At 35.6% G+C, this 264,691-nt stretch overlaps 15 protein-coding genes across 18 annotated transcripts; 9 read left to right on the top strand and 6 right to left on the bottom strand.

Moving 5' to 3' along the window:
- Positions 1–3,292: 3,292 nt before the first annotated feature.
- LOC128995943 (ATP-dependent DNA helicase Q4-like) lies at positions 3,293–18,412 on the top strand. Its single transcript, XM_054421009.1, has 14 exons — positions 3,293–4,938; positions 5,989–6,131; positions 6,265–6,388; positions 7,683–7,912; positions 9,121–9,381; positions 10,375–10,550; positions 11,288–11,411; positions 12,082–12,199; positions 12,838–13,013; positions 13,456–13,764; positions 14,483–14,642; positions 15,804–15,990; positions 16,900–17,026; positions 18,048–18,412. The coding sequence occupies exons 1-14, from the start codon at positions 3,396–3,398 to the stop codon at positions 18,276–18,278; spliced, it is 3,909 nt and encodes a 1,302-aa protein (XP_054276984.1). The 5' UTR covers positions 3,293–3,395; the 3' UTR covers positions 18,279–18,412.
- Positions 18,413–19,504: 1,092 nt separating this feature from the next.
- LOC128994776 (uncharacterized) lies at positions 19,505–29,641 on the bottom strand. The gene is made up of 4 exons (XM_054419541.1): positions 29,568–29,641; positions 21,737–21,894; positions 20,645–20,800; positions 19,505–19,930 (listed from the first exon to the last, which is right to left on the bottom strand). The coding sequence occupies exons 2-4, from the start codon at positions 21,887–21,889 to the stop codon at positions 19,724–19,726; spliced, it is 516 nt and encodes a 171-aa protein (XP_054275516.1). The 5' UTR covers positions 21,890–21,894; positions 29,568–29,641; the 3' UTR covers positions 19,505–19,723.
- Positions 29,642–33,771: 4,130 nt separating this feature from the next.
- LOC128995543 (alpha-1A adrenergic receptor-like) lies at positions 33,772–43,639 on the top strand. Its single transcript, XM_054420561.1, has 6 exons — positions 33,772–33,788; positions 37,388–37,569; positions 38,801–38,950; positions 39,614–39,801; positions 40,896–41,006; positions 42,978–43,639. Exons 1-6 carry the CDS (start codon positions 33,772–33,774, stop codon positions 43,464–43,466), a joined length of 1,137 nt encoding a protein of 378 aa, XP_054276536.1. The 3' UTR covers positions 43,467–43,639.
- Positions 43,640–51,628: 7,989 nt separating this feature from the next.
- On the bottom strand, positions 51,629–61,822 carry LOC128994914 (mediator of RNA polymerase II transcription subunit 6-like). Its single transcript, XM_054419743.1, has 6 exons — positions 61,542–61,822; positions 56,350–56,435; positions 54,748–54,913; positions 54,060–54,234; positions 53,184–53,433; positions 51,629–52,235 (listed from the first exon to the last, which is right to left on the bottom strand). The coding sequence occupies exons 2-6, from the start codon at positions 56,393–56,395 to the stop codon at positions 52,144–52,146; spliced, it is 729 nt and encodes a 242-aa protein (XP_054275718.1). The 5' UTR covers positions 56,396–56,435; positions 61,542–61,822; the 3' UTR covers positions 51,629–52,143.
- A 1,732-nt stretch (positions 61,823–63,554) lies between these two features.
- LOC128994616 (60S ribosomal protein L28-like) lies at positions 63,555–74,705 on the top strand. Its single transcript, XM_054419287.1, has 5 exons — positions 63,555–63,591; positions 67,154–67,249; positions 72,129–72,263; positions 73,554–73,667; positions 74,574–74,705. The coding sequence occupies exons 2-5, from the start codon at positions 67,163–67,165 to the stop codon at positions 74,658–74,660; spliced, it is 423 nt and encodes a 140-aa protein (XP_054275262.1). The 5' UTR covers positions 63,555–63,591; positions 67,154–67,162; the 3' UTR covers positions 74,661–74,705.
- A 4,841-nt stretch (positions 74,706–79,546) lies between these two features.
- LOC128993947 (intraflagellar transport protein 122 homolog) lies at positions 79,547–157,596 on the bottom strand. Its single transcript, XM_054418090.1, has 27 exons — positions 157,433–157,596; positions 156,090–156,168; positions 153,116–153,225; positions 152,205–152,325; positions 151,048–151,270; positions 150,563–150,615; positions 146,553–146,628; positions 145,621–145,815; positions 141,433–141,521; positions 105,484–105,592; positions 104,571–104,714; positions 103,966–104,103; positions 102,720–102,907; positions 102,255–102,357; positions 101,277–101,395; positions 100,976–101,129; positions 99,026–99,187; positions 97,979–98,145; positions 97,042–97,316; positions 96,125–96,269; positions 93,799–93,892; positions 93,252–93,352; positions 92,766–92,874; positions 92,139–92,316; positions 91,384–91,571; positions 87,362–87,526; positions 79,547–79,775 (listed from the first exon to the last, which is right to left on the bottom strand). The coding sequence occupies exons 2-27, from the start codon at positions 156,146–156,148 to the stop codon at positions 79,674–79,676; spliced, it is 3,567 nt and encodes a 1,188-aa protein (XP_054274065.1). The 5' UTR covers positions 156,149–156,168; positions 157,433–157,596; the 3' UTR covers positions 79,547–79,673.
- LOC128993945 (uncharacterized) lies at positions 109,975–121,835 on the top strand. The gene is made up of 3 exons (XM_054418087.1): positions 109,975–111,724; positions 120,531–120,799; positions 121,371–121,835. Exons 2-3 carry the CDS (start codon positions 120,536–120,538, stop codon positions 121,719–121,721), a joined length of 615 nt encoding a protein of 204 aa, XP_054274062.1. The 5' UTR covers positions 109,975–111,724; positions 120,531–120,535; the 3' UTR covers positions 121,722–121,835.
- Positions 123,365–126,644, top strand: LOC128993946 (uncharacterized). Its single transcript, XM_054418089.1, has 3 exons — positions 123,365–123,615; positions 125,077–125,339; positions 126,158–126,644. Exons 2-3 carry the CDS (start codon positions 125,082–125,084, stop codon positions 126,506–126,508), a joined length of 609 nt encoding a protein of 202 aa, XP_054274064.1. The 5' UTR covers positions 123,365–123,615; positions 125,077–125,081; the 3' UTR covers positions 126,509–126,644.
- Positions 157,597–160,782: 3,186 nt separating the features above from the next.
- On the top strand, positions 160,783–171,102 carry LOC128994939 (b(0,+)-type amino acid transporter 1-like). Its single transcript, XM_054419783.1, has 12 exons — positions 160,783–160,971; positions 161,057–161,158; positions 161,731–162,018; positions 162,792–162,917; positions 163,651–163,750; positions 165,630–165,674; positions 166,189–166,312; positions 166,817–166,923; positions 167,177–167,273; positions 167,659–167,811; positions 169,046–169,214; positions 169,721–171,102. Exons 1-12 carry the CDS (start codon positions 160,869–160,871, stop codon positions 169,786–169,788), a joined length of 1,482 nt encoding a protein of 493 aa, XP_054275758.1. The 5' UTR covers positions 160,783–160,868; the 3' UTR covers positions 169,789–171,102.
- Positions 171,103–173,071: 1,969 nt separating this feature from the next.
- LOC128995542 (protein yellow-like) lies at positions 173,072–182,567 on the bottom strand. The gene is made up of 7 exons (XM_054420560.1): positions 182,496–182,567; positions 180,399–180,526; positions 179,581–179,585; positions 176,821–177,024; positions 176,067–176,249; positions 175,096–175,486; positions 173,072–173,525 (listed from the first exon to the last, which is right to left on the bottom strand). Exons 1-7 carry the CDS (start codon positions 182,565–182,567, stop codon positions 173,072–173,074), a joined length of 1,437 nt encoding a protein of 478 aa, XP_054276535.1.
- A 21-nt stretch (positions 182,568–182,588) lies between these two features.
- Positions 182,589–193,876, top strand: LOC128995038 (b(0,+)-type amino acid transporter 1-like). Its single transcript, XM_054419911.1, has 9 exons — positions 182,589–182,671; positions 183,425–183,550; positions 184,736–184,835; positions 185,050–185,094; positions 185,189–185,312; positions 188,310–188,416; positions 189,481–189,577; positions 190,410–190,562; positions 193,755–193,876. Exons 1-9 carry the CDS (start codon positions 182,623–182,625, stop codon positions 193,791–193,793), a joined length of 840 nt encoding a protein of 279 aa, XP_054275886.1. The 5' UTR covers positions 182,589–182,622; the 3' UTR covers positions 193,794–193,876.
- Positions 193,877–195,971: 2,095 nt separating this feature from the next.
- On the top strand, positions 195,972–206,655 carry LOC128995541 (b(0,+)-type amino acid transporter 1-like). Its single transcript, XM_054420559.1, has 11 exons — positions 195,972–196,146; positions 197,267–197,368; positions 197,957–198,238; positions 200,554–200,653; positions 200,892–200,936; positions 201,068–201,191; positions 202,134–202,240; positions 202,939–203,035; positions 204,555–204,707; positions 205,209–205,377; positions 206,529–206,655. Exons 1-11 carry the CDS (start codon positions 195,972–195,974, stop codon positions 206,585–206,587), a joined length of 1,413 nt encoding a protein of 470 aa, XP_054276534.1. The 3' UTR covers positions 206,588–206,655.
- Positions 206,656–213,590: 6,935 nt separating this feature from the next.
- On the bottom strand, positions 213,591–217,832 carry LOC128994646 (vacuolar protein sorting-associated protein 26C-like). Its single transcript, XM_054419331.1, has 7 exons — positions 217,721–217,832; positions 217,082–217,225; positions 216,109–216,339; positions 215,197–215,355; positions 214,560–214,656; positions 214,116–214,241; positions 213,591–213,860 (listed from the first exon to the last, which is right to left on the bottom strand). The coding sequence occupies exons 1-7, from the start codon at positions 217,775–217,777 to the stop codon at positions 213,778–213,780; spliced, it is 897 nt and encodes a 298-aa protein (XP_054275306.1). The 5' UTR covers positions 217,778–217,832; the 3' UTR covers positions 213,591–213,777.
- A 2,993-nt stretch (positions 217,833–220,825) lies between these two features.
- On the top strand, positions 220,826–246,849 carry LOC128995035 (zinc finger protein OZF-like). 4 transcript variants are annotated; one of them, XM_054419907.1, is made up of 11 exons: positions 220,826–220,991; positions 222,620–222,765; positions 223,501–223,584; positions 224,117–224,494; positions 226,693–227,008; positions 229,451–229,599; positions 230,484–230,648; positions 231,337–231,404; positions 231,691–231,790; positions 232,182–232,310; positions 246,776–246,849. In XM_054419907.1, the coding sequence occupies exons 1-10, from the start codon at positions 220,829–220,831 to the stop codon at positions 232,302–232,304; spliced, it is 1,692 nt and encodes a 563-aa protein (XP_054275882.1). In that variant the 5' UTR covers positions 220,826–220,828; the 3' UTR covers positions 232,305–232,310; positions 246,776–246,849. The 4 variants fall into 4 exon arrangements, with proteins under 4 accessions (XP_054275882.1, XP_054275883.1, XP_054275881.1 ...); XM_054419908.1 differs by lacking the exon at positions 246,776–246,849 and having other exon boundaries at positions 226,693–227,002; positions 232,182–232,971; XM_054419906.1 differs by lacking the exon at positions 246,776–246,849 and having other exon boundaries at positions 232,182–232,971.
- On the bottom strand, positions 241,749–253,040 carry LOC128995540 (zinc finger protein 572-like). The gene is made up of 11 exons (XM_054420558.1): positions 253,036–253,040; positions 249,255–249,955; positions 248,831–248,938; positions 247,997–248,093; positions 246,783–247,000; positions 245,798–245,959; positions 244,705–244,818; positions 244,192–244,261; positions 243,084–243,119; positions 242,466–242,567; positions 241,749–241,870 (listed from the first exon to the last, which is right to left on the bottom strand). Exons 2-11 carry the CDS (start codon positions 249,924–249,926, stop codon positions 241,749–241,751), a joined length of 1,701 nt encoding a protein of 566 aa, XP_054276533.1. The 5' UTR covers positions 249,927–249,955; positions 253,036–253,040.
- Between the last annotated feature and the right edge of the window lie 11,651 nt (positions 253,041–264,691).

Below are 264,691 nucleotides of genomic sequence, written 5' to 3'. Positions count from 1 at the left end.
CTGCTTAGTGCTTATATGAAAATTTACATAGGCTACCTTTATCCCTACTAACTTTTATTTTTAATGTTTCTTTAACTTGGTTAGGTATACCTATGGTTACCGTACATTTCTAACACATCTCTTTTTCTAAATTCATAATGTTGATAATCAGGCCTAGAAAGGCTAAGGGCAATTAACTTGGTAATTATAACAAGCTTTTAAGATTTTAAAAATTAAGATTTTAAATATAGGCCTAGCATAACAGGCTTATTTTATTGGAAATCGGGGCGCAAAACAAATTCAAAGGCCAAGTTACTGTCCATCTCCTAAAAAATTACCCCTCTCTTTTACGTAACTTAATTACAGCAATGATACAGTTGAGCAATATTTTACCCTGACGTTGTCGTCTAAGTCAATGTTGATACAAATTTGTAGGCCTATCTAGGCTAATATGCCTAAGTTAACACGTTCGCTGCTGACGAATCCGATCGGAGTCATGCTGTTCTGGCACAGAGTGCGTAAGTTACGACTCCAGTCAGAGTAACGGTGCAGTGTTATATAAGTTGGTCTATTGTGACCTCCATGCATTTAATCGGGGATCAACTAAACTAAGTTTATATCAGCATGTTGTGGGCTACTGGTACTTTAATTTGGTGTAGGTTGGGTTTAGGTTGGTAGTACAATTTCCTGTAAAATCCCGTCTGGCAACGCTTTTTGTCCCGTTTTCAGGGATTTTCTCTCTTCGAGCCACATTACATAGACACTGGCTTCGGATCCAGGCAGTGCTGCTATCTGTGAGTTTTTCAGCGAACTACGTCCACTCTCAGGGTAACACAGCACCATCCACCACCGCTGTTTTGCTGTTGTCAAGACTGGAAAATATTTTAATGCTACTGCGTTCGCTGATTCACTGGTGCGCCGAGGCTGCGTCGCATTTCCGACCGTACTACCGAAGGGATTCTCGCTTCCAGGAGTCATTATGGATTATATGATGTGATTTTCACTTCAAAACGTTGTGTAGTGAGCTGTACGTTTAAATTATAAGGTGTGCCCCAGGGCTCCATCTTAGGCCCTACACTTTTTCTCCTGTTTATTAACGACCTTCCCATGGGTGTTAAATCGGCTAGGACCATTCTTTATGCCAACAATACATCTCTTTCCTTGTCCAGCCCTGATGTAGAGACTCTTGAGCAATTGACCTTCTCTGAAGCCAACAAGCTAGTTCAGTGGTTTGAGAATAATCTGCTTTCGATAAACTCTCAAAAGACTCAACTTCTCAATTTTCATATCTCTGATCGATCTTCTAAGTATTTTAGTTTTCACTTGGATGAAGTTCCAGTACACCCAATAGAGAAGACACGGTTTCTTGGGCTGATCTTAGATGAGAAGATTAATTTCCATGACCACATTCAATACGTCATCATTAGGGTAAGTTCAGGGATATTTGCCATCCGCACCCTTGCAAAGCTATCTAAGCCCGATGTCCTTCTTTCTGCTTATTACGGTCTCATCTTCCCTCATCTCGTGTACGCCTCGCCCATCTGGGGGTGTGAGAACAAAAGAACTCTGTTTTTATTCCGCCTTCAAAAGAGGGCAATCAGAGCCATCTTTTCAATGAATAGATGTCAGACTTGTAAAACAGTTTTTCTATCATCCGAAATATTAACGTTCCCATGTCTCTACATCTACAAGACATTATTATCCTTTCTGCACCAAAACACTGGCAAGTTTAACACTCCAACAGACCATCATTATAGTTTGAGATCCACAAATACCCTCCCAGTTCCTGGACACCACACTTCCTTCTTTCAAAACCATCTCCGATATAATGCAATAAAAATGTTCAACCATCTTCCCTGTTCCCTCTCACCTCAAAGCAGTATCAAACCATCTAAAATTTAAAAAAACCCTAAAATCTTTTCTTTTAAAAAAAGCTTATTACAGCGTCCGTAAGTTCCTGGCTGACGGCTAAAAAAAAAAAAAACTATCAAACTTGTTTGATCATAGGTATCCTTAGTGTAAAAAAAGAACAGTTATTATTTCTTATTTAAGTCAAGAAACTGTATGTTTTGTTAAATGACATGACCAATGCATGTAATTGTTATTTTGGTTAAATAAATGACTTATTGACTTATAAGCACCCTAATGGCCGTACAGCAACTTAGTTTATAGTCAAATATTTTTTTTTTAAACTAACATTTAACTTAGGCCTAAGTTAACAAATTGTTGTTATAGGCCAATCAACTTAGCTGAAAATGGACGAGGCATCAAAGAGGAAATACCTAAAGAGCAAATATAAAGTAAAGAAATGGGAGAGTGAGTTTAAGCAATCTAATGGAACAGTTCCGTCCAAGGTAAGTCCTAACTTAGTGGCAAGTCTTGTTTTTTTTAAGCTATCTAAGCCCCTCTTTTACTTTTTTTTCAGAAAAATACTTTATTGTTTCAGACACATTACACAAAACAAAATGCCCATACCCATCTTCTTGATACAATATATTCCGATTTTGTCAGTCACCAATAAAGAATCCAAGTATCTATCAAGTTCTTGTTATGGCTATTACAAGTTGGTGATCATTGCTCAAAATCGAGCATAGGTAGGCCTACATTTTGTCTGTGTAGTTTGAGTGCAGAATATGTTTAGGCCTAAGTCTCAAGAAGTTTTTATATTTACCGATTACGGGATTACGATATGGACATATCGGGTTCAAACCTAGTAAATGTGTTGTGACATTTTTAATCACTATTTGTAGTCATCCTTGTATTGTGGAATGGATAAAAGCCAATGTATTTCAACATTCCGAAGTTACATTTGGATAAATACACTAATAACTTACAGGGGACACAATAATTTGAAATGTTTGGATCTTTTGTAAAAGTTTTAACATTCATAGGCCTAGATGTTTACTGAAATAAACTACTTATAAGCTATTTGATCTTACACAAATATTTAAACTAGGGTGGTCTGCCGTTACACTTTAGACGCATAAATGAGCGAAGCATTATTTAAAGATTGTCAATGGCTAAAGCAGCTAACACCCTTCAATATGTTCCCTTTCAACAGATTCACCGTTTGTTTGCCCGATAGGCCTATTATTCTAAATTGCGTAACCCGTAAAATAAAATCCAGAAGGAAATTTGCAAATATTTTTTACCAAAACATTGTGCTCAGTATTCTTTAGCTGTTGGCCAAATTTCATATCAATTGGTCAAGCCATTACATTCTGATGCCCTTACAAAGAAGTTACAAAGTGAGGGAAAGTGAGCTTCGCTCAATTATAATATCAATGTATTTGTTACAGACTGACATCAAGAATGCACCATCACACATAAAGGAAGCCTACAAAACCTATTGGAAACTAAAAACTATATCTTTAGAAACAAGTTTAGTTGATGTGAGTTTTGGAGATGAAGATACTATGGATGGATTTTCATTTTCTTCTATTAGTTGTTCACAAGGCGGCACAGATGCGGGAATAAACAACCTTGAAGATTCAACTCTAGGGTTCGATACTTCACTAAATAACAAAATCACACCAAGTGATCAAGCTGAGGAGACAAGATGTGAAAATATTACTACTGCGATCTCTTCCACAATACCCGTTAATGAAACAATAACTAATTCTGTAATAAGTAACGATAAAATTCAAAGTACAGAAGAAAATAAAAATAGTAAAAATGAAGATTCAGTTTGGGGTCCACATTTAAGTATTGCAAAAAAGGAAGTTGAACCAAAGAAACCTAAAATTGACAAACCGGCTGTACTTTCTCGTTTTACAGCTAAACTATTCGCCGGTGCAAATTTTAAGATTAGAAACCCCAGAAAGTCCTTTATACGTAGAGAAAAATCTACCAGTGATGTACCAAGTGATAATTCTTTGATAGATAATTCAGTATTAACCGATTCAAACCAAAGTTTCTCCCAACCTGAGGTATCGCTGAATAGTGGTGACACAATTGTTCAAGAGGGGAAAGACACGCCTGCTCCCATCGAGGACCAAAACTCACAGTTTTTAGATTTGAACAATAGTAAATTTAAAATAGTTAATACTTCATCATCCCAAAAGCAGTGCCAACCTGTTAGTATCCTTCAGAAAACATTACTATCCAACATGTCAAAGCCACTTGCAAATCGATCAGTTGATAAAGGTTGGTTGGATCGGCTAGAAAAAATGTCCAGCTCAGAAGTTCCGAACTCTAGTGACTCTGGTATTGATCTTGGAGACTCTAGTGTAGTGAGTGGAGATCCTCGATCGTCTCCCGCGCCGACTAATCAAGACAGTGATGACGATGTAGTCTGTGATAGTGATTCAGAAGATGAAAAGAGTAGATCATTTTCCTCTTTTTCAAGATTCTGTAGAACTTCTTCAGTTAGTAGGTTATCATTGAACGCATCAAATAGTGATCTCAAAAGGACCAGTTCAAGTTTAAGTTATTTTACTCGTGTCAATTCTGATTCTAAAATATTACAGTTGGACAAGAGGGATATCAAGCAAACCGACGGTGAGATTGAGGTTAGTGAATGTAAAAAGCTAAAAATGGATTGCTCTGTGGTTGGAGATACAGTTACGGGTAAGGATGTATTTGTAGCGACAGATATTCCTGCTAAAGAAATACTAAGTAAAGAGGATCGTATAATGCATCGGATGGCTCAATTAGTAGAAATTCAAAATAAGTTGTCAAAGCCTAAAAAGGATTCTACCCCCAAATCTAAAGAAGAGAAGCAAAAGGAAATTTTTGAAAAGAAAATCACTTCTGGAAAAGCCAACGAGAACTTTGTCAAGATAAACATAAAAAAGAAAACTTATGTTCGTGGTAAAAAAACCATGACTTTCCAAAAGTACAAGAAACAAAAGTGGAAGGATATGAAAAAATCCTCAAGTTACGGGGGTGAAGGAAGTAGTGTATATAAATGTTTTAAATGTGGCGACATTGGTCACTACGCCAAGAATTGTATGAAAGGTAAGGAAACATGTAATAGGTACCATAGCCTGTAACTATACTTTGTAGGGATGGAAGTTACTGACATTTTACCATAACATAATATCACATTAACATGCTAGTTTGGTATTAGATTATTCTTACCTGTTTCTTAAACTGATGCCTATTCTACTGATTGATTAAAAACTTCAATTACTAAGTAATGGAAAAAGTAGTTTTTACTGTTCTAATCGCATACTGGTAAAAATGTACGTTGTCCTCTAAGGTTTATTAGGTAGTACTGCCAGTACCAACTTAATCGAGTGGAGCAAGCATCAGAATTTATTATGTGAGGACTTTTTATAATATTTCTGAAATATTACTTTCAAAACGAAACAAATGACTTTCTCTTATCAAGCATTTTACACGACTTTAATTCATATCTGAGACCAAGGTCTTTCTTACTTCACTACCATTCTATCTGGTACCAACCTCTATGGGTCCATTAGTCTGGTCATAGTTTAGCAAAAATTGTATGAAAGGCAATTGACGTTCCCGCCAAGTGATTCATATGTACTGTTAGGTTTCTGAAGGATTGTCGATCTGTAGTGATTAATGTTGCCAGTAGACAGATACGCGTGCAGAAAAGTGGCTCGACATTAAAAATGTGCATTAGTGATTGAAGAAGTGTGTAGAATCTCGTAAAATATAAATTTTTGTACAACAGGGGCCAATACTGTAGGCAGAAGGTGTTCACCAGCGTCCAAGGTGACACTGATTGAATTTGAGGAAACTTTGCTTGCAGAGCATGTTTCAGATTTCCAGGGCTGGCCGTGGTCCTTGATAGGCTCGTAAGGACGTCGCCTATTAGTTTGATAATCTCTTGTTCAGTCACCATAATCTGCATTAAAATTTGTTTAACTTTGGTCAAATAAGGCTGATAAACAACAGCAGTTGGCCTACTATGGAAAACATCATGCAAATGTTTTAGATCACCTAGACTCTTTCTAACTATTAACCTCATTTTATAACCAAATCTAGTGTTTTTCTTGTAAACATAAAAAATAAGTTAAATGTTTGTATTTTATTCAGCTTGTGACCAACTTCTTCCTCTAGAAGATGTAGAAGAACAAGAAGAAAGTCCATTTCCGACCCTCCAAGAAGCGGAGGAAATGGCACTTGAGGCTTCCAAAAAGCTTGTGGTCAAACGTTTTGCAAACGAACTACCAGCCAATGTGAGTACTGTTTTTTCATTCATACAAAGAATTGTGTACAAAAAAAATGTATTTGAGGATTAATGATACAATAAACTATCAGGCCTACTGTACTTGTACGGCAGCCTATTTTTATTTTAGTGTTTTTTCCCAGATTGTAAGTGAAAATGCAGACCTGTGTTTGGCTCCTCCGCAACCAGTGAACTCTGACGACATAGAGAGACTTCTGACCAAACAGGAGCCGATATTCAACCTGAGTGAAGATGGCTCAGTCATTGGTAAGTTGTTTGTTGTTGGCTGGGTTTTAAGTTGCTTCTAGCATAAAATAAGACTAGGCCTATACATTCTCAAATGATCTGGAATAGGCATATATAAAATTTTAAAGTCAGGGTTGCTATTGAAATTGGGAAATGCTGAAATACTAGCTAACAACCAAAATGTTACTTGACTTGGGCTACTTTTGTGACTTTCATGTAATACAAAAATATGGATGATGAAATTATGAATAACATAAGGGTTCAATGTTTTTCAAGAAAATGCAGACCCCCTTAACCAAAATATTATAACTTTGTGTACGACACCATATAGATTTTTTACGTCCCACCTTCAAATCCTAGGATGCTAGGTTCTAGTCTGGAAATGTTTTCATACTCTGGACTAAGCCTAGAGGGTCACAGCATCATAAATTTATAAATTACCATTATCATAATCATTTTATAAAATAATTTATGAGGGTCACTTAGATAAAATAAAAATTTATTTGTGATTGGCAGGATTAGAACCCAAGACCTCGGGGACAAAGTCCCGTGCTCTACAACTAGACCAGCTCGCTCCCCACACCATGTAGATTAGAAATATGAAGCCGGCACACGGAGGGTATTTTAAGGCAAATATGAGAGAAAGACTAAGTTTCGCCACCAGATATGGAGGCCGGGACAAGAGGCCACTGTGATGAGAGTGTTGTCCAGCCTCAGTTACTTATACAGAGTTTGTGTTGTTGTAGACACTCCACTGGCGGTGCTGGACCAGGGTTGGTACGGTCAGGGAAAACCTGGAAATGTTAGGGAATTTTGTTGGTCTGGAAAAGTCAGGGAATTTTGGAAAAAATCTGGAATTTCTCTTGAAAGACTACATTTTTGAGAGTGTGTTGTTACATATACAGAGTTTGTGTTGTTGTAGACACTCCACTGGCGGTGCTGGACGCCCTATTACAGTTTGGCCACCAGACATGGAGGCCGGGACAAGAGGCCGCGGTGAGAGTTAAACTGTGAGAGTGTGTTGTTACATATAAAGAGTTTGTGTTGTTGTAGACACTCCACTGGCGGTGCTGGACGCCCTATTACAGTTTGGCCACCGGACGTGGAGGCCGGGACAAGAGGCCGCTGTGAGAGTTAAACTGTGAGAGTGTGTTGTTACATATAAAGAGTTTGTGTTGTTGTAGACACTCCACTGGCAGTGCTGGACGCCTTATTACAGTTTGGCCACCAGACGTGGAGGCCGGGACAAGAGGCCGCTGTGAGAGTTAAACTGTGAGAGTGTGTTGTTACATATACAGAGTTTGTGTTGTTGTAGACACTCCACTGGCGGTGCTGGACGCCTTATTACAGTTTGGCCACCAGACGTGGAGGCCGGGACAAGAGGCCGCTGTGATGAGAGTGTTGTCCGGCCTCAGTACGCTAGTCACTCTGTCTACAGGATCTGGCAAGTCACTTTGTTACCAGCTGCCTGCGTTTCTCTACCACAAAATGCAAGGTAGAATCACTCTGGTCGTCTCTCCGTTGGTGTCCTTGATGGAGGATCAGGTAGCTTAGTGGATCAAACTTTGTGATTAATCTGTATGTTATGGAAACTTGAAATAAGAGACTGAGTCTTAATGTTGCATGACTGGTTATTGTGCTTTTTCATCCTCTTTTAGGAGAAAAATATCTTGAGTGATTAACTCATGGAGGAAGTTTTTAACTAAAATAACTTTACTTTTTTAATTATTTTTTTAGGACTTTGGGCTCTCGTCCGGATTTGTTTTCCATATAACTTCAGACCTAGGGGTTGCAGTGTTATCACTTAAACAAATTCCATTGGTGATTTGGTGAGATTTGAACCCGGGACCGAAGTCCCTTGCTCTACCACTATACCAGCTCGCTCCCCAACTGGGTTACTTTACATAAAACGATCATTCAAAGTTAGAATAGATTAAAATGAGTTGGTAAGCCTTAAATCATTATCATCAATTGAGATGGGGAACTGAAGTGAAGGATGAGCCTAACTGAAGTGAAGGATGAGGTTCTTTAAAAAGTTGTATTATACTGACCTAAGAGCATATTTTGTGGCATATTAAAGGATCTTATAGCTTGCACTAGCATTAACCATTATCAATGTCTATTACTAATTATTTATATTTATATTTTAATCCTTAACTACACAGATTGGTTATATTAACTCGTGTAGAAATATGCATCGACACTACCATAGAAACAAGAAGTGTCGGCAAAGAACAATCCCTAATCATATGATTCATATGTAACTCTTCACTAAGACCAAATTAACTAATTCTGTGTCAATCCCAATTCTATTGCTTTTACCTGTTACCGTGATTCTTATACCAAATAAGGTAGCAATGCTGGGACGCAATTGTGTGCGTTACAACCCAATTATGAGCGTAAAATAGAGGGGGAAAGCCATGCGAAGCTTTATTACTGACTGAGATCACTTGTATCTTTGACCAGGATCAATTCCCCCCCCCCTCCCTCCCACTATTGTAATATGAGCCATTGAGCAAAATTCACTGCTTCCTTTGAACAGTAAGATTTCGTCCCAACTGTCACAGGATAAGACTTCTGCAGATAGTAGATTAAAGAGGGAAATGATGGTAGTTGTCCAGTAGTTGGCTTTTATCGTGAACCTATTAACCCATGGACTCTAATTTTCTAATCCCTTAAGAAAATGCACAATCTACAAAAACGTTTGTTATTCAATTGCTTATGTTGTATGAACCACTGATGTTTTGCGCCAGGTGGTGTGCGGCTCGCCCTGTCTACGAGTGGCGTGTCTCCACACAGCGCAGACACCCGCAGTACGCAACGCTGTTATGGACCAGTTACGCAGCAACAGCCTGCATGCCCTGCTGGTGTCCCCGGAGGCGTTGTCGCAGGGAGATCGCATAAGTGAGCTGCTACGTTGTATGCCGCCCGTCGCTTTCGCTTGTATCGACGAGGCTCACTGCATCTCACAGTGGAGTCATAACTTCAGACCGTCGTATCTCACACTTTGCCAGGTACGTAATGGAATGAGATGAGATTATTTTTGTAGGTATTGTAATAATGTTAAAACTTACTCTTGTAATTTGTAATACGAGTAACAAGAATTTTGGCTTTTCTATAGCAAGTTCAATATAATATTGGAATAGAGTCAACTGTATTATGACAATCTAGGAGGATAGTTTTTATTATTCTCTATTTGTATTTATTTATTGTTCCACAAGTTCTTAAGACTGAAACGTGTATTTTGTCAACCAGAATTTCCTGCTAAACCTTAAGAATAGGGATGGGGCGATTCCTCAAAACAAGCTTGATAATTCATGACTTATTTGTTTGTTTGAGATTTTTGCCTAGAATCATCGGTCACGTAGAAGCATCGGTCCACCCATACTTATGATTCTATACGGTACTGATTCTAAATCTGTGATTGAGGTGAAATTTTGATCATCTATCAAGTTTGTGGTAACATCACGATAATATCCAGTAATAAAGATTGACTCTTAGTTCTGAAATGTTATCTTCAATGTTCTTCACACATTCAATGAATTCAGCTCCAATAAGTTATCGTTCCAATAAGTCAGTTAAGGAAGTGTTTCTTACAATAAAAAATCAAATAATATACAATTTAGTCACCGTATCAAAAAACTTAGGTTAACAGCTGTCGGCTGTAAGCATTGTATGGTATTGGTTAGAATACTCTTCAGCGTGTCTTCAACATTTTCTTCTGTAAACCTTTGGGACTCTTACTAATCTAAATACTGTTTTAGCATCTACAATGCTGAAAAAACTGCATACAACCTCCTTTGGCATTTATCTCCTAAACTAAACACATACCAAATTGGGAAAGGTAGAAGTTCAAACTGAGGGCGCACACAAAAACAAGTACCTACCACTAATGGTCAGCTCTGTGATAATGGTGTGACCCTCTAATACCCTGAAATGATTTTTATACCTCTATCTAGAGTCTTAAGGTGTAAAGGAAGGACAAATTTAATGAAGTGTGATTCAAGGTGTTGAGAGAGAAATTTGGAGTGAAGACGTTCCTTGGACTAACAGCGACGGCGACTCACGCAACCATCACAAGTGTGTGTGAGGCTCTGGAACTGACTGACATCACAAACGGTGTTATACGAGACACTCCTCTGCCGAATAACCTGCAACTGACTGTGTCACGGGATAGGCAAAGGTATGCTTGACCTGGTTTGCTAAAGTTTTCAATATTAGCTAGTAAGTTGACAGTCAGAAAGGTATCCAAAAAGTCATAACCATGTGTTTTTGCAGTGTTTATCGATATTGCACGAATTGGTTGTGTTCAACTACTTTTCAACTGAATTTATAGAAAACCCTACACTCTTAATTGATCTAGACCTGGATCATTCTTCTCCAATGCTTTTATTTTTCTCATTCTCAATCTTTTGTAACATAAGTGCCTCGTTCTTGGGTTAAGTCTATTGTATTAAGCTGCAGCAATATTAATGTAGTGAACTATTAGGGATAGCTTACTGTAGAAAGAGTTCAGGTAAACACAACAGACCAAAGGCACAGTATACACATGTCCAACTCTTTGCATTTGATAAAGTCCTCCAGGGGACAAACTATTTTATGTCTTCTGTGATTCCTGGCTTTTGTGTGAACTATAGCCAACACCTATCTAGACTTTTTCAAACCCTGCAACTTCTAAGGTAATCAGCTGCTATCCGTTTATTCTACAAATCACAATCGCCTAGAGGCTTGAACACATAACTAATCATATGAGGAGTAAGTTGATATAAATCTTAATGATGTTGATTGATTGAGTCTGCAGACCCTAACGTCAGTCACATGTGGACCTTTTGCCATTGTTTGGTGCCCCAGAGCCAGTCGAATCTGAGATGCTTGATGAACTACAGCATCCTTTCTATTAACTGTGTTATATTTTGACAGGGACCAGGCATTGGTAGCTCTGTTGCAAGGAGAGAGGTTCAGTCAGTGTAGATCTATCATTGTCTACTGCACAAGAAGAGACGAGTGTCAGCGTCTGGCTGCCTACATCAGGACAAGTTTACAGGTAAACCAGCATCAATAGATCACTCTACCGAAGAACTCCAAGAAATAGTTGGACAACTATCCGGATTGTCGCTCAGAATTGGTTATGGTTACTGTCCTAAAAATACAGTAATAAGAATCAATTAAAGAAGGCATTGTAGCAGATTTGTGAAAATCTAGGTCGTGTGGACGTTGTCATTGTCTTCCGCTGTAACAAAAACATCATTTTCGTTTTATGCGATCGAGGCAACATATTGAATATATTCCACGGTGTTGTAGACATCAGCATGCGGTCACCAAAAATAATTGTCTTCCTCGGCAATTCCGGCGGAAGTGTGATTTTTTGATCCTGAAATCTTTGCAGAAGCTTGTGATTACGATAGTAAAAGTTTGGCTTATTTGAAATAAAACACCCCAAATTTCAGTAAAATCAAATTAACCGATTTCCGATTTCTAAACCATCCAAATGTGATACTTGGAGTTCTACTGTACTTCTTTTTATACCTGCAGACATTTGTAAAATTAAAAGTGTTTAAAGTTTTTTGGTGTTTGTAGGAACAATCCATTAAAACAGTTTTCGAATTTTCATAATTTTATCACCCAAGATGGCTTTCTAATTTTCAACACCGTAACAGTATTTTTAGCCCCCATTTTGTAAACAGGTGTCTTAACTTGGGTTTGTCCATTCATAGGATGTGTCCAAGGAAGACGGGAAGGCAAAGAGAGGAAAGCTGTCTTGGAACGCTGAGGCTTACCACGCCGGGCTGACGGCTGCCAGGAGACGAGCCGTACAGAAGGCGTTCATGTCAGGTAATAATCAACAACTCGACGTTCCGTTCCCAAGTCAAAGCTGTTGCCGGTTTAAGAATAAAAACACTCATAGTTGAATTTAGCCATGGTCAGTGCACTGTTGTGAAATACTGGTTTCTCTCAAATACTCTAACTTTTAATTTTATTTTTACCACTAACCAAGCCAAACTGAAAAGAAAACTTATTGTTAGTCACTTTCAACTTAGAACTGCGCTTGATCTTGGTTTCAGTGTTTCAGTTAGATTATTCTTTTCTTTCAATCAAAGCAATTGAATTTTACAATAATATTTTAATTTAACAAATTGACTTAGGTTAGTTTTTTCCTATAAACCATTATTATGCTCCAGACAGGGACACAATTTTGCATATTTTAACCTTAATGTAAGACAATGATTGTACATTGAGCTGAGATATTTAGTGCAGTTTTACTAATTGACCAAGACCAGCTTTTTCTTTAGCTGAACCCCGAAACTATTATTAAAAGCGGAATGATCAAGGACAGCTAGGTGCAGTTTTACACATTCAAAAAGCTAATGTAACAGTACATGATCATTATTTGAAAATGTACGGTTTAAAATTATGTACATGAGAAAATAGACATATAATTCAGTTTGTACAAATTTGATGTTTGGCTGCAGGTAAAACACGTATAGTGGTGGCGACTGTCGCGTTTGGAATGGGTATCAACAAGCAGGATATCCAGGGTATCGTCCACTACAACATGCCGAGCTCGTATGAGCGATACGTGCAAGAGGTCGGTCGAGCTGGCCGAGACGGAGAGATCGCTCATTGTCACCTCTTCCTAAACACTCAGGTATTTAATCAACAATTTAGTATATTGAAGCGTTGTTGTATGCCTAACGGTTACGGAAAAAATCCCAAATAAGTGTAAATTTAAAATTACCATGTTATTCTTACGGAGAATAAATACTGTTGTAGCCAGGTTGTCTATGGACATATTTGAATGAAATTTGGAAATTTTCTGCAGGTTTGCTGTGGCGGGGTATTAAATTTTTCTAAATGTGCAATTTATTATTTCTGTTTCGTTACCGATATCTGATCTTTTGTCAGAGTTGCAGTCTTGTAATTCTCAATCTGGCATCTAGGTTTCCTTTCACATTCGGAACTAAATGGTGTTTGGACTTTTATCCGATCAAGCAAGAACCGTTATTATTATTTATCACCATTGCCGTGGTGATGGACAATGAGCTATATTTTCCATAATTGATTTACTTAATCCCTTATATTGTGTGCAGGGTGGGGACCTGAGCGAGCTGAGACGGTTCATCTACGCAGACTCTGTTGAGAGACACAACATCAGACGGCTGCTGCAGAGGGTGTTTGTGCCGTGTGACTGCGGAGAGACTTGTACTGGTCACGAGGTGGCGTTCTCTGTGGCGGAAACTGTGACCGCGCTCGATCTACCAGAGGAGAACATTGACACTCTACTCTGCTACCTGGAGCTGTACGCACGTGCTCGAGTGCGAGTGTGCAACCGCGCGTACACTAAGTGCCGCATCCTGTCGTACAAGGGACCTAAACTGATCCGACAGGCAGCAAAGGAGGTGAGGAGTAATGAATGAAATTGAAATGCAGGTATCCAACATTACCTTTTTCAAGGATACAAGGCTAAAATAAAGTGGAGAAAAATATATAAATGCACGATGATTTCATTACCCGAAGTAAACCTCTACAAGTCATCTCTTGTGTTTCAGCGAATTTCCCAAGGGAAGTAGCTATTACCATAGGTGGCATGTTAAGACCTAGACCTGGGACCAATATACTTTTTTTATTCTTACGTCCTTAGAGGCCAAAAACACTATTCGTTCAAATTGTTTTATATATATATATATGTGTGTGTATGTGTATCAGTGAATGCAATCTGGCTTGAAGGTGTAGGGCGAAAATTCCAAAAAAACTTTAAATTTTAATTCCTATGTTATTCTTATGGAGAAAAAGAAAACTAAACTGTTGTAATTTACTTGTTAATGGGTATATGTTGATCAAATTTGCAAAATTTATTTATTTCTATTTAACCTGAAGTAAAAAAAACACACTTTTTACCTTCCCTGTAGCAGCAATCTTTAAAAATCTATTATTATATAAATGGGGAAAAAATAAATATGTCTTGTTTATGGAAATACTAGAAAATCTAATCAGACAAATTTAAATTCGCTTAGTCTGCAGGTTGAGGGTGTTAAAAACCTGTGTAGAACTTACAATGCTTTATAAATCACGGTCTAGTACAGACAACAGGTTTTACGTTGAGTCTGTTGTTGCCAGTGCCCTCCGTTAGCCGTCGCTGTAGCTATGGAGGCGCAGAAGGGAGTCAGTATGGACAAGATGACCAAGCTGGAATTCCCAATTTTCCCTGTTGCGTCCGTCATCCAATGGGACAGCGGAGTAGTCAAACAACAGCTCAAGGCTTTGGAATGGACAAAAGGTTGGTCAGATATTTTTTTATTTGAGTGACATCAAACTAGGCCATGTAATAAAATAGATTTTCTATTCAATTATGGACTGTTTTAAAGAACGTTACCAACCAAACTGTCATACAATGAAGTTTTACTGTGTTCTTGACAAAACTTTGTTAACAATTAGCTGTGGGTGTGTTTGTGAGTCTGTTTTCTTAGAGTAATTAAATTAAATGGTTGTATTTGTTATTTTATGTGTGAGCTATTTTATTTGTGTGTACGTGTCATTTGCATTGCTACAGTTAGAAATGAACAGGTACTGAAACTTTAGAAAATCTTATTTCCGAAATAGTATATTACGTTACTAGTCCTGAAAATAAGTGTTTTCGGGACGAGTGTGGTCGGGATTACCATACGAGTCCGGTACACACATTTTGGACGAGTTACGTACGATAGTTTACGCCATACTACTAAATCCGTACAAATCCTTATATATTTCCACCAACTAAAGGACTAAAAATCACTAGTCATAACCTCTCTTAGGGGTTATGTTTTTGTTTATAACCACTCATTTTCACCTAAATATAGTATAATCAGCTGATTGGTGTCTGGTAAAACTCATTGCAGTACAGTAGTACGCAATGAAACCCCATTTGAATAAGCTGGCGGCAAACAGCTGTTTTCTGGACTAAATCCTTGCGTGGGAAGTTCGTCAAAATAATGTAGTGTGGCGTAAACATTATTCCCTGATCTTCAACCAGGATTTGTTTACAGGGTGTTTGCAAACTCCCTGGAACGTTTTTGTATATTTGTTCCTCAAGTCAAAACAATAAAAGAAAATCAAATAAACATGGGTCTAAAAGGTCTGATTTTCTTCCTGTATGTGATTTTTACAAATGTATATATTTTGGTTGTCGGTTTTTGTTACCAATGTAGTTTTACCCAAATTCTTGGGTTTTATAGAAAAGTGAAATAATTATTGGATTTTTTTATGATTGCTATTTGCAGGAATTTTGAATAGATATTTTAAAAAGAAATATAAGTTTTCCTTGTCGCAATGGGAAAATATCCCGTCCTGAACATTTAATACAATCCAGCCTTACCATCAACTGATTGCCAAACTTCAACCTGAACTTTTGCAGTCCTAAGATCTTGGTGGCATGTCTCTAATTTTGAATCGTAATTTCCAGTGGATGGCCAGCCCCGCAAGTCAGGCTTGACAGTGGAGTTGTTCGATTTGGGTTTCCGTGTTATCGCGGTGGGTAACCTGACAGGTGATCAACTGGACGCGACGCTAGGTAGTCTCACTGACCGCGTGGACACACAGGAGACTCAAGCTCTACGTCAGCTGCAAGCAACCTTCACCACACTATCACAGTAAGTAACTTCTAGTACAGTAAATAGTATCCTACTTAAGTAAAAAAAAATTATTTCCAAACATAGGTTATTGTTGTAGTTGACGTGAGCCACCTACAGATTGCGCTGATCTAAATTACTAAATTCACTTGAGTACACAAACTTTTTTACCAAGTAAAACATGGTGAATGACTTATGGTGAGCTATAGCAACTGTTATGACCCATCAACCTGGTCAGCAACAAAAAACAAGGTATAAAATAGAATTTTAGACACTAGCACATTCTGTGACTGGCTCCCACAACTATGTTCTTTTTTAGTAAAAAAATTGCAACAGCTGGTCCATATAGATGGGATGTCTACTTCAGTATCCAATAGTCAATGGTTAAACCTAACCAGTTCGATATTGAAGTTGACAGCCTATTGTTATTGACCAGCTGTTGCCATTTACTCTCGCTTCCTTTACATAGTAGTATGTGGAAAAAGTATTGTTTTTGTCAAAGGTTCTAGTTTGAGTTTAGTGTGGAAATATTATTTTTGGGTCCCCCTGTATCCAAAAAGTGGTTTACGAAGTGATGGGTGTGTACAAAACTACAGATCACACATATGGTCAAATTTTGATGAAATTTTGTATGTGGGTGCTAATCAATGGTATCTTCACGTGTTTTTGTTTTCATATTATTTTTAATCAAGATTTTTCAATAAAATAACAAAAATATGATTTACACAAAAATGGCTGAAACATTTTTGATTAATGTCCTTTTGATTAAATAAATGGTACAACTCCCATTGCTGTACAATTTACAATTGAAAATTTATCACAATTTTTGTGATTTTACCCATCCATACAAAAAAACATATTTAAAAGACATTAATTTTTGTATCCACATGGTTTTTTTACATTCCATTAATGATTGATTTGTCTACACAGAGTATCTCATCAAACTGTCGATGAATGTATGGACAAAGTAGACGACAAACGCTGTGAGGAACTCAAATCCAACATTCGGCAATATTTTACAAGTGACTCATTTTTAGACAACTTTCAGCTTCCAGAGGTATGAAGTATACTTATATATTGTAGCTAAAACTTAACTGTGCTATTAAGTAATTTTTTTGAACTATACAAAAATATTTCAAACTATTAGTTCATCTAATTTGTGTTTAACTGCTGAAAAATATTGTATGAAAATTATTAATCAGCATACCAAAAGAAAAAATTTCTCTCATTGGAAACATAGGGCCAGAAAGAAAACAATTTTTTTGTCTGCTGCTGGTCACACACTTTCTAACACAAACGTTTTTGCCTCCTCAATAACTGTCCAGGAGTCACAGTGGAGCTTTTGTTGGGCCGCCCGTTATCACAATATTAAAGTTTAAAAAGTGCACTGCAATTGAAAATTCCACTAGTTGTGAGGTACCGTCTGTAACACGGTTTTTGTTGGCCATAAACTTTAATAAAAACCTAAATAGATTTATCCTAAAGTGTGTGAAGTGTTTGCATACCTTGTAAAAAGTTAAAGTTCTGTCCAAAATTTGTGCATAAGTTTAAAAATGGCCAAACCTTGATTGATGTCCAAAATTTTGATTTCGCATGACAATGCCCGACTTTTCACATAAAATTGTACACAAGATTTCTTTCATACGTAAATGGAAGATTCCACTTAACCACCCACAGTCCAGGCACTGCCCAAAGTGTTGCATTTGTTTCTCAAGTGAAGACTTATTTTTGCAGCATAGTGTTTAAATTACGACGAGTTGCTCCAATTGCTTTTCACTGAGTGGCTGAGATCGCAGGCAACAGAATTCTACGTCAAAGTAATTTCAAATCCAGTCCTCTGCTATGATAAATGCCTCCATTTGACTTTGTCAAAAAGTAGTATTTTAGTTGCTCTTTCAAATTCATACAGTACATTTTTATTCTTGTACAGCTTGTTATTTTATTCCAAAACATTATTTACTTTCTGAACGTTGTTGTATTATTTGTTTGTGACATTAAAAAGACTATCCTTAATATAAGCTGGCAAACAGTCAAAAGAGTTAATAATATCTTGGCTAAATTTTATGGGTGTTTCACAGGTGAGTTTATCCAACGAGGACCAGATTGTTGCGGACGTGCGTAATCTCATCAACAGCTACATTGACGTAACGTTCACCGGACGCGCGGTGGCACGCATCTTCCACGGCATCGCCAGTCCTAACTTCCCTGCTCAGCAATGGGGTCGGTGTCGATATTGGCGTGCTCATCTACACGAAGACTTTAAACTTATCGCACGCCTTGCCACACGCGAACTTATCAAGATGAGGTAGTGAGAGACCTAGAGCTTTGTGTGATTTTAGTCTGCTAGGATGTTAGAATTTATTTATTTTAGTTTAATGATTCCAGTACAAGACTTGTATATAAGATTTTATATGATTTTTGACAATATACGTTTGAAGACTGATGTTTTTTAACAAAGTTTTTACGACCCATTACTATTTAACTGATTCTTTTTCAATTTTTTGCAACAATTTGTAGTAGGCCGTGGTATATTATGGTTTGTTTTCTAATGTTTATTTGTATAAAAACAAACGCCAGTAAAAATGTTATTCCTATAATCTCAAAAGTCAAAACTATTGGAAAAATTAAAAAGAAATGTAAATTAAATGAAGATTCTATTTAATGTTTAAACTAAAAGAAAGGATACAAGGTGTAATTTTCAAAAAATTTTGATTAGTTTTTGATTAATTTATTTAAGTAACATTTATAGCCACAGTTCAAATCATTATTTATTTATAAACTAACAAGTAACAACCTATAGTCTTAATAAAAAATTAATCACAAAATGTCTTATTTTAATTTCGGGATTCTAACCCTGTGTAAAATTTAAAAATATCCTCAATGTTGGTATATAAAATAAGCATAAATTTGTTAATAACTCTAAAGTTTTACGAAATTATATTGGTTTCTCTTCAACATTGATTCCTAAATAAAAAAATAACATGTAAATTAACAGTAACATATGTAAACAGTAACACACATGTAAACAGTAACATATGTAAATTTCACCACCATAAAAACATTACGAGTAGAAAAAGATTTGTGATGTTGACAATCATGAAAAGTATTATGGAATGTTTGCTTGTCCATAATCACATAGAAGGGCCATATAAACTAGATGTGACATTAACCTGAAATAATAAATTATGTGATCCATTCTTGGATTTGATTTATAACTTCATAACCACTATCCCCTTCTTAACAATGTCCTGATTCCTCATAAAGTTTAGTAATAGCACTCATAAGTTCGAGAACAACTTTTTTTGAAATGTGTCTACAATGGATTTTCCACATACCCTAAAATTATTAGGCCTATTATTATTATTTATTTCTTTTTTACATTCAATGTTTCACATCGAAACACTATCCCAATATCTTGTAAAATTGTATCTACAACTCAAACAACCTTTTGTTTTAACGAGGAATTTACCCAATTGGCTTTCAGTAAATGTAGTAGATCTACTGTATTTAAGGTAGAATATCAATTAAACAAAAATACTGTAAACAAATTATTTTTTCATTATCAACTTGCACAGAAGTTATCTACGAATTCTTAAATCTTATTTGTCAATTCCTATTTCCTATTATACAACAAATTTGATGTTTTAATGTGTCTTTTTCTTAACTTTTTCTAACCCTAGTTTTGTGCAAAATGTCAAATGATCAGACCATACATGGTTTTTGAACAGACTTCCAAACTAAAACTTTGAAGAGTCTAAGAGCAACCGAATTGCGAACAGTTGTAACTGAGGATTCTCCTGCTGTTGATGCGTAGAGTGCGTTCGTCCTGGAGTTTACCTACTTTCTCCATCTGTTTCTCGGCCACACACTCGGCACACATTGCGTTGAACATGATCCTCATTGGGGTCTTGACCATCAAAGAGCGACCGCGCTGAGCATGCATCCAGCTGTGGTAGAGGACCTGCACAAACACATGCTTAGTGATCTGGAAACTCTGGTCTATGGCACATTTTACATTATTCTGTAGAAATAATAGCTGGTACATATATTAAATGTATTTTCATGCAGCCTCAAATATATTGCTTAACGCAAATGATGTTTTTAAGACACTAACATATATAGTTGTGAAAATTATGATCAGTGCTTAATTTATATGATTATCAGTACTAGAACTGAAATGAAGCAGGAGTTTGACCCCTTCTGATCCTTCACTATACCTCTAAGTTTCCTTCATGTCCGTAGCACAACAAAAATTCAACCATAAAACGATGACTAGGGCTAGGACATTCTAATAATCTTGTGTTGGCATGATTAACTAGAAGATCAGCCTCCGACCATTATTCACATGGTAACCCTTGACAAGTGTAAACTATACTTCCAGGTAAAATTCATCAGTATGTGTGTTATGTAGGATAAACTGGGGGCACATTTGGCAAACAAAAAAGTGACAACCAAATTGCTGCAATATCCAACTAATACACATGAATTCAACAAAATTCAAAACCTAAATTCAACTTCAATACGATTCATGGATTTGAAATCACCTCAACTTTTGACTCTGTCAGTTAGTTATGATGCAACTAAGGTCCACAGCTCAACAACTTTACAATAATTTATTGCTTTTTCCTCTAATTTTCTGACCACAAACTTTTAAGTTGGCTGCACTGTGACTCACCTCCGCCATTATGTAGACGACAGTTGCCCAGCCTGGCAGCACCACTAGCATAGGCAGCACTAACAATGACAAGTCACAGACATATTCAGACCCTTTCTTCGGGGAGTCTAGAACAGCTGTGTCAAACACTGGCGACTTGAGAGCTGACCTTGGCACCTGCGGACAAAATCATCTGATTATGAATTGAAAATCCTTTATTTCAACAGAAAAAGTTTACTCATTACCAAACAACGTTAACAAATATTACTCATACTCTCGACTGAGTGCTGACTGCAAATACAAAAACACTAAAACAATCCTAGGACACACCATCCAAGGCCCCACACTCTTGGTTCAATTTTTAGAGTTCCCCACAAATCGGAGACTATTACCAATCTGGTTCGGACTATAAAGCACAATTATCTAGTCAAGATCATGGTTAAAACCTCAGTAGTCAGTCAGTATTCAGTAGTATAAAACATATGCAGAGTTTGGACAGAATAGGTGGAGTTTGAATCGTCTATAAAACTATTTTTGGAAATCTAAAATTACCATAGGGTGGGTGCACCAGTGAATGACCGTTTCGTATAACATCATAACAAGCTTCTTGTTTATAACCTAATCTATGATAAAGGGTATTAAATTAGCTTTGGGGCCTGATTGGAATCGACCCTGTCACTGGTTGAAAAAGATAGTGCCAATCCACGCTCTTGTTTTTATTATCACACATAAAATCTAATGTTCCAACCAGTTGATCTTCAAGCTTTCTACTAAAGGTCTCGCAAAAGCATGATTGGTGTCATGGTTCTTTTATAATATTATTGATGGAAACTTAAATGTATTACAATGTGTAATCCAACCATGTTACAATTCTGTACTCATTTTAAGGTCAAAATTTACTGGATCACAACTTTGGGTATAACCAGTGAATGGGCGGTTCGGTCTTTTAACTAAAATACATGCTCTTATGTGATTCGTCCAAATACCGACATGGTCAGTTCACGCCTTATTAGTTCTATAACATTGTCTACCATTCGCCACACTCCTCTGTACAAGAGGTCATGTTTCACCTGTTAGTGAATGTGTCAAGCAGTTATTGCAAACATAGAATACCTTAAACTTGGACCTCTGATAGACGAGTCGTACTTGTGTCTGTTCCCCAGTCTCATCGTCGCCGAAGCTCCGCAGAGGTTGACTCGTCTGGACCAAGGGAGTCACAACCTCCCCCGTGTCAGAGTCCACCAATAACCCTCCGTTGGGACTCATCTTCTCTGGGAACATCATAACATTTCTTAAAACCAAGAGGTCTATACTTAAATAAACGGTATCATAACAATCTGACACATACTTCCTCCCATTAGCTGGTCAACAACCCTTATCATGGGCGGTTAGAACTATGATATTTTATAAAAAAAAGTTACAATAACTTTCGAACTATAGCTTTTACAGCTTTGGGGGTTAAGCCATTTTGTTTTGATTGAAAAGGACCACAACATGCTAACTTTTATTCAAAACCAGCTGGCCCGACAGACGTCGTCCTGTCCTAATGTGGTTTTATGTCAAATGCTCGTTCATTTTCAAGGTGAGCTCGTTCGCATGGCTCAATCACGTCCTGGTTGAAGTTCGTTCGCTACGTTCACTCACCTTTAGCATGGAGCTCAATCACTGCGCTCACTTGCCTTCAGGTTAGCTCGTTCGCTACGCTAGCTCGCCTTCAGGTTGAAATTCGTTCGCTACACTCACTCACCTTTCGATTGCAAATTAGCTGTTGTCATAAATTTAAAAAAATAATAGTGCTGCACCCTGTTGGTAAACCTATTAACTTTTTAATGATATTTAACATCACAGAATCAAATTGTTTAGTTGAACCAGCTGTTAAGATTCTTTAATTCCATTTAAATATGAGTACTCATAAGGTTAACATGGGAAACTCCAGAGCCACTGGGGCGGAGCCCTTTTGACGGATCTGCACCAAACTTCACTAAAACCTTCCTTGAATAATGCTTAATAATGCCTGAAAGTTTCATTATAATCTGTTGAGCGGTTTCGGAGTCCATAAAGGACAAACAAACATACATTGGATTTTATACAGTATATATACAGGGTGTCACAAAAAAGTGTGATGGGCTATACAGGACCTAATTCTACATGCAAAAATAAGTCAAAAATGAAGAATAAAATTTTTTGGATTTCGGCTTAGTTTAGCCGTAATCCGGCATTTTGTTTTTTGGGGAAAATATTTATTATTTCAAAATCCCTTTGAGATATTTTTACGAAACTTGGCAAAATTGTTTACACTATAGTAAGTAACATTTATAAAAAAAATTATTATTTTAACTTTCCAAATTTCAAAATGGCGGCCGTTTGAATTTTTTAATGCCACATTTCATGAAAACCGGTACCTAAATCAAAATTTTGTAAGACACAAAAGTTTTAGTATTTATTATGACAAATCCAACAAAACAAAAATGAATAAAATCGGTTCATAAATAAAGAAGCTGTGTTGATTTTAGTAATTTAGACTGAAATTACTTAATACGTTACATAAATTATTACATTACATTTAATACATTTTAATATTAATAATTTCAGTCTAAATTACTAAAATAAACACAGCTTCTTTATTTATGAATCGATTTTATTCATTTTTGTTTTGTTGGATTTGTCATAATAAATACTAAAACTTTTGTGTCTTACAAAATTTTGATTTAGGTACCGGTTTTCATGAAATTTGGCATTAAAAAATTCAAACGGCAGCCATTTTGAAATTTGGAAAGTTAAAATAATAATTTTTTTTATAAATGTTACTTACTATAGTGTAAACAATTTTGCCAAGTTTCGTAAAAATATCTCAAAGGGATTTTGAAATAATAAATATTTTCCCCAAAAAACAAAATGGCGGATTACGGCTAAACTAAGCCGAAATCCAAAACATTTTATTTTTCATTTTTGACTTATTTTTGCATGTAGAATTAGGTCCTGTATAGCCCATCACACTTTTTTGTGACACCCTGTAGAATGACTGTTGGCACTGCAGGAGTATAAAACACGCTGTTGTAGGAATTTTTAAATCTTTTGTAGATCAAGCGGGGTATTTTTCAATTCAATTTATTATTTTAAATGGGTTTTTATGGAAAATTACATAAGCTGCAATAACTTTTTACTGTGATGGTGGTTGTACCGTTTTGTTTAAAATTTAAAAAATACTATACCATAAGTACTAAATTTTAATCAAAATTGTTAGAACAATTTTTTTTAACCGAGCTGTTTTTGTGCAAATCCAAACTTAACTGTTACTTTACAGGTTTTTATGACAAAAGCACCATTAAAGGTAAAAATATAAAAAAATGTTCTAAAACAAACATAATTGCAATCTCCATTACCATCTTTCATATATATTTCCCCATTTCTTTTAAAACAGTATAAGAGTGTAAATATATGTAATTACTGTTATTAGATGTATTTTTATCTGTCACTTTGGTACTCGCTCTAGTTCAGGCTTGATCGTTTATACTCTTAACCGATTCTTTTTCTAAAATTCTGATGCTTATTAAATAGTAGTTTAAGCAACGATTGCGTAAAGATAGTGTTAACGACACGAGTAGAAAATTTATGGTACGAGCCTTGGCGAGTGCCTTAAAAACTTCTACGAGTGTCGTTAACACTACTATTTACGCGAGTTGCGTACACTACTTTACCTACGACGGTGTTTTAATTACTACAAATCACTACTCATAACTTCTAAGAGAGGTTATGTTTTTGTTTATAACCTCTAATTGCCACTGACATTGATGCAACGAACATTGTATCAAATACTAATTGCGCCAATCAACAATTAAATTGGTCTGAACAGCTGATTACAGTAGTTGAATTTCGAATCATTACAATTTTGCTTCTCCTCTCTCAATCCTTGAACCTCATTGGTCCGTTACCCGTGTTGTTATGAGTAAAACTATGCTGTTATGAATGTAAACAATGCTGTTATGAGATACTTTTCAATTCTAAGAACTGTACTGAAACGGCTAGGCCTACTTTAAATACCCCCGCCGCAGCAAACCTGCCGACTAAGCGAATTTCCATTTGTCTGAATTGAATTTCAGTTAAATATATTTTAATAACATTAGGTTTAACGAGTACCTAGGTTTGCTGCTACAAGGAAAGTAATAAAGTATGTTTTTTTTAGTAAAATATTGATAGCTTAGTACTAAATAAATAAATTTGCCAAGTTTGATCAAAATATATCCATAAACAAGCAAACTAAACATTTGACAATATTCTCCATAAGAATAACATGGGAATTTTAAATTTACAATTTTTTAAATTTTCTCCGTTACTAATAACCGAACAAAAATACTTTAACATACTAAATTATTTGTTTTTTTAAGCTCTTTAAAAAGGTCAAAAGAGAAATTGGGAAATTTTGTGTTTTGAGGGTCAAAAATGAGAAAAACCAATTTTTACCCCATAAAACCCCCCGTAAAGCCCCGTTCCCATGGTCCGATCATGCTGGTTCGCGAACTCATTCAAGTTTATCCCGCTCTACACCTTTAAACCAAATTTCATCAAAATCGGACCAAAATTACTCAAGTTATCGCGTTCACGGACGTATATATATATATATATATATATATATATATATATATATATATATACTTATTACCATCTCCAAAACCCTAACAAACAACCTTGAAAAGAATTTCACCCCTTGTTAGAATTTTTTGTATATATATATATACAAATTTGAACGAATGGTGTTTTTGGCATCTGGGGACATCAAAATGAAAAAGTAAATCGGTCCCAGGTCTAGGTCTTACCGTGCCACCTACGGTAATAGCTACTTCCCTATAGGGAAATTCGCTAAAAACGGTCGTAGGTAAAAAATATTTTCTACCTCTCTCCAATGTTAACTAACATTCTCTATTATTAAGCTTGTAACGCCTCAGAATTACATAAAACGTCTTTCCTACCTAAAAGTGAACTACCTATAAATGGTGCAATAGTTTTGGTTCGCGTTCGATTTCGATACCCAAATACTGTAATCGCATCGCAGCACTCGATAGCAGCATTCGATTACCGAAGGCGCCAAGCGGTTGTTTACTATCGTGACCTTGCCTTATCAGTCTTGTTATCTCCCCTCGGTCAAATGATGTTATCAGTTTCTCCCCTCATTGTAATCTAATGAAGCATTCTCAAGCAATGGGGTTCGTTGATTAAATTGTAGGAGAGCCAACTTAACCAAAACACGGTTGTTGTGAAAAAGAAAGTGTCCAAAAAGATAACAATGCAACTGTTGTTAATAATGATAACTATTATAATACTTCTGCACTTCTGAAAATTAAAAAACACTTAAGAAGCTTAAGAAGAACTTAAGACTCTGAGTCCCCCCACTCGAAAACATCAAATAAAATAATCCTTATTGCCATAAAACTCAGCTCAAGCATTGGCATGAGGCCAATACAATACACTAATAGAGAAAGACATGGAAAACAAAAATCCTCATAGGTCTTGGCCAAGGAGCAAACTAATAATATCATAACAAACTACCAACAACATCGCCGTTATATATACCACAAAATACATAATGCATACCATAAAATATTAAGATAATAAGACCACCAAATTAAACCACTTTAAGAAATTTTGTAGATTAAAGTTTAATAGGCTGAAGTCTAAACATTAGAATCAATTCAAGTAGGAGGCATTCCTTTAACCATACATATGGGTTACACAATCAAAGTTAAGGTTGGTTTTCGTCCCAACACATAGAAGTTACAAATGTCAAACTATTTTCTATAAAAATAAAATTAGAGTTTTGTCTGTAGTCTGTACATTGCTCAAAATTATATATTTTTGGTTATTTTACGTTTTATTAAAGAAGCCGAAACAAGTCTTATCATATTTCTGTCTGTCTGTCACGGCCCAGAGAAGGCATTTTACGCGGCCTTCTCCTGAAAAACGTGAGCATTGATCGGGATTCAAATAGTATTTTTGTATTCACTGGATTGGCGAGAGTGTCTTTAGCCAATAAAATATGACCTAACCACTTTTGAAATAAAATAACGGACGTTCAAAACCCCAATTTTGTGCGATTTTTTCAAGTTTTCTCTTCATGTTTACCACATACGTCATGAAATACTCATCTGTTTGGAGAATACGCGACATCTATGGAGTAACGAACAAATGTTTGAATAAGGATTATTTTTTCTAACTGTCAATGGATATGTTTACATTAAATGTTGTTTACAAATACTGCAACCATTTCCAATCACGTTTTGTAAGAAAATCCAAAACCAAGTGAGATTAAAAACTTTGTAGAACGGGTACACAGCTAGTTCTATACTAATGTCCATAAAGACAATAGGTAGGTTTGTATATTTACCAAGATACAAAAAATTATTGACAAATCAAAATTATCTTTTGAAGTGCAATTATAAATAGAGGACAAATCGTATTTCATTATAGCATGCATTTGATTAACTATTATTTAAACCCATTACAGTTGCCAGTAGCATGTTTGTGATTGTCAAGAATAGTAACATTCGTCAAGGAAAGCTAATTACACATCTCAGAAACCGGTTTTTACTGAATCGCCTCAAGAGTATAGGCTTTGCTTACAGCAACTCATATGTCTCATTTACAGTGCAAAAGATCTGTGAGCAGATTAAAATCGGCCATCTTGTACGTCTGAGGAACATTGACATAGGCATTTGGTATAAAATATATCAATTTCTAAAAGTTAACATTCAATGCTATTTACGACCTATGAGAGTGGGAAACACTATATACAACCACAATAATCAATGATGCAACTAAATATATTGAGTTATGTAGTTTTAAATTAGAATGTTTATTTTAGATTTGAAAATGTTGTTGAACGAAGTTTGTAAAAGTGTGTTACTAGTGTTACTCTTGTGATTGTCAACGCCAACTTGATGATTACACAAGAAGTTCACTTGGATCATAGCACAGAATAAAGAAATGTGTATTTCATCTGATAGGAGGCAGTATTTGTGAATTTAGAGAGGACTTTAAAGACAACGACATTAAAAGCGAAGCAATTGTTGTAGTTGTGACCTTCACCTTGTCATATCTTCCTTTTCCGTCCGTCGCGCCCAACAATCGCCGCCTTCGCCGGCATGGTAACAAAACAATTACACCTAGTGGTTAACGATATATTGTCGGCATATGAATAAAATACACTTCTGCCGTAGCCTGGTTGGCAGATTTTGTGACGTCACGTTTCACCTGGGGAATGTTCATTGTAGTGGGAATGGGGGTTATTCGGGGGGTATTCCCGCATCCCCACAAAATACACCAGCTGTCGCACAGCATACGGGGAACACACCGCAAATCGACGTGGTTGCACAGCACTTTAGCACATAGCAGTTTGGAAATCACATATAATCGGATTCTTTGATAAAATGTATCCCTTCCATAAAACCCCTGCCACCTTGAGGGAAATGCCTCAGCTAAAAGGGTACTGGTATATGGTATGAGAGTTTCTCAATTTGTCCGACGACAATATCGTTATAATAAATGCACAAGCAATATTAGTTGTGTAGGTTAAAATTTTATAGCTGATTAGTTATAAAATCATTCTTTTAACCGCAAGTTGCTGGATTGATCCTACATAGGGTTGATTTTATACCCAGTTTCCAATTTGCTATTCTATTGGGATATCAAATTATATGCTTCGGCACTAAATAGTGACAAAACATGGGTTTTTATCATCCCCGTACAAACAACTCTCAACTCTCCCGTGCAAAAAGACACCAGTGAAACACGACGAAAAATAAACAAAGAAATGCGGAATATTCTTGAAACAATAAACACTAAAAGAGCATAATATATCTGAAACTAAACAGTATTGCTGAGATGTATTTCAAAATTAACAAAGAAGGGGCTGTCTACAAGGGAACCTCAACCTGATTATAAACTTCCCCACCATTTATATTTGAAAACCCGCATCATTAATTGCACCATAGATTAAAGAGTAGATAGTACACGAGATTTCTCCTGACTTTAATGTTCTTAGATTACTTTTGTTTACCAAATGCGTTTCACACGTCAATTTAATTTATACAATGTATTTAATATTTTAAAAATATGTTTTGTGATAATCTTGCCATTCTTAGTATTTATTGCAAGAATACTTTATAAACAGAGCATAATACACCAAGACTGGGGAATTACGAGTCTAAGGAAAATATCTCACAAGCAATGTTAATCCAAAATAGTTCGTTAGGTGTACTCTTTTACTCACTAATTGATTTCGTTGTTTGGCTTTCAACTTGATATATGGGGACTGGACTGGGGTGACTTAAACCCCTATCTTTGAGTCGATTTAAATGGTCCCTGATTGGCGTATAATATAACCATTATATGTTGAGCCCCCCCCCCCCTATGTATGTTTACAAACTAACTCTCCTTACCAACTCCCGTCTTCTATTTCTTGATCTTAATTTCATTTTTTCTAAACGCAGTTTTTGTCAAAACGCAGAACCCGATGGACAATGGACATAAGTATTGGAGTAGGTACTATATTAACAATCGGTTTAATTTTAATATTCTTGCAGCGTAAAGATCTTAGGCCTACATCCTGTTTTTGTTTTTGAGAATGTTGGTACTGAAAAGATAGTTAGCTTATATAACTCGGTTTCAAGTGAGATATTTTTCTTAGCTCTTTAAAAATCATCTGATCAAAACTACTTTTAAATATTATCTTTGTTCATCAGTATCTTATACCTACCACCTCAACCTCAATGAAACATGGCTTGTGCTTCTGAATTCGGAGAAAATTTGTGATTTAAAGATAGATAGTGGCATTCTCAAATAAAATAATCACTGAAATTGGCAAAGTAAATATTAGAACTTATTTGCTTTATTTGACAGGTAAAAATGTCGTATTTAATGCTAAAAATTGCAATAATCGTGTAAAATTCACCTGTTAGTCGAATTCCATACACAGATTCTGTAACTTTCACAACCACTGACAACTCATAACTGATTACTATTGAGTGGTGGGGGGGTCCGAAGGTCATCTCATCACCCCTCCCTTCCCCTCCGTGACGTCACGCCAACATTAAATCAGCTGATTACCCATTAATGCACGCACAGACAATGTATTGACAGGAACACGACGTCCGACGTGTGCTTTCTTTACCCTCACGAAAATGTGCCCTAACTAGAGGGCGGAGGTTAAAAAAAAACTGTGGAACACTATTATAGACCATATAAAGCTTTATGCTATACCTTCCAAGTACAAGAGTTAACTGTTATCAATAAGTACAGTATTAAGAAAAATATTATGCTTTTGCGTTTTCACATTGCAGAAATAAACGCAATTTATTAAGTTCAATAATTTCTTTAAGACAGCAAGACAATTACTTAGGGTGCGAATTTCAGGGTAGGCCTACTAAATAAATGCAAGATGAGTGTAGAACGGATTTTAGAGATCTGTGAAGCTTCCGATTGTGATTACTGATTAGAACACCATTTTCAACTAGAACCATCGCAAAATAATTAGACATTGGGTCCAGTTTCGAACCATTACAATCCTACTAACCTTTTACAGGATCGAACCTGTGACCTTCCTGGTTTGTTTTGGCGAGCTCTACAAGAACTCAGCTACAAAGCTCTAAAATTTTCTTGGTCTTGAAGCCTAGAGAAAAGAGTACACACAGTTTAATGCAGGACAGGCTATAACAAACCTGTCTTAAAATTTCAGTCCAACAATTTATTATTTTGTAAAACAATTAATGATATTTATTGTATAATCACTAGCCAAGGGTCGCAAGTTAAACTTTCTTTCCCTTGCCTTTGGGAGAAGCGGGGGAGGCGACGAACAAATCGTAATATGTGAAACTTGCTTCCTGCATTATGGAGAACGCGAGCACAAGACACTTCCTGATGGCGACTTCCTCCGCCAGGTGCATCTTGCGACGCATAGCCACCTTGATCGTGGACACCATAGCCTCCTGGAAGTCTTCCAGGACGGACTCCTCGGTGTCCAAACCCATCTTGGCGTGCATTACTCCCATCCGCGTCATCAGCTTGGTCAGTTGCCGTGGTTGGTCCACGTTTTCCATGATGTCCTTCAGACGCACCATGATCCTGGCAAGGTGGTGGTTCTTGAAGTTCATGTCCTTAGGTAAAGACAGTCTCTGCAGGCCGACGCTCTCCAGGCGCAAAAACAAGTCCGTCAAGTTCGGGTGTTTTGTGAAGAACTGGTTGAAGACAGTGGTGATGAAGTCCTCTTCGATCGGCTCTACGAACTCCCGCCAGATCCTGCGGGCCAGCCTTGTGTCTTGATCGCCCAGATCCGCCTGACGCTGCTTGTCCAGGAAGGCGAAGTCTCTTCTTCTTGGAGCTCCTGATGGTTTCAGTTGCGATGGCCGTTCAGACTTCTCCATCATCGAAATGTCCGTCATTGTTCCCTTCGTCTCAGTCACCTTCTTGAGAGCCATGTTGAATTTAGGAATTGGTTTTGATATTGATGTTTTATCGCATCAGCTGACTAGATGAATATAAATTGCAGAAATGCTAGACATTTGGTTATGACGTTTGAATATGTATTTCCTTCCCTTGGGTTGTAGTTACGTAGATTAAACATCGTTTTGGTTAGTCCGTGGTTATATGTTTTATCTATGGTTGTAGCTAGGTTTTGAATTAAGTTACGGACAGAGTGCGCTCATGTAAATTACTTTTTTCTGTCGATTGTGCAATATTTTGCCAAGCCAAACTGACAGGAAAACGAACTGGAAACAATGGCATCTTAGTCACATCAACTATCACAGTACGGTAACTAAACTGAGGGAGGAAATACAAATTAAACTGAAACAAACGCAGTGAGTGGCTCATAGAACTATCTAAATAGAAGTGATGGATACTACAATATCCAAAAGTCAATAGTTATAAAATACGAGATGTATAGTGGAAATATACGCGTGGAATTGATGTTGGGAATCTTAATGTACAATGTACACTATGTACCATTGACTTCGGCAATACCATAGATAAAACATACTCCCGTTTTTTTAAACTTCAGTTGTGCACTGTGAGATTAGACATTTTCTTTGTCGTTTTTTTAATTGTTTTATTATTAGTTAAAAAGGCTAAGCTCCAAGAACTCTTAAAATCCGCACTAACGTGGCGAACACGAACAACCTAGTATTATAAAGATTCTGGATTTCATGGAGTCAGTCAAAGTAGGTTTGAACAACTGTCGACTATTGTCGGCTTAAGTAACTGTTTGACTTGTGAAAGGAACTTTGACAGTGACTCACTGATTAAGAGGAAATTTGTATTGGAACAAACGAAACTAGACACGACTTTAGTTTCAACAACACACATGCACGTCACTTTAGGTTTAGACAATTAATTTGGAAATGGTATAAAATTATTTAGGCTTGGCTTTTGAAGAGTTTTTTTCAAATGATTAGTACCCTGTACATTTATTTTTACTTTATTTGTAATGCGTGAAGGATTTAACAAAATCCAAATGTAGACAGTTGCATTTTTTTCGAGCTTGTTTTGCTGCTTACCGCTTGAGTCCAATGTTCTTTTACGGTACTTCCATACTAGATACTGAAATGGAATTGTGTTACTTATTATACGCCTCAGATATTTAACCAATTCTTTTGTTTACTAGATAAAGACACTTTTGGATTCCTTTGCCACCCAGTTCTTTATTTTCCCATTTTAACAGTGGTTATCGAAGGAAATCTCGATCTGCAATAAAATGACAGTTCTGACAAATATGTTCTTTCTTATTGGTGGGTTAAACAATTAAAGCCTCCAAACCTTAAGTTCAAACTAAATGAAGAGTAAACGCTACGTAGAATCAAGAAGGGTAGAATACAACGTTTTAACGACACTTATTCCAGTTCTCCCAATGAAACCTCCAAACCCATCAAGTATTTTGGCGTATCATTATGTGACAAATTAATTTTCTCACATTACTTTTCAGCGCAGGGACATCAACCTAACTTGCCATCCTACCATCCTAGTAGTCTAACAACTGTAACTATTGCACGAATACAAAATGAAAACACTTCACCTAAAGGGATACATATTGAAGTGTTCGTTAAAATCATACTCCAAGATAGTGCAGTTTCTACTACCTGTTGAGCTTTACAACCTTCCCCTCAAATAGGGGATGGAGAGGACGTGGAGCCACGCGTCAGACTCGCTGGGAGGAAATAATTAACGATTGATTTAATATTATGAGAGAGGGGTGGTAGGGGGTGGAGTTTGTCATCTGATGTGTGGCAGCGTCTGCGCACCACGGGAATATCAGCTCCAATGTTTCACCCGCTCAGACCAACTCCTCGCGAACTGATCTTTGTGAGATTAGTTCTTGAGAGTCAAAATTTTACATACAGATTTTTTAAAGTGTTACATGCTTTTAAGTTTCGCGAATCTTTACACATTTCAAACAATTTCTCTTTGTCTGAGAGTTGATTTTTTTGCAAAATTTACTGTGCGACTCATAAGATATCGTTTATGCTTGGTGTGCAAAGTTTTTATCGGAAAACAGCAAAACGGTGTTGAGGCTAACTTAATTTCAGACCAAATAAGTGTTCGGCCAATAATTGAGGTTTTAAATAGTGTTGTATGGTTTTGAATGCAATTTATTTTACAATTGTAGGGTTTTAATGTTTCCACGAACTATTTCTTTCCTACAATGTCTTGAATCTGAATAACATCGAACATAGAATTCTGCGTACCGGTACTTCTTACAAATCAACTGAAGACCATATTTTATGACTGTATGTTTGGATTTAAGCAGTCCTGAACAAAGAAACTCCATTAACAAAGCTAAAAAGTAAACAGATGTCACGCAAAAAGTTTAATTGCACATTCAGCTTACAAAATAAAAATTACAAGCACGATGTATTGCATTTATATATTTATTTCATGGCATTTCACCAAACATTTTTTTAATAGAACCACCTCACTCTCACACATCACAAGACTGACCGTCTAGATCGTGGGTACACTTTAAAAAGCAAGTCACTTTGAAAAATGATTCTAATCTTTTGCGAGACTCGTTCCAATGAGTCGTTCAGTAGAACAACATCGGTAGTGGAGCTACAGGTGATCGCATGAAGGACTCGGAGAGCTGATAAGGACGATAAGGACCGAAGATGATGAGCTCGACAGGGTTAGTTGTGTTTGTACTATTTGTTTGTTTTCTCTGTATTCTATTCTTGGTCGTCTAGGATTCAGGGGTCACTCACCCTTGGGGTTAGAGACTTAGAGATAACACTATTGATAAACCATAAAACCCCGAGGGGTGGTTTTGCTTGTATTTTCGAGCCTCAAACATATTTTTATTTCCGGGAGTATTTTAACTATTTTGTCACACTATCCAAATTCATATAATTTTAATCTTAATAAGCTCATCTATGAAAGGTCATGAATAAATTTTAGAAGTAATGAACTCATATTATTTCCGATTTTAAGAACAGTTTTTTATCATCTTAAGTTATAGGGGTGTTTTTCATAGCATGCCAATCTACCAATAATAAATATCCATGGAATAAATCAAGAATTTTTATTCATCATAGGCGCTATGTACAATACATGCACCGGATGAACCATTAAAAAATCTAGTGGTAATGTGTTAATTAAGTGAATTACCAATTATGTGACATATTGTAGTCAATGTAATAAAATAAAACCTAATTATTATAAGACAATTTACAACCCATATGTGTAGGCTTATAAATCAATTTAAAAATAACAATTTGAAGTTTCCATAAATTTAAATACACAGTAATAATAGTAAACAAATAAATATAAAACATAGTTCGGCAATAACAGCTTGGTGTAGGCCCTACATAAGCTAATCTGAATATTAGAAGAAATAATCCTCAATAATACTGTACATGTTTACCCAGATGTATTTTTAGGAAAAGTTAATACAATTCTGAAGCAGATAAATTACTTTAAAATCAGATTGTTTACTCTTTTGATCACTATGTTTGTATAGTATTTATTAGCAGTGTGTACTTATGCAGTTGTTAGTACAGGGACCCTTTAAACCATGATAGTCAATAAATAATAAGGGGTCAGAATAATAAGTATGGTAGACCTAAGAATGCCCACTTTTCGTACTCCTTAGTTACATAGTCATTTATATGATCTAATTATAAATATTTGGGTAGGACAATTGATTGATTTTTATTTACAACACATAATAAGAGTAATAAATATGACAGAATATCTTATTTCACTAGAACTACCTCTTAAAATTTGTTTTTGGAGGGGTTTTTATTGATTATTGTTGTTTTTTTCTTTTGGGGGGGGGGGGTTACTATACTATTCTATTATCATATGGAAGGTAAATATAATAAACTGTATCAGCAATCTAACACATACTTCCTCCCTTTAGCTTGTCAACAATGTAAAAACCATTATCATGATTTTACCATACTTTCTTCGAGAGCATATGGTTGGTATTTTATGGGTAAAATCACAAAAGTTGCAATAACTCTTGAATAGTAATCTTTACAGAAAAGGTGGATGTACCATTCTGTTTAGAATCATAAGAACCATAAAATTATAAACTTCTAAACTAAAAAAACTAAGCAAAAATTTTAAAACTAAGCTTTTAAAAAAAAAATTCAATCTTTGTTGAACAGTAATTTTTACAGTAATAAGGGTTGAAAGTACTATTACAAACAGTACTAAATTTTATCAAAATGGTTCAGGCCATTTTGAGAAAATTTGAATTTTCCATTATTTTATGGGAGAATCACACTAGCTACAATAACTTTTGAACAGTAATTTTTGCAGGAGTGGGGGTTGTACGGTTTTGTTTGGAGTTAAAAGGACTGTACCATAAAAATTTTAATCAAAATCGTTGAGGTTGTTGTTGAGAAAATTTGATTTCTCCCTGTTTTATGGGTTTTTATGAAAAAATCACCATAAAAATAAATTAAAAAATCAAAAAGCGTCTGGATGTACCATATATTAGTACCCATACAAACCAAATTTCATCAAAACAGACCACAGGTACACATCCACACATACTGAGACATCACTGAAAAAAACACTTTTTTGGGTTGAGTAAGACACAAACGGAATATACCCACCCAAAACTCAAACTCAAAAATTTTGTCAAATACAATACTTTCTCCATATACTATGTACAGGGGGGAGAAAATAAAAATGGATAGGATTAACAGGGTGTGAATTGTGTAAAGATCAAAGAGTTTGTTTTCTCATTTGGTATATTTGAAAACTAGATAGGTCTAAATTTGATTGTTTTAAAACGTTTGTTTGGGGTTTTTTTGTGGAGGTTGCTGTACAAATAAACTATGATATGGGACTGGAAAGGTCATAAAACTACGTATTCAACCTAAATGCAAAAGTTTCACCCGAAATCAGTGTCCAAACTACAAACTGATTCAACAATTTAACTTTGAAGTTAATGTAAACTTACCATCCCTACATAACATCAAAAGGCCCTTTACTACATTGCGTGACCCAGACTGTCATACATGAAGCTTGCAGGTTACTTAATTAACTAAGAGGTCCTGCCCCCCCCAACCCCCCCTCATCTGATAACCAGCACCTTTATAATCTCATCTGTCCAGTGTGTTGACTCATTTGCTAAATGAGATGTAGCAAGGGTGAACCAGGGAAAATTATCTCATGATTCTTCCCTGTGAGATCATTATCTTTATAATAGAAAGAAGTTAAATAAATAAAAGATAAATGGCGTTGTGCTGGATATCCAAGTTTAATGTGATTTCAACTAACCTATGGATAATTCTAATTTAGTTTATAATTAAGTTCGTATTTTTTTGGGTGTTAAATGTTTTGGAATGAGTTCAAAATAGGTGGGCACGGTTTTTAAACATGTTATAAGTTTTTATTTACAATCTGTATTCTGCGTTATCATTGTGGTAAAAAAATTCTGAGAAATTAATTGTTAAGGTTATTTGATATAAATAATGGTAATTGATTGAAAAATATACACTGTGTCTTGCAGCCTTATGAACAAACTTTGTCACTTTATTCAGAATGTCAAAAGAAACAAAAAATGTAATTTTGTGTCCTATCTCATTCAGTTTTTAGTCTATCTGCCTGTATGTGATTTTACAAAAAACATTTATAACTCCTTAACTATTTGAGCTACAGCGTTGAAATTCTGTAAAAATGTTTATCTTATTGATCACAAATTTTTCCCAAAATATGAATAAAAACTCTTGAAACATTTAAAAATGGCGGCTTTTTAATATATTTGATGCCAAATTCCTGTTAATTTAACAAAATATTTGCAAGACAATGATATCTTATAAGCTTAGTTTGGATAAAGAATAACTAAGAAATTGATATTGTTTTACTCCGTTTAAACAATGTTAAAAAGTAGTTTTATCAATTTAACATTATGCCCCTCGACTTGCAAGCATCGGATTTATATATTAACACAGGTAAAATGTCCATGGAAATAAACAAAGTGTTAATTAGGTTCTAAGACTTGGACTCTTGACTCCTTTGCACAGGCTTTGCCTATGTGGGAGCCATCCATTTTTTACAAGTTGTATCCTGTATAACCCGGGCCACTTTTGTAAGTGGGGCGCAAAAGGTTTTAGGTTTTTTTGGGGGTGCAAGTGAGAGAAAAAATCCCCCACAAGGGGGGCTCAATTATCCCTCGGGCCTGTGGCGCATCACATGCAAACGGCGGGGCTGTTTTAACAGTTTTTTCTTGGAATAAATTATTTTGGTTTGACTTAATTAATTGTTATCTAGGGGGCAGTATGTGTTGTCCAACACCAGTGTGCCAATGGGAGATATATCCCCTGTAACACTTGGACCCGAGGGAAGCAAGGTAGCTAGACTGCTGCTGGTTGTGGGACTGGCTACAGTGGGTAGTGTGGGCAATGTCTACATGATCAGTGCTGTCATCGTGGAGGACCATCTGAAGAAAACAGGTAAATCTTACGAGACAAGACGTAAAATGTACCTAAAGTCTAGTGCCACAGTTACTTTTGACTGTCGTAGATTCAGAGCAGTTATTATAGAGATCATCTGATGAAAACAGGTAAATCTTACGAGACAAGACGTAAAATGTAGCTAAAGTCTAGTGCCACAGTTACTTTTGACTGTCGTAGATTCAAAGCAGTTATTATTACAGGTCTTCTGATGAATGGCTGACTCTCTGGTAGGACAGTTTACAAGATTAACTGGGGTATCTGGATTTGGAAAATATTAAAGGGAAATATAGCTAAAATTTAGAGTCAAACTGGTTAATATAGATTTATCTTGAGTATAGTGATTATTTTAGAGGCTCTCATGAAGAAACGGGTTCAGTAACCATATCAGTTAATATAACCGTTTTACAAAATAATCTGGAGAATTGGGTACAATCCCAAAATCCTGATATTTCTTCCAAATGAAAGGTCTGTAATCTAGATATATTTTGTCTTTTCTCTGGAGCAAGTGCTGACAGAACTTTTAAAATTGTTACTCCACTATCATAGCTAAGAAATAGAAGTTGAGAAACCATGCTTTGTACTAAAGCTTCAATAACATTCTACACACTCCTATGGTGGATATACTTATAATTTTAACACGATCCCTTCCAGCCGTCACACTCCTCTATGGTAAACCACCATCAGGTAGTGAATGGGTCAAAAAATAACACTGATCAAAGGACAAGCAGTAACATCACGAGAAATGCAACCTGAATAATACTTTGTTCACAAAATTTAGATGGTTTGAAAGGAAGCAATTCTGTCCTCTCCGATCGCGAACTATGAAACAACAGCTAAACACGCTAAAAAAGTGGTGGGGAGACATAGGAATACATCCCCTTATCACATGGACTGCTGAAAATGTTTATTATTGCGTTCAAAATATGCTACATTCACACAATGAAATTAATCATAAATTAGGTAATAGTCTACTGTATGGATTGGAAGGTGGTGAACACGCAATGAAATGGGGAGAACTGCTCTATGCGCACAAGTGATTCTCACCTGTAAAAGCTGAGCTTACACTGAAGCAATAAAATACGTGTCGGGTAAGGGCTTGGATCTGCACTTTCAGCACTAGTTTTGCGGGGCATGGATTCACGCCATGCGCAGTCAATGTGTTAAACCGCCCAAATTTTGCAAATGGACCATAATTGTAGGCATGAACTAAAGTATAGTTTGTTTGCAGGTAATACATTTCTGGTAAACATAGCCCTGGCAGATTTGCTGGTGACTGGTATTGTGATGCCTGCGTCTGCTGTAGTCATCTTGGCTGGACTACCAGACTCCCCCCCTGTCTGTCACGTGCAATGGTTCCTGGCTATACTTTGCTGGATAGGTAAGTTCATGACAGATTGACGACGATGGCATTTTTGTTTTTTTTATCACGGTGTCATTATAGCTTATTTATGTACTACGAGTTCAACTACGTCCATTTCTATTCTAGCTTTACCATGGGGATGGAGTGTCTAGTTCTATCAATAGACAAATATTTTACTTTTGACTATATTTCTGGTGGGACCTTATAGCTGTTCACGGCACATCAACTATCTTAGTTATTAAAATCCATGTTTTATGCCCCTGAGATGTAACGTAACTAAAAAGTAGTGTTTGGTCAATCAACATAAGTTGTAACTGTTGTTGAGGCAGGTTCGGTATCACAATGCCATCATCAGACATTCAAATCTCGCCTGATGCAGCATCGTCAAAGTTAGAACACATAACGCACTTGAATATTTACTTTATGAATAAAAATTACAAATCAAACAGGCCTGTAGCACACTTGATACTGGTTGACCATTGTCACGATCTGAGCAAACGACCCAGGAACGACCTAGGAATCTTCCAGTCAGCATCCCTTTAAATGATTCCATCTATACCTTTAATTAAATTTATAACCATTACAAAACTATGTTACTGTACTTCATTTTCAAAGTTGATATCATTGAAAACCCCTTTTTCAATGAACTCAAGACATGTTTTCTACCATGTTTGATCTCAGTGACTGTGCTCACTCTACTGGCTGTGTCGGTGGAGAACTACGCTCGTCTATGCTCCAGACCCGAGCGCTACGCTCTACTGACCCCGTCGAGTGTCACGCTGGTCGTGCTGTGTATCTGGATCCTCGGCACCGGAGCGACTGTCGCTCAGTCTGTCTACGATCTTGGGCCTGACTACTGCGGCAGAAAGGTATCTACTTGTCACGTTCCAATGTAAACAGTTAATTTTCCATCTTCTTTATATAAATATAAAATCCAATGTATGTTTGTTTGTCCTTTACGCGTTACCAAACCGGCCATCTGATCGGGATGAAACTTTGGGAAGTTGTTCTATACACTCCCGGGAAGGGTTCTGTCCCATTCCTGTTCTTGAACTTCTTTGGAGATCTGCCCTAGTGGCACTGGAACTTCCCATATTGAATATTTTTTTTAACAAATGATGGATTTTTTTCTTATAAAGAGATTGGCGGCCTCTTTTAACCTTGCATTTGCCCGTCCACAGACTAACCGCCCGTGCGTGAAACGTTTACAGCAAAGCAAGGAGTGAGCTGGTACAGTACTAAGGTGAACTGTACTGATAAATTTTAGTGGCAGTGACCTGGATCCGAACCCACGACATCGCTGCCTTGGGCCCGAAGTCCACTACGCTACCGACTGAGCCACCGACTCACTAAAATTTAACTTAAAACTACTTTTAGCCAAGAATAAAGTCAGTAGAGAAATGGAGGATGATGAACATTGAAATGTTGCTAAACTGAAAGGTACAAAATTAATATTTGAATAAATACTAAACCAATTTAAACATGTGTTTTTTTATACCAAAAAGATTTCTGGAGCCAAAAAAATATAAATTCAACCAAACACTAAAATGATAAAAATCCAATATTTTTACGTAAACACCTTCAGATTAAGTATAACTAACTAGATATCCAAGTGCTTGCATTGTAATTATTAAAGAGCAATTCAGTAATGAATATGTAGAATTTTTATTAATCAGAGCTGAATGCATAGGTGTAATTTCGTTTTGAAGTGACAAAGTCTTTATAAGAATAGAAGTAAACTATACACCCCTAAACTTTCAACTAAAATACTCACCTATGGCAAAGTAATGAAATTAATGATGGTCAAAGTAGCTAAAGGAAGCTATACCACATAAAAAAACAAAAAACAAAGCAAACAGTTAGAATTATTAATGGAGATCATCCATTGCGCTACCCAGTTAGTAAATATTACTCCTGCGTGAGATTCTTCTGAAAGAAAACATAACAAATAAATTTGTTAAAGAGGGAGGATGAAGAAGAGGGAATGCAGAGGAACCACGCAGCAGTGGCGACAACCGTCGTGGCAATCATCGCTTTATTCACGTCCGCCTTCTACCTAGCAGCCACTTACCAGGTTTGCCAACATACCATATGAATTAATTAAGCATTATGTTACCAGTTACAACTACAGTGGAACCTCGATAACAAGTGACCCTTGATAACATATTGTGTAGTTATCTTAGATTTTATCTACTCCTTAGCACATGTTATAAAAAAACCTCGATAACAAGTATTATTTAATAATCCCCAAGAGAGTCTTGTTATCGAGGTTCTAATGTATGTGTAACACACTTGTGTCTAAGTGACCTGAGTTAATTTTCCCAAATTTATAAAAAAAATCTATAAGTATAAAAGAGGATGTTTGTATATATATATATATATTTGTTTGTTTGGCAGTGATAAACTCAGACACCGCTGAACCGATTGCCACGAAACTTGCTACATACGTGTAGAATGTCATGGAATAGGCTTATACACCATCAATTTCGTGATCCGTCCAATCGGCTCCGCCCCAGTGGCTCTGGAGTTTCCCATGTTAACCTTATGAGAAATGGAATTAATGAATCTTAACAGCTGTTTCAATTAAACAAGTTGGTTCTGTTCTATGATGTTCAATAGCATTAAAGTTAAAAGGATTACCAACAGGGTGCAGCACTATTATTTCTTTTACATTCATGACAACAGCTAATTTGCAACCAAAAGGTTAGTGAGCGTAGCGAACGAACTTCAACCTGGAGGCGAGTTAGTGTAGCGAACGAGCTAACCTGAAGGCAAGTGAGCGTAGCGAACGAGCTAACCCGAAGGCAAGTGAGCGCAGCGAACGAGCTCCAACCTAAAGGTGAGTGAGCGTAGCGAACGAGCTCCAACCTAAAGGTGAGTGAGCGTAGCGAACGAACTTCAACCACGACGTGATTGAGCCATGCGAACGAGATCATCTTGAAAATTAAGAAGTTAAACGGGGCAAAGCCCGCGGGTTACAGCTAGTATGTACTAAATTAACAATTATTTGCAGAACTGGTCCCCTTACTGTACAAACATTGCGCCATCACACTAATCCAAGTTTAGCGTTGTTTTCATCTGGGTGTGGAATCGCACTGACCTAGTTTGTAATGCTCATAACGAGCCATCATTTACTAAATGACTCATCGAGTTTCAACCCCACAGTAAAAAGACTGAATCTGCACTTAAATTTATAGGAGTTGCATCTAGCCATATTTATTCAAGATTGAAAACGCCCACTTCTTACAGGGGAGTTCTGTTGTTGGATCGTGGGAATTAAGGTCTTGTTTCTGCCAAATGTATGCCAGACATTGTCCAACTTCTATTGGACAAGAATTGATTATCAGCTAGTGAAGTGAGCAGTTTATAATGTTGAATGTCAGATATTAATTGGCGTCACCATAATTACACACTGCTAACTGTTTACACTGTTTAAAGTAATATTTCATGAATGTAAGTTATTTGTAGATTGATGTATACATTCACATAAAATATTCTGATGCTTTATACTCATTCAATTTAGAAACTTCAATATAGCATTGTTGTTGGATACTATTACAAAATTTGGTTCAAGGAGTCAAATTTAACAGCTATCATTGGCTTAAATAGATGGAGATTCCTGACTGGATTGAGTTGATAGTTAAAGAACAAACATTTCAAGATAAGAAAGTGGGGTTTGTTGCTAGTCTGGTGGTTAACGTCTCAGACTTCAGTGGAGGGAAGGGTTCGATCCCAGGCATATCCAAAAATGTTTTATGCGCTTGGACAGCTTTCCCTGAAAAGTATTTGTAACAACTTAACTAATAGCCACTAGCATATAAATACGAAAATGCTTCAATCTAAGGGATGAAAATATTAGACATAAATAAATAAACATTTCTCAAAGAGTTAATTTTTTTGCAGACTACTTAAAAGGTGTTTCTAACAGTAACTGCTGACTTTAACACAATCCCTACATGTTAAAGGTGTTATCTGCCTAAGGAAATATTTTTCACAACAATATTAAATTCAGATAACACTGTAAAGCCCATACAAATGTTCCCAGGTGCGTTCTGCTCATCTCAACCCCAGCTTCAAGCCTCCGCTAGCCTTCACCTGGGACTACTCTCTAATGAAGACAAACATCTCTAGTTTCATCCTCTTCTTCGCGTTCTGGCTCCCCTTCGGCATCGTCCTGGCGATCGACTCCTCCCACCAGGTTTCGTCCAAACTCTTCTACATCCTCGCGTGGTTTGCACTCAGCAAGTCCTGCGTGAACAACATTCTCTACGCAGCTTGCAACCGTCACTTCCGCAGCGCCTACCTCAACCTCTTCCACTACTGTTGTTGCAAGACTACCGTAGCTTTCTCCAGGCGGCCACGAGGAGAAGTCAGACCCTCGGGAGATGTCCGGGTTCACATCATCCCTGGATACAACATGTACTCCTACACCAGCCCCCAGCGGGCCAGTAGGGAGAGTAAGTCCTCGGGTAAACGAGGATCCAATTCATCTCGCTCTCAGCGAGCCAACGGTAGAGAAGTCTACCAGTTATGATCTGTGTTATGTTAAAGCTTCCCAATGTTTGTATAGCTGATGTTGCGAAAACTTTGTGGTTGAAAATAATGTGTTTCACAATGAAAATATTCAATCAGCTTTACATATGAGTAATGTGTAATTTGAAAATTGCAAACAACCAAACTAGTTCTAAACGGGTAAAAGGCTAAACATCATGCAAGCTAAAAGGTATAAAAATGTAAAATGTTTGAACCTTTGACTATGTATCTAGACATTCCCATTTTAAGTAGTAGGTGGTTTTCTGGATAAAACAAACGTACTTAAATTGTTTACTGACAAGAGTGTATTGATCTAAGCCACTGATTTCTGTAGAAAAAGAAAGTGCCAACATTTTAACCAAGCAAAACTAAAAGTACTTATTGCAAACTATAGCATCTTAAATGTGACATAAGCTTTCACATTGACAAAAAATAGCGCTCTCTATGATTGGCTGATTCAACTACGTTCTTCTTGGAACAAATTTTCTACAGCTGGTCTATATCGATTAGTATTAAGGACAAGAGTTGTTTTGAAAGGCAGAAATATTGTATCTGAAAAACGCTTGCTAAATAAAGACATTATTATTATTATTATCATGGGATGCTTATTTCATTATAAAAAAATTCATTATAATGAGTAGTATACGTGATCGTAAAATTGCATACATGTGAACGCATAAAAAAGTTGATTATAATTTTTACAAGCTAAATAATATAAACAAATTAGATGTTGAATTAAATGAATTCAATTACAACTGTACAAGAGTATAAAATCTCTGCTAACTACAAGAAAAAAATATGTCATGTCTTTAGAGAAATGTTACCTGAAAATTTTTACACAATATATTCAACCACCAAGATTGGTTTGTGCTATATTTATATGTTGAATGTTAAATGTTGTAACGTCCAATACTCGCCTCTCCATAACAGCTTGTGTACAAGAATCGTCGGTTCAGCTCAACATGAAGCACAAAAACGTTTTTCCCGCTAATCTACAGTACTTTTACACTTAAAGGTATATTTTTATAAAATGTTTTTACGTTATATAGAACACTTGTGGACCAATAATGTACTCGAGATGTTTTTCATTATCTTGAACTGTGGAATGTTAGATTAAGATGCTATTTTAGGAAATTTATGCTTAAGGTTCAATAGAAGATGCCGATGTAATTGTTCGATAAATTGTTTTAGATCAATAGACAAAGAAATTTGACAGGGTAAACAGTATTCTAAATGTTAGTACAGTTTTACAATACAGTTTCAAACTGTCTTTAGAATTTTAAGACAAGTTTGTACATTAAAGACTAGTTTCATTACCAACATTATCGTTCTAAAGTTTGTACGGCAATTTTTAAGCAAAACCGTTTAATAGTATTTCAGAAATCTTTTTAATCAATTAAAAAACTATGTAAATTACTATGATAGATAACTTCTTCAAATTAGTAAAAGAAAAACCAACTAATCCATATACTTAAATCATAATAATGTTAATAAGCACATGTACAGAGATTAAATTATTAGAATAACCTCTAAGTTTGGTACACCGGTAGTTAAAACGCATTCAATAACCTCATTTTTCGGGAGAATGTTTAACTAATTTGTATTAAAAGACTTAACACTTTGATTTAGTCAAACAATGATTTCTGTTCTTTGACTATTTTTATATTACTGAGTGAATTGATTGAATTAGTTATCGATTGAATTGATTTGCAACCAAACAAAACTAAACATAATAACGTTGCTCTAAAACTATATTGTGTACACTGTAGCAAAAAAGTTTCTCAACCGTCCCATTCTTGATTACATTTTAACGTCCTTAAAAATCCATATAAAACAACAAGTGATAAGTTAATTCTATGATACAAGAGTCTGAATCAATCTTTATACACATTTTACAATATTTCTACATAGATAAGAACTTTCTAGTGAACTGTGATAACATAGATTGCTAAAAGTGATAGTGAGCATTTATAACTATGTATTTAGATTAGAAATTTTATAAAATGTATTGTTTGGCTTTAATACTACAGTACTTGACGAGAGATATTTTTCCATGTTTGCACTGGCATTCTGTAACCAAAGTAACTCAATCAATTTCCTTGACATTTTTAGACAAATTATTGGGCGACTACCCTAAAACAAGGTATACATGGTATATGTGAATTGCAGATCGAAAATGTTGTACTCTATCCCAAGTTCAGTAACAGACCTTATATGAGATAGTGGTGCTATTACCATTACTAACAATATGTTTATTTGAGGCTACTTGCCTTTTTTCTAGGGATGGACGAGATTGGATTTTTAGTTCCGAGACGAGATTTTTTATTTCTCATAAAATTTCGAGACGAGATCGAGACGGGATTTCCCTTCTCATACACAACGGGAAATGCACGTTCAAAATTTTTACCTGATTTTGTAACATTGTTAGATGACTGTTTAAATACAAAAATAATGATAATAGGCAAGAATATTTACAATCTTTTATTAAAAAACATCAGCATAACATTTTTTTTATTAATCACGCCTAACTTATTAAAAATGCCTACGATTAGGAAATATAGTGATATCAGTTAGGATAGAGTTCAACTTATCCTAAAATAAAATAAATCATAAAATAAAATCAATATTAATTTTTATAAAATAGTTACTTGTTTTGACTTTTTATGGTAATAAAACATTCCTCACACTGCTTACACTTTACAAAACTTCTCAAATGTTAATTAAAATAATTAAAGTAATATTTACATTTAAAGAATTAATTAAATAAGAACGCCTTCACAAAGGAAACGCAACTACAACACGCTCCTGTATTGCGGGTATTGCATTGACTTTCTGCAGGCGTTTTTTATTTTTTTTTATTTTTTTTTTTTTATTCCCGTCTCGGTAAAAATCTCGGCCAAAAAGAAATCTCGTCTCGTGTAACGAGATTTAAAATTTCCCGAAAATTTCCCGAAATTTCGAGACTTGACCATCCCTACTTTTTTCATTGCCTAAGTTCTTGAGCTAAGTTTGTATTTATCCTATAACATTTCACCAGCTTGTATGGCATCTTCAGGGTGTCCTTCTATAACACTAACAATAAATCATTTATCTATTGTCTATTTTGACAAAATATTTACATTTCTACAGTTTTCAATAGAAGACCTCCTGAAAACTACACACGAGTTGGCAAAGTATAAGGTGAACACAAACCTTAGCTCAAGAACGAAGGCAAAGACAGGTAATTAATTTAATTCAAGTTCTTGAAACTTGTATTTAAAAAAAAATATTGTCTTGAGGGGTTATGTTGTCTGTCTTCACAACTCTCAAGAAGGCGCTGAAGTAAATTTTACTTATTTTAGTACAATTGTTTTTTTTTTATTGAGAAGGGTTAGTATTTTGGGAAAACTGAGCATTTTGCATATCCTGATGTTTTTGAAACGGCTAGTACCACTGAGACAGCCATATGGATCCATAGACTTATGGAGGCCTCTTTACAGCAAGTTGAACTAAGAATAGACCTGTGGGCTGGCTAGTCAAGCATGAATAACGAATCGTGCATTAATAAATAAGCGCTTTGTTAATGACAACAAAAAGCGAGGGCCTTAACGCTGAGATTTAATGCATCAAAACCATCCAGTGTTATTTCTGTACATAACACATTTATTTAGTTTTTTTCATTTAACCTCAAATCATATGACGTCCTAAAAATAGTGATCTGAAATAAGCTACAGTAATATTAAAATTTCTCAACATAGTCCCTAGACTATTATATCCAACAAGTGATACCACAGGCCTCCTAAATTCAGTGCTACGTCACTGTTTGTGATTCGAGACCACTTTACAAATATTCTTTTAACTGCACAAACACCAGATATGAGGTTAAATTTTCCATCCGCAACACTAAAAATGTTGCCTCTAGTTTGTATTCAATCTATCGGGTCTGCATTGTAAATTAATTGTAACTTTAATGTTGAATGGTTTATGTGGATGTAGTGTTATCCTTGATGGTCTGTGTAGTTGTTTTGGCAAACCTGGGATTTAATTTGGTTGCAGTGGCAACACTGGGATTTAATTTGGTTGTAGTGGCAACACTGGGAGTTAATGTGGTTGTAGTGGCAACACTGGGATTTAATTTGGTTGTTGTGGCAACCACTGAGCTATAATAATAACTGGAGTAACCACTCCGTGTTTTAAAAACGTACTATTGTTTTTGATGGTTTTGTTTCAGTGTTTCGTGTTGTAAGGTTGGCCAGGTGATCGATTGGTGTGATTTGTCAAATTAGAGGCAAAATCAAGATGGCGTCATCCTATTGTCTTGTTGATAGCAAACAAATATATGTCAACATTATGATTGCAATATAATTTTAATTGTTTATTTTACGAGCAAGAGCAACTCATTTTAACAAGATCATAAACCGATGGTCGTTCTTTATCAAATGTCATAGGGCTAAACCCAAGACTAAACCATAGACTAACCATCACAAGGGAGTATGTTTTATCTATGACTAAACCAATATCTCCAAACCAGGAAACTTGACTAGCCTATTTTCACCACATAGGCCAAGCTTGAAAACAGGTAAATAAGTTAGTAGCCTATTTTTTTCAATTTATAATGTTTCAAAATAACTTTAAATGCACAGGTTTTAACGTGCAATAACTTAAAGTTTTTGATATAAGTCCTTGAAATAACAGATAGGCCCAACCTCAAACGAATAGTATGGTTAGGTTAAAATGAATTGGAATTTGACAGCATCCCACCAACCGATCACACGGCCAACCTAACAACACGAAACTCCGAAAACAAACCAGCAAAAACAGTGGCACGTTTTTCTCTAATGTTTAACCAGAGAGTAGTGACTCCAGTTATAATCTATATCTCAATGGTGGCAACACTGGGATTTAATTTGGTTGTTGTGGCAACACTGGGATTTGATGTGGTTGTAATGGCAACCCTGGAATTTAATGTGGTTGTAGTGGCAACCCTGGTTTCAACAAGTGCCTCTGCCTCTGCCCTGCCTTCATGTTGCTTGTATTTACATTTTCATTTGCTATGTACTTGTACTTATAAAACGAGTCTTACCTCTCTAAGCCTATTATTTTTGAACCTTTATACTTTTTAGAAATATGTACGACAAAAGGGTAAAAACACATTTTGAGTTAAGTAAAGAGTGTAACACATTGTACAACGGCCTGTGTTTCCAGGATTCTTGTTGGGATAACATTGATAACAGGTTTATTTGAATTGGTAAGAGTCCATCCTGGTAGTTGAACGAAACAAATGTAAAATATTCCCTTCAAATTATGAGATGTATTTCTTATCTAAATAACATTAATTTTAATGAGTACCTACTTAAGTTTGCTGTTACAGAGAAGGTAAGAAGGTGAGCTTTTTATTGAAATGTTGATAGCTGAGTATGAAATAAACAAATTTATCAAATTCGATTAAACTATAACCATCCATAAACAAGCAAACCATATTTTATTTATTATCCATAAGAATAACATGAGAATTTTTTATTTACAGTTTTTTGGAATTTTCTTAGTACCTAACCGTTTTGCATACAACAATTTCTGAAAAAAAAAAAACTAAAAAAAAACTAAAATAAAAAAACTAAAAAATAAAATAGTATTTTTCATAAATTCTGAAAAAATTTATGTTTTAAGGGTTGAAAATGTTATGTTTACTGCAATAACAAAGTACTCTCGGTAAAAATTATAAATAATTGTTGTTTCTTTTGCCTCAGTCGTAAATGTTGATGACACCTAACAAGTTTATGACAGGCAGTAAATCCTTAACAAAGAGAACATAAAAATAACTGTCCAGGCTTTACGAGCCTGAGAAACAATCATTAAAGGCAAGCCTTTTAACTTACACAACCTGCAGATATACCACAAAAACCTTTCCGCTGAAATCTGTGTATCAAATGAATCCTATATATAATACGAGTAAAGTTTGAATACCTAATTGTTACTTCGATCTGGGTGTTAATCGGCTCTAACAAAAACGTTTATATTTACGGAATAACTAAGTTCTGGGTCAAAAATAAGTTCTAGATCAGTGGTATAGCCAGGAAAAATCTATTTCCGCCATAATATGAGTACAAACTTTTGAAAATTTAACATGGGCCTTATGAGAAAACATTCCGCCATTGTTGTCATTTGTTTACATTTTAAGACATAACTCGACGTTCTGTACCCACGGGTACCTCAGCTTGTGCATGTGCAGAAAGCTCTTGAAGCACTTTTCGAGGTGACAACTTGAGACAGAGAGAAAGAGAACGACTCGACTTTGCTCCAGTTTAATAACTCGTTTGATGTATAAATAAGAATTTGTATTTATAAAACTTTCCAGAGTAATGAGTTTCTATTCCATTAAAAAACTATTCTTACATTATCCTCAGCTTTATTACTGTTTATTTAATACTTTTGCCAATATAAACGAGCGACATATTTTTATTTTTTTTATTTTTAATGTTTTTAATAATAATTATCATCACTAAATTACTCTTTTCGTTGGTTGTAGAGTCATGTCGTTGTCAATAATGTCGTCTGATTCTGACTGATGTCAGTTACACTGAATCGGTCACGGGTCAATAATTAGTTGTAACCTACCACTAGCTTACCTAACTAAGTTTGAGTGTTGCTATTAGCAGTGTGGGATGATTGCACTGGACAGTTTAGCTATCTATTTCAGAAAAATAAAGTTTAAAATAAATCAAACCCTAGGATCTGTTCTTAAGTTTTGGCCGTTTTGAGATGGATGCTTTCAGAACTCAGTTTAGCCTAGCCTGAACAACTGGATTAGTAGCTTGACTTAGTGGTTCATCGTTCATCCATGTTTAGTTTATTAACACTAATCAATGCCTAATCTAGATTATACGTGCCTTATTCTACTCCGTTTTAAAACTAATATACATAGGCATAAGCTTAAATTTTTGTATTAAATACTGGGTGCATCATTAAGGTAACTCGTTTAGGTTGCATTTATAAATGAATAATTTCATGAATCCACTAATACCCTCTAGGTGTGTTCAGTACATAATGGCACTCTCAAAAAAGTACTAATCCTAACCCAAATAAAATATAGGTAGGTAGCTTTAGGCCTACAGAGGATGAGTGTTTATATTTAAATCACTTATATTTATATCTCTGTGGTTAGGTTTTAGTTATGTTTGCCTTAAGATGGCTATAGGTTTAGGACTAGATATCAAATAAACTCCCAATTAACTTATAGGGCAGCCTAGTCTCATAGTCTTATGGTTCTCATAGCCTAGTCTTATAGTTCAGTCAGAAAGTGTCCTGAGTTTCCAGAAAATTGTAACTTATTACATTTTAAAAATTTAGGGTAAATTAAAGGTTTCGGTTCTGGTTTCGGAGCAAGTCCAAGTTCTTGTAGTGACGAAGATTTTCTTACTGCTGATAGCCTTTTTCGAATTCAGCGTGAAAAATACTGGGTAATTTCTTTAGTTTGGGCCGTTTAGGGAAACCAAACAATTTTTTAAAAACTCTTCTATCTCATCATTTCAGTAAACTATGATATTATTATTTTAATAGAAGTTAAATAGATGTCAAGAAAAAATATACAACAAATTATTATTTTTTGGATAGAATTACATTGACCAAAGAATACTCTCAGAGTATAGTGTAGTGATAAAGTATCCCGAGCAAAGCTCGGTCCCCAGGTACTGTGTAGTAATGCTATTACGAGGTAGATATAGGCATAGTAGGCTATTACCTAAATCAAGAATTATTTACCAACTTACGCTTCAAGAAATTATTTAGTTAGCTACAACATCTAATTGAAACAAGGATTTTTCTCATGTAAATTGTATTCTAATAAATAAAACTAACCATTTCAATTGTATTAAAAATGTTTAAGCTTTTAACTTTTACTTAACAATCTAAGGCAAAGGAATAGTTTGTCAGAAGAGGTAGATGGAATTTTATTCCTTGGGGTTGGGAAGGTATATACATGAGGTACATTGTGAGGAAATTAAACTGTTGTCTAATTGTTACAAGTCTGTCTCAAACATCACAACAAACGCTGAATGAGTAACTTCTGATTAACCTGTTTAACTTAAGTGAGGAAGGGACCATTTTTTTAAATTTAGAACTGAGGATGAGAGATCTGTTAACATATTTGTTCTTTTTAAATGTTTTGGCTTACCGAAGACATCCAAGTAAATAAATAAATAAATCTTTATTGTCACATAACGTTTACAAAATATAGCAATGCTATAAAACAGGTGACATTGTCAATACAGTATACAAATACCTTAAAACTAAGGAGTTATAAAAGAATAAAATAAACTAACGCTATGAAAATAGAAATAATTGTTGTAGACAAAATAGATAAACTTAAACATTGCATTTAAAATACCAAATAATTACACATCTTGATCACATAAAAACTCATCTATACTATAATATGTTTTCCTTAAAAGAAAATTAGTAAGGCTGCTCTTGAAATGCTTAGACTGTATTCTGTTTTTGAGCTCTTGAGACAATTTATTAAAAGCTATCAACTAAATTTAAACATGAAAGTACACTAATGTATTTTACTTTTACTTGTAGAGGTTTACTTTAGAGTCAGGTAGAAAAAATACCAGATGGCTATATAGGCTACATATAAAAGGGTATTTAATTCATATTTACAGATAAATAAGTATTGGCCATAAATAAACGCATACCTCACTTTAGTTTAGTCTTGGTTTCTTCTCTGGTGGAGGTTTCATACTTTCTTGTTTAATCTCCTGTTTAATTTCTCTTGGTTCGGTTTTTATTTCCGCTGAAAATTTTGAAGGTTAAATAAATCCAAAGAATTTACAATTTTACATAAATTGATTGGCTTATACCTACATAGTTAGGCAACGAGTGAGAAGACTGCTAGAACAGATATTTCTATGAAAAGGTTTAAATAAAGATGACCTAGTTGAAGTCCAGACCAAAAAATAACTGGAATGGAAAGAAGGAGAAGCCTGTCAACAACCTTTATCATGGGTAAGCGCTGGGAGTAACTATGATATTTAATTGGGAAAATAACAAAAATTGCAATAACAATAAACTGTAATTTTTACCGCAAGGTCTAAAATTGTACCTTTTGTCTAAAATTATAAATCCATTGCATACTTGTTTAGAATTAAAATTCCATTAGACACTAAAATTTAATCAAAATCAGTCAAGCCGTTTATTTAATTTATGGGTTGTTATGGTTAAATCACCTTAAAAAATTAAATTTCAAAAACATGAAAAAACTCCTGGAGATGCCATGGATTTTACTAAATTTCATAAATACAAAATTTCATAAAAATCGGACCACCGGTGTGGTCTGTGACTCGTCCACACACACACAGGGGACATCACTTTGAAAACCACTTTTTTTTGGTTCAGGGGGATCCAAAAGGATACATCCACCCTAAACTCAGACTCAAAAATTTGGCAAAAACAATACTTTTTATATACTATGTATAAGGGGTGGAGAAAGTAAAAAATGTATATTATTAGAAGAACCTATTGCCTACTGGAAAACAGTTTGGACAGGGAAGAACTAGAGCATTTGATTACCAAGATCTCTAGATATATAGCTTAAGTTTAGACCGTTAACCATAAAAAAAGTTTGAGTAGAATCATAACGAATCATCGGCACTTTGTAAAATAGAGACCAACCATTCAACCAGATATATCAATTTATTCCTTTTGGAATCTGACAACGTGAAAAAAAACATTACAAACTTACGTTCAGAAGGAGGTGGTTTGGTGGCCGGAGGCGGCTGCATTATCGGCAAAGGGAACTTATGTATCAACTCCCCCAACAACATATCCACTCTCTGTCTCTGGAACACTGAGCTCGGCTCCTCACGTTGCGTCTCTTTCTTCACTTTGGTCGTGTCGCCTCTCAACTCCCAGGTGTATCCCTTGCTAGGGTGGTACCTGCTGTAGCCCATCGCCTCGTCTAACGCTGACTGCAGGTGATGCACTGACGCCAGCTGTAAGTTACCATATGCTCTGATTTGGTTAGTTTAAACGTTGACTCTAATTTTGCTATGCTTTATTGTAAAGTTTTACAAATTTAAAAGTACCGTTACCTAGTGGTCTAGTGGTTACCCTGTAGGATGTACACAAACTAAAATCAAATACTATAAAAATTTAAAAAAATATTTTCACAAAAACATGGACTAAGCGTACCATGTCCATATGAAAACAAAAATTTATAAATACAAAAGTAGGCCTACTATTTATGGTAATGTTAACCTCAATTAGCATCCTCCAAAAAATTCAGGATTTATATTGTCGTGAATTTGTTAGAGTCAAACTTTATCCAATGTCACCAAAATCATTAAATATGTGAAAAGTGAAGTGCTATAGGCAATAAAATAAACCTAGAGTGCATAAAATAGTCATAAATAATATCTGTGATTTGGAGATATGCTTTGGTGAAAGGTCTTTTAAAAATACACAAAATGTCCATCAGCAGCCCAAACAAAAGTAAGAATTCCCACAATTTCTAAGTTTCAAAGTGGTACAATTAAGTTTTTAAGCTTAACAAAAATTTAAGTGTAAAATGGTACGTTATTATTTTAAAATTAACAACTGACTTTCACTAGGTACTTACAATTCTTGAATTTATGATATTGGAGAGATCTGGAGCTTGATAAATGATGCCTGCGATGATGTAATAGTCTGCAAGTGGCGTTGCTTGTGTGGGGGACGTGCGGTGTTGCTTGCGGACAACGTACAAGATTGGATCTTGAACATGCAATAGTATGTACTCGTAACCCGTCATGTTACTGCAACAGACAAAAGTAAATGCTAATGCATTATAAACATAACAGATCTTTTGGAATTGGTATTCTCCAACCGTGAATGTTAACAGTTTGATTGGATTGAACAGATGTTCCCTGAACCCTTCCTCTACGGCGTGAAGGAGTCACAAGAGTTTTCACTGCACAATTTGGAAAAGTTAAGTAGCTTTCGTATAGGCCTACGTTAAGATTATTACTGTAAACTTATCACTTATTTTGACATTTTTGAAAATTATTCAAGTATTGTAAATACATCAATTTAGTCATGTGTTATCTGCAGCTGGTCTAAATATAGATAGAGCTTACGGTTTCTGTCTTGAGACCCAGATCCTTAGATCCCCTCACGCGAACGCCAAATTGGAAATTCAAATATGATGAACGTTGACTTACCATTTAAGGGCGTGATAAGGTAGCATAATAGGTAAGAAAGAGCTGTTTTTATGTTGATCTTCACAACTTAAAGATTGGATTTGATAATAAAAACCTAATTACACTTACTTGAGCTGGTCCAGGCTTGCCCGTTGCATTTTAAGGATCTCGTTGTTGCATGTTCGGTCGTAGAATGGGTTGTTGCGGTCAGAAAAGTAGTCCATAATGTTAGTCGGGTTCAATATAGGAACCCAACTGCTATCATGCCAGGACATTTGAAGCGGGTTGTTTTGTTCTGTGAAATTATTTTAATCTTTATTATAAATGCCAGAAGTGCAGCTTCTTTTCATATCAAATCAACATTCTATTCATATTAACTTTAAACTGCCATGAACTATAGGAGTTTGTAGAATAGCTATATTTTGGAGGAAAGCACAAATGTCCTTAACCCTCCAAGTGTCCATAGTTTAGGCCTTAATGTCCACCTATTTTTGGAGCATTTGCAAGGTTTTATTAAAACGGATCTGAGAAGCTTAAAACAATGTTAATTCTAATGTTCTATATACCATTTTGTTCGGAAAATCATGGGCTTCAATATTATATACAAAACATAAGGAACATTTAAAAAAAAAAAAAAAATTTTAGGTAAAAAAAATATTCAAATTTTTCAAAAAAAAAATAAGTTCGCGCTCAATGAAATTGTATAAATTATAGGCCTATAAATATTTGAAAATAGCCACTTTGTTCTAAATTTTATGAGGATTACAAATATATAATAATATAAGGAAGTATATTTGCAAATAAATAAGTTATGGGCAAAAAACTGATTTCAGTACATAGCGTTTAGCTAAGAATGCATAGCCTAACCATAGCTAGGAATCTGGCTGATAATTTACATCAATATCACTAACTACTTCTTCAGGATCATCAACCAGCACTTCAAAACCACTTAAATCTTCTTATAATGCACCATGTATATCACTACTTTTGATTTTTAACACTAAAACAATGATAAACGTAATAAAACACATCAGTCATCGGTCCGAGGGAACCTAGCTGTTTACAAATACACGCACGTCAGCTGTCTGCTACAATATTTTCGGAACTAAAATGAATAGCGCTTAGAGACAGACCTCTGGAGAAAGCTTAGAATATTACGGAAAGAACGATACCTAACTCGATCCAGTTCAATCCGATTCAGTCAGTCATAGAGCCTTCGCCGTAAACGATGTCTGCGTGTCGAAAAATCGACAAGTAACACTACACAAAGTGTGCTGCTTGTCGAATTTTCGTCAAGTAACACTGGGAGGGTTAAAGTACACTAAGCATGAAGTAACCTACCACAACTAACCCGAAAAGATAGTTGCAGGCAATTGATAAAACACAAAAAGTTATCTAAATGTCATATTTTGCCTCAACGAGAGGGCTATTCAGAAAGAATTTAGTGAAACAGTTAGAACATCAAGTTGTGAATAAATGTGTTGTGAATGTGCTACCAACAGGTTTTTTTTTCTAAGGTGAATTAGTGGCAACATGTTTCTGAATGAAGTAAGTAAATGGAATAAGTAAGTAGGGCATAGATCTAGTAATTTAGAAATAGTAGACTAAACTAGGCCTAGATAATCCAACCTAGTTTTACAAATTTTATGCTCTGAATCCCATACTTATGAGCAGAGAACCTGACTAAAAGTAAGTCTAGAAAGAATATATTGTTTAAATGAAATACTTCACCTGGCATTATTCCTACCCTCCCGGGCATCATCCCCGCGGGTAGCATGCCGTATGTCTGACTTGGGGACGACAGTTTTCTGTTTTATCTGAAATTACAACATAGGCTATAAATCTTAATACCGGTACCGTACATTTAAATTATCCATTTATATTTATATATTTTTGAAAGGTTAATAGCTCTTCAGCAGCTGTTTGAAATTACCGATTAATTAACCTTGCTCTTATGGCGGACAAATCCAAGATGGCCATTAGCTTCTATGGACTCCCTTGGAAAACAATTCAAAACTACAAAGAACATTTCTAATCTCAATCTCACAGTATAGGCCTACCTCTAGATATTTAAATTATAAATAATAACTTTGGTGTTTGAAAAAAAATATTTTTGGATGATAAATAACTCTTCAGCAGCTGTTTGAAATTATCCAAGATGGCCGCTAGCCTCCGAGGACTCTTAATTATCAATGAAATGGTTGGCATACTTGTCCTGGCACTTTGAAGAATTTCAATGACACTATATGCGAAGTTACGTTACAGGGTGTGGTAATGGGGGGCAATAAAAAAAGATTTACCTATAGGCCCTTCCATAATTTTATTGTTCACCATATCGTAAAAAAAAGAATAGCCTAATTATGTTTAAAAAATAAAAAATAAACTTATGGGGAAAAATAGGCTATTTAAAAGTTAGGCTAAATTGCATTTATGAAGTAGGGCTTCGGCCTATAAGATATATAGGCTAATGTGCATGGTGTTGAACATATACCGGCCTTACTAAGTTAACATATTTTGTATCCTGCTTAAAAGAGGCATACTCATCAGCCCCAGTCATCATTTATGAATGACTGTTCCCTGCATGACTTATTACTTTGTGTCTTTAGCGGATCTCAGTCATTGCATGAAGCGCAGTGCCGTGCCGGCACCATCAGGCCCATGGCAACGCACTATAACTTAGTTGAACACTGGTGCGGAGAGTTAGAAATGATGAGCTACATCACAGATAAAATAACTACGGTACCTTAAATTATTAAGGAAAGTGGCAGGTCGTAGTTAATGCTTTCAATGTGAGAGTCGCGATTTTAAGGGTACAGTTTCTTAACTGGGCTAAGTTACCCTAATATCCATTGAAACTTTTGATTGAAAATATCGATTAACTTAATATTTTACTCAGAGGATACGTGTCCGGTAACCGGGCGTGGATTAGGCGTCCAGCAGTGACGTCACCAGGTTGTGGGGGCCCGGAACGTCATTACCACAACGATACGATCTACGCAGCCATCGTTGTTCGTGGTGTAGTAGACATAAGTTAGTGCTCGGCTGATACGCAAGAAGTCCCTGGTTCAAACCCAATCGGTATCTTTAACTTTTTGTCAAATCAAATCAAATCAAATCAAAATTATCTTTATTCATTATGTACACATAGAGTACAGAATGGCGTCAACAAGTACTATTATAAACTAGTAAGTACAAGTATATATAATACAATAATAAATTAAAATTATAATCACCGTAAGAAATTAAATTAACTGTTACAGACGACATATGATTAAAAAAATTCATTAAAACTGTACAAAGGTTTAACAATAATAAATGACTTCAATTTCTTTTTGAAGGACCCAAAATCAGTTATACATTTTATGTTTTCTGGTAATGAATTATAAAATTTGTCAAAGATTTTGCTTCGAATTTCATTTCTTCTTAACTGTACATCTTTTGTTAGAATTTTTGGCATTTATAATTTTATTTTATGAACAGAATTTAACCTTCATTTGATTTTTTCACCATCAGCAAGTTTGGTTGGTTAGTGTAGTATATGCGTATGCTAAGTTATCTCTTTTATAGCAACACTAACAATAATTGACACTTGAAACCATCTTTACAAAATATGAATATTGACATTACGTTAGACAAAGGCTCTGAAATAAGAGATGCTTTCATGTTGCTGGTTGAACATAGAAGAACTTTATTCTTACCATTTGTGGTCGGGAGCACAGCCCATAGAGTAAAACTATATATAACAAGTTATAAGGCACATATATTACAGTTAGGTTAGGTTATTACAGTACCTAACTGCCGGATGCCTAATCCACGTCCGGTTACCGGACGCGTATCCTCTGCGAATATTTTATTACTAACCTACTTTTGAAGCAAAATTAAGCTTATTGAATGATTGAGTCTTTGGTAGCCTAATTATTTACCATACTTACACTGGGATATGATGTTTAATTTTGATATGTCTACTTACAGTATTTTTAACGCTGAATCCAAAAATGCAATCAGTTTTGGTCGGAGAGATTCCTTAAGTGGCCGTACAGTTAAATAATTAATATTAAGCTTCAGTTTTGTTGATTTATTAACATATTTGTGGTATGGACGAGTCCAAGTTCTAGTGGCGACTAACACTAAAAGGGGTGGAAGGTTTGTGGAGTGGAAACAGCTGTCAGTTGTTTACATTCGATACTAAACAGACAAAACCACACACGAGGCCATGAGAGCAAAATCAGAGTTACAATATGCAAAACTAATAGGTAGATTTTTAAATTGGACTTTGGTGCTGTTTAGAAAATACAATAAATCAACTACGATACATAAACTATTAATCACATGAATATAAATTATAGCCTAAAACAAAATAGGATTTATTCACGTAGAATATCAGTAATAGAAGCTAGGGCACTGCGAAGATAGGTCGGACTTTATGCGGATTCGTGACTATAGGGTAGAGTGGGGGAATTGGGACCCATGTTTTTATTTTTTTCAATTATATGTTTATTGTCAGAAAAAATCAAAATATGAGCATGCACAAGGTTTCCAACTGTAATTTGTCTTCTTATCACATGTTTTTCCATTTTTTTAAATAAATTTTACTATGAAAAAAAAAGTAATAATAATTTGGAACCCAATTACCCCACCTATACTTATAAACCCATAAGCACCTAATTTTATTTGTGGGGGTAATAGGGTTCTAAAGATGAAAACATAATAAACAAAATGCAACATACTTTTATTGAAAAAAAAATTGTTTAGGACATTACAACAGTTCAAACTATTTTTTCCAAAACATTACACTTTTTTCTTAATAATATAGGAAAAATTAACCAGAGCAGATAACAGCCAGGAAATATAGATTTAAACTGTTAAAGACATGTAGGCCTATAGTTAAATAAAAAAAAAACTACATTTATATTTTATGTCGAACTTTTTTTCTGGTCATATGCAAACTTTCCGGAATTTCGCTTTTTCAGCCAAAAGAATTTCTAATAAATGGTAGTTATCAGTCCAAATATAAGTTAAAATAGGCCAATTATGGGCTTAGCTCACTCTTTTAGGCCCTAGTTTCTTATTCAAGTGGTTGTAAAATTTTTTTTTACTTTCCTGTACATCTGTGATTCCAACCCGATGTAACTGCTGCCGATGTGACTGCTCCATCTTTGTATGTTTTTGAATGTTTAGTATATATTTTAATTAATTTAGATCAGTTTAAAACTAATAGTTCTGTTCATAACTATGAAACAAGACAAAAAAATCATTTAAGAATCAACCAATGTAATTTTCAAAGAACTATTAATTCAACTTTAGAGGTTAGTAAAAGAATGTTTAACAGATTGCCTGAACATGTAAAAAATCTCAACTTAACTAATTTTAGAAGGTTCTTAAAACAGTTTTTGATAGATTTGTCCATGTACAAAGTTTCAGAATTTAATGAATACTGGGATTCTGCAGGTAGACGCCATCTTGACTAAAATATCATTTGTTTCATTTAGTATTGAATGAGTATTGTCTCTATGTGATAATAAAAAAAAATATTGTATTGACGATGCACCTATTTAAGGTTACAATGTAATCATGTAAATGTTTTGTGCAAATAAAGATTTGATTTGATTTGATTAACCACGTGATGAGACTGGTTCCCAATTACTCCATACTGGGGTAATTGGGACCTACTTCAAAATTCTGTTTTTACACATAATACATGATAATCACCACTGCAGTCCCATATAATTATTGATTAATTATATGTGGGATAAAAAAATATGGGTCCCATTTCCCCACACCGGGGTAATTGGGACCCATTAAAAAAAAAATTATAAAATTAATTTGTAATTTTTTTTTTTAATTTTAAAGCCCTAACAAACTATTGCTTAAACCTTTAATGTGTCAAAAAATACATTTTGGTATGATTATTAATTCATATAATATATAAAAAATAACTCAAAATACTACCACGCTAAAGTTTTGCCACATGTTTAACATTCGGAAAAAAACACGGCTTAATTTTTTTATATTTTTTATACATCAAACACAAGATTACCATTATCCAATAATTTGTGATGAAACCCCTTTAGAATACCCTAAACTTTAACGTATTTACAATTTTGTTTAAAAAAAAAATAATACAAAATTAAAAAAAATAGCTCCCAATTACCCCCGGGTCCCAATTCCCCCACTCTACCCTATTAAGTCCTTTGAAAGGAGGTTAGATTAGGTAAGTTAAAGGTTCATTATAACCTAACCTTTACCTTCCTAATCTAACCTCACTTCAAAACACTTAATACAGTCACGAATCCGCATAAAACCCGACCTACCTTCCTCACATGCCTAACTTAAATAAGAACTGATTATTTGGTTTCAAAACGTTTGAATTGATTTGATTTCATTCCGCATTAGATCAAGTATAAACAGTTGTTTGCTCTTCTCACTCAGTCCTCACTCCTCACTCAGTACGGACCCGTCCAGACCACGCCATATTACCATTACCTTCAGTACCGCTCAATTATCCTTAAATTCGTAATCCTAACCTCTGTTTTACGGCCACTACGGCCACTTAGGAATCTCTCCGACAAAAACTGATTGCATTTTTGGATTCAGCGTTAAAAATACTATAAGTAGGCCTAGGCATATAAAAATTACATCATATCCCAGTGTAAGTACAATAAATATTTGTCGAATCTTTCAACGTGTGGAATTTTTTAAAGAAATAGGATGAAGTTAGGATCTACATCATAACTTACGCCTAAACAAACACTTTCTTGGGAAAGCGGTAAAACCCATGTTTTGTGTGTGTGCTGGAAATCAAACCCATCCCTCTCTCACCAAAGTCAGAGACACTAAACCACTAAGTTTAGGGGGTTTAGGCTAGCAACACATCTGAGATGAATTTGTGTTTGATAAAAATTACGTTTTAGTTAATGGCCTACCTTAACTGAGGGTTGTCCAACCTTGATTAGTTTTGGTATTATGAGTTAGTTTTAACTTCGAATGGGCCCACTACTACTACACTACACTAGGCTAGCATGAAAGTCCTATTTCACTTCGTTAGGTAATCAATGCTAATTCCAATATACTGTAGTACTTATTATGCTGCTAGTTATAAACATTGATTTAATGTACACGAATTGGAATGAAAACACTAATTTGTCTCAGCTTGATTGATACCTATAAGTTAATAACCTCTTGAAGCCTAACTTATTCAAAATTATCACTTGACGACAGGACGACAGGACGACAGGACAGACAGACTGACAGACTGACAGAAGACGACAAGACAGAAGTTGTTGGATTTTGTTTACTTTTTTAGTTGTCATGCCAATATGTCAATAATTAGGTTCAGTCGTTCAGTTCAGTTCAGACCAGACGGAATTTGATTTGACTTGATGTTTTTTTTTTTTTTTTTTAGAGACAACGAAGTTGACTTTCTCACCCCAAAAATAGGGAGTAAACATATTTTGAGCCCGTTGAGCCCCCCTGTTACTTCTAGAACATACACACTCATATACATTCCCTTAGAACCATATACGTGTACAGTACCTCCCTTATAACTAAAAAAGACGATAGATAGAGGGACGGCGATTTCTCGCCCCAAAAATAGGAGTTGAACATATTTTGAGCCCCCTGTTACCTCTGTAACATAAACAGTCATATGTACTCCCCAGAGCCATATACGTGTACAGTACCCCCCTTCCCCCTCATAACTAAAAAAACAACGATAGATAGAGGGGCGGCGATTTCTACATTCAGTTTCTCACCCCAAAAATAGGGGGTAAACATATTTTGAGCCCCCTGTTACCTCTAGAACATACACAGGCATATACACTACCCAGAACCATACAGGACCTACCTTAACTCAAAAACGACTACAGATAGAGGGACGAGGTTTGCTCCATTGAATTTCTCACCCCAAAAATAGGGGATAAACTTGGGTTTGTACTGCCTTACCAACATATTCCCTAGAGCCATGCATTGTATTAAAAAGGGGGGAGGGGGGTTTGTCCCTTAACGGGAACAGAGGGCAATATAAGTGTTAAAAAAGGGTGTATTTATATTGAGCGAAATATAATTAATCAATTTAAATGAAAAATATATATTTTTTCTATATTTGAGGGCGTTCTCCCCCTTTGTAAGCAGATAGAGGGAGTCGCAGGGGGGTGGCTATGGTTTCATCGGATTCATCGTCCCAAAAATAGGGGGTATATGGGTTTGTACTGCAACTGTAAAACTCCTTAGAGCCATGTGCTGCACATGGCAACTACTACATGATGAGCATTATATAGAATGTCCTATAGTAGAAATAGGAGGTTGTATGCCCCTAGGGGGGGTGGCAATGGTTCAATCTAATTCCTCGCCCCCAAAATAGTGGGTCTATGGGTTTGTACTGCCTTGCCGACAAAATAGCAGAAAAACTCGGAAAGGAAAAGGGGAAAATCCCACTCCTCAGAGCCATACACCTACCAACAGTTTTCCCATGGATTAAACAATCTTAAACATTGGTTTGTATACAGTTGTCCATTTAAAATTTATATCGATTTATTTAAGAGCCCTTTTTTATCAGAAAAATAACGCTCTTTGTTTTTTGATATTTATTTACTACTTTATCTTATTGAGTTGCATAGATTTTGGATTTTGGCATTAATTTCGATACCAATCGTGTTTCACATTTTTATAAAGGAGAGTGAGCGGAGCGGAGCAAAATAAAAATAATTCACCTATAAATCAGACCCTATTGTTATACACACTTTTTATATAGCATTAAAAAACAATATAGGGTTAAAAATGAAACAAAACTTCCAGAAAATGAAAGATAAGATTAATTTGTCATAAGGTCTATAATCAATGATATCAAATGTTTTTGTACATTTTTTCCCAAATCGACTTCCTACAAATGACACCAATATTTTTGTACACAGATAGCATTCAACTTTTCTTCCTTCTCTTTCCGGTTGTAGCAGTAGCGTAGCTGTTAATACCTAGGTGCGTATTTTACCGATGAACAATAATTAAGTTAAAACATCTTAATTATCATCGTGGCTTATGGTTTGATGTAACTTAATTTGCTTATCCTGTCAATTTGCTTTCATAGTTCTATCTTAATCGTTACTTTTCCACTTTACTGATTCAAGTTTTAAGGTTAAGTCACGTTACGTTTAGTTTTTCTCATATCTTCAGTTTTAGGAAGATAAAAATATATCCTATTCCTCGAGTCCGTGCATTTAAATATTCCGTAATACGTGTTGAAATCAACAACATTTAATTAGTGTACAATAACGATAGGCTAGGCCTTGCACTTTGCAACTGTTTTTTCTTTAATAGAGGTTAGGGCCTAAGCTATAAATATAGACTATCATACTGGTGCTTAGGCTTATGATGATGCATGTTAGGCCTATGTTAGTGTTTAAACCTATATTATAAATAAAAGTAGCCTAAATTTAGCCTTTACAACTAGCCTATTGTAATCAAATGTAATCAGTCTGCCTATTATCAAGTACTTCAATGGAGTCTTGAGTAATCACAGGTGCTTGCAAGATCTGAAGTGAATTAGGCCTATGTAGGGTAGGCTTAAATATCTGTTGGCACAAACAACCGAAGGAAATAGATCGATACGTTTGGTTAGTTAGGTAAGGTTAACCCTAGGAGTCGCGAGACCGATTTTCAGTATTTGCTTTGTGGAGTGGCACGCTCAATTTGGTGAATTTGTAAGGGAGTTCTTCAAAAATCTGTATAAAATTAGTATGTAGAGATAAACTATTGAACCGTATAGGCTATTCATTTTGTTCGAAATAGTCAGTAAAATTCAAAAATGGTAATAAAAACCAATTTTATAAAGGTGGATTTTTAGAAAGAAGTAAAAAAAAGAAAATTTATATATTTTTCAAATTTTATTTCAAAAGCAAACACGTGTCACATGTAATTTAACGTAATTTTTTATTGCACGATTCAAAATATGCATTTTGTACAGAATTTATTCCTCTACATGGATATATCATAATATACACAATAGAATCATTTTTATAGATTTACTAGCAATAACTTAATACGTATAAATTGGAAAACGTCAATTTCTACAACTTCACTTTGATAGATCCACATATGCCCTCTAATAATAGGCCTAAATCAATATCATAAAACCATACATTTTTTGAAGCCAATAATATCATTCTATCTAAGAATAACTAAATAAGATAATTAATAGAATATTTGGTTTTCACAAAAGTAAAAATCTAAACAAAACAACTGATCAGCTGTTATAGCCTACAAAACTTCACTTAACTTTTTATCCTATTTTGTATCACACATGTATAAATATAAAATATTAAACTAAAATGAACATTACACTGTAAAATTAGGGATAAAACCCACACTTTGTCTTTGTCATCGGACAAAAACTCACGACGACGCCGCCATTTTAGGTTAGACGATGACAAGTGTTCTGTTCCTTTAGCTTTGAAAAATCCAAAGCTTCTATTTGTGTGACCAGCCTAACAACATTGAATTCTACTGTACTTAAGAGCTATCTATAAGAGCATATATAAAACAACGTTTTTGTACTTTTCACATTATATATATATGCGATTTAGAAATCGACAAATTTTGTCGATTCGCCACATGAGCAACACGTAAAAATTGGTTACTCATGAAAACTGTTCATCAGCTGTTGGAATGTATTATGACATTATACTTTTTACAGAATGGAAGTTTACTTCATGCTTGTTGCAGTGGTACCACTTGTTTTTGTTAGAAATTAAAATTACATCTGCTATCATTTTTTGAAATGAGTTATCTTTTACGATTGCGCAACGAAACATGTTAAGAAAAAAAACTAGTTAAGAATCATCTGTTGCAAACGAGTTATTATTCATTTGAAGAGTTTTTTCAATGTAAAAACGACTAAATAAAAAAGGTTGAGGTGCTCTGATGGAAAAAATAAACAATAAAACTGTATGCGATTTCTACTTTTCTGTAAAGCGAAATCAAAATGCATAAAAATTAGTTATAGTCTGACACTATTCATGTATGTACATACAATATGAATAAAGAATTTTTGATTTGATGGCGTTCGCGAGTTAGCGCGTTTTTTTCATTCAAATGTAGCTCGTTATAAGATCGATATACCGTACTTATGTTTAAGGTTCATTCTTATAATAAAATGAAACTTCAGAATCTTATCTTTCCAAGAGTTATGTCATTTTAACAACTATAACTGTGCTTAAGATGCAACGGAAAAATACGTTACGCTAATCGACAAATTTTGTCGCCCGCCACTCCAGCAACACATTTTGAAATCGACATTTTTTGTCAATTCGCCACTCCTAGGGCTAGCCTTGCCTAACTAACCAAACGATATAACTTATAAAATGAAACAATCGAATAATCGATATTTTCATTCGGTGAATTGTGCCAACAAATACGGAAGTCTACCTAGTATTAGTACCTAGTACCTTAGTAGGGTAGCCTATAATAATAAAAATAAGTTTAACACGTTGACTGCGCGCGCCGACTTTACAGGCGCTCCCCAGTGGCGGGCGAAGCCCCGGCGCGCAACCGAATCAGCGAACGCAATTGGCATTCAAATATTTCAGTCTGACGAATCACAAAAGAGCAGTGGTGACTGTGCTGCGTTACCCCGAGAGTGGATGTAGTTCACTGAAACACCCAAAGGTAGCAGCACTGCATGGATCCGTATCCAGTGTCTTTGTAATGTGGGTTGAAGAGAAAAAATCCCCGAAACCGGGACAAAAGCATTGCCAGACGGGATTTTACGGGAAATTTTAGTACCAACCTACACCAAAGTAAAGCTCGCATTCTAAGCTGGCAGGCTGGCAACGATTATAACGTCTCCGTCTGAGGCTAAGCTCACACTGACTCAATATATTACTGTTGGTCTGGTGCCGACTGTAGTCGGCGCGCGCCACCTGGGAGCGCTGGCGACGCCGACTAAAGTCGGCACGCGCAGTCAACGTGTTAATAAATAAAAAGGTCTTTAACTTATTCAGCAAGTGTTTCTAGATACGATAATTCTGCTTTTCAAAACATTAGGTAGACCTAACTAGAACTTAAATCTTTTAATTTTTAACAAAATTTCCAATCAAAATCGATCACCACTTACCATCTTTTGTATATTTACCGTCTTGTGAGTAAAAGTATAAGCGTAAATATATGTTTTAAGTGTTATAAGACGTATCTTTATTTACTTTCCGTAAAAGTATTCTTATTCATGATCACTGAGCTGGACTCATTGTTGTTAATTAACGTGCATGTTGAAACTGAATTCTAAAAAAAGTTAATTGAGCCTAATAGTAGTCCTAACTAACTTATAAGCTATGTTTGATCGTAATACTAAGCCTACTGTATTTTTTTAACAACTTTCATTTGGCTCTAAACTCCCAACTATGGTATGTAATAAAATATTGCAATGGACTGCTTGGACACCATTACGACTGTAGTAAATTACTCTTTACATTGCAAATTAGGCCTCTGAGGCCCTACTTGCTGCATATTTTATATTTTACAACATTAAAACATTTTTGTCTTACAGTTGTCCACCATGTCGGCTCATCTGCAGTGGATGATCATTCGCAACAACAATGCTTACTTATTGAAGAAGCGCAATATCAAGAAGAACTTGAGCACAGTAAGTTTGATTCATAGGCTATCAAATTATAAGGATTAACTTAGTCCTGTTAAATTATGCCTTTATGTTGGTGAATTACACTTCTTTTCTCAGCCTGTTCAGGGTTTTAGGTCTACAGTACAAACCTTATAAATAACATCAGATGAGCCACCTCAAAAAACCCTGATTAAGCTGTAAACCTGAAAAATTTGAATTTTCAGATTTTGATTCACTATAACTGTGATCAAGAAATTGTAGGCTTACATTCGATTCACTTTGTGGTATTTGATTAAATTCCAATTAATTAGATTCCAGGATCTGGTGTGGTCATGGCGATCAGCTACCTCGTTCCATGTAACATTGTGAAACTTTTTTGCTCAATTAAGTAAGATGATATTGTTATTTTAATTAGTAACTTCTCATCCTAAATGTTTATTGCTTAATATTCATTGCTTAAGTTAATTTTGTGACCCAGGCCTAGGCCTTCTTAATAAATAGTCTATCCCACAATATTTTTATACTGAAATATTTAATCTTATTCAGTAGGTCTAAAGTTTTTTATTTTTGAGCCTTGAGCTAATATAATTAATGATTTCTGTGTTTTTCAAGCAATGTACCTATGTTGACTTAGTGCCTTCAACAAAGCATGCGCACGACACATGCAATATGGATTTCCGGTCAACATGGCGGTCACGCAGCAGCGGTTTACGTGTGGTGTGTGTTCTAATAGTGTATCTGAAGAGGACTACGCTCTTGAGTGTGAAGGATTTTGCTCTTCGTGGTTCCACCATAAATGTGTCAAGATAAGTAAGAAGGATTACGACCAGATTAGCCGACTCGGGGAGAAAATTCGATGGTTCTGTGGTCCCTGTGATGCCCGTATGCAAACCGTCATTTCAAGTGATTGTGACTTAAAGAATTTATTAGTAACAGGCTTCAATGAACTTAAAGAGGCTGTGAATTCTGTGTGTAAGGTTCAAGAAAACACCAAAAAGAAGCTAAGTAATATCGTTACACATCATGTCAAACTTAGTACAAATATTAACCTTATTGCCAAACAATGTGGTTTAAAAGCGGAAGCAACGTCACGAGCAGACGATGCAGACGACACTTCGCCTTCAAACGTCATGGAGAAGAAAAACGAAAATAATCTCCCACTCCCAGTCAGTGATGACAACTGCACGGCCTCATTTTCTGACAACGACCCCCAGTCGTCTGCTACCATCGCCAACGACGTTAGTATGGCAGTGATGGAACCATATAGCCCTGCCCCATCATCTGATCTGACGATGACGACCAACTTCAGTTTAGCGCATGTTGGCGTTGGCACTCCTGTCTGTTCGAGAGTGGAAGTGGAAGACACTTGTAAAAACAAAAATACTGCAAACTGCGATGTATTTAGCGCTGGTGAGGTTAGGAAACCTGAGATGAATGGTGATATAACGTATGCGAGTGCACTTAAAAATCCTCAGAAGCCCAAATTGGGTCGTGATATCCCTGGTGTGATTGGTACCAACGTCAAGACAACTCTAAAATCAGTTGGAAAACAGGAGTGGCTATTTATCTCTAGACTCCAACCATCTACAACGACTATGGATGTTTCCAACTTCCTCACAAGTGAAGGTATCCAAAATGTTGAATGTACAGAACTGAAGAGTAAGTACAATTCTTACAAATCCTTTAAAGTAGGTGTGTGTAAAAACGATTTTGACAGGGTTCTAACCTCAGAGTTTTGGCCAACAAACATATTTGTAAGGAAATTTTTACCAGCCAGACCTAGCAGACACCATAGGCCTAGGCCTGCACAAATTGAGTCCCGGATTTTTTTAGGGAAACAGAAGCATCCACTAGCCTCAGTGGGGTAGTCATACCAAATGATCCAAGCTCCCTAATTATTGGTCACTTGAATGTCCAATGTTTGAGAACCAAATTTGACAGTGTTGAAATCTTTGCTGATGACGAAAACTTGGATATTCTCTGTGTGTCTGAGCATTGGCTGGTACATGATGAGGTTATGTACTACCATAGTATTAGTAACATGACAATGGCCACAAGTTTCTGTAGGATTACTGCAAAAAACGGTGGTGTTGCACTTTATATAAATAAAGAACTGACTTTCACTACGATTAATTTGGAAAATTTCTGTGAAGAAAAAGTCTGTGAAGTAGCTGCCATCCGAGTTGCGGACTTCGACCTTGTGGTCGCATCTGTTTATAGGTCTCCTATCAATGCTCTATTTGATAGCTTTTGCGAGATCTTTGAGAAATGTATTATTTATTTGTCTTCTTTGTCTTGTAATCTTGTTGTGTGTGGTGATTTTAATGTTGACATATTGTCCAGCTCCAGTGAGGAGAAAACTTTCAAGCTTCTGACAAGACAGTGTGGCTTATTTATTACCAACGAAATCCCAACCAGAGGGAACTCATGCCTCGACATCATCCTTACATCGCTTCCGCAGGAGAGGTACAGTTCGAAAGTTCTTGTCCCACACATCTCCGATCATGATGCCGTGGTATTAAATGTCAACACTTCATCGGTGAGTACACCCACTGTTTTCCCCTGGCATGCAAATTATGTTTTCTCGCATAGACGAAATCTCTCAAAACCTGAGGCTCTGCTTAGCTTTAAGGGTCGTCTCAGGGCAGTAAGATGGGATTGCATTTTTGACTTACAAAACCCTGATGCATGGTTCGATGTGTTTTTTGATACCTTACAGGATCTCTTTGACGAATGCTTCCCTGCCTCAACCAAAAAAGGTAGACCTACAGGTAAACTCAAGGATACAAATTCATCTAAGACAAGACACAAAGTGAGAGACTGGTACTCACCTAACCTAACCGACTTGAAAAACCTGATGATGGCCCTTCGAGACAGAGGGGATGTTCATAATTACCTGGCCCTGAAAAGATTTTATAATAAAAAAGTTGAGGAAGCCAAACGGTTGGCCAATGTCCGTTTCATTGAAAGCTCGCAAAACCGATGCAAAGCAGCCTGGAGTGTGGTAAATAGTGTGAAACCCCAAAAGCCTAAAATGTCCTGCATGGCGAGTCCAGATGATTTCAACACCTTCTTTGTCTCGTCTGTTGAAGAAATTATCTACAACATCCCAGATAGCCCCCAAGACCCGTTGGCTTATGTCGGAAGGCGTGTGGAAGAGCTCCACTATTCCCTTGACAGATGGAATCCCATCTCAGAAAAGCAGATACGGACTCTAATCTCTGGACTCAAAAGTTCCAGAGCATGTGACTGTTTTGGCTGGTCATCCCAATTACTGAAGGATGTAGCTGATGACATCTCTGCCCCCCTGACTACAGTTATCAACAGGTGCTTGTTGACAGGTGTTTTTCCGGACAAGCTAAAGAGAGCCAAGACCATTCCAATATACAAAAAAGGTGATCATGCCAGTATCTCGAGTTACAGACCTATCTCGATACTACCTGTGATTAGTAAGGTGATAGAGACGGTGATGAAGAATCAGTTGTATACATACTTTGAAACACACCAGCTGTTTTCAGACTCACAGCACGGTTTCCGCGCAGGGAGATCTACTTCGTCTGCGATTGCCAGGATTGCAAGAGAGGTTGGCGAGGCCTTTGAAGCTGGGGAGTCGGTAATGCTAACACTCTGTGACCTCAGCAGAGCCTTTGACTGTGTATCCCATGATATCCTGCTCAAAAAACTCAGCAGATATGGCGTTGGTAGTGTGGTTCTCTCCACCTTCAAGAACTACCTAGCCAACAGAACCCAGAGGGTAATACTCGAAGGCGCAAGCTCTCTAGAACTGGAGGTGAACCAGGGGGTTCCCCAAGGATCTGTGCTGGGCCCTCTTCTATTCCTGGTCCTCATCAACGACATCGACGAGACCAGCAGCTCTATACTATTTGCGGATGATACCACGCTTCTCACTAAAGGGCCAAACCTACACCACACTAGGGATTTAGCCATAATCCAGGTCCAAGAAGCAAAAGCATGGTTCCAGATGAATAAGCTGCAACTGAATGGAGACAAAACCCAGAGACTCCTTTGTACCCTCTCAAGAGACTCCTCGGACGACATGGCTGTAGTAAAACTTCTCGGTTTCCAGCTGGACAGCCGACTCGACTGGAATGACCATGCTGCCCATGTTGCCACACGGCTTGCGAGAGTCAACTGTCTCCTCAGGCGCCTCCGGAAATGTGTCACGGAGCAGTACCTGCTCATGGTATACCATGCCCTGTTTCATTCGCACATTGCGTATGGACTACACCTTTGGGGTCATGCGTCGGAAGTGGAGGAAGTCTTAAAGCTTCAAAAAGCGGCAGTCCGTATAATCTCAAGGAGCCCTTTTAGAGAACACTGCAAACCGATATTCAAGAGACTTGGAATTCTAACCGTCTGCAGCCACTACATCTACGCCTGCCTGGTTGAAATCAAATGCAGTGTTCCTCTTCTCAACACCAGAAGCCACATCCACGCCCATAATACCAGAGCTAGGCAGGATCTTGATGTTCCCCGTGCGAGATTGAGCAGGACGCTCAATTCCTTCCCTACGTCAGCCATCAAGTTCTTCAACAGACTCCCTTCCAGCATTCGATGTCTGGACGACCGGAAGTTCAAGAGTGCTGTGAAAGACTTGATGATCAATAGACCATACTACAAAGTAGAGGAATTCTTTAAGGACAATTTGGAGCGGGACAATTAATTTTTTGTACCGCCTACTGCCTGCCCGCCATGTTAAATAAGTTTTATTTTATATGTGCGTGTAGTCTTTGTTTTTGTGTCTTTTTTTTTTCGTATTAAACAACGACGCAGTCTATTCCCTCATCAGAGGGTCAACGACGAAGGCTAATGAATAATGAATAATGAATAATAAATAAACTCAATTAACCTTTCACAAATGTGTATTTTAATTTCTGTTCAGGAGCCCAACAACCTGCTCAACCTCGCATCATTCCGCTACAATGGTCTTGTGCACAAGAAGAGCATCGGTATCGAGGCACCACCAGAGAAGGGAGGCAAGGGTTTTGTTGCTGTCTACAAGCGAGGAAAGGCTTCTGTAAGTTTGATATTTTAATACTATAGAAGTAGGCCTATAACTTCTAACAAACATCAAAACAATTTATGTAAGGCTTTATAGGTTAGTAATGTAGATGCTAAAAAATACATTTTGTGCAAAGAATAATTTCATTTAATTTGATCTAAGCCATTTCCTGTATTTCACTCATTTTAAATTAATGTTAATAGCCTAAATGAAAGGGTTTTTATCCTGAAAGCATTTTTATACAGTCAGTGATTAGTTCTTTTAGCGAACCATTATGATTGATTTGTTTGATTTATTTAATGCGCTTATTGAGTAGCTAGATACTATGTATGCGAGAGTTAATAAGTCCTCTGAGCCAGAGTGATATGCAGCAAAGTTTGTATGTTGCCGCGCGGTATTTGCAGGTGCTCTTTTGGTTTTAACGCAGTGGATGTGAGCCCTGACTGCCGCATGGAAGATAAGTAACCCGCCCGGAGCGCCTAGCCGTCGAGTATCAAGCGCCTGCATTTTTAGAATAGGCCTGCACTCAGAGGACTTAACTCTCGCCTACAGTATATCCTATAAATAACCAATTACTAAATTTCTTAAGTTAGTTACTATCCAACCCTCATAAAGTTTCCTTTTATTTAAGCAGGATTCAACAAACTTGCATCTTGATGCTATTATATCTGTAGTTTTAACATGATTTGTTGTATTAAACTTATGGTTACAATGAGGTATAAAAATTGAACTTGATAACTTATGTGTATTATTAAAACAAACAAAATAAGTAATACAAAAATCATTTCCATTACGTTGTAGTGTAGGCTAATTGTAAAAAATCCATCAACAAATTGTCCCTAATATAGGTCCACTGGGAGCAAAACACACCCCCACATCAAATTGATGATCCTTAGGCAATGAAATTAGCCTATCTACATCTCTCTAAGTTAGGAGAGCTCTATTAAGCTTATATTATTTAGATTATTAATGATGGGTCCATTAAAAATTTATTCAGTTTAATGTGTCTTATTGCGAGATTACAATTTTAACTTTCTCGATTCTGGGCGCTATTCCGAATCCAAACCAAATTTAAAATGGCAGATTAAATCAGCCAGGAAGTGTGGGAGCCTAGTTGTATTATATAGCCCACTCACAGAAAAGTATTTTAGGTAATTGATTCATTCATAAGTTCGGGAATCTTTGTAGAATTCAAAGTCCGTAAGCAACAATTTCTTGGACTATGTTTTGAGTCTGTAATCAAAACTGGCTCGATATAGATATTGCTGGCATGAGTCATGTGATACAATTGTTCCCTATGTTCAGCACAAGCCAGCCAAGAGCACGGTGAGGAGAACGTTCAAGGCAGCTCCTCGTCGCTCTCTGCACAAGCTGAAGAGGCTCATCATGGCGAACAAGTACAGAACTGACCTCTGCAAGGTAGGCCTAATTCATTTAATAAGCAAATTTACATAATGACAAGTTTAAACTTGATTTTATTAATTATTGCTTATCAAACAGAAGTACGTTATGTGACTAAAATACCCAAAGTTAATGAATATTATTTTTTACCTTCTGGCATTCCCATTTGCCACTGCGACGTGTTTCGTCAACACACTGACATCTTCAGGCATCCTTTATAGCTTAATCATAAATATCAACATAAAACGGTAATTACTGACTATTTACCCACAAAACAGACATTTAACACATAACCAAAATTTTTGTCATGGTGGCCACATCTTACATATGCTCACAACTCGCGAGTAATGTTGGGCGACGACTCAATTAATAGTGTGTGTACATGAGATGTGGCCACCGGGGTGACCATACTAGTTATGTGTTAAATGTCTTTGTTTTGTCTGTGAATCGTGTGTGATTCTGTTAAGTTTATGATAAGTTAGGTATCCATAGTAGCCCTAAATGCCTGAGATGTCAGTGTGTTAACAAAACGTATCACAAATTAGTAGCGAATAGGGAGATACCAGTAAGCACAAGAAGCGCAAGTGCTCAACGTTATGTATACTCTCACTTTCAATTCGTAGGCCTTCAGTAAATATTTTATTTGTGATTTAATGTTTGTGACTTATGTTGAAAAACCGTGACGTGACATTATGTGTAGAAAAAGTCAAGTTTTGTATAATGATATGAAAATGGTATAGTAATACCGAAACGCTTAATCCTGTTGGATGATTGAGGACCACTAGTGGCAGTTTGCAGGTATTGTGACATTTTTACTTTGATTTGCATAAAGTGGCCTAGAAAAACAACTACAACATGAGATCAAATTTGTCCAAATCACAAACATTTATCCGTCAGTGTTTGAAGATTATGTTTCTATTGCAGGCTGCCTTGAGAAGAGCCAGCGCCATCCTCAAGTCACAGAAGAGGACAGTGCCTGTCAAGAAGGCAAGAGCAAAGAAACCTGAATAAATGTTACATTTGTTACAGTAAAATTAAATGCTCTTTTTATTTAAATTTGCCTCCTTAATTATATTCACCGTAGAAGCTATCCCATATAAGTTTAATACTCAAAGCAATACAACTTCCACATTTCCCCAACTTTACTACCTTTCTCCTCTTTTCTCTCAAGTACTCTTAATCTTAGATCCACCTTTCCTAGGTATTCCTCTTCAAATAGGAATCATTTTTCTCGTAATCTCCAATGCTGAAATCATAGTCTTGATTTCTCTTCCCCCTCTTTTGATCTTTTAATACGTAATTCAACTTGTGGGGAATTTATATTAATTAGAAAGCAATGTGGACTGTATTATAGTTATTTTGAAATTGGATACACTAACCTTTTCTTATTAAACTGATGCGTATACTGGGGGCCCCCTTTGATGAATCCTGAAATGCTATAATGTTGATAAGTTCACTTTTTCTCACTATATGATGTAAAAAAACACTTCAATTGTCTTTATAATAAGTTTAGTTATAAGCCAGCGGTAAATATTTATGTTGGTACTAGCTGTGTGCCCGTTCTACGCACGGGGATCTTATTGTAGTCAGTTGAAACATTATTATTAAGAACAGAAGTTGGGTTTGCATATTTTTAGATATGCTGGCAAAACTATTATAAATAAACCTTCGCAAATACAGTATCTGACAGTTTCAAGCCAAAACAAATACTTTGAAATTAAATTTAGCCTGGGTCGTGTTGGTCCACATGTTAAATCCAATGATTAAACTAAAAAATGCTTTATAGACCTATGAGGCATAGGCCTAATGTAGGCCTATAATTGAAAGTTACCTTCCACAATGAAAAGTATTTAAGGTACTACCTCAACCTCACAATTTAACACTTTATTCAGGTTGACATTTTTTATTATAAAGGTGCTTTTGTCCTTTCCGTGAAACACTGATAAATAAGGACATTAATGCGTTACCAACAGACATACACACAAAAATACAGAACTTAATTAGGGAATTTGCTACGTTTTAAGCATAACAAAGTACTTATACAATTAGTATCTGAAATCTTTGTTAATGTCATCAAATTTCATCATAACAATTTATATTTGCTTGGACCGATGATGACCCGAAATGACGGCTTACTATATGAAATGAAGTACTATAGACGATTTAGATTGGTAATTTATAATACAAATTACCAAAATAGGCCACGAACTATTGATACATAAACAACGTAAAGCGTTTAAACAATTCATGATGGTTTGCTGAATGAATGTTTTACTAAAATGCGTTAAGTTTTATCGTTTTCTTAGCATAAACTAACATTTTGGAATCGAGAAAGAAAAAGCAAAAATTGTATAGTTAAGACATCAATCAAATTGAATACGCCTGTAATAATAAATAAGGTGCAACACCAACGATAACTAATTTGTAAAGTACAGTGATGTGTTGGAACTTAAAAATGATTCTTGCTGCTACCAACAGTACCAACGGTTCTAAGGAATAGAACCGGTACCAAAAACCAACGTTCAGAGTTGAGAACTATAGTAGGCCTACAGCCGACCAATTATATGACTTAATCAAGTCCTGAGGTTATTGATATCTTGGTTTTGGATTGTCTCGTAAAACGTTTTAAAACGGCAATCAAAGTTATTTCCCATTAATTGCTTTATTTGTAAACAACTTTTAATGTAATTTATTGGTGTCAGTTTAAAAAAAAAACAACCTCATACAAACAACTTTTTGTTATTTAAGCATTAATACGTATCCTCTAAACAATGATTGGTAAAGGCTATCTATTAACATTAGAAGGAAATGTGACAAAAATCACACAACGTTGGGTTTTTGGATGTTTGTAATTTTATTTCTTAAGTAGGTAGGCCATGTATTCTATGGAAAAGTACCGGTATCAAGGATCGTCGTGGAAAAGGTTGTTATGAATAATTGGGTAGGCGTACGTACCCAAGAGATGGGCTATGGGCCTATTGGCTGTATGGTCCAGCGATTGCATCACACGGTGAGTAGGTACTATTGACTATATATATAGTCAATGGTAGGAACAGAAAGTGACACATTGGAAAATCGAGTTTAGCATCATCCGTAAACCTCTGTTACAATCACCTACTGCAGTTGTGATTTTTTTATGTACTTTACACTTTACACAACCGCCATTGAAGCGCCATCAATGAGTGGAAACCATGTTTCTAAGCTATTGGTGACGATCATTATTAAATTCAAGTTTCCCAGCCGTATACAACACTGATTCAAGGTCTTCTTTCTGGTTATCAAAACTCAAGAACAATTTATACACAAAGAATCTCTGGTTCCTGAACTGGATGATGCATAGTTATTTAATTTCATTTACGGTTACACTATTACACTATATTATTGCACTTTCGATTAATTAAATCTGTTATGTAAGAAAAACGTTTTTAATCTCACTTGGTTGGGATTTGCATTCAAAACGTGATTGAAAAAGGTTGCGGTATTTGTAAACAACATTTGTAAACATATCATAGTGACAGCTAGGAAAAATAATCTTGATCCGAACAGCTGTTCGTTATTTCATAGATGATTATGCAATAAAAATTGGACGAAAACATGACATAAATCGCACAAAACTGCATTTTTGAACGTTCGTAATATTATTTACAAAGTAGTGAGGCCATATTTTAATGGCTAAAGACAATCTCGCCAATCCAGTGAATACATTATAATTACTTGGATCTTGATAGGTACTCTCGTTTTCCAGGAGAAGATTGCGTAAAATGCCATCTTGAGTGTTACAGACAAAGGGAAAGACAGACAGACAGAAATTGAGATAAGACTCGTTTCAGCTTATTTAATGTATAAGACGTAAGAATAACCTAAAAATATATAATTCTGAGCAATGTACAGACAAAACTCTAATTTTATTTATATAGATAGAGGTTTATGGTATTTGAAAATGTAGGAGAAAAGGCATGTTAAGTCCTCATAGCAACAGGACTTGCCCAAGAGTGTGCCACTACTCTACAGAAGGAAGGAGTTGGTCATGTGATACATATCAATGACCAATCAGAGAGCTAGTCTTGAAACCATGGGATTTGAAGATACTGATGCACTCAATGAGGAAAACATTTAACTATTTGAAATGGTATTTAAGTTAAATGGAGATTGTGGTGAAATCAGTTGCATATTATTAGAGTGCATTAAAATTAAAAATTAATATAAGAATACTTAGAACAAAACAGTGTATATATTTGACACAACTCTTCCTAGTTTTGTTTTTAGTTGCTCTTTGAAAAATCCCATTCCTTATACTTGCACTCATTTCTTTCATTGCTTCTTGTAGGCTACATTTCATAAGTACTTCCTCCTGACAGTTGAAATATTTGTTTGCATATTTATTAATACTAGAGGTCGTCGAGTGGTAAAAACTCGACCAAAAATATGTAATGTACAGACTTCTTTATTTTCACCCCACGCTGTAAATAAAACTTGTGACAGGGATTTATTTTGAAAGTGTCTTGAAAAAAGCATTTTGTATCAAGGGCTGTAAAACAATTTTGCATATAGGGCTATGTTTCCGATAGCAAAATCTGCATTCTAAGTTCATAAGTCCAATGTCTGAGCCTCAAAACTCCCGAGGTACTTCTCTTACACACATTTAAAACTATCCATCAAATTCGGTATAATAACTACATCTTGTTGATTAACTCTCATATTATAGAGACGGTTACGGTTTCTTCTTTCTACCCGGCCAGTTAATGTTTGCCGTAGAGACATTTCAGAATGATACTTGAAAGTTACTCTTTATAATAAACAAACACAGTAAAATGATCGAAATTCCACTAAACAAAAAGTAGGTATATAATAATTGGACATATCACACAACACACCATCAGTGCAAAATCAGACTATTACCACTGAGAACTAAATTTGTTTATGTTATTATTTTGATTTTATATTTTAGATGATGATTGCTTTACAGCTGGTGAAAATACCACAAAACAAATATTATTAATGTACACTTGCCAACGTGGTTTGCAGTGCATTTCATACAGTACATATTTTATAAGTATATACACTAGCTGTTACCCACGGGCTTCAACCCGTTTGACTTCAAAGTATTATAAAAAACTATTGATTGGTTAAGTTAAGATGAAATAAACCAAACAGAATACAGCATTACAAACAAATAATCACACCAGATTTTAATAAGGTAATAAATAATTGAAAGAATAACATACAAATAAGAACAGCTGAGGTATTTTTAACATTAAGTATATGGAAAGTTCCCTTTGGAAAACAACTAAGACCTTAAAGAGCAATTTATGAAAAAATGGATAATTCTGCGCAAGGTTTCTCGTCATGACGAACATTTTAAGTATATGGTTTATGGGGGTGTGACTTGTAGTTTTCTCAAAAGTTCATGGGTACTTTTGCCTTTATATATAGATGTGATTGGAATGTCTTTCATTTGTTTTGATTTTCTGTTTATTAAGTTATTATTTCGTCACCAGCATGGCAACCCATAAAGCCCATGTTAATTTTTTAAAATTTCAAATTCATTTTTTGTGCTTATATTAGAGCCTATTTTAATTTTTAAAGGGATTCTGCACATCTATAGGAAAATATCTTTTCAACAGTAAGCGTAGATTTTCCCTGCGATGCACATGAACTGAGAAAAAAAGGTTTTAAAGAAACGTGCTTGCCTATTAAATATATGTAACATATATATTTAGTAAGCTATTGGTAAATAATTGATCTTCTTTTGCCTTCATTGGTACCTCTACATTATAGTACTTCACTCTTAAGTAAGCATTGGATTTACGATCCTTATCCAAAAAGATATATTCTCTGGGCAACTTAAAAAAACAATAACAAACCTATGATACAACAAATATTTTATTTGCAACATACATAACCTATTTTACATTTAAAAAGTGTATAAAAATAGTGACTTAAAATGAATAAATATCACGTAAAGGTGCTAAAAGATCTTATGGACGGATGAGTTTCAATATTGTGTAGGCTTAATTATATATTCTACATCTGAGTGACTTCTACATTTGATGGAGGAGGTGAACGACAGAATGGACAGTGACCATGTTGCAGAATCTTCATCTCAAAATCATCTGTGTGAAACATCTGGAAAGAAAGAGCATTAGTCACAAAGAGAGGAAATAAAATGCAGCAGATTTAGTTACATGGACAACTGAGTAAAGTTTGATAAACAAATTGTAAATCACAAAAAGAATTAGTTGTGAAGTTGCTGTGAAAACAAGCATCTTGCATTGTCAGTGTAACATTTAGCAATTTACCTAATTATTTAAGGAAACAAAAACGAGTGTCTATCGTGGTAGTTCAAAACACATAATTGCAAAATGAGCATTCCTCACACATCCAATGGCAACTGAACACCAAATTATATGAGCTTCCGAAGTTACGGATATACAACAACTCAACAATCCTTCTATCAAACCAACGGCGCAACTACAGCATGAATTAAATAAACGGTATCAGCAATCTGACACATGCTTTCTCCTATTAGCTTGACATTAAAATTAAACAACTTTTATGAGAAAAATATTTTTTTAATAACAGTTACTTATACTGAGTGTTCGGTGGTTATGGTATTTTATGGGGAAAAAGACCAAAATTTAAATGACTTTTGAACCGTAATCTTAAGTCTTGGGGGTGTCTTGAGGGACCCAAATCGGATGTTTACACTCAAAACTTATGTTGACCAAAACAATACTTTTTCCTACAGTCACCCGACAAAGTTGGCTTCCTTGTACTGTTTATAGTACAGAAAGCTGCTAATTTCTGCATATTTATACTTTGTCGTACAATTTATACTTTGGCGCACATCAGGATTCCAACGAAACAACACAAAACAGCGTTATAAGTAACTACGATTTAACCTGTCATTTCGTGTTTATAGTTTCGGTATTTCTGAACTTTCTGGACTTTTCTTTTAAACGTTTTTAAAACATTCCTACGGTCTTAATAAACAAGAAAATACCTTTAAAGCATTTTTTTAGGCGCGGAAACCACTTCAAATTACAAAAACATACAGAACTATATTCTCAAGTCGCGGAGCACATTTCTTGCCGAGGAAAAATAGCGGAGTGATACGGACCGGGTACTACTTTCACTAGGGCACCGGCACCTATTTGTGTTGCCAGCTGAACCTAAAAACGTGTTGTATAGTGTTTGAAAGACTAATTATTTATATGCTTTATAGTGACTGTAGGAAAAATATCATGTGTAACACGAGTGCAAAAGGCCTTTGCTGCACTCGAGATCATTCCGCACTCGCCGCATTGCTCTCGTGTACTAGTTACACAAATAACTATTTCCTACAGTCACCCGACAAAGTGGACTTCCTTGCACAGATTTATAGTACAGAAAGCCTTACTTTGGCGCACACCAGTATTCCAACCAAACAACAAAAAGCAGCGTGCTTTTATAATGCACGTAATCCGTGTACGCTTGAATTAAGTTGGCAACACTTAAAAGATATTACGACTACGATCAGCTCGTGCAGCGTTTCCCATTTCGTTCAATGTTTGGATTTAACACGTTCGCGGCGGCATGTCAAATGGCGGGCGTATCCCCAGTACGGCACAGCCCTCAGCGCCGAACAAACCCGATTGCCGCGTGTGATTGGCTTTCCAATTTCGGTCTGACAAATAGCAAATAACGTGCGAGGATGTCCTGCTTTACAACGAGAGTCGATGTAGTTCGCTGAACACCCACAGATAGCAGCACTGCTTGGAACGTAGCCGGTCCCATTGGAATTGTATTGCCAAATGAAGGGAAAAAGACGGGACAAAAAGTAGATTTAAAAATTGCCAAACGGGGATTTTACGGGGAAATTTACTACCAACCTACACCACAACAAAATACAGTATACTATTGAGCAGTACTGTGCGAGGTTTCAAGTTTCTAGCTCTAATCCTGGCTTAAAAATAAAATCATTTCGTACCGCTGTAAAGTTCTTTAACCTTTGTTTGGTAAATAAGTAATAAATAAATGTCCAGGGTTTACAATGATGAATACATATAAACCTTTTATTAGTCAAATGGTACAAATAAGTAGGTAGGGTTATAAATTTAGATGAAACTCTTAATCTCAGGGTACTAGGAATGTGCCGGCTTAAAGTAGGCTTATGTGATGTTGTATAGGCATAAGCCTAATGTTCATCACAAGTTATGTACAGTTCAATTTACACTTTTGAAAGAAGAAAGTTCAAATTTTGAATTTAGTAAAATTACAATTTAGGTAAAAGTTCAAAACGGCAAAAGCCAATAGAAATTTTGGAATGTGAGTATTTAACAAAGTACAAGTTCAGTTTGATCTCACCCAAAAGTTTATGGTAGTCTTCTCCACAAATATATTTCTTGAGGTAAAAATGATATGTATTAAATAATTGAGAAAAATCTTGATATTTTAAATACTGTAAAGTTAAATCACCAATTAAAAGTTTTAAATTATCTTCCTGTCTTACTTCTTCATTACTTATTCTCAATTGAAAAATCTTGATTCTTGATGTTCAATTTCATACATCTGTTTCAACAATTAGTTCACTGGTTTCTTGATGTCACTATTCACTGTTACTTTTATGATTGGTTGGTATTATATGAAGAGTATTTTAATTACATTTTTGAAAGTGAAAGAGAAGAATACACATGTGATAATTTAGAGGTATTAATTTAGCTAATAGTAGGCCTAGGAATATACAAATTCAAAAGTAAACAATGAAGATAATTTTGGAACATCTCAAATATCCCCTCAGAAATCTGGTATTTGAGTATCCAATACTAGATTTCGAATAATGTGAACAAAATTATCATAGAAAACATTAATATTTGAACAGGAAAATACTTAAAATTAACAAGTTGTATCTTCTGAATAAGAGAAAACATAGTAATTAACAAGGTGAAACAAAGAAAAGTTGATAAGTCATTGGGAGATTAATGAGATATAAAAATTCACTTGAATAGATCAATGTAAAAAGAATGATATTATATACAATATTTACAATTAGGTCATGAATAAACTTGACAGGTTTGTGGTGATTAGATCTCTTCATTGATCGGAGGTAGGTAATGCTTGATTGTAGAAACATGGTATGGTCCAAGTTATCGTTCTTTCGTTCTTCAGGTTCTTCATTTGGAATGTAGTTGGTTCCTTTACTTCAAGATGATGCTGGTATTTGTTACATAATCCTGGAGCGTCAGAAAATGTATCTTGGTATTTGAGGAGCAAGTTGACAAGTTGACTTTTCTGTTCGGTGTCTAGTAGCTGGTTTTGTTCAATAGTATCAGCTATAGTGTCAGAATCAATTGTGAGTTTTGGTGTATTGGAGTGGTGTAATGTACCATAATTATCATATTTATTTAGTATATGATTTTCATGTGAATTTTCATCATAATCATATATATCATCATAATCATCATCGTTGATGTTCATTAAATAGCACAAAATTCCTTCATAATAATTCCCGTCATACTTCAATAACATATCATTGTTATTTATATTCAATTTTATTATATTGTCATTAAAGTTTATTGTCATTTTCCATAATTTAATTGTATCCATTCCTAATATAAGATTGTGTACTAAGTTACGTACCATGATTAATTGTAAAGTACTTTTTACACCATTAATACTGACATTCATAAGTAGTATTTTCGAAACTCGTTTAGATTTTTCGCCAACTGCGGTCTTTATATGAACACCTGTCAGGGGTAATTCTTCAAATTGTCCTAGTCTCGTTTTATTTTCTATTATCCATTGTTCAGATATACAAGTTACATTTGCTCCTGTATCTAAAAGAGCTGTGGTTGGTACATTATTTACAAATAGACTAATTTCAGGACATTTGTAAGTATTATTAGAATTTTCAAGAAAATTATTTGTGTCCTTTAAGTCATCTTGGAGTAAGAAATTCCAATCACACATAATATTGCTAATGTTGGTTAAATTTTCAAATTTGTTCTCAAAGTTATATACAGGTTTAGGCCGTAAAATTCCGATTTTTTGAATAAGCACTGAAGAATCGTTTGATGGTGAAAGAGGTGTAAACAATGAGGAAAGTTGATTCTGGGCCTTTGGTTCATCAGTGCTTCCTAGTTTAAAGCCTGATGATTTGGATTTATATAGTTGGTAGTTCCGGTAGTAGGGTTGCTTTTGTCTATAATTGCAGAACATACTTGGGACTGTTCTTGAGACGGGTACTGACGTTCTTCACGGTGTGGTGGGTTGGTGTTGTAGTTTGGTCTCTGGGAGTTGTAGTTTCCTCTTCCTCTGGAATTATAATCTTTCCTGTAAATGTTCTGTTGTCCACTGTTGTAGTTCTGTGGTTGACTGTATCCCCTCGAAGACTGGTTGTAAGAGCCATGGTTGTACTGCTGGTTCGGGCGAGGTGGACTGTTTGGCTGTCTGTTCGGCTGGTAGTGGTTACGATTACCCTGTTGGTTACTGTAATTGTGACTACGTGGGTGTGATGGTTCATAGCGGCTGGACTTTGAAGTCATGGTCCGTTGGTGAGCGTCTTTGAGGTCTTCTCGTTGTAATAGCAGCTCAAACTCGTGTACCGTGGTGATATTCTGGACTCGTCTGGCATCTTGTACTAATTCCGAAAAATGGTCGGACAGGATTATAACGATTTCTTCATTGGTCAAAGGAGGTGTTATCGATCTTAGTGTCAAGACCTTTTCTATAAAATATTCGGCTCTTGATAGTCTGCCATCCTGTCGATACTTTTCAACATCGATTCTTTGCTTGATACCACGTTGAACCTCGTGACTCCAAAATTTGTTCAAAAACATTGCCTCGAAATCGGTCCAATTTTTTATTTGATATTTGACCAACTCAAACCATTTAGATGCGTGGTGGTCAAGAAATTGTTCAATTACATCCAATAAATGTTCAGACTCATCGTTTGATTTCTGATTGTCAACATTCCGTTCGTAAAAACGTTTAAGTTTACTCAAAAATTCTTTTGGATTTTGTGTCTTTCCGTGAAATTTAGGTGGGTTAATGTCTAGGTAATTTCTGTTAGTTCCCGGACAAGTAACATAAAGAGGTGTTATTGTACTAGTTGATTTGGAAATCTGTTGTTCCATGTTATTAATTTGATAACTATGGTTGTCTGTTATTGAATTTAGTTTGACCAAATTCTCGTTCTGTCCTTTGATTTTAGTAACTAAATCGTCATTTTGTTGTTTTAGGTTATTTTGGCATATATTTATCTGTTGTTGCAATTTAGAATCAAAATTTCGGGTTAGGTTATTGCTCAACGTAGCAATATTTTGATCAATAGTGATCTTATTAGTCTCAATTTTAGTATTTAATTAATTACGGATTTCTTGAGATTTAATTTCGATCTTTTTGTCAACATTCATTTCAATAGTATTTATTTTGAGTGAGTGTTCAGATAAGGTATTGTGGATAGCTTCAATTTCAGACTTTACGGTTTGAACATCTGATTTGAGATTAGTTATTTCGTGAGAAATAGCATTTACGTTATTTTCTATGGATTTAATATCCTTTTGAAGGTCATCTCGCATCAAACTAATATTTTGGTTGAGTTCATTTTTGAGATCATTTAAGCGTATATCACTGTCTTGTTTGATTGTGTTCATATTTTGGTTTACTAGATTTATGTCTTGTTTCAGTTCACGAAACAAATATGTAATTTGTGTTAGGATGTTTGAATCATTAGTGTTGCCGATCGGCTGGTGTGACTCATTCATTGGATTGGTCAGTGAGCCAGTTTTGTTTGGTTCATTCAACTGCAGATCAGCTGTTTCGTCGTTCTGGTCGCTTGGAGTAGTACACATTTTGTCACGTGACGTCATACTGCCTTTTTCTGTCTGACGATCCAGATCCGCCATCTTGATCTTAGGATTAGAAGTAGAACCTGCACTGTCGTTAACCTCAATAACGTCTGTTTCTAATGGATTTCTATCGCTTTCCAGACCATGAAAAATAATTGATTCTGGGATTCCTCCAAATAAAATATGATGATAATTGTTACTTGTTTCAACATTATTTGTAGTGTCTATAGTTACTAGTGTATTTGAATGTGTTTTGTTGGTTAGAGTTGCTTGACTAGAATGTACGGTGTTGCTTACGGCATCTTGGTTGCTAGTATCATTGTTGGTTGTAGTAGACCTATTTCTTAAATTATATGCTTTATCTTCCATAATATCGTATAATAGTGATCAATTATAGTTCAATATATGGATGAGGTGTTGTGAATGATATATGATTATGGATGTGCACACAAGGTTAGTTATTCTTATGCTTAAAATTTAGGCTGTAATAGGCCTATTACATCGAGATAGGTTTGGAAGTTATTTTGTATTGGATAATATCACATAAGCTACTTTTTTGCCACACGTTACAGGCGCCAATGTAAAGTTCTTTAACCTTTGTTTGGTAAATAAGTAATAAATAAATGTCCAGGGTTTACAATGATGAATACATATAAACCTTTTATTAGTCAAATGGTACAAATAAGTAGGGTTATAAATTTAGATGAAACTCTTAATCTCAGGGTACTAGGAATGTGCCGGCTTAAAGTAGGCTTATGTGATGTTGTATAGGCATAAGCCTAATGTTCATCACAAGTTATGTACAGTTCAATTTACACTTTTGAAAGAAGAAAGTTCAAATTTTGAATTTAGTAAAATTACAATTTAGGTAAAAGTTCAAAACGGCAAAAGCCAATAGAAATTTTGGAATGTGAGTATTTAACAAAGTACAAGTTCAGTTTGATCTCACCCAAAAGTTTATGGTAGTCTTCTCCACAAATATATTTCTTGAGGTAAAAATGATATGTATTAAATAATTGAGAAAAATCTTGATATTTTAAATACTGTAAAGTTAAATCACCAATTAAAAGTTTTAAATAATCTTCCTGTCTTACTTCTTCATTACTTATTCTCAATTGAAAAATCTTGATTCTTGATGTTCAATTTCATACATCTGTTTCAACAATTAGTTCACTGGTTTCTTGATGTCACTATTCACTGTTACTTTTATGATTGGTTGGTATTATATGAAGAGTATTTTAATTACATTTTTGAAAGTGAAAGAGAAGAATAATTTTGTAAAATAATTCAAACTGTATAAATAACTTCCAGTGATTATAAATTTAGCTTATTAAATAAATGACAGTGTTTGATGAGAATGTGAAATATGGAAATTTACAATAGGTGGAACCTTTTGCCCTTTTACTGCATGTAAACACATGTGATAATTTAGAGGTATTAATTTAGCTAATAGTAGGCCTAGGAATATACAAATTCAAAAGTAAACAATGAAGATAATTTTGGAACATCTCACCGCATTGCAGCTTGGGAGCGATCGCACCCACCAGGATGGCATTAGGGTTCCGTATGGGAGCGATCGCTCCCATGCCGCCGCGAACGTGTTAACCTTAAGTAAAAACATGTTGTACAGTCTTTGAAAGACTAATTTTATCTATGCTTTATGGTAACTGTAGGACAAATTTAATGTGTAACAGGAGTGCAAAGTGCTTTGCTGCATTTGAGAAACTTTCATTACTCTTGTGTGCAGCAAAGTGCTACTTTGCACACTAGTTACACAAATAACTATTCCATATACTAAGGGGGAGAAATTAAAAGGTGATTTATTGTGCTTCGCATTGTATGTCTCTTGCATACCCCACAGCAGTGTACTTTATTTATATTTACCTTATTGCAAGAGTGACAGACAGATATCTGCAGTTCAGGTAGCAGACTACGGTAGTACTGGTAATGTAGGGGAGGAGGCCACTTGCATATAACCACTGTGCCAGGGTCCATGGCCTTAAGGGTCGATCTGTTCACCACAACAGGCTCGAACTGGTCAGCTTCCGACTGCAAAAAAACATTCTAAATAATAATACTATAACTTGTAATTCATCAAGCTTACCTTGAGGTGACTCAAATAATGCTGTTGCTAACGTTGAAAAAATTGCAATGGATGAAAGAAATAAGTGTATGAAAACAATCATCAACGTTTCGAGATGAAATGTTTAAACAAAAGAAAGATTAAGTATTTTCAGCTGAAAAGCCCCATATAGATTTAAAACAAATTATAACATGTGCGACTGAATACTTAAAACAATTTGTATAAAACTGTACGAATAAACATATCATTTTCGATAAAATAGAAGAATTACCTTATCCTACAACAGTTGCTGGTATGACAACTAGTGCCGTTCCTTAGAACATCGTCAGGTCATTGTATGCAACCACATCATCAATGTATTAATACATTGTGGTATGTCAAAAGATTCTTTAAAACACTGTCAGAATCACAATACAGTAGAACCTCGGTTAACCGAGGTAATTGGGACCGAGGGTACCTCGGAAACGGCGAACCTCGGATAACACGGAACGTAACCTAAAAATCGTTACCGGGGCTAAAAATAGCTCAAGATATACTAAAACATGAACAAAAGTTATTAACTGAACTGTTGTTTAGTTTATTAGTACAAGAAATGTTATTAGTACGCAATAAAACGTGAGAGGAAACGGTAACACTCACAATACTAAACACTGTTTTAATATAACACTCAATTTATTGCACAACTGAATACGTATGATATAGGCTACACAATGTACAGAAGTTTAGTTACAGTACAGTATTCCTGTTTACAAAATTAAATCAAAGAAATGAAAATTAATTTACTGTACATTGTACAAAAATAAACAAAGTAAGCTAATCTTTTTTCCCAAAGAAATCAGTTATTGTTTTTTGACTTAGATTAGAGGATCTTAGGCTAGCCGCCCTGTTGCGCCAGCGTCGCAGCCAAACTAAATCGTTTGTTGTTGCGGTTTCTTGTTGTTCAATGTATGCCAGTGCTCCCTCGATCATTCTTAGACCTTCTGTATGTGATATTTTCTCAGTCGCCCCATCAGGTTCATCGCTGTAAAAAAAACTTTTGTTTTACGTAACCGTAACGCAATCAAAAGGCAGCAGTTGGAATTGGTATGAAATTAGTTTTGGATTGATGAATAGGCAACATTTAACTAAAGTGTAACAAATATAGTTGTGTTAAAAAATTGATGTTGGATTATGTTTTTATGTTAAAATTTTGCATAAATAAAAAATCAAAAACTTACTTGTCATCATCTTCTGGTTGGTTGAGCATCTGGATAATCACGTCATCAGTTAGGGCCTGATCCTCATCTCCATTGATCCATTCACTGATGTCCTCTGCACTGATGGGCTCAGCCACTGGAAGGTGGTTACAAAGATTCACAAGCTCTTCATTTTCAGGAGGACATGCTCTTGGCTGGTTTTCAGGAGCAGCTGTCTCTTGGCGGCTTGCCTTTTCAATTCCGAAAAATTTGCGCCATGACCTTCTTATAGTGTCCTCCCTAACGTTATCCCAAGCTTCTGACACCCAGTAGACAACATCTTTCATTGTGATTAACTTGAGAGCATCAGTGACACCCAGCCCGTCCTCTAGCTTCTCCAGTAGATTTCTAAGCAGCCTCTTTTTGTAGTTTCGCTTAAAAGTTTCTAGAACTCCCTGGTCTAGAGGCTGGATGAGGGCAGTAACGTTTGGAGGCAAAAATAAGGCTCTAATGCCATCGCTGACTAGCTCATCAGCATCTGGATGGGACGAAGCGTTGTCAAGAATAAGAAGGGCCTTGCGAGGGAGTTTTTTGTTCTCCAAGAAAGCTTCAACGACTGGAACGAATTCCTCAAAAAACCATTGTCTGAAAATCCGCGAGTCCATCCATGCGTTTTTCTGGTTTGTGTATGTGCTGGGAAATGTGTCCACATTAGTATTTTTAAAAGCACGTGGCTTTTTATACTTGCCTATTACAACTGGTTTGAGTTTCAAACTTCCTGCAGCATTGGCACATCCTAAAACTGTAACTCGATCTTTAGATTTCTTATACCCAGGAGCTGATGTTTCCTGCTGACTGGCTAAAGTTTTTGAGGGCAACATTCTGAAGTTAAGGCCTGTCTCATCACAGTTGAATATTTGATCGGATGTAAGACCCTCACTCAAAATCAATTTTGTTATTTTTTCTTCAAAAACTGTCACATCAGTTTCATTACCTGAAAGTTTTTCCCCAGATATATTAAGTTGCCGCACTCCATAACGGTTCTTCCATCGCATTAACCACCCGGAACTAGCGGTAAAAGGTTCATCACCATCGCCAAAAGATTTATGGAAATCTAGCGCTTTTGCCTGCAAAATAGGCCCACTTATTGGACTTCCCCTTGCTCTCATTTCCGAAAACCATAAGAACCCAGTCATACCTGATACCTCACCCAATTTCTGACGGGACACGGCTTTTTCCGGTCGTACCTGTTCAGGATGGGCAAAGCCGTGTCACCCGACTGCATATACTGCCCAGGCATTCTCGATGACGTGGAACATACATTTTTCCACTGCCAGCGCTGGGAAAGGCCCCGCCTAGAGGCTCAACAGTTAATAGGACTGCTGTCGGTGGACACGGTCATACCGATCATGACGGAGGGTGAGGACAATTGGACCTGTGTGTCACATTATATCCAGGATATTCTCCGCGCCAAGAAGATCGACCTTGACCGGGATGCGGTTGTAGGTCATTAAGAATCGAAATGCCAGAAACGGTGCGAGCCCTGAGGGCTTAGGTCACATGTTGGCCTGACTTGAAGTAATGTGACAAACAATTCCAGGTCTGTGTCCAACAGAGTAGAGGGGGTTTTTTTAGTGAGTAGTCTGACAATTTTCAGGAGTCTCACACTACAGGCTGGCTACCTGTGTGCGTAAAAGCATTTTCCCTCCTCTCCCTTAAAAAAAAAGCTATAAATCAAATAAGTATCAAATAAAAAGAACAAAACAAACTGAAATACAGGTGGCACTGGGGAGATGAAGATGAAGACACCTCATATTTCAGTCAGTTTTATTTAGTCAGAGACAGTGATAAGACAGTGCAGGCCAGCCTTTACAGTTTTAACCAGTTTTATCACTTTTTATTAAATTTTAATAATTTGGTCAACATGACTAGTTTTTACTATTGTGATTCTGACAACGTTTTAAAGGATGTTTTTGACGTACCACAATGTATTAATACATTGATCGAACATTAAAGTAACTGTTGCTGAGCTGGAAAATTATGAATCATAACTTAAACAGGACTCAGTAACAAACACGCTTAGCTCTGGTGACCACTCAGAGGCTTTCCAACAAGCCTACCCCCACCACCCTCAGACGACTTGTCGCTGCACAGTGTGCTGCAGAAAAAAGATTAGTTTTTGCCGCACCCTATATTTTAATGATTGGCTTGAAGACTAATTAGAAGTTTGCTGGTTTGAATCATAGAATAGCCATTAGCTTTTTGATGGTTTGGAATTGGACCAAGCTATACTTGTTCATTGGGCTTATGCTTTTAGTAAATGGTCTCCTGGCTAAAACCTCTGATCTTTGACATTAACAAAACTCTTAATCTTAAAATATGATCCCTGGTGTGTCAGAGTTTCACAAATCTAATAAAATTTGAAATACTAGAACTAAAACTTATTTAAGAGCTGTGACCTCCATCATTCACTATACATCTAATTCCCTCCCCAGGCAAACGTACTTGCCACCAAAGATCAGTCAACAATATGTACAACTGTATTTGTTAGGAAATCGTTCTTGAAAATCTTTTAAAATTATCTATAGAAAACGCTATGGAACACTATTCCACCCCCCTTCATCAAGGTTAGTTTTTACATTATTGACCTCAAACGAGACCAGTCTTGCAGTGAAGGGGTCCGCAGCCATGGTGTCGTCCAGTCGTAGCGTCTGTGAGTGTTCGTCCACTCGCTGCGTCCAAGCCTCGCTCTGTGTCCCTGGGGCCTCGAGTAGCCTCGCAGCCTCCACGTCAGTCACTCCTGGCTCCAACTGGAACTCCACCAATGGCAGCACCTCTGACAAACCACAGTACAATCAGCTGACTATAGAGAAACTGAGAACTTAATACTTGGGGAAGCAGGGTTAAATTAACCAGGAGCACACATATTGTGTGGTTTCAAACGTACTGGTTAATTTTTATATGCACTGTTTATGATACAGAAGTGTGGAAGAAAGAGGATATCAGCTAGCTTACCTTGAAAGATATAGTGTAAAGTTTTGTGTTTCTTAAGCCACAAAAATCATAAAAACCTAGGCCCTTTGTGCTCAATGTTACATCACATCCTTTACCTTAGAAGTACAGTTATCAGTTAGGCCATAGAACACACAAAAGCTCAATATTCCATCCCCTTGGGGACTTAAAGTGTAGAGAAAGAGAAAGAAAGTTCATAATGAAATTTTATGGTACAAATCTTTTTGTAGTTTTTAAGACAACGTTGTGGTCTTGAGATGTCCAAATTAGAGATTGTCTACTGTAAACTCAGTTTAATAATCACTAACCGCATATTATTTAAGGGATTATTGCAGGTATTATTCATAACAATCACATTTACCGATGTTTTACTGACAAAGTTTGCACTCACCGAAAGTTACAAACGAGTGTATAAACGGCTGCCGACAGTTGGTACAGCAGTTTCCCGCAACACTGGAGTTTGCCAACAGTGGGTTGTAGGAGGAGCAGCGATAACACATGATCAGCAAGTCCTCGTTGTCGTGGTACGGCTTGGCCCGCACCATCATGGAGGCTATGTCTACATACTCCTACACAAAACATGTGTATCTGATAATAGATATAGTGCTCCTAGGTAATCATAAGGTCACCGGTTCAACCTTGAAAAGTGATGGGAGTATTTGATAATATGAAACCAGACCCAATTGTTCTTGGTCATTAGATCTTATTTAACACATCTTTCACCTTAAAATACACACCTGTTGCGTCAGCTGATGATAATGTTATGGAAGGAAGATCTTTCTAAAAATAAACTAAAGAATGCAAAAATATTGATAATTTTTCTCTGTTAACTTAGCCTTAATGACTGAAAACTGTTGAAAGCTGCCGTCATTTGAAGGGAAGAGGATTCATTTTTTATACACTCCTAAAAGATCCAAAATAAATTAACACTTAAATTAAAAATAAGGTCAATGTTGAGGTTGTAGTAAAGCGCAAAATAAAAATAAACATAAAATACTTTGCCTGTATAAAATAGTACCTGAAACTGTGGAGGAATACGAAGGGATTGCATCTTGTCAAGGGCTTGTCTGGCCAACTTGTACGCTCCCAGTGTTCGAGCTTGCTTTGACAAAGCATACAAAATGGCGCTGAGCTGGCTAAGGAATTACATGCAACTACTTAATAAACATAATCCGCCTAAACAAATAACCTATTGAAAACGAATACCTTTCTGATAAACAATTCACAAATAAATCTCAAGAGCATTTGCTATTTTCACTTGAAGCATTAAAAATAATTGTCTATTCTAAAAGTGAGCCAATACAGGTACTGTACAAGTATGACATTTTCTCCAAACTCGCAACAATGTTGCCTTGGTTTTACACTCTGCACTATCAACTGAGCCTGTAACTCAACGTGGGTAAAAAACTCACTGTATGTGCTTGGTAGAATTAACCGAGAACTGAGAACGTAAGTTTATCATTTTATATAAACAAAGATAAAAAGTAATAATATCAAAGGATACAACTGAGACACCCCCGTTGGGTTGACTGCCTTGGTCTCGTGCAACAAATACCGAGCGATGTTGAACAAAGCTTCCGGCTGGTACGATGTGAACGGCTCCTCCTGGAAAGTTACACAGAAAAGCAGTTGAAATATAAAATTAATAAAGGCAAACCTTCCACAGGCGCTTTCCACAACTATAATGAAATCTAAAACATTATTTGCGCTACAGCAAAATGGAGAATAACTTTTAAGGTCACATTGAAAATCATGAACATCTTCTGAAGGCACGGCGAAATGGAAAATATCTTCTGAGGTAGTGAGGTAACAGCGAAAATCGTGAACATTTTCCGTAGTCCCAGCAAAATGGAGAACTTCTTCAGAGGTTATAACGTTATCGAAAATAATTTCCACTGCCGCGGACATCGTCTCCTACCACCATGGAAAAACCACCAACACCCGACAAAATCGTCAATAAAACTTAGTGTAGTGCAATTTTGTGTCAATAGAAGCCAGCTTTTTTGTTAATAATTCTTCTACCAGTAATTCAAACAGTTAGGAATACTTACCAAATATCTCTGAATGACATGGTATGCGTAGTAGATGGAAGAGTATTTCTCATACTCATGAAATTTTGTTATCATTTCGCTTTCTTGTTCCTTTCTGTAATCAAACAAACCTATTTAAAGTTAGTATTTAAAAATTAAAATAAAAAAAAAAAACTTGTTATGACAAGAAACAAAAATTAACAAAAATGTGAACACAGCTTAATGATAGATTCCAAAAGCTAACTTGCGTTATGTGGTTGTTTGCATTGACAACTAAAAAAAAAAAAAACCGGCAGATTTGAAAATTTGCATAAGGTGTATTAATTGGTGAGTTGGTGGCTCAGACGGTAGCTCCACAGACTTCGGGCCCAAGGCAGCAATGTCGTGGATTTGGATCCTGGTACTTGTCACAACTTTTTATCAGTACAGTTTGAGTTCACTCTTGTACTGACCAGCTCACCCCTTGCTTTGACGGATACGTTCCACGCACAGGCCCTTAATGTGTACGGGCACATATAAGGTTAAAAGAGGCGGCCAACCTCTTTCACTATTCATCATTCAAGTAAGTTCTTCTGTAAAAGCTCAAAAATAAGAGAAGCGCAAAATATCAAGTTTAATGTGTTGTTGTATGCTAAAAATCTAGCTGGAACTCTTTGGTGGGTTAAATTCATATTCCAGATTTCGTAATGTATTCAGTTCCTAGATCATTAATCTAAATATATAAAAGGCAAAGCCCTCACTGACTCACTCACTCACTCATCACTAATTCTCCCACTTCCCATTTACCTAGGAGGCTGAAATTCGGTACACCGATTCTTTGGGCATTAAATAGGAAAACTAAGTAGTTTTTATTCTGATCGGGCTTTCGGGGTCCGCCCCAGTGGCTCTGGAGTTTCCCATGTTAGCCTTATGATTTATCATATTTAAAAGGAATTAATTAATGAATCTTAACAGCTGTTTCAATTAAACAAGTTGGTTCTGTTCTATGATGTTCAATAGCATTACAGTTAAAAGGATTACCAACAGGGTGCAGCACTATTATTTTTGTTTTAATTTATGACAAAAGCTAATTTGCAACCAAAAGGTGAGTGAGCGTAGCGAACGAACTTAAAACTGGAGGCGAGTTAGCGTAGCGAACGAGCTCCAACCTAAAGGTGACTGAGCATAGCGAACGAACTTCAACCAGGACGTGATTGAGCCATGCGAATACTTATGAAGTTAAACCGGGCAAAGCCCGCGGGTACAGCTAGTGTTTTAGATATAGTTAAAAATTACCAAACCACAACCAGACAAAAACTAGATATCTGAATGGTTAGAGCTCGCCCCTAATAACTGATAATAATAGTGATCCTGAGAATTTGTCAATAGGTTGTAGATGGTTTGAAACTAGGCGAGCCGTCCTTGATAAATTAAAATTAATTAATGATCCTTGCTAAAGAAATGGCTACTTTTTGTCAGTAAAGGCCCCTACACACTAGGACACCCGGTCGCTTATCAACCGGCGATCTGGTTGACGAGCGACCAAATTGCGACCTTTGTCATGTACCGAAAACCTGGTGGTTTCCGATCAACCATTTTATCGCTGTGCAATGAGATTTCTAAAAACAACTAGAGTGTGTAGGGTTCAGCGACTAAGTTGATCAACTAAATACGGCTTGGGCATGCGCAATACCACTAAAAATGAACTGACAAAACAAACCATGTTAAAATCTCAATCTCTGGCGTCCTTTTTTCACTGGGTGGTGTCATGGGCGTCACTGGTTGCTAAGTATGACGGAAACTGTCATTTGACATCTAGTTCTTAAAATCCTGAGGATTTAGGATTTTCAAGTCACAAAGCTCGTAGGAGTGCCATGTGGCTGTAACTATTTCTACGTTAGCCCAAAATCTTATAAACAATTTATTTCTTCTTCTCTGCTTCTCACAATTAAATATAATCACAACATTGGCAGCTATTTCCTCTTCGTCGGCAGGCATGGTGTTGCGGTTGTCACTTAGTTACACACTTAGATAGGCCCAAGTGTAACTAAACTCGAACCAGAAAAAAACACATCTTATCTATCCCCACCAAATTTTGATTTATTTCCTCCTTGATTGAAAGTGCTAGGTATCCTAGTCTGTGGACCCCAGCAATAAAATGTTCAATCATCAACTTAGTCGCTCGTCAACCAGATCGCCGGTTGATGAGCGACCGGGTGTCCTAGTGTGTAGCGGCCTTAGCAAAGCTGCACAAGGCATCTCACTTCATTTTACACTCATCTTTCATATTTTGGTTGTACACCCTGTTGCTTCCCCGTTATAATACAAATATTGGTCATGTCCAATGTTTGACGATAGCAATACCCACACTTTGTTGGCAATATCCAGACACTGACAACTGAGCAGCCAGTAGTAGTAGCCTGCGTCATTGAATCTCGTCTCGTTGACAGCGTTAAGAGTCAGATGATGCAAAACCTTGAATGCCTGCTCCGGCTGTCCTGCCTGGTGGAACGCTGCAACACAACCAAATTTACTTTTGAATGTTATTGTAAACCGAATAAATATCCACAGCAATCAGAGGAGGAGTATCTGTACTAGAGAAACAAAGATGGAAAATGATTTTTAGCACTCCGGGGAGACTGGAGAGACTAAATCAATGACAATGAAGATGTAAATGCATCTGATTTTTTTTACAAAAACAGCAATCAGTTGGTAAAAAGGATATGTTTAGCTATTTATGAAACAATGGCTTGATCAAAAGGTAAAAGTAATGGAGAAGATGATAAATTTGTTAATTGTTAGGATGTGTTGCATTGGAAAGTAATTGCTGGATAGATGAGTAGTTATAGTGCTCGTCTGCTCAAAAGGTTCCCGCTTAGTTCGTAAGAAAAGTCAGTAACTTTATGATGAGTTACCCCAAGTTACCTAGTTGCTTTGATCATTGGGCTTGTAATAAATGGTTCTGAAGATAAATCAGTAAGAAAGCTGCACACATCACCTAATTCTTTTCTCCACCTACCTTTCATTTATTTCATACTCAGATACACATCTATGTGTGTCACTGTGCTAAAGTATTGATAGTAATAATGGATATATCGAGTATAGGCAAACTGTCTAGTGGTGGAGGATTTTATCCATGAGGTCCCGGTTTAAATCCCACCAATCACCTATAAGTTACCTTGTTTGATATTCATGAATGAGCACAACTAAAAATTATTTTGCATCGAAACAAAACAAGTCAGTACTTGACTCAAATACATCCTGATATTGTTACTTTTAGTTTACCTTTCTGGGCCTCTATGAAGCGGTCGTGCTCCGCCAGCCAGTGAGCGTACGGGCCATGCACGAGGTGTTTCAACTCCGGCATGTTGTCCACCAGGGCGAATGCCTCTGTCCACTGACCGGCTGCCACGTGCAGCTTGACCACGGCTGTCTGATCACCCAGCTTCTGGTACATCTCCGAGGCTAGAGCCAGCTGTTGACAGTTGCTGAGGTGCGAGGCTACAGCTCTGATAGCCTCCACCTCCGCTTTGTCCAGCTTGCGACCCACTTCTACCAACCTTAAAAAATTACATTAGGGTAAAAGCGATAAATTCTAGAGAGATAAAATTAAGGGTGGGAAAGAAGTAATCTTGAGTCGAGTATTGGATGCAACTACTAACGTATCGAGTCATGTTGAGTAGAAAACAATCGTTAGTTAGTTAGTTTTTAAAGTAATCAAATTTTCATGAAACTTAAACAAAATTTGCTCCAGGGCAACTGGTATCGCTGAAACTGCCATTTGAAATACGGTACTTTGGCGTTATACCAACCACATCGATAAATCAACTTCCAAATAAGATTTTAATTAGTTTAAATAACAAAATCTTCCTAACTTAACCTTATCTATCCTAACCACCATTAGGTTTGGTTTGGTTAGGTTAGGTTGGGTTATGCTATAACTATTAGGTTTGGTCGTTAGGTGTGCACCTGAAATACAGTACATGACTTATGAAAACTCCACGTTGAATGAAATTTAGACATCTTGAGTGCTCCACTGTACTTTACTCTATACCATTGGAACAAATGTGCAGCTCATAAAATAACGGTTTTATCTCCCACCTCAAAATTATAAATCTACATTACTAGTGTATTCCACCTTGATTTTCTGCTATGAAACATTGTCACAAAAAAAAAAAAAATATATAAAATACATAAAAAACAAAACTCTGCTACTACTGACATGTCCACCCATCCGTTTGCTCCGATGATATCTAGAGCCTTGAGAGTGTCGCCAGCTGAAAGGTACATTTCCGCAGCAGCTCTAGGCTCGTTGATGTTGCAAGCCCAGTCCGCCTTCTTGCGTAGCAACGCCTTACGGTCAATGTTGTCACCACTGCCGAGGAAATCCTGCCACATGACTTTAAATTACCTCGACAGTACTAACAATAATGTGATAAATAATTTACTGTCAGATACATACATAAGTGCATGAATATGTTAATCTAAGTTTTAAATGTTTACACTAGCAGGTTTCTATTTAAAAGCTAAATTCCACTTATTTTCCAAATTTATTTGGTAGGGTAGTATAATATATTGCTCCTTTGATTTGAAATATGACAAGAAAAAGAACACTTTATTTTATTTTATCAAAGTTATTTTATATTTGATTTTAATTGTTAATCTGACGCAGTTAATCCAGTTAACCTGGTCAAAAACGAATATGGTATTAAAGGTACTGTATTCAGTTTAGCTGCTGTTTGTTTAATTTCCCCTAGCAATCAACTCAACTATGTACGCAAGATTATTTTTTCAATTGTTACGACTGTGAATTTTATTGTAATTGTTTTGTGTTTCTTAAAAAAATCTCAATGATTGATATTTGATAAAAGGATAGTTTAGTGTATAAAGGATAAATATAAAGCATTTACCAGGAAATCGTATTTGGGAAATAACGGTTTACATGAAGTTTGGATATTTGTTTTTAAAATTATATGTAAACAAAAGTAGGTTGAATCCCCTCTTTATATTGACAGATATTGTCCCCCCTCTAAAACCAAACCAAACCAAACAATAAACAAGAGCACAGGGAAAACAGTGTTGGTAAAACTGATTCATAAATTTCAAAATTATCAATTTAATTGTGTTGTGAACTTTTTGAGCACTTTTTTCATCTACCTGTGCACTTTTATTCATGATTGCAATTTCATAGGTGAATTAGTTATGTACCCATTTCTCATTCTAAGTCCGTCTTGTCAATTTTGATTTGAATCAACTTCTGATGATGTACCTGAGCCTGGTCGAACATGCGCAGGTCTGTGTACATGGCCAATGCCTTGTGTTCTTGGTTGCAGCGCTGAAAGGCACGAGCCGCGTCCTTAAACCTCCCCTTGTACGCCAACAGTTCACCCAGCAACGCTTCCTTCTCCTTCTCCCCCTTGCTTTGCCTTTCCTGTCACAAACAAAAAACATAAACATGTAATAATGTTGTTGTAATGTAATAATGTTGTAATGAAATAATAATACTTACTATCAAATGATATTTCAAACATAAACACCTCATTTTAAGGCAATGGAAAATACAAGTTCAAATTTGTGTAAAAGGTTATCAGCTTTCTTCCTACTGCAGTTAACTGGGATAATAGAATCAGATTATCGTATTCTTTAAGCTTATACCTAGTACAGAGCACAGCTTGTTTACTAGTTAGAGCGGAGGACATTTATTCTGAAGCCTTGGGTACTTGTACCCAATCTTGGGGACTTGTCCTGCTAATCATCATTTGCGTTTGCTTTCAGTTTTGACTATTCATTGATACAACTAGACATTTCATTCCACTTTTACGGTTTTCACCAGTTTTTTAATCAACACATTGTTGAATTGATCTACAGACAGATGACACTGATTTCTGTTGGATATGCAGACTTTATAACCAGTCAAACTGATTGTACGACTTATTGAAAGCTATAGCATTTTTTATATCATGTCGACTGTCTTAATCACAAAAATACCCCCGCTGCAGCAAACCTTCCGACTAAGCGAATTTCCATTTGTCTGGATTCATTTTCAATTAATCTATTAAATTAGCATTTATGTTTGACGAGTGCCTAGGTTAGCTGCTACAGGGAAACTAATAAAGTGTGTTTTTTATTAAAATATCAATAGCTTAGTATGAAATAAATAAATCTGCCAAGTTTGATCAAAATATATCCATAAACAAGCCAACTACAACATATTATAATATTCACCATAAGAATAACATGGGAATTTGAAATTAACAGTTTTTTTTTAATTTCTCCGTAACCAATCACCGTACAAAAACACTTTGATATATTAAATTGTTTGTTTTTTTAAGCTCTTTAAAAAGGTTTGGAGAAAAATTTATAAATTTTGTGTTTTAAGGGTAAAAAACTCATTTTTACCCCGTAAAACCCCCCGTTAAACCCCGTTCCCATGGTCCGATCATGCTGGTTCGCGAACTCATTCAAGTTTATCCTGCCTTACACCTTCAAACCAAATTTTATTAAAATCGGACGAAAATTACTCAAGTTATTGTCTGGACGGACCGGAGACACACACACATATATATATGTGTGTGTGTGTTTTTGGCCTCTGGGGACATCAAAATGAAAAAGTAAATCGGTCCCGGGCCTAGGTCTTACCATGAGACCTACGGTAATAGCTACTTCCCTATAGGGAAATTCGCTAAAAAAAGGGTAGAAAGTTTAGAAACTAGCACACTCCCGGCTTTAAGCCCACAATAATGCAATAACATAATGGTTCAGAATCCTCCTTAAGCTGTAGCAGCCTATCAAGTAAAATTTATAAGTCTCTTAGTCAAGAACTGTGTGTGATGGTGTTTTTCCACAAGAGTAAAGGTTTAAAGCCACTTATTAGATTAAAACAATCGATTGTTCAGACAATATATGCCTAGCCTAAAAAGTCCTTTATTGGAGCTGTAAACCTAGTAAGCTTTTTCAGCAAATCCAAATGGTTTTTCTTTTGTCCTAAGACGCTAGGCACGAGCGCGGGATAGTTTTTCACATTACTTCAGGCTAGACCTAAGGTTTGCGGCATTATCACTTAGATAAATTCCATTGGTGATTTGGCGGGATTTGAACCCGGGACCTCAGGGACCGAAGTCCCACGCTTGGCACTAGACCAGCTCGCTCCCCAAACGCAACACAAGAACACAACACAAATGAAACACAAGAATGATCAGTTTTACTAAAGATAGCAAACCTGAAAGTCATTGATAAGCTCGAGGTATCTAAGGTCTCGGATGCGTGCAAAGGCTTTGCTGGCGACACTGAGGTCTAAGTGTTCAAGAGCAGAGTGTGCCAAAGCCTTCCAATCTCCGTCTGCTACACCCATGCAAGCGATTGAATACGCCTCTCTGCAACGTATGAATAAGAATATTTTGATGATTGTTTGATACATCAGTAAAATTGACTTTATAACTCACATTTATTAACTTTACAAATCCAAATTCATCAACACAAATATTTTGACAAACATTTTGTGGATTCCTATCCAGTCTTACCTGAACTGTTTTTTCTCCAGATACTGGTACATTGGAGCAGATAGAGGAACTTCTATGGCTGCCATTGTAGATACGTGCAGGCAGAAGATTTTGGATCCACAGAATCCGACTACAAAGCCCTGAAAAATCAAAAATAGTTTCCAACAAAATTTACACAACCAAAACAAGGGTACAATCAATACATCTCGGTTTTACAAGATGGTCAGTTTTGCTTCAGTCACAAATTGATGCTCAATCTAATATAAAACTACTAAAACAACTTTAAAGTTCCACTAAAAATGAAATGTATAATTTGAAATGTAATGGTAGTTTTTATATCCTCTTCCGTTCTTGTTATTCTACACAATTCCTCTACCTCTGCCATCTCTCCTCTTTTATCACCCTTCTTCAATTCATCCATCCACCTTTTATAGTTCTTCCTATTACTTTCCTTCTACAAACTCCAACTCCACTTTCAATTTTTTAACTAAGCCATACTAAAAGGACATATTGTATCCTAAAGCATCTTTTATTTCACATCACCTGTCCCAGTCACAAAAACTACAGGAGAAAATAGAGTTTTAGACCGTAGCACATTCTGTGGATGGTTCATTAAACTAGGCTTTTTTAATACAAAATTTGAAATTTACTACAGCTGGTCCTGTAGATGGTATGTCTAGATCAGTAACCAAAAGTCAATGGTAACATCTACTTCTCAGTATGTTACCAATGAATACAAACCCGAAGCGCAATGCCTTTGTAAAAAAATTCAGTCCGGAAATATTTGAATTTTCAATATTTCCGCGGCGGCCGCTAGGCAGATTATTGCGCGGCCAAATCAGCTGACTGAGTGAGACAAAGAATTGGCTTAGAGAGAGAGAGAGAGATAGAGTAGCGCGGCGGCCGCGCAAAGCTCATTTCGGCTGCAAAATTTCAGTCTGACTATTCTCCATAAGCATTTTGATTCTTAAAGGGTTTGTATTCATTGATGTTACTCACCATTAGTTTCTGCTGATGAAGAGGAAAGTCAGCAGCTTTGATGCTGAGTGTGTTGTTACCAGAGAAGCAGAGCATATCTTCACAAGAGGTGTTCCACGCCACACTGCCAAACAAACACTCATGAAGACTATGCAACAAAAATATAATTTTTCCGAATCGATAACATAATTGTCTTGGTGGCCAAAAGGTTTCAATGATTGCATTCAATTCTTGAGTTTGCTAGTTTAGTACCAAGCGTTGATTATGGACCAACCATGCCATACCCATATGCCCATTTTGGTTATGGGTTAGTCATTGAGCTGTCAATTAAAAATGTATGGAACATTTTCTAACAAAAAAAAAAACATGCCAATGGTAATAAAAAACTAAATTAAGGGTGAAAAGGTAGATCTTACTTTTAATTAACTGGTTAATTGGTCTTAATTTTAAAAACTATTCAACCAACAGAACATGATGAAGTCAAACCTGTTGGCGCCTTGTTCAGTATAAAGAAGGCGAGGGGGTCGGACGAGAGTGTCGTAAACTGAGCAGAGTCCAGCCTCGTCAACTAGCGCCAAACGGCGCCGTGACGTAGATAGGTCTAAACAACGGACACCCGCCCCTGCCCTCACCACTGGTACTGGGAACACATTGTCCAGGAAGATCTTCAGAACCTGTGCAGACAATCACTTTTCTGTTAGAACTCTCAGACATAAAACTTTTTCCCATTCAGATTAAGGCGAGTCCCCACATGCAGTATTTATCGAGCACTGAGCAAATAAAAAATGACAACTAGTGTGGACGGGTGTTCGTCTACTCATTATTCAGTAAACGAAAGTGCTTGTAGTTTTTGTGTGAATATTTGTTATTCCGCAGTGAAAAAACTGCTCGAAAAGTGAAGAATGTGGGACCCTCTACTCACAAATTGGCAAATGCCAACACATGTTGCCTCTTAGTAAAATATTCAGCCCATGGCAAATGCCGCATGAGCAGACTGGCCTTGAACTTGGTATCATAACAATATTGAAATACACTCGACAAACATTGTGGCTGCTATTGAGAAATCACATAAATACATTTTATTTGAGAACTCACTGAAACTTTTATAAAGAACCCCTTTACCAAGATAAATTATTTTTAAGTTATAGGCTACACAATTTTTTTTAAGTTTTCCATACACTCATCCCACTCATTATTGCTAATTTGTATGCAATCGCACTCTTATTGTCAGTGAAGGAAAATTAGAGGGATGATATACGATAGAAAGTAAAGATCATAGCTCTTGGTAGGTTTAATTTCTGGTATAGCAAATTATCAGTGACTGTAGTTGTCTCCTTGTAGCAAATAAAACATGACATGCCTAATCAACACTTGGTAATTGTTATATATACTGGACCTGTCCACTCAGTAGACCCAGTAGCAGCCCCTCTCTGCCTGCTGGACCTCCGATCACCTTGATGTATCTGATGGGAGACTCCATCACCCACTCTCTCACCTTCACTCCATCAAACATCAAACTCTGCAGCCTCTTCTCCTACAACAGTATCAGTATCATATACTGGACCTGTCCACTCAGAAGTCCCAGTAGCAGCCCCTCTCTGCCTGCTGGACCTCCGATCACCTTGATGTATCTGATGGGAGACTCCATCACCCACTCTCTCACCTTCACTCCATCAAACATCAAACTCTGCAGCCTCTTCTCCTACAAAAGTATCAGTATCGTATACTGGACCTGTCCACTCAGAAGTCCCAGTAGCAGCCCCTCTCTGCCTGCTGGACCTCCGATCACCTTGATGTATCTGATGGGAGACTCCATCACCCACTCTCTCACCTTCACTCCATCAAACATCAAACTCTGCAGCCTCTTCTCCTACAACAGTATCAGTATCATATACTGGACCTGTCTACTCAGTAGACCCAGTAGCAGCCCCTCTCTGCCTGCTGGAACTCCGATCACCTTGATGTATCTGATGGGAGACTCCATCACCCACTCTCTCACCTTCACTCCATCAAACATCAAACTCTGCAGCCTCTTCTCCTACAACAGTATCACTACAAGTAAGGGGGAATCACTGATATGACAGTATCTGATCGAATTTCACAATCGCTGAAGTAATATGTTTAACAGCTTTCACTGTGAAACTATAACTTTAATGTTTACCTAAATTACATAAATTTAAATTGCACAAAAATGCTGCAATCCAACATATACACTTTAAGATACTTTTCACAGTATTTCTTGCAAAAGATCCAATTCAAATCATAGTAAATTATCTTTTCCGTTTATAAAATCTGAGATTCAAAATTCATATTTAACGTCCACTTTGGTTGTTTTACCTGACACAGGACAAGGTTGTCAGAGCAGACGACTAGCAAGTTACACTGCAGCTTGTGGTTAATCTTCTCCTTGACTCTGTAATGCATTCCAGTCGGTTCCCCTGAGTAGAGCTCGTAGATCACCACTCTTTCTGGTAACTGGACCTGAAAGTGTGAAAAAAAAACTTAATTTGGTGGCCCAGGATTGAATAACATGGTTTAATTTACCTGTTTGTTGGTGATCCAACTGCAGTCAATGGCGACCAGTTTCAAGATAAAAATTCTATGAGTAGGTAAACACAAGCACAAACAAAAATGGTTACAGTAACCATAGATTTAAAGAACAGACAGACCAGTGCCCAGTGACCAGTGCTAGATGCGTGGTCATGACTGAGGTGTCCTTACTCCTCTCCCGTTATCTATGGAATGCCTTGGTATTGTTGTGCTATTTGAATAACTGTATCACAGATAATGTTAGAAGGAAATCTGTTTATTAAAATATGACGTGACTCATTATTTTTTATTGGTAGGTCTCAAACCCTTCTAGGCAGTCTAACACTTGTCCTTTTTTTTAAACTGTGAAAGACTTGAGATGATTGCTGTCTGCAAAGTGGATTGTTTGTTTGTTTTTTGATTGCTTGTGTCTACTCCAATGGATTTTTTTTAATGAAGCAAATTCCAAAACTTTAATGGGAAAGCAGTCCGAACCCATTAAAGTTTTGTATGTGTGCATTGTTTTGCATTGTATAGCATATACAAACCAAGCAAACAGCCCAGCCAGACCTTATTCCAACCACTTTGCAGACATTTATAAATGATAATGGCTACCAGCATAATATGGAGTTAGAGAACATTTTCCTTAAAAGCAGTTGAGTAGGCCAATTACATTTAAAACTATGTTTTTAGTATACACAAATGAATGATCGATACATACAGCTAACCGATGTTTGTAGATTGCAATTTTCTTGACCAGGTCTCTGCATTTGATTCTAACCTTCTGATCAGTGAGCAAATGTTGAATGATGACATCTGTCATATTTTCCCTAGAAAGAAATATACATGGTTAAAACTTTATCGATACCATGCCTCAGTATCAGGGAATTTGACTTATGCTAGTCAATGGTGAGAAAAATGTTGATGATCAAAACTGGAGCCAGCTGGTCGTTATTGGCTGGACTTAAATAAGTGCTCCTTACTAAGTAAACAGCTGATCTAAGCCACCTGCAACGCTACATAGATCACCAGAGTCAGCTTAAGGGCCGCGTGAGCCCCAAGGTGATCATTTCCACAAGCATAAAAAGGGGTTATCTCAGGCGAGTGAAAATAAAAAAAAAATAAAAAACTGCACTTTGTACTGAGTTGTGATTAGCTATGTCTACACTTGTGCGCTTTCAATTTTAACGATGTAATGTGCCTTTCAACTTGAAACATTCGACATTCAACATGCATCAACGCATTCGCTATTGTATGCGCTTAGAGGCATGCATTTCAGCTGCCCACCTCATGCCTCACTTTTGTTGTGTATTTTTAAGATGGATGAAGATGGCGCTATATTATTATGCGGAATATAGTACAGCTTTTCTAGTGATTCGTAAGTAAATAAAAGTAAGAAATCAAGGCGAACAATTTGGAAGAAAGAGTATTTTTAAACTTGCAGTTAAAATAAATTAAAATTAAAACAATTAAAATAAACTTGTGTCCAATCTAATAGTTTAGAAAACTGAACATACAAATTATTTAATATACTGAATTGCTAGTGCAGTGTTTAGTACTAAGTAATATTTTATGTAATCTGACAAGAACTTTATTTTAGAGAGTCACAGTAGTAGGCCTATGTAATTTTTAGCCATACTGTACTGTGACTCCGCCTACAGTTTAGTAGGCCTAACCACATGTCAAGGACATTTGCTTGTTTACATTATCTGGATTAAGTAGGTAACCTTCAAGCCATGTAGCATTTAGAATGTTAGTCTCAAGTGTAAATATGGTGTATTTTTCTCCAGTCAAAAATGTATCTTACTGGACTTGGTTTTAAATTAAAATCAAATTCATCTTTTAGAAGAATAGTAGATCTGCTATGTAAGTAAGTAAAAATCTGTTTCCAATTTAGCTTCTACAAATTTAGTTATCAATCAATGACCTACTTTGAACCACTGTCACTGTTTATATCTTTACTGGTTTGTAATACTATTCTTTATACAAATAATTTGTGTTCAAATGCCTTGATTTTTTAGTGCATTTCTCATATAGGTAATAAGCTATTACTGTAGGTCTCATGGTAAGATCTGGGCCCGGGGTCGATTTTTTTTTTGTTTTGAGGTCCCCAGAGGCCAAAACCACCATTCGTTTATATTCATATACATATGCACATTTGTTCCTTGGGTCAAAACAAAGAAAAAACACCATGTAAACATAGGTCTAAAATGTCTAGTTTTATGCCTGTCTATGTATGCGATTTTCACAAATATATCCACGAACCCTTTTAGTGAAAAACTTTAAACTTGGTACGGTGTGCAAGGAGTCAGAAGGAAATCTTAAATGCAACAGGTTGATATGCACATCAAATTAAGGTATTTATTAGGAGAATACAATGCCGCAAATTTGAGCTCAAAAGATCACATGAGTCAAAAATGGCACAACCTCATTTATTTTGATGTCACCGTAAAATTTTTATTTGTTCATTTTTTATTCGCTCCGTACTATGAAAACACTTTTTTAAGTATTTGACTTCCTTAATGTGATATTGTATCCCCTAACCTCAAAGTCTAAGCAACCTCCGTGTTATCCAAGATTCTCGGTAACCTATGTAGCCACGGACCCCAACAATCTAGGTTAATTAGAAGTGTATTGCACCGTCACTTTTGATGTCCATTGGGGCTTTAACGGTTACAAGTAACAATCATTAAAACAATTCTAAATTGACAGATGCAATGGAAGTGACCGTCACCATACTGGAAGCCCCTGAAGACCATGTCAGACTAAAGTCTTTGTACAAAGAGTACTATGACTCAGTCCCTGTTGGTCCCATGTTTGGAATCACCACTTGGAGGTCAGTAGAGCCAATCTACAGCTCTGACGGCTTCATCATAGTAGCAGAAGATGGACAAGGAAATATCATCGGGTTTGCAGCCAGCAGAGTTCACGCGACTGCGGCCATCACTGGATTACCTGACTACTCTCCAGAGCAACTGGAGGTATTTTATTGTCTTTTAAGATTCAACAATACTTTCTTGCTTTCAATCTAGGAAGTGATGATCCATTTCTTTTACCATCTTTTCATACATACAGGGTGAGTTTTAATTGTCCCCCCCCCCAACTTTTTTCTACATTTTTTCAAATATCAATCCCAGACCACTTCCAAACATTGTTGGGTAGTAAGTACTTCATTTTGACAAGGTGGTCATTTCCGGCCGCCATCTTGGATCCGCCATATTGGATGCAAAGTTTTTTTTCAAATGTAAAGCTGGGGTTGTGACCTATTATTTCGAACTAGATTTTTACCCTGATTACAATGCCGCAAACTGTTTTTAAAAATCTTGATTCATTCTAAAGTTATGAGGGTTTTTTAAAACTTTATTTTTATCCCATTTTAACATTGTGCATTTACAACCTAAGTCCATAATCTCAAAATAGTGCCAGATAAAGATAAGTATACACTACCAGTAATTGTCGACCTATTTTCACTTGGTTATGACTGATGTATTTTTTTCGGCCGCCATCTTGGATCCGCCATTTTGAAATGTGATAAATTATTTTAAATATGAAGGGGGTGTTGTGACCCATCATTTCAAACTACTTTTTTCAGCTAAACTCAATGCCGCAATCCATTTTTTGTTATCAAGTTTTATTTATGAAATATTGCAATTTTTTGTTAAAAATGTCAATATTTAAAAATCAAAAAAATGAAAATGAAAAACGGATCTTGGAATTAAGTTAAGCTTAAAAAAGTAGTTAGAAATTATGGGTCACAACACCCCCTTCATATTTAAAATAATTTATCACATTTCAAAATGGCGGATCCAAGATGGCGGCCGAAAAAAATACATCAGTCATAACCAAGTGAAAGTAGGTCGACAATTACTGGTAGTGTATACTTATCTTTATCTGGCACTATTTTGAGATTATGGTCTTAGTTTGTAAATGCACAATGTTAAAATGGGCTAAAAATAAAGTTTTAAAAACCCCTCATAACTTTAGAATAAATCAAGATTTTTAAAAACAGTTTGCGGCATTGTAATCAGGGTAAAAATCTAGTTCGAAATAATAGATCACAACCCCAACTTTACATTTGAAAAAAAAATTTTGCATCCAATATGGCGGATCCAAGATGGCGGCCGGAAATGACCACCTTGTCAAAATGAAGTACTTACTACCCAACAATGTTTGGAAGTGGTCTGAGATTGATATTTGAAAAAATGTAGAAAAAAGTTGGGGGGGGGACAATTAAAACTCACCCTGTATAGTACAACAAAGTTATGTAAAGTTATGTTTTCTCATTCGTGAGTTGTTCATTTTAAAGCAGTTTGTGTACACTTTAGTTTAATTTTTCCACTAAACCTGTCAAATTTCCAAACTGTCATAATTTCAGGAAACTCAGCTAATCTAATTCAGAAATCACTCAGGTTTTCCGGATTCAAAACAGACGATGACTTGTGATTCACAGCGACATTTGATTGTGTCTGTGATCTTAATCTTTGGACCCCCAACCATCATCTATTAGTTATTTCATATGTTCTGGTCCCATGCAAAACTAGTTGATCCACAGACTTTTTTTATTGGTAATCAAAATTCATGTGCAATTTTCGGTTTCCAGCTTTCAGCTGTTTTTATCACTGTGAGAAAAAGTAGTTTCTCCATTTAGACTATTCAAATATGATGTTTCAGCTGGCAGAGTTCTTACAGTTTATCACCATCCAGGAGCAGGAGCTGTTGGATAAATTGCCGCAGAAGTGGATAGAGCTACAGGAATTGTTGGTGACGAAGGAATGGAGGGGGCAAGGAGTGGCTCGTAGACTAGTTGAGAGAAGTATGCAAGAAGCAAAGGCTGCAGGGTTCAGAGCTCTCACTATGCGCTGCGTCAACGAGTACACTGCTAGACTCGCAAGGAGCCTCGGTTGGAAGGAGCATTACCGTTTAGCCTACAGCGACTATCCCCGACTGTCTGGGAGAAACGTTCAACTCATCCCCAACCCTCCTCATGAACACGTGACCTGCTACTACACAGAACTCACTGGTGACTAGTACTAAGGATAGGTTAGCCAATTAGACAATATCTAGGTAAATTTTGTAAAACAATCTATTTTAAAAATCAATTAAAATTTGCCTTTTTTGGGGAATGGCTCTTATACTTTTTAAAAAGCATAGGCCTACATAAAAATTTTAAAGAAAAAGTTTTTGGCCTCTATGGATTATATTTAAAAACAACAGTAGAGACTTCTACCGATCTATAAGATTTTTTAGGAAGGGATACAGTCCAATGCCATATGGGATTAAAAACAAATCAGGACAACTGGTGGTGCAGAACAAAGAAGGACTACAAGTATGGCAGGAACATTTTAAAGATCTTTTGAATGTAAGACAGTCTGAACAAGAAGAAGAAGAGGAGGAAGTGTACCAGAATGTAGATCCAATTGTACCATACCCAACAATTCAAGAAGTAAAAACGTCCATCAAGGAATTAAAAAATAATAAAGCCCCAGGGGAGGACTCTATCCCATCGGAAGTAATCAAAGCAGGAGGCACAGAACTGGCAAGGGAGATCCACAAACTGATCATTGATATTTGGGACAACGAATTGATTCCGAATGAATGGAAGGAAGCAGTTATCATTCCCATTCACAAGAAAGGAGACAAAAAAGAATGCACCAATTACAGAGGAATTTCCCTCCTTAACTGCACCTATAAAGTATTATCAAAGATTTTACAAAAAAGACTAGAGAAGTATACATCAAATATCATAGGAGACCATCAAGCCGGCTTCACAAGAGGAAGATCAACCACGGATCAAATTTTTATATTGAAAGAGGCAATTGCAAAATATTATGAATTCAACAAATCCTTTCTCTGCCTTTTCATTGACTTCTCCAAAGCATACGACTCGATCACTAGGGGAAAACTCTGGAAAGTAATGGAAAAGTATGGAATACCTAAAAAGTTAATAAATCTATCAAAGTCAACTGTTTCAGGATCTAAATGCAAGGTTAAAGTCAATGGAGAATTCTCAGAGGATTTTGATATAAATACTGGTGTGAGACAAGGAGATGGTTTGTCCCCATTGTTATTCAACCTAGCTCTGGAAGACTCTCTACAAGAATTACAAAAGCTAGAAGCTGGAATTACTATGGGAACCAACATTAATATCCTGGCATTTGCAGATGATGTGGCACTTGTGGCCAAAAACGAAGAAGAACTAAAAGTGATGGTCTCAAAACTCATAAACCACACTAAAAAAGTTGGCTTAAATATCAATGTAGACAAAACCAAGATAATGGAATGTGGAAGAGCTATCCAATTAAATAATAAGAATCATGTAGAAATAGAAGGACACAAATTTTATAAAGTAAACAATTTCTCTTACCTAGGAGTAATGCTGACAGATAATAATGAGGAAGACTCTGAAATTCAGCAAAGATTAAATGCAGCTCATAAAAGTTTATCGGCATGCCACAAATTGTTGAGTTCTCGCCTACTCTCACAGAAAACTAAAATCCGTATATACAAAACTATAATAAGACCAGTATTACTATATGGCTCAGAGAATTGGGTGATAAGCAAGAGAACTGAGAAACGACTTATAGTGTTCGAAAACAAGATTCTAAGGAAAATCTTTGGACCAACCTTTGAAAACGGAGAATGGAGAGTTAAGCACAACAGGGAGTTGAGAGAGTTGTACAGGGACCCAGATATTGTGGCTGAGGTGAGAAGTAGGAGATTGAGATGGGCAGGCCATGTGTTAAGAAAGGAAGAGGGATCCTTAGTGAGAAACGCCCTAAACAACAATCCCGAGGGTAGAAGACCTCCTGGAAGGCCCAAGTTGAGGTGGAGAGATCAAGTGAGAAGAGATCTGAGAAGAATGGGAAGAAGAGAGGATGAAGCAATGGATCGTGCAGTCTGGAGGCAGTGTGTTGGCGAGGCAAAGTACCTCCTTGGGTACCAAGAGCCACGGCAGTAAGTAAGTAAGTATGGATTATATTTAGTGTCATCATCGACTATTGGATACTTTCATCTAATAGGAGAGGCATGTACTGCGTTCTAGTCATTGTGGAAGTAGTTTTACAAGAAACCAACAGATAGCAGCACTAAACAAAAGTGCAAACAGACCCTCAGTATTGCCAAATGGAAGGTAAAAAATAGTAGGGGCGAAGTACCCGGATACAACAACAAAAATACCAATTGAGGTTAGGTCCCTTCTATTATGCTACACTATACCCACTATCGTTACGCTCCTTTCACACCATACGGTTTTAGTTGTACAGTTAAAAACCCGTACAGGTATTTATTTTTTTTGTAGTGCAAAGACGAGTATGGAGCTTTCACACTACATGGTTACAACAGTGGCAGAAAACCGTGTCTTGCAGCTGCCCACTGCCACTGAACCGGACGGCTGTCACACCCTGGTCGTACATCAGTGGTGCATGTATTCAAATGCAAGCTTTATCAAACAGAGCCCAGCATCCAGTGCATATAGATAAGTTATTGCAATGTTTATCGTTTACAATCTGACCAGTCAATTGGACCCTGTATATTTTCATTATGAAACTGTAAACACATTTAGCTTGCCATACGGTCAGAAACTGGGTAGAAAGAAACATAGACACAACGTAAAACTGTACTGTTTTCAAACGGACGGCAATAGCTTAGTGTGAAAAAGCGTTATCCTCTTCAATCTCACTAAATCTAAGCTGAAACACAACACTACACAGTTCAGAAAGAACAGACAAAAAGACACAAAAATGGCTGATCCAATATCAAATTACCTGAGTCAATACTAAGAGACAAATGACTAACGATAACCTTTCGCATAGACACCTCGTAGGTGTGTTTATAGTGGAGACCTCTCCACTATAAAATAAATTTGATTGTATCGTAAGCCTTAGATTTAAGCTAAATAAATTACACCAAAATGATGTACGAAACTGGCACTACACTGTGACGTTCTCTCTCTCAAGTGAGGTCCGGGATAGCTCAGTGCTTGCTGGGTATCTGTTCCAGAGGTCGAAACAACGGGAAGCAAAGGAATTGCTCAGATTCGTGGCACACCAATTTTCAAACAGCCTATGTCATCACAGCCACAAAGGAAAGGTTGTGGATAAGGAACTGGTAGGATGTCTGAATTAGTGCTAAACTTCCAACTAACAGGATCTATGATTATGCTAAGATTACTCTAGCAGGAGCGGGTTAAGTGCTAAGATTTCTCTAGCAGGAGCGGGTTGAATGCTAAGATTGCTCTAGCAGGAACGGGTCGTGTGCTAAGATTGCTCTAGCAGGAACGGGTCGTGTGCTAAGATTACTCTAGCAGGAATGGGTCGTGTGCTAAGATTGCTCTAGCAGGATCGGGTCGTGTGCTGAGATTGCTCTAGCAGGAATGGGTCGTGTGCTAAGATTGCTCTAGCAGGAATGGGTCGTGTGCTAAGATTGCTGTAGCAGGGTCGGGTCGTGTGCTAAGATTGCTCTAGCAGGAATGGGTCGTGTGCTAAGATTGCTCTAGCAGGAACGGGTCGTGTGCTAAGATTGCTCTAGCAGGATCGGGTCGTGTGCTAAGATTGCTCTAGCAGGAACGGGTCGTGTGCTAAGATTGCTCTAGCAGGATCGGGTCGTGTGCTAAGATTGCTCTAGCAGGATCGGGTCGTGTGCTAAGATTGCTCTAGCAGGATCGGGTCGTGTGCTAAGATTGCTCTAGCAGGATCGGGTCGTGTGCTAAGATTGCTCTAGCAGGATCGGGTCGTGTGCTAAGATTGCTCTAGCAGGAAGGGGTGGTGTGCTAAGATTGCTCTAGCAGGAAAGGGTCGTGTGCTAAGATTGCTCTAGCAGGAACGGGTCGTGTGCTAAGATTGCTCTAGCAGGAACGGGTCGTGTGCTAAGATTGCTCTAGCAGGAACGGGTCGTGTGCTAAGATTGCTCTAGCAGGAATGGGTCGTGTGCTAAGATTGCTCTAGCAGGAACGGGTCGTGTGCTAAGATTGCTCTAGCAGGATCGGGTCGTGTGCTAAGATTGCTCTAGCAGGAACGGGTCGTGTGCTAAGATTGCTCTAGCAGGAACGGGTCGTGTGCTAAGATTGCTCTAGCAGGATCGGGTCGTGTGCTAAGATTGCTCTAGCAGGATCGGGTCGTGTGCTAAGATTGCTCTAGCAGGAATGGGTCGTGTGCTAAGATTGCTCTAGCAGGACAGGGTCGTGTGCTAAGATTGCTCTAGCAGGAACGGGTCGTGTGCTTACCTTACTATCGAAGTGTACTGGTCAGCTGCCCGGGAGCGAATGAGAAGGATGTCCTGAGCAGCCCTCCTTTTATGCGAAAACCTGGTCAGCCTGGTGGGGGTAGTCCGCGCATGCGCCGTAGTCCTGAAATGGTTAGTCATGTCTTGGACTTTTAGGGGTGAGGATCGGACAATCTGTTTGCATTGGAAATTGATTTTTGGGAACATTTTGAGGTTATGTTTGGCTGAACAGGTTTGGACAGGAATGGAAACTGCTGAAAGGTATCGGTGGTATCAGGGGGCGACGTAGGGCGATAGAAGGTGACGTAGGATTGGAGAAGGAGACGTGTGGGTAGGGGAAGGTCGAGGGATGTAGCGGAAGGAGACGCTGGGTCGGGGACGGCGACGTGGGACTGCGGAAGGAGACGTGGAGTGTTGGAAGGAGACGTGGGGTAAGGGGAAGGTCGGACGATGTAGCGGAAGGAGACGCTGGGTCGGGGACGGCGACGTGAGGCTGCGGAAGGAGACGTGGCGTGTTAGAAGGAGACGTGTGGTAAGGGGAAGGTCGAAGGATGTAGCGGAAGGAGACGCTGGGTCGGGGACGGCGACGTGAGGCTGCGGAAGGAGACGTGGCGTGTTGGAAGGAGACGTGTGGTAAGGGGAAGGTCGGAGGATGTAGCGGAAGGAGACGCTGGGTCGGGGAAGGCGACGTGAGGCTGCGGAAGGAGACGTGGCGTGTTGGAAGGAGACGTGTGGTAAGGGGAAGGTCGGAGGATGTAGCGGAAGGAGACGCTGGGTCGGGGAAGGCGACGTGGGACTGCGGAAGGAGACGTGGAGTGTTGGAAGGAGACGTGGGGTAATGGGAAGGTCGGACGATGTAGCGGAAGGAGACGCTGGGTCGGGGACGGCGACGTGAGGCTGCGGAAGGAGACGTGGCGTGTTGGAAGGATACGTGTGGTAAGGGGAAGGTCGGAGGATGTAGCGGAAGGAGACGCTGGGTCGGGGAAGGCGACGTGAGGCTGCGGAAGGAGACGTGGCGTGTTGGAAGGAGACGTGTGGTAAGGGGAAGGTCGGAGGATGTAGTGGAAGGAGACGCTGGGTCGGGGAAGGCGACGTGGGATAGCGGAAGGCGACGCAAGGTTAGGGGAAGGTCGGGTAAGGGTCTGGAAGACGACGTGGGATAGCGGAAGGCGACGTAAGGAAGCGGAAGGTGACGTAAGGTAAGAGGAAGGTCGAGGATGGATCTGGAAGGCGGCGTAGGGTAGCGGAAGGCGACGTGAGGTAAGGGGAGTCAAGGGGACTGAGGGACAAATTAATATAACCAATTGGGGAAAACAGACAGGTGTAATTCGGGCACGTTACAGTCCCCCTCTTTCTTCGGGAGAAAAAAAAGAAAAGGGAAAAAGAAAAAAACGGGTTTTTGTCAACGCACACAAGTTTTACTTTATTTAACAATATAAAAACAACATAAAATATCTTTTCCAACAAAACAAATAATACTGTTTCAAAATTAAACTAAAACTTCTTTTGTATTTAACTATGTTTATCATGATTTTTGAGGAGAACCTACTCTCTTCACTGGCTCTGACGACTTCTCTCCCCCAGAGCCATGTTGGCGTTTCCCGAATGGCAAGGGCAGGTGGTGGTTAACTGTCCATCTCGTTTGCAATGGAAGCATCGGATTTTACGAGGCTTAGGGCATTCTCGAAACATGTGTCCACTACTGTCACAGTTCCAACACACGAATGCATTTTGTGGTCTATTAATAGCTCCAATTTGGTGTTGGTTCGGTGGTCTAACGTAGCTGCGTTCATTGGGAGCAAGCTGATTATCTTGGTTGACAGGTGTAGCTCTGTTGGAGAAGTTTCTTACTGGGTCTCTTGGAGTCGGACGGATTTCCTTTCGATGAAAAGATGGCAGGTTCTCAGGCTTAGACCACTTAGGAGACAATTCTTCAAGATATACACGATCATTCCAATCAACTTTACGTCTTTCTCTGGATTGGTAAGCTGTTTCTGGATTCAGGGCCTGCGCTGGGGATGGCGGTGGGCGATAGGTCGTTTTGTCTCTTAGAACTGACTCGTATTCTTCTGCTTTTCTCAACAGGACCGAGAGACCAGCAATTTCGTGTCTTCGAATGTATAGTTTGTAGTTGGGCTTCAGGTTGTTATAGATTCGGTCCAGTCGAGTTGCGTTGTTGAATCCTCCTCTTCGTCGGATTAGCGTAGAGATAGCAACTACAAATTCTCGACAGGTCTCTCGCTCGCCTTGGGTTCTTTCTTGGATTTCCTTGTCCAAGTTGCGGTAGTACCCAAGTGGTAGAAACTGCTGTTCAAAATCCTGGCAAAAATCTTCAAAAGTTCTCCACAAATCCCTATTGTTCCTCCACCATAACAAAGCTTGGCCTTTAAAAATTTCGGGCAATGAGCGTAGAATACGATTGGGGGGAATATCATAGGACTCGATGAGTTCATTCAATCTTTCCAAGAATGACACAGAATCATTTCTTCCATCGAACTTTAAATTCCATTTGCGGACTAGATTGCAGATTCCTGGTGTACTTAAATCAACTTCGTTGCTTTGACCCTGTTGACGTAGGTGATAATCGGGTGGAGAATTCCGTTCAGCGGGGACTTCTCTTCGTTGGTACAGGTCATGGTGACGTTCGAGATGTCGGCCTCCTGTAGGTTCGTGGTCTCGAAGTTTTGGTTGGGAGGAAATAATAGATTGGTGACTTTGGCCATAATCTTGCATCGGATGTTTGTCGATTCCCTTCGAGGGAGGAGGGATCAATACCTTTTTACTCATATCGGCTCTCATGAGTTCAATTAGTTTGTGTCTGAGGGTATTATTACTACCCTGGGGAGATAATCCAACAATCTCTTTCAGGTTGTCTACTAGTATCCTATAGTCATCATCTCTGTTTGAGGATATGCGAGATTGGGATGGAACTTTGGGAATAGTTCCAAGGAGGTTCGTGCTATGGGAAGGCCCTGAAGCGGTTTCTTCGATGTCTTTATAGTTTTCCCAGTCTTCCTCAGGAGTATCAACGGGGTTTCTTAAGTTGTCAACAAGCCTTTTTCTCAGTTCTTTTACGTTTCCAGAGTTGTCTATACCTCTAAGCAGGCACTCATCTTGTAGTTGTATTTTGTTAAGTGTGTAGATCCAACCAACACGTTCATCCTGATGTGGTGCCTTCTGCTGGAAGGTCGTGGTGCTAGATGACATGATGGGTAGATTAAGAAGTGCCGAAGTGGTTGTGGTGGTTGTAGTAGTAGTCGTAACTGTCGTAACATGTGGTGCAGGCAATGGCGGAAAATCCTTTTGAGGCAGAAATTCACCTGTGGTCGCTTGGTTTTCTTCGATCATCTTCGTTCGATGTTACGAGGAAGTCGATGCTGATGCTGTATCAGTCCCTGTTCGGGCGCCAAAATTTGTGACGTTCTCTCTCTCAAGTGAGGTCCGGGATAGCTCAGTGCTTGCTGGGTATCTGTTCCAGAGGTCGAAACAACGGGAAGCAAAGGAATTGCTCAGATTCGTGGCACACCAATTTTCAAACAGCCTATGTCATCACAGCCACAAAGGAAAGGTTGTGGATAAGGAACTGGTAGGATGTCTGAATTAGTGCTAAACTTCCAACTAACAGGATCTATGATTATGCTAAGATTACTCTAGCAGGAGCGGGTTAAGTGCTAAGATTTCTCTAGCAGGAGCGGGTTGAATGCTAAGATTGCTCTAGCAGGAACGGGTCGTGTGCTAAGATTGCTCTAGCAGGAACGGGTCGTGTGCTAAGATTACTCTAGCAGGAATGGGTCGTGTGCTAAGATTGCTCTAGCAGGATCGGGTCGTGTGCTGAGATTGCTCTAGCAGGAATGGGTCGTGTGCTAAGATTGCTCTAGCAGGAATGGGTCGTGTGCTAAGATTGCTGTAGCAGGGTCGGGTCGTGTGCTAAGATTGCTCTAGCAGGAATGGGTCGTGTGCTAAGATTGCTCTAGCAGGAACGGGTCGTGTGCTAAGATTGCTCTAGCAGGATCGGGTCGTGTGCTAAGATTGCTCTAGCAGGAACGGGTCGTGTGCTAAGATTGCTCTAGCAGGATCGGGTCGTGTGCTAAGATTGCTCTAGCAGGATCGGGTCGTGTGCTAAGATTGCTCTAGCAGGATCGGGTCGTGTGCTAAGATTGCTCTAGCAGGATCGGGTCGTGTGCTAAGATTGCTCTAGCAGGATCGGGTCGTGTGCTAAGATTGCTCTAGCAGGAAGGGGTGGTGTGCTAAGATTGCTCTAGCAGGAAAGGGTCGTGTGCTAAGATTGCTCTAGCAGGAACGGGTCGTGTGCTAAGATTGCTCTAGCAGGAACGGGTCGTGTGCTAAGATTGCTCTAGCAGGAACGGGTCGTGTGCTAAGATTGCTCTAGCAGGAATGGGTCGTGTGCTAAGATTGCTCTAGCAGGAACGGGTCGTGTGCTAAGATTGCTCTAGCAGGATCGGGTCGTGTGCTAAGATTGCTCTAGCAGGAACGGGTCGTGTGCTAAGATTGCTCTAGCAGGAACGGGTCGTGTGCTAAGATTGCTCTAGCAGGATCGGGTCGTGTGCTAAGATTGCTCTAGCAGGAACGGGTCGTGTGCTAAGATTGCTCTAGCAGGATCGGGTCGTGTGCTAAGATTGCTCTAGCAGGAACGGGTCGTGTGCTAAGATTGCTCTAGCAGGAACGGGTCGTGTGCTAAGATTGCTCTAGCAGGAACGGGTCGTGTGCTAAGATTGCTCTAGCAGGAACGGGTCGTGTGCTAAGATTGCTCTAGCAGGATCGGGTCGTGTGCTAAGATTGCTCTAGCAGGAACGGGTCGTGTGCTAAGATTGCTCTAGCAGGAACGGGTCGTGTGCTAAGATTGCTCTAGCAGGAACGGGTCGTGTGCTAAGATTGCTCTAGCAGGATCGGGTCGTGTGCTAAGATTGCTCTAGCAGGATCGGGTCGTGTGCTAAGATTGCTCTAGCAGGAATGGGTCGTGTGCTAAGATTGCTCTAGCAGGACAGGGTCGTGTGCTAAGATTGCTCTAGCAGGAACGGGTCGTGTGCTTACCTTACTATCGAAGTGTACTGGTCAGCTGCCCGGGAGCGAATGAGAAGGATGTCCTGAGCAGCCCTCCTTTTATGCGAAAACCTGGTCAGCCTGGTGGGGGTAGTCCGCGCATGCGCCGTAGTCCTGAAATGGTTAGTCATGTCTTGGACTTTTAGGGGTGAGGATCGGACAATCTGTTTGCATTGGAAATTGATTTTTGGGAACATTTTGAGGTTATGTTTGGCTGAACAGGTTTGGACAGGAATGGAAACTGCTGAAAGGTATCGGTGGTATCAGGGGGCGACGTAGGGCGATAGAAGGTGACGTAGGATTGGAGAAGGAGACGTGTGGGTAGGGGAAGGTCGAGGGATGTAGCGGAAGGAGACGCTGGGTCGGGGACGGCGACGTGGGACTGCGGAAGGAGACGTCGAGTGTTGGAAGGAGACGTGGGGTAAGGGGAAGGTCGGACGATGTAGCGGAAGGAGACGCTGGGTCGGGGACGGCGACGTGAGGCTGCGGAAGGAGACGTGGCGTGTTAGAAGGAGACGTGTGGTAAGGGGAAGGTCGAAGGATGTAGCGGAAGGAGACGCTGGGTCGGGGACGGCGACGTGAGGCTGCGGAAGGAGACGTGGCGTGTTGGAAGGAGACGTGTGGTAAGGGGAAGGTCGGAGGATGTAGCGGAAGGAGACGCTGGGTCGGGGAAGGCGACGTGAGGCTGCGGAAGGAGACGTGGCGTGTTGGAAGGAGACGTGTGGTAAGGGGAAGGTCGGAGGATGTAGCGGAAGGAGACGCTGGGTCGGGGAAGGCGACGTGGGACTGCGGAAGGAGACGTGGAGTGTTGGAAGGAGACGTGGGGTAAGGGGAAGGTCGGACGATGTAGCGGAAGGAGACGCTGGGTCGGGGACGGCGACGTGAGGCTGCGGAAGGAGACGTGGCGTGTTGGAAGGATACGTGTGGTAAGGGGAAGGTCGGAGGATGTAGCGGAAGGAGACGCTGGGTCGGGGAAGGCGACGTGAGGCTGCGGAAGGAGACGTGGCGTGTTGGAAGGAGACGTGTGGTAAGGGGAAGGTCGGAGGATGTAGTGGAAGGAGACGCTGGGTCGGGGAAGGCGACGTGGGATAGCGGAAGGCGACGCAAGGTTAGGGGAAGGTCGGGTAAGGGTCTGGAAGACGACGTGGGATAGCGGAAGGCGACGTAAGGAAGCGGAAGGTGACGTAAGGTAAGAGGAAGGTCGAGGATGAATCTGGAAGGCGGCGTAGGGTAGCGGAAGGCGACGTGAGGTAAGGGGAGTCAAGGGGACTGAGGGACAAATTAATATAACCAATTGGGGAAAACAGACAGGTGTAATTCGGGCACGTTACAACACACAGCGACAATAGCAATGTTTCCCGCTGATTGTAAGGCTCACATGCTAGGGGACATTTATAGTAAGCGCTCAGGTACTACAATTATAGTATCCTGCAGCGGACATGTTAAATCGTACATATTACGATCAGTAAAAAAATTTCAAATTTACAGGTGCAATGGAAGTCACTATCGCCAAACTGGAGGCCCCTGAAGACTATGACAGACTAAAGTCTTTGTACAAAGAGTACTATGACTCAGTCCCTGTTGGTCCCATGTTTGGAATCACCACTTGGAGGTCAGTAGAGCCAATCTACAGCCCTGACGGCTTTATCATAGTAGCAGAAGATGGACATGGAAACATCATCGGGTTTGCAGCCAGCAGAGTTCATGCGACTGCGACCTTCACCGGTGAACCTGACTACTCTCCAGAGCAACTGGAGGTATTTTATTGATCTTTAAAGATGATTCAACAATACCATTTAAAGAAGTAAACCAATTATTTTACCGTCTGTTTATGTGTAGTACAACAACTGAATTATGCAAAGTTATATTTTCTCGTTCATATGAGTATTTAATTTTAAAAGCTTTTTTAGTACACTTTTTGTCAATTTTTCCATTAAACCTGTCAAGTTTCCTAACCCTTATGATACGACACACCACATTTGTAGTTTCAGGAACCTTATGATGAAATTAGATTGAGGGGTTTCAAGGTGCCCAGCAACCCATGATAACAAAATTCAATGACGAATCTTCAGTTTCAAAACAGACACGCTTTGTGATTCACAGCGACATTTAATTGTCTCTCATGATCTTTATCCTTGATGACGTCTGTTAATAAATAGATCCCCAACCACAGACTTTTTTAATTAAACAGATTAATTCACAGACTTTTTCTCTGTAATCAAAATTCATGTACAATTTTTGGTTTCACGCTTTCAGCTCGACACCCTGTTTTTATCACTGTGACAAAAGTAGTTTCTCCATTTAGACTATTCGAATGTGATGTTTCAGCTGGAAGAGTTCTTAGACTTTATCACCAGCAAGGAGCAGTTGGATAAATTGCCGCAGAGGTGGACAAAGCTACAGGAATTGTTGGTAACTGAGGAATGGAGGGGGCGAGGCGTGGCTCGTAGACTAGTAGAGAGAAGTATGCAAGAAGCAAAGGCTGCAGGGTTCAGAGCTCTCACTATGCGCTGCGTCAACGAGTACACTGCTAGACTCGCGAGGAGCCTCGGTTGGAAGGAGCATTATCGTCTAGCCTACAGCGACTATCCCCGACTGTCTGGGAGAACCGTTAAACTCATCCCCAACCCTCCTCATGAACACGTGACCTGCTACTACACAGAACTGACTGGTGACTAGTACTAAGGATATGTTAGCCTATGAATATATGAATCAGTTAGGATTTACAGAATAACATTAGACTGTCAAACAAAAAAGACATGGATCTGATAACTTCAGGTTACTGGGGAAAGGTGTCCAGGCGCTGTTGGTCTACTGGCTAGAGCAAGTAATTCTGGTCAAAATAAATTTTGATAAAGATAATCTTGACAATCTTGTGCCACTGTAAGTTCAAAGCCGATATTAAGACAAAGATATATCAATCAAAAATATATGACACAAATTCCAGGTTAAATTTCTCTCTCCAAAAGAGTCTGTGGAATGAATTTTGTTTAGCTTCAGGGGAAAAACCTTCAAGGATGCATTTTCAATCTTATTGAATAAAATTTCATTTTGGATTTTTATTGGGTATTAAAACCTAAGCAGGCATATCTAATAAATTTATAATTTATATTCTGAGTGTTTCTAGGCCTGTGGCTTTTTACACAATTTGAAGAGATAAATGTATAAATTCTGGATATTTGTTCACTTTATTTATCCCAAGCAAGAAACTGAAATGATTTAGTCGACTATTTTTAGTAGCCTTTGTTCTTGTGAGAGTGCTTACTCTATTCTCTGATGAATTTCACTATGGAAAATGCCACACTCTGTTTCAAAATATATGAGAGGAAGAATAAGAACGAAGGGTAAAAAAAAAGTTATTCAAAAACTCTGAATGTATTATATCTGTTAGATAAGCTGTGGATATTTTTTACAACTGTAGTTTTTAGCGAATTTCCCATATAGGGAATAAGCTATTACTGTAGTACTCATGGTAAGACCTGGACCCGAGACCGATCTAATTTTTCATTTTGAGGTCCCTAGAGGCCAAAAACACCATCCATTCAAATTCATATATATATATATATGTGTCCGTTAGCTCGATAACTCGAGCAAAAATGATCCAATTTTGATGAAATTTGGTACAAACGTGTAAACCTACGTTTATTCGAACGAGTTTGCAATCCAGCATAATCGGACCATGGGAACGGGGGATTATGGGGAGTTTTATGGGGTAAAAATGGGTTTTTCCCATTTTTGAACCCAAAAACAAAAAATTTTACGATTTCTTTCTAAAACGTTTTGTAGAGCTTAAAAAAAAGAAATAATTTGGTATATTTAAGTGCTGTTGTATGCCTAACGATCACGGAGAAAATTCAAAAATAGTGTAATTAAAAATTCCCATGTTATTCTTATGGAGAAAATGAAAATTGTTGTAGTTTACTTGTTTATGGGTATATATTGATAAAATTTGGCAAATTTATTTATTTCATCCTATACTATTGATGTATGGTCAAAAAACACTTTTTACCTTCCCCGTAGCAGCAAACCTAAGCACTTGTTAAATCTAATGTTATTTAAATAGGGAATAAAATGTCTTATTTATGGAAATATTTTAGTAAAATGTAATCAGACAAGTTGAAATTCGCTTAGTCTGCAGGTTTGCTGCGGCGGGGGGTTTATTTTTGCAGTACAGTAAATTTAAACTTGTTCAATATTTTGTTGAATTTAATAGAAAAATAAATCTCTCTTGCCACAAAATTAAAAAAAATGTGAAAATGAATTAGTTTGAAAATACATCCTAAAAACTGAATATAGTAATTTAATATACTGAAGTAGTGTTTAGTACCAATAAAAAGAAGATAGCCTTATTCCCAGTCCCAGTGGTATGTAATTTTTAGCCACAACAGTAACCACTTGTCAAGGCCATTGGCTTGTTTATATTATCAGGACTAACTAGGTAGCCTTCTCGCTACCATATGTTAATCTCTAGTGTAAATATGGAGTTCTTATCTTCAGTAAACACTGTATCTTACTAGACTTTGTTTTAAATTAAGATAAAAATCAACATTCAGGAGAGTACTAGATCTGCTATGTAAGTGTAAATCTGTTTCTTTTAATATATTGCATGTATTATTGTATAGTTTAGCTACTTTAAATTTAGCTATCAAAACTATTTATTACCTTCAAGTTGTGTTATCAATCAATGACCTACTTTGGACTACTGTCACTGTATAATCTTTTTCTGTTTTGTAATATTATTATTGATTTACATTGCTTATTATTTGGCGTTTTTATTCTTTATTTAAGGATGTTTTCAATAAAATGAGCTGCTTGTATTAACTATTTGCAATCTATTGTAAGTGATATTATGTTTATTTATTTTATTTACTAGTGTCCCTGTTGCTCGAATTCGAGCAATTTCTAAGTATTAGAGGTGTTATTTTAAAAGGAATAACGTTCATTATTTCTGATGACTTTAAAAGATTCGACCCAAAGATTATGGAAATATTCCAGATGTACATAACAGAATATATAAATTTATCCAGGCTCTCTCGCTTTTTTTCCATTGTAATATTTACGCCAACCCGAATTCAAATAGTAAATATTTCATTTCAACCAAGCCAGTAAATGTTTGTAGCAAACTGTAAAATTAGCAAACTTATTGCTGTTTAAAATTAACATATGTTCTTCTTCTCACTTTTAATTTCTGACAACAGCTGGAGTTGCATAGTAATTTTTGTTTCCCATGTTAATCTTATGGTGAAATACGAAACTTTAAAGGGCCCTAGGGCCTCACTCTCTGATTATTTCCCTAAAGAGAAAGTATCCTGCACAACTTCACGTTACGCTCTTTCCAATGACACCAAGAACATGTAAATCGGTTCAGTAGTTTCGGAGGAGTAATTGTCACAAAAAACATGCTTGCGTATTAAATAAGTATAGATTATATTATTTATTTTAGGTTTAGATGTCACATCATTTGAATAACCTTTTACTATAAACAAAATAAGAAAAATATTTTTATTATTAAAATTAACTGGTTTATTTTTAATATCTTCTCAACCCTTGACTGTGAATACCAATACATATTTGGTGTCAAATGTAACCTCTTTTTCCAAACTCTTTGTGGTTTCACTTAAATCAGCCTGTAGGACTTAGTTCCACTTTGAATTTTAATAATGTTCTTTTAATGTTTTTTAAAGGTTTTCAAGACAATAAATGGAATGTTGAGCATGTTTTTGTTTCTGTTTTCTCTAATAACACAGCCTATATTCTTTTAAATGTCTGAAAAAACTTCCATTTGTTCATATTTCCTCAACACTGTACTTTGAAAACACTTATTATTTCACAAGACTTTCTTAATGAAATATTACCCCTAACTTTAAAAACGAAGCGACCTCCGTGTTATCCAAAATTCTCGTTAACCTTAGTAGTCTCGACCCCAACAACCTCAGTTAATCAGGAGTATACTGTACTGTACTGTTGATGTTGATGCACTTCAGGGCTTAAAGCTTTACAAGTAACAATCAGTAAAACAATTCCTAATTGACAGATGCAATGGAAGTCACCATCACCAAACTGGAGGCCCCTGAAGACTACGATAGAATACAGCCTTTGTACATAGAGTTCCAAGACTCTGTCCCACTTAACCGTATGTTTGGAATCACCACTCGGAGGTCAGTAAAGCCAACCTATAGCCCTGAAGACTTCATCATAGTGGCAGAAGATGGACAAGGAAACATCATCGGATTTGCAGCCAACAAAGTTCATGCTACCATCACCCGAGAACCTGATCCGTCTCCAGAGCGACTTGAGGTATTTTATTTGACTTTATTTTTATTTTACCATTCCAAACCAGGAAGTGATTAATTTACTTTGCCATATGTTCATATGTGTAATACAACTGAAATGTTCATTTATATTTTCACATTCATGAAAATTTCATTATAAAATCATTTTGAGTTCACTTCCAATAGATTTTCCAATAATTCTGTAAAGTTTCCAAACACAAATGACACAATTTCAGGAACCTCAGGGGGGAATTTGATTGAGGGGGATTTCGATTGTCCAGCAAGTTATGAAAATAAAATTCAAGGACAATCTCAGATTTTTCAGATTCAAAACATTGTGACTGTCACTGCAATCTTTTTATCATTAGTGATTTTATCCTTAATCACGCCCTGTTTATAAATTGACGCCTAACCATATTAGCAATTATTCCTAATGTCCTGTTCCAATAAAAATGTTATGTACAATTTACAGACTGACAGCTGAATGGTATAAAAGTGCTCGCCCAACAATCAAAAGGTTGCTGGTTTGATCCTAAAAAAGACTTTTTGGTGGTTTATATCTAGACCCAGCTGTCCCTGATCATTGGGCTTTAAACATGATCCTGACAGGTGAAACAGCTGATCTTAGTAACAAAGCTACACAGATCATCTCACACCATTCTACACTCATCCTACACTTATATTTTGGTTGAAAAATACAACTAGGTGGCGTTACTCTCAATTGGTAATGATAAATGACAAACCTTTTCTCGGTAATCAAAATTCATGTACAATTTTTTGTTTCCCGCTCACCCTGGTTTTATCACTGAGACAAAAGTTGTCTAATTAAATGTGATGTTTCAGCTGGAAGAGTTCTTAGAGTTTATTACCATCCAGGAGCAGTTGGATAAATTGCCGCAGAGGTGGATAGAGCTGCGAGTGTTGATGGTAACGGAGGGATGGAGAGGGCGAGGCGTGGCTCGTAGACTAGTTGAGAGAAGTATCCAAGAAGCAAAGGCTGCCAGGTTTAAAGCTCTCACTATGTGCTGCGTCAACGAGTACACTGCTAGACTCGCGAGGAGCCTCGGATGGAAGGAGCATTACCGTCTAGCCTACAGTGACTATCCGCGACTGTCTGGGAGAAACGTTCAACTCATCCCCAACCCTCCTCATGAACACGTGTACTGCTACTACACAGAACTGACTGATAAATAGTACTAAGGATAGATGAATAGATGAATCAGTTAGGATTTACAGAATAACATTAGACTGTCAAAAACAAAAACATAAGACATGGATCTTTTAACTTCAGGTTGTACACCCTATGTATGAACCAATTGGTCTACAGAATAAAATAATTTATAATATTAATATTATAGCTTTTGTAGTAAGACTTGTGTTTGTCAGGCCTTTTAGTTTGAGGGTCATGTGGTCATGGGAAATAATTAACTACTCCCAAATCGATATAGATGGGATCGATATATTTATAGTCAGAATATAACAAAAGCAGAGTTTCCCAACAAAATAAAAAATCCTTCTAAAATATAATAAATAAATGGGTAGATCTTACTTTAATGCAGTAGTCTACTTGGGGCTGAATTGGCACAGGCAATAAAGGTTATGTTTCCTTAAAATGGTTTACAATGCCTGCATATAGTAATCCTTTGTTGCTGATTTTGGCAACTAGTTTTGGTTCATTAGTGAACCATCTTCAGGCCAGCTACTTACCATTACTGCCCATTACTTGTGGCAGCTTGGTCTAATTGACCCAGGAAATCCTTAATGGATGGTCCAGTCCCGTCCCCAAGGAACGTTTCTATCATAGAAGCCACACCTAAATCCATGGTGTGCAATTTTTCAAGTCGCGCAACCGCCTGCTCCAATTGATCCCCGCCTCCGGGCATGTTTAAATATGTCAATGTAGATTTATAAATTTTCTGAGGGGACCTTCTATCTCCTGTCAATTTTATCATTCACTAATTGATAAGGCGTCGCGTACTATTTACTACAAAGTGACGTACACACGCGGCTGAATTGTGGTCTGAGATAAGAGTTAACACTAGGAAACAAATTATCGCGGCGCTCAATCCTATCATAAACCCAATGACAATTCCCTTGAATAAAGACCACATTTAGTTAGCCTAATATCAAAATATCAAATCAAAATATAAAAATATTACAACAAAATTCCACAGTAAAATTAATTTAGTTTCATCATTACAATACACTTTTAAGACAAAAAAAATAAGTAAATCAAATACAAAATTATTTAATTATTTCTTAATTACATTTAGTTCAAATATTCTATCACAATTTTCGTCACTTTAACTCTCTTGATACCCGCTTCGGATGTATAGTTGGTACGGTTATTTATCCTACCCTCAATAATTCGAGTGACTAATGCACGCAACAAATTTTGACAACCTTCAATTAACAAATCGGGATCGATCACTGGTATATAATATTCCGGTTTCTTAGAAGCGGACATTAGGCTTTGGAACTTCGTACATTGGTACGTATGTTGGGTCTTCTTCCGATTTTATCGGTGTATTAATTTTCGGAATAGGTGGGGCGGAATAGGTTGTGTCGGTTCCAGCAAACTTCTTATACTAAATTGACTACTACTGGAACCGGTACTCGACTGAGGCTGTTTGTGATCGTAAAAGGCTGTTATAACGGCAGATCTTGACCCAACTAAGGTAAAAAAAGACGTTTCAAATTTATTTCTTGATTGTGTCGAACTTAACTCTCCTGGAGCAGTACCAAACGGTCTAGATGACGACGCCTGCTCCATACACGGCTCTTTAAGTTTACCTCCCTTATTTCCCAGCATAATCAATTAATTAACTATGGGCAGCCACTAAAATAATAATGCATACATGTACGAAAAATAGTAAAATAGCGAACTCTATATCATCAATGCCTACATCTAACAGACAGGACAGCTTCGCTTCACTGTTTTCCGCCAACATCGACCGACAGAACACCAGCACTTTTAGTTAATTTTACTTAGAATTACTTTACACTCGCGTTGCAATAATTGGATCAACATGGCCTTACGCCCTTCGATAGTCCGTTCAATTACAAGTACTTGGTCAACAATAGCATTCAATAGAATTGTCTCCTACGTTCTTTCAAATGATTACCATACCAAAGTTGAACCTCCCGATTACCACCCATTTAGTACATCATCTTGCCTTCTAAGTTAAATTACATTAAACGTCAAAAGAAAATTTTACACTCAACAGTCTTGACCCTTAATTTCCCTTTAACTATTCAATGATGGGGCCTTAAACACACTTAGGCACAAGTACAATTTGACCCAAACATCCGCAACTAAAAGAATCGCCACAAATCCCAATGCGTTCCTAACTTCCACTGTGCGATGGGAGTACCGAACTACGTCGTCGTAAAACCAACTCCTACAATACTTCCAACACCTAGTGAACGTGTGAGACCCTTCTACTACTCGCTCATCTATAAGATCAAAATGATCCACCACACATAATCTCTCACACCTAATATACGTATACCCCAATCGGTAGTGAAATGTAACTAACAAAACAACTTTACTACTATTAGCAACCAATTTGAAATTATCAAAAAAACAACTTATCTTTGAGCAAAGTAATTTCTTCTAACATTTGAACAACAATAAAAAAAAAATGATTTGGCTTAGGGTTTACAAAATAAATTATTACTCCTAATCTCGCCCCTTAACAAGCCCTCCTACCAAAAAAAACCATGTTTCACCTGACACCAACTGTCAATGTTGGCGAGCCAGGGTGAATTAAATGTAAAAGTGATAAATAATTATTTTTTATTTCACTTTAAATATGATGTAATACAAATATACAATGTATTATAATTTTACATTAAATACTAGGACCTAACTTTTGTTAATTTAGATTTAATTACTGTATGGGAGTAAATAGTTGAATGAAATGAGGCAGATATATAATTAGATATATCTGGAAGCAACTAGAGGAACATCTTGCCTGGGGGGTCAGCACGAGTGAGTGTAGAGAGTAAATCGAGTCAGGGAATTGAATGAACTAGTTGTTTCCAGTTAATAACATTTACTATATATAAATATAGTTAAAACAATTTAGTACCTAACCTTTTAACTTAGCAATACGAAAAAAGGAAGAACTTTTAACAGCTTAACTTTTAATTAACCATAAATAAAAATCTTAAGCTCAATACTGTTTTAATAAAGGTTCTAACAGAGTATGTTTAGAATACTGACTGACAGACCATTTAAAATGGTCATATTACTTTTAAAATGTTAAATAAGAAACTCTTCCCATTCTATGTTTCTTGTAAACACTCTAACGTCTTTAGCCAGATTACCTTGGTTTCGTTGTTCTTTAACCATTATTTTTAGATCATCAAAAGCGCGGCATCTTGACATTGCTACGTACAATTCTCCATGCTGAAAGCAAGGCTCTGGCAGATAAAGACCAACTTTTCAAGTGTCTCTCTTTGAATTTTGTAATAGTTATGGCAAAAGCGATTAGACATGGGAATTGTCGACGTTTGAATTTTAGAGGAAAATTTCTTTTTGATGGTTCTAAGCTCAATTGGGACAGTAACACTCGTTGTCCAGCTGAACTTATTTCAAGACTTAGGACTTAATCATTCATCCCTTTCACCTTTAATCTGGTTCTATTAATCATTCCTTTTGTGGATTTAAATTTCTAAGTAAAATTACAATTACAAATTTTTTTGACATAGGCCCTAACTTGTGAGGAGGTAAACCACTTGGTGCTAAAGTGTGAAGAAATTCATCAGGCACATGTAACTGGTCTCCCTCTTCTTGAATCAAAGTGTCCACTGAGTAGTAAATTCGGCTGTCATCATTTAGTTGCTCAACTATTTTATTATTTATTTTGTCACATAGTTCATTCTTTGCTGAAAGTATTGCATGATTTGTTGTCCTTTTTAAAGCATTTTCAGAGAATCCTTAACTGAAGATTTTGTCAATAATATTTTAATTCACAATACATTGGGGCGGAAGACGTATCACCAAAGATACCACCAAGCACCGGAGACTCACCAAGACACCAAGATCATTATGGTAGCTCTCTTGGCCATTCCCTATTCATAAAAGATATTTAGCCAATATTGATTCGCTTGGATTGGCTTTCATGTTTTTTGCAAGTAAAATCTTTTTAAACATAGGCCATAAAGGTGATCTAATTATTGAATTTTCTACTATTGCACAACGACTTGCGCCAGGTACTATGGGAGCACATTGCCGAAAATCACCTCCCAAAACAATCACCTTTCCACCAAAAGGCCTTTTCTTGGTCTACTCTTCTGGCAATATCTCGCAGTAATCTTTCTACAGACGATAAAGCTTACTTATTAGACATATTAGCTTCATCCCATAATATTTCTTTACAATTCCTTATATAAATCTCCCTAACACTCTGAATGAAACTGCACAAACAAATAAACTATCCCATTTCATCAGCCATCCTTGTATTGGAAAGTAAACTGATAAATAAACAGAGAAAGTAAATATTTAAATGACATAAAGAAAAGAGGTTATTTTTATAAAGACAGATGTTTTTTTTTTATGAAATGAATCATATGTTTGATAAACATAACTAAATTTTCACCTATATTTAAAAATACATGGCAACTTTAAAGTCCAATGGGGCAAAGCACATTGAACTGAGCGTGACAAAAATTATTCCATGACTTCTGCAGATAATTCCCTTTAATTTGACACATCAATCATTAAAATCGGTTAATAAATAAAAGAGTTTTGCTGTGCACAAGAAATTCCTTAAGGAATTAGTATAATAGATGCTAATCGGTCACCGGCTGTTTTATATACATTGGATATTTGAGGTTAATGACGTGTTGCGGTCAATAGTTCAAGTTAGCTTAGTATAGATTGTTTGTACATTTTAAAGATAATTTATGCACCCTAATTTAGTGACTATGGCTTTTAATCAAGTCAGGTGTTCTACAACAAATGTTACGAGGAGGACGCTTTCTAACCGGCCGACCTATAGTGTAAATATGGAGTTCTTATCTTCAGTCAATACTGTATCTTACTAGACTCTGTTTTAAATTAAGATAAAAATCATCATTCAGAAGAGTACTAGATCTGTTATATAAGTGAAAATTTGTTTTTTTAGCGAATTTCCCATATAGGGAATATTAACGAATTTCCCATATAGGGAATAAGCTATTACCGTAGTACTCATGGTAAGACCTGGACCCGGGACCGATTTTTTTTTTCGTTTTGAGGCCAAAAACACCATCCGTTCAAATTCATATATATATATATATATATATATATATATATATATATTTATTTATTTATATACTAGCTGTACCCGCGGGCTTTGCCCCGTTTAACTTCATATGTGAGCTCGTTCGCATGGCTCAATCACGTCCTGGTTGAAGTTTGTTCGCTACGCTCACTCACCTTTAGGTAGGAGCTCGTTCGCTGCGCTCACTTGCCTTCAGGTTAGCTCGTCCGCTACGCTAACTCGCCTCCAGATTGAAGTTCGTTCGCTACGCTCACTCACTTTTGGTTTAAAATTAGCTGTTGTAAAATATTAAAAAAAATAATAGTGCTGCACTCTGTTGGTAATCCTTATAACTTTAATGCTATTTAACATCATAGAACAGAACCAACTTGTTTAATTGAAACAGCTGTTAAGATTCATTAATTCCATTTAAATATGAGTACTCATTAGGTTAACATGGGAAACTCCAGAGCCACTGGGGCGGAGCCCGAGAGTCCGATCAGAATAAAAACCACTTAGTTTTCCTATTTAATGCCTAAAGAATCAGTGTACCAAATTTCAGCCTTCTAGGTAAGTGGGAAGTGGGAGAATTAGTGATGAGTGAGTCAGTCAGTGAGGGCTTTGCCTTTTATATATATAGATACTAGCTGTACCCGCGGGCTTTGCCCCGTTTAACTTCTTAATTTTCAAGATGAGCTCGTTCGCATAGCTTAATCACGTCCTGGTTGAAGTTCGTTCGCTACGCTCACTCACTTTTAGGTTGGAGCTCGTTCGCTGCGCTCACTTGCCTTCAGGTTAGCTCGTTCGCTACGCTAACTCGCCTCCAGGTTGAAGTTCGTTCGCTACGCTCACTCAACTTTTGGTTGCAAATTAGCTGTTGTCATAAATTTGAAAAAAATAATAGTGCTGCACCCTGTTGGTAATCCTTGTAACTTTAATGCTATTGCACATCATAGAACAGAACCAACTTGTTTAATTGAAACAGCTGAAAAAAATAATAGTGCTGCACCCTGTTGGTAATCCTTGTAACTTTAATGCTATTGCACATCATAGAACAGAACCAACTTGTTTAATTGAAACAGCTGTTAAGATTCATTAATTCCATTTAAATATGAGTACTCATAAGGTTAACATGGGAAACTCCAGAGCCACTGGGGCGGAGCCCGAGAGTCCGATCAGAATAAAAACAACTTAGTTTTCCTATTTAATGCCTAAAGAATCAGTGTACCAAATTTCAGCCTCCTAGGTAAATGGGAAGTGGGAGAATTAGTGATGAGTGAGTGAGTCAGTCAGTCAGTGAGGGCTTTGCCTTTTATATATATAGATATGTGTCCGTTAGCGCGATAACTCGAGCAAAAATGATCTGATTTTGATGAAATTTGGTACAAACGTGTAAACCTACGTTTATTCAAACGAGTTCGCGAACCAGCATGATCGGACCATGGGAACGGGGGTTTATGGGGGCTTTTATAGGGTAAAAATGGGTTGTTCCCATTTTTTACCCAAAAAACATAAAATTTTGCTATTTCTTTCCAAACAATTTTGAAGAGCTTAAAAAAACAAATAATTTAGTATATTGAAGCGTTATAATGTGCCTAATGGTTACGGAGAAAATTCTAAAAAATTGTAAATTTAAAATTCTCATGTTATTCTTATGGAGAATAAGTAAACTGTTGTAGTTTGCTTGTTTATTAACATATTTTGCCCAAATTTGGAAAATGTTTTTATTTCTTACTAACTATTAACATTTTAAATAAAAATCACTTTTAACCTCCCTGTTGCAGCAAACCTAAGTATGTGTTAAACTGATTCTATTTAAATAGGGAATAAATGTGATATTTTTAAGGAGACAATTTAGTGTAAATCCAATCAGGCAAATGGAAATTCGCTTAGTCTGCAGGTTTGCTGCGGCGGGGGTATTTTATTTATTGCATGTATTATTGTATAGTTTAGCTACTTTAAATTTAGCTATCAAAACTATTTATTACCTTCAAGTTGTGTTATCAATCAATGACCTACTTTGGACTACTATCTGTCACAGTTTATAATTTTTTTTCAGGTTTGTAATATTATTCTTGATTTACATTGTTTATTATTTGATGTTTTTAGCGAATTTCCCATATAGGGAATAAGCTATTACCGTAGTACTCTTGGTAAGACCTGGACCCGGGACCGATTTTTTTTTTCGTTTTGAGGTCCCTAGAGGCCAAAAACACCATCCGTTCAAATTCATATATATATATATATATATATATATATATATATATATATACTAGCTGTTGTACCCGTGCTTTGCAACGGGACACAAAATAGAAACATTTTTATCTTTACATCTGTTGCATAATAGTTACACATCCGCCAACGCTTTTAGAAACAAAGTTCAACTTGTATAGTCTTAATAGAAACGTTTAAGTTATATGACTTTTAAATCTGGTAAGTAGTGGATACCACCATTTTGGTTTTGATTAATTTTAAATCTTGTGTAGGCTGATATGAGAAAAACTTACCAAATCTTCGAATAAAACATTGACATACATGATTTACCTTCATCTTACATATCTTTTAATTTATTAATGACATTTTAAATTTCAATTTTGAAGTTATAGGGTAAAAATGGGTTTTTCCCATTTTTGACTCAAAAAACATAAAATTTTGCAATTTCTTTATAAAATATTTTGTAGAGCTTAAAAAAACAAATAATTTAGTATATTGAAGCGTTATAATGCGCCTAATGGTTACGGAGAAAATTCCAAAAAATTGTAAATTTAAAATTCCCATGTTATTCTTATGGAGAATAAGTAAACTGTTGTAGTTTGCTTGTTTATAAACATATTTTGCCCAAATTTGGAAAATGTTTTTATTTCTTACTAACTATAACCATTTTACATAAAAAACACTTTTACCCTCCCTGTTGCAGCAAACCTAAGTATGTTTTAAACTGATTCTATTTAAATAGGGAATAAATTTGATATTTTTAAGGAGACATTTTAGTGTAAATCCATTCAGGGAAATGGAAATTCGCTTAGTCTGCAGGTTTGCTGCGGCGGGGGTATTTTTTTTTTTTTTTTTGCTTAAGTTAAGGATGTTTTCAATAAAGTAAGCTGCTTGTATTAACTATTTGCAATCTATTGTAAGTGGTATTATGATTTTTTTTTAGATTTAAATGTCACGTCATTTTGAATAATTTGAATTTGAATAATTTTGAACAATTAAAATGTTTTCAATCCTATTTCTCAGAAAACAGTTTATTTTTAAATCATGGAAAAACAAATAAAATGTTCTTCTCAACAGTGCAAAATAAAGACAATCCGGAATTGTCCATATCAATAGAGCAAAGTCAAGTAGAGACAATAAAATTCAAAAAATTCTTAGGTTTAATTGTGGATAACCATTTGAATTGGGATCTTCATGTTCTTCATTTAGTAAAAAAGATTTCTTCAGGATTATACGCCTTAAAAAGAATGTCATTTTTATGTAATCTATAAACACTAAAATGTATTTATTTTGCTCATATACACTCACATCTGTCATATGGTCTAGCAATCTATGGGGGCACTAGTGCACAAAACCTAGATAAAATACTTAAACTTCAAAAAAAGGCTTTGCGAATAATGTTAAACCTGGAACCTAAAACATCTGTAAGAAACCACTTTTCACAATTAGATATACTAACTGTCTATGACCAGTATATTTTAGAATGCATTATCTATGCCAAAAATAACATTCATAAGTATGTGTTTCGCAAAGATATACACATATATAACATAAGAAATAGAGATCAAATAGATATACCCCGGCATAACCTCACTTTTTTCTCAAAGAAAGCAACACAAATCGGATGTAAATTTCTTAATAAATTACCATCAAATCTGAAAACTAATATACACACAAAGGGATTTAGGAAATTAGTAAGAAAATATCTCCAAGATAAAACTTGTTATTCTATAGAAGATTTCTTTTTATAGCTCTATTAATCCATCCAATAATCAAGCTTATTTGCTACCAGCAAACTAGAGCTGGTTGTAGGTATATATTTACAAAAACGATTTCAATGATAAAGAAGAAAAAAAATACAAATTGCAAGATCTAGTGACTGGTGAGCGAATTTAATAAATTTGTCTTTAGCCTTTTGTTATGTAAGTAGGACTAACTAACCAAAAGAGTAAAAAATGTTTTAACTACATTCATAAATAGGCCTACACAGCATTAATAAAGGACTAGTTAACCGCCCGTGCTCCGCCACGGGAATATTGTCAGCAATAAAATACATAATAATTAACAAATACCGTTTATCTTTGTGTTTTATTTAGCAACTTCTTAATTTTTTACATGGCATAGACCTGATAGTTGGCCTGTATAAACTATTTATGTTAGTCTAACCGATATATTAGTTTAACCAAATGAATGTTTTATATTAATTCCAGTTTCGTTTGAAAAATAAATAGAGTACGAACTGCGCAATGCTAATAACCTAATAAGCTACTTATGCTATGGAGATAATTTGTTCATGTATATTCCCACATTCGTTGTTTTTTTTGTTCGTTACATTCGTTGTGTGGAATAAAAGTAATCTCTTAAATCACGCATCAGCAGTCGGTCGCATTTCCCGGATCTTAGACCCATTCTGTGAGTAACAGCTGTGTTTACGTCATATAGATAAAGTTGGTTCATAGCATACTTTGGTTCAATTTTAAAGGGTATTAACGGTCAATTCCGTGGTGGTAAAAGGAGTCCCAGATCTCAAAATCATATAGACTTCCAGAATGATATTGATTCATCTAAGTGAGACTTAAAAACTTAACATTGCAAATGCAGAGTTGTAGGCATATGATCTTTTATTAATCAAATAGTTTTTTGAAAGTTTTTTTGTTTCTTTTGATACTTTACTCATATTTGATGTAGCCCCGTTGATAAGATTTTTGTTGAACTCAGAATGTTGATAAGGAGCTAATTTTACAATATAAGCACTTGTGACAATATAAGGAGAATATATGTGTGTCCCTGTTAGTCTGTTCTGCCCATAAATTCATAGATTTTCAGTAGTGAAAAATCCAATTTAACAACCCCAATTCAAAAAGTCAATGGTTTTTTGTAAGAACTTCCAGAGCCCATTTAACACCATCACTGCTTTTTACTTTTTTTATTCGATGGCTTTCTACGTGTTTTGTTCGTAATGGTTGTCTCTTTACGCACAGTTAATGACTTTTCACCTTTTCTTTTTGTACTTTTTTCACACCCTGGGAGTTATGATAGTTTTATAACGATGTAATGAGTCAACATTGGCATTAAACATCAAGTCACACACTTCTTCGCCAGAACCAAAATCGTAAGACACAGTTTCTCAAGCAACTTTCCTGTGTACTTGAATAGTTATAGGGTATAGTTCACTGATAAATTGTAGTTCCGCATATCCATAGTACTCACCATCTCAAGAAGAACATCAAACACTGACCTTGAGTAAGATTCATCCCTATAGTAAAATGTTTGTATTTTTCCCACTCATTAGCAATTTTCTTTTGGCTACAACTTGCAAGCGGAAGTTTCCGTCGTATGGGTATTATTTCACATTCCATGCTCAAATTTAAACTCAATTACCACTTTCCTTCAGAAAACTAACACTTTATTTGAAAATACAAAATTTGCACCAAAGCATAGGCTACAAATAATGTTCAAATACATTTATAAATAATACATTGTGGAATAAAAAGTTGACAAATACACTTTTCTTTGTTCCAAATCGTATTTTTTTTTACAGGAATTCCTAGATCTATCTATATATTAATAGGCAAGCATGTTTCTTTAAAACCTTTTTTCTCAGCTCGTGTGCATCGTAGGGAAAATCTACGCATACCGTTAGAAAGCTATTTTCCTGTAGGTGTGCAGAATCCCTTTATAAATTTAAATAGGCTCAAAGATAAGCGCAAAAAATGAGTTTAAAAATTTGAAAAAATTTACATGGATCTTATGCGTTGCCATGCTGGTGACGAAATAACAACGAAATATAAACAGAAAATCAAAACAAATGGAAGAAACTCCAATCACATGTTTTATTTACAGTGTGGGGTGAAACATTAACATAAGTGAGTACATTACATATTTTTGGTCGAGTTTCGACCACTGGACATTACTCGTTATAATTATTACATACTGAATATGAGGTTATAAAAATAATAACAAATGTCTGGCAAACATTAAACAGCCGACGAATAATTTATAAACTGTGTATTAAACTCTTCAATAAGAATTGTATTGACTCAACCTTTGAAGGGCTGTTGGTCTTAACCCTTAGAAAAAACGTGAATTCTAATGAAGTTCGGCAAATCTATGCATTATCCCCTTTAATTTGACACATAGAACTTGTGGATCGGTCCAGTAATTACTGAGAAAACAGTGTTACAACTGTGTATTATTAAATATATAGATTGTATTGCATAGATTTAGCAATGTATGTAAATAAAATAATGTTAAAATAAGAAACATAATGTACTTGTTAGTTCTTATTTCTATGACTCTATCCAAGTATGTATGTACAGTTTGAATAAAGATGATTTGATTTGAATAACTTTTTACTACAAGTAAAATAAGAAAAATATTTTTATTATTAAAATTAACTGCTTTTTAAATAACTTCTTAACTCTTGACTGTGATTACCAATACATATTTTTGTATGAAATTGAACATCTTATTCCACACACTTTATGGTTTCACTTAAATCAGCCTTTAGGACTTAGATCCAATTGAGGGTTCTCATTATTTTAATAATGTATTTAAAGGTTTTCAAGACAATAAATGGAATATTGAGTATGTTTTTGTTCCTGTTTTCTCTAATAACACAACCTATATTTTTTGAAATGTATGAAAAAACTTCCATTTGTTCATATTTCCTCAATACTGTATTTTTAAAACACTTATCATATCACAAGTATTATTTAACTTCCTTCGTGAAATATTACCCCTAACTGGCCCTAACTTTAAAATCTAAGCGACTTCTGTGTTATCCAAGATTCTCGGTAACCTTAGTAGTCTCGGCCCCAACAACCTCGGTTAATCAGGAGTATACTGTACTGTACTGTTACTTTTGATGCCCTTTAGGGCTTAAAGCTTTACAAGTAACAATCAGTAAAACAATTCCAAATTGACAGATGCAATGGAAGTCACCATCACCAAACTGGAGGCCCCTGAAGACTATGATAGAATACAGCCTTTGTACATAGAGTTACGGGACTCTGTCCCGCTTTGCCGTATGTTTGGAATCACCGCTCGGAGATCGGTAAAGCCAAACTATAGCCATGAGGACTTAATCTTTGTGGCAGAAGATGGACAAGGAAACATCATCGGGTTTGCAGCCAACAAGGTTCATGCGACCATTACCCGAGAACCAGACCCGTCTCCAGAGCAACTTGAGGTATTTTATTTGTCTTTTTAATTTATTTTACTATCCCAAACCAGGAAGTGATTAATTTATTTTGCCATATGTTTGTATGTGTAATACAACTGAATTATGTTATATTATATTTTCCCATTCATGAAATCATTTTGAGTTCACTTCCAATAGATTTTCCAATAATTCTGTTAAATTTCCAAACACAAATGACACAATTTCAGGAACCTCAGGGGGGAATTTGATTGAGGGGGTTTCGATTGTCCAGCAAGTTATGAAAATAAAATTCAAGGACAATCTCAGATTTTTCAGATTCAAAACATTGTGATTGTCTCCTGTAAATCTCTTTATTATATTTGTGATCTTAATTATTAATCTCATCCTGTTTATAAATTGACACCCAACCATAGGCTATTAGCATTACTCCAAATGAGTGGTGGCAGCTGAGTGGTTTAAAAGTGCTCGCCCAACAATCAAAAGGTTGCCGGTTTGATCCTAAAAAAGACCAGTAGCTTTTTGATGGTTTAAAACTAGACCCAGCTCAGTGGCGGATTCAGAGGGGGGGCAAAGGGGGTGCCCACCCCCCTCGAGCATACATTAGCGTAAAATAATTTGTCACACTAACTTTGGACAAAGAAATGGTATAAAACTGGCATTTTGAAGACTTGGTTTACACAAATTTTTCAGGGGGGTACCCCCGAACCCCCCAGTTCACCCCCCCCCTTGTGACTGTTCTAGATTCGCCACTGACTCAGCTGTTGCTGATCATTGGGCTTTAAACATGATCCTGACTAAGAAACAGCTGATCTTAGTAACAAAGCTACACAGATCATCTTACGCCATTCTTCACTCATCCGTCACTTATATTTTGGTTGAAAAATACACCTAGGTAGCGTCACTATCTCAATTGGTGATAGACTTTTTCTCGGTAATCAAAATTAATGTACAATTTTTTGTTTCTCACTCACCCTGGTTTTTTTATCACTTTGACAAAAGTTGTTTCTCAATTTAGACTAATTAAATGTGATGTTTCAGCTGGAAAAGTTCTTAGAGTTTATCACCATCCAGGAGCAGGAGCAGTTGGATAAGTTGCCGCAGAGGTGGATAAAGCTAAAGGAAGCGTTGGTGACGGAGGAATGGAGGGGGCGAGGAGTGGCTCGTAGACTAGTAGAGAGAAGTATGCAAGAAGCAAAGACTGCAGGGTTTAAAGCTCTCACTACGTGCTGTGTCAACGAGTACGCTGCTAGACTCGCGAGGAGCCTTGGCTGGAAGGAGCATTACCGTCTAGCTTACAGTGACTACCCGCGACTGTCTGGGAGAAACGTTCAACTGATCCCCAACCCTCCTCATGGACACGTGTACTGCTACTACACAGAACTGACTGATGACTAAAGATAGGGTGGCCGATAAATAGGTGAATTAGTTAGGTTCATAGAATAACATGAGGATGCAAAAAAAGTAAGACATGGATCTGCTTACTTCAGGTTACTGAGGAAAAGGTTGTTCAAGCAGAGTTGGCCTAGTGGCTGGAGCATTTCTATCCTTTACCTACAAGTTCAAATTACCAATTGGCTTTCGCTATGCGACAATCTTGTGCCACTGTAGTTCAGAGCCTATCTTAAGACGTGCTTTTAATCAAGTCAAGAAGACATTAAACAAACACGCAGGAAATATTTACCCTCCAAAAACATTCCGTAGAAAAATTGTTGTTTAGTTTCAGCGTAAAAACCTTAAATTAAGGGTCTGCCTTTCTAATTTTATTGGATAACAATTCGTTTTGGAGATTTATTGCTTATCAAAAACTGAATAGGTACCTATCTAATGTATAATTCCTAGGCCCATGGCACTATTACACGATTTGTAAAAGTAAAAGTCTTCACTCTAGATAATTTCTTCAATTTATTTCCCCAATGCAAGAAACGTATGAGTTTTTTTTAGTAGCTTTTGTTCTTGCGCAAGTGCTCTTTTCTCTAATAAAAAATGCCACACTCCGTGACAAAATGTATTAAAGGATAGAATAAGAACTCTTGCAAGAACAAAGGCTCAAGCAATGAAAGATAATTCAAAAACTTAAGATGTATCTCTCTTAGATAGAAAAGAAAAAGCTACTTTATATAATGCGTAGCTTAAGAAACCATAATAAATTTTTTTAATGGATTATCTGTCTTTGTGTTGTTATTTATCTACACTTTATTTACTTCATATTATACTGTGAACATATTATAATGTGAAAAATGCTCTCTCAATGACAAATTCTAAAATACTTATTTTTTGTAGTCAACGTAATCTCACAAAAGCCTAGTTAATGATTTTTGTTGGAACAAGGCTTCAAGGCTTACGTGGATAGGCCAAAAGTTGTTGTGTTTGCTATGACAGAAAGAACTCTTTTCTGAGAAGCCTTTCATCCCAACTACAAACCTGATCATTTTTTGCATGTTAACTTAAATATAGTGCTAAATCTATAGTATAAATACTGTTAACCCTACCTGTAAGCATATCTCTCCTTATAAAGACCATGTACAGTACTGAACACAAGTTGGTAGTACGCAATAGTCCCATCTTGACATCCTAAGGCCTGGAAAAGATTAGAAAATGACTTTTTGGATTGTCTAGTTTATGTAGGATATGTTTTAAATGTTTTTGAGGTATATCTTGGAGTAAAATACTAATTTTGAGACAAGTCCCCTATTTGTAAATAATTAAATGAAAAATATTTGTACCATTTGTGTATGAATTAAACCATTGTAAGAAAATAGAAGTAGATGTAGAATTATTAGCAGGACAAAAAATTGTTTATAAAATTTTGCTAAGACGGAGTTATAGCTAAACTCATGGTATTCCAGCTATGGTACACAAAAGATTAAAGATGTACAATAACTGTCTGTAAATTAAGATCTCGACAAAGCTTCTGTTGTGGCTAAGCATAGTTCAAATCTGATTCAAGCACAATGTTCTTCCTCTTTTAGCGAATTTCCCATATAGCGAATATGCTATTAGTGTAGGTCTCATGGTAAGACCTGGATCCGGGACCGATTTACTTTACATTTTGATGTCCCCAGAGGCTAAAAACACCATTTGTTCAAATATATGTATATATGTAAATATTAAGTATGATTGTGGTTAGGGCTACTACTATATAAATAATTGAAAACATTATAAAAACATAAGTACCCTTTTTAAATTCATTTTTAATTAATAAACGACATGTTTCGACACTTAGGTCATAGTCATGTTTACATTTACAAATACAATAACAAAAATAATTAATGAAAGGAATAAATAGTCATATGTTAAGTTAACTTAGAATTTAGAGGATCTTGATTTAATCTTTGTTTAATTTTGTGTATATTATATAATGTTTTAGTTTTATTGTAACTGTAGGATTTTTTCAAATATCGGATTTGTTTTATTTATGTTCATGGTATTCAATAAATTTTGAGGGTATTTTTTGTAATTTTTGTATATATGAAAATCTTCTTTGACATTTAATTTTGTTTTATTTCTTTCATATTCTAGAATTTCTAAATTTTCATTTATATTTTTGTACTCATGTCGAGTTTCGATTAGGTGCTCTGCAAAATTTGATTTCATTGTAGTTTTGTTACCTGATTTTAACGCTTGTATGTGTTCCTGGAACCTTTTCTTAAAGCTACGACTTGTTTGGCCAATGTAGGATTTGTTGCAGTCTGAACATTTAATTTGATAAATGCCTGATTTGTTTATATCTTTAACTTGGTTGTTATGTGCTTCATTAGAAATTTTGTTTTTTATCATCTGAAAGGCATTATTTTTTGTTCTGTAACTTATTTTCAAATTTGAATTTTGGAAGGTTTTTCTTGTTGCTTTGTTTATGGTTGTACTATGGGGTATGCAAATATATTCTTTTCTATTGTTTTCTCCAATTGATCTTTGTGTTTCAGATTTCTTTTTAATTTTCCTTCGAATCATTTTTTCAATTATAGAAGATTTGTATCCATTTTTCAAGGCTAAATATAGGATGATGTTTTTCTCTTTTTCAAAATCTTTGTTTGACATTGGTATATTTACTAATCGATGGGTCATTGAATGAAAAGTTGACATGTCGAAACATGTTGTTTATTAACCCTAGCAGTGGCCAATGTTAGAAGTGGGGAATGGCCAACCCATTTTGGCGATTTTGCAGACCATTTTTTGAAAATTCGTAAAAATTCTACCGTACAAGTAAACCTAGCCAACCTCATATTCATTTTGTTCGGAAAGAACAGGAGAATCTAGAAATAGTAATATCATAATGATTTAGACAGTGTATTTTATCGGTAAAGTGAAAAAAATAAAAAAAATTGAATTTTTTTTTTGAAATTTCAAAAGCGGCCTCTGCATTTTTTTTCTACGGATTTTTGTATGGGAAATTCATTATATACATTTTGTAGACAATCTAATTCCCTACATAGAAATATATGACATGTTAGGAAAATATTTTTTTTTATAAGTTTTTGGGGCGAAATATAATGACAAACGGAGAATCAAAAAAATTGAAAGCCGTGCAATGTTAGTTTATGTTGTAAAAAGTTCTATAATATATGTGTATACTAATAATGATATATACATGTTTGTAAAGCTAATGAAGTAAGGAATCAAAAAAAGTCATAAAGTTTATGGTAAAAATAATTTTTTACCTATAAACATACGTATATAAAATAATGTTTTTATATTTTAGCGATTTCTCGAGAAAAAAATTCACAGTACTTAGTATACAACTTTTGTACCAAATTTGTTTACTTCAAACCAACATAATAATCTTGTAGTGTATTCAATTACCTACATAAAAATGTATAACAACAAGTTAGAAATATTTTTTTTTTTTGTAGGTACGTAATAGAGACATAATAATACAATAACCGCAAAACCGCAAATAAGTGTAAACTATAGCCTACAGTGTTTGCTTGTGTTGTGAAACATTATGTAGGCTGATGATATGTAGCCTACATATTTGTAAAGCTAATGAAGTAAGGAATCCAAAAAAGTCATAAGTATGATGGTAAAAAGTTATTTTCACCTATGATTATGTATCAATTTGAGAACGTTTTGAATTTTTTGCGCATTTCGAGAAAATGTAGTGTACAGTATTTAGTAGCCTATATAATTTTTTTACCAAATTTTGTACACCCAAACCAATATAAACATGTTGTAGTGTATTCATTTACCTTTATAAAAATGTATAACACATTGGGTAAATCATTATATAGCATATATAGCACCTCTGAATGTCAGAATCATCATTTTTGAACATGATGCTAACAAAATACAGTAGTAGGCCTATTTAGTATAGGCTATAACTTTTTTACAAAATTTTTTACCCCCAAACCATTATAAACATGTTGTAGTGTATTCATTTACCTTTATAAAAATGTATAACACCTTGGGTATATCATTATATAGGTACAACAATCTCTGAATGTCAGAATCGTCATTTTAAGACATGATGCTAACAAAATACAACCTTTTATGAACACTATTTCACACAATTCAGTAATATTTATGCATGAAGATTACTGTTATACACACACACAACACTTCACTGACACTAACACTACGAACTAATAACATATTTAGTAATAAATCGCGGATAAAACTATTACCGGCAACAACACAAACAAACAATGGCAATACAAGACAGCTGACAGACTGTAGCAGTAATGACTCACTTGTCGTCTACATGCGAGCATACAGAAATAACCCTGAGTGCAGGGCTGCCACTCTCTGAATCTAAATTTCTTCCTCTTCAAAATGATATACTATATGACTAGTAATAATAACTTTCACTGTATATAATTCGTATTTTCCATACTGTCACCAGACGACTGTTGGCCATTTGTTAGAAATTCCGAAAACAGCTGTTTTCATAAAATCGTACCGATTGTGCAATCAATATTTAGTTATAAATATCACTACCACAATGAAGATAAAATCAATGGCTATCCAGTGGTACCACCCGCAACATCCCAAGACGAAAATTACCCGAGCAGGGTAATGCCAAACAAGACGTGTTTTGCCAGTTCCCAAGTGTCGGCTGCAAAAGTCGTACCGCGCCAAAATTTCATTTGATTTCTAATCGTCGTGACATTGTTATATACCTGCTACAGGGTTTGTTTATGTAATCAAATGAAAGTTCAGAATGTGATCTTTCGAATGGTATATATATTATTCTCATCTGAGTTGATTGTAAGTGTTTTTTTACCGTTAAAAAAATTTCGGCCCATACCGTCACCAGACGACATTGACCATTCTAAGCATCAACGTCATACCGTCACCAGGCGACGGTTGGCCACTGCTAGGGTTAATTAAAAATGAATTTAAAAAGGGTACTTATGTTTTTATAATGTTTTCAATTATTTATATGTAAATATATATATATATAAAATATATATTTTAAATATATATATATTTTTTTGCATGTTTGATTTTATTGGGTATGATGATGATTAGAGTGTCCAATCAAAATCGATCACCACTTACCAGTTTTTTGTATATTTACCGTCTTGTGAGTAACAGTAAATGCGTAAATATATGTTTTAAGTGTTACAGTATAAGACGTTTCTTTTATTTACTTTCCGTGGATTTCAAGTACAATGCTGATCAAGAAGTTATTTAGACAACCTTTGTACAAATACATAATCCAACCGTAAAAGACTCACCACATAGTTGGAGTTAGGCCGAGCTGCACAGCACCAGACCCAGGAGCTCTGTTGGTCACCGACCACCCCCAACTTGATACCATCCTTAGTCACCAGGTGGCAGCAGTTGTCACTGCCACTCAACAAGATGTACTCTCCGTGGTCCAAGTAGCGGACACATAGAGGCTCACTGCCTAAACTGCGCTCCTTGCCAACCTAGCAAACAAAAACTTCCTAACAGTCGGTGTTACAAAGACTAATTACTTACAACTCTCTCGATCAATCAATATAACTTAATCATCATCAACATAATACATTTCTAATGCAAATCATGTCTTTTGATGGTCTATGTTGGTTTAGTTAATTTGCCATTTCTTACTGATTTGGAAGCTGGTGAATGGTCTATTGAGTTCACGAACGATAACTAAACATTACAGAAAACATATCAATGTATGTTAGACTCTCTTACCCCAACCACTATTTCATGACCAATCCGCACGATGTTAGTAATTTGTTTAGGCCGGCCAAAAGTATTAAATGTTATATTGTTTCGTGTAAATATAAATGTTTTGCGTGGCAGTGTGTGTATGTACTACATGTGGAATGCAACGACCAATGTTTTTTTAACAGTAATTAATAAGACAGAAGATTTGATAATGGGACAGATTGCCCCGAAACTATAGTCATCAGAAAAAGACGACTCGGATTGAAGACGTAAAAAAGTATTCAACCTTTTATTAGTAGACAATTGATAATTTGCTAAATTAGTTCTTCAGCAAACTATGCACTCAATTCTCAAATAAATTAGGCACATACATTTATGGATTTTACTACAAGAAATTTGAGGTTTGGTGCAAGTGTGGCCAAAATACACAGCTATAGGTATTTTTTATTTACTGGCTGTAAAAAAATATGATTGAAAAAGTAAAAGAATGGTTTTTAACTTAACTTACCAATTTCCCGGTGACAGTATAGAACGACATGGCCTGCCCCCAATCAGTAACACAGAGAATGTCACCGTTTTCATCCCTGAAAAAAAAAACATTTGGTTTATGCATTTCAGTTTATGAGAGTTGGGATAGTTTAAGAGTTTAAGTAAGATTATTATCAGCTAAAAACCTATTAGTGATTTATTATCACATTGGTAAACAAATGAAAATCGTCTTTTGTCCTTGGTAGTATGACTGTGCCTTGGTTTTGGTAGTGGATTTTTTCCTTGGTAACGTGATGATCCCTTTTTATGAGAGACAAGCTGCTATACCCGTGCTTTGCAACAGGAAGAAAATGTGACCGAGAGAGCTATTAAAGTGGTGATGATGTGTGTTTTAAAATACAGCAACTCTATGACTTAGTTTTAAAATATAAACTGATTTAAAAGCGTAAACCTACTTACTTTCAAACCCCTACTTTTGATGTTAATAGATCCATAAGAATATGACAACATACCTTAGTATAGCAATAGCATCAAATGCTTCATATTGATGCTTCATGAATGACATGTTTTACCATAATTCTTAAATTTTAGTCAAGCCTCTTCACATGTAGCTTACTACATAAATTAAATAAACTGTATCAGCATTCTGACACATACGTTCTCCCATAAGTTTGTCAACAACCTTTATCATGTGTAAGCGGTGACAGTAAATATACGGAAATGGGATTTGTACAATTTTGTTCAGAATTTAAGGACTATAACATACTACATTTTTATCAAAATTGTTCGGGCCATTTTTGGGAAAATCCGATTTTCCGTTATTTTATGGGGTTTTTATGGGAAAAATAACATAATTTACAATAACTTTTGAACCCTAATTTTTACAGGAATGGGATTTGTACCATTTTGTTCAGAATATAAAGGACTATAACATACTCAATTTTTATCAAAATCGTTCGGGCCATTTAAAAAAAATCCTATTTTTCCGTTATTTTATGGGGTTTTATGGGAAAATCCCCATTTAACCCTTAATTTGACAGCGTGCCATTATTGGCACATGAGGATTCAAAAAAATGGCACGCTCGCCTGTTAACTTTTTAATTCCAACAAACGGCGTCCAAAGGTTCTTTGCCTATTGCTATTATGGTTTATTGCACTATAATGGATGTTTTGGAAATTACTATCACTTGACACCAACATATAGAAAAGGAAGTATGGAGGCTTAGTGTGGAAGGTTAGTAAATTACTTCTTATTTCAATATTTTAGGCTGTTTACGTATATATCTAAGTGATTTGCACAAATTAAAGATGAGAAAACATAACCCAGGTCAGTAATTAGCTAAAATATGAATATTGATTTTTTTATAAACTAAACAATTTGAGTGTGACAAAAATGGCACATTGCCAAAGAACCAGGAAACAATGAAAATTTTTGGGCGTGCCAAAAATGGGACATTACCAAAGATGCAGTTATTTTTTTTTAGTTTATTGAGCGCGTCTAAAGTGGCACACTGTTTATAAAACAGTGAAAGGTATTTATATTTGTAAATGTATGTCTCTTATTTCCACAAATTGTAAAATTAAAATGTTTTTGTGAGGAAAGATTTTTCACTAGGCTGTTTAGAAAAGACCTTGGCTTTACAAAAAATCCTGACCATCCATGGCAACAAATATCTACCAAAAAGAGTTTTCTTGAAAGTGAATCTTCTTCGATGAAAGTTAATTGTGCATTCTGATAAAGACTTTGGTACTTACAAATATTTGCTCACCATATCGACATATCGTGGAATAACGCATTGATGCCACGTTGAAAATAATTAAACTAAAAACCAGCAAGACAATATGTCACTAAAAAATTTTAGGTATGGGATTTTTGAATCCTAACCAAAGAAAGGAGTAAAAGACAAGTTCTAAAAGACAAGGATTTACTTCTTCTCACACCAGCTGCTCTGATGTATGTTGACAATGTACGCTTTGATGGCGTTGGACACTACTCTTTCTTTGTATACATCAAGAGGTCGATGTAGATTTTGCAAAAATAAAAAATCTTCGATAGAGTGTTCAAAGTGTAATGCGAGGCTGTGCTGTAACTGAAAGAAAATAGCAATTGTTTTGTGGGATTTCCTAAAAATTGGAGGCCGTTACTTTATGGACATACTCTAATGAAATTTCAAAAGATTTTCCTGATTGGCATGACTAATAAAATATCAATAAATTATATAATAACGTATTTTCTATTGTAATCACATAGTTTTGTAGAGGTTTTACATGTGTATACATTTTAGTTCATTTTTATAATGACTTTTATACTATTTTGATAATGTCGACTTATTCAAACCCTAAAGTTTATTTTTAAGTGCTATACAGATAAACTTGTTGTATTTAATTCAACATGAGATTCCTAGAGAAATCTCCGCATCTTTGGCAAAGTGTCAAAAATGGCACACATGAAAAAATTGTGAAAAATACTTGTAAGAATTTTAAAATTATTTTTTTGAAGTTCCTTTGGACCCTTTTGATTGAAATATTGCAAGGAAAAAGCAGTTTTCAAAAAAAGATTTGTTTGCCAAATTAAGGGTTAAAATCAAAATTTATAAAATATAAAAAAAAACTATCGAAATTGTAAGAAACATAACATACTATGTTAAATCAAAACCAGATTCTTAAAAAAAAAATCTTATTTTTCATCGTTTTATGGGGTTTTTATGGGAAAATAACATAATTTACAATAACTTTTGAACCGTAATTTTTACAGAAATGGGATTTGTACCATTTCGTTCAGACTTTAATGGGCTACAACATACTAAATTTTTATCAAAATCGTTCAGGCCATTTTTGAGAAAATCAGATTTTTCCGGTTTTTTATGGGAAAATCCCCATTAAAAATCAAAAGTTCAAAAAAATGAAAAAAAACGCCTGGAGATACCATGGATTAGAACCTACATACCAAATTTCATCGAAATCGGACCACAGGTGTAGTCCCTAGCTCTGTACACATCCAGACACACAGACACACACACAGACATCACTTTGAAAACCACTTTTTTGGGTCCAGTGGGACCCAAAACGAATATATCCACTCAAAACTCAAACTCGAAAATTTTGACGAAAACAATACTTTCTCCATATACTATGGTATAGGGGGAGAAAGTAAAAAATTATACATTGAGCAATACTTTACAAAACGTAGGCTATACAACCTCACTTTAAAACCAAACATAACCCTCCTCAATCTACATAAAGAGTCACAAACATATTTTTCAAGTAAATAAATAAACACCAGTTCCTTGTACTGACCAGCTGTTTCATTAACTAATTAAATTAAATCATTTAAACATTGGAAGCATGCCAGGCGCAGCCCTTTGGAAATCAGCCTGTGGGGCAGAGCCCTTAGGAAATTCTTCCATATCAATACTTTTCGGCAAATCTACACAATCTAAGCTTCATTTTGATGTGCCATATGCCTATATTTTTATTTGTTAAATTATGTTAACCGTTTACATAAAATTTGATTGTATCACTTTAATAATATAATAGATGCCTTGGTATATCAGAGCCTTGGTAGTATGAACGTGTCTCGTAAGTGTGATAACAACCAACAGTGAATCATCTTTCACACAATTGACTAGACGAGTCCAATCAAGTTTTACCCATCGGAAACATATGCTAATGTTAGTGTTAACCAACCTAATGAATTTAAAATAAATCTTTTACCAAGTGTCAAACTCTAAAAAAATCTGATATTAATAATGATGTGCTGGGTTCATCAACTATTTATCTAACTGAGAATACTTGCTCTTTCCTCAACTCTCATTCAGACTTTTTTTGACAATACGTTTTAATCAAGGAAACACAAGTTTTCAATATTTTTTGAATATATTTATGTCAAATCTTATTTTTTACCGACCATGGCAAATTTTACAACTACAGTATTCTCTTTCGAGTTGGATTTTGAATCTTGAAAATGTAACAGAAAGTTGTTGGTTCAGACAGGTTTCTCAAGAAAAGATTATTTACCAGGCTACTTACTTGCTAGGACTGAAGGCGAGTGCCCACACAGCATTTGGTCTGTCGATTCTAACCTGGTGAAAACCAAACATTAGAATATTTCACTGTCACTGACATCATTTTCAACTTTTAGATAAATACAAAAAAGTCAAAAATACAGTTAGCCTAAGTGAAATGATTAGCTACGTTTAGTTACAAATGTTGTAATATGTCTTAGAAATATTATTTGCCCAGGACCTATTGACTAAATTATTTCCTAGATAATGCGATTAAATCTTTTACATAGAGAACTTGTATATCCTTCCAAAGAAAATAAATAGCCTAGTTATTTACAGAGAAACTATAATTCAAAGTTCATCATTCTAGAATATAGACTGAATCAAAAAATAAAAGTGAGTCAACAAAAAGGATTCTTGTATGCATATTGCGAAGGATCTCTAAATCACAAGAACAGCTCTAACAGCAACTTTCCCAACAAATTACATGATATAATGACATGACTGTACCTTCTCCTCTCCCGCCTTGTTGCGTATGCTGACAGCACCAACGGCCAGGCCCAGCGCTAGATGTTGTCCATCGCTGCTCCAAGCGCAAGCGTTGACCCGTGAGGTCTTGTGCTTGGTGACGGCTTTGGCCTCGGCCACCCAGAAGGCGAAGTCGCTGACGGCGCAACTCACTAGATGGTGTGTCACAGGGTTGTAGGCCAGACATTGTACCGCGTCACTATGGCTATCAATAACACAGGGTGTCAATAACCAGCTTTGGTAATTTATAGTGTTGCAGTCAAACCACTGAAGCTCAAGAAAAATTTGATCTGCTGGGTTCAAGAACTGAATCTTGAATATCAACTCAATTACACCTTTGTGAGCACTAACACATTACACACATTAGTTCAAGACAGTGAATATAATGGAATTAGGGAATTTAAAAAAGTGAAAATTGTTTATTTCAGAAATAGGTAACTGAAGTGTTTGGCAATTTTTAGAACAAAAATATCACAATATTGCAATTGTAGGGAATAATCGTGATTCGCGATGTTGTTGCAATTCTGGAACATTCCAGAAACAGTTTTGAGATTTAATTTTATAAGTTCAAGCAAGCAAAGAGAAGTAAGGTACAGAGCAAACATTTAATGGTGCGTTTAAGTGGTGTCTAGCACTATTTGCTGGTGTCTAGGGCAGTGAAACACCACACACTTTGCCCGCATGTACTACAACGCTCACGTAAAAGAGGAAGACCCTATGCCTTGTGCAATATGAATTTCGCCACAGTGCTTGCCACTCTGGCTCTTCCTTGCTTGCCTAAGTATATTTCCGGCACAACATACTAAAGGTGAAAGCACAAAGTTGTCTCATAACAAGTTTCCTCTGTACCCCTTCTTTGTGGTCTAAGACTTTATCAAATTAGTGTTCAATTGAGGATTTGTGATTTAGAGGTAAATTGTAGGATTCAAAATGTTTGGGGATTTAACCATAACTAATTTGACCTAAAACTGATCTGACTACAGGTTTCTGTTGTGTTCTCGTACAACACTATAATACTAAAGTACGTACGTATAAATAACTGTGAATACACACACATGTGAAGGTGTACTAATAGTGTCTCTAGAAATGTAAAATTTAGATACAATTAGAAAAAAAAATAAAATTGACAAAATGCTTACTTGTATTTCAACACACCCTCCAACTTGGATGTCCATATGATAACAGTCTTGTCAGCACTTCCTGAGGCAAACCTCTTGCCGTCTTTGGCATAGCAAACACAATACACCGAATCCTTATGACCTAAGTGGACAAATAAAATTTGTGTGTCAAAAATAATTAGGCAAACAGTAAATTAATTACTACCTACCTAATTTATTTTCTAACACTAAGTTCATTATTACCTATGACTTTTGGTTCTAAAGTGGATATTCCATCTATTTAGACCAGTTGTAGCTAATTTTTAAAATTAAAAAAGCGTAATTTACACTCACTGAGTGCTTCTGTCAAAATTTGATTTTCACCATGCAACATTTTGGTAGGCTATTATGGTACCGCCGCATTTGATACAAAAGATAATCGGATGCTATAATTATCAATAATTTTTCTTCAACTTACTCTCTGAAAAATGTCCAAACTAGAAAGAAATCTACTCCTTAGCAAAAACAAAAAAATATTAACTTTTCAAAAAATCCATAGTTTTCAATAAGTTATCCTATCAATTTGAATTGTTCAGTTAGTGGCTAGGTCAACAGAAATTAGTAACTGATTAACTGCGTTCATTTTCATTATAAAACTGGCTACAGCTTTGATACGGGATTGGATGTCTACTCAGCTATTAATTGTTGGTGAAGCATTTCATAGCATATTTTTCAACGCGTGTACGAAAGCATGCTACAAGATCAATCTGTATCAATCTAGATAACATTCATACACTTACAATAAATCTGTTAGGCCTAATTCTCTTCCTCTTCATCGTTGGACATTAAAGTTTATTCAAAATAATTTCCATCACCACCTTTCCCATTAGCAGGTAGGCCCTTTACGTCACATTTTGGCCGTACTTCCGGTCATTTCACTGTCCGATATTTACCTTTCAGTGGTTGTATCAGGGAGCCGTTGCTGGTGTCGTAGACAAGCACTCGCTGTCCTGCGGCAACAACCAGCTGTGAGCCGTCAGGGTTGAAACACAGGTCGTAAATACTGCAAAAGAAATAAAAACCGATGTGAAGTTACGAACATTTGTCACCAGTAAGAAAATATTTCAACAAGTCAAATAGTATTTATTTTGGGGAGAAAGATAATCCAACAAAGATTGTGCAGCCAATTCATCATATGAAACTACTATAATAAATTTGTAAAATTCTTTATAGCCTAGTACAGTTTTGAAAGTCACCAGTTTTCAACATAGCCTATATTACGTTGATGTTACAAGCGTGGGCCAAATTGACAATTGTATTTAGCAAAAACGCTTTTATATCCAATATTTATATTCACTGTCGGCTACCTAAAGGTTTTTTCTCTTATAGCATGCTTGATAATTGGATCGGCTAGTTCTCGTCATCAAGTATTTAGTTCTTAGTGGTTTTCTAGAACGGGAGTCTAGAAAAATAGTAGTGGAGTCCCGATAATCCGAACTTCGGTAATCCGAAAGTCTGCTTAATCCGAAACCAAAAAATATATTTTTTTATATTATTTTATAAAAAAATTTTTTTTGAAACTATTTTGGAAATTTTTGAAGTTTTTGGGAATTTTTTTTTGAATTTTTTTTTATTAAACTTTTGACACAGTTAGCTGTACCTCGTCAACGTATTCTCTAGCGGCTGGGCGAGATAGACTTTTTTTGTAGAGTATTTTAGTAAATATTTCACCATTTTTGTAATTACTGTAACATTTTACATTTTCGTCCGCAAAATCACAAATGGATTTTATTAAGTGACTAGCTGTTGTACCCGTGCTTTGCAACGGGAAGAGGACACAAAATAGAAACATTTTAATCTTTACATCTGTTGCATATAATAGTTACACATCCGCCAACGCTTTTAAAAACAAAATTCAACTTTTATAGCCTTAATAGAAACGTTTAAGTTATATGACTTTTAAATCTGGCAAGTAGTGGATACCACCATTTTGGTTTTGATTAATTTTAAATCTTGTGTAGGCTGATATGAGAAAAACTTACCAAATCTTCGAATAAAACATTTGACATACATGATTTACCTTCATCTTACATATCTATTAATTGATTATTGGCATTTTAAATTTCAATTTTGAAGTTGCAAAAATACTAATTATTAAATTTTAATGAACATTTTGTTAAATTTCACTCTTCTTTATATTAAATCACAAATCCTTCCATGTTCACTTTCTTCAGTCACAATAAATCATTAGCAAAACTAAGTCAGCTGTTATAAACTTTAGAAATATTGCTGTGCCTTATCAATACAGTTTTTTGAAATATTAAAGAAACTATATCTAGGTACTATAAAAAATTTAAACAAATAACTGAGCATTAAAGACAGCAGACAAAACTAATATGATTATCAAAGCATCAAGGGCTAAAAACTGTAATAGCAAATACAGTATATGTTTCATTGCATCTCTGATTCTACTCTACAAAAATATCAACAAACAACTTAATATACAAACTGGTTTTTTTAATCAGTTCCATCGTCCATTGCCTTTACATTTTAACACTTACCATTAAGTAAACATAGTAACAGATATTTCATTGATTTTAGAAACAAAAGAACACTGTGTACTGCTTAGTTTTATGATATTTTCCTTGGTTTAATCTAATCAGTGGTGTGGCAAAACATAAATAATAAATGTATCAAATAAAGTAAATGTTAACTGAAAGCTATGTTAAGATAAAATAAGAGTATTTTGTATTAGCATTTGATAATTAAATATAGTTACATATATACAACAGATTTTAGAAAACAAAAATCAACGTACAATTTAGTTATTGATGATATTCTATAGTTTAATTTAAGCATAGGTTTAGCAAAACACAATAACTCAATTTACCTAAATATACTTATAAAAAACAATGTGATGTGCAAGTTATGTTAAGTTAATCTAACACATGTTAAGCAGTTAGAATTTTTTTAAAGTAGCCTCCAAATTCATATGAAACATCTATACTTTGTAATTTTAATACTGTTTCCATGAAAACATATCAATAACATTATTTTCATAACTTTTAGACGCTTTAAAAAATCCAAAGCAGAGCCGGAGTTGATACAGCAACGGTTATAGAATTCTTTTTCTATAATCATTGACATAGTTTTAGAATAAATAATCCATGATAAAAGGTTAGATTAAAATAAACGTGTCACCTCATAGTTATGGAAAATATTATATTTAATTTCTTTGTATCAGCTGTCTGAAATTGTGAAATATGCAGTTTAGCAGTTCTTCTTGTTTACATTTAAATGTCAAAGCAAATGTAAACAAACATTGTTAGTGTTCTCATCACAGCCATGGAGACCAATCAATATTTACTTTTAAAATGTTCACCTAGTAACTTTTAAAGCCAAAGGGGTAAAGCCTACGGTCAGTATCGAAATTTGAATAGTCCTATAATGGTCCTTGGTATGGTAGCTATATTTTTGTATAATTTAAGCCCAGTTGGTTCAGTAGTTTTTGTACATTAGTTTTCATTAGTAATACACATACAGACACCATTAGATTTTTATATAATAGTATAGAAGTATAGATAATGCTGCAGCCAATAGGTCCAGCCTTAAGTAATGTGAAAAACAATCCCGGGCTCGTGCCTGCGTCCGAAAAAAAGTAGTAAGAAGTAAGACAAAAAAAAAAAAAAACAAACAAATTAAAAAAAAAAAAAACTTTTAATCCGAAATATTTGGTAATCCGAAATGGGCCCGGTCCCAACCATTTCGGACTAACGGGACTCTACTGTAGTAATATTAAATCGTATTTCTATAACATATTATAGGTAACTTATGCTTTGTGTTTGTTTTGACTTCGTAATAACTGTGACTCTTTTGTCATTAAAATCATTAAGTTTATTAACCCTTCATCAATTAGAATCTACTCACCACTGTTCAACTTTATCTCTGTCTTGAACTTTATCAACCCAAGCTGGTACACATCTCATGTTGGGTTTTCAATTGAAATCTAGAAACAAAGCATAACCATAATTCCTCATTAACACCACACTTAAACCAGCTCATAAATAAATAGGTTAGGCCACCTGGATATTTAGATTTAGGCCTAGCCGTTATTAGAGTGTTCACTGTTGGTTGATGTCTGTTTAAATTGGATAAAATTACAGGTTTTTTTCATGTAGAAATTTAGGTTAGATGGTTGTGTTGCTAGCCAAGTGGTTAAGCTTAGTGTCTCGGACTTCAGTGCAACAGCAAAATGAAACAGTCTGTGTGCGTTTTCTGAACATGGCAGCAGTTACGTTTTTTTAAGCTAGGCCCATCTCACGCACTAGTCATACTTGTCACTTGTCGTTTCCCAACACACCCAGTTCCTGCACTGTGTATATTGTTCAGATTTGGTTTGAAAGGGTAACTTACTGTGTAGTTCAAAAGTATTCCATTTAATACAGTTATATTATATTCATTAACAAACGTGTGTGTAGTGTGTGTGTGTAACACCTCTATGGGACATAAGGAATAATTTCAGCACCGGGATGTGAAATACAAGTGGCTACCGTAACTTCATTGTAAATACAGTAACTGATGAGGAAAATCGGTTTTAATTTTGATACCGTAACTATTAAAGTTTGACTAAAGATATGATTAAGTTTACACAACAACCACTAACTTGTCAACAGGTCATCCTAATTCATTAGAGCCGTCCTGACAACTAGAAGTTGCATGCATTGTTCAGCGTGACACCTCCTGCGGCTAGGTTACAAAATAAAAGGTCACGGCCAAGAGTAGCTTAATAATGTTCTGCTGAACTTGAAAACCCCGAAGGTAGACTTCCGCATGAAAATATCGATCCATATATCGATTATTCGATATATTGTTTAGTTAGTTAGGTAAGGTTAACCTAACCTAGCTAAACAAACGATATATCGAATAATCAATATTTTCATTTGGTTGTTTGTGCCAACAGATACGGAAGTCTACCCAACCCCGAAAAGGCTATACTTACAGGCTACTAGGGAGTTATTTAATTAAAAATAGTAGGTTGAATGCAAGTTAAATTAATTTTTAGGTTAGCCTACCTATATTCTGAAAATTGTACAAAATTAAAGTCTGATATGATTTAAACCAAGTTTTGGCATCATGATAGCTAATCAAAAATAGCATATTATATTTTTATTTTTACCAAGTCGTAAAATTACTTAAACCACCTAGATTGCTTGCTTATGCCTAGCCTAATTACCGTCATGATTAAAATGAAAGTTAACACAATGTCTTACTTGATCAGTGATCTAATGGATTTATTAAACTATCCACATTGTATTGATAAGAATATGCTAACACAGAAACTTGGTAGTTTTTTGCAAACATATTAGTCAAAACGTCAAAATTAACGAAAAACGCAAAATCAAGACAAAGTTTGAAGTTTCACATTCTGTTTACGTTTCTGGAGGGTTGTTACCCGGTGACAGACAGTTGTTAACAGAACAGACGAAATGACATTACAGTGTTGACAACTATACGAAAACAAAAAGTCTGACTTACCTTCCATTGTGTTGGTCGGTGGGGCACACGGAAGATTTTTCAGGTGCCGTTTGACGTCACTAACTGCTGCGTCTGAAGAAACGGACAATTTTATAATTTTTCTATTATTAAATTAAACTGTCATAACCTAACCAAACTTACCAAATGTGCTGATAATGAAAAAATCGAATGAAGGTTTACTAATCTAAAAAATAGTTTTGTTCATAAAATAAAATTATAAATGCCTAAAATTCAACTTTATAATTTTTTAATTTCATTTGATTTAATTTTTAATTATAAAATTAAACTGTCATAACCTAACCAAACCAACCAAACTTGCTAATATGAAAAAAATGTTGACAAAAAGTTAATGCTACCAGCGGGATTCGAACCCGGTTCATTCGGATTATCGGCCCGACACGCTAACCACTACAACACAGAGGCCGATGGCTCAATACTGTATCGTTGCGGTAATAGTGTTCCCTCCACTGACGTCAGCAGTTAGTGACGTAAACGGCACCTGAGAAATCTTCCGTGTGCCGTTTCGTTGTGTTGGTAGTGACAGCATAGAAATGACAAAGTACCTAACCTTACTTCTCTTCTCAATGTTTCCTGAGGAATAAAAGGGCGCTCGTTCAAACTGCCTTAACTTATTAATTTAATTAAAAGTGAAACGGAAATAGTATTTATTAGGCCTAATAGTATTTATTAACAAGAGTAGAAAGTGAGTCTTAGCCTATATTCGAGTACAGCATATTCTAGAGTTGTTTGTTTTTGAAGTTTTCTGAAAAGCAGTGTCCTGGAGAAACGCTGCATGGATCAAACATCAAACAGGCATTTTTATTTATTTATTTATCTTCTTTCTTCTTTTAGTAATTTCACCATCCTGTACTACACTACAGGTCTCAATTTGATGTGACTATCGCCTGAGTGAAGTGTTTTTTACGGAGATTATCATGGGATTCATGGACATTGGACAGTGGATTTCCAATTCTTCCTTCAAATAAAATATCCTTATATTTCAGGATGAATTCAATGTATCAACCAGTATCAATGTACAGGTACGTTTTAACCCTGCTACAACTGCTAATATCTAGGATTGCTTCAGCAGGGGTATATTGTTTTCCAGCTTCGGCTGGGTTGGTGTATTATTCTTGTATTTTTTTGCTTCTCACCTGAGCAGACAGGATTAGAGGTTAGTTAGAGGTTAACTGAAGAAAGGTCCGTGATAGTGTTCGGACATCGATAGATCACCATCGATGTTACCATCGATAGCAACATCGAACTATCACCATCGATGTTGCAAAACATCGGTTCAAAAACATCGATATTTTCATGCGAAAAACATCGACGTTTTCAACTTAATCATATCGAAGTTTATAATCTCAGTATTCCGTTATTCATTAAAAAATGCGTGAATACATGTTAAAGTCAACGACCTTTAAAACGTCCAAGTTGGATAATTAGCCTACTCTTTGACTTTATAACTTCTTGATTAGCATTTTACACGTGTTGTTAATTACTGGATGTACTACTGGATGTATTACTGGACATCTAGTCTTTGACTTTGGTATTCCATATTCAAATGCAATCAAAAATATGTGTTATTACATATCATATGTAGGCCTATGATAGTACAATGTAGTACTATCCATACATATGATAGTACTAGGTACATTCTTTCTCATTTTGAATGAGAAACAAGTATTAACTTGATAAATATTTATATTGTAAAGAGCTATAAAGTTTTAAACTGTGACTTTACGATCTATGACAAACAGCTTCAGCCAAAAAAAACATCGATACCAAAACATCGATGGTAGTAAAACATCGACTTTCTAACATCGATGGTAAAAACATCGAGCATCGACCTCCGAACATCGATATTTTGAAAACATCGATGTTCGATACCGAACACTAGTCCGTGAAGCCCTAAGTTAGCCTCAAGGATTTTCATTTCATTACATTTCAGATTCCCGAAATGCTTTGAAAAACTTTTGTTTTTACTTTCTCTGCCCATACATACATAGTACAGTACATGGAGAAAGTATTGTTTTCCTGAACATTTTTCGGGTAGAAATAACAGAATAATAAATGAGTTTTCAGTCCCCCTGAACCCAAAAAGTGGTTTTCATAGCGATGTCAATAGTATGTGTGTGTACAGGCAACAGAGCTAAAGACTACACCTGTGGCCGTGGCCCGATTTTCAGAGCTTTGCAAACACTGCTTTAACTATTTTAATTTGCACACTATTTTAACTTGCAAACACTGTTAAAATATGAATGCTTTTACCCCTCCAGGACAATATATTTTGCTCTAAGCAATCAATATGTTTGTAAAAATCAAATGATATTTTTGGAACTATAAAAATAGTTTTCATTTTCACAGGACATTTTATGAAGATACAAATAAAAAAAATCCTAGTCAAAGATTAGCTTTAAATCATAATTAACAATGATTACCATTTGTATATAGGCCTACAACTGTATAAGAAACCATCTTATTGTTTTGCAAGTGAAAGTTTAATTACAGACAGAATAAAAAAGCACGATTAAATTTTAAAGAACCAAATAATTTAAGATTACATGCAATTCCTCAGATAAATCATATAACCTTTGTATTTTAATTTACCAAAACCCAAGATGGCCTAGGAAGACCCTGAGTTATCGGTAAACAGAGTTTTTCAATAAACATGGCTTTTTACAACTGTAGATAAATAAAATCAGAAATTTTGTCGGCAGTCTCTTCAAATGTACCAACTTTCCCAGTTATAAAACATGGACACAGTTGTTCAGGAAATGGAAAAGATATTTAAAATTCAAAGATTTATTACTGAAATAATAAATTTAACAGTATTTAAACTGTTTGTATAAACACAAAGTCATCATAAACGGGTAAAAAATTTTCATTCATAATCATATAATTGGTAGACGAAACTATTTACATATACTTTACTAATATGACATGACATTTATCAGTGTTTTGGAGTTATTTCCCAGCAATTACACTATCACCTCCTCGGTTCTTCGGCCACTATTTGTTCAAGGCCTGATAGGTTATCAAGTAGTCGTTGTTTAATAGCATTTTGCTACCTTTTGCAAAGTCCCTTCTGTTCATTGTCATATTGTTATTCTAAATTAAGCCAGTATTCATGGAATACATTTTTAACTCGTAAATTGTGAGTTTTTTAAAATGTTGGAGAAAAAGGAAAAATGCCCAGAAAATGGAGGAGTCGGGTTGAAACGGGAGATTGGACTGATTAGTGCAGTGAACTTTTTAATAAATTATATCATAGGTAAGATGTGTAAGGTGTTTCAACAATAGGTTATTAGTTTTATTTGTTTTGTTTCAGTTTTTATACATACTGATATTGTTTTCAGCCTCTGGAATATTCATCACGCCAGGAAAGTTGTTGGCAGAATGTGGATCTGTCGGGATGATGTTGACTATGTGGGTCTTGTGTGGATTTATTGCATTCTTGTGTGAGTTTTTTACTTTTGAAATTATGTAAGAATTTACCAATAAAATTATTTTATTTTTATTTTAATTTAATAGCAAAATTATAAACCTTAAGTGTAAATATAGGCCTAATTTTGTTGAATCTTACCTCAATTTCTTTTTGTCTGTCGGTATGACACCTACTTATAATGGCAATAATTTATTCTGAGAAAACTAGGGTTCTGATCTGAGGCTATTTATATTTTATAAAAAAACACACTTTATTAATATCCTTGCAGCAGCAAACCTAGGTACTCGTTAAACCTAATGTTATTTAAATAGATTTAATTGAAAATCAATTTAGACAAATGGAAATTCGCTTAGTCGGCAGGTTTGCTGCGGCGGGGGTATTTTGCACTTAAGTTTAAATGTAAGAGGTGTTAACATTAAAGTTTGTATAGTATAATGAGAAAATTTAGTCCTAGATACCTCAAAACAACATAATTAAATTTTAGATAGACTCAACCTATTTTTTAAAAATAGTTTTATTTACTTTCTATAATGCCGCTTTTGCATTTGAAACAATAAAACTTATTGTCACCTTCTGTTTCATCAGCATGTTTACCATTCGGGGAGCTCAGTACTGTGGTACCAAAGTCTGGCAGTATCTACATCTACCTCCACGAAGCATTCAAAGGGTTCCATCCATTCTTCGGTGGACTTCCCTCGTTCGTCTACTTCTGGGTGTCTTACATCATCGTAATGCCAGCCTCGGCAGCCCTGAGCGCAATGTTGTTTGCGGAGTACTCGGTAATCATCATCCGACTGATCTGGCACGAGGATTGCCTCCGAGATGAAAACGCTTGTCTTCGTGCAAAGTATTTTTTGGGAGGTGGTGCTTTAGGTGGGTTTGAAAAAGATTTGGTAATTAGATTTTGTTAGAAATTGATTGATATTTGGCAACTGTGTTTCATTTCCAAAAATGTTGAACTTAGGTTCCAAAATGTGTTAAGTTAAGGTTTTAACTACAATTAGCTGTATGAGCAGTTTATACGACTACTGTTCCCAATTGAGATGGGTATGCAACTGTACATTTTTTTACCCTAATACGCAGAGGTGTAGGGGAGCAGGAACGCAAGGGAACGGTGTTCCCACTCAGCTTTTTCCAATTTTTTTTGTCGTAAAACGCTAGGCTCTAGCCCATGATTGTTTTTCACATTACTGCAGGTTAGACCTAGGGGTTGCGGCATCATCACATGGATAAAATCAAAATCCATTGGCGATTTGGCAGGATTTGAACCCGGGACCTCAGGGACCGAAGTCCCTCGCTGGACAAGCTTGCTCCCCCCAGCTTTTTCTTATAGTCCTATATATTAATCATATATCTTAGTCAGTTCCAATGATTAGCATTCCCACACTGAATATTTTACGACTCACTACTAAAATGAGTAAAGGTAAAGCTTATACTTTTACATCATAGAACACAGATAGTTGGTTAAAACTTATTTAGAGAATAGATTGGAATTTTTCAGAGTTTAACGTCTTCATAGGAAGTAAGTTATCTCCTGAAAATTAGAAAAGAAACTGATTATCAAAGTTTCCAAGTTTATTTACTCAATTTTTACACTCTCATTTAACACAGCACATTAAATAAAAAAATCTGAATTTATTTTTCAGTTTTGATTGGCGTCGTTAACTGTATCAGTGTCAAGCTGTACATCAAATCGCAAGACATACTTACATATATTAAGATGAGCTGCATCGTGTTCATCATCGGCTGTGGGTTCTACATGTCTGCTTCAGGTGTGCATTGTACAACATAACAATAATTTAAGCACTTTGACTACAAAATACTTCAGTTAGTTTCCTTGTATTTGTTATATATTTAATGATGAAATCATAGAATAACTCTTTTGCTGAAAAAATTAATATGAACTCGGAACTTTCATTCACCATTGATTAGATTTTTGGAAGTCAAGAATTTTATTGTCGTTGACCTTTCTTCCTACAAAGAAATAGACGTAAGTAAAAGCACTTGGCTTTGGAATACATTGGGGAAGTATGAATGGATTCACGACAAACTTAAATAAGAGCTCCAAGGGTTTGAAAGCACATATAAAGTTCACAACTCGGTAGATGTTTTTCTTCTTCCTTTATAAGAAACCCCTTGTAGTGGCAAAATATCAAGTTACTTGCGTTGTAGGCTTTTTGTGTGCTTTCACATACAGAACTCATATCATAGGTATTTTAAGTTATTTTTTAATTCATTCCTTCATCACCTAATGCATTTCTTTCACCATAATTGTATTGCAATGTGAATTAAGCTTTGTCATATAATATTTGAAACAAATAGTTGATTAAAGATACCCTAAGATAAATTCTTATAATGAAGAAATTCCTAAGGGATTTTGGGTTCATTTACAGGAAATAAATCTCACCATTCACGATGAGACATATTTATCTAAAATTTGTATGTGATCAGAGAAATTTTTAGTGGTGAAACGTGTTTTTCAAACATATTGTATGTATTTTTCAGGCAAGGCGAAAGATTACGACTCCAGTTTTACTGGGACACATCTATCCATAAAGAGATTAACGCAGGCTTTGTACTTTGGGCTTTACGCTTATGATGGCGGGTATGACACCAAATCACACTTGATTAATTTATAATATCCATACAAAATGTTTTTAAACTTTTATCACAAACTTCAGAAAACTATTCCTTTGTAACGCAATGGACAACAGAGTAGGCTTTATGATCTATTTACATTCGTTTGTTTATGGGGTACTTAATTGAAAAAATATTTGTATAAACTATTGGATGAATATCAATGCAATTTAAAATATATTTTATTTATAAATCACAGTTTTTAGAAGTGTACCGGTACAAAGAAATGTTTTTGATTGAATCAGTCAGGACTCTTCCTCACTACCGCCTTTAATTTTCCATGTCAAACTTATGGACAAGTAATTCTATCAACTAGTAAAAAATCCAATTAATGTTTTACTAGTGTACCTGTTGCTCGAATTCGAGCAATTGCAAAGTATTACAGGCGTTATTTTAACCCTTAGAGTGCCAGGCGAGAAATAAAAGTAACGCTCAAAAAATGCCGATGATTTTTCCCGAAGGTCGCGCTAAAAATGCCGAGCACAATCTGGCGATTTTTAGGTTAAAATTTCGTAAAAATCGAATTTTTGATATTTAGACCAACGAAAATCGATGTATCGCATCTAGTAACTTTCGACTCAATGTTAATATATGGGTTAAAAGAATCCGAGTATCCATTCGGTTGTTATGACAACTGTTCGATCATTACGAAACGTCCGGTCAGCCGGACGTTGGCACTTTTGGCTCGTTCTAAAAACGTCCGGTCGGCCGGACGTCGGCACTTTTGGCTCGTTTTAAATACGTCCGGTTCCCCGGACGTTGGCACTCAAAGGGTTAAAACGAATAACAGTCATAATTTTTGATGACTTTATAAGAGTGGACTCAAAGATTATGGAAATACTCACGATGTGTACAGTTAGACATAATCAGATTTTTTTGTAAATATCTTATCTTTTTTCAAAAGTTGATCTTGTTTTTTAGTGTTTTCTACAAATGTTTCCCACTCATAGCCGCAAAGCTCGCATTAGGTTGCCTGTAATAACGATTAGATTATAAATGAAAAAAAAACATTATTTGTGTTTCTTCTACTTGGTTGTGTTCAATGACGTTTCTATGTTTCCATTGTTTCAAATCGGCTCTTTCAATGATTGCTCAAGGAATGTAGCACAGTGTTAATTCAGGTTTATTTTTAGTATATCAAATTGTTTAGAATTTCTTGCTTTTTCCATTGTAATAACTACACCAACCCAAGTACCGTCTACAGATGCAATACGCCAAAGAATATCGTGTACGTACAACACGAATAAGTACAATCTCCAAGAAGTGATAAAAAAGGCAGAAACCAACCCATACAATAGATATAAGTTTACTACTGTGATATTTTCCACTGATTTGGTAATAGAACATTATACAGTATTGCAAAACATGACACGATGCAAAAGAAAATGCATTTTAAAATCTGAAAAAAAAACATTGCAAATACTTCATTTTGACAGATTCAGTAAATCACAATTTAAATATTAACTAAATATTTAAATATTTAAATATTAATTTAAATATTAGTTTCATTAAGTAAGAGTAGTGAAAATTTATGCATACGGTCGTAATGTAAACAAATCTGAAGAGTGAACTTTAAAGGCCTCTGGGGCAGAGCACCAAGGGAATTTACCTCGTTTCTCTTTTGATGGCTCATCTACAGACCAAGACCTTTCTTTAGAGACCCCTACCGAGTTTCTACGCCCAGCCGTTCTCTCAAATTAGCTGTCACAAAGAAAAACAGTTTCAAATTAATATATAGATGCATTTGTGAAATTGAATTTTACATCATTGCCCTACCAACAATTTTGTTTAACTTAACTGCTTTTTTTTATAAACAGTGCCTAGTAACACTTTTTTGTGTTTTTCAGATGGGCTATAACAGGTATTACTGAGGAACTGAAGAACCCAGAAAAGTGAGTACTATTGTTATTTGTGTTACTAGTGTGCAAAGTGGCACTTTGCTGCACATGTGAGAAATGTTCACACACGAGCCGCAGGCGAGACTATAAAGCATAGAAATAATTAGTCTTTCAAACACTAAACGACACGTTTTAGGTCATGTTAAACCCAAGCTGAACGAAATGGGAAACACTGGAACAATCGTAGTCGTAGTATCTAATTGCTGCCGACTTATTTTCAAGCGTACACGTATTACGTGCTGTGCCTAATAAAAGCACACTGTTTTGCGTTGTTTGGTGGAATAACTGGAGTGCGGCAAAAACATTTTGTACGCAAAAGTAAAATGAGTGGGACAAAAGTAAGTAAATGCAGCAACTTTGACAAATCTCAGCTGTTGAGCTATGTTGTAATGGTAGGATCAAGACGTGGGGATATATTTCTTCCCCTAAAAGCACCTAAATTTTGTGAATGGAGGATAGTACCAAATTTGTAAGATATATTTTTGACTTTTGTGTCTTGATTTTTCAGAAACATTGTGTTCAGCATCCTGATAGCTCTCACAATATCTACTGTCACTTACCTCTGCTTGAACCTGACATTCTTGACGGCGCTGACACCGGAACAGATGTCAGATGCAACGACTGTCATTGCTGTGAGTACAAAGCTTTCCACGCTTCTCTATAATAGATAATTGAAAGGGTAGAAGCTTTGATTATTGATAGAGAAATTCTTTCTTGTGGTGAAGTTGTAGCAATAGTTTTAGAAGAAAATGTAACGTAGTCAAATCGATTACACTGACAGAATTCACTGATGTAAATTACTGATTCTGTTGAATACTTCAGATTTTAAACAAACCAAACTGAAGGAAAATTTATTGTTGACTGCAATATATTTTATGTAACATCAACTATCACAGTAACAAGAACTACGTGGCAAATATGGTTTTAGAATACTGAGTGTGGCTCATTCAATTATGTTCTTTTTAATACACAAGGCAACAGCTGGTCCATATGTATAGATGAGATTTAATGGGCTTTCTATCCCTCCCATCCCCCCCCCCCCACCCCTTGGACCACCACTGATGAACTTATATCAACACTTCTTACCCATTTAAAAAAAATGGTGTGGTTCCATTTTCAAGAAATGTATTTTTCAGGACTTCACCCATGAAATGTTTGGTCCGAGTGGTGGAGGTATAGCCGCAGGAATCATCTGTCTTTGTCTGCTTACCAGCATTATGTCCAACGTTTTCTACTCGTCGAGGTAGCACTTTAGAGCACTAGTAATATTGTAAATAATTCATTCCTTGCTTAGTTATGTCACAAAGCCAAAAAGTCAGTAATTACTAATTACTCATGAACCTGATAATTAGCCAATTAGTTCTTTGTTTTAAGTTCATTTAATGTGATGGATGGTGGGCTTATGGTGTTTGAGGGATTAACCATAATTTTCCGTTATATTTGTTGCTATCACTAACCAAATTTTTTTAGTACTGTTTTGAAAACCTTTTTTACAGAATAGGATATGTCGCTGCAAGAGAAGGTCATGTTTTTGAATTTCTATGCTACATTCACAAGAAACTTCAGACACCGGCCCCTGCGGTAATATGTCAGGTAAGTTGATGACTTTTTCAGCAATATGAGGCATAGGCTCATGCTTAAGTGTCTTCTGAGGTAGTATAATGACAAAAAACATATTTTAATTTTGTTTCCGACATTACAAATTTACTTAAAAAATGTCAAATTTACAACAAGCTATGATCAAAATTACTAGCTTCAACATAATACTAGATTACAGCTCAAAATATCTTTTACATTTCGCCTATTGGGTCTGATGATGATTGGAGTGTCCAATCTAAATCGATCACCACTTACCATCTTTTGTATATTTACCGTCTTGTGAGTAACAGTATAAGCGTAAATATATGTTTTAAGTGTTATAAGACGTATCTTTATTTACTTTCCGTAAAATATATTTTATGTTGTGTTTGATTTTCAGATTGTACTGTCCCTCATATATTTCTTTGTTGGAGGAAACATCACATTACTCGTCGACATGTGTGGATTTTTCATGTGGATGTCGTACGGAATCACAATGGTAGCTCTGTTTGTCTTAAGGAGTAAACTGCCAGACGCATACCGTCCTTTCAGGGTAGGTTGTTGTGTTACACTCAGTTGATGACAATCTAAACATATGCAAGTTTAATTTATCGTAGTATCCATTAACGTCATAAAAAGTCTTGAGCTATGAACTTCTTGTTGAAATAATAAATGCAATCAGCTGATTCAATTAACAATGAATACAACCCACTAATATTAGAACAGAAAGCCGTATGAATCATAAACATAAATAAATGAAGTGACTGGCCCAAATCCTATACTAATAACATTAACATATGGTTTGTATGGTTCCATTTAAGTAAATGTTAAATAATGTTTACTTTCAGGCTAGTGACATAATTTGTTTATGTTTATGATCCATACTGTTTCTGTTCTAATACTCGAGATACGACCTCAAACTTCTTTGTCCGTCACTTAGCTCCAACTGTTAGAAAATTTTAAATAATACTTTCCTCAGCACATCATCTCGCATAAGGTATAAATAGTATTTTTAGTCCACAAATTCTTAGAACCAGTTTTTAACCGGTATATAAGAAATCTGATACTTTTTGTGATAATTGGGCACTACTTACGTTTAACCTTTTCTTGTTGGGCTGATCTTTTCTAAGTTTGAAGTCAATCGCTGTAAGGGTTCAAAAGTTTTGGCTACATTTGTAAAAACCTGTAAATTATAACACTTCAAAGTCAAACATCAACTTACAGTATCAGCTGTTGAGACTAATTTAATTGATTAAACAATGAGTGAGTAGCAGACAGAAAACCATGTATTTTAGACCCACGTTCATATGACTTTTTCATTGTTTTGACCTAAAGGAACATGCACAAAATCTTTCCAGGGAGTTTTTTAGACTCCTGTCTACAGAAAAATATGTCGTTCCAAAGTAACGTACGGCTGATCTGGGGTCCTTCCCCACTTAAATTTGCAGAGAATTTTGAAATATTTAAGTCAACTATCCAAGTGGAAAAAAACTATCCTAGCATCTTGGTTCCAGCATAATATGAAGGACATCATCTCTTTTCAAGCATGAGCTTACTTAGTCTTGCCTGATCCTTCATGCTTTTGAGGAACATGGGTTTAGCGCCAAAAACTGTGACCTAAGTCGGATTTGAATTTGACATTAGAAACTACAATGGACTGTCAATCCTTTTCCTATCCCTACAAGCTATCTCATTGCAGTATAACTGTACAACTTTTCAGGAAAGGATACAGTGGCTAGATTTTCTAGAGCTTAATTCACATCTGATTTTTTACATATTTTCCATAGGTTCCATCAGCCATCCCGATCCTAGTCGCCGCAGTGTCTGTGTTCCTCGTTGTGGAATCAATCATGATAATAGACATTGTCCTTCTTCTGGTGTTTGCTGCTCTCGTAGCATTCATAGTCTTTGTTTACTACATCTTTATCTACAGGGCTTTCAAAATCGAATCTCTGAGTGAGTATACTTATGCCTTTTACTATTGATACTTCTGTTATTGACAAAATAAGTACTATTGCATTCAAGCATCTCTATGCAATGAGGAATGTCCCGCTCCTTTACTGGAGCATAACTATACTCTGTTAAAAAAATGTAGGCGGTTTTAGGGGAAGAAATTGACCCTCTCCACTTGAACCTACATTTAAAAATAATAGCTTAACAGCTGAGGTTTGCCAAAATAAATCAGCTGTGTCATAAGTAGAAAAAGTAGTGGAGAAACTTCCCTTCAAACCGCCTAAATTGTGAACGAAGATTAGTTAATTCAAGGTCTGTCTATTTGAATGAACAACTTTCGAGAGATTTTTAAAAATAAATACCACTGAGCTTTGTTTTGTTGCCTGGATAAAGTGACACAAATAATTTATTTGTATTCATCATAAACTCCCGAAGGAAGGGAAACCTTTTGAGAATTGTGTTTATCGATATTTTTTAGCAAAGCAAATAAAAGTGTTTACATGTTACAGATAAATGGCAGAAAAAAGTGCAAAACTCCTTGTCTCTGGTGCCTCCAGCAGGAGAACTTAAACTGTAACAATACTATAAACACTCCACTTTTCTGTGACCTCTCTTTCTATAGAGAATATTTTTATATTTTAGACTTTAAGGCACAAATGTCAAACAAATGCTGTGTAATGTATAGCTGTATAGGTTGTATGGAAAATTCTCTAAAGGGGGAAGGGAAAGAGAGAGACGGTGGAGAATGGAATAGAGGGTCATAACTACCTGTAAGGGATGGTCTGATTCCTCAAGTTCTAGAAATTGATTAATAATGAAAAATATTTTAACTATACAAACAGACAAAATTGTAAATAATTAAAAATAAATCCGTAAAATAATTTGTATCCTATATTTTGGATACTCCCCTTTATCTCATCTACAGTTTTAGGGTAACCTGCTTGTTGGATTGAGAAAAGTAAAAATATTAAAATGATAAAAAATAAACCATGTTAACATGAGCAATAAAAACAATGTACCTAATGAAAAAGTAAACAAAAAGAAATAATAACATATGACAATTAATACACACACACACACATGATAGAGACAGTTCAAGGGGAAAAGTCTTAAAGTCTTCAACACTGCTAATGGTTACATTACCAGTTTAGTCTGTTTTAGTCTTGCAATATAATCAGACTAAAGTTTAGGGCGACCGTTTTGGTCGCCCTAAAACTGTTCGGGAATATGTCATACAAGTTAAGAAATAGGTACACATGTAAAATACTTAAAGCACCCCACCATCTAAAACAAAATTTCTTTGACATTATATTTTTGTAATTGATTAAGTAAATTCTAAAATTATTTCAACCTGTTAAAATAATCCAGTTACAAGTTCTGTGATATCGAGTTTCATTCTGTGGTATTTTTCACAGTGGATGAGAAATACGTCATAGTAGAATGTATTTATTTTGTGATTTTTATTTGTAACTAGACATAAGGAATATTTTTAAGGGAAAGGTTTATTCTTACCCTCCTTTGTAGTTTGATTTGATTTGTAAATTGTATTATTAATTTGAAATGTAACTTTTTGGAAGGATCAAATTAAAAACAAGAAATCAAATAATAACATTTTATACTCATCCATGGCTGGTCAATATTCTCATATTCCTAAGTTTTCTTCTGTTGTTATTTTAAAAATAGTTTGATCAGAATTTTCGATTGCATTATCTTCTTAGTGACATTATATTCACTATAAATAATTAAATTTTCATATTAACAGTTAACTAGTGTACCTGTTGCTTGAAATCGAGCCATTGTCAAGTACCGGTATTATACAGAAGTTATTTTAAAACTACAGTAATAACAGTCATAATTTTCGATGAGTTTAAAGGACCCGACTAAATGCTTATGTAACTAATTGAAATATTAATACTATTTAATAGCGCTTTGAAATAATAAACGCTTCTTGTAAAAATATTTTAGCATTTTTTGGACCCGGCCTTATTTTTTAGTGTTTTCTACAAATTTTTCCCGACTTAAAGCTGTTACCAGTAAAAATTTCTTGCATGTATTTATTTGATCTGACTTTAGGTAGGTTTAATTTACCACTGTGACAACATGATGTGTATATTCTTAATGGTTTTTTTTTTACTTCCAAAATAAGTTGCTTAGCATAACTGGCAAAAATGATTCATGTCTCCAAGTAATTGTGTACCCGGATTCCTTACTGTGAGACCAGGCCTCTCCTCTACTCTTCTCATACGTATTAAGATTTCCTATTAATTGTCTCCTCCTCCAGTTTTCAATATTTCTCCTTTAAACTCAAGAAATTGTCTGTTCTTCCAACAAAACTGATTGACTGTTTAGATTCGTCTATAACCTCCTAAATATTACAAACATCAATATTTACTTCCAAAAAGCTGTTAGTTTCTTTTTATATATAGCTGTTTTTGTTTTTAAATTTGTTTTCAATGTAATTCTTATGGGGAAAATGCGACCTTTGAGAGCGTCTCGTGCTCTTAAGGGTAAGAGTTTTGTAAATTCTAAAACCTTTATGCAAAACTACAAATTGGGACAAACTATTTGACACCTCTAACTTTAAAACCGGTCCAGAAATAACAGAGGAGTTTTGTTCACAAAAAACAGCCCTCACTTGTTAATCTAAGAGATGAATTTACATGTTTTACAAACAAGACATTAAAAGTGATTGAATGAATTCAATCGGATAGCTCTTACAACTGACATTAACATCTTCAATACAAGTGGGACAACGTTTACTGTACTGTGACAATGCCAAACAAATGCCTTCTCGAGATAGAATCAATTTTTCTTTAATCTCGTTTATGCTTCTTTTGGTCTAGAAAGCAAATTTTGTGTAAGAACTACAAGCATTCTTTTGTTATTAATACACCATTGGTATTGCAAGAATAACTTCAAATTTTTTAATATTTCTTATGTATTTTATAGAATTACAGAAAAAATTAAAATTGTCTAATTGAACTGAGTTAATTGTGTTTGCAGCTAGATTTCAAAGCTTTTGTAATTTTTTATGTAAACATTACTTTAGTGAAATCCAGAGGAATTCTCAGATTTGTACGAAAGTGGATTGTATTTCAAACCTTTTTTTACGCAGTTTTCTCGAAAAAAACACTTTTCAGGATTATTCCTCAATAGAGGGCTACTGTTATAACATGTTGAATGTGCCGAGTGAGGAGTTCAATCCTGATAAGACGCAGGTTGTTCCGAGGACTCGGAGAACGCAATCATTGGATGATGAAGTCAGATCCATCCACTTTGAAAGAGAACTGTCGTTCGTTAGTGCTGTCAACTTCATCCTCAACTATGTCATAGGTAATGTAACAGTTTATATTCTCTAGGTGAGTGGTTGTAGTGAGCTTGCCTAACAATCAAAAGGTTACTGGTTCGATTCTGTGAAAAGTGAGTACCTTTTTGGGGTAGAAAACTAGACACAGCTGTCCTTGACCTTTAAGCTTTAAATAAATGGTCTTGACTAGTAAAACAGCTGGTTTTAGTCAGTAAAAAAGTTAAATGGCATCTCATTCTACACTTATCCTTCACTCATATTTTGGTTAAAATACACACTTAGTTGGTGTACCTAACTCAATTGGTACAGTGGCGGATCTAGAGCAGAGCAACCCCCCGAATATTGTGACATATTATTTTATGCATCGTGTATTCACTACTGTATTACATGCAGTAAAAAAATACATATATGTATGCCCGAGGGGGGCGGTCGCCCCTTTTCCTCCCCTCTGGTTCCGCCACTGAATTGGTAATAATAATAGTCATTTGTTAAATGATTTAATTTCCATACACAAACCATTATTTACATAAACATATACTGTTTACACTAACAGTCACACATAGAGGCCCTGGTCCAAAGATGGTGTAAGCCTATACTCAGGTAAGGACGGATCACAAACAGTCCCGGCGATGAGTGGTTCGATCGGAGAGAAGAAAACACGAAAATTGTAATCCGTGTAGTTCAAACTGGAGAAGAGATGAACAGGCATTCTGTCTGAGATCACCCACAAAGTTCGTAAACTGTCTACTCTGATATCACTGGGAAATATCAACCGTTCCTCGTCTTTCATCAAAGTGAGTAAATTCTCATTGCGGTAAGGTTTGGAGGAGTCCCAGCATGCAACAGAGGACTTGTCTATGGAGTTGTAGAACAAGACTCCGTGATCGTCCATTACGTGAGTGGAGACATGGCCGGCCGAACCTCTGGTTGGCAGGAGGTAGAAGTCTCGGAAACTGTTGTCAACTTTGGTCTTGTTCTGAAGAACTTTGGTGGAAACGTAAAAATCCCTGAAAAATTAGCTTTGTTACTCATTTTTACATACTCAGTATTAAGAGACAGTATAATTTGTACACTTGTGCATAGCTAAGCTAATTAATGGAAACTAATCACAAAATATATAGTTTTAAAATAATAATTAAAAAGAAAAACTGTTTCAAATTAATATACAGTGTGTAAATTAAGTATTGAAACAAATCTGTATTTTTAAAACTGAAATAGATAGAAATATTCTGTTTGTGGCAAAAATTGTTAACAAAGGTTCCGCAGTTTTTTACATCAAAAATATTTTTTAACCCCCCTAACAGGGTGGTGGGTAGGGGGTGACTAATTTTTTCAAATAGCAACCCCTATTGAGTGACCCCTCATTTTGAAGGATTTTTCAAAGAAACACAATGAAGCAAACCCGAGGTGGATATCTCACCCCTAGCCGAAATGGCAGACATTCCAAAATTTGATTTACTGTATGTGAAAAAGCACCAATTTCACAAATAATGGAAATAAATATGTAGGCCTATTTTAAAAATCGGAATAGATAGAAATATTCTGTTTGTGGAATTGATTGTTAACATAGGTTCCGCATTTTTTTTTTATCAACAATATTGTTTCAACCCCTTTAACAGGGTAGGGGGTGGGGGTGACCTATTTTTTTCAATAACAACCCCTATTGAGTGACCCCTTGTTTTGAAGGGTTTGTTAACAGAAAAACAATGACGCAAACCCGAGGTAGATATTTCACTCCTAGCCTAAATGGCGGGTATTCCGAAATTTAATTTTTGTAAAAAGCACCCGTTTTGGAATATCCGCATCTTTGGCTAGGAGTGAGATATTCACCTCGGATTTGCGTCATTGTGTTTCTTTTCTCAAACCCTTCAAAATGAGGGGTCACTCAATAGGGGTTGCTATTTGAAAACATCTGTCACCCCCTACCCCCTACCCTGTTAAGGGGGTTAAAAAATATTTTTGATGTAAAAAAATGCGGGACCTTTGTTAACAATTATTGCCACAAACAGAATATTTCTATTTATTTCGGTTTTTAAAATACAGATTTGTTTCAATACTTAATATACACACTGTATAGACACTGTATACCAATTTTTGGATGAACGACTCTTCAAAATTCACCTGTCATTGGTTGCTTGGATCGATATTATTTGAATAGATTAGTGACAAATGCTATTGTTGGGTGTCAGAGAGAAGACACTAGCATGAGTCTTATGAATTCTAGTGAAACTGAATACAAGTTTACTTTATGTATACTGTTGTGGACTTTTAGATGACAGTAATTAAAACAATTATGCAAAATCTTTAAATTCAATCCAATGATTAATAAAAAAATAGGTTATCCGAAACCAGTGCTCAATTTGTAAAAGATAAGGTCTCAGAACTGTAACCTATTTAATGGGATTAATACCTATTTATGTACCTGTTTATACCAATATTTTTATCTTTCCGAATGAGAGGTCCGCCATGTTCCCCCGCAGATCGAGCGCTGTCTGAAACAGCTCCACCCCTTTTATTTTGGTTAGGGTTTTTGTGTAGATCTAAGTACGACTGTGACTCTACATAAAGAACGCTAACCTGTAGCTGGACAGTGGATGAAAGAAGAGCGTCTTAAGCCCGTTGGAGTGGGGAGGACTCAAAGCCAGCCCAAACACTCCCTCGTTGCTCCATTGGTAGTTGACTCCTCCGACAGTGTAGTCGCCTGCCAGGGGGTCAGGCATGAAGTAGCCATGTTGGAACCGCCAGGAGTCGTTGGCCTGCCAGGAGTAGACTATGAGACCGTAGCCTAGAGCGTCGGCCAGGTAGAGATATGAGTTCTCACAAGAATCACCGACGTCCACTACCAGGTTGGGGATGAAGGAGTTGCTGTTGGTATCGTCCTTCCTCAGGTTGTACTTCCTCAGTCTAGTGTTTGTGTGGAGATCGAACACATGGATGGCGAGAGGACACAGCTGCTTGGTTGAGTTACCTGCAAATCATATGATTATGAAGCAACACTTGGTTCATAAGCTACATTTGTAACCATTTACAGATTTGGACTGTTCCCTTCCAAAAACTTTAAACATGACAAATGCGTAGGGTAGAGGTACGGTACACAATAAATTATGTGCTTTTGGTACTGTAGTACTATATGGCCCTGATCAAAGATTAAGATTCTTTGTTACAGTGTAGCTTTTTTACAGGGTGGCACAAACGTATTTTAAACAGCCCACCTAGGTGCTGAGGGAAAAAAATAATTATTTTACTGTGGCTGAATTTTGCTTGTGTCTATGTTGTTGTTTTTTCTATGTACGTCTGGGGGAGGCGGCCATCTCGATTTTTCTTTAGCCAAAGGTGGCAACTTTAATTACATCACCTATTAAATATTTAACCCTTTAACCTTAAAAAAAGAACAAACACATTCTTCTAATAAACAAATACTCAATAAACAAAGATAATTAAAAATAAAATAAATTAAATCTAAAGATATCAGCACTGTCGGATTGAAAATCCAAAAAACAGTTTACTTGATGCTCTTGAGGTAGATTTTGGCTATATTGTAGACTTACCCAGACCCACGGCCCCGGAGTCCAGCACCCAGAGTCGGTCACAGCGGTCCACCCGCACCCGGTACGTGGTGGTAAGCCCTTCACAGTCTCCCTCACGGTTAGTCGCCCAGTCGGGGTAGGGTCGAAGTTTGGGTGAAGTGTCCGGAGTTGACAAATCAACATAGTTCAATGTTGATGGCACTCCTGAAAGAAGTCGTGGTTGGGTGATTAGAAACTGAAGTTGTGTATGATTTCTTAATGACAGTGACATTTTATTGTGTATAGTGTAGAGATAAGTTGTGTTCTTGGGGAAGATGGACAATCACTCACAAGTATGCCTGTGAAAATCCTTCCTTGTATGCTAGTTAGTTTAAAATGTTACATGATTATTTTTTAAATCAGGTAAAGCAAATCCCATACAAGTTTAACTGGTTTCATTAGTGTTTTTTAGATTTACAAAACTAGCATTAGCCAAGAAACATATCGTTTTTACTTTTCTTATCTATGTTTTTGCCTGATGAATCACAAAATAAGTTTAGCGAATACCATATTATGTTGTCTCCTTCAAATCTGGATGTTGCTGATATGATCCCGAGCAGATAGATTCTTTACACAACACAGATTTCTACTTCAGATGAAGAACTAGACCAGGTTTTGGACATTGCAAGAAGTGTACAAAACGACAATGAATGAGGAAAACAAAAAAAGACACCAAGCACAAAACACTAAGAGACTTATTCTTCTGAAACAAATTAGAATGGTTTGTCTGACTAACCTTCTCGCCATCTTGGGACAGTGATGAAGAGCTTGTTGCGCCACACCTCGATGCCCACGGGGAGGTTGTTCTCTGGTTGGAACAGCTTCTGATTTAAAGCTGCCTCCGCAACCCAATCTTCCCCGAAGTCAAAATCCAATGATTTCCACGCAAATCTCTCCACAAAAGTTGATTGTTCTCCAAGAACAGTGTTGCAAATAGAAACTGGAAAAAAACATTTAGAATGTTATTACCCATTCTAAGATTATGGAAATATACAAACTAATGTTTTTTTTTTGTTTTAGCAAAATCTAGAATTATAAACAAAATATGGTTCCTGGTATTTTTTTAAGGTAAAGAAACAATTTAAATTAAAATAGCTAGGGGGTCAAAAAGCCATTGACAACAATCAATAAACTATGTTGATGATGTAGAAACTCATAAATTATTAAGTTTTAGTAATTATTAATTTCTTAGTGTGCCTCAAAGAACTTTAAAAAATTTGTTTTAATGTCACATCTTTAACCCTTGTAAATTTTTCAGTGAGTGAGCAATTGTTTAATTAAGCGTTTGTTTGAAAAAATAAATAGAAATAAATGCGTCTCATTCTGCTACATACCGACAAAAATTACAACCAAACATCTATCCATTTCCAACGTCTGGGTTATTTCAGATGATGCTTTCACTTATAAATGAATTCTCACTAAGGTCATTTTGTTTTGCTTAAGTTTTACGGTTCACTAAATACCACAGCAACCACTGTAGCATGAATACAGCAGCATAGTGGTTTACTCACAAAGTGTGGTCAACCACAGTTTGTCCCTGCTTTAATCGACTGAGTTTGATGAAGTGAATATTTTTTTTACGATTGTTGAAATATTTACTTCATTAAACTCAGTGATAAATAGTATTTTAGCTATTGCAACGGTTAAATTAATAAAAAAGAATTACTATCCTAATTTCTAACATCATAATAACTGAAAAACCCTAGTCTAAGTAAAAATAATTACAGTAATTTAAAATATGTAATGTGTCATTATCCACTTAATTCAAAACATCATAATCATCTTCTAAGGGCAGGAATCTCAATTAAAGGGCTGTTGTTAATTACATTAAAATATTGAAGAAACATCAGCTGTTAGATTTGAGTTTGTTTGTTTACTTTTCCCAGGGTAACCTTATATTCTACCATGGATTTCTTAATTGCATCAAAAGAAGTGACAGTAAGTTTTTCTTATCAATCAATCAATCAATTTATTTATTGAACTATAATTAATACATGCATATTATACAATAGGTGCAAAAACCATACAAGGCTTGTCTGCACCAACATATTATGAAAAACATTTTTAGTTAATCTATATATATAAAAGGCAAAGCCCTCACTGACTGACTGACTGACTGACTGACTGACTGACTCACTCACTCACTCATCACTAATTCTCCCACTTCCCACTTACCTAGGAGGCTGAAATTTGGTACACTGATTCTTTAGGCATTAAATAGGAAAACTAAGTGGTTTTTATTCTGATCGGACTCTCGGGCTCCGCCCCAGTGGCTCTGGAGTTTCGCATGTTAACCTAATGAGTACTCATATTTAAATGGAATTAATGAATCATAACAGCTGTTTCAATTAAACAAGTTGGTTCTGTTCTATGATGTTCAATAGCATTAAAGTTACAAGGATTACCAACAGAGTGCAGCACTATCATTTTTTTAAATATTTGACAACAGCTAGAATTTGAAACCAAAAGGTGAGTGAGCGTAGCGAACGAACTTCAACCCGGAGGCGAGGTAGCGTAGCGAACGAGCTAACCTGAAGGCAAGTGAGCGCAGCGAACGAGCTCCAACCGTAAAGGTGAGTGATCGTAGCGAACGAACTTCAACCAGGACGTGTGAGCGCAGCGAATGAGCTCCAACCTAAAGGTGAGTGAGCGTAGCGAACGAACTTCAACCAGGACGTGATTGAGCCATGCGAACGAGCTCACGTATGAAGTTAAACGGGGCAAAGCCCGCGGGTACAGCTAGTTAATATATAAAGTTGAGTTCAATCAGCAATCAACACAGTTCTATGAGTGTCCTAACGTGTTCCATTGAGAGTTACATGCATAATTATATTACCAAAAACCACTGATATTTAAATCCAAATCTCATGAAAATAACAATAAATAAATAACAATAAATAAATAGTATTACTAAGAAACAATGAGAAACAGCACAATAGACTATAACAAATAAATAACAATATATCTTTTCGTAAAATTATCATCAAAATTATAATGTGGGATAGTGTTCAAAACTTTGAATTATTAGTTTTAGAGTAGTTATATATATTTGAAACACAACAATTGGGGGTGCGGACAAACGTTGTGTATACAATTAAGTGACTTGGGGGGGGGGGGGGGGGAAATGCATCTGTAGAGCATATAATTAATTTACATAAAAAACAAGTGCTTAATCAACCAGCGGTTTGCATTTGACAAGGTGGCGAAGAATCACCATATCTTCTATGTGTTTTCTCCCCATGGCGAGGCACGGGCAGAAGAACTATTTGAAATAAAGCTAACAACTACCGTTAAGCTTTTGTAGGCCTATGTGAGTTACCATTGAAGTTTTTCATTTTTATGTTTCAGGAGTTGGTATATTTTCAAGCCCAGGTACTATACTCGGCGAGTGTGGCTCTGTTGGGATGAGTTTTGTCATGTGGTTTATCTGTAGTCTCATCATGCTTCTCAGTAAGTAAATGCAGGTATACTTTGTATTAATAATTATTATCATTACCTGTGCTGTGTAACAGGGAATGGACTAGCATTAAAATGTCCTTGAGAGCTATTTGTTCTATTTCTTATTTAGATAAAAATTAAAAGATCAAAAGAAACTAAACTGTTTTTAATCAAGACACAAATACAAGACAAAGAAAGTAAAAAATAGTTATTTGTGCAACTAGTGAGAAAAGTGAGCAATTGACTCACTCGAGAGAAATCCTTACTCACGAGCCGTAGGCGAGTGAGGAATGGTTTCTCGAGTGAGGCAATTGTACTTTGAACTTGAGTTGCACATTATACTTTTCCTATATTTTATTTTGAAAACTGAGTTTATTAATAAACTTTGCCTATTAGACACAGTAAAAAAAAACTTAAATTTACGATATAAATAACATGTAACATAGATTAATAACGTTGTCCATATAAATGATTTTGAATGATTTTACATGATTCTTTTAGCACTTTTATGACTATTTCATTTTTTAATTTTGATGGAAGATTATTTTTTTTTTTAAATTCGTCAAAAAATTTTGTAATAGTCCCTCTTGCACCAATCATTATGCCAATTACTGATATTGAATTTAGATTATATTTGTTTCTTAAATAAGTTTCACATTTACTATAAATTTTCCTCTTTTCTTCATCTACTTCTAGGGGTTGGTTTGATGATGTTTCGAACCTTATTGTTGGATCAATTACAATTCCACTTTTAGATTTTGTATCATAAATTAAAATGTCCAATCTTCTGTTCGATCCACCATCTTCAGTGCAATGTATTTCTTCTACTACTTGCCAGCCTTTTTTTCGTAGTTCTTCTGCGATCATTGCTCTTACAGCATGGTGTCTTGCATTACGCAGTAAGGCACCAAAGGGACAAGAGCCAAGGACATGCGGAAGGGTTTCAGGCTCCTTGCAATGTCTGCAAAGGGTTCCATCCTGGCTTCGCCCTGGTACGCTGCGTACTGGTACAACACCAGATATCATTTTTAATGAAGTGATCCATTCTCCTGTAGTAAGGCCATTTTTCAAATAAATCCATGTGTTGCTACTAGGCACTTCTTTGAATAATTCTATTCCTCTACCTTTACATGGTAATTTAGACCAAAGTTCAAATTCTTTCAACTGTAATTTTGATCTCAAATTTAAACCAATTCTTTTTTTCTCTTTCAATTCAAAATCATGTGTAAAAATATCATCAATTTCTATTTGAAGTTTTTGAAGTGACATGGTAATTCTTTGGGGGATGTTTATTAGCTCGTTTACATGGCTATTTTGTACGTTTTTTAGAATTACACACATATTTATATGCTGTATAGAACTTTCCCATTTTGCTCGAATTATTCCCAGACCTTTGAACCTTTTAGGGGAATATAAGAAAGAATTGGGTGTGTCACTTGGTAGAGTGAGAATTTCTTTTACTGCACTTCTAATAATTTTATCGATGTCCTCAAGAAATGTAATACTTATTAATTCGTTTGGTGTTACTTGCAAAATATATGTTAGTCTAGGCCAGAGGTACTGATTTATGATATTCAATTTCTGATTTGGACCTAAAACATTAGTTCCAACTAATCTTTCTAGATCTTTTTGAAAGTTTTGTATAACTTCACACCTATCAAAAACTATTTCATTTTCAAAATTTACACCAAGATATTTAATTTTTTCCCCAAGTTTTAGAGTATTGAATTTAATAACATTTTGTTCATTTTCAATGTAGATGTCCTCTTCAACAAGTTTACCTTTCTTAATATTAATTATTTTTGATTTATTTATATTAATATCAAGGTCAATTTGAGAAAGTAGTTCTTTTGTTGTCCTAATCAATTTAGACATTGATTTTTCTGTGTTAGAGAATAACACTATGTCATCTGCAAAGGCAGCGATGCTAATATTGTCTAAATAAGAATTAATGTTATATCCAAATTTGTTAGATACTTCTTTTTCTGAGATAGTATTTAAGATATCATTTATAGCTAGATTAAAAAAGATTGGAGAAAGGGGAGACCCTTGAAAAACACCTCTTTTCAATAAAATTTTTTCAGATTTAGTATTTAATTACCATAAAACAAATAAATTGGTGAAGAAACATAACCTATTTTTACACAGAAGTGAACTTTTAATATAACATTTAACTGAAGTGACAAATACAACAGTACAACAGCTGACCAGCTGATTTACAGCCAGTGCTGCCAACGTGTTTCGCGCGCATACGACGTTGCCTGCATGTTACGCGCTCACTATTTCGTGCCTTCACATTGCAAATCTGGAGTGAGACAAAGTAATTAGAGTGAGACAATGTTAACATTGTCTCACTGATGAGCGAATTGGCCACTTTGCTTTCTCAAATCAGTGAGAGAACATGTACATTGTTAGGTAACTGTAGGAAAAAACATATGGTTAAATAATAATTAAATAACCATAGAGGTTGAACATCTTTTCCTTTGAGTTTTTTTTTTTTTTTTAAGTTTATTCAGGAAATCGTTTGGTAGGTCTTAGAGAAAACTATGGAGATTTTCTAAACAATATCAGCCATACTTTAAACTCTTTTGCATGATCAAAAATGGACATAAACATGTGTTAAAATTTTTATCAGCTGATCCATAAAGATGATGAATCTAGGAGGGGGTACGTTTTATTTATTATTGTGATTACTGCCTTTCTGTATCTTGGAATATGAATAGAACTAGACGTTCCATTCCCACTTTAAAGTAACCAGTTTTCTAATAAAATATGTGGAATTGAGTCACTGCGGGGATGTTCTGTTGTAAATTACTTATTTTTTATTAATTAATTACTTATTAATTCATGTGCCCTTCATTTTCCAGCAATCCTACCTTTTGCTGAGTTATGTTCGGTAGTTCCGAAGACCGGAAGCCAATACATCTACATTCACGAAGCCTTTAAAGACTTCCACCCATTCTTCGGTCATACTCCTGGCTTTCTCTTTTTGTGGATCAACTTCATTTTCCTCAGACCCATCACTGCAGCCATCCACAGTATCATCTCTGCGGACTACATGTGGGCAATCATAGCTCCGGCTGTCAGTGCTGAATTCGAAATGGAATTTAGCTTCTTTATTAAATTCCTCATAGGAGCGTTTTTTCTATGCAAGTATAAGATTTTTTTTGCAAACAGTGTTCTTATTTGATTTAGGTTATTTTAGAAGAGTTTTACAAAATAGTTTATAGTCTATTATGGATTAGTTTAGTACTAGTTGTCAATATTAAGTTTTAAGTTTTTGAAGTGGATTACCACTTTTTAAGCTGGATACCATAAAACTATTGTTTGGTATCTATTATTATGTTGATTATTATATTATGTTAATCAATTGTACTGTTAAAACTGAAGATAAAAGGAAAACATGTAAAATAGAAGTTCTGCGAGTTTATAAAGGCAATCTTCAGGCAGACAATTCTTGTCACGGCCACCTTTATCTCCAGGCGTTCGAAGTGGCATCACTGTCAGTAGTGCTGTTACAGCTGTTTTGTTTGGAGGCAGCTAAAGCGTATTTTTTTATGAATACGAAAGCTTGGTTACTGGGCTATGAATATTACTCCATTTTAAATGTACAGAAATAGATTTTCAATTATATTGTTTTTGGTTTAGAACAATATTGTTTTATTTTCAATCTTCTAATAAATTTATATTCATAAATTTTAATTTTAATTAATAATACTACGAAAATGAGCGGGTGTCACCTGCCTGCCATGTTAGCTTACGGGACATTTGGCACTAAACTGCACTACTTGCTACATTGCCAATTCTACTGAAGGAATGACATGTTAGCTTTGTTACTAACTACGATCAGCTGGTCCTTTAGTGAGTTATAAAAAAAATCCTTCTATAAATAATAATTTCAGTTCTCATGGGATTCATCAACTGCCACAGCATCAAGACCTACGCAGTCACCCAGGACTTTATTGTGGTTTTGAAGATGATGCTCTGTCTCTCACTGATTCTGACTGGAGCCTACACGTTCTTATCAGGTTTTTCACAGCATAATTCAGATGAAAAAAATACCATCCCTAATATTTACCCCTAGAAAACTTATATGAACCTATTTTATTTCACAGTGCACTTCACTGATGCGTCAATGATTTGGTTGCCTTTGTATGCTGGTAATTTTCAAATAACACTCAGACTTGACTTTAGTGACTTGAATGGACCATTAATAAATAACAGTTTTGAAACAGGTCATAACATTATGGAAAGTCACTATTGCGTTATTTTCTTGAACATTTAAAAAAAGTTTGATTAAGAGGGTTCCACCCGGTCAATTCAAGATGGTTGCTAATTTTTCTAAACATGCCTCTACGGTACAAGCTCTCAACACTCTAAAACTAATTTGTTTCCAATGGTTGTGTGGTTTTTGTGTTCTTAACATATCAGAGCAATGGATGGGGATAGTCAATGTTTAAATATTATTTATAAGCTAAAATAACATGTAAAAAAGACTAATTTACATAATGATTTTGTAAATACCTAAATAAACAATTACAAAGTTTCAGTTCATCCAGGGCATAGTTTGGATCTTTTTGAATATTTTACAGTTTATTTCAACTCGATAAACACTTTAACAAATGCCACGAGGTTCTTTTTTGTAGGACCATGTTTACGTGGTAACCAGTCGGCGGGTGGAACCCTCTTAACTAAGACTTAGATAGATATAATGGTAAACATAGTAAACAATAATTCTACTTATTGGATTGATAGATTTTTGCAAGACTATTTTTGCAACAGACTAATTTCAATTTATTAACAAAACTCAATACACTTGTTTTTCGAGACAAATGATTATCAAAATCAATTGTTGCGAATCTCCTCGGTTGCAAAAATGATTTTGTTTGTCAGGTTTAATAATAACTATATTTGAACTTTTTTGCTGTGCAAAATCTTGTCATTCTTTATTAATTTTTCCCAATAGCCTCAATTACAGTGTGAAAATTCAAGTCTAGTCATGTTATAGTTAATTTTACAGTTAAATAAGGAAATTGGCTTTTATAAATGAAGTTTGTCTTATTTATTATTACTATTGGGGAAACATTTTTCAGGCAAATTCTATGCATGCAATACAAAAGTATCTTAAGGCCAAAATGACCGTAGTATCGTTACAGTTGTAATCCGAACAAACCATCAATGATATTTTTGAATGGTTACCTTATCTGTTCCAGAACAAGCCATAGAAGTTGACATGGGGTTTCAGAATACTACATTGGAGCTGGCCAATTTACCGTTTGTGCTGTATACTGGGCTTTATGCATATGACGGCGCGTAAGTTCAATATATACAGATATTTTCAATTACTTTTATTTGGTTGGTAGTACCACACACGCCGAATATGTATATTTGCCATTAGTTTAACTGATAGATATAAGAAAATAGCAAAAGCAACTGTTTGAAGAACTATTTTGTGGCAATATATATTGAACCATTTATACTTTTAGTTTGATAATTAATTAACAGTTTTGGATCTTTTCTGTTACAGGGCTACAATAACAGGAGCTTTAGAAGAGATTGAGAATCCTGATAGGTAATTTATTGTTATTATAATATCTAGGTTAACAATATTGTTTGTAGTGTGCTTGAGAACTTGTTTTTGTTTATTAATGAGTTATTATTTTCAGAACAGTTCTAAGAAGTCTTATTACGGGTCATGTAATAATATCAGCTTCTTACTTTTTCCTGAACCTTTCTTTTCTGAGTGTCCTGACCCCTACGGAAATTGTGTCAAGTAATGCAGTTGCTCAGGTGGGTAAACCACAGACAAGAAAAATAATAATTTGCACACTTTTTATAGTATACCGTTACATAGCCTCCAATACAAGGCTGCAGCGTTGATGTGCGTCAACATAGCACCAGCCGGCCTGTTGCCTTAGCAATAATAACAAACGTTTAAACATAAAGCACAGAAGCTCCACTTAAGTGCAAACAGCTGTTTCAGCAGAAGAGACCGCAGTGTTGCCACTTTTGTCTTGCCGCAGCCTTGTATGAGGTCATGATAATATCCATAAAGCCGCGTTTACACGAGGCCAGTGTAGCAGGCAGGTAACAGGGCCTGATGTATTTCATGTTACCTGAGGTATAAGTAACCTACCCATCAACTGGCTTCGTTTAAACTTGGCTTTACTTCTAGGACTAGGACATTTTAAGGTGGACACTTGTAAAATTGTTTGAGATCACGTTGTGGTTGTAGGCTCTTATTACAATGGTAATGAGGTTTACAGTCAACTAAGCTGGTAAAGCAAAATTTTCGGGAAAATAATTCCTGTAATTATGCTCCATGGCAAATGATAGTCAAAGCTTCAAGGTCTGCTTTTCTACAACAGATTGGATTTTTAATACACAAATTTGAGAAATTCAGTACATATTGATGTTAATATCCTTATAATTTCCCAATAGGTACCTGTAATTATTTCATAGAATAAAAGTAGTTTTCCAACGTAATTTTTATGAATATCTTAAGCTATTCTTTAAGTATACCTCCTCAAAAAGCCGAAACATAGCAGGTGTCTGGTTAGTAGAACGTTAGACTTCTTTTCTGAAGGAAGCGTGTATTCAAATTTCGTCAAACTCCATTGGCTTATTTGATATTGATAATAAACCAGTGGCTCAAGCCCGCCTGGAGCTGTAAAAAAAAATTATGGGTCTCTCGTGGAGAAGAACTTTTTCTGTTTTGTAAATTCCCCCCACTAAACCCATACAATTTATATTTGATTTAATCATTGAAATACAGGAAGTAACTTCTCAATCCTGGTTTTATGAATAAAGTATTGATTTTCAATAACTTCAAAAAACCTTAATAGTAGTTTTCATCACTAGGAGCGAAAGTGGCTATTCTTGGTACACAATCGTGTGTTATAGGCGAGGCGCAGCCGAGCTTGAAAATACAATTAAGGTGCAAAAAGAGCTCCGTGTGACGAACAAATATTTTCATAATACTGTGGAAATAGCCGAAATAACCTTCTAATCATTACAAAATTAGACCACATAATTTGAGGTTATACAAATTTGTCATCAGTGTTTGAGTGAAAATTTAAAAACGTACGTTTTCAGGAAACACACTTTGCAAATTTTTTCCCCTTTTTTCAAAACTTTTATTATTTTTTTGATTTCATTAACATTTGAAGTTTCATAAAATGTCCATGGTAACGCAATATCTTTGGTAGTTTTTTTTTTAAAAGAGCATCTTTAGTGGAAAAACACAAAATCCTGTCACGACCATAACAGACGTTTAAATGAATATTAAAAATAGTTAATATTATTTTTATAACTATGTTTTGCTATAAACTAATTTACTTTTATGACCATTATACATTAAAAAGGTCACTGAGCTTTTAGTATATTTGGTCTTTCTAGAAAAAAATAAAAAACTCAAAAAAATTGAAAAAAGCGAATAATATCTTTTTAAGTTTGTATAACTCCGAAAAAACTTACCTGAGACCCGAAAAATCGTTATGTTTGCATAGAGGCGTGCTTCTTTTGTGTATAAAACATTAAAATATGACGATATTTTAATTTTTGAAATTTTTATGACAGAAATCATAAACGTGATGGTCAGGGACAAGCGGTACGGTCGTGAATTTTATAAAAAAATCTAAATCTTTCTAAACAATCCTTTAATTATACTATTAGTTATAATAAAAATATGTGTTTCAATTGAACTAAACTGTTCAAATTACAATTATATTAAAGTTATTGTCACGACCAAACACACTATAATCCATAAGGCTGGATAGGTCGTGAAAAAACCCGCGATGGTCGTGAAACTTTGGTCGTGAAATTACGTGTTATTTGGCTCTGTTCTGGCGGTAGCTCTGCACCTCATGTTCGAGGATACAAAGTGGACTTCTAGGTTAATCTAGCAATTGAAATATCTTATAAACAAAAATTAACACCATGTCTACTTCATCGAATGACTATGTACGGTCATGGACACACCAAAATTACAAAAAACACAACCTTTCCTGTATTAATCTTGTAATTCCTCCTTTCAACTCGAAACGACCGGCACTACAATCCTGACGTACACCCCGAACTAGTCTCTAAAACCAACTGACTCCATCAACGCCAGGCTTGCCACTGTCGTGCTCCAAAGTTGAAAAATTTTCCCAAATGGTCGTGACGCCAAATCGAGGGACAGACTTATTATGTCATGGTAGTCAGTTTGCAATGACAATAAAATTATAATATGCTCCTTTTTTGTAAGTTTAATAACCATTGATGACATAAAAATATGGTTTTATATATTGCTGCATGAATAATTAGTCTAAAAACAGCGTGAAAGTTGGAAAATGTACCCTAGGGACACGTCATGGTCGTGAATTTCGAGACTTTAAAAATACGAAAAAAATACCTAGAACCTATTTAAAACCAAATAAATGTGTGTAACATGTTGCCCGCATCCCAAAAAATATTAAAACACATAATAATAAACTACAAATCTAGTAGCTACGAAGTAAAAGGCCAGGGACATGAAAACGTACGTTTTTAAATTTTCACTCGTTTACATTATTCTGTTGTTTATAATCATAACTTAAAATATCATGTGATTAGCAGCCTTTCCATAATATACTGATAAAATTTTGAGATTAGTGAACCAAAAAATTTACCTTGTGTTTTTTTCTGTTCCCTATTTGAAGTTACCCGAAAACGATGATTTCTCAGACAATTTGCAGAACAAAAAACTGCTGTTTTCCGGACAGTATGATTAAAAAATATATCTTATAATGTTGTGAATAATTACAGATATTTACTGATAAACTGTTTGGTCCAAGAGTGGCGTTCTTTGTATCAGTCTGTGTGTCGCTAAGCACGGTTGGAGGGAATTTGGCCAACATCTTTTATTCCGCGAGGTAAGTCTAATAGTTTAGTTATACACAAAGAGAAATATGAAATTTAGTATGTACCGGTAAATAAAAGTTTTCTGGAAGACCCTGTGAGATAGGAATTTCCACAGAGCGCTTGACGCTCAAGCTCTTCCTTGCTGTTGATCACAAGTATTTCAATATTTCCGACACAACATACTAAGAACACGGTTGTTCCATAAGCAAGTTTCCTCTGTACCTTACTTCTCTGTTGGTATCCTTAATAACATATGGGCTAATACTCTTTAGTTTTTATAACAGAGAATTAGTAATAATTCACCAAAAATTGCTTAATTTTGGTAAAAAAATATACAGTATTAGTGAAAAGAAAGAAATATAAGAACATCAAAACACTCATGTATCATATATAAATCTACTTTTACCATAGATAAGTCTTCATATAAAAGGACTAGCAGAGTACCCGCCCTTCGTACGGGGTTGGCATGAGTATAAAATGCTTATTGCGGTTATACTCATGCTTTGCGTTTGCAATGGGAGAGGACACGGTTTAAGAAAATTTTGTTCTATAAATTTATGGTATGCTATAGTATAGCACATCTACCATAGCCATAATGTTCTACACTGCACCTAAACAATAAAAAAGTGAAATTCTCATTTTCTACAGCTTTTTGTTGCTAGATGGTTCAAATTAGATGTTGTCATAAATGAAAAAAGATATAATTATGTGTAGTTGAAACAGCTGACAAAATTCTTGTATTCCTTTTAAATATGAATACTCATAAGGTTAACATGGGAAACTCCAGAGCCACTGGGGCGGAGCCCGAAAGGATTTTTGAGATAAGAATGCGTCTATATGTTAATCGGAAATATGAGCTATATAATCACACCAAATTTCAGCCCAGTCCGACCAGTATTTTACCTGTCACAAACATCCATCTATCCAAACTTTCTCACTTATAATATTAAAAAGATCTTATTTTTGTGTGTTTTGTGAGTTTCTACACCAGTGGATGACGAATCTATAAGGGTGGAAGTGGTACAATAATTGTTATGTATATATACTCATCCTAATCAATTCAATTATTGTTCAGATTGGGTTATGCAGCGGCGAAAGAAGGTCACATGCTACAGTTTCTGTGCTACATTCATAAGACCAGACTAACCCCAACACCTGCAGTCATTTTCCAGGTAAAAATATATTTTTCGTTGCTCAAAATAATCTATTTTAATGAGGAATCCCTTAAATTTCTACAATGTTTGTTTCTGATCAACACCATTTTGTTTCCAAACACCATTTTTATGAGTATTGTTATGGTAAATAGTATGACAGTTCCAGAAATAGTAAGGGATTTTGTGTGACTAAAATTGTGTAAATTTGAGAGGAAAGCCAATAGTATATTTAGATCAAATTTATTATTGTTTATTGTTATTTTGAGCCATTAAAAAATTAATGAAAACATCAAAAGCCAAAAACATTGTCGAAAATATCACAGTAACGACAAGATCACCATGCCTCCAATTATTATGTAAGGTAAAGAAATATTTTTAAATAATTCTAGAGATTTTTTTCTAGACGCAGCTATGTTTGGAAAGAAATTTGATAACCAGTAAAACTTACATTGATTTAAAAAATTTCACACCCTTTTAGAAATTTTGCAAATTTTGTGTTATCTTTTTTGTGAGTTCCATGTGTAATGTTTTGTGAGTTGTTTGTGACAAAAAAGTTATCCCATATGGACCAGATGTTGCCAATTTTTTATCAAAAAAGAACAGTGCTAGTCCCAGAATGTGAAGTTACTACCTTATTTTTGTTGCTAATATAGTTGATAGCTCACATTAAAGTTGTCCCATCAGTTTGACTTAAAAAAAGTTTGATCAACACAATCTGTGGCTCACATCAACTACGATGATTTTGATTCATAAACTAGCGACAACTTTAAGATGGAGATGGTAAGTTGCAGATGGAATGTCTAGTTGTATCAATAGTCAAAGCTATTACTAACTTTGTTATTTAACTTAGGTTACACTTTCAATGGTATTTTTCCTGATCGGAAAGAAGACAGAAAACTTGGTGAATGCCTATTCCTTTGTCCTATGGGTATTTTACGGCTTCACAATGGCAGCTCTGATGATCCTACGGGTTAAAAAGCCAGACGCACATCGTCCTTTCAAAGTAAGGGTCAAAAATAAAAGAAAACACAGCATTGATTACATACAGTTGCTTTGGTCTAGATGTTCTTGTATCATATTATTAAATTACTTACTAACTAGAGCAAAAATGATTGAAATAAAGTGAAAAATTTCAATAAATATAATAAAGGTGTAGATGACAAAGAACTAAATGATAATAAATTTGGTTGTGAATATTCCTAAGGTACGTAGGCTACTTTCCAAATATCGTAAAATTATAGACACATCATTCAATTGTTAACACGTTCGCTGCGGGCCATCAAACAGCAGGCGTAGCCCCAGTGCGGCGCAGCCCGCAGCGTCGAACAAACCCGATTGCCGGGTGATTGGCTCTCATATTTCGGTATGACGAATAGCAAATAACGTGTGGTGATGTCCTGTTTTATAACAAGAGTCGACGTAGTTCGCTAAACACTCACATATAGCAGCACTGCTTGGAACGTAGCCGGTCCCATCGTATAAACAATTGGAGGGAGAAAGACGGGACAAAAAGTTGATTTTTAAGTTTGCCAGACGGGGATTTTATGGGGAAATTTTACTACCAACCTACAACACAACAAAAAGCAAGTCACCCACTACACGCTAACGTGGAAACATTCTGCAAAGGGTCGTAAACAAACGCACGTGGCGCGCTCGCCCACCCCCATCCCGCCCCCCCTACTGATAACGCGACAAAAATAGAAACCAAGGTCACCACGGTCATTCAACTGTGTCAACGCAGGTGGCTACAAAGTATTAGTTCGAAATATCAAACGGCTGAGCCACAGGAAAATATTGAATTTCAGGAGGACCCAAGTATCCATATGGATACCGCCGCACCCAATGTGTTAACCAGACTTGTCACAGCGAAGTAAGAAAGAGAGGATAAATTTTAATGGTGCACTTAAGTGGTATCTAGCACCAGTCACTGGTGTCTAGAGCATCTATTCGCCGTCCCGATCCGCTCTTCTTTCACCATATTAACACATACCCCCCCTCACCTTCACTTACTACAGCGGGGGTAGGAATGCCCCATGTGCTACAAATGCTGTACAAATCTGCTATGTTGCCATCGACGTTAGTGCTCTTCCTTGTTCGATAGTACAATTCCGCCCCAACATACCAAAGCTAAACGCACGGTTGTCCCATAAGCTTGTTTCCTCTGTATCTTACTTGTCTGTGCTTTTGTAAACTAAAACTAGACCATTCGTTTATGGACCAGCGTAAATTTTTTTATATTTGTTATTTAAGAACATACAACACATTTTTACTTTCTCCCCCTACACCATAGTATATGGGAAAAGTATTGTTTTCATAAAAAATGTTGAGTTTGAGTTTTGAGTGGATATATCCGTTTTGGGCCCCCCTGGACCCAAAAAAGTGGTTTTCAAAGTGATATTTCTGTGTGTGGATGTGTACAGAGCTACAGACCACACCTGTAGTCAGATTTTGATGAAATTTGTCTTGTATGCACTAATCCATGGTATCTCTAGGCATTTTTTTCATTTTTTTGAAATTTTGATTCTTAATGGTGATTTTCCCATAAAAACCCATAAAATAACGGAAAAATCCAATTTTATTCAAAATGGCCCGAACTATTTTGATAATCATTTAGTATTTTTTAGTCTTTTAAATTGTGAACAAAAAGGTAGAAGTCCCATTCCTGTAAAAATTAGGGCTCAAAAATTATTGTAACTTATGATATTTAAAAAAAAACCCGAAAATAAAAATTCGATAAAAAAAAAAAAACTGTTTTGATTAAAATTAGTTTGTTATGGTCCTGTAAAACTACGGTTAGAAAGTTATTGCAACTTTTGTGAATCTCCTTATAAAATCATAGTTAGTCTACTCCTACCGCTTACCCAACGGTTTTTAACAAGCTAAATGGGAAAAAGTATGTGTCAGATTGCTGATACCGTTTATTTCTTCATATTTGGATAGTTCAGGTTAATCAATCCATTCTGGGATTTTTGCTCACCCTGTTTTACGTGACATTATCTGTTGATAGGTTCCTCTTGTGATTCCGTGGACTGTTATGGTGATTTCTTGGCTCCTTGTTGCCGCTTCCTTTGTCACCCAACGCTTCACAGCCTTCATTCACATAATCGTCGGTTTGGTCGTCGGAATACTCGTGCAATATTTTTTTGTGTTCAAGAAAAAGCGTATTTGGGGCCTTGGTGAGATAAAGTTTTTGCAAGAAATTGTATTAATTCAACAATAACATACATATCCTCTCCTGTTCCGGTCATCTCCTGGTCTGGGTGTTACATCTTCTTCTGTCCCTCCACAATTTCTTTTCCTCCACTTACTGCCACTGCACTCCTCTTTAACATCTTGTCTCATCTCGTCAATCCACCTTCTAGGTCTTCTTCCGTTCATGTGAAGCTCACTCATTTTTTTGGTGAACATAAATAATAGGTAATCATAGTAAATTATTTTATCTGATTTTGCCAGTGATTAACTAAAGGTTGAACCATTGTTTCTAAATCATACAGTAAGGAATAGAAATACAATTACCTGGGAACCAGGAGGAAAATATAAAGAGGGTTTATAGTTTTGGTAAACCAGTTTTGTAACTGCTGCAGTATATATTTTAACAGAGAAACAAACTTATTCTCTCAACTCTTACAATATCAGTCATGTGGTGGCTCAAAAATGTGTTATAAAGAGCAGTAATGAAAGTAAACCTAAAAAAAAACAGAATAAGTTAAATTAATTATTTATCAATCAAAAACTCGTTTTATTATTATAATCAAATTAGGTGTTTAACTTTTAAAAATCAGCTATCAAGTTTCAAAATAAAAAAAATATAGAAGAGGGTGTTATGAAAATAATTAAGTACAGTCGGGACCACATAAGTTTGCAGTTGGTGGCAGCCAATCACAAGACAAGGCTAGTGAGACGTTGCTACATCGCCAATGACAACACTAATTAAAATATACAAAGCAATATTTTCAAATCAGCTGGTATTATTAGATTTGGCAACACCGCACCATTCTCATTGGTTCATTCAAAACCATATGGTAAATAGGCTCCTCCCTCAACTGCAAACTTGTGTGGTCCCGACTTTAGTTAGCTGCGACAAAAAAAGTTGTAGAAAACCCAATGGACAGAATTTTACTATAGTATGTAGTATGTCTAGTAAACAAGCCACAATTAGTTATTAATTTATACTTATTTATCTCTCTTATTTCAGCCAAAATCACGAAAAATCTGGAAAAATGGTTGGATGTAGTTCCTCCGTCTCAGTAAAGCAAGAAATCGGCTACACCTTTTGTAAAATAAAATGTGTTCTGTTACCAGTAATTAGTAAGTCAACAGTCTACAGTATTCAGCATCATTGTAGGACCTTAATAAATAAAATTTATGTTTTATCATTTTTCAAACTTTGTTGATGATTCTTAAAACAAACTGGAATAACTTTAAGTTATAATAAGTTTTTTGTGCCCAAGGCAAAAAAATGAAATCTTTACCTCTTACCATGAGTGCCCACAGGGGGGGGGGGCAAGGTGGCTTATTGCACCCCTTAAAACACAAAACCAAAAATAAAATTGAGCTATGAAGGGTTTTATAAAATACTCAATACATTTTTTAAAACATAAAAAGGGGGAGGGCTATTTCCTCAGCCCTTGGAGCAAGATACCAGTTATTTGCATCCCTTGAGAAAATGTCCTGCAAGGCTTGCCTTGGCTCTTACTACGTGGAGTGGCAATAGTATGGAACTTCATAAAACGTTTAGTTAGTTAATTATTGTTTGGAGAGTGAATTTAATTTAGTAACATTTGATTAAGGTCTAGATTAAATCAATGAAACGATACTTAAAATAAGATTGTACACTGAACAAAATAAAATCTTATGTGAGTTTCCTTACATTTTTTGCTACGGGGTCTGGAGGAAATGAAATATATTATTTGCTTGTTTATTGGTAGGTTTTGGCGTTGGATAAGAAAATGTTATCAATAATGTAGCTAAAGAATTAAAATTCTTTTCAGCAACTTGATATGGGAAGAAAATGTTGTGTTTATGAGATTTCTGGACTGTCTGAAGATTCTTTAATCATGTTAAATATCGGGTTTATTCATACCAAATCGTAAATCGTAATTTGTACACGTAAAAACTTTATTTTATCTTGTACAAATTTGTTTACTCAGTTAATTATAAAATTAAAAGGTATAACCACACCAAGGTGTATAAAAGATCATTTATATAACTTGTAACCAACAATTGTAATTTAATTGTGTTAAATTAGTTAAACAATTAGTAAGAAAAACTATTGAAAACGATCTGCTGTAAAGCTAAATTCAGAGAAATGAAGTAACAAATATATAGAAATTGCAAAACTCATGTTAACAAGTTCACTGCCGCAATAGTACTTAATTTTTCATTCACTTGGTTTCTTCCCATAGACTGCGGCGCAAATATGCGACAGCTGGTCACATTAAAATAGACTGATCGTCGCATATTTGCGACCCTTCTATTTGAAGGCCTTGGATTCTCTGCAGTGGTCTACAGAGATGTCTGTCGCATTTGTGCTTCACTTGGTCTGTGGATATGATGATTAGTGACATATGATAGTTGGCAAAACTGTGTTTTACCTTGCTGCATCACTGGCCCGTGGTCTGCAATGTACTGTTAACCAAGTGACACACCGGCCTGTAAGATTTTATGTATACCTCGGTCCATGACAGACTGCAGCGTTGCATATATGTGGCGATCGGTAGCAAACGTGTTGAGCAAACAAATGTATCAATCCTTTGATTGATAGCTGTGAACCTTTGTATTTGCCAAGCTCTTATTCGCTCAAAGTAAACAGTAGCAGATGTCAGCAACAATGTCAACTTTTGTTTGTATCCTTGAGATCCAATGTTGAGAGTGCAGCTCATATGAGAAGTGGTCGAAACTGATTCTTTTTCATGTCTGATGTATTGAGGTTTTTTTTCTTATGTGCAGTATTAACGAATAATTTCAGGCAGAGTTTTTTTTTTTTTTTTTAATATCTTACATGACTTCTTATACTGTAACTCTTTTTTCCAAGTGAATACTCAAGTATTAATACAATTTTTTTCAAGCTAGGATTCTCATTGGGATATTAGAGTATTGTTGTAAAATTTAATTTACTTTGAAACATTATTTTGCATTCAAATTCTAGAAGAGCATTATAAATTTTAGAACAGAAATTATAACTTTATAATTTATTGTAAATGTCACACATTCAAGTTATGGAATGTCCAATGTTCATAGAACTAAAAAAATCAAAGACAATGATTTTTTTATTTCAAATACATTATCAATTCAAGTACTTCCTTAAAACATGAGTTTGTGATCAGAGGATTAAAAAGTTTTAGTTCTAAATCAACATAAGAAGTTTAAACAAATATACTATCCTATTTCAAGCATATAAAAGTCTAACACTATGATGGACAACCACACACAGCCTAAGCCTTTGAAAACAGTTTCTACGGAATTTCTTCCAGGAGTTCACAAGCCTAGAGTACAAACTCTATTCAAACATGAGGACAGTCCTGTTTATTTTGAGAGAGAATTGTCTTTTTTCAGTTCCGTAAATTTCATTCTTAACTATGTTATTGGTAAGTACCAACTGAAGTTAATACATGTATACGGTACCTACTAATTAAAAAAAAACATAATGTTTTTATCAAAAAGTTGGCCTATATTTTTTTCTTTTAATAATACTGCTTTGCTACATATATTTACTAGCTAGGGTGGTATGATGGGTACCGCTGTAGATTAAAAAAGGTTAGTACTAATGAAAGATGCGCCAGCATAAGGTGAGAAAACTTAAAATGATTGGTATATTTCACTACTAGTCCCGAAAGTGACCCATTTTTACCTTTCTTGGAAAATTACTATCGAGCTCCAAAAAGGTGCTTTTTTACAAGTACGGTACCGGTAGTGAATGATAGCATAAAGATGCAAATAATCACTCATTTTTGGAATTTTAATTTAAGTTTTTATGTAACTTTTTTTGCAATTTATTTTAAATCGTCTCTCATACTTAGTTCACAGGCGGTTTGAGAGGAAGTTCCCCCACCACTATTTTGTACTCAATATATGTTGGTTAATCAGTTGTTGAGCTATTATTTTAAAGGATAGAGTGGAGGGGATAGATTTCTTCCCCTAAAACCGCCCAAATATTCAGATCCTGTCGATTCCTGCTAAACAGGAACTTCACTTGTTTTGGACAAGCAAAATCATATGTTTTGGAAGATTGGAAAATTATTATTTTAGTGAAGATCAGCTGTGCATAAATGATCTACTTTCGTGCATAGAGATAAGAAATATATGAACCCAAAACATATGTAAATTAATGTGATGTAAAATAATATACCTTTACTGTATTAATCAGCTTGTGGGCTTCACTCACCTTAATTTGTTAATCCAGGACTCGTCAACATGTAACACAACGAAGACACACAACACACACATACACGCACATAAAAAATCGTCCTTGGATTTACTCCAACGTTTTGCAGGACCAAAGATAACGTCCCGCTTCCTCAGGGAATTAAAACTTTATTTATCTCGCGTACACAAGCTGAACGCCTAACCACGACTCTACCTTTCTACCACGAATCTACCTTTACATGGCAATTAAAGCCCAAGGTTCTAACTCATTGGATTATGGATACCATACCATAAAAATGGCCATTGGAATGGTACAATTTACTAATATAGATTGTATTACAGGAGTGGGGATATTTTCAAGTCCTGGACAAATTTTGGAAGAATGCGGTTCGGTCGGAATGAGCGTAGTCATGTGGTGCTTTTGTGGGGTTATTTCACTTATGAGTGAGTATGGAATCCTATTAGTTTATTGTAAGTTAGCATTTTGATATTCTTACTGGGAATTCACCAATTCCCTGTATTTATGCAATGCGGAGGCTAACATTCATGAAAATGAATTTACGTTCTTAAATATTGAGTTATTTTGTAATTTCTTAGTTTTTATTATCATGGAATCATATAATATGAAATAGTACATTGTTTAATTCATTTTAGTCTGTGTTTTTAAGTTGAGCATAACAAATATAATGTCTGAAAGTACAAAAATGTGTCAAGCAGCACTTGTAATAATATATTTACACTCATACTGTTTACTCACAAGACGTTAAATACATATAAAAGATAGTAAGTGGTGATTGATTTCAACACTCCAATAATCATCAGACCATTTGAAATCAATCACCGCTTGCCATCTTTCATATGTATTTACCGTCCTGTGAGTAAACAGTATAAGGGTAAATACCCCTTATACCCCCCCCCCCTTGGGTAGTTGGTTATATTATTAAAAGTGTTATTTGACGTATTTTTGTACTTTCAGGAAATTTAATAATACGTACAAAGCTGATCAAGAAGTTAAAAAAATGTTTATTTCAGCTGTCCTGCCGTTTGCTGAGTTGTGCTCAGTAGTTCCGAAGAGTGGAAGTCAATACATCTACATTCACGAAGCATTTAAAGACTTCCATCCTTTCTTTGGACATACACCGAGCTTTATTTACGTGTGGATCAACTTTTTGTTCCTTCGTCCCGTCTCCTACGCCATCCACAGTATTATCTCAGCAGAGTATGTTTGGGCAATCATAGCTCCAGCGGTCAGCGAAGACTTTGAAATAAACTTTGGTTTTTTAATTAAAAGTCTGATAGGAGCATGTTTGCTTGGTAGGTACGTCTATATTTTTTAATTAAGCCTAATATAATTAAAACACAGAAAATACATTTTTATAGTAAATCGGTTGGACATTAATTTACAACCCAAACTTAGACTAAGTATGTAGAAAATGAAATAAATTTCCTCCATATTGTTTTTCATAACTTAAGTACAACTAAACACTGCAAGTTAGAGAGGTGTTATTGATAAAAGTAGAAGATTATAATTAGTGCTTTTGAGGTCTTTGGACAGATCTTCCCACAAGGTTTATTGTTTTGAGGTTTTTACCAAATAAAAACTAATAAGCTCCACAAAAAATCTATAAAGGTTAAGTGATTTCTAACAAAATAATATACATATAGCGAAGTTCACTTATATGTCAAATAAGTTACTTAAAGGTAGGTTAAAAAAATGGTAAAAATAGTAGTAAGAGTAGAAAGTGAGTCATTACGTATTTAAGACCATGTTTGAAGTGCGAGATTTATCGAGCACTTTAAATGGTCAAGAATATGTATAGACCCACTTTAACTTGAACGTTACTTTTCGCTACACTACAAAGACTAATAGTTATTTTCTTGAAAATTAAAAAAAAAACTCATAGCATTGTTCAGGTTATAGCTTCAATTTAAAGTTAGTATATTTACTAACTTTGGTTTTACAGTTTTGGTAGTTGAAAATTAAAACAGTTGACAAAACAATAACAAATCTTTGTTTGTTTACTTCGGCAAAATCCCAAAAAAGATAGAAAACATTACTTTCGCATAGTAAACATTGCCGTAGTAAACAATGTAATGATGAATTTTTGCAGGTGATAAATATGTAACGAAAACAGGTCATTTCACAGTAGAGTTACAAAAAAGATTTCCAAAAATCATAACAATTTACATTACAGCAGTGGTTTGTAGATATAAAATTAATTGTTCTTTGTCATCTTTAATACTAATCGGAGATAAACTTTGAACATATCAACTGGACAGAAAAAGCTCCAATAGACTATGTTTTTGTTTTGTTTTCATAAACCCTTTGAATCTCCAGTTAAGTGTTAATATATTTTGATAAAATGCCACTTTTAAACAGACAATTAAACACTCAGAAACTAATTATCTACTTTTCATGAATGGAAATGTTATTAATGCTTTACAATAAAACATTAAAAATATATTATTGCAAGTGTTGTTCTTATTCATGTTCATTAATGTTCCAGTACTGATAGGATTCATCAACTGCCACAGTGTGAAAACCTTTGCGGTTTCACAGGATTTGGTCGTTTGTTTGAAAATGAAGCTCTGTTTGTGCCTAATCCTCTGCGGAGCATATAATTTTTTGTCAGGTTAGAAGCACCTCTTATACATTTCCTAACCTTTTTAGCGAATTTCCCATATAGGGAATAAGCTTATTACCGTAGGTCTCATGGTAAGACCTGGACCCAGAACTGATTTACTTTTTCGTTTTGAGGTGCTTGGAGGCCAAAAATACTGCCCATTCAAACTAATATCATAGAATAAATAAACACCATTTCATCTATGCTAATATATAGGCCTACTGTATATATGTCCGTTAGCATGATAACTCAATAAAAAATTATCCGATTTTGATGAAATGTGGTATAAAGGTGTAAACCTACATCTATTCGAACGAGTTTACAAAACAGCTTGATCGTACTATTGGAACGGGGTAGGAACGGGACTCGTTTATGGGGTAAAAATTGGTTTTTCCCATTTTTGACTTAAAAACATAAAATTTAGCAATTTCTTTCCAAACCATTTTGTAGAGCTTAAACAACAAATAACTAAGTATATTTAAGCGTTATTATGTGCCCAATGGTTAGGGAGAAAATTTCAAAAAATTTTAAATTTATAATTTCCATTTTATTCTTATGGAGAATATGTAACTGTTGTAGTTTGCTTGGTTATGAACATATTTTGATCAAATTTGGAAAATGCATTTATTTCTTACTAAACTATTAATATAAAAAAAAAACTTTTACCCTCCCTGTTGCAGCAAACCTAAAATCGTTAAAGTAATTATATTTATATAAGGAATGCATGTGATATTTTTAAGGAGACATTTGATTGTAAATCCAATCAGGCAAATGGAAGTTCACTTAGTCTGCAGGTTTGCTGAGGTGGGGGTATTTTATGTAATAGCCAGTAATAGCTTAAAAAACAAGAAAAACAATACATTGAATGAGTGGTTGAAATCATCTCAGAAACTTTTGTATATATATGCCTTGTATGAACAAAATATTGTGGAATTAGTATAGAGCAAGAAAATTTGGTCTCCAAGAGATTACCTACTCAAATTGAACCTCATGGTTTTGTTTAAGAACAAGCTGTGGAGTTTGACATGGGATTCGAGACTACAACATTGACTCTAGAAAAGATGCCATTTGTGCTGTACACAGGACTGTATGCGTACGACGGCGCGTAAGTTTTTAGTCACATTTGTAGTCCTTTTGTAAAATTTTTCACCATACCCATTAATATTTTTAATTTATAATAGTTTGTTTTTTTAACGTGGACAAGGTTCGGTCCTATGGTGTTAAAGAAACTGTAATGTGATTTGAAACATTTTTAACTAGGGTATATAGCTGTGTAATTGGAGTAATTGGGAAAAAATCATTTTGAAAGTTTGTCAAAAACCAACTACTTTTTTTGTTCACAGGATCATTCTCACTGGTGCGTTGGAGGAAATAAAGAACCCAGATAGGTAAATTTACATCTAGAAACAAACTATTTAGGTTACACAAACCTTTCTCGTCAAAAATCCTTGCGACTTATTTCAAAGGGTTGATGAAAAATGATTGCCGATTTTAAATTACTGAATTATGTCTGTTTCAGGACAGTTTTAAGGAGCCTTATAATGGGTCTTGGACTGGTTACAGCGTGTTATCTGTTGCTAAACTTTACTTTTTTGAGCGCCCTCACTCCAGCGGAACTTATATCTAGCAAGGCTGTTGCTCAGGTTAAGTGAATATGTTCAGCAACATAATTGTAGATGTTACATACTCGTTTATCAGTTTTCATTCTTATAGATAAAATGGAAACCATTTTAAGCTATGTTTATGTTTAGTAGGTCTAATGTAGAGTGAATTTTGGTATTTTTTGTTACACCGGTTTTGTAACCAAGGTGTAAAATTTATGCACTGTAGTTTAGGGTAAAATTAATCCTAAAAAAACATTTAGTTAGCGTCAGTAGATTTTCAAATTCATTAATGGTTGTCGAGTAAGGTGTAAAATTATTCTGTGCAAAGCAGCTGCTTGGTAGAAAAGAAAACAAAATCAATGAAATTCTCATACATTTCCTATCGTGGAACAAAGAATGATTAAAATAGGACAACCATGAGTCTAGGCTCCTCTAAAACAAATATGTGGTGTTGGTGTATGGCATCAGAGCAATCACAGTCGTTAATTACAATCATGTAAACATAAAAATTGCGGAAAAGCTCAATAATGAATCTGCAACAGCTGTTTTGGTAGGCCGGGGCTGCAATGTTGCTACTTTTGTCTCATCGCAGCCTTGTATTAGAGGAGGCTATGCTCTAGAGTCTAAAATGCAATATTTAAAAAATTGTAATACATGAATTATTGGCAATAATGCATGTATTTCATAGAAAAATACTTGTCCGTCTGAAAAATAATGAAAATAATGTTTTGGAAATATAGACTTACACAATAAAAATGTTTTAATAGTTGTCAGCTAGATACAAACTAGCCACCAGCTGTGAAATCCTCTCATAAAATATTTAGCAAACTGTTTCTAGCTTAGCCTTATTTAGTTTGTAAATTTTTACTCTTTTTATGTTCGTGTAATTTTGAACGAAATAGTTTTGAATTTTGGTGGATGCGCAAGCTTATTGTTAAAAGTGGGAGTTTACAAGTCCTTGAATAATTGATATATTTTCAGGAATTCACTGATAAGCTGTTTGGCTCCAGAGTGGCATTTCTTGTTTCTATTTGTGTGTCTTTGTGTACCGCGGGAGGCAACTTGTCTGGGATCTTTTATTCTGCAAGGTAAGAAAATTTACGCTGTAAAGTGTAAATCCAATTTTAATTTTGAAATATAATTGTAATCCCACAGTTGTCAGATCTTCGTTGTGTTTCAAATTAATTTCCAAATTACAATATCTGTCAGGTACCATCTATGTTGATGAAAACAGCAAATTGTATGATGTAACTTTAGTTTCAAGTTTAAATGTTCAACAGTATCTCTGTACATCCTAGCAGTATAGATGTAGTGATAGAAAATATCTGCGAAGAAACAAGTACACTCAACATAACAACACCAGAAATGGTCATCCTACAATTGCAGAAAACTTCATAAATCACTGCCTCAAGAAATGCATACCAAGAGAGAAAACTTGCTGAGATCGGCACTGAAAGCTTGGCTCCTGGACTGGCCGTTTTACTCACTCAAAAAATGTTGTTAGACACTAACAAAACACTACCGGTATTCAACTTTATACCACTTGGTACACCAAAGTGGTATTTTTTTTCTCATTGTATATGTCTGTGGCTTTTTCAAAGGAAGTTTCAGAGGTACACAACGCTTTTAGGGAGATGTTCAGGATTTCGCCCCGATCATGGGGAAGCTTCAACGGGGCGACGGGGGGCCACTCGGGTTGGTTTGGTGGGGGGCCTCTAGAACCCTAAACTCGGCACTGTTAGTTGCACAGATTGGGTGGTTAAAATGTGTTTCTCTGGTTGCATAGGCTGGGCTATGCAGCAGCTAAGGAAGGCCACATGTTACAGATTCTGTCTTACATACACAAAACGAGGTTGACTCCCACTCCAGCAGTCATATTTCAGGTATTGTTTTATTTCCGTAAAAAAAAGATTTGGTGATGTTGTAATCAAGAGTAAATTGATGTAACTTAATTCAGAATTCCTTTTTCTAAAAGATAGAAGATAAACATTGCCTCTTAAGGTTTTCTTAGGCACGGAAAAGGAGAGCGGAGAACGGAAAAGCGATTAACATGGCGTTCCGCTCCGTTTCTAGGAAAACAGTAACATTAAATTACTCTAAGACAAGAGGAGTCCGCTCTCCGCATTCCTCTCTCCGCTCTCCGCTTCCGCACCTAGGAAAACCCAGCTTTACCAAATCCCAAAGACAACACACTCGAAGACAATAAATCCCAAACACAACCATTGAAGACAATAACTCAATTTACAAAGTAAAAGATTCTATTGGAAATTGTAAAAAGGAATAGCTAGCTAGCGTACTTGAGAAAATTAGAGTGCAGTGGCTAATAGATAGTACTCAATAAAAGAACGCAAAACATAACTCTGATATTTCGACTTGATGTCGAACTTCTTCAGAAAGTTGGTTTAAGAGAAATGAAGATCACATTCAAATATTGGTTCTAATGATTGGAGTGTCCAATGGAAATCGATAACCACTTACAATCTTTTATAACGTCTTGTGAGTCAAAAGTAGTGTAAATATACAGGGTGTGTTTTTTTTTTTACTTGCATCTTTATTTATGTAAAAACTGCAATAGATAGAAATATGCAGTTTGCGGGAATCATCTATTGACGTAGGGGGCCCAATTGTTTTGAATTCAACATGACATTCACATTCCCCCTCTTTCCCCCCCTGCCACCAACTTAATTTTTTTAAATAGCAAGGTATCCCTTGTGACATATCAAATGAAAGAGCATGAAAAAAGAAAATGTTTGGTTAAAAAACATTGAAAATCGGCTCATAAATTTGTGAGATATTTCACTCCCTTTCTCTCCCTACCCTTAACTTAAAATTTTGAAATTTCGAGATATCCCTTGTGACATACCTATCAAATGAAAGAGCACGAAAAAAGAAAATGTTTAGTGAAAAACATTTTAAAATTGGCTCATAAATTTGTGAGATATCTCATTTTTCAAAATTTTAAGTTAAGGGTAGGGAGAGAAAGGGGGTGAAATATCTCACAAATTTATGAGCCGATATTCAATTTTTTTTCACCAAACATTTTCTTTTTTCATGCTCTTTCATTTGATATATCACAAGGGGTACCTTGCTATTTAAAAAAATTAAGTTGGGGGCAGGGGGGGAGTGTGAATGTAACGTTGAATTCAAAACAATTGGGCCCCCTACGTCAATAGATGACTCCCGCAAACTGCATATTTCTATCTATTGCGGTTTTTACAAAAATAAAGATGCAAGTTTTTAAAGAACATCCTGTATGTTGTAAGTGTTATTAGACATATTATTTTAATTTACTTTAGTAATTAAAAGAAAATAAATATGACACAAACAATTTTGTAGTTTCTTACTGTTAAAAGCTTTTATTCATGTTATCATTGACCTAAAAATGTAACTATAATGTTTCAGGTTATTCTCTCACTGGTTTTCTTCCTTTTCGGTAATAGAACTCAATATCTAGTCAATGCATACTCTTTCGTCCTCTGGCTGTATTACGGATTGACCATGATAGCGTTGATGATTCTGAGAGTAAAAAAACCTGAGGCAAACCGTCCATACAAGGTGGGCTTTTTTTAGATAGTTTTATAAACCATTCACATACCAAACGTCATTTTTGAACTGTATAAGCAACAAGTTTAATACCTTCATGGTTGTTGGGGATACTTACAATATATACAATGACATAGGGTCCGAACAATCATAAACTTTGCTTTGGGTTACCTCAGAACAAAACGAGCGAGTTACCAGGTTACTCCACTATGAAGTAGCAATTTCAGTAAAGTTAAAGTTGTACATTTTAATCCATCAAAAAGTACCGGTCAGTAGCACTGACAAAAACCTTTGATCTTAAAGTAAACATTCCTAAGACTGGGTTTCAATTTTATCAAATTAAATAATTTTTTACAATCGGGCGAGAACACGACCTTAGCTTTGAATGAGTATAACTCTACATCCATTCAACATTTTTATCACATTTCCTCCACACACGACAGTTTACTTTTTAGTTTTTACTATCAAAAAATTATATGCTTCTGCTTGAAACTTACTTTATCGTGTTGACAGGTACCTCTGGCCATTCCTTGGTTAGTGCTGGTCATATCTTGGATGCTCGTCTTTGCTTCCATCATCACCCGACCGAGCAACACTTATTTCCCAGCTGTAGTAGGCATTTCCATCGGTATAATCGTGCAGTACGTTTTTGTCTTCAAAAAGAATCGGATCCGTGGATTAGGTAATTTTTTAACTTAGTGTAGAGTAGGATAAGCCTGAAAATCTTACCATCCAAACATTTCTACAGATTATTGCAGCATTGTTCCTTCAAATATTGTATATAATATACTTAATAAAACTCAACAAAATATTAAACTGTGAATAATATGTGAGGGAACTGAGGGCCGTACAACTTGGGAGTGGTGAATGTACTAAACTATTTTTAAGCCGGTCAAAGTTGATTTGTAGACTAATTTTAACACTTGAAACTGAAAGTCAGGTCAAAACAATAGTATATTTTAATACTAGGGTGAAAATAGAAAAGTTTGCACATTACATGTTTTTGGTTGAGTTTTCGACCACTGGACGACCGACCTCTAGTCTTTTTCAAGAGGCACATAAACTAAAATAATAAACAATAAAATATATTGCTGTGTCGTAGAGCAAAAATACAAGAGGAATACGTCAATGAAAGTCCAATGGCCAAACAATTGTATAGATTATGTAACGCTAGCAACGCACATGCAATAGCTCCGGTTCTTTCCACAGGGTGCGCCATACTGACTCACTGACTGATTCATTTCAGCACGACTTGCCTGGTGCTGGTGTCTGGGCCAGCCTGGGCGCGCGTCCCATGGCTGGTCCTCTAGACCAGCCTGCACTCAACGTGTTAAAAGCCACATAACGTTAGAATATGGATAAAAATTTGAAGCCTAGCTAGACTTCTACAGTAGAACTCCAATTATCCGAACTCCAATTAACCGAATCTCCGATTATCCGAATTGCTTACTTCAACAGTTTTAAAAACGTAAAGCTACAGTAAAAAGTTTTGCAAAATATCAAAGAATTGTTATTAAACACATTTAGCCAGTGTTTAATTTTGGACTTTGATCGAACACTATTAAAACTTAATAACGTGTAAAGTGTATAGAACACTTGTACTATGAGCATTGCACACTGTAAAAATGTTCTGATTTCATTTATTATTGGGTAATTAAAAGTTTATTTAGTACCGAAAATGAGGATTTTTCTTTAATACTCCTGGAATTCCGGTAAAACTCTGATTATCCGAATTTTTGATTATCCGAATGGGGTCTGGTCCCTATTGATTCGGATAATAGGAGTTCTACTGTAATTACCTAGACTTTTAATACACCTAACCTCTGGTTTCAGGAAATCTCATGAAAATTCTCCAGAAGTGGATGGATGTGGTTCCTCCTACTCGGCGGTAAAGGATGAAACCGAACATTATTGTGATTTTGATTTCAAGCAACCTATATTTTTTTCAAATTAAGATCTAAATATCCACGAATGAATGAATCAAGTGATAATAATTTAACATTTTTCTCAGAACAAATAAAAACTCAACCAAACATTGGTCTATGGATGTCTTTTATTGTTGGCACTCCTGAATATAACAATTTTCTTGCTTTAGAACCTTGTCTTCTGTGTATATGACTGTGTCACAGACAGATACTTATTACATTGCTAATGTTTCGGACTCATTGGGTACAGCCATATTCATAGCAGTTTAATCGAGAGATGCCATGCGCTTATACTGGTAGATCATATAATATCATAGTTTTATCCTTAATCACCTAATAGTATATTTCGTACCTAGGGCCAAAAGTGAGGTTTTGCCGGCTCGAGATAGTTTTTAAGTTCGAGACGAAGTCGAGAACTTAAATCGATCGAGAGCTGCAAAACCATTTCGGTCCGTGGTACGAACGCTATTTTTCACCACACAATACCCTGTTACCACTATTCACCACTATCATAATGCACACTGATAGTCAACACAACTACAACTTTAAGGTTATGTGAAGAAATGATTTGAGGAATCAGCAAATAAATAAATAGTTGCTAGGCAACGGTGACAATAACACAATTCTATTGCAATGCTATGGATTTTGATTGTGTATTTAAAATGCATTCATGTTTTAAATAAGTAAGCGGACAGCTGATTTTGCGGCCATGGGATGTAAAAACCTGCTCGGTCCCCAAATTACGATGACAGCTGGCATGGCCAGCAAAACGTAACTTTCAGCCACAAATTAATCGGTACTTTCCTGTTAAAGGGAACATTCATTATTATCGATGATTTATTTTCGATATTTTTGTTTTCCATCCGATATATTGATAGTAACAAATTGAAACATATCAGCTGACAAGTACGATATAGGATACAGTAAATAAATATTGTTCAGTATCAACAAACAATAAAAAAATATTATATTGAAAAGAAACTGTTCTAAACTAACCTAACCAACCAAACTTGCTGTAACATTTCAAAATTCCGTTTGATAGCCTATTCCCCATATGCCTTTTCTGTTATCAAATGGAATTTTGAAACGGTAACTTAGCCTATACAGCAAGTTTGGTTAGTTATGTTAGGTTAGTTTAGAATAGTTTCATGTCCTAATCCAATGTACAGGCTATTATTTTTGCCTAAACAAGGTTGGTTCTTAATTTGTAATTTAAATGCGTATGACGATAATAAAACAGATGTACCAATCGTGAAGTAAAACAAAAATATCGATATATCGAAAATAAATCATCGATAATAATGAATGTTCCCTTTAACAGGAAAGTACCAATTAATCCTATATCCTATACTCTAATACGAGCAAAGTTTGCTTGTATGTATGTATGTATGTATGTATGTATGTATGCTTGCACCAAGATCTCGAAAACTGCTCCGACGATTTTCTTCAAATGTTGTATATAGTTTATTATTGGCCTAAAAACGAGTTTACTGCAATTAGAACTGCCAACAAAAATCTAATTACATAGAAAAATGAAACTGAAAATCACATTTTTTTAATTAGTCTTATGGGTTGCTAGGTAACCATGTTGGCTGAATTAAATAACAAGGAAAATGTAAACAAAAGACTTGTAAGCTATCTATCCACAGTATACTAGCAAATCAAAATACAGTACAAAAGGAAAAACATCAGTTGTTACTATTGAGCAAAGATTATACTGAAGATTACTCGATTCTATAGTCAAGGGTAGCAGTGTGGAGTTTGGGATCTGTTTATGATGATTAGATTACGGTATCTGCAATCCTTAAATGCTATGGGAAGGGAAGGAAACAGGTCCGCGACGTAGGAAGTAGCAAAGGCGAGCAGTCTGGAGTGTGGGAACTGTTAACGACGATTAGATTAAGGTATCTTCAATCCTAAAATGCTATGGAAGGAAAGGGAGGGAACCAGGTCCATGACATAGGAAGTGGTGAAGGAAGTAGTAAAGGCGAGCAGTCTGGAGTGTGGGAACTGTTTGTGACGATTAAATTAAGGTATCTGCAATCCTAAAATGTAATGGGAAGGGAGGAAAACAGGTCCATGACAAGGGAAATGGGGAAGGAAGTTGTAAGGCTAGCAGTGCAGAGTGTGGGAACCGTCTGTGGCATTTATGTATCTGCAATTCTAAAATAGTATAAGGAAGGAGGGCAAACAGGTCTACGACATAGGGAGTGGTGAAGGAAGTAGTAAAGGTGAGCAGTCCGGAGTGTAGGAACTGTTAATAACGATTAGATCAAGTTATCTACAATCCTAAAATGCTATGGGAAGGGAGGAAGGAATCAGGTCCGCGACGTAGGAAGTGGTGAAGTAAGTAGTAAAGGCGAGCAGTCTGGAGTGTGAAAACTGTTTATGACGATTAGATTAAGGAATCTGCAATCCTAAAATCCTATGGGAAGGGATGGAAAGAGGTCAGCGACGTAGGAAGTGGTGAAGGAAGTAGTAAAGGCGAGCAGTCTGGAGTGTGAAAACTGTTTATGACGATTAGATCAAGTTATCTACAATCCTAAAATGCTATGGGAAGGGCGGGAAAGAGGTCTGCGACATAGGAAGTGGTCAAGGAAGTAGTAAAGGTGAGAAGTCCGGAGTGTGGGAAATGTTTATGACGATTAGATTAAGGTATCTACAATCCTAAAATGCTATGGGAATGGAGGAAAACAGGCCTGCGACGTAGGGAGTGGTGAAGGAAGTAGTAAAGGTGAGCAGTCCGGAGTGTAGGAACTGTTAATAACGATTAGATCAAGTTATCTACAATCCTAAAATGCTATGGGAAGGGAGGAAGGAATCAGGTCCGCGACGTAGGAAGTGGTGAGGGAAGTAGTAAAGGCGAGCAGTCTGGAGTGTGGAAACTGTTTATGACGATCATATTAAGGAATCTGCAATCCTATAATCCTATGGGAAGGGATGGAAAGAGGTCCGCGACGTAGGAAGTGGTGAAGGAAGTAGTAAAGGCGAGCAGTCTGGAGTGTGAAAACTGTTTATGACGATTAGATCAAGTTATCTACAATCCTAAAATGCTATGGGAAGGGAGGGAAAGAGGTCTGCGACATAGGAAGTGGTCAAGGAAGTAGTAAATGCGAGCAGTCTGGAGTGTGGAAACCGTTTATGACGATTAGATTAAGGAAACTACAATCCTAAAATCCTATGGGAAGGGATGGAAAAAGGTCTGCGACATAGGAAGTGGTGAAGGAAGTAGTAAAGGTGAGCAGTCCGGAGTGTGAAAACTGTTTATGACGATTAGATCAAGTTATCTACAATCCTAAAATGCTATGGGAAGGGAGGGAAAGAGGTCTGCGACATAGGAAGTGGTGAAGGAAGTAGTAAAGGCGAGCAGTCTGGAGTGTGGAAACCGTTTATGACGATTAGATTAAGAAATCTACAATCCTAAAATCCTTTGGGAAGGGATGGAAAGAGGTCTGCGACATAGGAAGTGGTGAAGGAAGTAGTAAAGGTGAGAAGTCCGGAGTGTGGGAAATGTTTATGACGATTAGATTAAGGAATCTGCAATCCTAAAATCCTATGGGAAGGGATGGAAAGAGGTCAGCGACGTAGGAAGTGGTGAAGGAAGTAGTAAAGGCGAGCAGTCTGGAGTGTGAAAACTGTTTATGACGATTAGATCAAGTTATCTACAATCCTAAAATGCTATGGGAAGGGCGGGAAAGAGGTCTGCGACATAGGAAGTGGTCAAGGAAGTAGTAAAGGTGAGAAGTCCGGAGTGTGGGAAATGTTTATGACGATTAGATTAAGGTATCTACAATCCTAAAATGCTATGGGAATGGAGGAAAACAGGCCTGCGACGTAGGGAGTGGTGAAGGAAGTAGTAAAGGTGAGCAGTCCGGAGTGTAGGAACTGTTAATAACGATTAGATCAAGTTATCTACAATCCTAAAATGCTATGGGAAGGGAGGAAGGAATCAGGTCCGCGACGTAGGAAGTGGTGAGGGAAGTAGTAAAGGCGAGCAGTCTGGAGTGTGGAAACTGTTTATGACGATCATATTAAGGAATCTGCAATCCTATAATCCTATGGGAAGGGATGGAAAGAGGTCCGCGACGTAGGAAGTGGTGAAGGAAGTAGTAAAGGCGAGCAGTCTGGAGTGTGAAAACTGTTTATGACGATTAGATCAAGTTATCTACAATCCTAAAATGCTATGGGAAGGGAGGGAAAGAGGTCTGCGACATAGGAAGTGGTCAAGGAAGTAGTAAATGCGAGCAGTCTGGAGTGTGGAAACCGTTTATGACGATTAGATTAAGGAAACTACAATCCTAAAATCCTATGGGAAGGGATGGAAAAAGGTCTGCGACATAGGAAGTGGTGAAGGAAGTAGTAAAGGTGAGCAGTCCGGAGTGTGAAAACTGTTTATGACGATTAGATCAAGTTATCTACAATCCTAAAATGCTATGGGAAGGGAGGGAAAGAGGTCTGCGACATAGGAAGTGGTGAAGGAAGTAGTAAAGGCGAGCAGTCTGGAGTGTGGAAACCGTTTATGACGATTAGATTAAGAAATCTACAATCCTAAAATCCTTTGGGAAGGGATGGAAAGAGGTCTGCGACATAGGAAGTGGTGAAGGAAGTAGTAAAGGTGAGAAGTCCGGAGTGTGGGAAATGTTTATGACGATTAGATTAAGGTATCTACAATCCTAAAATGCTATGGGAATGGAGGGAAACATGTCTGCGACGTAGGAAGAGGTGAAGAAAGTAGTAAAGGTAAGCAGCCCGGAGTGATGGAACTGTTAATGACAATTAGATTAGGGTATCTGCAATCCTAAAATGCCGTTGGAAGGGAGAGAAACAGGTCCGCGACGTAGGAAGTGGTGAAGGAAGTAGTAAAGGTGAGCAGTCTGGATTCTGGGAACTGTTTTTGGGAATTACATTAAGGTATCTACAATCCTAAAATGCTACGAGAAGGGAGGAAAACAGGTCCATGACGTAGGAAATGGTGAAGTAAGTAGTAAAGCTAGCACTGCTAGCAGTGCAGAGTGTGGGAACTGTCTGTGGCATTTATGTATCTGCAATTGTAAAATGGTATAGGGAAGGAGGGCAAACAGGTCCACGACGTAGGGAGTGGTGAAGTAAGTAGTGAAGGTGAGCAGTGTGGAGATTGAGAGTAAAATAATGAATCTGCAATACTCTTCAGAGTAAACTAATAATTTTCCCCGAGCAAAGCTCGGTCCCCAGGTACTGAATGTAATACAGCCAAAAACATCATAGTGTGGTGAAAACATATTAATAGGTTAGGAGTTAAGGAAAGGCCAATTGGCTGATTAGGATTATTATGTACAAGGATAGGAATCATTTCTTTCTTCTCCCTTCTGATAAAGTCCCTAACTGGGACGAAATATTAAGTTTTTCTGTGTTGTGTCATGTGTTTTATGTGTAATCAAGGCTAATCTGGACTCTGTCTACCAGGTAAGCTAGCTGATTCCTATCCTTGTACATAATAATCCTAAACATATTAATATCAGTTTTATAGTAGTCTCGTTAGATAACTATGACATATTTAATATCTTTACAATTAAAATAATTTTATGTTTTGACAATAACCAAGCATCATAGGGCTTTAATTTAATTTATTATAAAATATTAAAACACTTTACAACATGATAAAGTTATTTTACAATCTCTTGACAACAATAAAAAGTATATATATACAGGGTGGCTGAAAAGTAACTTGCACCCCCCTTAGCTTTTCAACAATTTGAGATATTTGAAATCTGTTTGCGGCAACCTTCTTAGATATGAGGGGCTACAATAATTATGGTCAATTTTGAAAATTTTGCCCTTAGGGGTAGCGGGGGTTCAAGTTCAAGTTCTCAAAATGGCTGTTCAAAATTACTTTAAATAACCATTGTCTCAAACATTTTTAGCTGCCATTTTGTTATTAATGCTCCGATTTCTATTTTCTTTATGTTAATTGTTATGTTTCATCAAGACCTACAAAATGATACCAAACTCGACTATACTTGCTATTTGAAAATTTTGAGCTACCCCCTATCCCCGCTACCCCTAAGGGCAAAATTTTGAAAATTGACCATAATTATTGTAGCCCTTCATATCCAAACAAGTTCAATCAATCAATCAATCAATCAAAATAACTTTATTCATATTGCACATTTTGTACAGAATGGAGTCAGTTATAAAAACACAATATTAAACTTAAGACTACGGTACTTACAAAGAATATTGTTATTATAAAAAAAAAATCAAATTTCAGGAAGTTGGAAAAAATTTTCTAATTTATACAAGGGTCTGTTGGTGAGAAATAATTTCAAACGTTTTTTAAATGAATTAAAATTACTTATATTTTTTATATTGTCAGGTAAGCTATTGAAATATTTAACACCACTATAAGATGGAATTTTTTCATAAACCGATAAATTATGTCTGTTGAACGCCAATTCATTACCTTTTCTGGTTGAATATGTATGAAAAGAGTTCAATTTTGGCAATCTCTCATGGTTTGATTTAATATAAAGGGCTATTTGATAAATGTTTAAGCTAAAAACAGTCACAATAAGTTGCCACAAACCGATTTCAAATATCTAAAATAGTTAAAAAGTTAAAGAGGGTGCAAGCTAATTTTTTTGCCACCCTCATGGTTATTTGGATTTGAAACGTTTTAGGGCGCCATTTTGTTATTAGTGAGCCGATTTTGGTTTTCTTTATGTCAATGTTTATGTTTTGTCAAGACCTGTAAAATGATACCAAACTCGGCTATACTTGTCATTTGAAAACTTTGAGATACCCCCTACCCCCGCTACCCCTAAGGGCAAAATTTTCAAAATTGACCATAATTATTGTAGCCCTTCATATCTAAGAAGGTTGCCGCAAACCAATTTCAAATATCTCAAATGGTTGAAAAGTTAAGGGGGGGTGCAAGTTACTTTTCAGTCACCCTGTATAACATTTGACATTATAATAGATTGAAGTTAGGAGATTTACTAGATGATGTATATTGAGTTGGAATGTTTTCCTTGGATATTACTTCATTCACAACATAACATATTAAAACAGTCAGTAGAAACCATCAACAATTTGAGTTCTTGAACTTCACTTGAGAGCTGAGACCTCACAAACAGAACTTCTTAGAGGGATGACCCCTCAGGAAGTTGGAAGGGAAATAATCAGGATCTCTTGAGTGTGATAGGAAAGTTTTCCGTAACTAGATGATCATTCTCGAATATTATTACAATGTTCACCTCAAACTCTGGAACAACAAAATAGCGATGAAGACAGGAAATAATACATAGCTCACATATACACGTAGAGATAATATTAAATAATAAACCACATGTTTGATGATTGTAGAGGTGCTCAATAAATGTATTACACCTCGATGTACAATATTCCCACGTGGAATCTGTAGAGATGAACTGAAATTGTGAATTATTTTTGAGTCTTCTGGGGTTCCTCAAACAAAATAATTTTTCTACGTGTTCTATTGTTTCTTTGTTTTACTCACCAACTTTAAAGTTGCTTGTGGACAGTGTAGGGCAGGTGAAAAGTCTGGGAAATATCATATATATCGGGATATGGATGCCTCGAGCCACATTACCCTCGCCTATCTGGATGTTCTGGATCTCGGTTGCTGTAAAAATATAGATTTGTGTTCAATTGTTGTAAAATATGAATGACAACACAGTGTAGTAGCTTTTGATACAAGAGTACAACTTATAGAAAGTCATGTAACTTATCTTATTAAAACCTTGTATTTTTACTGATAATATCCTGTCAAACTAAATACTTTCTTGAAATATACATGATTTTATTTGAGTTTTTCAAATGCTCATGCAATTAGTCATTTTAAAAAACTACATAGCTGAACTAGGTACATAATGTTGCCTCTTTAACCTGCATTTAATAACAATTCATTTTCAAAACATTGAACTGTGAAAATAAACCTTACCATCCCGTGCATAGCCTTCAGCGCAGCCACAGGTTTCCACACGAACCAACTGAAGTTCGATCGATTTGATTCCTATTTCACAGCTTTCTACAACCAACTGAAACATTAAATTATGTAAAATAGTAATTTACTTCAATTTACTATATGTCAGACCTATCATGGTACATTGTCAACTATAATAACAGAGCACTATCTTTAAGTTTTAAAAAAGGAGTAAAATCTTAAAAATTTAGTACAACTAAAATGATTTGGAGAAACATCAATCTTTTTGTTGCAGGCCAAATTTAGCTCTCTAATCACAGTCATCGTTAATTCCGCTTGGTGGTGGAGCCAAATTTATCAACCAAGTCAGTTACGTAAAGGTCTATCATTCCCTAAACAACTAGGCCATTTAAAAATAAGAATAAAAAAAAGTGAACAGCTAGAGAATTCATTTCTGTTTTACGCAACCAAATTACGGAATAGTCGCTGAGATATACCAATTCAATTTAAGACAGCCTATTTACTATATTTTTATAAATTTAAGTGCAATCTTCTCCAGGGTACTTTGAGTCTTCGAAGAAAGTTCTGCGAGGTAAAAGTCCCACTTTCAATATTTTATGTTGTTTTCCGGGTAAGCAAAAGGTAGGCTACTTACATGTCCAGTGAAGGGTTTGGTGATGCAACAAACGGTGGAATCCAACATTCCGGAGACGGCAAACCGCGGTATCCTGCCTCGGTCTCGGACGTTCTGCAACGACTCAGGCGCGATGGAGAACTTGACAGGTGATGGAACTGCCTTCTCACACTGGCTCGCCTGGAATATTGCCAACATGGAAATATAAATTGACAATGATCTACACATTCATTGGTACATCACCCTGATTCGATCAGTAATACAAGACACCTCATCTTACATGAGAAATCAGCGTTACAGAATGAAGGTTTCAGGTACGATTTACAAGGGAAATATTTTTACTAGAGAAATAATATAGGCCTAAAAAATCCAAACAGCATGAATTCATTTCAAATTATCTCTAGTAGTTGAATACACAGTTAACAGTAGGATTAAGTTCTTTTGACTTGATTTTAAAAGGTTAGAAATAAATTTAGGCTGATACATTTATTGCAAGATTTACATTCCTTGAAGAAAAGTAAAATTTTGGTAGGTCTACACCTTTGTGGATTATTTACTCAAGCCTAACACAGTAAAGAAAATGCTTGATCAAATTATTTTATTTTCTATTTCAATAAATCAGAACTTATTCCAAAACATACCAAATTTGTTTTAAAGTAAAAATAAATTCACAAAAAATAAAAAATAAACAAATTTGAGGATTTAATCAAATTATAGCTAGAATCAGTAGTTAAAACATGTAGCCTATAGTTATTTACAACCAAAGTACCACCTTGGGTACCAAGAGCCTTGGCAGTAAGTAAGTAAGTATAGTTATTTACATCCCGTTGAAAACTCCTTTCCTCACGCAGTTACAACTTTTAATGACTTTTGGGAGGATACCTAACCAAACCTAATAGATCTACTGTATTAGCTAGGTTTAAAACATCTCACCTTATACTCGACAATGAACTCAGCAACTTTGGTCAGATCTTTTGCCAGAAAACTTCGCTTCAACGTGCATCGCAGAAGATACTGAATGTTGATGAAAACCCCATGATAAGTCTCAAACAGAGTTTTGTTGGGTCTGGGATAAAGTGGAGCTTCAAACGGAACTTCTGTCTTGCCTGATGGCATTTTCCCTGGCGCTGCTACCTCTATTGAGCATTGTACCAACTGAATCGGCTGGAAAATCATCAGATACAAAATAGGCCTAGTTGGATATCATAGTACTGTAGAACTTTTGAAACCATGTATTTCAACTTTCATTAATCTTATGGAATAAAATGTTACTAATATATACCTATATTGCAAACTTGAATGAGCATTGATGATAAATAAGCAACAACATAAACCGTTCAAAACACAGATTGAAAAATATTCGTTACTATAGCAAGTTGTATGGTGTTTTTGACCTCTGGGGACATCAAAAATGAAAAAGTAAATCGGTCCCGGGTCCAGGTCTTACCATGAGACCTACCGTACGGTAATAGCTTATTCCCTATTAAGTTAGGCTATGTGAAATTTGCTAAACAGAAAAATGGGGGTTATCAGTACTAATATACATTGAGATTTTGATTAGTTAACTTAGTATTGTTGAGATACTACTTGTTTGTAGTAAGGTGCCCGAATGTTTGCACACTGAGCCCCACATAATCCAAGGCCAACTCTATCAAGAATATTGCTAAGCCAAATAAAGTTAGGCTATGTGAAATTTGCTAAACAGAAAAATGGGGGTTATCAGTACTAATATACATTGAGATTTTGATTAGTTAACTTAGTATTGTTGAGATACTACTTGTTTGTAGTAAGGTGCCCGAATGTTTGCACACTGAGCCCCACATAATCCAAGGCCAACTCTATCAAGAATATTGCTAAGCCAAATAATGTGAAGATACACACAACCTTTTCAACACACAAAACTTACCTTTACTGAATTGTAGAAAGCTTCAAAAACACCAACGTTTTTGGGACTTAACTGTAAATTAACCGTCCCTTCTAAATTTAAAGTGATTCCATCATGCTTTAGATCAGAAGGAGAGTTGAAAATGACCACACCGCTGATAGTTTCCTGTAAAAGTAAAATTCATTAAATTGTACGGTAGCTGGATTAATAATAAGCTGTAGTATAATAAGGTCTTATAATTAATTGGTGCAATTAGATGTGAGTTTGGGCTGGCTTGATTTGAGAGAGGAACAGTGCTCCCATTATCATTAGTTCAGGCTTACAACTGGAACTGAGTGTGTCTTTTGAAAGAGGAAGCGAGGTTGGTTAGTAATTTCTAAGGCATATTGATTAAGTAGGCTAATAAATGCATGTTAATGAAACCTCACTCACTAGGGTTATGACAAAAAGTGCGACAACTTATTGATTTTCTTCAAATTACGCTGTTCCCTTCAATTTGAAATATGCGTAATTTTGTAATCCTAAAATAACACAAAACATTACATTGCTCTATGAAAATAAACATACTTTATTACTAGGTTAATTTGTTTGGGCAAATAAGCCCCTTTGATCAAACAAGCCATAGACTGATACATTGTATTTACCAAACAATAAACTTACTCCTTCATGATAAACTTTGTTGGCCTTTTTAACTCGAATATCTAGAGTTACCGACATTATAAACTAATAACTTGCTTATAGTTTAAAATGCAATATGTTAATATGTTACGATGATATTACATTTGAATGGAATTCACAAACATAACCTCTTAAAACCAAACTTATCAGAATTAAAAATTAGAAACAAACAATAACAATAAACATCTGAGATTTCTGCGTTCATGTTGGTACCACTGGCAGTGAGTGGGTCCAGATTTTCTTACAGCTGGGATAAGAGAAACGCTAATTACTTTTATAGTTGACGGTATATATATATATATATATATATATATATATATATATATATATATATATATGTGTATATTTATATCGTGTAATCAATATTATCAAAATATATTAGGACTCCTACAGTTCTGTCATCTCCATTCCATATATTTGAGAGTAAACGAAGCGATTCTCTGGTGATTAAAAGACATACTGTACAGCTCTTATAAAATATCTTACACAATATGCACAGATATTACAGTTGACCATCGATGTATATATTCTATATACATCAATGGAGTCAAAGGCAAATGCTCATTCAACTACACTACTGAATAACTAATCAAGACCACAGAATATATAAGCCTAGGACCGCCCCTGACTCCATTGATGTGCGGTATATAAAATATTGAATATATACATCGGTTGTCAACTGTAATATCCGTGGATATTGTGTAAAATATTGTAAGCTGTACAGTATGTCAACTATGTTAATCACCAGAACCGCTTCGCCTACTCTGAAATACAAATCGACGGTCTGATGATATCATCATTCTGTGAGACTAACAGAGTGTTCCATTCACGTGATTGATCTTGTCAAGGCGAACCTATAGATGATAAAAATACAAATCACTTGCAAGTAATTAAAAATGTCAAATGCATTTAATAAAATGATGTCTAGCATATTCATTGGTTCTTTTATGACTTGACTTATGACATTATTCATATAAAGCTAATCGTCATAAAAAATTTTAAAGGAACTCAAAACTTGGTTTCTGTACATTTGTGTTTTATTTTATGTTATAAGGTATAACTTAACTGACAAATTCCCTCTAAAGCAGTCTAATTACCAATTGAACTTTTATACATACGTCATAATACTTGTTGGTATCATCATTAACTATACATCTCCCACGGCCGCCTTTAACTACAGGCCGCGGCCTGATAGAATTGGCAACGTCGCAAGTGGTGTTGTTCAGTTACAGACGTCCCATAAGATAACATGGCAGACAGGTGACATCAGCTCATTCATTCGCACTTTATTGATTTAAATTTAAATTTATGAACATAAATTTATTAAAATATTGAGAATAAAACATACAGAATTGAAAAACGAAACAATACGAATTAAAATTCTATATCTGTACATTTTAAGCGGAGTCAATATTGTCATAGTCCAGTAACCAATCTTTCGTAAATACATCCAAACAAAACAGCTGTTACAACACCACTTGCGACGTTGCCACTTCGAAGGCCGCGGCCTGGGTTAAAGCACGGCCGCCTTTAACTCCAGGCCGCGGCCTTCGAAGTGGCAACGTCGCAAGTGGTGTTGTAACAGCTGTTTCGGGGTATATATAATCAATGATATCGTTTATTTAATCAGCATGTTCCAAAATCCCTTTTAAAACTTAACAGGTTTGAGAACTTCAGTAGTACCAACACCAACCACAAGTTTTGAGTTTTTCTACTCCAAGGTTCGACGGTAGGGATGAGAATATCAGTGACTTTAAAATATCACTCGGAACTGTGACTGTGACAAAGAAATATCGGTTAAAAATATCGGTGACTAGTCACAGCGATATATGCTACGGTGGTGCTCCATGCGGTGATACTCAAAACTACGAAACTGTGACGATGCCATTGGCGTGCATCACTCGAACCCCCAGCTACTTGTGACTGCGACTGTGACTGTGACTGCTCCAAACCCCGAATGACTGCTACTGTGATCTCGCGCTGTTGACGATATCACTGCCGCGCTACTCTGTCAAGTACCTGCGACTGCTACTGCTAACTGCTACATGTCCGAGTGACTGCGCCTGAACTCTCTCTGTTGTGACTGCGACTTGGGCTGTGACTGTGACTGCTACATGTCTCAATCATGCGCATTTAATCATCCTGTTTTGACTGCCGGCTGCGACCTCTTTATTTATTTGCTTATGTATTTTATTACAGACGCCTTTAATATTTTACTAATAATTTTAATATATATGCATATGTAACGATGCAACAGATTCAATTCCTAGTAATTTATTGTGGGTAAAATAATATATAATATAATACTTATAATATAATATAATATAATATAATATATTATAATATAATACTACTGAGCTTGAAAACTTTACTGTAGGATGTTTCCTTAACATGTGTTTTTTTAGATTCGTTACTGATGTTTTGTAAGACAGTTTTGTCTTACAAATGTCGCATTTGGCCGTGAAATCATCTAATACCAAAAAGTAATTCCACACCTCACCGGTTTTTCTTTTAAGACTCATTGTATAATAATTAATCTCATGAGTTCATCTCAATAACGCAGAAACTGAAACTAATGTAAACAAAACAAAGCGAACAGCGATAGGGTGCAAAGCCCGCTCAAAGTACAGTAGTTCGCTCAAAATCCGAAGGATACAGAGAGCAGCACTTACAAGGACGGCGGATACAGCCCAGTCACAGCGCTCCTACAGTCGATATTTTGAACTAAAAGCCTGTGACTGCGACTGCGACTGGGGAACAGAGACTGTGACTCGCTCAGTCACAGCGCTGCTCGCGCTTCTACAGTCGATATTTTGAACTAAAAAGCTGCGACTGCGACTGCGACTGCAAATGGTGAACAGAGACTGTGACTCCGGTAGCTGCTACTTTTGATATCGTGTCACAGACTGTGACTGCGACTTAAAAATATCGGTGACAAAATCACAGTCTGTGATTTATCGCTCATCCCTATTCGACGGTTGTCATCATTGTTTTGTATAGCGACATTGTTTGTTTACTTTTCTTGGTTTTCTGACTTAAGTTTAAGTTAGTTCATATCAAGTAACATCGTTTTCTGAATACAATACAACTATGGCAAAGTCTAAAAGAAATTTTAAAAATGGAACCCAAGAAAAACGAGAACATTTTCCTCGAAAAGCAAGAGAGAAGTCTTTAATTAACCTTGAGCAAATAGCAGTGGTTATGGATGTTCTTGAAGAAATGTCTGAAGTTGAAAATGAGAAAACCAACACGGGTAACTTAAACTTAATTTGTATAGTTTTGAAATGTTACCTAAAATGTTGATTAATCTTGTTGTTATTGTAAGTAAGCTTTAATAAACCGAGTCTTTCTCACTTGCAATTTTAAGTAGGTAAGCAACTGGCTGCACTTTACCTACTTGACGTCCTACACTCATTCGATTGGTTTTTCGATTCGATATTTTCATTCGATTATTTCATTCTATATATCGTTTGGTTAGTTAGGTTAGGTTAACCTTACCTAACTAACCAAACGATATATCGAATGAAGTAATCGATTAATCGATATATCGATCGATATTTTCATTCGAATGAGTGTAGGACGTCAAGTAAAGTGCAGCCAAGCAACTTACTGCTTTGAGCTCAGAAAGTTTCTCTATTTTAACACGTTGACTGCGCGTGCCGACTTTAGTCGGCGTCGCCAGCGCTCCCAGGTGGCGCGCGCCGACTACAGTCGGCACCAGACCAACAGTAATATATTGAGTCAGTGTGAGCTTAGCCTCAGACGGAGACGTTATAATCGTTGCCAGCCTGCCAGTTTAGAATGCGAGCTTTACTTTGGTGTAGGTTGGTACTAAAATTTCCCGTAAAATCCCGTCTGGCAATGCTTTTGTCCCGGTTTCGGGGATTTTTTCTCTTCAACCCACATTACAAAGACACTGGATACGGATCCATGCAGTGCTGCTACCTTTGGGTGTTTCAGTGAACTACATCCACTCTCGGGGTAACGCAGCACAGTCACCACTGCTCTTTTGTGATTCGTCAGACTGAAATATTTGAATGCCAATTGCGTTCGCTGATTCGGTTGCGCGCCGGGGCTTCTCCCACCACTGGGGAGCGCCTGTAAAGTCGGCGCGCGCAGTCAACGTGTTAAGAAATTCCATCTCCAATGGTATCTATCTCAATTGTGTAGTAAGAAAAATAAAATTGTAGTTGACTATCTATGGGTTTTTTACTATTCTTCTATGTCATCACTTACAGTAAGTTAGGCCTAGTTCAATCTTTATCGAAACATTTTTAACCATAGCCTACGCTCATCCACTGTGGGATATTTCGTCTAGCTTCCTCTGGTTATTTATAGGCCTAAAAAAGATAAAATCATTATGTAAAAGCTAATGGTGTTCGTTTGGAGGCACCTATACGGAATAATTAGTAGCCTATAGCCTAATGTAAGTAAATCCATTTCGATAACCTACAGTTCCGCATAGAAAATGCAATAGGAGTATATTATTGATTAGCCGATTAGCCTACGTAACTATAATAACTGATCTCGATTTTGATTCGGTTCCATATATCGTTTCTACAATAGCCTAGGCCTTATGCTTTTTTTAATGTAAGTTAGGTAAACATTGAATTTTAGTTTACTTACGAATGGTTTAAGTTTTTATTGATGTTTAATAAATGAAACTAAGTAAGCTAAACTTACTCTACCAGATTTGGGATTCTAGTTCAATGGGGAATCTTAAGTGTGGATTTTTAAGCTGTTTTTCTCACTCAAAACAAGATGTCTTGAACATTAGCATCATTAAAAAGTTTAAAGTTAACATGTTTCTTTTCACAAGTCTGCATATTATATAGTAAGAATCCTAATAGCATTGTGATTAAATAAGTATACATTTTTTAGGAAATAAGAAGCAGAGAAGAATTACCAATAGCTGCAGACAAGTTGAAAGTAGCTCGGAAAGAAAAGATACCGGTACCGGTAGTGTTAAACACAAAAAGAGCAAGAAGCCACCTCTGTTGCCAAAAACTAATGGCTTGTCCCATTTTGTAAGTATAATTTTCTATAGTACCTGGTAAAATTTTTCTCTATTGTCTTTGCAGGGTTCCAAACCGATCTGGAAACCAGAAAACTGGGAGTTGTATGTGAATTTTGATGACCAGAAAAAAATTTTGAATTTGGACGTGGAGTTGTGTTGTCAAAAATTTAGATTGTGGGAAACTATCATAAATTACGTATTTTACCGCACCGGATGATGTAATTAGTAATTGCCAAGTAATTAGGCCGATCACAGAAATTGCCGCGATTGTGTGAGATGTTTTGTACAATTTGCTTGCGTAATTGACATTGGTTACTTGAAAGCTCTGGTACACCAATCTAGTTGTTAACGGCTTAGCAACCATAGATAAAGTCAGGATAGTTTTGACCCTTCAATGACTTAATTGGTGATTTTGCGTAGGAAGACATAACATCTCAACTAACGTTGCTCACTACTTCGATAAACCAACCGGCATGGCATCAACACAGGTTTATTGAACAGGATAAAAAGCCTCAGTTAGTTTTTGTTAGAAAACTTTATTTTATGAACATTTTTGGAGGTGCTGGAGCACCCTCAGCACTTCCACTGGCTACGTCCTTAATAATGATAATATATGAAATAACAATGAAAATATGATTAATAATGAAAATAACAATATGAAAAATATTTCTCTTAAAATAAGCATTGGCCTCTCTACTGCCTAACTAAGTGAACCATCGATCTGTGAAACTGTGATTGGTTACAGATGGAGCTGGGAGCGAGAACTGACCTTATCGACTCTCATTCGTCCGATCCTCTCGGACCAGACAGTTTTGACAACTTTCAATGGGTAAAAATCAAGGCATATACAAGCAAAATAAGTAGTGTATTCTTAGAAAATAGCTGAATAACTAATGAGTTCTAACGTATTTCATTTACATTGTTCATAACTTTTGTAAAAGGTAGTTGTTCCTTTGTAGATTAACATTTTAGCCTATTCAGTCTATTATCCCTAGTCAAAAAGCAAACGTCATTTATCCATGAATTATAAAATAAATCTCAACTAAGAACAGCCGTTTTTAGTTTAATGTTGGTTGAAATTTACTTTCTTTCAACTATCCCACACTTGTACAAGGTGTTGGAGCTTTGTTTTTTGTTTTCATGAAATATAGGTAGTCAAATCTTCTTGGTCTTCAGGTTAGGACCGCATCTTTGAATAAGCTGAACTTAGCCTCTGGTTCAGCTTATTTAATGACACAATCATCACCCGAGTTCTTATATTTGACTACCTACTGACCATGGGAAGCCTATCATCCAAATGAAATGTAGCTCTTCACTAATTATTAAATATTATTTATTATTAGCTTTACTTTTTTCACTAGGTTGAAGTGAAACAAGAATTGCCAGATGATATCGAGGTTTGCAAAATCACCTATACAGAACTTCCATTAAAAATACATCACCTCCAATCTCATCTTCCGAATGATGAGGTCAATGTGACTAATGATGTTGCATCGGTTAGTAAAGAGAAGAATAAAGATGTTCCTATTGAAGAATACACATGTGATGTGCCTTCTAAAAATAAGAATAATGTATCGTCAGAAGTCCAAGAAGAGCAATGTTCAGAACCAGATATCAATTGTGATGAAGTGTCCGAAGAGCATGACGTTTTGGGAATTTCACTGAACGATGATAATACTAATGGTAGTTCTTCGGAAGACGAAAGCTTGACTGAAAAATGTGAACCTGAAAATATAGAGGTAAGTGGTTTTAATCACCTACGCTATAAATAAAATGTAACTTAGTTGTTAGTGTACGTGTAAACTTGCGGCTCATGGGTTCTCTGATGGTGCACTCCTTATTTTTTCAGATTTCCGCTTCTTAAAATATAAAAACTTTTTGTTTTGATAAGCCCAACTTAAAATTAGGGTTTAAATTCCTATGCAATCAATCAAAGTTTTAGCCATGTAATGTGTATGTTGATACAAGACTAAAGAAAGAAACAGGAAAATTAAGCTATTATGGTGAATGATGAGTTGGGAGGGACTTAACCCAACACTAAAGGCCTTTTCACACCGGCGTACTGGACGTACTGTACGTTTGGTACGTTTTTTTTTCAACAAATCCCTGCCCATGTTATCATATGAGCTCATTCACACTGCGCGTACAGAACGTACTGTACGTACAGTACGTACGCGATGGTTTTGTGTGAATCGCTCGGAGAGCGATTTTTCTAAAATGTACGGCGTACATGGGCTTGCGTATGCGCAGTGAACACTTCAAAACCACGTGCTCAGCCAGTGTTACTTGTCTGACTGCAAACGAACAAGTGTACGTTTTGGAAGTTTCTGTGAAAGGACCGCGTACAGTACGCCCAGTACGCCGGTGTGAAAAGGCCTTAACAGTAACCTCGAAATGAGTAACCCAGTAGCACAGTGGCAGTAACTTCAAAAGGTCGCCGGTTCGATCCTGAGAAAATTTAATAGCTTTTTGATGACTCCAAATCAGACCCAGCTGTCCTTGATTAAATGGCTTTTAAGAAGTGGTCGTGGCTAATGAAACATTTGGTCTTAGTCAGTAACAAAGCTATACAAGGCATCTCACTTCATTCTACACTCATCTTTCAATCATATTTGGGTTAAATAAATACACACCTAGGTGGTATCCCCATCTTAATGGGTAATAATAGTAGGTATTAATATCAATAACAAGAGCCGCGTTTACAGTGGAGTTTGGAACAAAATATTTGGAACTTTTTGTTGGTAACACTCATTTCAGTATCACTCAGTCACGTGGTGGTGAGTAGGCATGGGGGGTAGTGAGCAAGTGTTACCTATTACCTATTACCTACCCCGTAACCAGCGTAGAAGTACAGGAACATTTGTTCTAAAAAAAGTGTTTATCGGATGGTTGAGGATCCAAAGCCAGCTTTCCATCATTCGAGCAGTTTCGCTAAGGCTACGGGGAACTAGACGAAAAATTCGACGCTGGTTTGAAATGTATAAATAAAGTTTTATTGTATTAAAAAAAGTGTTTCCTCATGTTTGGAACACGCTTTGATATTTACCGACTTCTGGTGAAACAAAATTTCTATTGTAAACTTTAAAAACTGTTTGCAAAATCAAAATGTTTCTGTTAAAAAATTAGTGTTTCTTGGTTTCCTAGAACATGAACATGTGTTCCTCACTCTGGTGTAAGTGTAACTTTTAGAAATGGCTTCACATTAGTGATGCGTCCAAACCAAATCTCAAAAACACAAATACTTGAGAAAAGTTTTGGTTTCAAGATTCAGTCAGCGATTAAAAACTAAGTAGGCTATCGTTTCAATAATGTATCAATCTCATATTTATGTCTGTGTTTGTTGTTTATGAAAAATTTATTTTTAGGTCTCAAAGTGTATTGGTATTAGGCTAGTCATGTTATTGTGTCAGGGTCAGGAGTTCAATTTCTTTCAGTTTTAATTGCATAATCAACATCTTACCAGCAACCTGTATTTTTTTGTTACCTTGGAGGCAAGTAAACAAGTTTTGCGTTGAGGTTTCGAGATGTGGGATTCAATTATTTAGTTTCGGTTTCAAGATTCGAAATTGCTGGTAGTGGATGGAGCATCACTACTTTACATAGGCTAATGAATGAAGTACACACTATTAGTTTGTGGGTAGCAGAGTGGTTATAGTGCTCGCCTTCTAATCAAAAGGTCGCCGGTTCGATCCTGAGAAAAGTCAGTAGCTTATTGATGGTTCGAAACTGGACCCAGCTGTTCCTGATCATTGGGCTTTAAATAAATGATCCTGGCTAATGAAACAGCTGATCTTAGTCAGTAACAAAGCTACACAGATCATCTCACACCATCTACACTCATCCTTTACTCATATTTGGGTTAAAATACGCACCTAAGTGGCGTCCCCATCTTAATGATTGATAATTGATAATTGAAATCAGATTACCTGGTTTGCAGGAGATCCAACCACGAAAGAAAAGGAAAAAGTACCTCCAACAGTGTGATATTTGTAGTAAAAAACTGCATTCCAAAGGTAACCTTCGCCTTCACAAACTTAAGGTACACAAAGTGAAAGTACAGTTCTCTTGTGAGTTGTGTCCCGTCAAGTTCGACTTTCACCGAGAGGCCGTGCAACATCGCAACTCTGTTCATAGAGGCGAGGACGGACGCTTTGGCTGTGATGTGTGCAGTAAACGGATCACGGACTATCACCTGTACCTGACCCACATCAGGTCACACACGGATTGCGGCAACACTGTGACAGATGGTAATGGTACGTGCTTAGTCAATAGTTATCATTTCTGGTGGGTAGCTGGTTGTCCATCGTGCTCGAGGAATGAGAAATGGTTTGAACCTGTCCTGAGTAAAGACAGGACATTTTTGAAAAGTAATTGAGTTCAGCTAGCTTATCTTGGAAAATTTAAGTCCAGGAGCTATAATATATAGAAAGTAAAAGAACTTAAAACACCAAACTGATATTTCGTCCTGATTTAGGACTTTATCTAAAAGTAGGTTGAAGAGATAATCTACATCAGTGATGAAATATTAGTGTTGTGTTTTGTGTTATTTTACGGTTTATCTCTTTTTTTGCCATGTAAGCTAGCTTAACTCATTTCCCTTTCAAAAAATGCCTTACTATCCCTGGCTAATTGGCATTCTTTTGAAAGATTACATGAATAAAGTCAGTAGCTTTTTGATGACTCAAAACTGGACCCAGCTGTCCTTGATCATTGGTATGGTAAATTATACTCGCTAAATAAACAGTTCATCTTAGTTAATAAGTATAAATAGGCATGTCATTTAATTCACACTCTTTCTTCAAAATGCACGCTAGTTGCATCCCCATTTTAAGTAATATTATTGCCATACTAGCTGTGTACCCGTTCTACACACAGGGATCTTATAGTATTCAGTTGAAACCTTCTTATATACAGTATAAAGAACAGCAGTTGGTTTGCATATTTTCAGATATGTTGGCCAAACTATTATACATAACTTCATTTTTTGTTGTTTATTGTTGTTACGGATCGGTATGACAATCAATAAAAGGATAAATTACCTGTGTCCGCCGGTCGATCCTAAATGTATCCTATTACAGGAGATGCATTTCGGCGAAATTAAATCGCCATCATCAGTCCTGATACGAGTATAAGGTCTTGAGCTTCCCCATTAGGTGCGTCTTGGAGTTTTTGAAACACATACACAAACTGTACACTTATACACATGACGAATAAAACATAAATACACGGTAGGCCTACTTTTATTTTTACTATGAACATGTGGACACGCGTCGGTCGTGAGCCGAGTCTCGACTGAAAACGCTCATTTAAAAAATGTAAGTTTCCCAGCCATATACAACACTGATTCAAGGTCTTTTCCCCGGTTATCAAAACTCAAGAACAATTTTATACACAAAGAATCTCTATTTTCGTTTACGGTTACCCTACAAATTATTGCACTTGCGATTAATGAAATCCGTTATGTATGAAAAAACGTTTTTAATCTTACTTGGTTTCCATTTGCTTTCAAAACGTGATCGGAATTGGTTACGGTATTTGTAAACAACATTCAAAACATATCAGTGACAGCTAGAAGAAATAATCTTGATTCAAACAGTTGTTCGTTATTTCATAGATGAATATGTGATAAACATTGGGAAAACTTTACAAAAGATCGCACAAAATTGGGTTTTGAAACGCCTGTCATTTTATTTACAAAGTAGTGACGCCATATTTTAATGGCTAAAGACAATCTCGCCAATCCAGTGAATACATTAAAATGATTTGGAACTTGATAGGTACTTTCGTTTTTCAGGAGAAGGCCGTATAAAATGGCTCTTGGGCCGTGACGGACAGGAAGACAGAGACAGACAGACGGACAGAAATTTAGATGAGACTTGTTTCGGGTTCTTTAATGTATAAAACTTAAAAATAACCTAAAAGTTTATGATTCTGAGCAATGTACAGTCAAAACTCTAATTTTATTTATATAAGATTCATATTAGAGATCAAAATAGCTGGGTAGCTCAGTGGTTATAGTGCTCGCCTGGTAATTTAAAGGTCGCTGGTTCCATCCTGAGAAAAGTGTGTAGCTTTTTGATGGTTCAAAACATGGACCTAGCTGTGGTTTATCATTCGGCTTTTAATAAAGTACTGACTAATGAAACAGCTGGTCTTAGTCAGTAACAAAGCAACACAAGGCATCACACTCCATTCTACACTCAACCTTCACTCATATTTGTGTTAAAATACGCACATACAGTAGATGGCTTCCCCATCTCGAATGATAATAATAACGAGTATTGAGTTACAGTTAGAATCACAGTTTTTTTGTCAATTACAAAAAGTTATTTTAATCTATGAAAAAATGTGTTCATATAAAAGGCCTACAACATAACCTCAATTTGAGGAGGAATAAGTGTAGTTGGTTTTTGAAACCTCTCTCCCTTGCTTGAAACCCCTTTTGAATAATTGTTTGAAACTCCTGTACTACTTTTGAGAAAAGTTTCCAAAGTACTGAAACTGCACATTTTTGATTTTTGTACAGCTTTTTGTTATGCTGAGCACCATTGTTAGAAGTAGAAGACTGGTGGGGGATGTAGGGACGTCATAGTTCTCTTGGTAGGTTTCAGTTTTAGATAACAGAACTTACAAACTACTCTCTTTTATTCACATTTCTTCTGATTCTTACAAATTATAAGGGATTTATTATTCAGGTTTACACACAGATGACTTGAGGGGAAGACTGAAGAGTCAAGATAAGAACTTCATCTGTGACACTTGTGGTCGTAGGTTCGCCTTCAGCTGTTTGTTGCGTGATCACATCAACACTCACACCGGCGTCAAACCTTACCTCTGTCAGGAGGTAACTATCTGTATTAATTATAGTTTTCACTTTCTCTATCTCAATTTGTAATCTTTTATCATGAGTGACTAATTTGCAGTTACCTGTTCACCTATCCAAGCATAACTAAAGGTTCCTCTACACTCTTGGCCAAGGTTCTTATCTCCCGCTTTACGGTGACCGTCCACACTGCAGCGAGTCCATACCACGAGTGCGAGCACTCCTTGAAGGTTCCCAAAATGGAGGAGGATCTATCAGATGCATCAGCTTTATGTGCTGCAGCATATTGATAACTTTTTACGAGAAGTCGTCTAGCCTCAGCGAGAGTGAAGAGTCGACTGTAATAAGAAGGCGTAAAGGTGTCCTGATATGTATTGCTATCTGTGTGCTAAGCTTAGAACTAATACTCTTGGCCTCGGGTTGGACATCATAGATTGAGGGTTCAATTCCTGTCTTGCTCAGGTCTAATATGCGAGGGTTTTAGATGTCTCTGGAAGACTTTGGTGAAAGCGGCCAACATAAAGTAAACAGTTGACCTGAGTAAGGGTACAAGTTGATAGGATGGATGGCTTCTTTGAGGCTGAACCTTAAATCTGGCATTGTTTGTGGGTTTTTTTTAATATTATGGTGTTTTCATTGATATTTCGTCATAATATAGAACTTATTTAGAGAGTAGATTGAAGAGAAATGTTGAATTTTAACTTACATTTCTCTTCAATCTCTCCCTGAAAAATTTTCTCACGTAAGCTAGCTAATCCCTTTTCAAAATAATTCCCATCATGTTTTACAGTAAATTTAGTGATGTGATGTATAGTTTCCCAAAGTTTTGTGTACAAGTGTTTCTTTCTTATGCAACAAAGTGTTACTATGCACAGTTACACAAATAACATGTGTGTTGTTCACAGTGTGGTAAGGCGTTTTGTCAAAAGTCCACGTTGAAGCAGCACACAAAGACACACAGCGAGGTTCGGCCCTTTCAGTGTGCAGAGTGTCCGCAGGGCTTCTACTCCAAGGGGGACTTTGTCAAACACCAACGTACACATACTGGCGAGCGGCCGTACGTGTGCGAGGTAATCATTACAAACATCCTAACCATCCAACTTAACTAAATGGCTTTTGGTGGACCAAATGTTTAGGAATACAGAGTCTTCAACAAATGTGTAGTGATTACATAAATGTTGGATTATTTTGATAAAGTGCATGGTAAGTATGGAATTGGTGCTGATTTAGCTACCTCCAGTTAAAGGTTTTTATTTTAGTCCAATCAGAAGCACTTGGATCAGACCATATGAGGGGAAACAAAATCAGACACAATCTTACTTGAAAACTGTTAAAGGTTATGAAATACTGTAAAACTTTGCTTGAAAACATAATGGTGTTTTCATTCACTCATTTGTTGTGCATTGGCTTAGAATGCCACAATTTTGACCTCTGCAAAGGAATAACAAACAAAGGCTTATACCTGTGCTGCTGACAGAACAATTTGCCGAAGAATAAGTTAATTGCAATTTGTTTTATGAAAAAAAAATAGAGCACATCATCAGGGCGGTACGCTTGATTTTTCATTGATAACATGACACTGCATTATTAAATTCGACAATTCAGATGCAAATTTATCAACAACAAAAAATATGTTGTCATGTTTTTTTATGACTGTATCAAAATTGTTTATGTTTGTTGTCTTTTAATGTATTGTGTATTGTTTTCAAATCAAAATCACCATGTTGACGAGTGACCTTGTATGCGTGTATTGCGTAGGTTTGTGGAGAAGGATTCTCGCGCAGCTCTCATCTGGTGATCCATCGACGAACGCACACTGGAGAAAGGTATTGCTTAGTTTGAAATACATTCTACAATATGTTAAGTGATTTGTCTTTTGTGTTGCTATTCCTATCCACAAAAATGCACAGTTAGTAGTCTTTATAGATTCTATTCAACCATAATTGTTATTGAATTATCTATGTGACGTGTGCAAAGTTATGAAGAATCTTTTTGATCATCCTATCGATATTAGATACTCATATTCATCAAGCGTATTCTGACAATGCTTATGATTGCTAGATTCAGTTATTATTAAATGATTGTTACTGTTATTGATGTTGTTGCCGAAAGACCTCACGTGTGTGATGTTTGTGGACGAGGGTTCGCCAAGCGAGGAGATGTCGTCCGTCACCATCGGGTACACACGGGAGAACTCCCATACCTCTGTCAGGTAAATACTCTACTAATCAACCTGAAATATTTATTATTGTTGAACAAAAACAAAAGGTTCTAGGCAGGAATTTTGATTCTTGAAAAATGGGGAATAGAAGCTAGTTTATCTGAGAAACCGTCCAGATGGACCATACTTATTGATAACCCAAAGAAGTGAAAGCTTACAATATTTTGCCCCCTAGAGGTAAGTCAAGGGTAGATAAAGACAGTTATGGACAAAAAATGTTTTTAAGGGTTTTGTACATATCTTGCATAATTACTATTTCGACTTTTGAAGAAATCTGTTGTCATCATATCCAATATCCTCTTTTAAGTTGTCCTGAATTGAAAGTGTACTGGATCTTTTTGCCAAACCAATATTTACTACGTCTATACCTCGATGTTTGTAGGTCTGTGGTAAAGCGTTCCGACAGTCGACCCAGTGCGCCAACCACATCAAGAGCCAACACCCAGACTCGCCTGCGCCCGTGGCTCGTAACCCTAACCCGCTGGTGCATGTACACCTGTCGTAACTAACTGTGAGTCAAACAACTGGTTGTGAACGTAAATGTTGCCTTATAAATTTTGAAGTAGACGTCCAATTTTATTTGGACTAGTTGTAGCCTTTTTTATCCATATCATAGTTGATTGAGTCTCTTAAAGAGCAGGTTGATAAAAATTACGTTAATTGAATATGTTAATTTTTGTACAAAGCCAAATTGTAAAGACAATCTATTGTAAGTATAGTATATTTGATGCCACATTAAACAGAGTACCAAAAACTGAAGATTAAAGATTTCAATAGCTCAATTCAACTATATCCATTTTCAAACCAAAACAATTCTACATGGGAATAGGATATCTACTTCTATGCTTCTATAAATAGTCAATGATTTCAGCTATAGAAGAAATTTGTAGTGTTAATGTTTCAGTTATGCCATATCGGGCTGAATCTGTCTGTCTGTAGTAAAAGGCGTTAATATTCAGGGGTTTTAGGAAATTTTTATTATTTTTTTAAGGGATTCGATTAATTTAAAGGATTTTGAAAATAGTTTTTCAGTTAGGTTAAGCTTAATATAACTTCTGTGATATTGGAATGACAATGAATGCGTCATTGAGGTAATAAATAGCCCGGAATAATGTAATTAAATTTAAATGCTAGATTCCTTGGGTGAATTTTGTTTACTTGATTAAACTAGTACAACCAGTACATCACACTCATTATTTGATATAACCAAATTTATTTCTGAAGAAATAAATAACAAGAAGCGTGTATTGGTAACATTCCTAGATTTGGCTAAAGCATTTGATTCCATTAACAGACAATATCTAATTTCTAAATTGAGACTAGTTGGCATCGGTGGTCATTCATTAAACTGGTTTATCAGCTATTTAGAAAATCGTTTACAATATGTGTCCATCAATGGTGTTGATAGTGATAAAACTAGCATTGACTATGGAGTGGTCCAAGGTAGTACACTCGGGCCCATCCTATTCTTGATATATATTAATAACCTTTCAAAAGTCAGAACTAAAGGGAAAGTTTTTTTTGTTTGCTGACGACACGGCCATAGTATCGTCTGGATGCACGTGGGACGAGGCATATGAACAAGCATCTACAGACATTTATAAAGTTAAACGTTGGTTAGACCAAAACACGTTAACCCTTAACATAAGTAAAACAAAAAGTTTACCAATATTTTTTAAGAATGAAAGTGACCCCAGCCCGAGGCAACTATTTCTTCATACATGCGGCCAGGGCCGGATCTAGACAATTTTTGAGTGGGGGCAAACTAAAATTTGCCGCCCCTCCCCCCCCCTTCACCCACAACAAAAAATCCCTCACAAATTAAACCAAAATGGAATAGGTAAAGTGGAATAGGTAGATATAACGAATTCCTTGATATAACGAATTTTTTTTAATGCCCTAGAACTCTCCATAAGACACAATGTATATTTTACCTCTACATAACGAACAAACTATAACAACGACCTTGATTTAACAAATTTTTCGTGATTTCGGCTAAAATAAGACACCTCAATATAACAAATTTATCATTGTCAGAACCTCTACATTGCGAATTTAACCTCTGCATAACGAATTGTCTACGTCTTTCCCTCGATATAACAAATCCCCCACCCAATTATTGTTTTGGGAAAATCTGTTTCTTTATCAAATGAAATGGAAAGGTCACGTCATCGCTTGCGCTAACATTCGTCTGCTCCGTTTTACATCTTTGTCTGCTGTCTCTGCGCGCGCTATGTTGCAACTGAGAACTGATTTCATTCACTGAGGACTGATGACGACGTAATGTTTAGTAAGCTGTGATTGGGCGATATGGGATAACTATGGTGAATTGTACAATTTTTTTGATAAAGAAAAACCTAAGAAAGAATATAAAAACAAAACCAAAGAGAAAGAATAACAACATCGCTATTTTAACATTCCTTTTACGAGTATTTTTACTATCCTTAAGTTGGCTATGATTATACACTTTTATAATGACTTATCTAATAATTTATTGTTTTCAATACGATTTGTTTCAACTAGCATTAGCAACACCAATGCTATAGTTAATGATTATTATTGACATTCCTCTGTTGTGATAAATCAGTACTGTACTGTAAGTAGCCTACCGGCCTATCGCGAGCAGTAGCTTACAAAACTTTCTACTGTTTTGTTTTGTTCTTTACATAATTTATGACTATGCAATACAGTGTTTGGCTAGGTTTTAGGAGGGTTAGAACAAGCTGTGATTTTAAACTTATAGTTTTTAACCTGTACCAAGGTCAATGCTATTGTCATGATTGCGCAATATTCAAGATCCCTCCCCTTTATTATGCCGGATAATTTAGGTTCTGCTGTACAATGTAAACACTGTACTGTAAAGTATTGTAGCCCATGCTACTTTAATTGTACTGTATTTTAATGAGGTCAAGTCCCGACCTATATTGATCGACGCTGGTTCTGAACCTCGACTTAGCGAAATTCCTGCAAACCTAACCTCTATATAACGAACCACGGCAGTGAGGCAGGGCGGCATGGCGCCTTGACTGGGATGGCGATCAGCTGAAATTCTAAACAAACTTTGCTGTGCTGCTAACTATGCTATTAGGGCTCTCAGTGTTTTCTACTCCGTTGCAATTTATATTGATTTCTATTGTAAAATTATTGTTTGTTTATTACGTTATGCAGTTTTGAAATTACTTAATTGACGTTCCTTGTGACGTTCGGCTCATTAAAAACTTTTACAAACTGTATTAAACAAATTTTCTGCAACCAGAAATTTGCCGCCCCTCAACCCTGCCGCCCGGGGCAACCGCCCCCTCTGCCCCCCCCTTGTTCCGGCCCTGCATGCGGCGACTTTCGGTCAGCGGCTTGTACTTGTGACGTTATAGAGCGGGTAGAGAAGTACACGTACCTAGGCATTATAATTGATCAAAAGTTTAGTTGGGCTCACCACATTCATTATCTCAAACAACGACTTAGAAAGCTCATATATGCATTTTCTCAACTTGCCGGAGTGCTGACCACGGATTACTGTAGGACAGTTTACTATGCTTACGTTCAGTCTTTGCTTCAATATGGTATATTGGCGTGGGGCGGTGTCTCGGCCTCTATGCTCGAGCCTCTGGCTGTTGCGCAGAGGAAATTAATCAAAACCATACTTAGCAAACCATCGAGATATCCAACAGAGGATCTGTACTCAGATTTTCGTGTTCATGATATACGACAGTTATTTGTAAAAACTCTTTTAGTCTTTATTAGGTCAAACAAAAACATAATTTTTACCAATTTGCAGCATAACTATCCCACAAGACATAGAATCAACTTTGGTTACCAATTTCATAGATTAAATATAACCTCGTTAAAAAGTAACCCATTTTTTATCGCCCATATCTTATATCGCAATCTTCCGCCACAAATTCTGCAGTATGAAGAGAGCAGTGTCCCGGTGTACAAAAGAAAGGTGAGTACTTGGCTTGCCAGCATTGGCCGGACGGCTACGGAGGCGCTGGTAAAATCCCCATATAATTAGGCTCATTAGAAAGAAAAAAAAAACGTAAACATCTTAGTAATCTGCTGAGACCCTTTCATTGTAGCTATTGTAGCTTCTAGTTGCTTATTTTAATCTTTGGTTACATTAGGAAATTCTACTCTAAATTTATTTTGTGTTATTGTGTCCTAATTTTGTACATATTAACTTTTAAATTATGTTTTTATGTAATATATAATTATTTTTAAGAAATGTAGTAAATGTTTAATTAGACAATAAAAATTACTGTTTATCCACAATATACCAGATAGGTAGCAGATTTAGAACTCTTTTTCCGCACACGGGCTTACGCCTATGCGGAAAAATATATTTCTTTTTAATTTATATCTGTTTATTGTATTGTTTATATTTTGGAAATAAACGATTTGATTTGATTTGATTTTGAATTTCATAGGCTCAAGGAAAAAAAAACACTTTGTTAGAGTGTTAAAAACTTAAAAGTACTCACTTTACGGTCTGAACTGACTGAAAATATTAGCATCAAAACCCTTAGATTAAGTTTCATGTTAGTGAAAGTAGAATTTATACATACAGTATTTTTACAGTTTATATTTCATGATTGAGATGTGCATATTTATTTATTAATCAAGAAACAAGTATGAATCAAGTGATTATAATTATTAGCCTTGTTTGAAGGGATAGATTAAATTATTATGCTAGATAGATGTTTAAAAATTTTATTGACACTCATACCATCACTATAGCTTTAGTTCTATTAATAATATCAACTAGTTGTTCTGCCCGTGCCTTGTCACGGGGAGAACACAAAGAAGATATGATGATTCTTCACCACCTTGTCCAATGCAAACTGCTGGTTGATTAAGTGCTTTTTCTTGATATAAATTAATTTTATCATTGCCAATGTCACAACGAAAATACTCTACAAATGTGTTTTTCCCCAGTTGGAACACACAACGCTCCGTCCAAACTCTATGGTTCTTGTGTCTCTTAGTAATATACACAACGTTTCTTTGCAACATCAATTGCACTGTAGTAAACAGAGTAAACAATTGAAACAGAATTTAAAGGTTTGAACACTATCGCACATTATAAGAAAAACTTTCTGTCAATTCTCTTGATGCAACATTGAAATCTATTGTAGAATCAAAAGGTTAACTCAAGGTAAACAAAAGTAAACAATCAAACCAAAACAAAACAAATCTAACAGCTGATATATCTGACTATTTTTAATGTGATTAAATAAATACAGCCCTTTAATTGAGGTTCCTGCCCTTAGGTTTATCGAAAAACTGATATTTTGGGCAAGTTTCAAATCAAGACCTTTCAATCAAGTATGCAGTTGTTAGGTGTACGGCTTGCAGTCTTCTCAAAAGTTCAAAACTTTCCTGGCTTTGTGTGATTTGCTATTGCAACAACAAAGTAATTTATTTATAATCATCAATTCCAAAGAGTCCATTGTTTGGTGTTTTCTAAATTGAAATTGTATAGTCTTTCATTATCATAGTACTAAATTTTTTAGAAATTACTTTGATTAAAATTTGGTTTCTATTATTAAGTTATTTGTAAATCCGTCCGTTGTACTTAATGATGCTTGTATATTTATTGTATTGTTTGTGTTGTTTTAAATTTAATGGTAACATGTAAAACCATTAGAGTGAAACTTTAAAAAATACAACCTCATTTTTATATTGTAACGCTTTATGCTCTTTTAATCCTGAATGTTTTAGTTTTGTACAGTTTACTGTTCTGTTGCAGACCTATAACTGTCCTGATTTCAGGTTTTCCTATTCCCAACATTTTTCAATGGTTGCCTTGTAGTGTTAGTCGTATTGTAGGTGCAAATACACAACAAAATTATCTTCAACATACTCTTTGAAGAAGTAATATATTGGGAAGAAGTATCAGTGTTGTGGTTTGTGAACTCTTAGTGTGTCTATAATTGGAATTGAACCCCTAAACTCTAATTTTCTTCTAAGCTAGCTGAGTTCTATCCCTTTTCAAAAAAGATCTAATTTCCCATTAAGGCAGTTCCTATGAGAAGAAATACATTTAACACTAGAAGCGAGGGAAGAAAAGTTGATATTGACACTAACGGTTACTGTTCTCATTACCCTTTTAAGTTGTGCTCGCCTTACAATGAAAATATCGCCGGTTCGATCCTTATAAAAGTCAGAAGTTTTTTGATGGTTCAAAACTGGACCCAGCTGTTCCTGATCATTGGCTAAATAAATAATCCTGGCTAGAAGAAAAAAAACAGCTGATCTTGGTAAAAAAGCTACAACGGAAAATAAATAACACATGAATATCTATTTTTTTCTTAAGAAAAACTTGAAAAAGTTTAATAAATTATACACATATTATACAAAAAGCTTAAATGTAAATCTTTAAATGTTGTACTACATTGGTGAATTTTGTACACTTAACTTAAGTAACTTAGTACAGTACTAATCTCCAAAAATCACTATAAAACTCTAGCAATCTGTCATAATACTAATGAGTTTAGTTTAGTTTTAATTTGAATGTGTTTTGCAGTTCTAGACTACATGAATAATCCAAAGCCTATCTCAATACACCATATCTCTTGCTTTAACATTCACTGGGTCTTGTATGTTTTACAATTACATATTTTGGAAAAGGCCTTTAACCCATTTGCATCGGATGACGTACCAGTACGTCAAGTCAGTGATATACAGTATCACGGCTGACGTACTGGTACATCATCCATGAAATTTGAAAATTTTGTTTTTTCAAAAAATGAACCATTTATACTTACAGTATCTAATATATAAAATTCTCGTGTCACAGTGTTTGTCTGCAAACTCCTCCGGAACGACTTCACCGATCGTTATGAAATTTGGTGTGTAAATTCTGTAGGTATGCGAATCGGACGTAAACTATTTCCCGTTTCGAAATTCTTAAAAGGACTCCGCCCCAGTGGCTCTGGAGTTTCCCATGTTAACCTTATGAGAAATGGAATTAATGAATCTTAACAGCTGTTTCAATTAAACAAGTTGGTTCTGTTCTATGATGTTCAATAGCATTAAAGTTACAAGGATTACCAACAGGGTGCAGCACTATTATTTCTTTTACATTTATGACAACAGCTAATTTGCAACCAAAAGGTGAGTGAGCGTAGCGAACGAACTTCAACCTGGAGGCGAGTGAGCGTAGCGAACGAGCTAACCTGAAGGCAAGTGAGCGCAGCGAACGAGCTCCAACCTAAAGGTGAGTGAGCGTAGCGAACGAACTTCAACCAGGACGTGATTGAGCGATGCGAACGAGATCATCTTGAAAATTAAACGTAACGGTACTTTCTTTCCATCGGGCCTGTCTTAGGGGAAACCTATAACTTAGGCAATACGAAGTTCGCCGGGTCAGCTAGTATAGTTATAATATTTAAATTTATATATCAAAATATTATGTTCCTTGAATGATTACATATTTACGTAATACAGGCAGATATTTAACTAATTTTATGAAAAGTATTAAAAATAGTGAAAACGTGTCCTAAATACATATACATATTCATATAAAATATTAAATTTTGTATACATTATATGTTTTATATTATTTTCAGTTATAAAATACTATAAAAGAAAATAAAAAAATAGTCTTAATATTTTTTCAGGCAGGTATCTATTTTTTTGAGAAATATATAAAACAGTGTAAACATATCCTAATCCTAAATATATATACATTATACATAAAAAAATTCAAAATAATATAAAAATATAAATTTTATTATTATTTTCAGCTATAAAATACTATAAATCATAAAAAAAAATAGTCAGATGCCTATTTTTTTAATTTTTAGTGTTTCAGTGATACTGGGATTTTTGGTAAATAAATAAAATGGGTTAAATTATATGCATATGGAAATTCTGCATTTAGTTGACAAGCTCCACACATAATTTAACAACTCTTAAACATAAATACAATTTTTAATCACAAGTTCACTAATTCTAAACTTTTAAGTTATTTGCTCTTTGAAACTTATGAATCACCTAATCACTATTTGGCACATAAGGCTTTAATTAATAATGTTTTATAACAAAAGCACAAAATTAATTACACTAAGGTTTGATCTGTTCTTTTTCTTAGCACTATAAAATGCGTTTGTGGCGTATTATCATTATTCATTTCCTAAAATAAACCTTTTATTCTATCCTACTAAATAAAACAAGCCAAGCAAACAATATCCAAAACAGTTCAATTATCCTAAACTTATGCTTAATAATTGTCTTTATATCATTTTGGAATTTTTCAAGAAAGACTTAGTGCACTTAATATGTAAAATAAATCTAAAACACACGCTTAACCTTGTAAATATCAAATCTCTTAACATAACTAATGAGCTATATACCTTTAAAAATTTATCAACTCAAATAGAGAAGAAGTTATTATGTCGCAGTACAAATGTAAAATTACTAAATCAGCCATTTTGTAAAAAGTAAGGGGTTTTCATAAAACGCACACTTGTAGAAAATCATTACTTTTGATGATTTGGGCTGTAACATTCTAGGGTTTTTGTTCATTCAGAATTATTATAATTTGTGATTTTTTTTACAAAAAGGCTGGTACAAAACCAGCCATTACAAAACAGCTGGTGGCAATCATGCTTTTTGAAATAAAATCCCACAAACAGCAAAAAGAAAAAGGCTGAACTTAATGAAATCAATTAAGCCGTTTTGTATTACAGTCGAACCTCTCTAAGACGAATTTCAAGAGGTATTGGAAAAATTTGTATTATCAAGGATTTGGATTATTTTGTATTAATACTGTCGTTATTTGTCTTAAAGAGGTTTCTCCTCTTGCCAAACAATGAGGAAGGAAGAGGGATGGGTGGGGGTTTTATGTTGAGACAAGCTTCTGTTTGTTTTGAAAACTACGTACAGTACTATAGAGGTTAAGATCGTGAGAAATTTGTCTTATTGAGGTCAAATTCGTCTTGTAGAGGTTTTGTGCTAAGAATATTCGTTGTACACAGGCTAATCAGTCCTAGCCCATGCCACAAACAAATTTGTCTTATGGAGGTTTATAACCTAATTACTATGTTGTATAGAAGTGTTTTAGTATTGATTTTTATGCAAGTTTCAAGGAGATTTAAAAAAAAAAAATTGTCTTATCGAGGAATTTGTTTTACCGAGGTTCGTTTATAACGAGGTTTGACTGTATTCCCAAATTTTTTTAGTCTAATTGCAATTTTGGAGCATTTTCTGCAATAAGGTAGCATTAAAAAAAACCTAGATATTTACAAACTGGCTGATATTATATACTGTGATATGTATATATTGTTACAATAAATAACCACTTTAAACTATGAGCACTAAGTTTGTGTGCTATTTTTTTAGTAAACTGATTATCTCGGTGAGTTGTGTTTTTTATTTACTAATATTCTAATCATTGTGCTACATACATTCTTCTTTGTTCTTAACCATTCAAGATTACTTCTTCTAAGAATGTATTTTTTAATGTCCAAATCATTCAAAATTGAACCAATATGAGACTTCAAAAATTGCACAACTATCACACAAACATCAGATATCTTTGGTTTTTTTTCTAACTTAAACTGTTAAATGCACTGTGGTACTGGAATATAGCATGATTTGTACTCAATTAAAACTAACTACCTAGAATAGGGATGTAAAAAAAAAACAAAAAAAGAGCTACCATAAAACACACAAAAATAATATTTTCTCAAAATAAAAATCACAAGTCCTGTACAAAAACTCAAGGACAAACATCATGTTTAATAAACATTTAAAATATTGGCCCCGAGCTGAGATCTGAAAGCATCATGAGATTGAGATTTTATCTCATTTCTTTATAAACACACATTACAAATTTAACTCGTTTTGTACAAAAATACCAATTAAAAAAATATATAAATATTTTTAAAATCTACAAAATAACATCACCAATTTATCAGAGATCAATGGTAAGGCACAAAACCATTTTCTACTTGCTTAAGAGACTAAGCATTTCTTCATCGTCGAATGTCAAAAAGTCCGAGTTATTGAAGGTAGTGTCGTCAAAAAGGTGTTTTTCAATGTCGTTGTTGAAATCCAAGCCTGACAAACCTGCGAAAAAATTAACCAAACTACTATAGTTTTTCTTCTTTGTCTTAAATGTAATTGTGTAATTTTTTCACAAAATTATGTGACAGAATAGAGGAAATAGGTTTGTCAACATGCAAAAAATAAATAACCAGTCTATAGTTTTACCCTTTGTTTGAAAATCTAACTGTTGTTGTGTTGTTTGTTTTTTTTTTTTTTTTTTTTTACAAAATGGTGCTTGCAGATTTTTGTTGTGATTGGAATAGATTATTATTATTAATTATAAAAAAAAAATACTTATTTACAAATTTTACAATTTACAATACCACATGGAAATAGTTTGTTATAGTTCTGTAAATTGATGAAATGATGTAGAATCTATAAAAAATTTAGTGGAAGAACTTTTCATTTTGTATATAATTTATTTGTGTCTTTGCCAGTTGATGAATCTCAAACGCTTTTGGGAAAGCGTTCCCAACCTGACAAAAGTTTTTGAATGCAGGAGATTGAACTTTCCCCTCTTGCATAGAAGCCCAATACACTAACCACTTTGGTTACCACATTCATTATAGGTTATTGAATTCTAAGACTAGGTTTATATCTGTCAAAACCAACTCACCAGCCGACTCGTTCTCAAAAAGTGGCTCGGTCGTCTCGTAGTTTGTGTAGTCTACAACCTCGGTGTCCGATATTTCCTCTACAAACTGGTCATTCTGATTATCTGAAAAAATTCAATTGGGACTTGTCAATAATAGGCCTATTGTACTACAACAAATTGAATTGTCAAAACATTGAAAACTTAAAGAATCCTAATTTGTCATTTTATGAAATCACTAGTTTTTATTAGGGTAATTACTTATCTCAATTAAATGAGACTACAATTTTAGATCCAACTATACAAAACCTATATCTTCATTTGCAAATTTTTATGGATGTGCTGGGATCGAACTCATCAGCCTCAAATCAATTTCTGAGACGCTACCGCTAGGCTTGCGACAACCCAAGAATTTGTTAGCTCTAAAAAAATGATAAATTGGATTACCCAACCACCAACCCATACTGTGTTTTTTATTATTGTGTTATTATAATTGTATAATGTCAATACATTGTACACCCATATACACCATTTAAGTTGAAATCGTCACAACTGAGGCACATTAATCCCTACAAATATTTTTGCTGTGTTAATTACTTTTTTTGGATAGTAATCATTCTTTAAAATATAATTCAAACTCACATTCTTCTTCTTGGTAGTCACTTGTGCTCTCGGAAGCTGAAAAAAATCAATAATTGTAAATGGATTTGTAAAAATAAACACTAAAAATTAGTTACAAAACTAAAAACTGCTACACTCTTTTATTGTTCTAGCATTACTATTCTTCTATAATCCTATAGTGGTGGGGGTTATGGTATGGTGTTTTTGGGGAGGGAAATTGGGGAAAAATGGGAAATTTTGTGATGACATGATGGGTAATAACGAATGGGTTTGAGAACAGCTATGTCTGACCCTCTTCGATTTTAGCAAGGTTATTGGTAGCAGATTCAGCACCCTTAGGTTAGGGTCAGACATAGCTATTTTAAAAACCCATTCGTTATTACCCATCATGTCATCACTAACTTCCCCAAAAACCCCATACCATCACCCCCACCGCTGCAATCCATGTATTATCAAATCATTGCAATCCAGGATTTTAAAAGGTCACGAATGAGCCTTTGTTTGCCATGATTCCACACTTGAGTAGAATTTCAGCTCAGGCTGTTCAGTAGTTTTTCGAATAAAGAGACACACAAACAGAAAATTATATATTCTATTAATTAGATTAGATTAGAGGCTATAAATTATGTTCTACTTCTGATGGGTTTAAATTTACCTCATTGTAACATTTAAAAAAATCATCTATAGTAGTTTTCAACATATAGGCTATACTATACAGGGTGTTAACCATGGATTGTAACATTATAATTATGTTTCCGTTTCCGCATAAAACTTACATATAAAGTTCAGTAAGCAAAGAAAAGAAAATTTGAAAAAAATTTCAAATTTAATTAGTAGTGTAGTTTAGTAACAGGAATCCTGGCAATATTTACTACTTGTACTCTTGATCTCTAAAGGCGGATTTCTTTAGCTGCCAAATACTGCGTTTTTCGACACCAAATAATCTTCACTCAAGCTTTAGGTACAGCTGTTTTCCTAACTGCCGAATTTGTCAGGTGCTATACCATGAATACGAAGGGCACACAATATTCACAAAGACGCAGACGTATTCAGTAGCTAGGAACCAGGCCTTAAATTATACTACGGTATCAAAAATGAAATACTCAATAGAAATATTTTTTTAACATACCATATGAGTTAAGCCTTTCCCTCTGGCGCTGTTCTATGTTTGATATTGTCACCAAAGGCTCACTTGCAATCTGAAACAAAATTTTTACGATATAAAAACTATCGTAGTTAAGTTGTGTTGCCAAACTTAATTGTTAAAATTAAAATAAAATTTTCACCACACTATTTTAAGAATATCAGTTGAATACGGAAAAAGCATTTTGTAGCTAAAAGTAAATTCAATGTCTGGTCCTAAGATGGAATATCAGAGATTTCCCAAGCATTTACGCAAATCTTAAAACATAACTAGTATAATATTAGATATGTATGTAACTAAATATCTTTTAAACTGTAAAAAATATAATTCAATAATTTTACGTCAAGCTTTGATTTTAAATTCGCCCAATGTTTAATCAAACTGTGTGTTTGGCTTACAATTCTTTGGAGTTTATTACTATAAATGTGACTGATTCATAAAAATGATACGATCTACAAATCTTAATTTAACACATTCTATAATTAATTATTTTCTTACCAATTTCTTAGTTTTACAGATGGTTGTCCCTGTGTGGTTCTTGATGTGTTTTCTGAGAGAGCTTGGGTCCGTGTATCGCTTTCTGCACCCGGCGACTTGGCAAGCGTAAGGTTTCTGAAACAATTCATCATAAATTTGGCAATCGGCACTTTAAGTTTTTTATTTTGTAAAGCTTTGTAGTATTTTATTGCTTGTAAACCAAAAATACAACCACCACCACTATAAGGAACGCAAGAACGCAAGAAACGAACTCTCTCACGAACGAACGAAGAAGCGAACGCAAGAGACGATTGTGATGTCTGCGCGATCGCCGGAGATATTCGCGATAGTGATTGTGATTTGTCTTTGGCATACAAATTGAGATAAAATCCTTTTAATATATAGCTAGTGGGGCTTTGCCGAGTTCAAGTGGTCAATAATTTAGAATTGGTAGTTGTTTGGGCTCTTTATTGCAGCAAGTTATTTTAAACTAGAAGTTTTAGATTTCCTCAAAATTGAATCCTTCTCTTTGGGAGATGACCTGCTCGATAACATTTCTTTCATAGTTTGCCCCTAAGGTAATCCAAAACTACTTTATTTTCACTAGTTTAACAACGAATTCAACTTCCCAAAGACCAAGTTTTAAAAATAGTTTTCTATGCATGAAGTCTTTCTGAGCAGTGGTTTAGTGGGGTGGGAGCGGCGTTCCCACTCAGCTTTTCCCAAAATTCCTCTATATTAATTAAGGCAACACAATATGTTTTTCCTGAGATTATGGTGAGTGTCCCTGTGCTGGTAAACTTTCGACTACACCACTGTTTATGAGGTTTAAGCAAATAGATTCAATCTAAGACAGACTTTTGATATCTCGCAAGGTGCGAAGACTTGAAGAAACAAGAAGAATCAAGAATCAATTTATATTCATTGTTTCATATATTTTGATTTGGAATAAACTGTATGCTGCAATGGAAATGTCCTTAATCTTAATTCTATGGTATTGAGGTTTCAAGTGTCTTGTAAGGGTTTACAGTATAAGTGTGGAATTTACAAAAGAAGAAACACATATATTTTAATATCCGTATTTCAATTTAGAGCAATAAGGGTTCATATTTACCGTGTCGTAGTGAGTGCGTTGATGCTTGGCTCGGTCGGAGCTGTTGCTGAAAGCCTTGGCGCAGGCTGGGAACTGACAGCAGTACGGTCGCTCTCCCGTGTGTGAACGCTGATGTATCTTGAGGTTCTCCAGCCGAGAAAACGCCTTCTGGCAACCTGGGAACTGTATAGCGGCAACGTCAAATAAGCAAACCAAGGTTGTAAGATGACAAAAGATATCTACACCAATTGGAAGAAGATGATCCTTGCCTGTTGCCTAAAGACTCAAGGGTGGAAGAGGCTTTTCAGCACACCTGGGATATCGGTGTTGATGTATGTTCTGACATAGAGGAGGTACAGAGGAAACATCTGTGTCTAGGACAAAGCTCAACACCACCCTCCTCGCCCTCGTGTACTACAACGCTTAGGGTGGAGGAAGAACTTGGGTCATAGGAATTTTCGCACAGTGCTTGTCGTTCAGGTTCTTCCTTACTCGTCACAAGTATATTTCCGTCAAAACATACCAGGGCTGAAAGCGCACGGCAGTCCCATATGTGTGTTTCCTCTGTGCCTTACTTCTATGTCGTTGAAACTAGAGTCTATGAAAAATAATGCAATTTATTAAAATATTAAATACTACCTACCCTTGACTACTGATAAAAGTAGATGTCAAATGTCAAGTTAGTTAAATGTAGGTCAGTTTTAGTGTACAATTCGACAAGATTGGAGTGTGCCGACACAGTGTGTGCTGATATTAATTACTGATCTCTGTTGAATACGCAAATTTTAGCTCAAACAAACCTGAAGGACAAAATTGAATAGAGCATATTTTATGTCAATAGTATGGAAAACTAAAAAAAATTGAATTTAGACATTATCACAATCTTAGAGAATCATTTGACAACGGTATTCCCTTTCAATTAATAATTAGCTACAGCTGGTCCATATAGATAGGTTATCTACTTCAGTATCAAAAGACATTGCTATTATTCTATTTCAGTACTCACAGGACACTTGTTAGGTTTCTCGCCCGAGTGGACGCGCATGTGGATGAGAAGCTTGTAGCGAGCGTTGAAGGGTCGGGTTCTCCGAGGGCAGTCTTGCCACAAACACGCAAACTCGTCCGAGCGGCGCAACTCTACGTGCGTCTTCTCTATGTGACGAACAAGCGCTGCTTGGCCTACAAACACTGACCAGCAGTCTTCCCAGCGGCACTCCAGCAAGCCTGCCAACACAATAACATCAGTTATTACATATTTTTATGCCTTGTAAATTTTGAACCAGTGTGTGTTTTGTGCATTTAAAACCGTTTGTGTTTTTTAAAGTTTTTTTGTAAGTTTGCCGCCTGCTTAGTCAAATTGGGTTTCATTACGTACTTCTGTACTGTTATGAGTTTTTACTGGACCCCAGTTGATTATAATTGGTAATAAGTCAATGAATCAATAAACGAAAACATGACCTCTTTTAGTTATGTGTAGTGATTGTTAAGTCCTTTCAGTGGGAATATATATCGGATTTGAACAGTTTTTTAATTGTAAGGTTAGCTTAGAGTAGTATGGCGAAGAATATTGTACATCACTCGTTCAACATGAGTTTATTGTACTCGTTTGGTAATCCCATACTCATCTGATAAACACCAATTTTCCAGACTAATAACGTAATATACTATTTTGCGTGGTAAACCATGTAATGATGAATTTTTGCAGGTGATAAACTTACAACAAAAAAAAAAAAATGATTTCACAGTCATGTAGCAAAAAAAAATTAAAGAACACTGCAATTTAGAATATTAAATTAATTACTATATAACATAAACTTTTACAACCGTTTTACAATTCATATAATGAACAATCTATAACTAAGTAAAATGCTTGCTTTAATCTGCATTCTCATACAAAGTCACAAAAATATTTAATAGTTTGTTGCGAACTACAGTACTTCAAATTTAGTATAACAGTGATATACTTTATTATGGCCCTCCTAGAGAAAAAACATTATTGTGTATAGCATGTGTGCTTATGATAACATTTACAATAAATACGATAACATAAATTGTTGCAATAATTGGATATATATTTTTATTATTTGAGATTTTTCTGCCACTAAGAGGTAAGGAGTGATAGACAATCTGCTAAATAAGAAGATCGGAGAGTTCAAATGTCATGTCGAAGGTCAAATTCTAAACTTAGACACCGAGTACCAATGTACTTGTTATACTTACATTTGTCAGTCTGTGGCTGAGGATTCGTCTGAGAGTTCATTGCCTCTCTTTGTCTCAGTTTGTCTAATAATTCTCCCTTCGACTGTTCCATCACAACCTAAAAAAGGTAATATTTGATTACAAAAATGTTACTCATTTTCTACTGGTAACTGATTGATTATGTTGAAAATTAGATGGCAATAAGTTTAGCTTCAATTTTGTTTTATTCACCCGATTCTATAATATGATTAGGATTATGTATCCGTAGGGAAGGGGTAGGGAAGGCCATTTGAATTTTTTTAAACATTTAACTCATAGTTATACGAATATTGTTTGATAATTATTAGTTCGATATTGATATAAACAAACAAAAAAGTCTATAATCATTGATTTTTGTATACTGATAGTAAATATGGACCTGCTGTTGCCAACCTTTTATTCAGAAAGAACAGCTGAATGAGCCAGTCAAACGCTGTGCTAGGGACTAACACCATTTTTCTACCTTAGTTTCTGAGATATTTGGAGTTGAGTTTAAAGAAGCTTCAGCTGACAATAATTTGTCCTATCAGATTTACTTTAGTTAAAAAGTCTGCATATTTATATAGTAATTTATATAAGCACAATCTGTTGTGGTCCATTTTGATTAAATACTGGCGATAACTTTAACATGGGATGGAGCGTTTAGTTCTTTAATATCATACTAAGCTATAACGTACTGATGTAAACCTTAAACTTAAATCAATACAATAACATAATCAACAACAATAACATAAAATCCTAGTCAACACTTCCCCTAGAATCTATCCACAAATTATGAGGCACTTTATCAAAATGCTGATATTTATTATACTGTACCTGGTTCTCCGTAAAGTTTGTGTAGTAAGAAGGGTAGCTGTTTTCATCTTGTTCGTCTTTACACATTAGGTGACCATATCCCCCTCTGTTTTCTGTGCTTCCGTCCATCTGAAAACGTATTATGAAATATTAGAAGTTTGTTCTCATCAATTGGTATGTGTTGAGATTTTTTTAACGTTTTGGCATCTTTATATGTTTTACAACTATTTCTTATGATGTTAGTGTTGTGATTAGAGAGCACAAGTTCTTACTTATCCACAAGAGTGTATGCAAATAATTTCATCTATGTTATAATTTATAATAAGAATTCCACAACTTTGTCCTGCAGTTATAGCTTTATAACAAGGAAAATTGAATTTAAAAACATATAAAACTACTTTCTTTAATACTAAATTTTGACTCTTTACACTTAACATCTACTCACCACATTGTCCAAATGCAGGCTCGTAGCAGATCCTCGAATGAGTAAATTGAACGAGTCTCTCGCTCGATAGCACTTCTCCGATGGGAACGAGTGGATGATTTTTGATCCCGCAGGAAGCATTGTCTGAATGGGGGGCAAACTTGTCTCTTGGCTCTCAAAGTTGTTGTTCACGTAATCTGGGGAAAACATTTCTTGCGAGTATTCTTGGAAATCTATTGAATTTTCGTTTTCGGTCGATTCGTTCGATTCGTAAGAAAGACTAAGATCTTGCTCACTGTCCAGCCACTTCAGGAAAGAGTCGGTACAGTTTATTTCGTTTATGTTTATGTTTTTCACGTCATCGTCTACAATAGAGGTTTCGTCGTACTGGAGTTCTTTTTTAAATGGTTTTTCGCTCGGAGTGTAGTACAAGTCTTGGTCTGGAGGATCGTAAGTGACGGTGTCGGAAAGTTGACATCCGTCGTAAGATAAGACGACCTCTCTCTCTGTGAAGACATCGTCCTCGACCTCTACGCCAGAGAGGTATGCCCAGTGGTCGCTGTCACTGGACGACGGAGTGTGGCAACTGTCCGAGTCAGAGCTCAGAGTCATCGAGCAATCTACTTCTCCGTCGTACGCCAGGTAGTCTCGATGGTGAACATAGCTGTACGCTTGTCTTTCGCACATCAACATGTCTAAAGTCTGTATTTCATCTAATAATTCTGAAACAAAAATATTAGTGAGTTTACTAAAATGTGTGAATTACTATCTAATTTTAATAACTATGACAAATACGGTAGGCCTATTAATACTTTTAATACTTTACTTTGAAATGGCGACCCTACGAATGTCCAATCCTTCTTTCAAACTTTAGCCAGTGTGCTATTAATTACAGTGAATACAATTAAGACAGTATGGAGTGAACAGTTTCTTATACTGAGGTCAGAATTTAAGGGAGATTGGCGTGGTGTTTTGGACTATTTTTCTACAGTATTTTTTTATAAAGTGTTAAGCCTATTTCAAAACAAATGTCAATTATTTTGCTGGATGTTGTCTGTGGCATTGAATTAGAGGAATGATGGATGACGAAGAAGATGGATCATTGTAAATTTCAGTTCCACTCCTTCAAATTCTAAAGACCAAGCAATGTTTTCATGTATTAAACGTACAAAGGAATAAAAAGAAAGAACAATTTTGGACTCTTCTAAATGTGTGTGGACGTTTTCAGATCAGAATCAGAGCACATCACCTATATTTTTGATAATAAAACTTCTTGACAAACACTTCTCTAAAATATGTAGTTAAAACTGTCTTTCCTGCACCTAACCATTTGGTTAGATAAACATAAACCTTAGATGTAGTATATATTTCATTGCATTTATATAACCAACTGTATGCTATGTTGTGAACAAGGCAGTTTAAACTCATCCGACCAATTTTGTCCAACACATACAGGGCTAGGTTCGCTTTTTAATATTAACCATCAGGAATAAAGTAAATGAGGAAGTAGTGGGACCAATCATACTCAGGGGATACACAGTGTTTAACTATTTTTAAATACAATCCAATCTAAATCAAGTGATAGCAGCCACAAAAAGCGTATACGAAGATTATTGGGCAATCGAAAATTCGTGATTGGGAGAGATTATAATATTAAGGTCTCCGTGATTGTGGAAAATGTTCACGGTTTTAACGAGGCAAGGAAATGGTTTTAAAACTTTGCCGCGAACGCAAGAGACGATTGTGATGTCTGCGCGATCGCCGGAGATATTCGCGATAGTGCCGCGATCACGTACACAATATACAGTAAGAGATGATCGTGATGTCTGTGTGATAGACGGAGATATTCGCGATAGTGCCGCGATCACGTACACAATAAACAGTAAGAGATGATCGTGATGTCTGTGTGATAGACGGAGATATTCGCGATAGTGCCGCGATCACGTACACAATAAACAGTAAGAGATGATTGTGATGTCTGCGCGATCGCCGGAGATATTCGCGATAGTGCCGCGATCACGTACACAATAAACAGTAAGAGATGATCGTGATGTCTGTGTGATAGCCGGAGATAGTCGCGATAGTGTCGTGATCATGTACACAATAAATTAGTCATTGCAGCTTGTTATAAATGTACATTTCAACTGCTGTATTTCATATGGCTACCTAAGCTAAATGCAGCGTTTCTATTAGTAACCAAGATATTCCAAAATCATAGGCTAAAAACCTACATAACAATAATTAATCACGAAAAAGTATTAATTAAAAATGTTAGCAGGTGCTAGACTTTGTAAAATTAAAATTAAACTTCTAAAATATTGAACTCCGTTTTCCTATTATGTTTTTATCTAAGAACCTTCAGTGAAATACCAGCTTTCATTTGAGTTATTGATTAAGATCAGAGACGTACCTAAAGCATGCTGAATAATGCTCAACCCAAAGTGTACCAAAAATTGAGTTATTTATCTATTAAATTATTTTGCTTGAAACCTTGACAGTAACCGTTGATTTCGTCGGGTTTCACCTAATCAGCTGTTAAGTTCAAATTTAAAAAACTGCAAATTAAATAGCAAGTTGGTCAACAGCACCTAAATATAAATACTGAATAAAAATCATAGCTTTGAGATTCCCTTTTTCTCAAAACGATCTTTCCTTAAAAAAATCATGAAAATCTGTTTAGTGGTGGATTTGAAACCTTTAGGCAAAAACACTCCTTCACTTATTAAAACAATATTAGGCCTATAATAGTTTTTACCCCAAAAGAATGCAATGTTGAGGGGTTTTAATTGCTATTTTCAATCAATGGTAGAGCTTTACCTCAAAGACGCCATAGTTTCTGTTATTCTACATCATTATTGAACACATGTCATTTAGTCAGCTGATCGTTGCACCATATGACCATGTGGCGTTTTGTTTGAATTTGAAATGTCAAATATTTAGTTGAACAATTGTTTTGACCTCTTGACAAACTGGATGTTTAAACCAAATGTTATGAATAATCTGTATTGAATAAAGATTTAGCTGTTTATGTCCGGAAAAGTATCGGCTCATTGATTTAAACTCTTATTCAAACCACTCCTCGGGATGTGAATAAAATATGTGTATTCCCCTTAACCACCAAAATTATTTATTAACCTCATAAGGTATTGTTAAGTGTTATTAAAAGTGTATTTTGAGGAAATTAATTATCTTACATAATAATTATTAATTAATTATCTTACGGCATTAGTTTATCTTACCCTGATAAACTCTTGCAATTATTTTGAGGTTCCCAGTAATTAGAAATTTTATTACGGCATGTCTAGACTGTGAGATTAGGTATATAGAATAAAAAATAATAAATCCTTAGCTACGATCTAAAGACCAAATAATCTTACTTATGTACTAGATTTTATTTGCTTTTATCTACATTTGTTTTTAAAGTAGGAAAATAAGCACCTTCAAATGAAATGTCAAACTACTGAAATTGTGTTAGCGTTCGTATTGTCATGTCTAAATATTTATTTTGTTTTGTATTGTATTTTATGTTATGTTTTATGATGTAGGTAGTTGTGGGGATGGTGATTTTAATAAAAGTAACAATTCATATTAATCGAATATAGTACTTTGAAATAGCCTTATTAATATTTAGAAATATAATTTTATCAATATATCATATCAATATCAATTTAAAATATGTTTCCCTTATTTTTATTAATCTAAATGATATCTTATTACAACTAAATAAAAAATATTAATTAATTGACCATCAATTTTATATACATTATTTACTATATATCGATGACATAACTTTGATACTCACTAGTTCGAGATTATATCCAAAATCTAGAAGGCACTGATCACACAACACTGCAGGACAGATGACAACTAACTAATCTAGTAATCTTGATAACCTAACCCCCCTCCACAATATCCCCTTCACAAGTTTTTTACTCTATGGATCGCTGCCAGAAAAGGAGGGAAGACATCGACACATCTGTACTTAGCTGCACAAGTGTCCTCATATTTCATCATCTTAACATCATAGATTAAAATATTGTGACGCTTGACGCTGTCTAACAATAATTATTCAAAACCAAGAATGTATCTGGTTTTAGTGTAATTATAGAGAGGACGTCTCTTATAACTTTGTGGACTAAATTTTGGTATTTGAAGGAATATTTACTAAAAAAGCGTGTGCTCGAATTGATCCGCGGTTAGAGGGTAGTTTTGGATCATTCAAAATGACCCGGGGGTCTGGTAGGTAGATAATAGGGTCGCTTGAAACATGTGATCTGACCCGCGAGTCGTTGAGGGAGGCATGGGAATTCTCCCCGTCCTCTACGGGAAAAATAAGTTGAGTAATAGACTTAGTATTTTCTTATATACCCACTAATATGATTTAACCTATTAGCTAATTTTAGCAATTTAATTGATTTGGCTTAATATAGCTAGCCAAGTTTGGTCTTCTATTTATATTCAATTCCGTCCAAATATTCTATAAGTTTCGATATCAAACGGTTTCTAAAATTGGCAAAAAGTTAACATAATAATTTTTTATTATGGTTGTCAATTAATTGTTTCGTATTCAATGAGGATAGCATTTCGGAATTTATTTATATAACTGCTATTTGGTTTGCATTCAAAAAGTAAACAGTTTTGTACCACTTATAATCTTATCACCATAAAATAAAATAAATAGAAATAAATCGTAAAATAAAATATAAAATAAATCGTGTGTATATTAGTTTGCCTGTCAGCATTTCGTATAGGTACACATTACTAAACCATCCTTGCAATTGTAACGCACCTTTAGAGAGTAGTTTATCTCTAGCTACAAATGTTTACTTTTAAAATATTCAATTTTACTGCCAATATTCACTGAGAGTTGCTATGAAATTCTTCAAGTCTTAGTGCTAAGACTATGAGCGTTCAATACGGTTCAGAGTACAAGTAACTATATCAATGATTAAAATATAAAATTAATACTATTATATCCTAATAATCTCACTCAAGTCAACATCTTACAGCAATATCAAGATTTTTCAAACTGCATACTTAGTCTCGACCGGGTCGAGTTTTCGGAATTCTTCTCCCAAATAGACATCGTTACGCAAGACATTTTTACAGGGAAGACGTTAGTCAAATTCCTTATAGGGTGAGTGTACCTGTGTATACCAACTCCCTGCGAATTACCTCTTCCTATATAAACATCCTATATCGCATGGTTTGGTTACTGAAAATAAAAGGTTTTGGACAAGGTAGCGTAGGCCCGCAATATGCGTGTACATGAAAATATTATATTTTATTCAATATTTGAATGGTTATCTAAAACGATCTGGAATATTCTAGGAGGTCTTATAGCTTAATGAATTAACTATGGAAGTACGCGATAGTAGTTAATCTGGAATGCTCTAGAAAGAATATTCCAGATTTGTCTAGATTGTACTAAAATTATCGATGATCTTAGAGCATTTTACATCATTCAGGAGTGTTTTTTATTAATATACACACCAAACAAGGTAGGTATAAAATACCTTGAACAGTATAAAATATTCCCCCCACTAATAATTTTATAATCGCCATTGTATTTTGGTATGGGTATCGCGTAGTTTGCCGCTAGTCTTTTTAACACATTGTCAATAAAATATAGACAACTAGGGGTCCATAGCAGCAATTACTGCTTTATAGTTATGTGTACAAATTTAAAATAAATGCACACTTTTTTACACATTTAGTTGCGGTCTTCGCCCAACAGGATACATTTAAACACCGCATTAACATCTTATATAAAAAAACTTTTGCCAAACTTATGACAGCTAGCCTGACCATACTACTGGACCGAATTGCACGCGGCTGGTACCAAAATGAAAGATGTTTACCTGTAGATGTGCAGAATCCCTTTATAAATTGAATTAAGCACACAAATAAGTAAGAAAAGTGAATTTTAAATTTAAAAAAATTAACATGGGTCTTACGGGTTGCCATGGTGGGGTAGCGGATTTCTACCCCCGGATATTTACCCCCATGAAAAAATGCCTACGTCATTTTGACGTCACGAGGGGCGGGGCCTATACACGATCGAGAAACAGCCCGCGACTGGAAATCTACCCCCGGACATCTACCCCCGGACATCTACCCCAGACATCTACCCCCGGACATCTACCCCCGGACATCTACCCCCGGACATCTACCCCCGGAAATCTACCCCCGGACATCTACCCCCGGAAATCTACCCCCGTGGTCAGCTACGCTACGTATCGGCCAAGATGCATTGTTGTAATTGATTTGATTAATTGGTTTATGTAAATCAACGGCTCTTCGGTTATTCATTAGCTTATTATGCGAATTTTTTCTCTTTGTACTGTGTTTAGGTCGTGGCTTGATTTTAACATGTGCTTTGATTCTCTGGTTTGTTTACATTTACGTCGTTATTATGTAAGCACCAGGGCAACTCATAAGTCCAATGTTAAAAAAAAAAAAAAAAACTTAGGGTTTAATTATATAGGCAGTATTATAAATTTAAGTTTGTTTCGTCTAAACCTTCCAAACATTTGACAAAAGTAAAATTGGCTAAAATATGTTCCGCCGTTATTGTGTTAATGTGTTCGAAAGTTTGCATTGAAGTCGTTCCCAAAGAGCTTCGCTTCGCTCCACTCATTACTAAAAGGACTTAATTTTAATCACATTTCTTCAGAGAATATTCTCAAACGTTCAAATAATCCTTCAGAATGACAGCTGGGGGTTCTACCTAATGATAAAGAGAAAATGATCAGTATGGAACATAATTAAAACTTGTACGCGATATGGTGGAAGACCAAATTACAATTTTCTTACCGCCAAGTACACTGTAACCTTTCCCGATAGGCAGCGCAGGTGTTCAAATAGTTTCAACCCTTCAAATAGTTAGCGAAATGATAAAGAGTGACGTTTCCTCTCAAGACTATCTGTTTCTTTCAAGGAGGTCAATGGGAAAATCTACCAAACCAGAAACCAAAACCAGCCATATCGGACTATTAGAAGAGGGGGTGTGTTTTATATTTTTATATAGGTCTTTAAATATTTGTAATATAGTTATTTTTTTATATTTTTTGTCATTGCAGCTTCCAATTTAGCTCGAAAAAAATAAGTAGTTTGATTTATTGCTCTATGATCGTTCGTTACTGAGGTATTGAGAGGTAAACACTTTACGGTGTACCAATTTTATTCGTCCTATTGGTAATCAATAAAATGTCATAAATAAAGTTATTTCTTGACACATCTTAATTAAACTCGGCATGTTACTTTATCTAGATAAGATATTCTGTATACTACCTTAACAAGCTTCATTCAACATTTTATTGGCAGGAAACCTGCATATTCACTTCCTGTATGTTATTCTTATAATTGGATATTTTGAACACTTAGGTCTATTTATGGACATAAGTTGACAAGTTTTGTATTAAGGCAGAATTTCCCAATTAAGTAAGGACTTATTAAAGGTGAGTCGGTGGCTCAGTTGGTAGCGTCACGGACTTCGGGCCCAAGGCAGTAATGTCGTGGGTTCGGATCCTGGTCACTGCCACAAAAACTTATCAGTACAGTTCACCTTCGTACTGTACCGGCTCACCTCTTGATTTGCTGGATACGTTCCACGCACAGATCTGTAGTCTATGTGGACGGGAAAATGCAAGGTTAAAAGAGGTCACCAACCTTAAAATATATATATATATATTAAGCGTTATACAATCTCTGAATATAAGAATGTGCTACGACGGGTCTTAAGCTTTAAAATGACACCTCAATCGTAAAAATCGACGAAGTAGGTCGGGTGAAAAAGGACTGTTACAGCTTATTGAATTAGGAAGATAGATAATGTTAAACATGACAACGACATATCGCATGCTTTATACTGGATAGTAGAAGCTAATGAATAACCGAAGAGCCGCTAATTTACATTAACAAATTGATAAAACCAATTACAACAATGCATCTTGGCCGATACGTAGCGTAGATTTCCGCGTAGATTGGCCACGGGGGTAGATTTTCGGGGGGTAGATGTCCGGGGGTAGATGTCCGGGGGTAGATGTCCGGGGGTAGATGTCCGGGGGTAGATGTCTGGGGGTAGATGTCTGGGGGTAGATGTCTGGGGGTAGATGTCCGGGGGTAGATGTCCGGGGGTAGATTTCCAGTCGCGGGCTGTTTCTCGACCGTGTATAGGCCCCGCCCCTCGTAACGTCAAAATGACGTAGACGTTTTTTCATGGGGGTTAATATCCGGGGGTAGAATTCCGGCGACCCGCCATGGTGATGACGAAATAACAACAAAATATAAACAGAAAACCAAACCAAATGGAAGAAATTCCAATCACATGTTTTATTTACAGCGTGGGGTTAAAATAGAGAAGTTTGCACAATACATACTTTTGGTCAAGTTTTTGACCACGGGGTGAGCTCTCGTTTTTACCTAAAACAGAACACTAAAAACAATGAACATACAAATACGCAATGTTTTCATCAGCTGGTATGTTTAAAATAGCTTATAGAAAAACTGTAGCAGTACTACCATTAGAAAATGATCGGATCTCTGACGGCCTGTGGTGTAGAGCAGGGTTTTGACACTTCTGATATTCTGATATAATTTTATCCCACCGTCCTTGGACCTTAAGCTTTAAAATGAATCCTCAACAGCCTTTTACGTAGCTCTAGATATTGAATGGGGACCGATTCACTTACGGAATTAAATTGATAGATATTATATCTTTTACGTAATATGACTCAAATTAAATATAAGCATTGACTATTGGATACTGAAGTTGATCCATATGGACCAGCTGTAACCAATTTTTTGTTAAAAAAAAGAACGTAGTTGTGTGAGCCAGCCACAGAATGCGCTAGTGACTATATAAAATTATATTTTCTACTTTACTTTTTGTTTTATTAATAGTCAAAGATATAAGCCAATTCTATACTTTGTAGTGAACCTATTTGTTGAATTATGAATCAAGAAACATGAATTTGTACTGAATACTTGTACGTAAATACATAACTTTCATTGTGCGCAAGGGATTTAATAGAATTTGTTTTTTTTATTTTTGTATGATTACAAAGTAATTCGATAGCTTGTGTATTACTAATTAAAAATTACAATATTATAAATCATATTACTAATCGTCCCCATCATTATTATCAAATTACTTTCTGGAAGTATCAAACGTGCCAATTTAATAACAAATATATTGTTATCATAAAAAGCTTACAAGAACTAAGAAATACATAACCATATCCTAATCTTAAATAAAAAAAACTACATATTTTAAATTTTAAAAAGCAACAAGAGACAAAACAAATGGCACCAACAATAATTTACAACAAACGATGCATTATTTTTAAGGATAGTATAAAGAACACTGTAACAAATACAGGAGGTTAATACACGTGAAATCTCACGTAAATTTTAGCATTCTATAGGATTAACATAGACGTTTTGAGAGCCCTGACCCTGGGGCGAAGCACTCACCACATACTGAGCTCAGCTTAAATAACATATAAAGATTAAAATGACAAAAAACCTTCAAAATTCGTTTAAAACATAGGGTGAGTTATAATCACTCAATAGAACCATATAGCAAAATAAATGATCATTGATGTATTTCTGTTGGTTTGTACTAAATAACCATTAGTTTTTACCAAGTGACAAATTTTAAAATACGATAGCAATATTTAAGCCAAATCAACTAAATTGCTAAGATAAGCTATTAGGCTAAATCATATTAGTGGGTATATAAGAAAATACTAAGTCTATTACTCAACTTATTTTTCCCGTAGAGGACGGGGAGAATTCCCATGCCTCCCTCAACGACTCGCGGGTCAGATCACATGTTTCAAGCGACCCTATTATCTACCTGCCAGACCCCCGGGTCAGTTTGAATAATCCAAAACTACCCTCTGACCGCGGATCAGTCTGTATGCAGCCCTAAAAAAAAGCATTACCGTTTGATTAATTCAGTAAAAAGATTTCACAAAATATATCGTCTTAGTAGAGAGATTGAGTTTTGCAATTCTGTAAGCTTAACCTGAGACCTGAATACTAAACCTTAACAGATATTGAGTTAACAATACACTCATTTATTCAAACCAAAATGGATACATTTGTGTACTACTTGAGGATATGTTTGTTGCTTTTCATACTTCTTCATATATATTCATTACATCTCGGAGACATGTTTTGAATTCATTTTAAATGCTCAATTGAATGCATAATTAATAAATACAATAGCCTATAAATTTTTAAAATTACACATTCATCTATATGTTTTGGTCTAAGAACCTTAGCGAAATACCAGCTTTCACCGCTTACACATGATAAAGGTTGTTGACAAACTAATGGGAGAAAGTATGTGTTAGAAAGCTGATACCGTTTATTTTAACTAAGTATTGATTATTAAGATCGGACGTACCTGAAGCACGCTACTGAATCACGAATCAACAATAATTAAGTAGGTACAGTAATTATTTTAGGACTTATCTCCAATCTATGATACGTAACTCCATGTTTATTTTTGTTATTTGATATTGAGCTTGATCGTAAAATACTCCTTGAAATAAATGCTTTCATTTGTGATATAAATCATTTGAATCAGTCAAGTTCAACATACTGTATCACTCGATCAAAAAACATAAATTTGATTATTTCTCAGATATGGAATTTAATTTTAGATATATTTACCCAATTATAATTAAGTTTTCCTGTGTGTTTTGATTTAAGGACATTCATTGAAATGCCAGCTTTCATTTACTAATTAGTATTAGACTTACCTAAAGCACGCTGCTGAATCATGACCAACCCAAATTGTTCAAAAAATGGAGCGATTTATCATATATTGATATTTAAATGATTTTGCTACCGTCGATTTCAAATTAAAAAAAAAAAACTTAAATAGCAAGTTGGTCAGCAGCACCCAACCTTTGAAAGCGCCCTCTACAAATACGTACAATTTCTAAACTACAAACCCGTCTATTAGATCAGGGTTGTGCTGATGAATTGAAAAAAATTAAATTAGTCCAGCCACAACCTACAAACCGGACTATTAGATCAGGGCTGCCTTGAAAAATTTTAATTGGGCCAGCTACAAACTACAAACGCAACCATTATATCTGGATCGAGTTGACAAATTCAAATCAGTCCAGTTACAAACTACAGACCCGAACATTAGATCAGGGTTGCACTGATGAATTCAAGAAATGCAAATCAATCCAGCTACAAGCTACAAACCCAACCAACAGATCAGGGTCGCACTGATGAATTCAAGAAATGCAAATCAATCCAGCTACAAGCTACAAACCTGACCAACATATCAGGGTTGCACTAATAAATTCAAAAATTCAATTCAGTCCAGTTACAAACTATGTACAAACATTAGATTAGGGTTTTGCTGATAAATTTAAAAATTCAATTCAATCCAGCTACAAACTACAAACCCAACCATCAGACCACGGTTGCTGACAGACATGGCCGTCGCTCGCCCGTTTATGAAATTACACAAAAACTTGAGATAGTCAGTCAGTCGGGATTCATTTAATAGCGTTTTTGCCTCGCCACATGAGCCTGCATTGCACGTCGCGCGCACCCTACTGCAATGTCTACCAGACTGTTAACACATGTGTGACATATAAAAAAAAACCTTTGCAATTGTGATTGGTCAAAGATTTTTATTTTATACCCAATGTCAGATAAGACTGGCATTTATCACTTGAAAACATTCCATTTCACTTACTGTTTACAGAGTGGACATTTTAAAATGCAATTCGAGCTATAAAGTGGTTTGAAAAAATACTTGTCATTGCAGACCGTTTGACAGTGGCCAAAAGTGAGTGCGTGAAAGGATTAAAAAGTGTAGTTCATGTTTTGGACCTGAAATACAGATTTGTTTGATTAACGATTTGAGCAAGACTTTGGACAGGTTGTTGCATCTGGTATTGAACAGATTGTAAATAAACTGTATCAGCATTCTGACACATACTTTCTACCATAAGCTCGTCAACAACCTTTATCATGGGTAAGCGGTAAGAGTAAATATGATATTTTATTGTTAAAATTCACAAAAGTTGCAATAATTTTTTAACCGTATTTGTCAGCAATGGGGTGTTGTACTATTTTTAGAATTATAAGGACCATAATATATAAATTTTGATCAAAACCTGCTATTCTCCGAAATCCGATTTTTTAATATTTTATGGTTTTTTATGGGAAAATAACATAAGTTAGAATAACTTTTGGACCATATTTTTTTACGGAAATGGGATTTGTACCATTTTGTTCAGAATTTAAAGGACTATAACATACTAAATTTTTAAGGAAATCGTTTGGGCTGTTTTCGACAAAATCTGATTTTTCTGTTATTTAATGGGATTTTAAGCGAAAATTCCCATTAAAAATCAAAATTTGATCAAAAATGAAAAATAAATTTCAAAATTTTAAGGAATATAACATACTAAGTTAAATTAAAACCGGGTTTTTTCTAATATCCTTTTTTTGTTATTTTATGGGGTTTTATGGGAAAATAACATAATTTACAATTACTTTTGAACCGTAGATATTACAGAAATTATAGTCATACCATTTTGTTCAGAATTTAAAGGGCTACAACATACTAAACCTTTATCAAAATCGTTCTGGCTATTTTTGAGACGATACGATTTTCCGTTATTATATGGATTTTTATGGGAAAGTCAACATTAAAATTCAAAATGTCAAAGAAATGAAAAAACCCATAAAACCACTTATTTGGGTCCAGGGGGGGGGGGGCCAAAACGGATATATCCACAAACAACTCAAACTCGAAAGTTTTGACGAAAACAATACTTTCTCCATATACCATGGTCTAGGGAGAGAAAGTAAAAATAAATTAAGATAAAAATTCAAGAACGGTATAATTTTCTAATGCAGAGTATACGTCATTCGAGGTAACAATTTTAGTCTGGGACGTTCTTCTTAATAAGTAAACAGGTAAGAGCACTAGAGTCACAACTGGATGCGCTACTTATAATTAATTTGTATCAAATACTCATAATTAGTATATTTTATTTTTAGGACCTAACCTGAATCTTTTAGACGAGCGCTCAAGTTTAACCACACAAACGAGAATAAAAAAATACCCTTTTCCCCGTGCCATAAACTATATTTTTGCCTTACTGTGAAATTTGTTTAGCAAAATAGTTAACAAATTGAAAATCTCGTACTATTGAATGTTTACCATTAAAAATATCACCAAGATAGTTTCCTTTTTATTTTACTATTGCTTACAAACAGTTGTTACTGTTATTACATTCACTAATCTATGCATACTAGTGTGCCTGTTGCTCGAAATCGAACAAATGTCAAGTACCGGTATTTAAAACTGTTAAAAGTTAACTGTTAAAAGTAGCGTTATTTAAAACTGCATTAATAACAGTCATAATTTATTTTCGATTTCCATAAGTTTAAAAGACTCATAGCTTATGTAACTAATTGAAATACTCGCTCTATTGTATTAATAACGGGTTGGAATAATAAACACTTATTGTACAAATATTTTTCAACAGGCCGGCCTTATTTTTTAGTGTTTTATACAAATGTTTCCCGACTTATTACTGTTACCAGTAAACAAATCTGGCATGTATTCATTTGATCTTACATTAGGAAGGTTTTCTTTACCACTATAACAATTGTGATTTATATATTCTTCATGATTTTTTACTTGCAAAATAAGTTGCACAGCAGAACTGGTAAAAATTATTCATCTCTCCAAGTGATTGATTGTGTATCTGGATTCCTTACTGTTAGACCAGGCCTCTCTTATTGTCTTCTCATAGGCCTACGTATAAGATTTCTTCTTAACCTCCTCCTGTTTTCAACATTTCTCCTTTATAAACTTAAGAAATTTTCTGTTCTTCCAACAAAACTGATTAACTGTTTGGATGGTCTATATAACCTCCTGAATATTACAAACATTAATATTCCCAAGAAGCTGGCGAGTTTCTTTTTATATACAGCTGTTTTTTTGTGTTTTTTTTTATTTGTTCAATGTAGTTTTCATGGTGAAAACCCGACCTTTGAAAGGGTCTCATGCCCTTAAGGGTAGGCACTTTTAAATTCTAAACCCTTAATGCAAAACTACAAATTGGGCCGAATCTTTCGACACCCAAACGTTGGTCCTCAAATAAGAGAGGAGTAGTGTTCACAAAAACAGCCCTCGCGTATTAATATAATACAAGAGGTTCTACCCGCGAATTCACGGGTGTACAGAAACCACCATTAAATAAATTTTATCAAATTTGCCTTTAAATTTCATTTAAAAGGCCCAAGTTCGAGAAATTGTCATCTGAAAGCATGTTAAAAGCAGTGGAACCTTCATACCTTATAAGGTGGCCGAGGTGGGTACGTACGGTTGTACCTGAACTCGCCGCTCTCCTCCACGACGTCTTCAAAACTTTACTTAAATACTTTTCAATAAACTGGCTACCTATTAAAGATCCGTGACAACCTCTTGGAACTTGGAACGAACAACATACATGGTTTGTTAATCTCATATTCATAGTGTTTCGAACATTTTTAATCACTCACTTCTATCAAACAGCTATAAATAGCTTCAGAGTCCATTCACCGCACCTCTTTTAAGAACATAATAAAATAAGTAAACAAAAATGTAAACAAACAAACTATACTGTCAATTGCATTGACCAGCTGTTGTTCACTAAATTAATCGAATAACGTTAACTTCCATAACATGCATGACCTTTGGAAATCAGCCTGTGGGGCAGATCCCTTAGGGAGTTCGTCCACATCAATACTTTTCGGCAAATCTACACACTCTAAGCTTCATTTTGATATGCTTTTTCCTATATTTTTATTTGGTAAATGGCCTTAACCGTTTACATAAAATTTGATTGTATCACTTTAATAATATAATAGATGTGTCATTCCGCCAACACAATAGACATCGTATTTGATTACTGATACTGAAATTGTTGCTCGTATCTGTCTAAATGTTGGTATAGGGATATATTTTGTACTATTTATTTAATTTCGACATTATATCGTTACAAGGACCGTTCCCTAAACATTAAATCCATTAAACTAAAAATATTCGAATGGTGTAGTTAGACACACAAATTACTGTAGTGAAATAATATGAAATGAGATATAATACAATAATGAGCAGAAAACATGAGCATATGATTGTGTATTTACATAATTGTGTATTTACATTAATGATTTAAATACACAATCATATCCCACAATCATATCGAAAGAAAATAATCACAATCATAAAATCGGGAATATTTTTTTCGGCCAAATCACAGGATGAATTTTTCAGCTATAACTATTTGTTATACCTGAAAAACCATGTACAACTATAGACTAACCAACACAAGTAGACTTATTCTCATCCCATTGTAAATTTTGAAGCTCGTTATTCGCGTCCAGTTCATGTCCGGTGACACTGATCGCTGCCGTCG

This window comes from Macrosteles quadrilineatus, unplaced genomic scaffold (assembly GCF_028750875.1).
Source record: "Macrosteles quadrilineatus isolate MER2022 unplaced genomic scaffold, UCM_ALF_1.0 Scaffold_5__1_contigs__length_97177068, whole genome shotgun sequence".
In the NCBI taxonomy this organism is placed as follows: domain Eukaryota; kingdom Metazoa; phylum Arthropoda; class Insecta; order Hemiptera; family Cicadellidae; genus Macrosteles; species Macrosteles quadrilineatus.
The sequence above is the reverse complement of the archived record's forward strand: the minus strand, read 5'-3'. Positions and strand labels throughout refer to the sequence as shown.

Excerpts from the sequence above, each read along its gene's own strand:
- LOC128995542 (XM_054420560.1), bottom strand. The coding sequence starts at position 182,567 with ATGATACTGTGGATGGCTGCAGTGATGGGTCTGAGGAAAATGAAGTTG. Across the intron at positions 180,527-182,495 it reads ACAAAAAGAGAAAGCCAGGA|TACGCAGCGTACCAGGGCGA; the intron begins GTATGACCGAAG and ends GTGTTGTACCAG. Across the intron at positions 173,526-175,095 it reads CATCCACTGTCCAGCTACAG|GGATTTTTACGTTTCCACCA; the intron begins GTTAGCGTTCTT and ends CTAATTTTTCAG.
- LOC128994914 (XM_054419743.1), bottom strand. The coding sequence starts at position 56,395 with ATGCTACCCGCGGGGATGATGCCCGGGAGGGTAGGAATAATGCCAG. Across the intron at positions 53,434-54,059 it reads ATATCATAAATTCAAGAATT|CTGGCGTCAGTGCATCACCT; the intron begins GTAAGTACCTAG and ends GGTAACTTACAG. Across the intron at positions 52,236-53,183 it reads CAAACCACCTCCTTCTGAAC|CGGAAATAAAAACCGAACCA; the intron begins GTAAGTTTGTAA and ends CAAAATTTTCAG.
- LOC128995943 (XM_054421009.1), top strand. The coding sequence starts at position 3,396 with ATGGATGGATTTTCATTTTCTTCTATTAGTTGTTCACAAGGCGGCACA. Across the intron at positions 4,939-5,988 it reads CGCCAAGAATTGTATGAAAG|CTTGTGACCAACTTCTTCCT; the intron begins GTAAGGAAACAT and ends TATTTTATTCAG. Across the intron at positions 6,389-7,682 it reads TGAAGATGGCTCAGTCATTG|ACACTCCACTGGCGGTGCTG; the intron begins GTAAGTTGTTTG and ends GTGTTGTTGTAG.
- LOC128993945 (XM_054418087.1), top strand. The coding sequence starts at position 120,536 with ATGGAAGTCACTATCGCCAAACTGGAGGCCCCTGAAGACTATGACAGA. Across the intron at positions 120,800-121,370 it reads ACTCTCCAGAGCAACTGGAG|CTGGAAGAGTTCTTAGACTT; the intron begins GTATTTTATTGA and ends GTGATGTTTCAG.
- LOC128994776 (XM_054419541.1), bottom strand. The coding sequence starts at position 21,889 with ATGAGTCCCAACGGAGGGTTATTGGTGGACTCTGACACGGGGGAGGTT. Across the intron at positions 20,801-21,736 it reads ATCAGAGGTCCAAGTTTAAG|GTGCCAAGGTCAGCTCTCAA; the intron begins GTATTCTATGTT and ends TTTTGTCCGCAG. Across the intron at positions 19,931-20,644 it reads TCGTCTACATAATGGCGGAG|GTCCTCTACCACAGCTGGAT; the intron begins GTGAGTCACAGT and ends GTGTTTGTGCAG.
- LOC128994646 (XM_054419331.1), bottom strand. The coding sequence starts at position 217,777 with ATGTCGGTAACTCTAGATATTCGAGTTAAAAAGGCCAACAAAGTTTAT. Across the intron at positions 214,242-214,559 it reads TGAAGGCTATGCACGGGATG|CAACCGAGATCCAGAACATC; the intron begins GTAAGGTTTATT and ends ATATTTTTACAG. Across the intron at positions 213,861-214,115 it reads CACAAGCAACTTTAAAGTTG|AGTTTGAGGTGAACATTGTA; the intron begins GTGAGTAAAACA and ends TTGTTGTTCCAG.
- LOC128995035 (XM_054419907.1), top strand. The coding sequence starts at position 220,829 with ATGGCAAAGTCTAAAAGAAATTTTAAAAATGGAACCCAAGAAAAACGA. Across the intron at positions 224,495-226,692 it reads GTGAACCTGAAAATATAGAG|GAGATCCAACCACGAAAGAA; the intron begins GTAAGTGGTTTT and ends CCTGGTTTGCAG. Across the intron at positions 231,405-231,690 it reads CGAACGCACACTGGAGAAAG|ACCTCACGTGTGTGATGTTT; the intron begins GTATTGCTTAGT and ends TGTTGCCGAAAG.
- LOC128995540 (XM_054420558.1), bottom strand. The coding sequence starts at position 249,926 with ATGTTGATGTGCGAAAGACAAGCGTACAGCTATGTTCACCATCGAGAC. Across the intron at positions 244,262-244,704 it reads TCTGTAAAACTAAGAAATTG|ATTGCAAGTGAGCCTTTGGT; the intron begins GTAAGAAAATAA and ends ATTTTGTTTCAG. Across the intron at positions 242,568-243,083 it reads TGACTACCAAGAAGAAGAAT|ATAATCAGAATGACCAGTTT; the intron begins GTGAGTTTGAAT and ends GAATTTTTTCAG.
- LOC128993947 (XM_054418090.1), bottom strand. The coding sequence starts at position 156,148 with ATGAGATGTGTACCAGCTTGGGTTGATAAAGTTCAAGACAGAGATAAA. Across the intron at positions 152,326-153,115 it reads CCTGATACAACCACTGAAAG|GTCATAAGGATTCGGTGTAT; the intron begins GTAAATATCGGA and ends TTGTCCACTTAG. Across the intron at positions 145,816-146,552 it reads ATACTGTCACCGGGAAATTG|GTTGGCAAGGAGCGCAGTTT; the intron begins GTAAGTTAAGTT and ends TTTGTTTGCTAG.
- LOC128994939 (XM_054419783.1), top strand. The coding sequence starts at position 160,869 with ATGTTGGAGAAAAAGGAAAAATGCCCAGAAAATGGAGGAGTCGGGTTG. Across the intron at positions 160,972-161,056 it reads TTTAATAAATTATATCATAG|CCTCTGGAATATTCATCACG; the intron begins GTAAGATGTGTA and ends TATTGTTTTCAG. Across the intron at positions 162,019-162,791 it reads TTTGGGAGGTGGTGCTTTAG|TTTTGATTGGCGTCGTTAAC; the intron begins GTGGGTTTGAAA and ends TTTATTTTTCAG.
- LOC128995541 (XM_054420559.1), top strand. The coding sequence starts at position 195,972 with ATGATGGACAACCACACACAGCCTAAGCCTTTGAAAACAGTTTCTACG. Across the intron at positions 197,369-197,956 it reads TGGGGTTATTTCACTTATGA|CTGTCCTGCCGTTTGCTGAG; the intron begins GTGAGTATGGAA and ends TGTTTATTTCAG. Across the intron at positions 204,708-205,208 it reads AGGCAAACCGTCCATACAAG|GTACCTCTGGCCATTCCTTG; the intron begins GTGGGCTTTTTT and ends TCGTGTTGACAG.
- LOC128994616 (XM_054419287.1), top strand. The coding sequence starts at position 67,163 with ATGTCGGCTCATCTGCAGTGGATGATCATTCGCAACAACAATGCTTAC. Across the intron at positions 67,250-72,128 it reads TCAAGAAGAACTTGAGCACA|GAGCCCAACAACCTGCTCAA; the intron begins GTAAGTTTGATT and ends ATTTCTGTTCAG. Across the intron at positions 72,264-73,553 it reads ACAAGCGAGGAAAGGCTTCT|CACAAGCCAGCCAAGAGCAC; the intron begins GTAAGTTTGATA and ends CCCTATGTTCAG.
- LOC128993946 (XM_054418089.1), top strand. The coding sequence starts at position 125,082 with ATGGAAGTCACCATCACCAAACTGGAGGCCCCTGAAGACTACGATAGA. Across the intron at positions 125,340-126,157 it reads CGTCTCCAGAGCGACTTGAG|CTGGAAGAGTTCTTAGAGTT; the intron begins GTATTTTATTTG and ends GTGATGTTTCAG.
- LOC128995038 (XM_054419911.1), top strand. The coding sequence starts at position 182,623 with ATGGAATTTAGCTTCTTTATTAAATTCCTCATAGGAGCGTTTTTTCTA. Across the intron at positions 185,095-185,188 it reads GAGATTGAGAATCCTGATAG|AACAGTTCTAAGAAGTCTTA; the intron begins GTAATTTATTGT and ends TATTATTTTCAG. Across the intron at positions 185,313-188,309 it reads CAAGTAATGCAGTTGCTCAG|ATATTTACTGATAAACTGTT; the intron begins GTGGGTAAACCA and ends GAATAATTACAG.
- LOC128995543 (XM_054420561.1), top strand. Across the intron at positions 38,951-39,613 it reads GGCTATACTTTGCTGGATAG|TGACTGTGCTCACTCTACTG; the intron begins GTAAGTTCATGA and ends GTTTGATCTCAG. Across the intron at positions 41,007-42,977 it reads ACCTAGCAGCCACTTACCAG|GTGCGTTCTGCTCATCTCAA; the intron begins GTTTGCCAACAT and ends AAATGTTCCCAG.